This window comes from Denticeps clupeoides, chromosome 4, assembly GCF_900700375.1.
Source record: "Denticeps clupeoides chromosome 4, fDenClu1.1, whole genome shotgun sequence".
Lineage (NCBI taxonomy): Eukaryota > Metazoa > Chordata > Actinopteri > Clupeiformes > Denticipitidae > Denticeps > Denticeps clupeoides.
This window is the reverse complement of record NC_041710.1, coordinates 33,724,643-33,942,896: the sequence shown is the minus strand read 5'-3', so window position 1 is coordinate 33,942,896 and position 218,254 is coordinate 33,724,643. Positions and strand designations below refer to the sequence as shown.

The 218,254-nt window shown below is 42.3% G+C and overlaps 16 protein-coding genes and 3 non-coding genes across 38 annotated transcripts; 13 read left to right on the top strand and 6 right to left on the bottom strand.

The window, feature by feature from the left end:
* Positions 1–15,117: 15,117 nt before the first annotated feature.
* LOC114788591 (glutathione S-transferase kappa 1-like) lies at positions 15,118–21,269 on the bottom strand. 2 transcript variants are annotated; one of them, XM_028977287.1, is made up of 8 exons: positions 21,158–21,269; positions 18,075–18,149; positions 17,701–17,782; positions 17,090–17,215; positions 16,849–16,994; positions 16,377–16,493; positions 15,967–16,060; positions 15,118–15,642 (listed from the first exon to the last, which is right to left on the bottom strand). In XM_028977287.1, the coding sequence occupies exons 2-8, from the start codon at positions 18,147–18,149 to the stop codon at positions 15,530–15,532; spliced, it is 753 nt and encodes a 250-aa protein (XP_028833120.1). In that variant the 5' UTR covers positions 21,158–21,269; the 3' UTR covers positions 15,118–15,529. The 2 variants fall into 2 exon arrangements, with proteins under 2 accessions (XP_028833120.1, XP_028833122.1); XM_028977289.1 differs by having other exon boundaries at positions 16,849–16,982; positions 17,189–17,215.
* An 11,515-nt stretch (positions 21,270–32,784) lies between these two features.
* mylkb (myosin light chain kinase b) lies at positions 32,785–44,225 on the top strand. The gene is made up of 17 exons (XM_028976871.1): positions 32,785–33,676; positions 34,577–34,693; positions 34,909–34,959; positions 36,059–36,109; positions 36,583–36,710; positions 37,076–37,232; positions 37,887–38,192; positions 38,275–38,322; positions 38,401–38,491; positions 38,553–38,756; positions 39,387–39,604; positions 39,860–39,983; positions 40,189–40,341; positions 42,133–42,256; positions 42,666–42,753; positions 42,865–42,999; positions 43,182–44,225. Exons 1-17 carry the CDS (start codon positions 33,007–33,009, stop codon positions 43,430–43,432), a joined length of 2,916 nt encoding a protein of 971 aa, XP_028832704.1. The 5' UTR covers positions 32,785–33,006; the 3' UTR covers positions 43,433–44,225.
* A 375-nt stretch (positions 44,226–44,600) lies between these two features.
* On the top strand, positions 44,601–64,305 carry fmnl2b (formin-like 2b). Of its 2 annotated transcripts, XM_028977604.1 has the most exons (28): positions 44,601–45,193; positions 46,412–46,495; positions 46,875–46,955; positions 48,166–48,242; positions 48,445–48,528; positions 48,612–48,758; positions 49,371–49,479; positions 50,514–50,590; positions 52,216–52,309; positions 52,399–52,473; positions 52,552–52,662; positions 53,237–53,386; positions 53,516–53,617; positions 54,600–54,933; positions 55,157–55,336; positions 55,495–55,515; positions 55,667–55,791; positions 56,229–56,431; positions 56,843–57,077; positions 57,150–57,218; positions 57,362–57,442; positions 59,407–59,536; positions 59,621–59,784; positions 59,925–60,026; positions 60,386–60,487; positions 60,661–60,784; positions 63,311–63,415; positions 63,547–64,305. In XM_028977604.1, the coding sequence occupies exons 1-27, from the start codon at positions 45,077–45,079 to the stop codon at positions 63,400–63,402; spliced, it is 3,270 nt and encodes a 1,089-aa protein (XP_028833437.1). In that variant the 5' UTR covers positions 44,601–45,076; the 3' UTR covers positions 63,403–63,415; positions 63,547–64,305. The 2 variants fall into 2 exon arrangements, with proteins under 2 accessions (XP_028833437.1, XP_028833438.1); XM_028977605.1 differs by lacking the exon at positions 55,495–55,515 and having other exon boundaries at positions 45,077–45,193.
* A 2,148-nt stretch (positions 64,306–66,453) lies between these two features.
* arl6ip6 (ADP-ribosylation factor-like 6 interacting protein 6) lies at positions 66,454–72,825 on the top strand. 2 transcript variants are annotated; one of them, XM_028977993.1, is made up of 4 exons: positions 66,454–66,879; positions 66,957–67,010; positions 67,146–67,278; positions 71,911–72,825. In XM_028977993.1, exons 1-4 carry the CDS (start codon positions 66,699–66,701, stop codon positions 72,002–72,004), a joined length of 462 nt encoding a protein of 153 aa, XP_028833826.1. In that variant the 5' UTR covers positions 66,454–66,698; the 3' UTR covers positions 72,005–72,825. The 2 variants fall into 2 exon arrangements, with proteins under 2 accessions (XP_028833826.1, XP_028833825.1); XM_028977992.1 differs by having other exon boundaries at positions 66,957–67,028.
* Positions 72,826–74,866: 2,041 nt separating this feature from the next.
* rprmb (reprimo, TP53 dependent G2 arrest mediator candidate b) lies at positions 74,867–76,153 on the bottom strand. The gene has a single exon (XM_028978108.1). It carries the CDS (start codon positions 76,108–76,110, stop codon positions 75,874–75,876), a length of 237 nt encoding a protein of 78 aa, XP_028833941.1. The 5' UTR covers positions 76,111–76,153; the 3' UTR covers positions 74,867–75,873.
* A 4,752-nt stretch (positions 76,154–80,905) lies between these two features.
* Positions 80,906–87,971, top strand: kcnj3b (potassium inwardly rectifying channel subfamily J member 3b). The gene is made up of 3 exons (XM_028976963.1): positions 80,906–82,162; positions 82,400–82,616; positions 86,940–87,971. The coding sequence occupies exons 1-3, from the start codon at positions 81,374–81,376 to the stop codon at positions 87,650–87,652; spliced, it is 1,719 nt and encodes a 572-aa protein (XP_028832796.1). The 5' UTR covers positions 80,906–81,373; the 3' UTR covers positions 87,653–87,971.
* A 3,669-nt stretch (positions 87,972–91,640) lies between these two features.
* ino80db (INO80 complex subunit Db) lies at positions 91,641–98,911 on the bottom strand. 6 transcript variants are annotated; one of them, XM_028975575.1, is made up of 10 exons: positions 98,557–98,911; positions 97,296–97,535; positions 96,292–96,965; positions 96,075–96,174; positions 95,144–95,353; positions 94,558–94,667; positions 94,209–94,342; positions 93,623–93,846; positions 93,390–93,538; positions 91,641–93,318 (listed from the first exon to the last, which is right to left on the bottom strand). In XM_028975575.1, exons 2-10 carry the CDS (start codon positions 97,511–97,513, stop codon positions 92,597–92,599), a joined length of 2,541 nt encoding a protein of 846 aa, XP_028831408.1. In that variant the 5' UTR covers positions 97,514–97,535; positions 98,557–98,911; the 3' UTR covers positions 91,641–92,596. The 6 variants fall into 6 exon arrangements, with proteins under 6 accessions (XP_028831408.1, XP_028831413.1, XP_028831411.1 ...); XM_028975580.1 differs by having other exon boundaries at positions 93,390–93,535; XM_028975578.1 differs by having other exon boundaries at positions 94,558–94,664.
* A 438-nt stretch (positions 98,912–99,349) lies between these two features.
* ndufs1 (NADH:ubiquinone oxidoreductase core subunit S1) lies at positions 99,350–106,609 on the bottom strand. Its single transcript, XM_028975582.1, has 19 exons — positions 106,505–106,609; positions 105,405–105,487; positions 105,194–105,285; positions 104,986–105,093; positions 104,816–104,892; positions 104,637–104,718; positions 104,426–104,556; positions 104,160–104,345; positions 103,867–104,001; positions 103,315–103,429; positions 102,881–103,026; positions 102,506–102,634; positions 102,290–102,419; positions 101,134–101,294; positions 100,583–100,737; positions 100,300–100,475; positions 100,078–100,212; positions 99,887–99,959; positions 99,350–99,732 (listed from the first exon to the last, which is right to left on the bottom strand). Exons 2-19 carry the CDS (start codon positions 105,481–105,483, stop codon positions 99,641–99,643), a joined length of 2,202 nt encoding a protein of 733 aa, XP_028831415.1. The 5' UTR covers positions 105,484–105,487; positions 106,505–106,609; the 3' UTR covers positions 99,350–99,640.
* Positions 106,610–107,022: 413 nt separating this feature from the next.
* Positions 107,023–108,856, top strand: eef1b2 (eukaryotic translation elongation factor 1 beta 2). The gene is made up of 6 exons (XM_028975583.1): positions 107,023–107,177; positions 107,530–107,652; positions 107,840–107,969; positions 108,153–108,219; positions 108,340–108,465; positions 108,649–108,856. The coding sequence occupies exons 1-6, from the start codon at positions 107,098–107,100 to the stop codon at positions 108,801–108,803; spliced, it is 681 nt and encodes a 226-aa protein (XP_028831416.1). The 5' UTR covers positions 107,023–107,097; the 3' UTR covers positions 108,804–108,856.
* A 39-nt stretch (positions 108,857–108,895) lies between these two features.
* On the top strand, positions 108,896–121,104 carry zdbf2 (zinc finger, DBF-type containing 2). 4 transcript variants are annotated; one of them, XM_028975571.1, is made up of 6 exons: positions 108,896–109,043; positions 109,545–109,747; positions 109,839–109,884; positions 110,087–110,186; positions 110,333–110,460; positions 118,455–121,104. In XM_028975571.1, exons 2-6 carry the CDS (start codon positions 109,711–109,713, stop codon positions 120,874–120,876), a joined length of 2,733 nt encoding a protein of 910 aa, XP_028831404.1. In that variant the 5' UTR covers positions 108,896–109,043; positions 109,545–109,710; the 3' UTR covers positions 120,877–121,104. The 4 variants fall into 4 exon arrangements, with proteins under 4 accessions (XP_028831404.1, XP_028831405.1, XP_028831407.1 ...); XM_028975572.1 differs by lacking the exon at positions 108,896–109,043 and having other exon boundaries at positions 109,056–109,747; XM_028975574.1 differs by lacking the exons at positions 108,896–109,043; positions 109,545–109,747; positions 109,839–109,884; positions 110,087–110,186 and adding an exon at positions 117,012–117,177 and having other exon boundaries at positions 110,362–110,460.
* Positions 121,105–121,766: 662 nt separating this feature from the next.
* On the top strand, positions 121,767–144,490 carry adam23a (ADAM metallopeptidase domain 23a). Of its 5 annotated transcripts, XR_003749537.1 has the most exons (29): positions 121,767–122,029; positions 122,479–122,618; positions 123,035–123,111; positions 123,253–123,316; positions 123,538–123,620; positions 123,924–123,987; positions 124,074–124,146; positions 124,247–124,335; positions 126,424–126,489; positions 127,148–127,216; positions 127,298–127,464; positions 128,224–128,308; positions 128,549–128,636; positions 128,739–128,790; positions 129,326–129,425; positions 129,516–129,587; positions 130,649–130,714; positions 131,165–131,227; positions 132,734–132,820; positions 132,923–133,003; positions 133,460–133,510; positions 133,617–133,680; positions 133,783–133,888; positions 135,004–135,123; positions 137,232–137,400; positions 138,200–138,311; positions 138,655–138,745; positions 139,797–142,052; positions 142,843–144,490. XR_003749537.1 is itself a non-coding variant. In XM_028976666.1 (28 exons), exons 1-28 carry the CDS (start codon positions 121,963–121,965, stop codon positions 142,886–142,888), a joined length of 2,406 nt encoding a protein of 801 aa, XP_028832499.1. In that variant the 5' UTR covers positions 121,767–121,962; the 3' UTR covers positions 142,889–144,490. The 5 variants fall into 5 exon arrangements, 4 of the variants coding, with proteins under 4 accessions (XP_028832499.1, XP_028832497.1, XP_028832498.1 ...); XM_028976666.1 differs by lacking the exon at positions 138,655–138,745 and having other exon boundaries at positions 124,247–124,329; positions 139,797–139,887; XM_028976664.1 differs by lacking the exon at positions 138,655–138,745 and having other exon boundaries at positions 139,797–139,887.
* Positions 144,491–153,218: 8,728 nt separating this feature from the next.
* nbn (nibrin) lies at positions 153,219–161,409 on the top strand. 4 transcript variants are annotated; one of them, XM_028976678.1, is made up of 16 exons: positions 153,219–153,426; positions 153,701–153,822; positions 154,003–154,130; positions 154,934–155,093; positions 155,247–155,350; positions 155,597–155,714; positions 155,809–155,987; positions 156,616–156,713; positions 156,936–156,941; positions 158,302–158,446; positions 158,575–158,883; positions 158,984–159,512; positions 159,663–159,824; positions 159,980–160,093; positions 160,228–160,277; positions 161,082–161,409. In XM_028976678.1, the coding sequence occupies exons 1-16, from the start codon at positions 153,396–153,398 to the stop codon at positions 161,110–161,112; spliced, it is 2,286 nt and encodes a 761-aa protein (XP_028832511.1). In that variant the 5' UTR covers positions 153,219–153,395; the 3' UTR covers positions 161,113–161,409. The 4 variants fall into 4 exon arrangements, with proteins under 4 accessions (XP_028832511.1, XP_028832510.1, XP_028832512.1 ...); XM_028976677.1 differs by having other exon boundaries at positions 153,698–153,822; XM_028976679.1 differs by lacking the exon at positions 156,936–156,941 and having other exon boundaries at positions 153,698–153,822.
* Positions 161,257–169,381, bottom strand: osgin2 (oxidative stress induced growth inhibitor family member 2). Its single transcript, XM_028976681.1, has 6 exons — positions 169,041–169,381; positions 166,514–166,603; positions 165,244–165,380; positions 164,982–165,173; positions 164,789–164,880; positions 161,257–164,636 (listed from the first exon to the last, which is right to left on the bottom strand). The coding sequence occupies exons 2-6, from the start codon at positions 166,575–166,577 to the stop codon at positions 163,397–163,399; spliced, it is 1,725 nt and encodes a 574-aa protein (XP_028832514.1). The 5' UTR covers positions 166,578–166,603; positions 169,041–169,381; the 3' UTR covers positions 161,257–163,396.
* Positions 169,382–172,650: 3,269 nt separating this feature from the next.
* Positions 172,651–173,520, bottom strand: LOC114789201 (protein FAM237A-like). Its single transcript, XM_028978365.1, has 2 exons — positions 173,383–173,520; positions 172,651–173,234 (listed from the first exon to the last, which is right to left on the bottom strand). Exons 1-2 carry the CDS (start codon positions 173,447–173,449, stop codon positions 172,873–172,875), a joined length of 429 nt encoding a protein of 142 aa, XP_028834198.1. The 5' UTR covers positions 173,450–173,520; the 3' UTR covers positions 172,651–172,872.
* A 293-nt stretch (positions 173,521–173,813) lies between these two features.
* gtpbp10 (GTP-binding protein 10 (putative)) lies at positions 173,814–188,827 on the top strand. Its single transcript, XM_028976958.1, has 10 exons — positions 173,814–173,968; positions 174,443–174,636; positions 176,087–176,178; positions 176,645–176,789; positions 178,360–178,433; positions 186,299–186,351; positions 186,463–186,570; positions 186,640–186,717; positions 187,767–187,890; positions 188,427–188,827. Exons 1-10 carry the CDS (start codon positions 173,924–173,926, stop codon positions 188,666–188,668), a joined length of 1,155 nt encoding a protein of 384 aa, XP_028832791.1. The 5' UTR covers positions 173,814–173,923; the 3' UTR covers positions 188,669–188,827.
* An 8,783-nt stretch (positions 188,828–197,610) lies between these two features.
* Positions 197,611–215,405, top strand: ncapd2 (non-SMC condensin I complex, subunit D2). Of its 2 annotated transcripts, XM_028978176.1 has the most exons (32): positions 197,611–197,713; positions 197,975–198,094; positions 198,177–198,252; positions 198,335–198,393; positions 198,476–198,651; positions 199,234–199,379; positions 199,509–199,636; positions 199,714–199,837; positions 200,719–200,866; positions 200,945–201,142; positions 201,235–201,369; positions 201,771–201,858; positions 202,277–202,484; positions 202,909–203,027; positions 203,823–204,032; positions 205,989–206,163; positions 206,245–206,329; positions 206,494–206,630; positions 207,861–207,993; positions 208,065–208,140; positions 208,242–208,466; positions 208,571–208,728; positions 208,980–209,091; positions 209,229–209,352; positions 209,460–209,615; positions 211,419–211,596; positions 211,794–211,888; positions 212,593–212,673; positions 213,659–213,842; positions 213,977–214,121; positions 214,210–214,326; positions 214,700–215,405. In XM_028978176.1, exons 2-32 carry the CDS (start codon positions 197,977–197,979, stop codon positions 214,780–214,782), a joined length of 4,197 nt encoding a protein of 1,398 aa, XP_028834009.1. In that variant the 5' UTR covers positions 197,611–197,713; positions 197,975–197,976; the 3' UTR covers positions 214,783–215,405. The 2 variants fall into 2 exon arrangements, with proteins under 2 accessions (XP_028834009.1, XP_028834010.1); XM_028978177.1 differs by lacking the exons at positions 197,611–197,713; positions 197,975–198,094 and having other exon boundaries at positions 198,188–198,252; positions 198,546–198,651.
* On the top strand, positions 198,694–198,983 carry LOC114789437 (small nucleolar RNA U85). Its single transcript, XR_003749686.1, has one exon. It is a non-coding gene; the product is annotated as a small nucleolar RNA U85 (small nucleolar RNA).
* LOC114789438 (small nucleolar RNA U85) lies at positions 201,894–202,177 on the top strand. The gene has a single exon (XR_003749687.1). It is a non-coding gene; the product is annotated as a small nucleolar RNA U85 (small nucleolar RNA).
* On the top strand, positions 207,119–207,407 carry LOC114789436 (small nucleolar RNA U85). Its single transcript, XR_003749685.1, has one exon. It is a non-coding gene; the product is annotated as a small nucleolar RNA U85 (small nucleolar RNA).
* Positions 215,406–218,254: the final 2,849 nt, after the last annotated feature.

Here is a 218,254-nt window from a genome sequence, read left to right as displayed (position 1 = left end):
AAAGACCTCCTGCCTGGCCCCACCTTTGCAATACACAATCACGCACACACTTAAACATATTGTCTGTATCTTGTGCTAGGAATATGTGATTATAAGTGGATCCTGTATATGCACGCGTTGTGTGTACGTTCCCTTGTATGAATTATACTAGTTACAACTTTCTATTTTTGCATTAGGTAAACTCTAATTACCTATAATTAAGTGTATAAGTTTATCTCTACTTTCCTACCTCCTAAAGGTCCCTTTCTTGGTGTCAGAAGGAACTTCTCCTTATTACTGAAACAGTGATGCACACTATGAGGTCACAAAATGCATCATACAATTTCTATAAGTTAGAAATTGTAACTGCAATGAACTACAGTTTTTCTCTGGACCAGCCATAAAAATTCCGGTCAGTCGTAAACCCAGACAAAGGGAACTTCTCCCGCCAAAATGTCACACTTGTGATTGGCCATTCAGGCCACATGATGGGCGTGCCAGAAAGCATCAAAAAGAGCGTCACACAGGCACGCATGGCTCATGTCTCTTCTTCCTCCCGAGACACTTTTTTCAACACTTTGTTAAGCTCACCTCTTGGGCTGACTCTTTGGCAAAATTTACCTTCAAGGAGGACTTCCAGCTCAAGATCTAGAAAGGTTGAGGATCGCGACCCTACCACATCAGGACTCCTTTGCATGAAACAAGGACCGATGCAAGTAACTATTTAGATACACGTTTAAACCCCTTTTTTAGGTGAACTTAAGAATTCTCTGACGATTCTCATTAGTCTGTGGTTAATTGATGTGTAATACTGCTATTCTCTTTTCATCACTTTCCTTTACCCTGTATGTATATGTTTGTCTAATTGTTGTATGTTAGCTATAGCCGTGTTTATTAAATTCTTTAAATTCACAATCGTTTGTTTCTGTGTGCTGCGCACATCTGAAGTCACTGAAGGTTTGACCCTTTAAGCTACATGCTAAATTACTGCTAGCACGCAGAGTGGGAAAGCTACCTTTCCTGGCAAAAGGGGGGATAATCGTTCCCAGAATTGATAAATAATTATATTATCTGCTCCGTGGACGGACAGATCAAGTAATTGTAACATTAGATTTTGGGATAAACTGTAGCAGAATTAATCTAAATGTTTATTATTAATTATAACCAGTTATAATTAATTATAGATATTTCCTTTTAAGCTAATTCGTTACACTATAATGTTTTATTAAAAAGTAAAACCTGTTTTTGACACACATGTCCATTTTAATACAATGCAAATATATTAAAGAACCTTACATATGTACTACTCATCATTAACATGTATTGCATGAAGTGGAAGATACAATACTTACAGGAATCTAGTCATATCAGTCAATATTATAAGTCAAACTTCAGAGGCATGTTAGCAATAACCTTTATTGGGATGTAATCAAAGCTTAGCTGCAGGAATCGGTGAGAACAATGTATGGAACAAAATTATTGTACACAGGGCAGGCTTAAATTGTTGTTTACAGTAGATTTTAGAGCTGCCAAAATGAACAACTAATCCAAATGATTAATCTAAAACTCCTGATAGATACCTTCCTGGTATGCTCAATGAAAAAAAACACATTGAACATCAGGATCTACATCAGTCAAGCACAGATTATGTAACAGAATTACCAATAAGCTTAGTTCAGCCTCAAATCTGGTTCTCAAAGTTCTTTGAGCCAATGCATGCCCTTCTTGGCCTGAAGATCAGCCCTGCAACACTAAACAGTCTTTCACAGGCTGCTGAAGCAGGGAGTGCTGTATTAAGCTTAAGTGATAGCTGGCACACAGCTGGGAAGGACTACCTCTACTGTGTCTCCTGGGCACCCCAAGTACGCATCTAACTGCTGGGTTGTTTCAAGTGGGCCGGGCTTCTTCAAGCCGGCCCACTCATTTTGGCCGCTTGTATCCGAGATCTTTACCATAGGTGATAGATCGAGAGCCTTGCTTTCTTGCTCAGCTCCCTTTCTGGCTCCGCATCACTGCAGAGGCTGCCCCAATCCGCCTGTCGATCTCCTGCTCCCTTCTTCCACGAGATACTTAAACTCTTTCACTTGAGGCAGAACCTCTCTCCCGACCCGGAGTTGGCAAGCCACCCTTTTCTGAGAACCATGGTCTCAGATTTGGAGGTGCTGATCCTCATCCCAGCCGCTTCACACTCTGGTGCAGACCTACCCAGCAAAATCTGAAGGTCAGAGCCTGATGAAGCTAGGAGGACCACATCATCTGCAAAAAGCAGAGACGAGATTCTCCTGCCACCAAACTCGACACCCTCCATACAACGGCTGCGCCTAGAAATTATGTCCATATAGGTTATGAACAGAACCGGTGACAAAGGGCAGCCCTGGAGGAGTCCAATCCTCACCGACTTACTGACTATGCAGACCAAACACACGCTCCTCTGGTACAGGGACGGAATTGCCCTTAACAAAAAGCCATCCACCCCATACTCTTGGAGCGCCCCCCCTGGGGACAAGGTCATAAGCCTTCTCCAAATCTACAAAACATATGTGGATTGGTTGGGCAAACTCCCATTCCCCTTCCATCACCCCAGCAAGGGAAAAGAGATGGTCCACAGTTCCACGGCAACATCCATAGCCATGAGATACCCAGGACGGATCTCATCCACCCCCAGGGCTCCGCCGTTGTGTAGCTGTTTGACTACCTGTCAGGATTGCCTGCAGCTGTGCTCCACACCTGACTCCAATCCTGACGCCCCATAAATGCCGGATGTTTCCGCCCCTTCTAGGTCTCCGGCATTTTCGTGAACTCAGACATGAACTTGACTTCAGTGAGTGAATGTCTTTATGTTTTTGAGTTCTGGCAATCACTTCCCCACCTACTCTTCCCTCAGGAGGAGCCCCCAACCCGAACTGCACCCCCCCAAAAATTTCTTTGGGGGAGCACCCCCCCCCGGCTGGACTTAGGGGTACCTTGGGGCTCGTCCACCTCGCCTTGGACCGGTGCAGTCAGGTTGGGAACTCCCTCCCTGGGGTTCGGCTCTGCTGCTGGGTCACCATCTGGTGGACACAAAGAGGGGAAGTGGGGGCGACATACGGACACATATACCACGCACACACACACAGACAGAGACAGACAGAAGAGAGGGTCGTCTGGCTCCCTCTCTGGGCTCTCCGGGACCTCCTCAGTGGGCACAGCCAGGATCTCGGGAGGAGCAACCTTCTCGTCGCCCACCAGTGCTGGGTCTTCTTGCCCCGGATCCTGACTGGCGCTGGATGTGGTGGAGGGGCAGAGTTCGATCCCTGGCTCAGGCTCTAGCCGATCAAACTCCGCCCTCAGTCTCTGCTGGAAGTCCCGAAAACTCCTGTCTGTCTCTCCCTGCTGCCAGAGGGCTGCACTCCAGCCCCATGCTGACCCAAGCAGACACGCGAGGATGGTGGTGGTCTTATCAGTGTCTGCTGCCCCACTGAAGGGTCCCGGGACAATTGGGCTGTCCCACACGGGGCTGGGCTCGTGGGTGGAGATGGTGGTAGGTGTGTGGTGTGGAGGGGGGTGGACGTCTTCTCCAGCAGGTGTGGGCGCTGGTGCTGCACTGCCATTTCGCTGGGGAACGTCCGGGCAGAGGGAAGGCGGGTCGGCGACTGGAGCAAGAATGGAGGATTCCCTGCGAGGCAGTCCCGGCAGCGCAGTTGCTGGCTGGCGACCTCCCGTCGCCCTCTTCCACCAGCTTTCCTCACACTGCTGGGAGGGACGTGGGTCTCCACGGACCTCGTGACGATCCTGGATGGGCGCGATGGGCGGAGCCCAACCGACACCGACTGCCCAAACGGCGTCATCCTGGTCGTCGTCCGTGTCAACCTCGTACCCCCGGAAGTCACATGGGTCATCACGGATGCCGCGATGATCTCGGACGCGCACGCTGGGCGGAGCCATCCCGGCAACGACCGCCCACCGAAAATCCACGTCATCATCGCTTTCGTCATCCGTGTCCTCCCACCGGTGACTCCGAGGGCCGTCCACCCTGCGGACATCCTGGACCCATGGCGCGATAAGCTCCCATGGGCAGTACTCTGGCCATTCGGGCTGGAGGCTGCCCACCTCCTCGCTGGAGGAACGCCGCTGTTGTTGCCACTTCTCACCCCCCTGGAAGTGACGTGGGTCCCCACGGACCTTTCGACGATCGCAGACTGGCGTGATGGGCGGAGCCCAACTCTCGTCTCCCGTGCTCTTGTCGTCGTCCGTGTCGTCCCAGTCCACGGGGAGCCTTGCCAGCAGAGCGCAGAGTTCTTGGCTCGACATGGCGAAGATCGTGGGGGTCGCATCTTCTGCGCTCGCTGCCCACGTCACTTCCTCGCTGCTGCCGACGCCAACGTCCTCGCTCCGGCCACTCACCCGCCGATGTTGTCGCTTCCGGGTTTCGCGGAGTTTCCCGGGGGTGACGTCATCACGCGGCGCCGCGTACCACGGCTTCTCGGGGAGAAAACGCTCCACCAGAACGGGCGGCGCGTCTCTCCCCTGGCGTCCGCTGCGCTGGGCTGCGTCCTTCGCGCTGCATTTTCTCCTCTGCTTTTTACCTCTGCACTTTTGGGTGGGTCTCCGGCATTCTGTCACGACTACGGACATACGGGGGAAGGAAGCACAGAGGTCTGACATACTGGGAAGGGGGTTTTATTATACAATAAACAAAGAAATACAAATAAACAATGGCGCGGTGGCCGAAAACGATTTAACTTAAATAAAGAACATAAACTAACCCGTAGGCGTGTGGCGATTGCCAGAACTCAAAAACATAAAGACATTCACTCACTTAAGTCAAGTTCATGTCTGAGTTCATGAAAATGCCGGAGACCTAGAAGGGGCGGAAACATCCGGCATTTATGGGGTGTCAGGATTGGAGTCAGGTGTGGAGCCCAGCTGCAGGCAATCCTGACACTACCTCAGCAACTTCAGCCTTCAACTGCTGCCATCCTATCCTGAGGCGTCGGATGATTTGCCAGAACCTCTTTGGAGCCGATGGGTTGTTCTCTCCATGGCCTCACCGAACTCCTCCCGAACGCCTGAGATTTTGCCTTGGCGACCGCCACTGCTGCTCCTGCTTGGCCGTCCGGTACCTGTCTGCTGCTTCTGGAGACCCACAGACACAGTCAATCATCGACCTGAGACTTAGGCTGCCCAAGTACCGATGGGCATCCTTATGTTCAAACATGGTGTTCGTTATGGCCAAATTGAGACTTGCACAGAAGTCCAATAACAAAACACCACTCGAGTTCAGATCTGGCGGGCTGTTCCTCCCATCTAAGCCCCTCCAGGTCATGCTGTCATTGGCCACGTGAGCGTTGAAGTCCCTCAGCAGGTCAGAGCACTATCTAGCACTCATCCCAGGGACTCCAAAAAGAGTGGGTAATCTGAGCTGTTATTTGGTGCATAAGTGCAAACAACAGTCAGGACCCTTTCCCCGACCCGAAGGTGCAGGGAAGCTACCCTCTCGTCGAACAGGCTGAGAGTCTTGGGGCTAACAAAAAGCCAACCCCAGCTCTTCGCCTCTCACCCGGAGCAACTCCAACAAAGGAGAGTGTCCAACCTCTCTCAAGGACTTGCTATGCCAATGCTATGTGTTGAGGTGAGTCCGACTATATTTAGCTAGCTCCAGCTCCTTCCCCGCCAGAGAGGTAAGGTTCCATGTCCTAATAGCCAGTTTCCTTGTCAAAGCTCCCGCCTCAGTCTGCCACCTGATCCACATGGCACCGGAACCTTCGGGTCCACAGGGTGAAAGCCCAGCCACCAGGCGCTCACTCACGGGCCCCAACCCCAGGCCTGGCTCCAGGGTGGGACCCCAGTAACCGTCTGGGCTGGGTACACTGGCTCTTTGTTTTTCCTTCCATGAAATGTCTTCTGAACCGTTCTTTGTCTCACCCTTTACCTAAGTCCAATTTGTCATGGGAAACCCTACCAGGGGCACCAAGTGCCCCAGACAGCATAGCTCCTAGGATCATTAGGGCTCTCAAACTCCTCCACCACAATAAGGTGACGGTTCAAGGAGGAGCAAAAAAAAAAAATGATTATGTGACAGTTATGTAATTATGTATTGGGCAGTGTTGTGTTTAAAGTGACGTGATTGTCTTTGTGAAACACTACAGCACAGCATATGGTCAAATGTGAAATGTGTCCTCTGTATTTAAGCATTACCCTATCACACGGGCCTGGGGAGCAGTGTGTGGATGGTGTTACCTGATCAGTGGCACCTTGGCAATTTGGGATTCAAACCAGCAACCTGCTGATTACGAGTTTGCTTCCGTTTTTTTCTTCCTTTCCTGTTGTTGTTACTAAGCACTGCTTAGTAACAACAACAACATTTATTTCTTATATAGCCCCAAATTACATACGTTTCCTTAACCGCTAGGCCTCCATTGCCCCCTGTGTGCACAAGTTAGTGAAAGTGATTGCCATTGTGATACACTGCAGCACAGCACAGTGACAGGGGTGATCAAAGGGCAGCCATGAAAGTTGCTCGGTGAGCAATATGTGAGGACAGTACTTTAAATGAAAGTGAAAGTGAAGTGATTGTCACACGTGATACACAGCAGCACAGCACACAGTGAAATTTGTCCTCTGCATTTAACCCATCACCCTGAGTGAGCAGTGGGCAGCCATGACAGGCGCCCGGGGAGCAGTGTGTGGGGACGGTGCTTTGCTCAGTGGCACCTCAGTGGTACCTTGGCAGATCGGGATTCGAACCAGCAACCTTCTGATTACGGGGTCGCTTCCTTAACCACTAGGCCACCACTGCCCCTAGGCCGCCACTGCCCCACGGAGCCATGTTCGAGTTGACCAGTATCATTATAATGTACACCATGACACTGGACTAAAACCTATTCTGCACTGTCCAGTACCTCCAAACATGTACAGATAACAACAACAACATTTATTTCTTATATAGCCCAAAATCACATACAGTATATCTCAATGGGCTTTGACAGGCCCTACAGTTGACACCCCCCACACTTGACCCTTCTGCACACAAGGAAAAACTCCACACAAAAAAACTCTAGGAGAGAAAAAAAGAAAGGAAGAAACATTGGGAAGGAGTGATACAGAGAGGGACCCCCTTCCAGGATAGAGTGAGCCTGCAAATGGTGTCAGTGCAGGGTTGGGGATGATATTGTTACGTCTTCTGACGTATTTATTTTAGGTTTATTGTATTGTAAACATGAATCGTCATGCTACAGTATGTTGTGTTTCTCTCTCATCTTTCTCCCTTTTTTTTCTTCCTCTCGTCTACCACACTGCCGGCTTGGTGGAGCTCAGCTGTGCCTAATTGCACCAATCACCGCTGGATCCACATTGGCTAACGAGGGGAGCTCTGTGGAGTTAAAGGCTGCCGACACCTGAAGGATGGGGGAGGGTGTTTTGTGAGCAGAGCAGAGCAGAGCAGAGCAGAGCAGAGCAGAGCAGAGCAGAGCAGAGCAGAGCAGAGCAGAGCAGAGCAGAGCAGAGCAGAGCAGAGCAGAGCAGAGCAGCTTAGGAGAAGGTGCCCTCCTGCTTTCTGACCCGCTCACTAGAGAAGATTGTGTTTTCTCCTGCCTTAGACATTAGCTTGTGTGCTATTGCTTATGATATGTGTTAGCTTGTTATTTGTGCTAAGGTGCTAGCCTTAACTTCAACTTCACCCGTTGTCATCTTATTAGTCATTACTACAGCCCATTCCTACTCTTTTCTGAAACTTGAGTTCTTTGTTTTGTTTACTTACTTATTTTAAGAAGGAGCAGTAGGGAGGAGGACGCCATTTACTTTTGGTCATCTTTTCTCATGTGTTAAGTTAGTAAGGGAGCCAGGTAAGACTTCTGTTGTTTATTTGATATTTTCTTTTGTGAGGTTACCTGAGTTTCTTTAACACTAAGTTAGAACTGTTATGTTTGTTATTTTGGCCTTGTTCCCTCCTGAAGTTTGTTTTGCTCCCTGTTTTGGATATTTGAGTTTGTAAATAAAATCTTTTTGTTTGGCATTTAAGAATAGTGTGATCTTTTCGGAGTGTTGGGACAGGGGAAAAGCAAATTAGACATTGTATTCAGGTTAGTAGATAAAAAGCTGCTATCTTAATTCGTTTTGTTACTTCTCTTCCACCCCTAGACACGAGGAGAACGTAACAATATAATAATAAGTCCTACAGTTGTAGGGTTGGAGAAGTCCAGGATGTAGTCAGTGTCATGGTCTAGATTATGTGTCCATAATGATGTTACTGGTCCATTTGATGATCCCTATAGCTGTAGTTGTAACGGTGGTGGTGGCTGTGGTGACCCTCTGATTTGTTTCATGCTATGTCCTTGTTAAGCAGTTGTCAGGAACCAGGATTTATTTGCTGGTCTCTTCACTGGGGTCTGCCAGTAGTCTGGGTGCTTGATTCCGTGTCTCGGAGAAAAACAAACAGAAGCAGCGGCAGACGGTTGCACTGTACGACCAATACTGAAATATGTGGTTATAGTGGTATATTGGTGCTACAGTGGCCCAGTACCCTAACTAGGACAGCCTAACTAGGGTGAATTTAACTTTGTCTGTGTCTAACAGGGGGACTCTGTGATAAACTGGACTTTATAACTGACACTGCGTCAAAATGAAGTGAAATGAGGGCCTAGGACTTTAGCAAAAAGCCAGAGAAAACAGGTTTTGAGATAGGGTGGTAGTAGCCTAGTGGGTAAGACACTCGCCTGTGAACCAGAAGACCCGGGTTCGAATCCCACTTATGCCCTGAGCAAGACACTTAACCCTAAGTTGCTCCAGGGAGACTGTCCCTGCAACTACAGATTGTAAGTCGCTCTGGATAAGGGCGTCTGATAAATGCTGTAAATGTAAATGTAAATGAGATTGGATTTAAACACTGAGACTGTGTCTGAATCACTGACAAGCTGTTCCACAACTGCGGAGCTCTATAGGAGAAGGATCTGCTCCCAGCTGTGACCTTCTGCACCTTTGGTACCAGTAGTGACCCCGCACCCATTCGAAGGGGGCGTGGCGGTTTGTAAAGAACCAAAAGTTCACTCAGGAACTGTGGGGCGAGACCATTTAGAGCTTTATAGGTTAAAAGTAGGATTTTGTAGTCAATCCTAAATTTGATGGGTTACCAGTGCAGTGATTGTAAGACTGGGGTGATGTGGTCAAATTTTCTGGTTCTAGTTAGAACTCTGGCTGCAGCATTCTGTACTAGCTGGAGTTTACTGATGCACCTACTAGAGCATCCAGACAATAATGCATTGCAGTAATCTAACCTTGATGTAATAAATGCATGGACCAACTTTTCTGCATCATGCATTGAAATGATATTTCTTATTTTCGCAATATTTCTAAGGTGAAAGAATGCTATTCTAGTGACATTATCTATGTGCAAATTGAATGAGAGACCTGCATCAATGATGACACCTAGATCCTTCACTTCAATACTCTGTGAGATAGAAAGGCTATCCAGGGTTATTTTGTAGTCAGCCAGTTTATGCCTGGCTGCTTGAGGCCCAAGTACAAGCGCTTCTGTCTTGTCAGGGTTTAACAGGAGAAAGTTGGTGAGCATCCACTGTCTAATGTCCTTCAGACAATTCTCTATGTTGTTCAGCTGCTGCCACTGATCTGGCATTGCTGACAGATACAGCTGTGTGTCGTCAGCGTAGCAATGAAAGCTAATACAGTGTTTGCGGATGTCGTCGCCTAAAGGTAACATGTATAGAGAAAAACGGACCTAGGACAGAACCTTGTGGAACACCAAACTCTACTTTACTATGTGAAGACGAAACACCATTGATGTCCACAAACTGGACATCAATGTCCTATACTACACTTTGACTTCTCCACCTCTACAACAGTAGGACTTTTTCTCTTATTGGACAAATAATCACCAACCCTTCAACAATTTCCAGGCTCACTCTACCCTGGAAGTGCGTCCCCCTCTGTATCACTCCTTTTTTTCCTCTCTCCTAGATTTTTTGTGTGGAGTTTTTCCTTGTGTGCAGATAGGTAAAATGTGGGGGGTGTCAACTGTAAGGTCTGTTAATCAATGGCACTTTGTCGGTTAGGGATATAACAAATTTCTTTACCACAGTCTGTGGGCTCAAGTTTAAGAGTTATTTAATCATTCTAAAGTTAGCCCAAGTATAGGGCAGAGTGGCCTGGAGCTCCACCAAAAACAATATGCTCAACTCACTGCAATCACGTGACCCTTACAGCCGAGTTTTTTAATACGTAGCATAAGGGTAAAAATAATATCTGCAGTGTCTTTAATCTACTGCTTATTGCACTGCTCATTGGACTAGAATGCATAACAGAAAGGGCACACAACTCATATTTCTCAACATGGAGCAAAAACACTGCAAAGAACACCTATTATTTTTAGCACTGAGTTGACTTATCACCCATTCTGGGTAATTGGGACAAATTACATCTTCCATGCATCTTTAGATAACAGTTTAAACACTGTAATCAGCATGTTTTTGTTAAAATGTTGATATATATGTGTGACGCTGCAAGCGTTGCCGCGTCTCCATCATGACCTAAAGGCGGCTGCAAAATTTACAGTGTCTGGGTTTTAAGTTTATGTCTATGTAAGTGCAATGTTTGTGGATTCTGTTGTGTATCGTGTTGTTCTGACATTTGTTTCGTGGATTCACTTTTATGTAGATAGGTGGGTGCACATACTCTGCTACATTTATGCCCAATGCACACACAAATTCTGGAGCACACAGTGGTGGGTAAACACGCTACATTCATGTACATGCACAAGAACTGGCACATGGTGGAGGGTGAAATATAACTGTGTTTTTAAAAGACAATCCAAAACCTACTTTCTGCATGGCATCGTAGTGTATTCTGATGAAGGGATGGTGGCTTTGTCCTTATTAGTAATTATCTGTTTTTAGAGGGGTGAGGTATGTGGTGCGACCCAGCTGTAGTAGGTCTGTTTTAAATAGTATTAGGAATTATAAGAAATGCTTTATATGTCTGAAGGAATCTGCATGTACATTGATTTCTTTATGTACATGCAGTGCAAACCTGAGGTATGGGATGTTTCACCCTACATTTTGCCTCTCTGCTGCCTCATTCCATCAACCTCCAAGACAATCGACCCATTTTAACATTTTGAGGCAGCAGTGGGATCCAGTGTCCTAAAGAGGTTGGCAGTAGAGCGCAAAAATGTCACAACAGGTGCAGCCAGATACCACAGCAGCTCATAGATGAGCAGACAGAGAGTTGGATGCTGTCCTCTCAATGGATCAAGCACAGAGAATCTCCCGGCTGGAGTTGGCGAATGACATCCTTCCTGCTGGTCCAGCAGACCAGAGATCAACGGTGGGAGCGGAAGGCACAACAGCATGACCAGTGGTGGCAGGCCATCAATTCCAACAGCTGCAGGTGTTGGTGAGCAATGAGAATCTGTCATGCCAGTACCCAAGGTAAGCAGTGTAAGTGCAGCAGTCACCATATCGACTCTCGGGGCCGGGCCAGCACCTGAACTATCAAGGTCGGTCAGTGTTTTGTTTCTACTTACCACCCCAATTTACCTTCAGCCCCCCAAGATGTCTCCTTATAACAAAGATGACTATATTGAGCGTTATTTGACCACTTTTGACAGAATCGCTATGTCCAACCAGTGGCCAATGGACAGTTGGGCTCTTTATCTTGTACCCCTGTTGTCAGGGAAAGCCTGAGCCACTTATGGTGCCATGGACATATTAGATGCTCTGTATTATGTAAAGGTAAAACAACTCATTCTGACAAAATATGAGATTGATTCAGAGGCCTATCGTCAGAGATTCAATTCCTTGTCTGTCCCTGATGGAGAAACAGCTAAAGAGATGCAATCAAGGCTCAACGACCTTTACCAAAAGTGGATGCATCCAGAAGAAAGGACTAAAGAGTAGATTGGGGACTCGAGTTTCTACGAATGCTGAATATGTAAGTGTGGAGTGAAAGAACATCCAAGCAAGCAGCGGAGGGACAATCGACAATCCCAAGAGACCCATGGTGAGACTGATAGGAAGCCTTTGGGTAAGTCTGTGGGTAGTGGGCATGTGTTCAGCTTCCAAGTAAAACCTAGCCTGATCCCAAAGCTAGAATCATTTGTCATAATTGTGGTCAGTCCGGACACATTAAACCCCTATGCCCATTAGTCCCTTCTAGTGATATTAGACTATGCACCCCATGTAACAGCTCCTCTCAACCCAACCCCAGCTCTCAGGATGCTTTAGTCCCTGTTAGGATAAGGGGGAAAGTGTAGCAGGCTCTGGTAGACTCAGGAAGCAGTCATACTTTTGTCCACAGGGCCTCTTTTGGAGCCAGTGGGGTGGTGGGTACTGGTAAAGTAAGGGTGCGGTGTATTCATGGGGATGACGGTGAACATCAGACTACAGACATACAAGTGCAAATAGAGGGTCAGATATACTTGTTATCTGTGGGTGTAATGGATGCCTGTCCTTACCCGGTCATTTTATGTCAGGATATCCCAGTTTTAGCAGAGCTATTGCAGCGGCACCAACCCCCAGCTCAAGCCCTTGTAGTGATCAGGGCACAGGCCAGGGCAAACCTGCGTTCTGCAGAAGTCCCTCAAGACTCCCTCAAGGCGAGGAAACCTAGGTCAGTTAAGTGGCGGAAAAAGGTTTTAGGAACTCCACTGCAGGTGCAGTCGCCGCAACCACCCCTAGATGACAGCGTAATGGATTATGCTGATTTTGAGCAGTTCTTACACTCTTTGTTTTGACAAAGTAGGTGGAGCTGCCGAGGTAGCTAGAGCAGATATGTGTGGTATGGAGAGTTTTTTGTTGAGGAAAGTTCAAGTGAGCGCAAAAGGAGAGTTAGTGGTCCCAGAGACCCTTCGCTCTAAAGTATTGCACCTGGCTCAAAGTGTTCCCTGGTTCAGTCACCAAGGGCAGCAGAAGACCCTAGATAGGCTTGTTCAACGTTTTTACTGGCCAGGCGTGTACTGGGAGGTAATAGCTAACTGTAAGTCTTGCCCCAACTTACTGCTCATTCCCATAGAGGCACCAAAGCATGAATCTCCCTATCATTGATGTCCCCTTCACAAAGATTGCCATGGATGTGGTAGGGTGGTAGTAGCCTAGTGGTTAACACACTCGCCTATGAACCAGAAGACCCAGGTTCAAATCCCACTTACTACCATTGTGTCCCTGAGCAAGACACTTAACCCTAAGTTGCTCCAGGGGGAGACTGTCCCTGTAACCACTGATTGTAAGTCGCTCTGGATAAGGGCGTCTGATAAATGCTGTAAATGTAAATGTAAATGGATGTGCTGGGCCCTCTAGAGAAGAGTATGGCTGTCCACAGGGAGATAAGCTAGAGGAACTGAGCAGCCTGGCCCATGAAAATCTTGCACAGGCCCAGTCTAGTCAAAAGGCCTGGTATGATTGGAATGCCCAGAGCCTCACATTTAACCCTGGGCAGAAGGTACTGCTTCTCATTCCTTCCTCAGATATTAGCCAGTTGGCTAAGAGACAAGGCCATTTTGAGGTGTTGGGCAGGAGGGGCCCAATGACCTATGAGATTGCCATGCCCGATCGTTGCATGTCAAAGCATGTGTTTCATGTCAACCTGCTTAGGGAGTGGATAGCCACACCAGAATCCGACAGGGTTCTGCTGTGGGCCCATACAGTGGTGGAGGAGGAGGAGCTTAAAGAGCAGTATTTTCCCACTGCAGGAGGTGGGGCCTCCTTCCCTTCAGTGGAGCATCTCTCTGAACGCTGTCAGGCAGAGCTGCAGCAGATTGTTCCTGAGGGTCTGTTTTGTGAGGGACCTGGATGGACAATACTGATCCAACATGACATCCAATTGACTGCCCCAGGTCCTCTTTTAGAGTCCCTGCAAAGCAAGAGGTCCAGTCAATGTTAGAGATGGGTGTGATTGTTCCTTCGCACAGTCAGCCCAGTAGTGATCGTCCCAAAGAAGGACAGGGGACTGCGATTCTGTGTGGACTTTTCAAAACTTAGTGGTATATCTGCCTTCGACCCCTATCCTATGCCGTGGATAGCTAATTGAGTGGTTGGGTATAGCTGCTTATCTCAGCATGTTGGACCTGTGTAAAGGGTACTGGCAGGTACCCCTGACACCAGAGGCACAGAAGCTGACTGCTTTTCGGGCTCCATCTGGATTGTTTCATTTTACCACTATGCTCTTTGGATTACATACCTTTCAGTGCCTAATAGACCAGAGGACTATATTGCTGCTTACAGTGACTTAAATTTACATATACAGCATTTGGCAGACGCCCTTATCCAGAGCGACTTACAACGTGCTTTCAAGTTACCATCGATGAAGAGATCAATTCCGGTTCACTAGGACCCCCAACTATGAATACAATCTTTTTATTCACTCTGTTGTAGATTCTGTACACAAGTTCGACAACATCATTGCAGAAACTACACTGGATAAGAGACCTAAAGGTGGCTGCTAAAATTAATGGTGTCTGGGTTTTAAGCACTTGTGTATGTGCAGTGTTTGTGGATTTTCTTGTGTATTGTGTTGTTCTGATGGTTGTGTCATGGATTGGGTGGGTGCACACACTCTGCTACATTTATGCCCAATGCACAAACATATTCTGGAGCACACAGTGGTGGGTAAACACGCTACATTCATGTACAAACACAAGAACTGGCACATGGTGGAGGGTGAAATATATAGAGGGGTGTTATCCTTATTAGTAATTATCATTTTTAAGAGGGGTATGGTATGTGCTGCAATCCAGCTGTAGTAGGTATGGTTTAAATAATTGGAATGATCAGAAATACTTTATATGTCTGAAGGAATCTACATTTACATTGATTTGTTTATGTTCATGTGAAAAGCACCGGCCATGCAAACCTGAGGTAAGGGATGTTCCAATTAAGGGTGGGGGCTTTATGACCTTTTTAAGGAGGATACACCTTGCAGGTGGAGGACTGTTGGAGCTCTATTGAAAGGGTCCATGTTGCTGCTTACAGACGTGTGCTTGGTGGCTGAAATAGCCTGTATCTGAGTTTTTTGTTGGTTATTTCTGTTTTTTGTACCAAAACACGTTTTATGGATTTATGCCATGGATTTCTTTTTCTCCAATGGCTGTGACCACCCGTAGAGTTTCAACCTCCAAGACCATCGACACCCTCCCATCTCTACAATATGAAACAAGATTTATTTGTTTAATATATTTAAAAAGCAAAATCATTACAATAGTATTTTTACACTTTTGTCATGAGGGAAGATTAGAAGTAAAGAAAATAAAAATCAGACCAAAAACTAGTAGTTGTAATGTGGTTTACCTAATAACAGAAAAAAAACTGATCACTTATGTTTCTCTCATGCATCTCTCTTGCTTTGTATTTATGGCACGATATGCTTGATTTTATTCTCAGTGAATACAGACTGCACATCTTCTTGTCACCTCTCTCTTTCAGTAAGGGATCTTGCTTCTCAGCTTTGTATCTCTAGTGTTTGGGATAAGTGTGTTATATCTATACCTAATTCTAAATAACAAAAGTACATTTCTAGATTAATAAATAAATAGCTTTAGAGGGTGTAGAGAGTGTGAGATGTTGTGCTACATGGTCATGGCAAGATTCCTGTATGTGAAAGTCTGATTATGTCTATGACTAGGAATTTTGGCAAAACATCTGAAGAGTTTATTTGGTTGTGGTCCCATCCATTTTTCTCCTGGAACACAGAAGTTAGCATTAGCTCAGATAATTCAGGGAACAAAATCCTACATACATTCTTTCATATTATTAATATTTTACATCATTACACTTATGTTATAAGCAGCAGATACAAGTGTAATATTCTACTGAACACTACTGTTGATTAAATTGTGGGATTACAGTAATGAGGATGTCTGCAATAATATAGGAAATATAGGAAAATGTAGAAATATAGGACAATGTAGAATTGTATGTTCAGAGAATTATGAAAACCTCAGTTGTTATTATTGAATCTTTCATGGACAAGATTAATAACAATATATGGACATTATATACTAACCAATACAATGGGCCATCAGCTCAAATCTGTCGGATCCAAAAAAAATCTCCGGCCTTCCATTCACATGACACACTATCAAAGGGAAACCAAATGCCTAGAAGACAGATGATAATAATAAATAATAAGGTACATTATAGTAAAGGCCACAGGGTTGAACATGCCTGTACAGCTTGAATAATGGCGGAAGCAGAACAGGGCAGGGGAAAAGGACGCATTTGCTCAACTTCAAAAAGCATGGTATTTACTAGAAACTAAAGCGCATTATACAGAACAGGGTACAAAACATACAAACACGGACTCAACACAATGAGGCTGTATTGTGTCTCCCCTCATATTCTTGTTAACCAATAATCCCATTCAGAAAAACTGTGAGAATATAACATTATTGAGAATATACAATATTTGCTAACCCCATATTGTACAGCTTCCTCTGTTGTAGCCTTCAGTTTGTCTTTGACTGACTGGGAAGTTGCCAGCTTAACCAGCTCCTCCACTTCACTGCCTGGGAGTCCCAGTTTTAAGCCAGCCTAAGGTGGAAATTGATCAGTGTGAAAAACAGGGTTGAATTCTTTAACATAACCCACTCTTTAACATATGTTCCTGTAACTACTGATTGTCAGTCGCTCTGGATAAGAGCGTCTGATAAATGCCGTAAATGTAACAGGAAAGATTGGTGTTTGATACAGCAGCTGGGCTTAAAATAGATCTGCGGTTCATTTTATTCTTTTCTTACAGAAAGGGAAGTGAAAGAGGAACTTATTAAGTGCAAGATAGGGCCTGAAAGGTCAAACTAACATATTCAGTTTACTCCTGCGTGGCTGTTTGTAGATTTAAATTTCAAGGCTAAATTTTTGCCCCAAGGTACCTCTTTGGACATTGTACCTCTGAGAGAGATGCAAGCTGTGAAATGTCTTGATCTCGACTCCAGATTCTCATCCACAGTTCTCTGGATATTTGTTCCAGCCGACAGTCCCCGCCCAGCTCTCTCTCTGCTACTGCTGTCAGAAAGCGCATTGCTACCAGTGAACCTAAACAACACAAAGAGGTAAAGAGGGCGGTGAGGTATACAGACTGATAAACATACCGGACAAATGATATGGAGATAAAGATCCTCGGGAATCACCTTTCTCAATCACATTACAGGGGTCCGCTGGAGAGGCCATAGGAACATCAAAATATGCAGACAGCCTTGCAAGGTCTGTCCTCATGTACAAATACTTACTGGGAACATTATCAGGGCTTCTGTTGCCTGGAAAATGTTTACATTTTTTGGTCTATAATAAGCATTTCAAGAAAAGCAGCATTGCACATAATATTTGATAAGCAGGCTTGCACATAACAGTAAGAATAATCAAATACAGGTTTGAAATTTATGTGTAATATATCTGTGCAATATAGTCATTTGTTTGTGCATACTTTGTATATACATTTTCCATATCAACATTAGAATGTAAAAAAATATCAGCATAAATGGATTTTAAATGTATATTTCCGCAGATGCATTATACATTGTAAGTATTCCTGTATTTTTAAAAAAAGCAACTGTATACTTAGCAACTTAAATACTGTAACATTTTGCATATCAGTGTTCCATCCTGACCCTGTTCAGGTCACCAGTCTGTAATTTCCCATGGCAGTGAGTACAAAAATGGCACAAACATACAGTATTAGTGATTAAAGGTGCATAAATATAGACTACATGAAATATAACTAAATTAAAATAATGTCCCACACCTGATCCTTTATAGACTCCACCCAAAAATGCTGGTCGTAGCTTGAGATTGATGTTCCACACATCTGTGTAACGACGGAGCACCTGGTGGACACAGTCTTATTAAGTGAAGTGAAAGTGAAAATTGAAAGTGAAGTGATTGTCATACACAGCAGCACAGCACACGGTGCACACAAAGAAATGTGTCGAATGCTTTTAAGCCAGGGAGCAGTGTGTGGGGATGGTGTACCTCAGTGGCACCTTGGCAGCTCGGGATTTGAACCTGCAACCTTCTGATTAAAGGGACGCTGCCTTAACCGCTAGGCCACCACTGCCCCTTATGCTTGTACATAATGTTAGTTAAAGTAATAAAAATAATCAGTCACAAGGCCCTTACCTCAAAACCCAGCCATGAGTAAGGAGACACCACATCATAAAATAATTCAACAAGTTTTCTTGAACCTCTGGACATCTAAAAAGGGCAACACAGACATATATGCTTTAGAATCAAGCTATCATCCTAAACTAATTACTAGAACTTAACTAAAAGATCAGATATGATTTATAGCATTTAATTCTGTAAATGTCATAATCCGGTCCGGAGTTCGTCTTGTGTACTGTTCCCTGATCGTGTTCACCTGTGCATAATTATAGAATTGTATAAATTCTGTTCCTGTGTGTTCGCCCGTCAGGTTATTGCGTGGTGATGTTCCCCTGTCTCGTCTACTATGCATTAAACCCCTGCCCTGTGACGTTGTGTGCATGTGTCCTCCTTCCTTGCCATGTCCAGCCCATCGTGACAGAATGACCTGACCATACATGGACGCAGCCGATCAATGCCCTGCTGAGATCCAAGGAGCCGTGGTTCGTCGGGATGACACCGCCAGACCCCTTGTCCCTGGCCAGAGTTGGCTTCATGTTCCGCACGGTCCCGACGTGCCCAATGGGTTTTCCAGACGGTCTAGGATGCCTGCCCCATAGACCCCTGTCTGGTGGTGTTCCAAGATTCTGGCGTGACAGACTCTCAGCGGCCTACAAAAGCTACTGTGGGGTCGAGAGGATCTATCATGCTGTCCATGTCCGCCGGTGCAGGACAGCCGCCACTCGTCCTTATGGTCTCCACCCCCCCACCCCCCCTTTCATGGACCGTTTTGTGTGGCACTCCCTTAGGTTGTGCCTTTGAGGGGGGGGTACTGTCATGATTCAGTCCAGCAGGGGTGACTCCGGGTCCGGTGTTCGGACCGGAGTTTCATGTTAGTCTTGTGTAATGTTGCCTGATCGTGTTCACCTGTGCATAATTATAGAATTGTATAAAGCTATCCTGTTCGTGTCTGTTCGCCGATCAGGTCATTGTATGGTGATGTTCCCTTGTTGTGTGCATTATGTATTAAACCCCTGTCCTGTGACGTCGTGCATATGCGTCCTCCTTCCACGCCATGTCCATCGTGACAGTAAAGTAAAATAGTCATGTGTTAATTTAGGGAATATCTTCCTATTACAGAAACCATTCTGTAACCAATGTCTACTAGTCTATGTTCCTAATCTCTCTGTAAAACCTGTAAGTTTAGTTCTGTGCTTCGGGAGGTAGACCTGTTTTGATTCATTCACTAGGTCTCACTCTCAACTGAACATGCACCAAAGAATCATTGTCTACTTGTCAAATGCTCCATGACTTCTATCTGCACTCCCCTAAACACACACCATATTAGTTAAGATGATGACCACATATATCAAATATTGATGATATCAGGCCTTCCTTTGAAGCATAATTTTGGCAAAAAAAATGCTGTCCAGAATCAATGCTTTTCTTAACAGGTTAAGATTAACAAAATTGTATTAAGAAAACAACCTGAAGTTTATATGTGTTCATTTCTAAAATCATGCTATTTAGCTGTCTGTCTGAGTAAGGAATGCTTTTGTGTATTTAATGGTAGTACAGAAGCAAAGGGATCCATTGCACAGTGACAAACATGGGTACAGACAGAAAGTGGATTAGTGGACCCAAGAGAGTTAAATAATTATCAGATCATAGTGGATATCATGATGACTGGCTGAATTTGTTGCTTTCTCATTTGCAACATCAGATCATTCGATTTAACAAAGGCCAGTCATATACTTCTTCAGTCCCTTGAGTTCTCAAAACAAGACTAATGTAATTCATGTGACTCTAAGGTCTGTTTGACATATTCAAGTGATCAACCTTCCCAAATTCTCCCACACCTCCACAATGTTCCAATCCATCCTCCCTGCCTTCCTGCCTGCATCATATTCAAAATGCTGTTGCTTGTCTATAAAACCAAAAAAACAATGCTCTCCTACATCAAAACACTCACACAAAACACTGGCTCAGATCCTCCTACCATCGCTCAACCTGCAAGGTCTCATCAAGGTGGAATGAACGTCTCCACATGTCACTGAGTGTCTTGCCTGGCTGTTTTATTTCTACACAATTAAAATTGTATGACAGTTGTGACTGTACCCTCTACCATAACCTTATCTTAGACAAGGGTTTTTTTTGTATGCAATGCAGTTTTTATCCTACACAGTCATATTGAACTGACTTTTTGTCAATATTGTATTATGGCTCTACACAAAAAGTGTCTCACTTTAATGATTTGATTGTAAATGAAGCACAGATCCAGTTCTGGTGAAGATGTCCACAACACTTCTCAGGAAGAAGGGAAATAAGTTACATGGAAGAGACAACAGTTCCTGATATTTTACAGACCACAGTAAACAAATAAAGTTTTAATGTTCTCTGAGACTGAATGTGATGAGGAATATTCTTAAATATACAGCTATTTTGAGTAAAGCATTTCTCTATCAGTTTAGTCATAGTAATCATTCCCTGGAAACAAAACTTTAACTTCAGTGTGATGAAATGTGCAGACACAGTTTGTTGACACTGAAGGGAAAATATTAGAACATCACTTCCTGTTGGCCAAATGTACACATCCAAATGTGACCAAATGCGGTCAATGCTGTGTTTTTTATTTTTATTTGTACAGTTGTGACATGGGCAAGAGTTACACTCCCTATTACTACTCTGCTGGAACTTCTCTCATACAGCTCTTCACCCCACCCTGCTGCGTTTTAACATTACATGGAGTTTATCTTAAATAAAGTAACTAAGGACCGAAAAGGGGAACATGAATTTCCTCATTCTTCTTCAATCAGAAAGTTCAAATGAAAAATATTTTTAGGTTCAAATAATCAAATAATTTAGTTTATGCAAGTTTACAAATGTAGCACACAGACCAATAAAATAATAAAGTATTATGTAATAATAATAACTTTGAAGTTTGTTATTTTATCTTTTTCAATTTCACTTTATATTATTAACTATATAATCATTGTACAATATTTTACAGGTTAAGTTAGGTAGGTTATTATTAAAATGTGTATGGAGAACAGAAATAAATGTTAAAACTAGAAGGTCTGTCTTCTGAAAGATGAAGAGAAATCATAGTAGCCACCTACTTTGCCCTTGCGTTAGTCCCAACCCTGATGAGCGTCTGGTCTGAAGTGGAATATTGCTGTAATTTATAGTTCCAGACTGAGTCATGGTGGTTGCAGTGCCACCACAACAGGCGTTTCATTTTGCATGTAATCAGCAGGGGCTGTTCAGCATGATGAGTGGCAGATTGGTCAGTGTATTCTTCTGTAGCTTACATGACTGTCATACGGAAGTTCTGGAATGTAGGCAGAGTTCAGATTACTAGACATTTTCGATTTGCAAAACTAGATAGTCAGGATTCTCTCAAATCATAAATGAACAGAACAAACTTAGAATAAGTTAGGATTTGGACATTAAAAGTGGAAACTTCCTGTTTCAGAGAGCTGGGCTGTGGTGACAGTCTGGGCCTAGTCACTGATCACCTTCAGCTGCAGACAGGTGACATCACCACATACTTCTGTATAAAGGGTGTGTGTGTGTGTGTGAAAGGAAGAATTTGTTGTGCTGTGTACACTGTAGTACAGTTTCTGTCACTCTTTTCTGACCTTTTATTCAACACTGCATTTACTCAAGCTTTATGTAAACAATAGACCATTAACTTCACTTAAAGCTTGTACAGTTTCTTATTGACATTCCATTCCAGTGAGTTCTCACATAGCATACAAAACACAAGCTACAATTTTTTTACTCATTGAATATAGACAAAAACATATATGGAAGTATCTCAAAGTATGAGAACAGATCAGTAAGAGAAGTGTAAAGTTTCTGAGATTTCATTGCATGTTTTTTCTCTGTTCTGCTTTGTTCTGTAAGAGGAAATTCTTTATAATACATACAGAAAAGTCCCACAATCAAGTCATATGATTCATTTACAAGTCATTAAGCTCCACAGAGCTTAGATAATCATGTTTGTTCTGACTGATGAGAGAAATTATCTCCTCATGAGGAAGTCCAGGGTAAATTCACCTGATTCACTTGTAATGTGAGGTGCTTGAACTTCATAACATTGTTTGTTTGTAAGTTTGTGAACTTTATATTTTTGTAGATAGCACAGCTATAGTCAATTCAGAGTCGCCAATCCACCTAGGATGGCGGGTGGAAATTATGTGAACCACACAGAAAGTCTGAGCTGGGATTTAACCTTTTAACTCACGAACTGACCCCTTTTTAAGTGTTTTTTAAATGTTTAGTAATTTAGTAATTACATGGGTTTCATGAAATGTTTCACAAAGACACAACTTCGCAGTTACTTTGGAGATTAAGTTAAGGACACTTAACTTTGTGTATTTGTGTGTTATGGACACTTGATCTCAAAACAAATCAGCTGCAGACGTACAGAAACTGGGCGATTCAGGCTTAACAGGCTATGTATGCCTGGACGTCAATAATATTTTGATAGGAGATCAGTTTGGAATGTTTTTAATTCTAATTCAAGACCTATTTCTCCTTCTAAACCCAACATGGGTTTAACAAGGTACGCTTCATCATAGTTTCCTCACCTTGTTGTTCATCGGAAATCCTCACAATCAACTGTTCCCATGTCTGTAACGCTGCATTTCATTTATCCAGAGCGACTTACAATCAGAAGTTTCAGGGACAGTGCCCCCCTGGAGCAACTTAAGGTTAAGTGTCTTGCTCAGGGACACAATGGTAGTAAGTGGGATTTGAACCTGGGTCTTCTGGTTCATAGGTGAGTGTGTTACCCACTAGGCTACTACCATGCATTTCCCTCCCACAGATGCTAGAGCTACACTATATTCATGACTTCTCTGTCATCTTCTTCTGGTCCTGGCGGGTTGGCTTGAGGAGAAAAAGATGAGAGGAAAGCTGAACTATGGCCACCAGTACTGTCAGACTTTTTTTAAATGTAGAAATGCCGCAATGTGCAAGTTTACATATCTTAGACACGGAGTAAAGGGAACCAAGGTTGATGCAAAGGTTTAAGGCAAAGACAATGGAAATTCATTGAAAAAAACTACATAAAGGACAATCTGTGACAGACTGAATTTCTACTGACAGTCTGTTAAAAACATATGGAAAATACATTCAGCGGGTGTGTCATAAAACATTCATTGGGTTTCATGGGTTTAATAGTTACTATGGAAGATTTTCTTGCCTCAATAGATTAGAACAGGGGTGGGCAAACATTTTAAATTCAGGGCCACATTAACTTTTAAAATTTGGGCCGGACCAGAACCAGATGCAAACATATCAAACTTAAACATTAAAAAGGCGTTACATTTACATTCACTTTTAGTGGGAACTGTGTTGCTTATCAGCCTTCGCTTAGGAAAGGGGCTTGCTAAACTAAAAAAGAAAAGGAAATGAAACGGGTTGGTTGTAAATAGTTGAACATTGCATGTTGAGATGTGTGTTATGTGGGGGGGTTAAACACAGTATGCGGTGGGCAGTGTAGTGCCAGAGAGCAGCCAGGATCTCGTTTGTCAGTAAGTAAAAATGGTCATGTTGTACTGTTTACCAGCTTCTATGAATAGTACAAAGCTCTTATTCCATCCAGAATGAGCTCCAAGCGAAAGCTCGCCACATTATTCAAATGTGTGCATCTCTTTTACAGCTCTTTTGTTTATACATTTATTAACATCACGGTCAAAATCCCCCCCCGCCCCGCCCTGCCCCGCCCCGCCCTGCCCTGCCCTGCCCTGCCCTGCCCTCCTCACCATTTTTGCATCTTTCTCTCTGGACAAAAAGCATCACGTGACCGCTCATTTACCGCTCATTTCGGGCAAAGTGCTTCAGCTCCCTCTGCGCCTAATGCGCCACCTGGTGGAATGTCGGGCATTACAGGAAATTTTAAAATGAACGCAGTCATAATTGTGACTTTGTTTCACCAATTCTGTACAAGTCTCCGGTGGCTGGATTTAAAAGGCAATGAGATGTGGCCCATGGACCGTATTTTGTCCTACCCTGAGTTAGAAAAACCAAACCCAATATACTTCTGGTTATTTGGCATGTTCTCATGACAATTAAGAATTAAGTTTTTGTTATAAATGGATGTAAAGTGGATGACGCCATCATTCTCCTTCTACGTGGTTCTCTCTCTCACCTGGAGACTGCTAAGACACTTAACCCTAAGTTGTTCCAGGGGGGGGGACTGTCCCTGTAACTACTGATTGTAAGTTGCTCTGGATAAATCCACCTCGAGATCCACCTCGCCAACCGACCACAGTATGTGAGAACTCAGGGCTGTGTGTCAAACATGGTGGTCTGCAGTATGTGGTCCCCACAGGGAATTGTTCTGGCACCTATTACGTCCCTGGACATATGCTCCCACGTGTTCTGTGTGGCTGGCTGTGTTTTTGGGTCCTGTCTCTTTTAGGTCCTCTCCACACCCTTGTTACGTTTCTTAGACCCCTAGACGTAGGAACATGACAGCGGCGCTCCTCTTCACCATCTTTTATACTCTGATGACTGCAATGGTCGAACTCATCATGAATGGGGGCAAAAAGGAGAACAGAGAACTGACTGGGACATTGTAGACTGGTGCCAGCAGAACTACTTCCAGGTCATCATTGTAAAAATCAAGGATCTGGTGGTAGACATCAATTATCATCTACTGCAACTACTGAACATCCAGGGTATGGACATTAAGAGCTACAGGTACCATGGTGTTCGTCTGAACAATAAAAGGGTGGTAGTAGCCTAGTGGGTAACACACTCACCTATGAAACACAAGACCAAGGTTCAAATCCTGCTTACTACCATTCTGTCCCTGAGCAAGACACTTAACCCTAAGTTGCTCCAGGGGTACTGTCCCTGTAACTACTGATTGTAAGTCGCTCTGGATAAGGGCGTCTGATAAATGTTGTAAATGTAAATGTAATTGTGTCTGGACTTACAATTCAGACAACTCTCTACAGGAAAGGGCAGAGCAGGCTATACTTTCTGCAGAAACTCATGTCTTTTGGAGTGAAGGGTCCTCTCTTCAAGACCTTTTATGACTGAGTCACTTTTGGTCTGCTGGGGACAGAAAGAGACTGAACAGTCTGATCCGGAGGGTCAGATCTGTTCTAGTATGACCTCTGGACCCAGTGGAAGTGGTGAGTGACAGGAGAATGGTAGCCATGCTGACATCCCTGTTGGACTCTGTAAATATGTACACATCTCTCACCTCAAGGCTGTGGCACCCACGATGTGGGACGGAGAGATTCAGGTCTTTCCTTCCAACCGATGTCAGACTCTACAACAGCTGATCACACATACATGGACTAATACACTGCACACATCCAGTACACCATTTGAAATATATGTACAGTACAGGATAACGGTTTGGACCCACCTTCTCATTCAATGTGTTTTCTTTATTTTCATGATCCTTTACATTGGTAGATTTTCACTGAAGGTATCAGAACTATGAATGAATACATATGGAGTTATTTACTTAACAAAAAAAGGTGAAATAACTGTAAACATGTTTTATATTCTAGTTTCTTCAAAATAGACAACCTTTGCTCTGATTACTTCTTTGCACACTCTTGGCATTCTCTCAATGAGCTTCAAGAGGTTGTCACCTGAAATGGTTTTCCAACAGTCTTTCTAAACACCCAGAGGTGTTTAACACTTGTTGGCACCTTTGCCTTCACTGTGTGGTCCAGCTCACCCGAACCCATCTCGATTGGTTTCAGGTCCGGTGACTGTGGAGACCAGGTCATCTGCCGCAGCACTCCATCACACTCCTTCTTGGTTAAATAGCCCTTAAACAGCCTGGAGGTGTGTTTGGGGTCATTCATTGTCCTGTTGAAAAATAAATGATTGTCCAACTAAACGCAAACCGGATGGGATGGCATGTTGCTGCAGGATGCTGTGGTAGCCATGCTGGTTCAGTGTGCCTATAATTTTGAATAAATCCCCAACAGTGTCACAAGCAAAACACCATCACACTTCCTCCTCCATGCTTCACAGTGGGAACCAGGAATGTGGAATCCATCCGTTCAAGTTTTCTGGGTCTCACAAAGACACGGCGGTTGGAAACAAAGATCTCAAATTTGGACTCATCAGATCAAAGCACAGATTTCCACGGGTCTAATGTCCATTCCTTGTGTTTCTTGGCCCAAACAAATCTTTTCTGCTTGTTGCCTCTCATTAGCAGTGGTTTCCTAGCAGATGGGTCTGCTGCTATAACTCTATGTGGCATTTATCTGGTCTCTGATCTGAGCTGCTGATAACTTGCGATTTCTGAGGCTGGTGACTCGGATGAACTTGTCTTCAGAAGCAGAGGTTACTCTTGGTCTTCCTTTTCTGGGTCGGTCCTCATGTGTGCCAGTTTCGTTGTAGCGCTTGATGGTTTTTACGACTCCACTTGGGGACACAATTAAAGATTTTGCAATTTTCCAGACTGACTGACCACTCGTGATGGCCACTTGATTTTCTTTAGTTCTCTGATTGGTTCTTGACATAATATGAATTTTAACAGTTGTCCAATAGGGCTGTCAGACATGTAGTAACCTGACCTCTGCACAACACAACTGATGGGCCCAACTCCATTGAAAAAGCAAAAAATTCCACTAATTCACACTGATAAGGCACACCTGTGAAGTGAAAACCTCTTGAAGCTCATCGAGCTTGATAAGTGCATTACTCCACATGTGTTCATTCAAAGTTTTGATGACTTCAGTCAGAATCTACCAATAAGATAAGATAACATAAGATCAACCTTTATTAGTCCCACAAGTGGGAAATTGCATGTGGGAAAGTGGATAGAAGCAGAATGTAATAGCAGCAAAAAACAGAGGTAATAGCAGCACATAAAAAAATATGTATCTGTTTATAATTTACAATTTAAACAATTTAACAGAATGTACCAAAGTGTGTGTGTTTGTCTGTGTATGTGTGGTCTGACAGCGGTTGGAAGAAAAGACCTTCCCACATCGTGGGTGCAGTAGCCTGCCACTGAAGGAGCTGCTCAGTGCTGTCAGAGTTTCCTGCATGGGGTGGGAGATGTTGTCCAACAGGGATGACAGCTTAGCCACCATTCTCCTGTCACTCACCACCTGCACTGTGTCCAGAGGGCATCCTAGAACAGAGCTGGCCTTCCGGATCAGCCTGTTCAGCCTCTTCTTGTCCCCAGCAGACCACACCGTGAAAGATGGCTGATGCCACTACAGAGTCATAAAAAGTCTTTAGGAGTGGCCCCTGTACTCCAAAAGACCTGAGCCTCCGCAGCAGGTACAGCCTGCTCTGCCCTTTTTTATAAGGTGCATTAGTGTTATGAGTCCAGTCCAGTTTATTGTTCAGGTGAACACCAAGGTGAACACTTGTAGCTCTCCACAGCCTCAATGGCCATACCCTGGATGTCCAGTGGTTGCAGTGGAGGATGTTTGTGCCTGCGGAAGTCTACCATCAGCTCTTTGGTTTTTCCAGTGTTGACCTGGTAGTTCTGCTGACACCAGTCCATAAAAATCCCTTGTCAGTTCTATGTACTCCCTGTCGTCCCCATCAGTGATGAGGCCGACTACTGCAGAGTCATCAGAGAACTTCTGCAGGAAGCAGTTGGTGGAGTTGTGTGAGAAGTCTGCAGTGTACATTGTGAAGAGGAACGTCACCAGAACCGTTCCCTGCGGGGCCTCCGTACTACAGACAACCATGTCAGACACACAGCCTTGAGTTCTCACATACTCTGGTCGGTTAGTGAGGTAGTCCAGGATCCATGTGGCTAGGTGGTCAGCAGTGTGAAGTGTAGAGGAGGTGTGAATAGAGATGGGGCTGGGGGGTGTAGAGGAGGTGTGAATAGAGGTGGGGGTGTCTGCAGCAGGTGTTAAGGGCTGCATCAGAGAGGACAGTTTTGGGGGGAGTCAGTGGCAGATGAATAAAACCTGTTGAAAAAGTGATTCAGCTCATTTGCCCACCTCACATCCCCCACCGGCAGAGAGTTATTTTCTTTGTGGCCTGAGATGGTTCTGAGGCCCTTCCAGACTCCGCAGACATTGTTCTGCTGGATCTGGTTTTCCATCCTCTGCCTGTAGCTGTTCTTTTCATCCCTGATTAGTCTTTTTAATTCCCTCTGCACCCTCTTCAGCTCCTCGTTGTCTCCTGACTTCCCTCCTCTTCTGCTTGAGGACGGCCTTGATTTCTGTAGTAATCCAGGGTTTGTTGTTTGGGTAGCACCGTACAGTCTTGGTGGGTACGGTGTTATCCACACCGAAGTTTATGTATTCTGTAATGCATGTCACAAGGCTGTCGATGTCCTCCCCATGGTCGTCACACAGCACATCCCACACAGTCGACTCAAAACAGTCCTTTAGAGCCTCCTCGGTCTCCTCAGACCCTCTCTGTACTGTGTGGGTGACTGCTGGCTCCCTGCGCACTAAGGGCTCATACACTGTGACAAAGTGCACCAGGTTGTGATCAGATCTTCCCAGGGGAGGGAGAGGTGATGAACTGTATGCCTCTTTTGTGTTGGCATACAGTAAGTCCAATGTTTTTTATCGCTGGTGGTGCATGTCACATACTGGGTGAAGGTGGGCAATGTGGAGTCCAGTGTGGAGTCCAATGTAAATGGTCATGAAAGTAAACAGAGAAGGTGTGTCCAAACGTTTGGACTGTATATATAGCCACTCTGTAAATATGTACACTTCTATGTGTACAGTCTTCTACAAACTTCTAAAGTTTAGCAGTTGGGACCATGGAGGTGCAGGCATTTGTGTAGCTGGAGAAAAGCAGTGGGGAAAGGACACATCCCTGAAGAGACAAAGAGTTTGTCAGTCAGAAGTTATCTCCCCCAGTCTTCTACAGTTGGTGACCTCTTACAGGCATCTCCACAATAATGCAGGGTCATTTGCTCATCCATATGCTTTCTGCCTGTAGACAGTTATCAGACTGTCCCAAAGGTCCTGTGTGTTATTATCCCAGGGGCGAGATAATATTACTTTACTTTACTTTACTTTATTTGGCAGACGCTTTTATCCAAAGCGACTTACAATAGGAAGACACCAGCAATTCTCGTTCGATTTCTATAGAATATCAAGTATACAAACTAAGAGCCCTGATAAGGCTTAGACTTGTCATTGAAGAACATGCTCGGAGAGTGTTGGGTGCTAGACTAAGAAAAATTATAATGTATTTATACATTTTGTATTTGTTTGTTAAATGTGTATGCATGTGTATGTGTTAAATTTGTCTGTAATATTTTTGGAATAAGAGGGTTTTCACCTTCTTCTTAAAAGTGGTGATAGTCTCGGCTAGTCGTGTGGAGGAGGGCAGGTTGTTCCACCAGCCAGGGACAACAACGGAGAACAGACATGATTGGAATCGGAGACCCCGTGAAGAAGGAATTTTTAGTCTCCTTTCGTTTGCCGATCTTAAACACATTTTCTTACTAGGAATTTATTCTTTTTCTCAAATACTTAAAATGTTTGTACATTAAAAACCCCTGCAAATTCCAACATTCTACATGTGCCTATACACCACAGTGCCACTGTGTGGCCTTGTAAGGCAAAGCATCTCTAAATGTTCCAATGTGTCTCCTAGAGAGATGCCATTCAGAATGCATGCGTCAGAAATAATCAATAATCAGTGGAACTTCTCAAGTCTCAAGGGGCTTACTGAGCTGGCAGATTTATCCATTCTTCAATGATGAACAGAATTCCCAGAAACAAATTGAGTGATATAAGAGCTCCTGCATTTCAAATCTAACAGCAAAGAAAACAACCTTCAATGTCTTGTTATGGGTGATTGAATGAATTGGTAATGTAATTTATTGTGTCCGTTCTGCAGCAACAGACTGGGTTAAATAGCCATAGTTGGATACAGTACCACAGGCGCTGGTACTCGATTGATCTTGGGGTCTGGGCCGCAGTGTGGACTTATATGGCTCTTGTGTCAAAGTAGGAAGGACCACACAGAATAATTTATAAACAAAGGCCTGAAAAAGCCACTCTGGTGTGCAGAAGCCACTCCACAAAACATCGATGAACATGAACACACACAGCATCTATGTCAAAGTTTTTCATTCTGTAATGTTGCAGAAACACATGAGTACAGGTAGGACAGCATCTCCTGCCAGCTTTTTATATAAGGAAACAAGACATACAAATTTACAATCATAATTAATAAAGCATACAGCCAGAGATGAAGTGCAATGTGTACCAAAATTGTTAATTTGACCAACAGATCTTTGATCTGACTGTCACGACTACGGACTTACGGGGGAAGGAAGCGCAGAGGTCTGACATGTTGGGAAGGGGATTTTATTAACAAATAAACAATAAAGAAATACAAATAAACAATGGCGCGGTGGCCGAAAACGATTTAACTTAAATACAGACAAACTAAAACTAACCCGTAGGCGTGTGGCGATTGCCAGAACTCAAATTACGAACAGTGTTACCAACTAAAGTTCACGAAAATGCCAGCGACCCCGAACGGGCGGAAACTTCCGGCATTTATGGGGCGTCAGGATTGGGTTCCGGTGTGGAGCCCAGCTGCAGGCAATCCTGACACTGACAAATTTTTAGTAAAATAATTTTTTCCTTGATTTCACTATTTCAGACATACACTTTATATATGGTGATGAGTGTTTGAAAGAGAATCATTATTTTTCAATTACAGCTTTAATTACCACAACAACAAGTCATTTGCTTTTTGTTTTCATAGTTATTTCAGGTTCCATTTTTTTATTGCATCAAATGCTACAGACAAAGGTAAAGACTGTAGGGCCTGTCAAAGCCCATTGAGACATACTGTATGTGATTTTGGGCTATATAAGAAATAAATGTTGTTGTTGTTGTTGATCAAGATATCAGTATGGGGATGGGACTTGGGTTCCTCAGTGGCACCTGGCAGTACGGGGTTTGAACTGGCAATCTTCTGATTACGGGTCTGTTATCTTACCTGCTAAGCCACCACCGCCCCTTTTTCATTCTGCATGTAATTTAAAATTTAGCACTCTTTGCAGCAGAAGCTGTGTTGCAACACTTTCAAGTTTAATCATTCAGGTTCTCAAAGACTACTGTCTTTGCCAGGGATTTCTTTCCTCTGTAAAAAAAGTAAAAGATACAGAAAGAGAAAACAAAGTGGGCCAGGCACACACAGCAGGAGAAAAGTTGACAGCAGAAATAGACTGAATGAGAAATAAGAACACACAGTACATGGGCTGTCCACAGAAGTCAAGGGTTCTGGCGATCCTCAATCGGGATAGCATCTGAGGTGTTTATAGTCTGTCCATGTTTGGCATTTTCCAGCTGATTCCATATGTTAGCCAGAAGTCAAGACTGACCAACATTCCTTCAAGATCTGAGTCTAAGACTTTTGGGGAGAGCCTGGAGGAGTGAAGGGCTAGGTTACTGTGTGGCAGCAATTGTGGGGGAAGCCCTCATCAGTCACATTATATGAGGCGGGGGGTTGAAATTGCTTGTATCCTGGTTGGACAACGTAATGCCTCTACGCATTCTGCAAGGTCTGAAAATGCATCAATGATTGAAAATAACTAAGGCTGAAAACAGGGAACGTAATTAAGATCTTCACGGCCAAGATAGTAAATATCTGAAGGTGCTAAGATATCAGGGTAAATTCGGCGGTGTTTAAAGACTACACAGAATAATTAAAAGTTACAGAAAGCAGAGAACTGCTAGCTTTCAAGATATTGATTTTATGGATATATCTTTATTTTGCATGTGTCCATTCTAAATATTAACTTTTTTTACTCAGTATTTTTCAGCCAATTCCAATATTCATAATACCATTGGTCATTTTAAATCTGTTCAAAGTCACTGAGAAATAAATAGATGAATCAAATACATTTAAATGCATTCAGAAAAAAACAACTCTAATGCTAGAGTGGATTTGTGATCTTGCTTTGCTCTCGCTGTCTCACACACACACACACGCGCACACACACACCAGCAGTGAGTGTTACCGGCATGTTTACTTCCATATAAGGTAGTATGTGTAACATTTTAACATAAACTGTGGGAGGCATGCATCTCAGCCCATGATTGGTCGGAATATTTTGCAAGTTCAGCCAATAAGGGGCCTGCATCAAAGAGGTGAAGAGGTTAGGTACGTCCAAATAAACACCCACAGAATATCCAGTGCTCTGTAAGTCTGGTTTCTCTCCAAGTACATAGAGAGCGGGACTTAAAACTTCCTTCCCCTCAAACTCCCTCCCTGCCTTTGATTTAACTCTTTCTTATTCATTGCTCAGTTTCTCATCATAGTCTCTCTTCCTCTCTGTCTCTCACACGCACACAACACACACACACACACAACCAATTAGACACTCATCTTGTCATCTTCAAAATTTAGGAGAGGAATTCAGGTATTCAGGTAATAGGGATTGCCACTACATGCAGAACCAACTTCTTCCATCCATCTCTCCTCCTGTCAGTTCTGTGGGAGGCTCTTCTTCTCCAAATCACAGCTTTTCCTCAGTTGTCTATACCTCTTGTAATAGTCCCAACAAACCGGCCCGGGAAAGGCCCTGGCTTTGGATGGATTTCCCAAATAAGGCCAAGGGAGTCACCAGGGATGCCACACAGCTGTGATATGTGTTCCTCTCTCTTATTAAGCCTATTATAGAATGGAGGGCTGAGCTTTTAAACAATCTTTCATTTCCACTGCCTAACCCTGCCTTTCTCTCTCCCCTCTGGTCTGTATCATTTCACTCTGTCTCCTCCCTCCATCTGTTCCCCCCATCGCTCTCTCCCCTCCCTTGGACTGGGTGTAGGTCTAGCGGACAGACTGAGATCCACAGAGAGAGCATCTCCTCTGGCTAGTGAACGTGGCTCAGGAGGGTGACGCTTGTTGTGGCATTGTGGTCACCTGTCATCGGTTGGACTAAGCACTGTTGGTGTTGCTACTCTTGTCAGTCAGTGTGCATTGCCAGGCATACCTGAAAGAGAACTAGCAGCATAGGCAAATGGACTTCAAGGCCCAGCTTAAGAAGGCAGGGCCGCGACCCGGGCCAGAGGTCAAGGCTGCTACCCCACAAAAGGTGGACTTCAGGTCATTGTTGGGGAAGAAGGGGAGCGAGTCACCCAAGCAATCTCCAGCATCGACTGGCAACAGCCCTGCAGCCAATTCCCTGACTGACTTCAGATCTCTTCTGAACAAGAAGAAGCCAGAAGGGGAGAAGAACACTGAGAAGGAGCCAGCCCAGACACCCAAAGCCCCCATAGCCAAAGACAAACAGAATGGCATCAACGGCATGGATGGGAGGATTAAAGGAGGGGTACCAGACAAGAAAGACATTTGTGCTGCTGAGAAGAAAGGAACGGCAGAAAAGAAGCCTGATCCAGGGTCAGATGGAAAAATAAAGAAGCCAGTCGATGTTCCGATCGGCCAGAAAAAAGGAGCCTCTGTTGCCGCTGAAGAACAGAAGGATACAGTGAAGAAGATGGACACAGGGGGGACAGCAGACAAGAAGAAAGAGACACGCTTTGTAAAATCGCCGAGTGATGTCAGCGTGGCAGAGGGCGAGCGGCTGCAGCTGCAGTGTGAGGTGACCTCCGACCCCCCTACTGTCATCACCTGGTCTTTGGATGGTAAAGTAGTTAAGCCATCCAAATTCATCGTATTCTCTCAGGAAGGTGAGTGAGTGGGTGACATGCCGAGCACAGTAAAGAGAACCTTAAATAAGAACCATTGTGTGGTTCTGTCTTCTTGAGGTCTAGACATTAACTGTAATTTGCAGAAAAACAGGAAATTCTCCTTGGATGACAGACCACAATGTTTGTTGATGCTGAGAAAGTGATCGGAGTGAGAGATTAGAAGGTTGCATAACATCTTCCTCTATATGTTTGTCATGTTCCTCCTCTAGATGTTTGGCCTCAGTTATAAAGGACATCAGCCGTAAAAATTGACTCTGCTTTCACAGAGTAAGAGCATGTTGTTAGTGTTTTTTCAGTGCTTTGAGCTCATACCCCAGTCAGGTATTTCGATCTGATTCAAGGGTCTCAGAATCCTATAGCACACACACACATACACACATATGTAAAATTGCATTCAACAGACAGGTTCAAACTAGAAGGTTCTGGAATAGAAGCGAGGACACCCAGGGTTTGTATCTGTGGATATAGGGTTCCTCCAGAGGGATGGGGAGATGGACCAACCCCTCTCAGAATGGATTCAGACCTCTTCACTGTCATGCAGTAGTCCTCTTTCTACAGATTGCACTTGAGGATTGACGTGCTAGAAATGAAGGGGTCTACTTCCTATCCATACCTATCCTGATCAGTCAGAGTAACTGGTCTGGCTGAACAGAGGACATCATAGTGGACACAGTCTTAAGCCTAACAGTACAAATAACATATAATTAACAAATAACAAGTATTTTTATTACATCTAAGTGACTAGATGGGCTAGTAATGGCACAATCATTGTATTGTGCTAACACGATATACAGTGATTTGTCTAATAATCTAATAAGGCTGTAGTAAGGAAATCTCAGTGGCCGGTTGAGTAATTTCTTTCCTGTCTGTGTGTCTCAGGAGGCCAGTGCTGTCTCACCATAGACAAGGCCCTGCCTGAGGACGCAGGCCGCTACACGTGCAAAGCCGAAAGCAGCTCAGGGAAGGCTGAGTGCTCCTGCAAGGTGGTGGTTGCTGGTGAGTATTTCCAGAGCTTTCTCTCTCTCTCTTTCCACTCTTCCGTATAAGGCTGGCATACCTACCAGGAAGATACATACATCTTAGCATACATCTAGAAATGATGGCAATGCTGCTACCTTTTGGAATCTGTATTTTGCTGCTACATTTTGGAATCTGTATTATGGTTCAGATGCTGTAAATCAACTGCTGATTTACTTGTATTTATTTTCTAGAACCCACAGATTCAGGATCAGGTGACAAGAAAGTTGCCCCCACTACAGAAAGTGAGTGCTTTCTCCTTAAAAGGAATGCTCTTTTGCCCAATAGAAATCTGTACAAGCAACAGTGCTAGCACATTGTATGGAATATGGGAGAAGATTTGCCCTTTGACATTTTCCTGCAACCAATCTTGACTTTTTTCTTTTTACTCTGCAATAACATTGTGTGCCGTTTTCTGCAGTGTACAATGTGGTACAGATTTTCTTCTGAACCCTAGTTTTGGGAGATGATGAGTTGTTCTTTTTAAACTCTTTAGCAAGACAGTTGGTATTTAAGAATGATTTGTTTCAGGTGGAGCACAGTGCAGTCACATCTTCTTCAATGGTAATTCAGATCAGTGAGGAGGAGGATGGGTTACATATAGAGTCACAGGAATCTTTCTGCTGAAACCTTTGGCATGTTCCTGTTTACTGGGGTTTACAGCAAGGTCTCGTATGGTAGCTGGATTTTTTGGGGTGGAGAACAATAGGTTATGCCAGGGGTTGAGCTGTCGGAGAATTTCTGTCTGCCAGCTTGAACCCTGTGAACAGGAAATTCCCTAGAATTCTGGGGGTAGAAATAAATGGTAATGGGAGTTTTGATCTCCCTGGCCTAAAATGGTCCAGCACTCCTTTTACAGCCCTGCAGTGTGGAGTGGCAAGGAGTGTTACTGAGGTTTACATGCGGCGTTGTTTCTTGACAGCAATCAAACCTAGAATAAATAGTGCTGGAGAGCGAGCGAGGGTAACTGGGAGAAAGAGAGACTGAGATCAATCTGTTTCCTGAACCCTTTTTAGGGGCCTATTTTTAGCATGGCCAAAAAAGGGAATCTCCAGCAGCCAGCATCAGGGCTCCATTCAGGGCCACCAGTGGGGGGAGAGTCTCCCTTTCAAGATAACTATACACACATAATACATCTTTCCTATTGTTGCTCTCAGTGTAAGGAGTGAAGAGACTCATTCCTTGATTTTGCCTGCTCCATAAATCACTCTGGAAATAAATTCCTTCCACTGGGCTTTGTGTAGCTGATTGGAAATTCTTCCCTTTACAGAAAACGGTATCATTCAAGCACTGAACAGTTGTCAAAAGTGGATTTATTGTATACTATATTCTGCTCTTCTGCAGATGAGGCCAGAATAAAGAAGAAACCGGCTCCAAAATCACCCACCAAACAGGGTGAGAACCCCTCATATCACTGAAAAGTAAACTGTAGCTGTTGTTTTTTTCTTATCACAATAGTTCAAAAAAATATTAAACTAAATTTTAAACTAAACAAATTTATGCTTATGAGTAATTAGCTTTTTTTACTTTATCATTATTATTTTGTGAAACATTAGTTAATTGCACCATATGATGGTATATACTGTATGTGCATGAATTTTTATATAAAGATGTAAATAGTAGGTAAATATTTATCAGATGCAACCTTATGTTCCAAACCACCTAAACTCTTATCTTTGATCTAACGACTATAAGAGCCTGATTTATAAATAAAGGACTAATTTCATCACAAATGTAAAGTGATTTAGGTGGTTTTAGTCCTGTAAAATCAAATTATTTACACATATCTTATTGATATGTGTAAAAAAATTAAAACCCCGGAACCCCACACATTTTTACACAAACTGACTTCTTCTGTCTTCTATCAGGTTCTCCTCCTCATATCCAGCAATTCCCTGGTGACCAGAAGATTCGGGCAGGGCAGAAGGTGGATCTTCTGTGCAATTTTGGAGGAGCCACACCCATCACATGCAGTTGGCTGAAGTTCAAAAAGCCTGTAAGAACAACCTATATATGTTATTTTGCATCTATCATTGTATACTTTTATTGTATACAGTCATATTGTATAATGTATACAGGTCACATATGTATACGTAAAATATGTAGTTTTATAGCTCTTCTAAAGTATGATTAGAATTATTAATAGTTTTAAAATGAATGTTGTTGTGATTGTTGAGGAATACAGTAAACACTATCCGAGCATGAGAATAGGAGAATATCAGCACCTGACTGACTGGATGTTAAATTCCTATAAATATATTATTTTATAATAAAGTCAATTCTATTTCAACTGAATATTTTGCCATGACTGATTCTACATTAAATGAATAATGACCATGACATTTTCTTCCATCATACCAGATACAATCTGGATCTGGGGGCCTTACCATAGAAACCACAGAGACTAGCAGTCAGCTGACCATTTCAGCAAGTGACCAAGACCACTCCGGATGCTACACCCTCGAGTTACAAAACAAATTTGGAACCAAGCAGGCTTCCCTCAACCTCGCCGTTGTAGGTGCGTCTCAGATAAATCTGCTGTTTTTAGGTGTACAACGGCGAACAGTTTCTACTTTCTACACAGAAGAATGACTGCATGGTGACAGAATGCAATGCTACATGCTAGTCACCAGTTCATAAAAACACAAATTGGTTTGACATCACTTTGAACAAATACGCATCAATAAAATATTCCGTTTTCTACAGCAGACCTGGCATTTTGGTTGGCTAAGAGAAATCACAGTCTCAACACTTTGATGTTCAGCTGTTGCTGAATTGCTTAGAAACAGCTGGTTCAGAGATTAACTATATCATCAAAGAGCAGAAATCAAAAGTTTTCAAAAATGAAAAATATCAGCTGTGGTGATCATGGTTATGTACAGCTCTCTGTCTTATTTGCAAACCATATATGAAATTAGTTAATTGATTTCAATTTTTAGCCACATCTACACATTATCAAATGAATTATTTAAATGTGTGGCACAGATTATTCTGTATATGTCTTTGTATCAGATGATGCATGTCTACTCTGGTCTTGTTAGATGCAGTGAGGACCTGATGACCTGACCGCTTCAGATAAATTCAGCTGAAGTGTATACATTTTCACCAGTTGTGTATTATCTGTGCATGTGCTCCCCTTGTGTATTATCTGATCTGATGTGCTCCCCTTCAGATAAACCGGATCCCCCTGCTCGTGTCCCAGCTGCCTCAGATATACGCAAGTCCTCACTCACACTCTCTTGGTATGGACCCACCTATGACGGCGGGAGCATCGTGCAGTCCTACAACCTGGAGATCTGGAACTCGACGGACAAGGCCTGGCGTGACCTGTCATCTTGCAACAGCACCTCCTACCTGGTTCAGAACCTCCTTCCTGACCGCCAGTACAAGTTCCGTGTGCGAGCTGTGAATATGTATGGAGCTGGCGAGCCCAGCGCTGAATCACAACCTGTCACAGTGGGCACTGAGGAAGTGAAAGGTAGCTGACTTCCCCATCATGGTAGAAGTAACCAGTCAAACCACAGCTCATGTTTATTACATTTTTTTCACTCTCCTCACAGAATCTAAAGAAGAGGAGGAAGAAGTGGAGGCTGCAGTGTCAGATGATGGTCAGACGACGGCTCATCAAGTAATCATGTGCCCATCTAGATATCCATCATGCTGATTCTGTCCCATGTCCTGTCTAGATGAGGAAAAAGTGCAGGAGTACAGGGATGTGCTCATCAAGAAAGACTGTAGCATCAAAGAGTTCTATGACGTAGAGGACAGACTTGGAACGTAAGTTACGCTTATGCATCTGAATGTCTGTCTGTCTGTAATTTATCCTTTTTTTCTTTAGGGGTAAATTTGGCCAGGTGTTTAAAGTTGTTGAGAAATCAACAAAAATGGTCTGGGCCGGCAAGTTCATCAAGGCCTTCTCAGCTAAGGAGAAGGAGAATGTTCGACAGGAGATTAGCATCATGAACAGCCTCCACCACCCCAAGCTTGTCCAGTGCATGGACGCCTTTGAGGGAAAGTCTGACATGGTGATGGTCATGGAGCTGTGAGTTTCTGCTGTGATTTCTCACCTCTTTGCTGACACCATGCACCTTGCTTGGCTTGGTTTAAAATGAAGGTCCCAGCGTGTTTGCCTGTTTTGCATCCTACAGGTGACCAGCCCCTACATCTTATGGGTGAGAGTCAGAATGCCAGTGGCCTCTGTTCAAGTTGCTTAGTCACTGTCACATATCCTTATATAGAGCCAGGAAATTGAAAGAGGAGAAGAGCAAAAGCCCTCTCAAAACTCTTGGCAGCCATGATGGAAAAAAATCCCAGTTTTCAATCTCTCCAAGCATATGATGTGTTTAGCACATCAGGGGCAGAAATGTTTTGAATGGCCTTGAGTGGGAAGCAGTGATAAACATTATTGTGCCGGTTTGATGACATAACTCACACATATATACACACACATACAAGCAAATTTGACATCTAAACAACTCGCCCAGTCACATTTAGGCATAAATGCTTCAGCACCTTAGTTGGGAACGTTATAGTGCCAAATTAGCCAAAAGCAGTGATGGCTTCGTCAGCAAATTGTTTTCTCTGTGGCCTATGACTTGATGGGTAAAAATCTTGATCTTTTCAGGATCAGAGATGACAGATGAGATTCTCTAACTAAAAATGTCTTCTGCAGGATCTCTGGCGGCGAGCTGTTTGAACGCATCGTGGATGAGGACTTTGAGCTGACTGAGCGCGAGGTCATCAAGTACATGCTGCAGATTATCGATGGCGTTGCGTTCATCCACAAACAAGGCATTGTCCACTTGGACCTCAAACCAGAGAATATCATGTGCATCAACAAGACCGGCAGCAAAATCAAACTCATTGACTTTGGCCTTGCAAGGCGACTAGGTATTCAACATTAAATGTTTTTTTCAGCTTCTTCTTACTGTCCTCCAGTTTATTTCTATATTTAAGATTTCAAATAGTAAATGAACATTGCTGATAATGAACTATGCTGTTATTATAGAATACCCCTGGTTGATATGTTTGTTGATTCATAAACTTGTCTTTTTCATGCATTTCTTTCACAAGTGATTTGTTAATATCATTATTTTTTATTCCCACTGATCTTTTAGCCCATAATGTCTTTTTTTTTTTTTACAGACAACTCTGGTGCACTCAAAGTTCTGTTTGGAACACCAGAGTTTGTGGCTCCAGAAGTTATAAACTATGAAGAGATCAGTTACCCAACAGACATGTGGAGTATTGGAGTGATCTGCTACATCCTGTAAAGTTCTAAAAATTGCAATAGATATTTCTAATTTTTATATTTTTTCATCAATATTGACAATGGACAAGTTATGTTGCAGAGTAAATTAATATAACAGTCATTTAATATGTTATGTCTGGTGTCAGCTCTTTGTATGCTGTTCATAGGGATTTTATGATGATGTCTGGACCAGAAGATCCTAATGCCATGTTTCTCCCATCAGTGTGAGCGGTCTGTCACCCTTCATGGGTGACAATGACAGTGAAACTCTGGCCAATGTTACCTCGGCCACCTGGGACTTTGAAGACGAAGCCTTTGATGAGATCTCTGATGATGCCAAAGATTTCATCAGCAGCCTCTTGAAGAAGGGCATGAAGTGGGTGAAGCCCTCTGTGCCAGTACCGTATAGAGATAAAAACACCAGTTTTTCACCAGTTACCCATAATCGTCTAGTTTCTAGAGGTTTAATATGTCAGTCATTGCAATGTAGTTTGTAGACTTACAGTGGGTTGCAAAAGTATTCAGCCCCCTTGAACTTTTGCACATTTTGTCACATTACAGCCACAAACATGAATCTATTTTATTGGAATTCCACGTGAAAGACCAATACAAAGTGGTGGACACCTGAGAAGTGGAACGAAAATCAAACATGATTCCAAACATTTTTTACACATAAATAACTGAAAAGTGGGGTGTGCGTAATTATTCAGCCCCCTTTGGTCTGAGTGCAGTCAGTTGCCCATAGACATTGCCTGATGAGTGTTAAGAACTAAATAGAGTGCACCTGTGTGTAATCTAATGTCAGTACAAATACAGCTGCTCTGTGACGGCCTCAGAGGTTGTTAAGAGAATATTGGGAGCAATTGGGAGCAACAACAACAACAACAACAACAACAACACTTAGGGTGGTAGTAGCCTAGTGGGTAACACACTCGCCTATGAACCAGGAGACCCGGGTTCGAATCCCACTTACTACCATTGTGTCCCTGAGCAAGACACTTAACCCTAAATTGCTCCAGGGAGACTGTCCCTGTAACTAATGATTGTAAGTCACTCTGGATAAGGGCGTCTGATAAATGCTGTAAAAAAAATGTAAACAACACCATGAAGGCCAAAGAACACACCAGACAGGTCAGGGATAAAGTTATTGAGAAATTTAAAGCAGGCTAAGGCTACACAAAGATTTCCCAAGCCTTGAACATCACACGGGGCACTGTTCAAGCTATCATTCCGAAATGGAAGGAGTATGGCACAACTGTAAACCTACCAAGACAAGGCCGTCCACCTAAACTCACAGGCCGAACAAGGACAGCACTGATCAGAAATGCAAGCATGAGGCCCATGGTGACTTTAAAAGACCTGCAGAGATCTACAGAATCTGTCCATAGGACAACTATTAGTCGTGCACTGCACAAAGTTGGCCTTTATAGAAGAGTGGCAAGAAGAAAGCCATTGTTAAAAGAAAACCATAAGAAGTCCTGTTTTCAGTTTGCCACAAGCCATGTGGGGGACACAGCAAACATGTGGAAGAAGGTGCTCTGGCCAGATGAGACCTAAATGGAACTTTTTGGACAAAAACACACCATCCCCACCTGCTCTGGGGGTACTTTTCTTCAGCAGGGACAGGGAAGCTGGTCAGAGTTGATGGGAAGATGGATGGAGCCAAATACTGGGAAATCTTGGAAGAAAACCTCTTGGAGTCTGCAAAAGACTTGAGACTGGGTGGAGGTTCACCTTCCAGCAGGACAATGACCCTACATAAAGCCAGAGCAACAATGGAATGGTTTAAAACAAAACATATCCATGTGTTAGAATGGCCCAGTCATAGTCCAGATCTAAATCCAATCAAGAATCTGTGGCAGGATATGGACACTGCTGTTCACAAATGCTGTCTGAGCGAGTAATCTGCTGTCTGAGTAATCTGACTGAGCTGTTTTCTAAAGAAGAATAGGCAAAATATTCAGTCTCTAGATGTGCAAATCTGGTAGAGACATACCCTAAAAACTGGCAGCTGTAATTGCAGCAAAAGGTGATTCATGTTTGTGGCTGTAATGTGACAAAATGTGGAAAAGTTCAAGGGGGCCGAATACTTTTGCAACCCTCTGTACACTTACTGTCCAGGATTGCTGGCAGCATGTTGAAGCCTCAGAGATCTCTTCTGTTACAGGGCGCGTCTGACTTGTGGCCAATGCCTGGAACATAAATGGTTGAAACAAGACACCAAAAATATGAAGGCCAAGCAGCTCTCTAAGGAAAGGATGAAGAAATATATTCTCAGACGCAAGTGGCAGGTGAAAGCATCATGTCTTTCTCTGGTCAGCACTGGCGTGGTTGGTGACATGTCACACATCCAAGGTTGTGGGTTTGAACCGCAGAACAGACCTTGTGTGTGAGGAGTTTTTATACTCTCCCCATGTTGCCACAGGATTCCAGGTTTGCTGTTTTCCTCCTGCCATTCAAAGGCATGTACACTAGGTGAATTGGCAACTCTAAATTGACTGTAGGTGTGTGGGGGTGAGTGAATGGTGTGTGTGTGTGTGTGTGTGTGTGTGTGTGTGTGTGTGTGTGTGTGTGTGTGTGTGAAGGCGCCCCACCCTCAGTGAGTCCCAGGCCTGGGACTAAGTGGTTAATGGCAGTGAGTGAGTGTGTCAGGATCTATGGTCTTCTTTCTGTTCATTCTGTGAGTGTTGATTTGGACAGAAAACCGGAAACGCGGTGCGAGCCATCTCCAGGTTTTCCTCAATGGGTATGTTGGGGGGCATAGGACCGAAGAAATCCCCCACTGAAGGTATGGACCGTATGAGAGATAAGTTATTAGATTTAGTAATGTAATCAAAGGGTGTTCTAAATACGCCCTTTGGTCTCCATGTTTTGTATGTGTGTGTGTTTTGTGTTCCAGAAGAAGCCCCTGCCCCATTCCTTGAATCTATAGAGGATGAGTCCCATCCCCAGGTTGCTCCCACCTTCACTACTGTCATTCAGGACGTGGAGGTAGTGGAGGGCAGCGCTGCACGCTTTGACTGCAAGATAGAAGGTGAGGTAAAACAAAGGCAAATCAGAGTTCTAGAATACCCAACATCACAAAATGTCATCTGTTCAGTAAGCAAATTTAAACAGTAAAGTATCCATTTTAATCAATTTAACCAAGTAAAGGTATCATGACCTTGGAGAGGGGGGTAGACAGTTGCCATACTTTGATGGTGAATGTGCCTCTAGGTTACCCTGACCCAGATGTGGTTTGGTACAAAGATGACCAGCCCATCAAGGAAACACGGCATTTCCAGATCGACTATGAGGAGGATGGCCACTGTAGCCTGGTCATATCTGAGGTGTGCCCAGATGATGATGCCAAGTATACCTGCAAGGCTGTCAATAGTCTAGGAGAGGCAAGCTGCACCGCGGAGCTAATGGTGGAGTTCATGCAGGAGGAAGAAGGAGAAGGAGAGGAGGAAGGAGATCAGGAATAAACATTGGAAGATAAGGATGAAGAACAAAAGATAAACACAGTCACCCATTCACTTAAAGCTTATGGCATACAAACTTCCTTTGCAGATTTTGAGCACTTTTAGCTTTCTTACAAAAAAGATTGATTGATTGATTCTTGTAGCACTGGTTTGCTCAAAGATTTGTCATTTCCTGTCTGTATTTCTTTGATATACCATACAACCAAATGGGTTTGTATTAAGTGAGTGTGTTTGTAGCAGCTTATCAGAATAAGAATAATTCATTAATAGTTTCTACAATTCATCCTGGCCTGTAGGGGGATAACCCATTTCACTTGTATTTGCTAGCTTCATAGAAAGCACAATAACAGTGTTTAGATTTTGATCAGAAAATCAATATGATCATGGCGTTGACACTGAATGTGACTTAAAAATAAAAAGGCCTGGGTATTTATTGCTTTTAGTTTTAGTGACTGAACCAACACTTCTTTATATTAAGGTGCATAACGTATTGTAAGATTTATTTTATTGTTTGGCTCATCTCACTACAATGTTATGATTTAATGCCACATTTTTCAGACTTTGTTTTTTGTTGAATTTATGCTCATAACCTTAGAAATGTCTAGGCTGCTTTCCGCCTCATAAATGTATAGATGTTCACTTTTACAAACGTTGTGATTCCAATTACTGCTCCTTTCCATGCCTAATTTATGTCTTTGTACAGGCTTCTCACAGACCCAGCCCATCAATTAGTCATGCAGTTCATGCTAGCTGACTTTTGCACGTTAAATATTAAAATAAAAAATCATCCAGTGTCGAGAGTGGGCTTGTTTTTATGGCAGGTAAACGGCATGTTGTGCTGATTTTTCAGCCAGACGCCAATTTATTTTCGTGTATTCAAGTGAATTTGTGAATATCGTGAATATTGTTCTGATCGCTAGGTGTCAGCCTTACATCCTCAAATTTTATACATCGCGATGATTGGTTTGAGATCTGCGGGCTTGAAAAGGCCTCAGAGTTGAAGTAAAACCGGCGGGAAAACTCCTGCCAGGTTTGTGTGAGGAGTTTACGCGAGCAATGGACGTAAAAAAACGGAGTTCATCGAAGCAAACCCGGCCAACTGCCAAAAGACTCCAAGTCCCAGCATGCAACCGAACAAAACATTGCGCCCCCCTCGCCGGAGCATCGCGGCTTTTGGCACGCCCCAGCGGGGTTTCTGCGCTCAAAGGACTCATTGTGTCGGCGGGTGAATGGACACTTTGCCGTATCGTCTGTGATTGTCGAACTCCGCGGCCACATGAAGGGTTGAGCAGCCAGCTCGCCACGCCGCCATGCACGCTGCTCCAGACGGCGCAAAGCGGGAGCGCGGCGCGCATTGTGCACAGGACGTGGAATAGACGTGCGCATTGTTCTGCCGTGGAAAGATGCGTGGAGCGAACGGCAGAAATCATGGATTACCAATGTAGCGCTGCTGCTGCTACGGAGTCAGACAGACGGCGGTCTTTCTCAATCGCTCGGCTGTTTTCGCAACAATGGAAGAGCAGCAGACTTTAATCTAATCGGACACTTCGCACCCTCCCCACATACACAGGACGAAAAACCTTTTGTGCACTAGCCGACTGTTTGCGAAGAAGTGGGGGCGCGTCGGACGTGGGCATCGGAAGGAAGATGGGGAACGCGGAGAGCATGGATGCTCAGCTAACCGATTTCCGAGCGAGAAACAAGCCTCCCAAGCTGCCCATGCCAGAGGCCGCCGAGCTGGAGGAGAGGTTCGCCATCGCTTTGGTAAATCTTGCAACATTTCGCCGATAATCTGCGGATGCTGGCGCCCGTCCATTGTGTGCTTTGATCGCGCGATAGCGGCTAATTAAACACGGCGTGACGCGCCGTGACTCGGAGCCGTCCGTCTGTCCGTTCCTGCGGCTGGTGCACATGGCCCGCCGCTGAGGGGGGCTCATGGGGCTCAGCAACAAGTCTGAGACAATGGGCCACCGCGCGAGGACGCGTGTCGCACGCGTGCACTTCCACGGCCGCGTCCCTTCGTTGTGGTGTGTAGGTGATCACTAAATATCTTCACACGTGCGAATGTTCCTGAGGCCTGCACACGCCAGATGTGTCTCAGTGGTGTCTGGGCACACGGGGCTGTGGGGTGAGCGATGCATGGTCTCTTTGGAGACGCCACTGTCCTTGTCGAAGTCTGATGCTCCACCCTCAGCAGCTCATCTCAGTATTAGATTTAGACTATTGATCAGATTCCTATCCTCTTCCCGCTTCGGGCCTGTGATTTTGTGTATCTTTAGATCAAAGGTAACATGAAACTGCAGGATGATTCAGACAACAGAACATCTCCAATTCGACAGCAGAGTGAGAACATCGGGGCTTCATTGGGTCCTTTCTCTACCTCTCCACTAGTGCCATATTACACTTTTTTTTTTTTTTTTTTCTTCAAGCAGTATCAGTATTTATCACAAAAAACCAACAAACTTATTGAGTTTTTGTGACCACTTTAATGATCCCATACTTTGATACCATTTAAGTATTAAAACTTTTTATTTGCCCACAACGGCTCATTTTACCTTTACCCTCTTATCCAGAGCACCTTACAATCGTTAGTTACAGGGACAGTCCTCTTGGAGCAGCTCCTCTTGGGTTAAGCGTCTAGCTCAGGGCACAATTTTAGTAGGTGGGATTTGAACCTAGGTCTTCTGGTTCATAGTAGAGTGTGTTACCCACTAGGCTACTACCACACAACACTAGTCATGTTCATGATGATAATGTGAATGTCCATAATCACAATGATATGTTTGTAAGTGTGTGTGCAGTACTATATTCAGTACAGTGTTACAGTGTGTGATAATATGAGAGAATACAGATAACATCCTGGTGAAACTCTTTTCCCACGTATGCCAACCCCATACGGAGTGTCTCTGTTTCTTACTGTCTATCTCAGAAGCTAGTTCATTCTCTTTTGACTGAGAAGGAGTAACTTTGTGTGTCTGTCAGAACTCCATGAACCTGCCTCCGGACAAGGTGCGGATACTGCGGCAGTATGACAATGAGAAGAAGTGGGAGCTGATCTGTGATCAGGTGAGTTCCGGTGACAATAACCTGCTTGCATTGGTGCCAGGAATCCTTCATAAAAGACAGAAGTGTTTCTTTAATGCCTGCTTGCCAGTGCAGAGTTAGCTCCCACATGAAGTAGCCTCCTGGCTCAGCAGGCTGTTGCCATGGTAACCTGGGTACGTCATCTCATGGCAGACAGGCGTGGATGCTGCTCGCACTGTGTCTGAGCAGGAAGTGGTTGTAACGAGGGGATGAATAATGAATGATGTACGTGGGGTGGAGTTTTTAATAATGCACTGCCTCATCCCATAATAACAATCCCAAGTCATGCGGCTCCATCAGTGGAAATAAAGTTGTATTATATTATAATATGTTTGTGATGAATGTGGTTTGTGATGCATAGGAGCGGTTCCAGGTGAAGAACCCGCCCCACACGTACATTCAAAAGCTGAGAGGCTTTTTGGACCCTGCTGTCACCAGGAAGGTGTGTTTTTCCCCGCTCCAGAGTCACTGACATCTCTCACCTCATGATTACATGTTTCAAACTTCTGGCCTGTAGTCTGTGTGATACATCCTTTTCCCCTTATTTAAGTGTGTATTTTTGTATCAATTTCAAGCTCAATACCATGCGGAGTGGAAAAAGCATATTCTGAAAGAAAAACTAAATATTTGAACAGTACAAGCAATATCAGTATTTTTAAGTTGTTGTTTGAAAATATAGTATGTTCATATGTGAAATGGTTTCACAGGTGCGGAAGGTTCCTTCATTTAGTGTTACAGATCATGTGCACTTTGCCTTTTTTTTTTTTTTTTTTTTATTAGTATTAGTAGTACTAGTAATTATGAACTATTAAGCCTGGGCTATCTATCAGGATAGCTTCTTTGGGATATATATAAACTATATCTCAGGTTAGCGGGAATGATGTTTTATGTTTAATATTTTAGAAATCTGTTTTGTCTAGTCTAGTTTATTATTCTCCTTGACTTTGTCACACACCCTTTTTTTGTAGTTGAGCGCAGTGGTGGCCTAGCGTTTAAGGAAGCAGCCCTGTAATCAGAAGGTTGCTGGTTCGAGGTGCCTCCTGAGCAAGGCACCGTCCCCACACACTGCCCCCTGGGCACCTGTCACTGCTCACCAAGCAGAGGACACATTTCGTTGTGTGCACCGTGTGCTGTGCTGTCTGTCATAATGACAATCACTTCACTTTGTAGATTTTAGGTGTTTGAAAGTGATTCAATTGTCATGAAAGGTGACTGGGGAGCAGTGTATGGGGATGATACTTTTATCAAGGGGACCTTGGAGGTTTGGGATTTGAACCCACAACCTTTCGATTGTCGGTCTGCTTCCTTACCTGCTAGGCCACCACCGAACCTATGCAATATACATTCACAAGCCACTTTCTTTTCTTGGTTGAGTAAAACCTGCTATGAAAGCCCAACTCAGTGCCAACGTTGAATAGCTGCTGTTGCTGGTCCTGCTTGTGTAGCTTCCTGTCTGTGTACCAGTTGTAAATGAGTAAAGTAGTATCTGAGTAGAACTCTGGTGTGTGAACAGATAGTACCTCCATGCGGTTGAAGCTGAACAGTTCTTGCGACACAGTGACTGACACCAGACCAGCTGAGTCTGGATTTATTTGAGAAGAAAATCTAGTCAATGCCTTGTAGCTGTCTGATGTGGTCTCCATCTCCTACAGAAATTTCGGCGGAGAGTGCAGGAGTCCACCCAAGTTCTCAGAGAGTTGGAGATCTCACTAAGGACCAACCACATTGGGTCAGTCTCCATGGTGGTTTCATGCCCTGCACCAAAAACTGACTCAAAATCTGTCAGTGTGTCTGCTTCCCTCATCATCGGGAATTTTATTGGAATGAAATCAGAGTTTTAGACTCTGAGCAGGGAACGTGCATAATGACATTGTCATTATATTGTCATTATATTGTGACACAATAGTCCCATTATGTGCTTATTTTCTCAGCTGGGTGCGTGAGTTCCTGAATGAGGAGAACCGTGGTTTGGACGTGCTGGTGGAATACCTGTCATTTGCACAGTATGCTGTGACGTGAGTGGCGCTGTGTGGGTGGGTGAGTAGGGCTGCACTGGCATGATGGCAGTGGCTGATATGTCTTTATAAACACGCATCAGGTTTGACAGTGATGCAGCAGAAACCAGCAGTGAGGTTTCCGTGGAGACTCCATGGAGCAGATCCATTGAGGATCTCCATGGTGACAGCAACCTGCCCTCCCCAGTCAGTGGCAGCAGCATTCCCCGATCCACACGACACTCTCTCAGGTAGGTCACACTCAGAAAACTCACCAGACTCCAACATATCCTCAGTGCTCAGGTTTGTTTGTTTTCTTGTTTGTTTTACTTATTGGGTTTGGTGGCTTGTCTGTTCATAACGAATTCCAAATTACAACCATCCTGTCTTTCCATGTGGGGTGGACTTCTCAGGTGGTTCAGGTTCCAGACCAGAGGCCTTAAAACCACTAATTTTAAAGGGACTGGGTCGAGGAAAAAGTAAACACCAGCTCATGACAAATTACCCATCAGCCACTGCACCTTGTTACAGAGCACTTGTCAAAAGATTTTATCTATGCATTTTATTTATTATAGGTTGAGAAGTATCCTGCTTTTTTGTTTAATAAAATTATTTTATTTCACTTTAACTGTAGTAGTAAATGTTCTTTGTTTGTTGTTGGTCGCATATACTAAAACCTTTACATTTTGAATTAGTCAAGTTTGACTCCTCAGAGGGATATTTTAGGTGTCAGAAAAATAGTTTTGACCAGTCAATATATAATAAAAAATATCTGGAATGATTCTCTAAAGGTCTCGAGCTGAATTGTGTTAGACTGTGAGTCAGTCAACTCACACACACAAACTGCTGCTGTTGTGCTGCAGGTCCAACACTCTGCCGAGCCGCAGGACCCTGAAGAACTCCAGGCTGGTGTGTAAGAAGGACGACGTGCATGTGTGCATCATGTGTCTGCGGGCCATCATGAACTATCAAGTGAGCTGCACTCCGCCATGACACTGGGGATTTGGCCCGACCCGACAGGCCCAGCTTTCTTTGCTCGCTTTACAAGCAGTAGACTTAGAGGGACAGGAAATGAGTCTAGCTTCCGTTTCACCTCCTCAGCATCCATTTTCACATCTCTCTTCTGAGAATCACCTGATTCATTTTGGCAGAGAATTGCAAATCAAATAATGAACAATTAATAAAACTAAATTACAACATGGAGAACTCTTTTATCAATCACTGAAACAAACTTACATGCAGTGAATCATACAGAAAGGACAGGTACCATATACCAGACATTTGTTTGCTGACCGAACCAAGTCGACCTGAGCATGAGTAGAATTTGATAGGAATTGAGCCTGAGTCAGGTCAGACTTGGGCTAATATTTACAGTTGTACTGGGGACCATAATCTGTATAGAAACCAAACGTGTAGTGGAGTCACTGCATTTTTATTTTTACATTCCACGAGTTCAACTTTCTTTCATTAAGGTTCAACTGAATACAGCAGACATTTGTAAAATTACATTGATCAGCTATCACACTATCCTTTTCATGATAGTGTGTGTTTTGCATAAAATAATTTTTCATTAAAAATGAATTAAATTTTGCATTAAATTAGTCAGAATATTCATACCTCAATCCCATCACTCCCCTCTTCTGCTCCACAAACTTTCTGAACTCTAACACACACACACACATACACACAAACTGACCGTGCACCAGTCACTCTGTGCAGCATTGGTCTGCCAAGTACCTCACTTTGCCACTTTTACACTTACTAGCTCTGTTGCACTACATGGTTTGCACTCCCCACCATGTGCCCTTATTTGTATATTGTGTTTTTTTTTTAATTTTATTCATACCTTTGTATTTAATGTTACTGTTTGTATTTAATGTTACTTGTAAGCACCATGGGTCTGAGAGTAATGAAATTTCAATTCTCTGCATGTCCTGTACATGTGGCAGAATTGACAATAAAGCTGACTTTGACTTTGACTTGATACCTCTTCTCTTTGTCTGTAGTATGGATTTAACATGGTAATGTCCCATCCACATGCTGTGAATGAAATTGCACTGAGCCTCAACAATAAAAACCCAAGGTGAGTAACAATATTAATGCTGAAAATTCCACCAATGTGGAAAAAGGAACTTTATGTTTAGTAACTGGTTGACCCTCCTTTGGCAGCAATTATCTCGACCAGCTCAGAAAATGTGGGCCTGTCTATATTTGTGTACAAGTACACAGAGAGACAACATTGTGGAGCTTCAGTGATTCACAGTGTGCAAAAAGACCGTGCACACATAGTTGACTTCTGTACTGTGATGTTTTGGGTTTGTCCTATTCCAGCATCTTTGATAAACTTTGGAATTCATCTGCCCCTCAATGATACCTGTCCTGTCCCGGAACTGCAAAGCAGGCCCAAATTTTCTCCCCCATACTTTACTTTTAGGATGTAGGTGTCATATGTTTATATGCGGCGGCCTTTTCTAATTGTTCCTAATAGTTCATTCCAATAATCCTCCACACATTTTACCAGTTCTATTATGGAGAGTCCATAATGGAAACTTCAGGCGTGCCGCAATTATCTTTTTTAACAACAGGGAATCATTCTTGGTGTCCTGGCTTGGACTACTTTCTTGTTTAAAGTTTTGCATGTTTTTGAATATGTGAAATATTATTTAATTTCTTTGACAAATTAATGGTTTTGTTTTGTGCTGTTGGGGTTATCTTGGCAGGCTGTCCACTTCTAGGCAACAATACCAGATTGTCTCCATTTATAGACAACTCACCTGATAAATATCTTCGAGTTGACTGTCACCCTTTCCAGCCTTCTGTACATTTTTCAACAGCTGTTTTGCATGAGGCATGATTCCTATTTGGATATGTCATTCTAGGGCACACCTCTGAACTTGATTCATTAAATGGATTCTAGATATTCTGCAGTTCCAACTGCAGTCAGTCATTAGATGACTTACTGTTTCACTTCAATATGGTCCTAATTCTCTGAATATTTGTGTATATTTTTGTTATAGGAGACTGTGTCATTATTTTGATTTACATGAAGATACAACCATGCTTTATGAATTGGACATAAATTCCTGCTGTTATTTACAGGCTCTGCATGAGGTGTGTGGGTGTGCAGAGTTGTATCTGATTACAATCTGCTTCCACGGTTCCCGTACAGGAGGTCCATCTGATTTGGACAAGTTCTCCAACCCCGTGACTCAGAATAGGATGGCATGAGAATTAAGTATGAATAGGATGAACATGGTTAAGGAGAACGTAAAAAGTTGTCTTCAGTGCTAGCCACCAGTTATCATCATATTAATCCACAACATAAACTTCAATATTCATCCAAGACATGCCAAATCAGCATTCCATATTTCATTCAAATCTGTGACAATGAGGTCCAAAAGTGTCCTGCAAAGACTCAATTCCAAATTTCCAACAAAAGTATAGCATTGCATTGGTAAACAAAAACGTATTAATAAATAAGCCACATCCTCTTTCTTCATGTTTTCTTATGTTTTTCTTTTTCTTTTTTTCTCTATTTGATTAAAAATTTAAATCAATTCAGATGCCCCACCCACTTCACCAAGCTACCTGTTCATTAGAGACTGAATGATAATAACAGAGAGGAACTCTGCCCGTCTTGGACAACTCCGGGTCCCAGTCTGTTGTTAAAGTGAGCGTGGGTGTGACTTGCTCCTCTGTTCCTTGCAGGACTAAAGCCCTTGTCTTGGAGCTGCTGGCGGCTGTGTGTTTGGTGCGTGGAGGACATGAAATCATCCTTGCTGCTTTTGACCACTTCAAAGAGGTAGGAGAAAGGATGGATAATTATTAAAAAAAAATGTAGACCAGCCTTGTGGCACCGGAGAGAATCTGAAATATAATGTCTCATCTCAGGTTTGTTCAGAGACGCAGAGGTTTGAGAAACTGATGGAACATTTTAAAAATGAGGACAGCAACATTGACTTCATGGTAGGTTCTCCTCCCTGCAGTGGTCCAGACCATAACGTGTACATGAGTGACAGCTGTCGGTCTTCTCTGTCACTACAGGTGGCCTGTATGCAGTTCATCAACATTGTTGTGCACTCTGTAGAGGACATGAACTTCAGAGTGCATCTGCAGTACGACTTCACCAAACTCTCACTGGATGACTATCTTGAGGTAACACACACACATTGCCTTTCTGGGGTAACAACATGATACAAAAAATATTTTTTTTATATTGAAAACTGAGTTGGTTCTATTATGATCATAGTTCTGCCCTAATGAAAGCAACATGAGAACTGTTCTTTAGTCCTGAAAACGTTTGCATAGGCTACATATCCATATTCTGGTTTAAAACTTTTAAATCCAGCCACACACAGTTGAACTGAAATCTCAGCTGGACCCACATGTGTATGGGAATGTCTGCGGTGGGGGGCAACTGTCCCCTTGGGAACTCCATGCTTGACACAGCATTGCTCAAGTCCCCTATAGATTGCAACAAAGGGCTGTTTTGGCTGCCCTTTAAATACCTTAATGAGAGCTACTATCATGGAGAAAACATTCTCCCACAAAAGGTGGCACTCTCAAATGAAATATTTTGACGCTGCTGTTGTTGAATTTGTGTAATTATTTATTCCCCTTATTTGTGCAGAGCAATGCAGACACAGCCACAACGTTGTACAGACTGTGCTCATATGAAATAATGCAGCGCGCACACACACACACTCTTCTCTTGTATGTGTGATCACAGAGACTGAAGCACACAGAGAGCGATAAACTGCAGGTGCAGATCCAGGCCTACCTGGACAATCTTTTTGATGTGGGGACTCTCCTGGAGGATGCTGAGACCAAGAACGCTGCACTGGAACGGGTAGAGGAGCTGGAGGAGAACCTGTCTCATGTGAGTAGAAGACCAGATTTGAGTGATGAAGATGGCTTGATATTCATAGCCTGGTAGTGAACTTTGGAGAAGTGAGAATTCATCAAACATCATTTTCTGATGTGTAATTATGGAAACTCTTACCTGTAGATGACTGACAAGCTCATGGACACAGAGAACGAGGCAATGTCCAAGATAGTTGAGCTGGAAAAGCAACTGATGCAGAAGAACAAGGAGTTGGAGTCCCTCAGGGTGAGTTTATAGCACACTTTTCTAGGGCTGTACAATAAATCATGATTCCAATACATGCATCTTTTAAATTAATAATCAATAAATTGCTTATGAATCTATACAGTTTACAAAGTCTTTTTTTTCCAACAGATATTGCTACTTGTTTTATGAAATGAGTTAAGCTTCTGTTGAGTATTCACAGAGTGATAGATAATAAATGTGATGAAGCATTAAAATAGTAACAGCCCTGACAATACAAATTATTAATTTCACCAACAAAGCATAAAATAAAGCAAATTAATAACAAAAAAGTACAAATTAAAAAAAAAGCACCATAAGAAAAGAATAGGACCTTTCTGGAAAACAATGTCTAGTCGCTGATATCTGTGCAGCATGTATAATTACTTTTATGTAGAGTAACACGTGATCCGTTTTGTTAAAACAGAAAGTAGAGCAACAGCAAGTTTCTCAACATTACAAAACTTCAACATTTGTTGAATTCATAAGTAGTGTTTGCAAGGGCTGCAAGGGAACAGGGTTTGGTTATGGCCATTTTATTCCCCTCACTTTTTTTGTTTTATTTATTTTTTTTTTTTACAGATTTTACAGTTATGAAAATAATAATGAAAAATAATATTAATGAAAAAAAAAATGGTATAACTTGCATTCCACTTTGTCCAATCAGTGTAGTTCTGACTCTGTACAGTAATTCAGTTATACAACTGCACAGCGTTGTGTCTGATCTAGGGATTTGAGTAAGATTGATCTGTTTCCTTGGCCAAATATACTTCAGCTTTTGAACATTTCTGTTTAAAGCAGGATTTCATTTTGATTTTAAATCAATGTAATGTGGGTTTGATTGTATTTTTATGGGAAGGCTTTGTTTTAGACCAGATTTTAAACTGACCATCCCTCCCAAAGTACACCGGAAGACCAGTGCTGTCGTAGCTCCTTGAAAACTGCTGAAGTGCTGGTGCAGCAACAGTGATCCCCTGTCCTGCAGGTGGTGTACCGAGATGCCAGCTCCCAGGTCCACTCTCTGCGGCGGATGGTGCGGGAAAAGAACGAGGCCATCCAGAAGCAGAGCCAGCTGGAGAAGAAGATCACCGAGCTGGAGCGTCGCAACAGCTTGCAAATCACACAGCGGGGTGAAGGGGACGGCGAGGGGGACATCAGCTCTTTCCCGCCCTCGTCTCCACAAGCCCCCGGTTCCCCAGGGCCTGATGTTCTTGCAGTGGGTGGAGCGCATGGAGGCACAGCGGCAGCAGCTCTGTCTGTGCTGGCCCCGCCTCCACCACCTCCTCCACCCCCGCCCCCTCCACCCATTCACAGCTCTGGTGAGTTAGAAAATTATCAATATGAATACATAAAAAATCCAGAAATATTAATTGAGTTTGGAATGAGTGACCCTATCTGAGGTCCCCTACCCTGGTTCTGGAGGACACCGATTACATAATCTTGAAACCACCCAGGTGTGGTGGAACATGGAAAGATCTAAGCTGTTCAGGGCTGGTGGCATCTAGGGTTCTCTAGCGAGAATAAATTTTTCTCTCTCTTCAGTACTGAACGGTCCTTCAGCCACTGCTGCTCCGCCCCCACCTCCACCCCCGCCTCCCCCTCCTCCACCCCCTGGCCCTGCTCTGGAGGTCTGTTGTCAGCTACCCCCGCCACCACCGCCCATTGCGCCACCCTTGCCTGGATGCGGCTCTCCAACAGTCATCTTCAACTCTGGCCTGACAGGTGAGTGGTCCATGGCGGAGGTTTGCCAGTCTCGGTCCGTCCTGGTTCACATGTGTTTTGTGTTCTTCAGTGTGGTTATACTGGATTGTTACTTATGTTCTTTGGTTCCTTCTGGCTAAATATTTTTGCTTCTGTCTGCTTTCTCTCTGCTCACAAAGATGGACCCATCAAGCTTTTCTGTAGGTTTACCCCTCTGGCTTTTGTGTGTGTTGTCGCCATGGTGCCGCCAGTCCACTCTATTAATTTCATACAGTGTTTATAATCTTATGTGAAGCACAATAGTGAAATTCCAATTTTTGGGTATTTATGCACAGACTCTTTGTTTCTCAGCGGTGAAGATTAAGAAACCCATAAAGACCAAGTTCCGTATGCCTGTTTTCAACTGGGTGGCCCTCAAACCCAACCAGATCAATGGCACAGTCTTCAATGAAATCGATGATGAAAGGATCCTGGAGGTACAGGAGCGTTTATCCTTATTTGGTTCACCGAAAACTTCTGTAGCATGTACTCTCCTGCTAAGACAACCCTTTCTTTTGGGAATGTAATGTATGATAATGTGAATGCGTTGGTGCAGCAGCATTATAAAAGTAGTACTATGAGCACTTCAACAATGTGCAACCCATATTTTCAGCAGTGAAACCTATTGTAATTTAGAAATGTATACTAATTTGATTGTTGGAGAGTCGCCTGTCATTTTTAGAATGCATCCTTGGATTTGATTTATTTCTTCGCCTTCTCAGGCAGAATTAAGGGGATACTGTAGTACACAGTGACTAGACAGGCCATGTCACAACCTGTTTAGCTAATCAAAGCCAATCAATCATCCAGTTAAGAATCCTGGCGCTATGAACAGTTTCATGTCTCTAACCCTGCTGTCTCCACTCTCCACTAGGACTTGAATGTGGATGAGTTTGAGGAGATGTTCAAGACGAAAGCCCAGGGGCCAGCTGTAGACATGACCATGAGCAAGCAGAAGGCCCCTCAGAAGGGACCAAACAAGGTGTCCCTTCTGGAAGCAAACAGGGCCAAAAACTTGGCCATCACACTGCGCAAGGCTGGAAAGAGTCCTGAAGAGATCTGCAAGGCCATCCAAACGTGAGTTCCCTGGAGATGTTTCCATAAGCAGAAATACTCTTCTATACAGTGGAGCAGTGGACTGCCTCGTGGGTAAGGAAATGGACCAATAATCAGACGGTTGCCAGTTCTGACCACCAAGGTTCCAATGAGGTGCCTCTGAGCAAAGCACCATCTCCACACACTGCTCCCCAGTCACCTGACATGAACTCCCCACTGCTCACTAAAGTGATTGGTTAAATGCAGAGTACATATTTTGTTGGGTCACCGTTTGCTGTCATGTGTTTCACAATGACAATCAACTTACACTTTCACTTACAGTAATATACAACGTATTTTATTGCTAGTAAACCTGCAGATAATAATAGAGATATGTCTGATATGGCTGAATGCTGCTGTTCACTACCTTCTTTTTTGTGTGTTTGATCTTAGGTTTGACCTTCGCACAGTTCCAGTTGACTTTGCAGAGTGTTTGATGCGTTTCATGCCTACAGAGGGTGAGATGAAGGTCCTGAGGCAATACGAACGTGAGCGCCGGCCTCTCGATGGCCTGACCGAGGAGGACCGCTTCATGATGCTCTTCAGCAAGATTGAGCGCCTGTCCCAGCGCATGACTATCATGGCTTTCATGGGCAACTTCTCAGACAGTCTGCAGATGCTTACACCAGTAAGGAGGGATGGTTTGGTAGAACCTTAGTTTGTATAAACATTCATCTCATCACTGTTTTTAAATTCACAGCAACTTCATGCAATCATTGCTGCTTCTGTGTCCATAAAGTCATCACAAAAGCTGAAGAAAATCCTTGAGGTGAGCACACAGCACTGTTGTGACAAGCTTGCTGGAAAAAAATGTTCACCTTGGAAGTATAGGGGATCTAAACTGCTGTCTTGGAATCTTATCGCCCTACCCATGATTTATGACTGTTGATATTCTTTATTTCTGTGACTCAGATCATCTTGGCTCTGGGGAACTATATGAACAGCAGTAAGAGGGGAGCAGTGTATGGTTTCAAGCTGCAGAGCCTGGATCTGGTAAGAAGGCCAGTTGTCCCATCTGTGGTGCAGCATGTTTATTTATTTATTTATTATTATTTATGTAGTCCTGGACTAATGTATCTGTGCAGGTGTGCATTAGCAGTGTGAAACTTCAATGGTCTTACTATTCAGTTCCATTATGATTATCATGTCACCGAATTGATTCAACTCAATATCACATACGTTTTTCTACATTACTTCACATTATTTTTTAACCGTGAGATGAGTTACTTTGACCCAGCGTTGCAAGGAATTTTATAGTGCCACCAGAAAATCCCCAAGCAACATCGGTAAAGTGAAGTGTATTGTCACATGTGATACACAGCAGCACAGCACACGGTGCACACAGTGAATTTGTCCTCTGCATTTATCCCAGCAGTGGGCAGCCATGACAGGCGCCCGGGGAGCAGTGTGTGGGGACGGTACTTTGCTCAATTGCACTTCAGTGGCACCTTGGTGGCTCGGGATTCGAACCGGCAACCTTCTGATTACGGGGCCGCTTCCTCAACCACTGCCCCAATTATGAAATTACCATTTGTTTTCTATACTGCATTGATGCAGAATAGTCCACATCTGCATCGCGATGATTCATGAGATTAATTTCAACACCCCTAATGTGCATTAGGACATAGCTGCTATGGCTGAACAACAATAACACAATAATCCCACAACAGCTCACACAAAAACTGATCCAGCTGGGGCTCAACACCTCACTGTGTAACTGGCTGTTGGACTTCCTCACAGGAAGACCACAAGCAGTACAGGTTGGCAGTAATACATCCAGCACCATCATTCTAAACACGGGGGGCTCCTCAGGGATGTGTGCTGAGCCCCCTTCTCTTCACTCTGCTGACCCATGACTGCACTCCAACCTCTTCATCGAGTTTGCGGATGACACGACTGTGGTGGGTCTCATTAATAACAGGGATGAGTCTTACTACAGAAGCGAGGTGAAGCCGCCTGGCCACGTGGTGCGGAGACAACAATCTCTCTCTGAATGTGGAGAAGATGAAAGAGATTGTTGTTGACTTCAGGAGAGGAAATACTCTGACCATCAACGGTGCATCTGTGGAGAGAGTGAGCAGCACCAAATTTCTGGGTGTGCACATCACTGAGGATCTCTCTTGGACAAATAACACCACTGCACTGGCCAAGAAAGCACAGCAGCGTCTCTACTTCCTCCGCAAACTAAGAAGAGCAAGAGCACCAGCCCCCATCATGTACACATTCTACAGAGGAACCATCGAGAGCATCCTGTCTAGCAGCATCACTGTGTGGTTTGGAGCCTGCAATGCGTCCTGCCATTAAACTCTCCAATGCATAGTCAGAGCAGCTGAGAGAATCATCGGTGTCCCTTTCCCCTCCCTCCAAGACATCTACAGCACACGCCGCACCAAAAAAGTCCTCTGCATAGCAGCCGATCCCACCCATCCAATGCAAACTTTCTTCAGCCTGCTGCCATCAGGGAGGAGACTGCCAGGACCAGCAGACTGAAGGACGGCTTCACCCATCAGGCTGTCAGGAAGCTCAACTCTCTCCCGGCTCTGCCCCCACTCCCCTCACTCCCCTCTTCTGCTCCAAAAACTTTCTGAACTCTAACACACACTCACAAACTGACCATGCACCGGTCACTCTGTACAGCATTGGTCTGCCAACTATCTCACTTGGTCACTTTGTCACTTTTACACTTACAAGCTCTGTTGCACTACATTGTTCACATTGTTTACGTGGTTTGCACTCTCAACCATGTGCCCTTATTTGTATATTGTGTTTTTTTTTTTTTTTTTTTTTTTTATACCTTTGTATTTAATGTTACTGTTTGTATTTAATGTTACTTGTAAGCACCATGGGTCTGAGAGTAAAGCAATTTCAATTCTCTGTAAGTCCTGTACATGTGGCAGAATTGACAATGAAGCTGACTTTGACTTTGATAATAATTCTCTTATGCCTCCTGTCCCCAGCTGTTAGAGACCAAGTCCACGGACAGGAAGCAGACCCTCCTGCACTACATTGCTAATGTGGTGAAGGAGAAGTATCCAGTCGTGTCCCTGTTCTATAACGAACTGCACTATGTGGAGAAGGCAGCCGCAGGTGAACATTGGCTGTCATTAGTTCAAAATCTGTCCAAATCATGCAAATCATTGTGGGTCTTGATTCTTGACGTGTGTGCTGCAGTATCTTTGGAGAATGTTCTCCTGGACGTACGGGAGCTGCAGAGGGGGATGGACCTGACCCGCAGGGAGTTCAGCATGCACGGACATAACTCTCTGCTCAAGGACTTCATCTCCCACCACGAGGCTCGACTCAAGAAGCTGCAGGACGATGCCAGGATTGCACAGGTGAGGCCTGCATGGTGGTTTTGTTTTTTTCTTGTCGTAATTCCACTACTTTAAGGGGTTCAAATTAAGTTTAGATTTTATATAAACACTCCACGATCTTCTTAATAAAACATCATTTAAAATATATATATATTCCTCAGGATGCCTTTGATGATGCCGTGAAATTCTTTGGCGAAAGCGCCAAGACCATGCCCCCCTCCGTCTTCTTCCCAGTGTTTGTGCGCTTCGTCAAGTCCTACAGAGTAAGCATAATCCTCTTGTTTAAGGGATGTTTTGTTTCTTTATTAATGTAACAATAGTATTTTGTGTGGGGGCAGCTGGGAAGGAGTGTTGAGTGAAGTTTATTGGTGGTTATGATTGAAACATTATTCTAATAACGCAATATTCCGGCAAGTTCTTCACTTAGAAACATATAAACCCAAAACTGTGTGTGTGTGTGTGTGTGTGTGTCACATTTTTTCTGTAAAACTTCTGTAAAAAAAATAAAATAAAAATAAAAAAAATTCCTATCTTGAGTTTACCTGTGATTTGTGAGTCAAGTGAGGGAGGGTTGCTCATGTGATCCTCACCTCCTGACTTCCTTATGTTATCTGTTCACCAGCAAGCAGATGAGGAGAATGAGCAGAGGAAGAAGCAGGAGCAGCTGATGATGGAGAAGCTACTGGAGCAGGAGGCCTTGATGGAAGAGCAAGAGGACCAGCAGGTAGTGTCCAGCCCATTTTCATGCTTTTATATGACATCCCAGTGTTTTGCAACAAAAATTAACCCCTCAATTTTGTGATTTCACTAAAGATTTTTTTATAATTAATTTCATAACTCTAGATATTTCTGTGAAATGTATTTAACATTCTTTTTCCCATAACACAAACACCGCAGTCACCATCTCACAGGGGCAAGAGACAGCAACAAGAGCTGATTTCTGAGCTGCGGAGAAAACAGGGTAAAGACAGTCGGCATGTGTACGAGGGGAAAGATGGGGCCATCGAGGACATAATCACAGGTAAATGACCATGGTTAAATCTTCCTGTACTTGCCTGCTATATTTTCTAAATTGCAACCAGCCATCATTCGGACGTATTTACATATGGTTTGCTATTGTCACAAAATTGTCACCACTCTGCCAGATCTGAATGTTTTCTTTTACTACAAATATTTCTATATATTTTTTTTATATATTCTTAAGAGTCAACTATGGCACTGTACCAGCTCACAAATGCTAGCTAACTGTGACTAGATACACTATCTACTCCATATCACTGCATCTATTAAAAACTAGAACCTGCTAGCCTGCCGTCTGACTACATATCCTCTTTTCCTGTTGTGTTAAAGGTCCCCTATCATGAAAATTTCACTTTGTGAGATGATTTAACATTAATACAAGTTTCCCTAGCGTGTCTATGGTCCTGCAGTGGCAAGAAATGGTGAATGGTGATGCTTTTTTCCACTCCCCTAAAACATTGTTGCCACCGACCATCATGGCCTCCAAACATGCAAAGCATTGCAGTTGTCTGGTGATTGGATGTAAAGATGACAACAAATGAATTTTTTTTTTTTTAGTTCAGTCACTCTAAAGAACCAAATGATGACATCATTTGTACAAATGCCCTCTCACTTCTATAGGCTGCTCTCCTCCTCATTAAAATTTATAGCTAAAGACAATCAAATGGCGCATCCTGGGAAATTCTCATTGTGGGACTCGCTTAAAGAGACATCAGATACAGTATTAGCAGACCACTAAGACCTAGGGTCAGGTTCATAAATATTGGGACATCGACACAATGTTAAATTTTTTGGCTCTATACACCACCACAATGGATATCAAATGAAACGAACAAGATGTAGACTAATGCAGACTATCAGCTTTTATTTGAGGGTATTTACATCCAAATCAGGTGAATGGTGTAGGAATTACAACAGTTCATTTTAAATGTGCTATTTGCATTTGGAATCTGTGCTGTCAACTGTCAAGATGAGATCCAAAGAGCTGTCACTATCAGTGAAGCAAGCCATCATTAGGCTGAAAAAACAAAAGAAACATATCCGAGAGATAGCAAAAACATTAGGCGTGGCCAAAACAACAGTTTGGAACATTCTCAAAACGCACCGGTGAGCTCAGCAACTCTAAAAGACCAGGAAGACCACGGAAAACAACTGTGGTTGATGACCGAAGAATCCTTTCCCTGGTGACAAAAACACCCTTCACAACAGTTGGCCGGATCAAGAACACTCTCCAGGAGGTATGTGTATCTGTGTCAAAGTCAACAATCAAGAGAAGACTCCACCAGTGTGAATACAGAGGGTTCACCACAAGATGTAAACCATTGGTGAGCCCCAAAAACAGGAAGGCCAGATTTGAGTTTGCCAAACAACATCTAAAAAAGCCTTCACAGTTCTGGAACAACATCCTATGGACAGATGAGACCAAGATCAACTTGGTCCAGAGTGATTGGAAGAGAAGAGTATGGAGACGGAAAAGAACTGCTCATGATCCTAAGCATACCACCTCATCAGTGAAGCACGGTGCTGGAAATGGCGTGGGCATATATGGCTGCCAGTGGAACTGGTTCTCTTGTATTTATTGATTATGTGACTGCTGACAAAAGCAGCACAATGAATTCTGAAGTGTTTCGTGTAGTATTATCTGCTCACATTCAGCCAAATGCCTCAGAACTCATTGGATGGCGCTTCACAGTGCAGATGGACAATGACCCAAAGCATACTGCAAAAGCAACCAAAGAGTTTTTGAAGGGAAAGAAGTGGACTTTTTTTGCAATGGCCAAGTCAATCACCAGACCTGAATCCGATTGAGCATTTCACTTGCTGAAGACAAAACTGAAGGCTGTAATTGATTGCAAAGGATTTGCAACCAAGTATTGAAATGTATAAGTTTGATTTATGGTTCCTATTCTGTCCCATTACTTTTGGTCCCTTAACAAGTGGGAGGCACATATGCAAACTGTTGTAATTCCTAAACCGTTCACCTGATTTGGATGTAAATAGCCTCAAATAAAAGCTGATAGTCTGCAGTTAAAGCACATCTTGTTCGTTTCATTTGATCCATTGTGGTGGTGTATAGAGCCAAAAATGTTAACATTGTGTTGATGTCCCCATATTTATGGACCTGACTATATTAAAGAAGCAAAAAAATTCTCATGGGACATTTACATCAGCTCTACATTTGGGTTGCCCATAGACAGGAAGTTGCACTATACTGTTTCCAGTACTTGTCTCAGGAGGATCCTTTACAAGAATCACATCTATTATACTATTAAGGATCACATGAGTGATTGATTGAAAAGAATTTACTAGAATGAAAGCATTACGATGGGGTTTCCTATCAATGGATTAATGTGATGTGTATAATTGGAGAAAGACATGAAAGATCATGTAGCTTCTCATTGCCAGTCCCTGAGATTCTGTTCTGAGATTCTACTCTTCAGTTTCTCAATATTTTGCCTTGTAAACTGGTGTAGTATTAGCATTAACAGGTCCAGTATTCTTTCTATGATTGTTTTTCTTCCTGCAGTGCTGAAGACAGTCCCATTTACAGCACGGTCAGCCAAACGTGGATCCCGCTTCTTCTGTGACTCCACCCACACTGAAGACTTTCATTACTAAGTCCCTCAATAAGGTGGCACTTTTCTCCTTCATCTTCTCTCATAGCCTCTTCTTTTTTGAAAAGATAAACTTACTGCTTAAATTAGATTGTACTAACTGCAGTTGCATTCATTTAACATTTTATCTTCGTCTGTATGTTGTAAGGTCTGCATGTTCCACCCTAGAGACTCAGAAGCAGTGAGAAATGAGATTTGGGGATCTGCTAATCCCCAACCAGGAAAGATGACACTACCATTCCGAAGCACTGTTTTTTTTTACCTGGATTAGAGAATTTTTTTTGTAACCAAGTTGTGAACATGGACCATGTCCTACAGTGCGGAAAGAAAGAATTAAAACTGGTGTATTTTAGCGATTTCTCTGGAGAGATGGAAATTGTTGGCGTGATGCCACTGTTGTGAACTGGAAGACCCCATATCAGTGTTAACCTAATGTGTGTTTTATTTTGTGACTCTTAACTCTTATCTGTGTGAGCCTGGCATTGCTGATCTCAGTTTTAACATGGATGTAATAATAAGAAAAAAACTTTTTTAAATGTACAGATATTTTGGTAAAAAGTCAAACATGTTATTTTTTACATTGTCCATCCATTGTAATTCTGTACATATTGTGAGCCAGCCCAGCACCTCCTCTGATTCATTTTAAATGTTTTAAATTATGTTGTGGGGTATTTTTTTGTATTATTTAATTAATTGATGATGACTGACTTTTTCTAACCATACTAAATGTTGCACTCAGCACACTTGTGAAATATGACTCTTCTCTGATTATGCACGTTAAACACTGGACACCTGAATGAACAAGAGTAGCACGTTTGTTTTCCTTTTTTAAAAAAAAAAAAATAATAATCCTCTTTATAGCACAACTGGAACCTTACCTTTCAATAACAACCATCAAATAAAGCAAGACCACAACAAGACTATTTTTACTCATTCTGTTTGTGTGTGAGTGTATGTAAGAGCGTCAGATGCAATATCCAGTTCCTACCATATGGCAGCAGCAAAGTACTACACCATGTACACTACAGGCCAAAGGTTTGGACACACCTTCTCATTCAGTTTTCATGACCATTTACATTGGTAGATTCTCACTGAAGGCATCAAAACTACGACTGAACACACATGGAGTTATGTACTTAGCAAAAAACTGAAAACATGTTTTATATTCTACTTTCTTCAAAATAGCCACCGTTTGCACTGATTACTGCTTTGCAGACTCTTGGCATTCTCTCAATGAGCTTCAGTAGGTCGTCACCTGAAATGTTTTTGCAACAGTCTTGAAGGAGTTCCCAGAGGTGTTTAGCACGTGTTTCTGTGTGAAGGCCCCTTTGCCTTCACTCTAGTCCAGCTTACCCCGAACCATCTCAGTTGGGTTCAGATCTGGTGACTGGAGGCCAGGTCTCCACTTTTTATTAAGTACATAACTCCACATGTGTTCATTCATAATGAATGAGAAGGTGTGTCCGGACCTTTGGCCTGTATTGTACATATGGACACCAATGCAATCAGTTTCAGCATGTTACATGGCAACATGTCCACAGTTGATGATTGTGTAAATGTAGATTACTGTATGGAAGTGGTAAATAGCCAATGGCTTCCTTGGAAAAAGTTATTGAAGAAGAGAAAAATCACGGCTGCCAACTTTCATAAAACACTGAAATATGCCAGAAACAAAGGAAACCTGCATCCACTTAGCTGATAACACTAAAAACATTTCGACACTCTCGTTATTCCCAAAGAAATTTTTACTCTTTAATTACCTCTTCAAAAGCTTAGAGTCAATTAGGGATGTTTGCTTTCCATGAAAACCATGAACTAAGTTTGAATAAAATATATTCAAAAATTTATAGAAATGAGTCACTGAGGAAAGAATTTTATATACAAAACCAATTTTTGTAGTTGGTCTGCAGTCAGCCTTTGTTTTTTTCGTTTTAAGAAGTGACAGACTTGCATTTGTGAACACTGTAGCATTCCAATTAGAAATAAAGACTAATCATTGCTGATAATGAGCCTGTCTACATTTGTGCAAATCTGCCATTCATTCCATTCAACAATGTTTGGACACCATTTTGGATAAATACAATGTTATTTTAAGCAATTGTTTTCTTTCAAACACAAGGACAGATAAAAATGACCTTTATTTGATTTAAACAGTGTCATGTTAATGTGCCACATTTTTTTCCTTTGTTCTATTCTCCAAGCCCTGAAAGCATAGATAAATGCAGGGAGTGTAGACTGATAATACCATATTCAACATCATTACATTATCCTATCCCATCTCAATCTTGAAAGACTTCAGGCAATCTGGTTATAATTTCTAGTAATTAGAGTGTAGCCCATAGTCTCTACTGAATAAAAAGCACCAATAAAACATGAGAGACAAAAAAGCTGGCAGAGAAAATGGGTCATGCCTGTGGTTGGTGCATTAACGTGTCCAGCAAGCCTGAAATCAACCCTTTAGAATTGGTTTTACTCACAGAACAGCCATTCATTCTGTCTATTTGAAAATTCACATGCTGCAACATCTTATCACAAGAAAATCAATGTTGTTGTATGTATTAAAGAATAATTTATTAGTAGGTGACCACTGTCCAACAGGTCACATGCCCTCTGCTGCCAAGTATACCTCTTATAATCTGCATTAAAAATCCCACAGAATCTGACCTACTGCTCCTCAGTATGATCATTCAAATTATCTGTCATATTACAAAAGTAACTCTGATGCAGATTACATAATGCCACCCACTGGCGTAGCAGTAGAGACAAAAAAAGATCTGGGCCTGAACAACAGGAGAAAAATAGCGCGAAAGAAATGATACAATAAGAGACTTTCTAGCAAAAGAGGGCGTGGGCAATGTATTATTGCGTTAAGAATTTATTTCAGTAAAGAAATTCTGGCTCCTGCTGCTGTTTGTACAAAATGTTTGTACATTACAAAATATGAATATAGAATTTGTACGGACACGCCCACCCGATTACGACTGACAGCCGCTTTGACCATATGATGAGCAGACAGGCATATGGGCGGGGCTTCCTTGCTGATGCGGAAGCCGCGACCGCGGTGTTTTGAATGTTCATACGAACTCTGCGTTGTGTTATAAGTTGCACGAAGTGAGTCGCGTGGATGTTTTCTCTATCGCGTTTCTTTTTATTAATTGTAAGAGAGATCTTGCTGGTTTACTAGAAGAAGAATCCTGACAGCTTTACAGCGGCGTCGTTGCGTGTCAACCAGAAGGATAGTTAGCTGCGGAGCTGAGTGCTGAAATAACAGGCTGTGAGTAAAATTACTCGCGCTGGAACATGAACAGAGCGGGGTCTGAGAGAGGCTGTCCCAGTGACAGCTACTCCGAGGAGCAGCAGCAGCAGCAGCAGCAGCAGCAGCAGCAGCGGTGGCCTGTCCGACTGCTCTCCATGCTCCTCTGTGTCGTCGCTGCGTCGGTCATTGCGCTGATCTTCGCCTTTCTCTATCTCATTTTAAAAGGTGCGTTCAGTCCCTCGCCGATCATGTTCGAACGTTCCTAAAATACTAACACGGCGTCTGTCTGAACTGTCCAACAGATCTGAAAACCGAAAGAATCGTGTCAGAAGAGGGAGTGGAGATCAGACTCCTGGGTTGGTGTCAGTGCTGCGGTATTTGTTGCAGGAATTTATCCCTGCATGCATTCAGAGCACACCCACCCACTTTAAGCTGTTCTCACATCACCCACTAACTCATCTTCTGTTCCAAATGTGACTATTCTACACTAGGTTTCTGGAGTTTGTTCACCCTGTCCTCGATGGCCGGCCTCTTGTGTTGCGGTTTCTCCTGGACTCTCACCTACTTTGACTCGTTTGAGCCAGGCACCTTCCCCCCGACCCCACTGTCTCCAGCAAGAATGAGGTGTGCACAAATAACATGTTCCCTACTCGAGCTCAAATCGAGCCTTTCACTGCTTTCACTGGACATATTTACAATGCTGCACTCACTCCAGACAGCCCCTACAAGCTTTGCAGTTGTCATAGATATGAACACTAGATGCCACGCTGAATGGGAAATCTATGGGAGCGAATGCGTCAACAGAGCCGCCATCTTGGGACAGGGTAGTGCTCCTTTTAAATGAATGAACGTCTATTAGGGCCAAGGTGGTATACAGAATTAAAGCACCATAAACCGGGAAATATGTGAAATGATTTTATTGTCTTTGTCAGACATGTATTTATGACTGAGCTGCGAATAAATTTATAGTGAAGCGGTTTTTGAAAATCTAGTATGGTATTGTGGTGACGTAACTTAATCAAGGGGGTCTCCGTGTCACCTTGGCGGTTCGGGATTCAAATCTGCAACCTTCTGATTACGAGTATGCTTCCTTACACTGCTTCATTATAAGCCCTGTAGCCTTACCCCTCATTCATTTATATTTACGCTTTTATCCAAAGCAACAGACATTCGAATGGATTTGTAGAGAACTATGTATGTATGAACTTCAGACAATTAATTTTTCAGACACTTAAATTTAGATTTAATATTCGATATCTGATATGAAAGATGAATGTTCATCTTTCTGCTTATTTGGTAAAAAATAACTATAGATGGGCATTGCTATACACAAAGGCAATTTGGCGGTGGGAAGTCAGATGCTCTGGTATGTAAAATGAATAACGTTATTTGCCGCTTTCTCGTTCAATGGTAATTTTTTTCGACATTATAAATGAATACTGACAAACTCCAAACAAATATGGAATTTTGTATAAAACAGAAACAAGTATTAACAAATCTGAATATGATTTATATTTTAAATGCAATTAGTTTCACTATTGCTTAGAACATATAAAAAATACACCTTTTTTTTTAAACCAGACAAAACCTTTCCTGTATTTTATCAGTTAGGGTGACCAAAATCATGTCCATTTCATAAAGTGGGTTGCAAAAGTATTTGGCCCCATTGAACTTTTCCACATTTTGTCACATTACAGCCACAAACATGAATCTATTTTTATTATTGAAAGACCAATACAAAGTGGTGTACGCTTGAGAAGTGTAACGAAAATCATACGTGAATCCAAAAATTTTTTTACAAATAAATAACTGTAAATTTATTCAGGCCGCTGAGTCAAGAACCACCTTTTGCTCGATTGGAATTAGATCTGCACTTTGACTGGACCCTTATAACACATGGATATGTTTTGTTTTAAACCATTCCATTGTTGCCCTGGCTTTATGTTTAGGGTCATTGTCCTGCTGGAAGGTGAACCTCCACCCAGTCTCAAGTCTTTTGCAGACTCCAAGAGGTTTTCTTCCAAGATTGCCCTGAATTTGGTTCCATCCATCTTCCCATCAACTCTGACCAGCTTCCCTGTCCCTGCTGAAGAGAACCACCCCCAGAACATGATGCTGCCACCACCATATTTGAAAGTGGGGATGGTGTGTTCAGAGTGATGTGTGGTGTTAGTGTTCTGCAATGTTAGTGCATTTTATATTTTGACCAGAGCACCTTCTTCCACATGTTTGCTGTGTCCCCCACATGGCTTGTGGCAAACTGCAAACGGGACTTCTTATGGTTTTCTTTTAACAATGGCTTTCATTTTGCCACTCTTCCATAAAGGCCAGCTTTGTGCAGTGCACGACTAATAGTTGTCCTATGGACAGATTCCCCCACCTGAGCTGTAGATCTCTGCAGCTCGTTCAGAGTCACCATGGGCTTCTTGGCTGCATTTCTGATCAGCGCTGTCCTTGTTCGGCCTGTGAGTTTAGGTGGACGGCCTTGTCTTGGTAGGTTTACAGTTGTGCGATACTGCTTCCATTTATGAATGATCACTTGAACAGTGCTCTGTGGGATGTTCAAGGCTTGGGAAATCTTTGTGTAACCTAAGCCCTTTTTTAAGTTTCTCAATAACTTTATCCCTGACCTGTCTGGTGTGTTCTTTGGACTTCATGGTGTTGTTGCTCCCAATATTCTCTTAAACAACCTCTGAGGCCATCACAGAGCAGCTGTATTTGTACTGACATTACACACAGGTGCACTCTATTTAGTTCTTAACACTCATCAGGCAATGTCTATTGGCAACTGTCTGCACTCAGACCAAAGGGGGCTGAATAATTATGCACACCCCACTTATTTATTTGTAAAAAAATTTGGAATCATGTATGATTTTCGTTCCACTTCTCAAGTGTACACCACTTTGTATTGGTCTTTCACATGGAATTCCAATAAAATAGATTCATGTGGCTGTAATGTGATAAAATGTAGAGAAGTTCAAGGGGGCTGAATACTTTTGCAACCCACTGTAAATGTCGGAATAACACCTCTGTACGTGTTGTATTAATACCTTGGACAGTTTAAGTGTCTGGCTGTCAGACCCTCATGAAGGAATAGTGTGAAAGTTAAGTGATTGTCATTGTGATGCACAGCAGACGGTGCACACAACAAAATGTGTCCTCTGGAATTTACACATCACCATGGTGGGCAGTGGGCAGCCATGAAAGGTGCCCAGGGAGCAGTGTGTGGGGACAGTGCTTTGCTCAGTGGCACCTTGGCGACTCAGGATTCAAACCGGCAACCTTCTGATTACGTCTGCTTCCCTTACCCACTAGGCAACCACTGCAGTGGTGGCCTAGCAGTTAAGGAAGCGACCCTGTAATCAGAAGGTTGCCGGTTCGATTCCCGATCTGCCAAGGTGCCACTGAGGTGCCACTAAGCAAAGCACCGTCCCCACACACTGCTCCCCAGGCACCTGTCATGGCTGCCCACTGCTCACTCAGGGTGATGGGTTAAATGCAGAGAACAAATTTCACTGTGTGCATCGTGTGCTGTGCTGCTGTGTATCACATGTGACAATCACTTCACTTTATTACTTTATTATTAAAGTAACTATAAGAGTACTATTCTCCCAACCAGGTTCATTTGTACATATTATTCAATGTAAAACAGTCAGAGCCACTGTCACTAACTTCTGTTGTTGGTTGGCATCTGACAGCAAATGTCTCTCAGAGCTGTGATGACTGGTGCAGTTAACTCCTCATCAGAGACCTTTACCATGGTTTACCACTGTCTGATTTTGGGGAAAGGGGAATAGCTCTCCTGCATCCACAATGGTGGGGAGTAAAAAAACAGCATGACTTGCTGTCCTCCACTGTTTCCACGGTTACTTTGCCATTTTTCTCATTTTACCACAAGCTGGTGTAGCCTGTCAGGAGGAGAAATGGAACCTTATTTCTCGCATGCAACGCTCCGACTCGACTGGCCATGAGCATGCAGTCCCCCAATACAGAAGAGAAAAGCAATTTTCCTGTAATTGGGTTTCATCATCGGAGCAGGAATAGGCTGAGCTCCTCAAAATTGGCTTCTGAGTTTAGTAATTCTGCTCTGCTCATCAGGTATGACTGACTTCCTCTGCTCTTTTGAAGCAAACTGTTTAGCCAATTGGCCTGAAACCCTGCGTGATGTTGATTTAGACATTATCAGCACTCCTGAATGGGACTTGAGCAGAGTGAGTGTTGGTGATATGGTGGTAGATGGAAGAACTGGTTTTATCTTGAAAGCTTCATATACAGATATACTAGACTTGTTACAATAAAACATTGTCCATTATACAACATTCACTGTGTTTTCCAAATTCATCCCTCTGCCTGCCAGCCTTTTCGACTGGCATATCGACCCACATTTGAATGGGCTGCTATTGACTGACGTGATCCAGGCCACTTTGTTCTGAATGTTCTAACGCAGCCAATTCACCAAGAAACCCAGACTTTCTTGCTTATGAGTAGTGAGATGTTACTTTGTGATGTATGTTGATCCATTTTCTGACTCATCTATTGCATCACACTGCAGCAGATAAGACAGAAAATGAAATGTATATTATGTGATTTATGGTGAGTAGCTTTGAATTAAATTGTTAGAATAAAAATAATAGGGCAGGGCTGACAGAGACTGAGAACATCTTCTCCAGCTACTCCACCTCTGTGGAGTTCAGAAGCTAAATCTTAACTTGCATCTGCCATTTGTCTGTTTATTTGCATCTTATTATTGTGCACAATTAGATCAGAGTACAGACAATAATAACAAATAACACTGACTGGATGGTTAACTTTATTGTTATGGCTCTGTTTCCATAGTAACACAGTGCTTTTATGCCAGTCATTGTGTAGGTTATTTTCCCTATCCCCCTTTTTAATTGTTAGTTGCTTTCAGTCTAATGAAATTCATTAGTTAAGGTTCATTATAAAAATTGTCTGCTGAGTCCTGACCATGCCCTGGCCCTGATGTCCTGCTCCAGTTCCTTTGTTTGTTCTTGCTTTAATCCTGCTGTCTTCTGATCATGCAACCAGTGTCATTATCTGACTATGATGAAAAGTTTGTTAATAGACTCATCAATAGAGATAATCAATGCTTCTCAGCTTAGATGCTGGGAATCTTGGTACTCAACATCTATTCTAAACCTAATAAGTTGCTTAAATTAAAAGATTGATGGGGATTCTTTTTTTATTTAGTCTCCAAGATTGATATGTGTGTAATGTTGATATTTTTCTTTACAGGCGGATGACTGGACACTCCTTCCACATGGGCTACAGCGTGGCCATACTTAATGGTGTGGTGGCAGCACTCACTGTTATCTGGTGTCTTACCTGACTGTACACCTTCACTTCCATGCTTTAATTCACCCTAAGTCAGGGCAGAACAAGCAAAACTACATAAAATTCCACCATCTTTCCATGCTTTGTGGGTGTTCATCCTAAAAAACTATTAAATGTAATTAAATTGCTTGTAATTTATTTTACCGGAGCCTTTACTGCAGTCTTTTTTTGCAGTAAAACAGAAAGGAGGAATCGCTGATGGTTTTATGATCACTAGTTCTTTTGTCTTTAAGCACAGCATTAAACAGCCTAACCTGCATCAATTCGCGTTACAAAGCTCATTCCTGTGCAGTAATCAACATCCTTATTCCGAGAAATAGCCCAAACAGAAAAAAAAAACACTGGAACAAGTAGCAAAGAGAGAGAGACTCTGGTATTGTCTGGTAAATTTGGTAAATTTGTCTGGTAAGATCTTATTAGGTGGAGTACACTACAGTAAATCAGTGCCCACATCACAATTCTTTTGTGAAATTTGGTGCCTTGGTTTTGAGAACATTGTCTAAATCAGTTACTTTTTATTATAAAGCAGCATTAAACAAACAGTTTCATTTACACAATACAACAACACAATACACAGTTTCTCCTACATGCTGTTTTGTCTGTATGCATGATTTGTATGAAATAGTTTGCCATTTTAAGAAATTTTGAAAGTCTATCTGATATTTATTTATGACTGTTGCAGCAATGAAGAATATGAATGCCCTCAACTTTGAATTTATGATACATTTTCAAATAGCATTATTTTTCTATTTTCTTATGATAAAAAGTTTCAGAGGCTTTATATTTTAATCGCCTGTTGCTTAGTCACATTATATGTGCCACACATATTATTAGATGAAAATGCATCCCATTTGGGTTACAATCTTGGAATAAAATTCAGCTTCTATCTGTATCTTTTTATTAGATGAAATGATTGTGTACACACTATATTTAAATTATGCTTTAAAATAAAAAAAATGCTGTAAATCTAGGTTTTTGTTTATTGAGTAAGTGAAAATCCAGTGATGTTCTATGAATGTCTGTCGAATACAGAACTCACTGAACACTTTCATCTCAGTAAAGTTATTAGTATCAGGTTAAACCAAAATCAGTCAAACATGGAAAAATTATGCTTTTGTTTTTTTTCTGCCAAGGGTACAGGACAACTGTACTGCATCAAAGGGAGGATAGATTTACATTTACATTTACGGCATTTATCAGACGCCCTTATCCAGAGCGACTTACAATTAGTAGTTACAGGGACAGTCCCCCCCTTGAGCAACTTAGGGTTAAGTGTCTTGCTCAGGGACACAATGGCAGTAAGTGGGGTTTGAACCTGGGTCTTCTGGTTCATAGGCGAGTGTGTTACTCACTAAGCTACTACCACCCTCAGGGTGGTAAAGTTAAAGTGAAGTGATAAAAAATTTCAGAGGCTTTATATTTTAATCGCCTGTTGCTTAGTAGCAGGTAACAGGCGTACCATGTACCATCAAATCTTTGGCGAGAACCTGAGATACCTGCAAACCTTGAAGCCAAATACAAGAAACATCTGACCTCTGTGATTGACAAGAAAGCATGTTTTGCCAAAGGGATCCAATACTTTTCATTAATGAAAATACTAATTAATTAATCATTATTTTGAAATTTATTTTTCTGCATTTTTGTGTTATTGTTCTGTCTCTCACTCTTCAAATAACCCTTCCGTTGAAATTATAGACTGATAATTTCTATGTTAGATGGCAAATACTTTTTTCCCATTTAAACATAATAAATCAGGAACTGGTAGGTGTGCACATTTCCATAGGGAATTAATTCCACTGGTTTAGGAAGAGTTTACTGAGGAATATGTTTTGTTTATTCAGATGTGAGGTGAAGGACACTGATGTCCTCCAGTGTTTTTATCATGTACCAGTGTCTCTTGCAGGCAGTTGTACTGCAAGAGTTTTGACAATCTGTGTCCTTGAGAAAGGTTGGTGAAAATCAGACCAAAAGCATGATGTGTGTGTGTTTAGCTTGTGAAACTGCTGCAGAATTTCTTTCTGTGTGACGATGGCAAAACAGAGGTCACATTGGAGGGCAGTCAATCACAAAAGTGTCACATCAGTGCTGCTGTTTAAGGCTGTAGCCAAAGAATTGAGGCAGTGACACCAGGTAGCACTTAACCCATGGCAAAACATCCACATTAAACTGAAGTCCTGCATCTTGCTCTGCAGAAGAAGATGAAATTAAATGAACACATAATGAGCAATGGAGAGGTCAACCAGCAGTGAACAGAAAGAGTAACAGGATCAGAACGTTCAGATCCAACTTTATCACTTGCCTTATGATTACCATGCTGTTTCTGTGTTTGATTGATGTACGCACTTTATTTCCATAATATATTGATTCATTATAAGACACCATTATTTCACATTTTATTTCTCAGTTTGCTTAGTCCAAACAACTCCACAAACTGATATTACAACCATAACGCTGTCCTCTGTTTGGGGGGACTGTCCCTGTCACTACTGACTGTAAGTGGCTCTGGATAAGGGTGTCTGATAACTGCTGTAAATGTGTTATGCGGTAGATTGTTGTTCAATACATGTGTTTTAACAATGATTATGATTTGTGATGTAAATATCGTTTTTATATAAGCAGGAAATCATATAGTGATGAAGTCTTTTTTTTTTAGGAGTGGGTGGAAAGTTTGCCTTATTCAACATCCTGCAGCTCTACTTTACATGTGAAGATGAATTATTCAATGTTTAAAAACTGTTGTCAACATTTCAGGCTCACATATAAACTCTAATGTATCATAGTTTACTCAACACATTCTTCAGGACCTACAGCATGACATATCATCACAGAGATAAACCTCAGGAGCCCTGGGGACCCGACCACAGAAGAACTGTAAAGCCCAGGGCTCACATGAAATCATCAAACAAAATGACAAAAAAAAGACATTTTTTATAAATGTTCCTCATTGTTAGAATTAGATTTTATAACATTGTATTTATAGCAAGGTGGGCCTGTTTTATGTCCATTCACATCACTCTTCTGGTCATAAAATATTGTGCAATGATGTCACAAAACCACACAGTTCCTTATGATAGGATCATTAGAACCCAAAGAAAAGCTTATTTCTGAAAAGTAAAAAAATCATCAAAGTGTTTTATCATCACTGGCTTTTTCATATACACATTTAAAATGCAGGTATATTGTTATTGGATATCAGCATATTTATGATTTGTCTCCATATATGGCCTTATCCATATTTTGTCTTGGTCCTACTCATAGGCATTAGCTACTTAAATATTTATGTGTAAATTAATCTGTGGCCTGAATTATTGTAAATCACCCGCACATTACAGCACAACATGAGGCGACATTACTGAGTTTATTTTTGTCTGAGAGGACAATCATATCTGACAGCGGAGACATAACCACATCGGGCGAGATGTCATGGTGCTTGGGGACATTTTCTCTGGGGTATTGACCATGAGACCACAAACACAATAGAAGTCTTGCAGCACGATCGGAATTCAAGCACAATCCATCATAAGCATAGCCAATCGCTATATACACAACACATACTCTAATGAAACACTTTTAACTCAGAAACGGATTAACGTCAAACTCCGGGTTTACTGTTTAACCATTATAAGATACTATACATGAATACAAGGGTGAGGAAAAAAACGAATTTTCTTCTTTCCGAGTACATCGCTTGGAAAAATAGTGTTTCCGAATCCTCGGCGTTACTTTCCATTGATTTTTACAGTATCTACAGTATCCGTCTCTGGGTTTAGTAGAAGATGCGGGGTTGCTTCTCCACCGGAGCGGCATCGGACATCCAGGCGTCGGGTTCCAAATAAGTTTGCGCCCTCGGTTTCTCTCTCCGCGCTAATAAGCTCCGACAATCACCGTCTCCACGTCTTTGGACGGTCTTCTGTCCTTTACCAAAAAGTCGATCATCCCCTCGGACTTGATGAGCAGGTTGCAGCCGAGGAAGAAGATGCCGAAGACGACGGTGAGCGACAGCACGCACATGACCGCGATCTGCACCAGGCGCACCACGACCAGGCTGCGCTCGTCCAGCACGCCGGGCGCCAAGCCGCCTTCCGTCGCCGTGGAATTCATCGCGAATGCGGGTCGTGCTCGGGAAGTTCACAGCACAGCGCCACCCCGCAGTTTCCAGCTTCCATTTCCAAATAGACTTTTCTTCACTCAGTGCAGCTTCGGGCGTTCCTCGTTGTGGGCGCGCTCCTTCTGCCACCTAGCTGTGGTCTGCATGCACCCTTGGTGACCCCTCAGTTGACCAAAGATGCCCGACTGGTGGACATGAAAGATTAGATTCTCTCCAATGAATAAACCACAGGAAGCAGTGTTCTCTGCAGTCCTTTGAACTTAATGTGCCCTTAAAGTGACCAGATGTGGGACAATTATATAATGTTTCTAGTTAGATATTTACTCATATCTAGTTCTCAGAACCTCTTTCTCACCATCCCTATATGTCAGTCTTTTTAAGTGTGTGGCCTGTTTGAGTGTGCTGTACTTAAAACGTTTTATGACATCAGTACATTGAAAGTGAAAGTGAAGCAAGCACAGCACAGCACATGTGACACAAAGAAATGTTTCCTCTGCTTTTAACAATCACCTTAGTGAGCAGTGGGCCACCATGAGCACCCAGGGAGCAGTGTGTGGGGACAGTACTGATTAAGGGTCTACTTCTTTCCCCGCTAGGCGACCACTGCCCCACCTAAAACACTGTACGCCGATGTTCTTCATATGATTTACGTCCTGCCAAAATTAGCCAAAACTATAATTACATTTCAACTAGGGCTGTTGCTACAATATGATGCTCCAACCTTAATTAACCCTAATTTACCTGGCTTCACTGTACCTAAACCTCTATTTCAGTGAATAATCTGTGAAAGCCACTATAACATCTCCAGAGGTGTATTTTTATAATTTTTTTTCAGATCAGGTTAGCTTGAGGGCTAATCTGCATCAGAACAATGACAGAGAAATACAGTGGTTTAGACAGAGAGAGACAAAAGAAATCCCACCCTGCAGACGGTAATAGTCAATAAAATTGCAATTCTTTCTTTATTCCACATGACATCATGACATTTTAGATTAATAATGATCTCATTAGGTATTTGTTGTGGTCACTGACATTGTTCTACCTTATCTGCAAAGTTTCTAGATAAAAAAAAAACACATCACAAAAAAGGAGAACATCTATCAAATGTACATTTGTGATATGGATTTTTTTACACCTACGAAATGTGAAATTATTTCTCCTTTCAGCTACTGGATGTGGTTGTGGCTTTTTAAAATGCAGGGACTGTACAGCTTTTTGTGATGCAAGTTTTGGTTTTTAATTAAAAAAAATAGTAGTTCAGAACATAGAGTTCAAATGCTGTAGAGTACAACGTAAAGCAGGTCACCTGATCAAACAATGATGTACAGAAATTATGTAAAGATATGTGCTCATATTACTGTAGTACAGTACAGAATAGGCGAGTTTCATAAAGATAAATGTGGAATAAAATAGGTACAATTTAAGTGATTGTAAATCATAATGGAGCATGAATAACATTTTATCAGTTTCCTACATTTGGTTCTCTTTGATGGTGAACTGCCAGTGAACAGCACAAATTAAAGGGTTTATATATGGAAGGCATCAGCCTCAGACTCTGAGGCTGCAGCTTTGGAACAGCAGAGGGCACCAGATGATCCAAAAGGATTTCAGGTGTGGTTGAGCGGTTCTTTTCCGGGTTTAAATTCCCTTTGGTCTTTTAGACAACGCTGTACAGGGAATCAGCAGGAAAGAACATTAGACTCTGGGCCTGTTGTAGACAGACCTATATGAGGGGGAAGACAGAAATTTGAAGGGGATATATGGAGAGAATGGTGGTGGGAAATGGGTGTAGTGGGGGTGCTCTGGATAGTGTAACTGAGTTGCTGTAACCCTCAGGTACCGCTGGGATCACCCAGCCAGTGGCATTTAGCCTGACAATTGAGTCCTGATCACTCCCAGCTGCCTCTAGTTCGGTTTGAGCGATCAGGACCTTTTATAGGTGAGTAGGCAGGAATGAGTAGCTATTCCCGCATTAACATGGTAACCTTCTATTGTGTTTCTTGACGACAGTCACATGCTCCTTGTTTCTTGTTTAGTCTTTTGAATTTGGCCATCATGAATGTCTTCATTTCTGTTATTAAAGATGTTTATGTGCAGAATGTTGAGCGTTTGCATGTCCTCACTTCCTCACATCCCCAACCGGGGGCAGTGGTGGCCTAGCGGTTAAGGAAGCGGCCCCGTAAACAGAAGGTTGCAGGTTCGAATCCCGATCCGCCAAGGTGCCACTGAGGTGCCACTGAGCAAAGCACCGTCCCCACGCACTGCTCCCCGGGCGCCTGTCATGGCTGCCCACTGCTCACACAGGGTGATGGGTTAAATGCAGAGGACAAATTTCACTGTGTGCACCGTGTGCTGTGCTGCTGTGTATCACATGTGACAATCACTTCACTTTAAGAGTGTCACGACAATTGCTCTTTATCCCTCCTCTACCCTAAGACCTATCCAGCTTGGGTGTCCCACCTGAAGGCTGAGCTTAGGCTTCCACATACCTGCTGAACACAAAAATGTGGCAATCCCTCAGGGGGGAAACAAAAAATAAAACAAAATATTCCTCATCAGATTATAACTAAAAACCTTCAATTTAACTGGATGGCCTAAATAAAATCTATTCAAAACCAACAATAATACTTGTGGGATCGAGAAAGTAACACCCCAAACTGTACAAAAAAATGGCATGTAAAAAAAAACCTCACAATTTATGTACGCACACTGTATGGTCCGATGTTAGAATCTGACCTGACTGCTCACACGACATGTGCAATATGAGAACATTGAAAGAAGAAGACCAATAACCCACACCAATAGGGATGCTGAAGAAAGCTAAACTTGCTGCTTTGCCCATTGATAAGATGCATCCTTTTTACAACTATGCCATCCCCTTTTTAGCTTTCTTAATATTGGCAAAAGTGAGAAGAGTTATTGTTGGGTTCGAATATATCAGATATAGGCCATCCACCCCCAGCCCAACCATATCCCGCTTCTGTTGCCACCATGTGACCCCTCATATATGCTTGTCTAGAACTGGCCCTGTACACCTCCACTGTCATTATTATTCATCACATATGCATAATTCTAACACTGTGTAGTGGGAGACAGATAAAGTCTGAATATTTAACAGTTGATAGCAAATAACTTAGTAGCTGAAAGTAATGCTGACCAAGAACAACAATTGTTCACTAAGAAAAGATACACCTTCCTGTGTTTTTCTTTAAGATACAAGGCTTCAGCTTAAAGTTATTATTTTAAGGCTATGCCTTTATAAATTGGAGTGAGCATTGAGAAATTGTTAAGGAGAGCAGATCAAAGTGAAAATGTAAGTGGAGGAGCGAGGAGCCACTCACATGCTCTAATTAGAATGGCTGCTAATAACCCAGATAAGACGTGCAGTTCACATGCCAGGAGAAGGTGGGTGTGGAAGATGCAATCTGCCAGACTGGGTTAACTCTCTCCTGGTGAGATTTACTTCACTTTTTCTCATCTGGTCACCATTGGTCACCATTAATTGGGTTTGTGTAGAGCTAACCAGCACATAAACATTGTTGCTGCCCAAGCACACCTCTTAATGGACTGCTTCAGAGATAGTGGAGACCATGCTTTTATGTGTCATGGCTGATTTGGTGGCAAAAGGCAAACCTATTCAATATTAGAAGTGCGGTTCAACAATTCAACAAAGGTGAATTGGTGAATGTATTTCAACAGTATTCTGGAATTCTTAAATGTTCCTCAACTGCACAGCGAATCTTTATTTGACTGTTATCTTCACAACATGGACAACCAATGAAATACAGCAAAGAGATTCAGCTCGTCTCATCCGCTCAAAACAGTACTGCTCTTCATCCTTTCTCCCGTGCACTGCTTTTTATGTTCAGGGATGAATCATCTGCTCCTCTAGCAGAGGGGTGTGCAGTCAGCACTGAGGAGGTACAGTGCTATTCCTGTCTGAGCGCTTGTGCATGCGCCACTGCAACACAACGCTCACATGAAGAGGCTTGTGGAGAGCACCGTCTCCACCGCCAAACAGCTGAAGAGGGAGGGAGGGATTTATAGATGGATTTATCTTTTCTTAGAGGGGAAAAAAAGAGATGTGGTGTGAAGATGTGCAGAAAACAAGAAATGAAGCAAGGAGAGAAGTCTTTGAAATGGAAGTGATCATGGAGATGTCATTAAATTTTGAGGGACATATTAAGATGGAATGAGTCGAAAGAATGAGAGAAGATGTTCTTCACAGTACAAAGTGTTTGCTTCTCGCTTTTTCAATATAAATTACTTTTTTTTTCTCAGCTGTGAGAAAGCCTGCTCTTTTAGACCACCCTCTATGATCAGCACACATGTGCAGGTGCATGTGTACACACACACATACAGTTTCCCAGGTGACTGAAATCAGATGCCTCTTACCGTAAAACCAATTTGTTCTCCTTAATCACTCGACACGTATTGAGTTGTTTCAGGTTAGTGCTTGCACTGATATGGAGGTGCTTCACAGCCGACCAGCTGCTTCATTAGAAACGCCTCTGTGTGTGGGATAAGAATTCATCAGACATAGGGCAGCTGGTGGCTGGAGTCTTTCATTTAACCAGTAGTGAAGTCAGTAAAAATCTTCAAGCTTCATCTAGGCATTTAAACATCCATGGTACATGTTGAAAACATAATTCCTAGAAACTGTAACATCTAAAGGTTGTGTAAAGGACACAAATCTTCTACTGGTGACAAGATGGTAATGGCATGACAGATACATGGACAGCGAGAGAGCATTAAGTTAGATAACACATAATGGAGGAGATCTGGGAGCTTCCATCCTGTGGCTTGAGATACAGCTGGCACTTCCAGAGCAGCCAAGTCAGGGCTATTACAGGTCCCTGGAAAACTGAAATACTCCACTAATGGGACTGTTATCTGCACATCCAGGCTACAGACACAAACACCACCATCATGTCCTCCGAAACATGCTTCCTTTATTCGGGTTAGTATCTGTGATCTGTGGCGGTGAGCTTCTCCCGTGCATGAATAATGACTAGTCGCATGAAATATTGCTAAATGTATGCGACTCCAGCGCCTCCTTCAACTCGGGGTGTTTCCCGCGATTATGCGGAGCGTGGCGGGGGCGCGCGCGGCGCGTGCCTGAACAGCCTCTTCCCGCGCGCGACAGATAACCGCGGCGTCCGGTAGCTGTGCGGGAAGTTGTCACCGGTGGCGGGACAGGGACATGCTCCGCCGCGGACACCGTGTTGTTATTCTAAGCGCGCTACTCCTCGGTTTATGGACAGCGCGCGGGACCGCCGTGAACAGGGGCTGAGCAACTTTCTCGTTTCCCTGGTGAAAACGCGAAATCGCTTTTCGGACGTCAAGTTCAACTTGCGCGGCTGTACCATGTCGGCGCTGCGGAAGAAATTTGGGGATGACTACCAGGTAGTGACCACCTCGTCCAGCGGCGCCGGATTCAACCAGGCGGCCCAGGAGAAGAAGAAGAAGCGCCAGCGCTTCGTGGACAAAAACGGGCGCTGCAACGTCCAGCACGGGAACCTGGGCGGCGAGACCAGTCGGTACCTGTCCGACCTCTTCACCACGCTGGTGGACCTGAAATGGCGCTGGAACCTCTTCATCTTCATCCTCACCTACACAGTGGCGTGGCTGTTCATGGCCTCCATGTGGTGGGTGATCGCCTTCATCAGAGGAGACCTGAACCAGGCGCACGATGAAAAGTACACGCCGTGCGTCGCCAACGTCTACAACTTCCCCTCCGCGTTCCTCTTCTTCATCGAGACCGAGGCCACCATCGGCTACGGCTACAGGTACATTACGGACAAGTGCCCGGAGGGCATCATACTCTTCCTCTTCCAGTCGATCCTGGGCTCCATCGTGGACGCCTTTCTCATCGGCTGCATGTTCATCAAGATGTCCCAGCCCAAGAAGCGCGCGGAGACGCTGATGTTCAGCGAGCACGCGGCCATCTCCATGCGCGACGGCAAAATGACACTGATGTTTCGCGTTGGGAACCTGAGGAACAGCCACATGGTGTCCGCGCAGATCCGCTGCAAGCTGCTCAAAGTGAGTATGAGGCAGCTCTCATCAACAAGACCATGTCTGGCATTTATACCTTCAACTTTCCCAACATCAATCATGACAGTAGCAACCTAGTGATTAAGACTGTGGAGCAGATGAACACAAAGTCCCAGGTTCAAACCCCACTTACTACCTGAGCAAGACACTTAACTATTGATTATAAGTGGTTGTGGTAAATGGTGGTCAGAGTAATTTTAACAGGTCCTTCTTGCTGTCCCTCAGTCCCGCCAGACGCCCGAGGGAGAGTTCCTCCCGCTGGACCAGCTGGAGCTGGATGTTGGCTTCAGCACCGGTGCCGACCAGCTCTTCCTCGTCTCGCCTCTCACCATTTGCCATGTGATCGACTCCAAGAGCCCGTTCTATGACCTGTCCCTGCGCTCCATGCAGACGGAGCAGTTTGAGATTGTGGTGATCCTGGAGGGGATTGTGGAGACCACAGGTAAGAATCTTGGTGACTGTCTTTGCCGGTGCTCGGCATAATGCATGGGAGCTTTATTTTTTACAGGAAGACCCAATGACCATTACACAGGAGTGGGGAGCGGCAGTTGTCCATGCTCGTTGGGAGTCTAATTCTGGAGTCTTTTTTGTACACCTCAAGTGTAAAATAATCTCAGCTTGTCACGCCCAGACACTCTGCTCTTAAATCAATAGCTTTTAACAGCCTCTATCTTTTTCCTGTGAGAGCACTGACCTTGACCAAACCCACAGCAGCAACAATGAACCGAAGTGGGCAGCTGTTGCACGCTGACATCTACATTCACCGTTCAGCAGGGTTTCACAATCTACTGCATTATTGCAGATTTCCAATTTTTATAAATGATGGCTATTTGGACTCCAGCATTCTGCTGCTGGTTTTGGAGTTTCCTTTATTTTTAGTTCATTGTGTTTGGACAGGAAGATTTATTTCAGGGGAAAAAAGCTGAATATTGATGTTTAATATAATTCCATCTTTTTATTGTCTAAAATCAAGCAGTATGATATTTCAGAAGGTAAAAAAATAACCATTTCAGTCTTTATGGTTATGTGACTAATTCTAATTGCTTGATGTTAATACCAGCTGAAAATAAATGTTTTTATGCATTTTTTGTGCTACTGTATTACTTTTGTGCTACTGTATTAATTTTAAATCAATTGTTTAATAAGAAGCTTTACAGCATGATCCCAGAATATATAGTCTATAGTGATGTTTGTATATACTGTAAATTGACAACATATATACACATGGTGGGGTTTTTTATGCCACCACTGCAATTAAATAAAAATGCAACAACATGACATCCAGCCTCACAATAGAATGCAATATTGAATATTAAGCCCTGTGTGATGTGTTCAAATGTCGCAATCTTGCCAATACACAGACCTAGTTACTATGGCAAGTTATGTAAAATCTTTTATAATGCAACTTATGCAAATATAGGAAAAATGAGGGAACATTGAAACAGCAGCAAGCCCAGTATTTGTTCTGTCTTCTTCCCAACTTAGCAGCTGGTTAGTCTCTGTCACAAAACTGAGAACCTCTGCTGTGGACGTAACCCTCATATTTCATCCAATTTTGAATTATGGAAATATATAATAATAGCATGTTTGGTTAGTTTTTAACATTCTAGTAACATTATTGTATTTTTCTTTTACAAAGTTTAAAAATATATTTGAAATGGATAGTCAGCTCAAATGAATTATGAAAAGGTTCAATTAGCTGGACTTTTGTCTTGTGCATCACCAGAGAAAGTGTCACCATATAGATTATTTACTTGTTCAGTGTTGATAATGGATATAATTGTTAAAAACTATTCTCCATCGGCAGTAGATGGAAGAGGTCTTGGTAATGGGGCATGTCCTCGGCAGTGTAGCAATGTCAGAGGGGTCCGTGTGCGAGAATAGGGAGAGTGTTACATAAGATGTGTCATTTCTGCATGTGTGGACTGAGTGTTTATTTTTGACACCCCCACCCCCCTTCCAGACATTGTTCCAACTGTCAGTCAAAGTTTTTTTGTGGAACGCAACACGAACATTCTTCTGGTAATACAGAGATGAGAGAGTGACAGGTTTCATCTGGCCATGTGTCTGCCACTGCCATGCAGAGCCGTGGCAGTGACACTGGAAGCATTTGGCAAATCCTCCCACTCCCAGCACTACAGGGGGCTTTGTGGGTAAAACAGGCTTATGTACAGTTAGTCAGCGCTCTATTCTTCCAATTGTGAATCTGTTTCCATAGCAACTAAATCTCCCCTCCTTAAGAACGCCTGGTAGAGTAAAGTCACTGGCAGTCTGTCTGGACAAGAGAAGACTCTGAGATGGTGTTTATCAAACCCTCACACACGCCGACCCCTAAAATTTCACTTACTGTCTCTAAACTGTAAGTACCTAACACAAATAGTGCCTTGAATACAGCCAGAGTATTCAGCCAGAGACAGCCAGAGCCACTGCACCCCAAGGATGACCATGTCCTTTTTCCTGGGGGAGGTTATGAGCAGGACTGCACTGACCTCAAACAACCGCTGCTGTCCAGCCATGAAAGTGACACATGAAAGAGAAGATGAGCAGGGCCACTTCTGACCTGGTCCTTGTGTTCCGGTGATGTGGGATCTGTGGATGGATGTCAGTCAGTGTCTGAACAACAGTGACTCCTGATAACTGAGGTGGTCAAGCAACATCAGCACCCTGACTCTTAGAGTCCGGTCCCTGTCACTTACAGTTCAGGTGCCGGCCACCGGGCCATCCTACTGCAGCCACAGGAGAGATGAAGAGGAGCTGCTGAGAGAGACGGATGAAAAGCGTGAGCGAGAGATGACAGAAATAGGTCACTAAGAGCACCTCTGTGCTGGCAGAACAGAGTACTTGATGACGGTCACCATAGAAACCAATGATCCCTCTTGGATATATAAATTGTTCTCCTGAGCGTCAGATGTAGGAGTGTGGCAGGACTTGCTAATGAAATTTGTAGAGATGAGGATTGATGATATAACCTGCGTTTTCTGCATCTGAGAGGCTGGTGAACGTTGCACAGACTGCTGTTTATTCCCCAGTTTCAACTTCCCATGATGCTCAGCTGATCCACCCCTTGCCCAGCTGTCTGGAAATAGCAGGAAACCCACAGATCTCCTCCAAACAATCTTAATCCTGCTTGCATCTGATCCTCTCCTGGATCAGAGGAAATGGACATGTGGGAGTATTGTGTGTGTGTGTGTGTGTGTGTGTGTGTGTGTGTGTACATCATTCTGCTGTGGGCATGCCCTACTCCATTGGAAATAATTGTTTTATTGTGTTGTATATGTCTTTGTGTCTTTAATACTGGATTGAATATGCTAAATATCACAAATATCACACATTCTGCTGGATATTTCTGGAGCTCGTATTTGATTGCAGCCCCAATTAATTTTGACAAGAAACAGTCCTTAGTTTTGGTGAAACTAAATATGCTGTGACCAGTCGACCCCAAGGGTACTCTGCAGTGGTAATTGTTTTTGTTCTTCTCTACAGTAATGCAGCAAGGATGGGTGTGATTTATTATCACAAAAATGTTTACATGTGATTTTCTGTTTCTTCAAACCTTTTAACTGTCTTTAATGTTGGACATGAAAAAAAAAAATTAGTCATTAACATATGTTACATTAAATTGCATAATAATATAATATTACTTGACTGATCTATTCAGAAAAATAGATTTTATTTTCATTTCCAATGCCAAAGGTTCAACAAAAGGTCGTAACAGCCTGATGTACAAAGAGGAATTTATCAGTTGGCTTTTAATCGATTTGATTATCAGGAGACTTTCATCCAGACTGATTGATCATTTACTTAATCAGTCTTTGTTTGTACAAAGAGCTTTACAATGCTGCATGAAATAAGAAAGATATGTGTCTATACAGTGCAGAACTTCATTTATGTCTTCCAGTGGATCTGGAGGCATGAACAAGAGAACACCGTTCAGGACGGTTCAGGATGGGGAAGGCAGGTTAATGAACAAGACTTTCTGTGATAATGAACTAGATAGATTAATTGATTAAAAAATTTTAATTGAAAAGTGGGGCAGTGGTGGCCTAGCATATTAGGAAGCAGATTTGTAATCGAAAGGTTTCGGGTTCAAATCTCGAACCGCCAAGGTGCCACTGAGGTGCCACTTGTGATCAAGTTATCATGATGAAACATACATTTTTACTCTTGACAGTCCATTATTGCTATATTTTGCTAACACATGGGTTTGAGCAGCCACTCAAGGGCCACCCAAACCCAGGTCCTGCTGTTGAGAGAATAGTTGTTTTTTTGGCAGCCTTAGTTTTAGTTTTTGTCTAGCCTTTGCGTCATGGTGTCATTTTAGTATAGTCATGTTTCAGTCAACTAAGAGTGTTATTTTAGTCAGAAAAATCCATGAATATTTTAGTCTTGTTTTAGTCAAAGAAATTTTGTAGTCAAAGACATTTTTTGGTAGTTTTCTACTTCATTGTAAACCCAAAAGATAGCTTTGTCATTTTCTCCCCCATCAGAAGTATCCTGAAATTTAGGTAATGTTGCGAACATGTATGACATCATCTGTGCGACCGGATGGGAGACATAGAAAACAGAAATACTGCATAAAAATAATAAAGAGAAAATAACATCTTATTTTCGTCAATTTTATGGTCATTTCATTATAGTCAGCATCACATTACTAGCATTTACATTACGTCTTGTTGGCCATCATGTCGAAAGGTTAGTTGACATACATATATATATTATATTATATTATATTATATTATATATATATATATTTTTTTTTTGTCAGGGATGACATGCCAGGCTCGAACATCATACACAGAGGACGAGGTGTTGTGGGGACACCGTTTCTTCCCAGTCATCTCCCTAGAGGAGGGCTTCTTCAAGGTGGACTACTCTCAGTTCCATGGCACCTTTGAGGTACCTACACCTCCCCACAGCGTTAAGGAACAGGAGGAGAGTCTGCTGTTGTCATCCCCACTGGCTGCACCCTCCCTCTGCCACAGCCTAGGAGGGGGTGAGGCGGGCAGCGCCACTCTAGAGGGCCTGGAGCTGCAGTCCGAGCCAGAGAGCGGGTCCATCAACCTGCCTGCACCCATCACCAACACAAAGCTCCCCGCCAAGCTGCAGAAGCTGACAGGTCGAGACGGGATCTCGGCTGGCCGTGACGGGATGCCACGCAAGCTGCTGCGCATGAGCTCAGAGATCACCTACAGTCTGGGCGACTTGCCTGTCAAGTTGCAGCGGATCAGCTCCGCCCCCGGTGTGACTGAGGAACGGCTGCAACCAATCGGCTCGGTGCTGGCAGAGGAGAGGTCCATACCCAAGTTGGGTGCCGTGGATGCCATGAGCCAGTCAGTTACAGACCTGCCACCAAAGCTACAGAGACTGGCAGGGGGAGGAGTCGGGAGTGGAGGGGTGGGAGGACGGCTGGATGGGCATCTGCCCCCGAAACTACGAAAGATGAACTCTGAGAGGTTCACAGGTTTAAGTTTAAAATGAAAGCATCCAGGTGCCCTGGCTGGAACAGTCGTCATTAACAATAATCTTATAATGGATTTTATATTCTAATGAGCACAGACTGGCATGTTTATACCCACATAAGCATGCTAATTATAGACCATACAAATAACAGCACAGTGCACATTACAAACTGTCAAATTAAGTATCAATCAAATAATCAATCAAAAAGACGTATTTGTGTTATCGTGTTATGAAATATGTTCTAATGCATGTGTAATAAAATGTTATTTTATCATAGACTTATTCAAGAAGCCTTAACGAAGCGTACACTACAGAGAGCCACTCTGTTTTTTTTTTTTTTTTTCTGGAGCAGTTCTTCTGCTTTATCAGCAAATTCATATTCATGCAGAATGATCCAGTCACCCTATGCTGTTACAGAATTGTCCACACGTGTTTCTGAGAAGCAATAATAATGCTAAATGGTAAAGTAACCTGAGCCGTGTGTGTGTGTTCTTCTTTCATGTGTTTTCTCAAAATGCTTCTTGATCATTTTGGAGGAACTGCTACATAATTGTGAATATTGTAAAAGAAGAAATTAAGGATTTAGGACCAAACTATAGGAGAACTAAGACTGAGTGAGTACAGCTTTCCTGCCCTGGAGGTCCAGAACCCTACTCAGCTCTCAGTGCTGGGTGGCCAGGTACATTAACAGAGGGGAACCCAAACGCGTGCAGGTCTTGTGTGAAGACCTCTGGTATAAGCTGTATTGCAAATAAGACTCTTAGTTTAATGTTAAATGTGCTGTGGATGTGTAATGCTTTTTCTGTGTAAAGACTGTGTTCTTCCCAGTCTCTGGTATTTGACAGCAGCAGTTATGTCAGACACCCTCGGTGTCTGGTCTTCATCAGTACTGGCCTTGGTCTTCCTTTCAAAATAAAGCAGTTTGATCTGACATAATTGTACTGTTCTGATTGACAGGTATTTTGTGCCACAGTGTGTGTGATGCATCACACGTTGTGATGCATGATGTAAAAATAATCATAAGGTATAATTGAAGTGGCTATGACGGGGCCCTCGCACGCATGGTGCAATGTACAACAATGGATGCGTGCAGAAGGATTTTACTAAACAGTATTCATTGTAACTGTCAGCCATCTGATTCCTCAGAGAGCAAGCTAAGTCCCACACCTTTTAGGCTGGAGGACAAAAAGTGTGCTTCATACACTGACGCCTCTTTGTCGTTTCTCCTATCGTTTTAAAATGAATTTAAAACTAAATTTTTATAATTGTTATAACAAATTATTTCCAACTGTAGCTTTCATGCAACTGCAATTATTTGCAATCAATTGCATCATATACCCAGAATCGCTCATTCACTGTTATTCTTCTCTGAAAACCCAAAATGTCCTGGATGTAAATTGTAATTTGGTCACAAATGTGCAAGCTTTTTATTGAATTTGTTTTATTAGATCTTAGAAGGTAACAGTTAATCACTCAATCATCTGTATGGGCCAATATGCTCTCTTCCCACTGTATGGCCAATTCTGGAACATTCCTTATAGTCTGAGATAGTGGTAGACTGGTATAAAATGTGCTATTAACTGAGAGCTGGAATATATGATTATTCAGTGATCCATGTAGTGCAGATTTTCTGCTGTTCACAACAGAATTCAGTTTCAATGAAGATTTCAGAGGATTGCTGAGCAATTGAGTCTAATTAATTTGATTACACAGCTCACCACTGATCCCTAGGGGCTGGGGAACCTGTTAAAATAACAGATCATGGTGTGGAAGGTACAAACAGCAGAGAAAAGACTCTGGAGCTGTGAGCAGCAAGCTTATTTCTGAATATTCGCTTACAAGGTTGATGGCGGAGATCAACTGGGCAGGGGGGAGTGAGGGGGACAGTTTCTGGACCCGGTCTTTTGTGTAGATCTGATTTACATGGATTGACAAAGAAAAGATGAAAGCAGTGACTAGACAAGATCTACAACTTATTTGCAACATCCACTGCAAACTCTGGATCTTTCTCATCTGTTGTACACTAAGAAGGACTAGGTTGGTGACCTGGGGTACAATGTGACAAAATTTGTTAAGGAACAAGGTCTGTGCACAGCTAACTGTTGAAGACCTGTTGAAGTTCCAGCAATGACTGTTATTTGGACACACCTGTTACTGTGGCAGGATTACACAATGTAAAAATTAAACCACAATTTGGCTGAAATTCAAATAAACATCAAATACAAAAAAAATAAATCTACAAGAAGCTGGTTGTGTAATTGTGCTCATACCCCCTTTTGATTTAATTAAAGCATTTAGTCTTCTTAGGTAGGAGTCTATCATTGCACATCTTGACTGCAATATTTGCCCACTCTTCATTGCAAATGTGTAAATGTCTGTAAAAATGTGCATCTCCTCAGCTCACAGATTTCCTGTTGGATTTGGAGCTGGACCATTCTGTACCATTTCTAAATTTGTGTTTTCTTCTGGTGAAGGTATATATTTTTTTATTTGTATATATGTTTTGGGTCGTTGTCTTGTTGAAGGTTTGTAATAAGTGACTGGGTTTTGCAGCTATACATAATTCTCTCCACTATGGTGTTCTATTGGCATAAGTGTTGTTGTGCCAAATGTACCTTTTTGGAATTGTAGCCAAAAGGTTCAATAACGTTCAAGTCCATAACATGTTTTCCAACATCTTAGACGATATATGTTTTGTCACATTTTAGCCAAAGTCTTGAAATCCTACCCCATTGTCCAGATATAAGAGATCACATGTAGTACACAATGAAAACTCAATGTAATTGTCAAAATGTCAATGTAATTCCATATCTTCTCCACTTTTAATGACTGTCTTCACTGTGTTCAATGGTATATCCAATGCATATGTCTGAGCCCATCCTGGGACATTTACAGCCTTTAGCAGACACTCTTGTCCAGAGCAACTTACAATCATTAGTTTCATGTGTTCTTCGTTATAAATTTTTGAATAAAAAATATTTTAACTAATGAGTATAAACAATAATGGCATGTAATTGTACCAGAGAAATTGGTAAAAACTACATATTTAGATTTACTCTTTACTTAATTGGTTTATTTTGTGTGGATTTTCTGGACCACTACAATGATCTGCATTATCTTCTTGTCATCAGCAAATTTGACAAGAAGGTCACTGTAAAAGCATCTCTGAAAATAAAACTTGACCTGATGAAAAAGGGATGGCAGCTTGACCTGTGTCCCTGTGATCAGTGTTGGACAAGGAAGAGGGCCAGCTGGAGAACTGCAACATTCTCAACATGCCCACATTCCTCTTCCTGCTCCAGGTATTTCCTGGTGGGAAAACCTGTAAATAGGCTAATCAGCCTTAATGGGAGTTAGTGGGAGGGGATGGTTTTGGTGGCAGCTTCCAATCTGGTTTTACCTCTGAATATATGATCCATGATGGAGTAAAAATGTTATTGTGTGAGAAGTCTTGCCCCTCAGCCATTTTCCAGCTGTGTCCCGCCCTCCTACTCTCTGATGTGGATGTGGAACATTCCACATCCTGACTGCTTGGACAGACTGTTAGAGCAACACAAATGATGTGAAATGAATAATTTAAGCACATTTTTCAGAGCATCTTTAAAACTGCCTGTAGTGTGTATGTTCCTTCTGCAGGATTTGCATTTATCCCGTGAGACCATGTTTCTGTTGCCTGCAGCGGAAACGTGACGATGGAGGGAGTGTGATGATCACGGCCACGCGTGTCCAGGAACCACGTGGCGTGGCGTGGCGTTCACAAAGACGGAGCAGGCGCGCGCAGTACTGTAGGCGTTGCCAGGTAACGCCCGCGCCTGCGCACTACCTCGATTTCAGCAGCGCGCAGCGTGTACGCCGATCGAGAGCAGCAATTTAATTTCCAAACGCACAATAAATCTTATGCAAAGCTAAAGTCTGTGGGCAAATGGTGACATCTTCTATTGCGTTTCTCTGTCGCCCCCTTCTGGCGGTGATGGGTTTACTACAAGTTTCAGAAAAAGTACACACATTTAGTCACAGCAAATTTACTTCACAGGTTGCAAAACAAAGATAAACTCTCTCGCTATACAGAAGTTATATGTGTCTTATACACATATTACAATATCTGTACAAGAGGAAAAAAATATATATAAGTAAAAAAAAAACATCTGAATACATAAAAATACCTGTAACACATAAAAACAGGACCCATTCATTTTGCTAGACTATCAGACACCTCATGTAATGCTGATATAATACATTCCATGAATACATTTTAAGGATCACTCTGAGTTGCTCTTCATGTGAATGGTCTAATAATAATAACCATATTAATAATGTGCATTTACTTCCACTATCCCCACTCATGAAACAAGCCTTCAGTTCCCTGAGTGAGAACGGGATAGGATGAAAGCATTTATTGAGAAAAAGAGAAAAATTCTTAAAATTTTGGCTTAACATGTATGGGATAAAAAGGGTCGATTAACAGTAAAACCCACAGGCAACACAATTTAACAACCAAAAGCATGTGAATACCATGACAAGCACAACCGTTTTCATCAAACAGACAGAACAAACTAGAGAGGGGGAGGAATGCATGTTGCATGCATGCTGTACATCCTCCTGCCATTCTGAAGATGTTAGAAACATTCCGCATTTTCTTTATTTATCTTCACCAATTTGACCACACATATTTCACTCATTGATAAAACCAAATGTGCAGACCACTAAACTACTCATAAATATGCATATTTCTAAAATTCCAGTTTTCCAAGAAAATGAATAATACGCTAACAGGAGCATTTATTGCTTGCTGTGTGCCGGTGTGTTGAGATTTAAAGGACACTGCTCTAAGTCCATAATGAGAAAATGTCAGATAGACAGACAAATTAATCCTGTAACATGATACCTGAATACTGTAAGTGTGAAACTCCAGTTTCTGTCTAGCCACAACAGACCATCACACGTAGCAGTCTGGTGTGCAGTTTAGGAGTGGTCCATAGGCGGCGCTGGTGAACTGTGATGGGGCTGCAGATCTGCAGGGATCCCGCAGTGACTCAGCAGCTGGGGAGAGGTGTGCTTCAGTTGGGCCAGAGAGCTCATGGAGTTTGAAGGAGGTGAAGATGAGGAGATGATGTGAAAGGAGGAAGAGGCAATAACGGCTGCAGTGATTGTGTTGGGCAGTGCAGAGGGGGGTGGGACAGGCTGATCTGCAGGTGTGGACAGGGAAGTTGACAACAGGAAGCTCTCTGCTCCAGCAACACTGTAAAATGAGGGTGTATCCGTGGCATTCAGGGGGAGGGTGTTCCACGGAGTGTGCGCAGGTTCCTGAATGTTCCGTGAAGTGTCTGGTTTCACCTGTAGCTCGGATAACTGTCTCCTCTGAAACATGCCCTCTGCCCGCACTGAGGATGGGGGAGTGAGTGGGGGCTGGGGCGAGAGTGGTGAGGGGGGAAACCCATCTTCCTCCGTGGGATGAAGAAGGCTAGTTTCCAACTCCAGGCTGGAGAAGGTGTCTGCAGACAACCTTGAGCTGAGCAGGTCTACAACACCAACAGGCAGACCACGGGACTCTGCTCCATCTGGCTGGCCCAGGTCACCCATGCCACTCAAGCACACAAGCGATTCTGGGTACGATCCCATGGCCTGCAGCACACGCACCAGCTCATCTGCCTCTTCAGATGTAGGCAGCAGCTCGCTGTTTTTACCTGAAGCCACAAACAAGATGTAGATAGCATGAACGGAACAATATACAAGTGAAAAGGAGAGGAGAGATTACCTTCAAACAAGTCAAAGTCATGGAGGTCATCTGGAAGTCTGGGAAGAACATCAGAGAAGTCCTCTTGGTTTAGTTCTAGGTCATGTGGAATGTCACCAATGTCATCAGGAAATTCATCAGCACTCAGGTCCGGAGTTAGAGGACTCCTGCTGTAAAAAATAAATGAAAACTCTAAAATACTAAACTTCCACAGAATGTTTATTTATATTTTTTAAGTCAAAGCACACACTCACCTAATGTTGGCAGGGTGCATGGGAAGACAGAGAAGAGAAGGCATTCCCAGGTTGCCCTGTGGTAGGGAAGGTGGTATGGGCTTCTGGGGACGGCGAGGGCAACGCTTCGCCTTCTTTTTGTTTTTCTTGTTGGCAACAGTAGGTCTGGGCTTTCTAAGTGGCTTGTGCATCTGCTGATGGTGGTAGTATGCTCTACGGTTCACGTCCCCGCGTAGGAAATCATCCTGTGCCAAACAGAACCTTAAATTAGCAATGAAGCTTGTAGCTACAGCTGTATCTGAATTATTGCTACTCTTCCAGATTAACATCTAAATACAAAAGCCCCAGACAAAAGACTTGCTTAATTATGAACAGGGTTAATGTTAACAACCTAATGATAAATGGATCTGATGGAAATTACAGAGGACTAGAATTAAGACATATTGTCAGAATTTTAGGGAATTTTTGCAGAACATATTGCTAATTTTTCATCAGCAGAGTGTGCACTGCATTAAGGGATCTGTAGTTTGTGTTCCATTATAATAGATCTATATAAAGTGAACTTGTGGGAATTCCTTGGTGGCATTTCGCAATTTGATCAGCTAACCATTTTCTTTGCATGTTCATTGCAGAGTGGTGTCTGATGTGTAATGTTGAACACTGGCACAGAACACTGTGTTCCATCAGCAAAACGAGCAGTACAGCTTGAGAAAAGCTGCTGGGAGTGGTTCAACAGGACATCTGTACATAGGAGTCAAGGGCATAACACACAGAAGTACACAAACGAAGGAAAGGTGCATGACAGGAACTAGTATCTGCTGGTCATCATGCTGATTTCAAGTGTGTTTGTTTTCTATTCTAATATTAAATAGTACCAGCACCATTAGTATAAACATACAAAATTCATAGCGCAATATACATATATACACACACACACACGAAATCTTAAAAGATACGCTGGAAGCAATGCTTTGTAAAGGGCAAGGTCTGGTTCCAACATCGCTCTCCTTTAGAACTTGCAGAACAGATTCTTCCTTCAGGTTCCAGCTGCAAGATTGTCTCTCTGCTGGAGAGTTCACAAAACAATTATCAAACCATCCCACATATTCTGTAGCCATCAACAAGCTTGCATAATGATGGCTGGATATATGACCTGCTTTATTGATTAGATATGTGTTTGGGATATTTGTCTGGTCCGTACACGTAGCTGTGAACTTAATATTTCTTTCTTTCTCTGACAGTCAATCGAATGTATGGTCAACTAGCAAAGCAAACAGCTGTACACTAACGAGGTTAAAAGACATTAAAGGAGCCTGTATGTAAATTTTTTTAAATACAAAACAAATTCACATTTATTAAGTTTCAGTTATTTTTGTAATCATTCCAACCCAGAGAAATGATTGAAAACTCAAAATTACCATGATATTCTGACCACAACTCTATGATAAATTTTATTTGAACACAACATTAATAGAGTGTAATGTGTGTTTCATTCATTCATATATGTTGAATATATGAATATGCTTATGTGCACTGCTGTACCCTGAGGCAGTTCTGTGCAAGGTTTGCTGGATCTGAGCCGTATTCTCGGGGTCCTGCATTGCTGCATGTAGCATAGCATTTCGGACAGCATGCTGGGAATTGCTCTGACGCCGAAGTGCATTTTCTTCTCTTCTAAGGTAACTGTACTTCTGCCGCAGGTAGGATCCAAGGCCTGCTAGCCGGTGTCTGCGGGAACTGAAGCTCTGTGCACTGAGGATTAGAACACAGACACTGCAGATCAGTGGGTGGTAGTAGCCTAGTGGGTAACACACTCGCCTATGAACCAGAAGACCCAGGTTCAAACCCTACTAATACCATTGTGTCCCTGAGCAAGACACTTAACCCTAAGTTGCTCCAGGGGGGAATGTCCCTGTAACTACTGATTATAAGTCGCTCTGGATAAGGGCGTCTGATAAATGTAAATGTAAACCAGATCAAATATGTCTTGTTAAAAATGTGATTGAAATAAAATACTGTGATGTGGGCCAAACCCACTTATCAAAAGCTCTTAAATTGGCCATTTCAGTCATGGAACTTCATTTAAGGATCAATCACACCACCAGCTGAAAATCACTACAAGCGATATATAGATGGCTGTGCAGTAGATGGCTGTGCATGATAAATAGGTACAGTACCACCCCCTAAAATATATTAGAAATAATGGGAATGACCATTCTGAACATTCATGCCCCCTGAACATTCATGACCCATTCTCAAAATCCACATACTTTTAAGAAATCTGAAGACCGAAATATCAGAATGCTCATCACATGCAGATTAACTCCAGCAGTTTGAGTTTCTTTTTGAATGGTTCCTGCTGTTATCCCAAATTTCAAATATCAACTACATGAGACATGTCCCACGTTGTTGACCTTTCAAGTTCAGTATTTATTTCAGTGCCAGGTTTTAAGGATATTGTGTGGTTTTGTACCTCTGGAAGGAAAGTTTATCCCGGAGCATCCAACAGTGATACGATGCAACTCTTGCTGCAACCTCATCATCTTCTTCACTCTCTTCAGACCATTCCAACCCTGTAACAAGCAGTGTACAGGCTTATAAACATGGATCACAGACCAGCCCTTCATCCTAAAAAACCCAAAACATTGAATTAATCAAGAGTTAAGAGTTGAACAGGTCTCAAAATTCACCTAGACGTGTGCAAAGATCACCATGCTTCTGGGTGTGAGCTTGCATCACCTGCTGAAATCGTCTAAGACAGGCTGCTTTTGGTGTCTTCAACCTGTGCCCAGATGAGATGGCACAGCTGGTGTTTGAATGATAAGGTGACAGTGCAGAGCATTGTGAAGACTTCCTGTTTGGAGATTTAGGGACCCGATCTGACTTGTGACTGGTGGAAACTGGCCTTGCCTCAGCAAGGGCACTGATGTGAGCTGGAACAGATTTGCATAATAAGCCTTGTTGAATTAGGCCTGGGTCTAAAGTCTGCTGACACACCGACTGCAGGGCAAGATCACCTGACCCAATAGGACAAGAAAGTAACACTGAAGACTTGGCCTGACCCAATAACAGAGGTATTGTTGTCCTGGTCTTTGGTTTGTGTCTGACTGGATCTTGATAGCCCTGAGGTTTCTTCAGCGGTGAATCCTGCATAAGCACATCCTGAACTCTGCACAGCCCAAAGGGGTCAAGGGTGAACAAGGAAGGGAGTGAGGGAGGTGGAGAAGGGGGGAGGTGGTCCAGCCCATTAGGAGGCTTCATAGAGGGCAGTGTGATATTGAGAGACAGACATTCAAGAGAGTCCTGCTTCTTCTTACGCTTCTTTGGGAGGACCCCCATGACTTGAAGGTGGCTGTTACAATACCTGATTAAAACACACAAACAGTTCATTAATAATGGCATGTCTGTATAAAAAAAAACATTTCACATTGACAGCTGCAGAATGCATAGCAGCTTGATCAGATATGAACTATTTCATGATGGAAGACAAATATAAAGTTATTTGGTAATGGATTCTAAAATTGTTACTGTCCCAATAGGCAGAAGTAAATATCATTAGGTAAAACTGGCAGTAACACATCACAATAAAGAATGCATATAAAACATCTGTGCCAACATCTACTGTATAATTGCTCAATTATACTGTTGGGTCAGTAAACAGTATAAACTGTATGACATAACAATACAGACAAACCTGCGTTCCTCAGCTTTGGGGATGGGGTTAGTGCAGCGCTGGCTGTTGTACTTGGCCACATATTCACACTGCCTGAATGGGGCGCTCCGGTCCTCCAACACATGGCGAATGCAGAAGGCGTAGCCGTTAAGCCGCCGCTGTTTGCAAAGCTTGGGGCTATAGGAACACAGCGGCTTGTTGTCCAGCTCAGAGTAATGAATGTGCTTACCCTCATACATCCCAAGAAATCAAGCACATCCGCTGTTTAAAAAAAGAAAACAGATCCTAATACATATTAAAAGTTTATTGGCATACATGTAACCATAGTGCATTTCTGTACAAAATATGAATTAAATGGGTGCATTTCATACTGGTTGGGTAGACTTGGAGAAAGAAACTCAGCATGCATGACAGTCTTATTTATTAAGTGTAATATTGTAAAAATTAAAAAAAAAAAAAAACACTGTTATAGTGTTTCCAAAATGCATATTATTTTTAACTCCTCAAAGTAAAGCAAAGTAAATTACTATATCTAAGTTATTAACACGAGCCAAATCTGAATCAGGAAAACTATTCAATAATTAAGGGAGAAATAAGAATATTTAATAAGGGCAGTTTGATGTCATCCAAGGAAAGTATTTTGTCAAACCTAGTTTTTTTTTTTTTTTTTTTTACAAATGCAGGGTCACATCGTTATTATAGTTATAGTGATGTCAAAACTATTCGCACAGTTCACACCAAATAACACTGAGTACATCGCAGCTGGTAAAGAGCCCAACCATCCGAGTTTCATGCAGCTGAAGTTTGAGACGGGCTGCGCAGCCGAGGACGGCGGACAGCGCACACGCCCACTTTCACACTATGCACTTAGATAAGGCTTCGGGATCATTTTAGGACAATATTATCTACCTAGATGTCGCTTTCTTAGCTAGATACGATCATCAGACATTAAGAAGCGAGTAAGCGTGTGAAATTAAATAATGGGACATACTACTTGCATAGCTCGCGTAATTAGCTCCTCATGAAACCTTCAAAAGGCGTACGCATTATTACATGCTTCAAAGTAAGAGACTGTCAGAGAGACAAATAATAAATACTCCCGTACGCAATGCTAACTAGCGCACGGCGGTCGAAAAGCCGTTTTAAGCAGCTGAGCACATTCACGAACATTCACTCTATAAAATATGCAACGAACTTAATTCCCTTTCACATCACATCATCTCGATTTTCACGGGCATTTGAAATGGAAAATATCCACCGTAAATGCATTTGGAAGTATTACCATCGGCCTGTCACAACACGTACATCCCCGACCCTCGCGTAGCGCTCCAGGAGGCTCGGCTCGCACTGCAGGCCGCACGGCTGCGCAACTCGAGACCGATGCTCTTCGGAAGCCCCGCTTACCTTCCGCTCCAGTACACTGTATACGCTATTCACCCCCCGCGATAACCTACACGCTGCTGGTACGCCTTATGGGGCGCTTCAGTCGCCCGATTTTGCTTTTTACCGAGCTAATACTACTTCATCTCCGTGCGCGAAAATTTTAATGCCGATTATTTAAACAAACACTGTCCGTGTACAACGACAAGGGGGTGTTGGTTTTGTCATCGGATGTGAGGCTTCTCTCTGCACAAGCCTACTACAGGCACTGCGGGGACATGACAACAGCCAACAACAACCTCTGCAACCATATTGGAAATTAACTTTGTAGCTAGGTATGTGGCACCGGAACGATGCGGTACCTTGACAGAACAGTCGCGCGCGAACAGTGAACGCTAATAATTTCATATTTCATGACAAAATGAGTCCCTGAACTTTTATTGAACGTGTTGTATTTAACGAAGCTGGGTGTATACCCCCACCACCCCCCAACATTCACTGACAGGTCCGTCTCTTTATCCCGGTCTCACCTCATATAACTCATATAGGAAATGCTTTTCGAAAACACATACAGTCATTACAATTTTTTTGTACTTTTGTACTTTTGTATTCACTGAACACAAATTTGAATTGAAAGAAATGCATTTTGCAGGAAAAAAAAAAACTAAACCTATCGAGTATCAAGCACACTTGTACAAGGTCAGCTGAAATTATTTATTCATTTGCACTGTAGCATAAGCCTGTTTTACAAAGCTATTCGCCTACAGTTTAACACAGTCTTTACAATGTCTTTATCATGTATATACTTAAATATAATGCAAGGGCAAACAAACATCAATACTCATTGATCACACTACTCAATCAGGTTTAGTGAAACTGCAGAATAAAAGAACATGGAACAGAGCTGAAGTTCCTACAAGTGACTTTTAGATTGCTTGATTGACCGGTGTCATGATGGTGTGTGTGTGAGTGTAGCTATGTGTGTTTTAACAGATAGCTGGCTCCTCTACAGCCTGTGCTCCCTCGGTCACTGCCTTTACACACTTCGCCATCGTCTGCGACGCCCTGCTGATAGAATCTGTGGACGAAACACACAAACCTAGCAACAAAAATAGCAACACACGCACCTTCCACATGCATGCTTATACTCAGCATAGAAACAATTTAGAGGATAGCTATAAATATTTTTATTGTATATATCGTAAGTGAGAATTTTTGTAGGGGGTACACACCAGTCATGTAGAAGTCCTTCACTGAGAGCTGGGGAGGGATGAGAGGGTCTGCCAGTAAGGCCTGATTCACAGTCTTAAAAAGGAAAAACATGGATTGATATAGATACTTAAATCATAATAAGAAATAAGTGGTCATGAAACTGGAACTTGTGTTGAGTGTTGAGCAACGCTGCAAGGCATATTTTTTTAACCTGTGACAGTTCATTTGCTTGTCTGAAGTAGTTTGCTTCCTCCACATCATCGTAGCGGACAAGGTTAGGTGCCACTTCTGCGAGCCTGTGCCTCACCTCATCAGTGCTGTCATAGGGTAGAGACACACCAGCCAGCTGCAACACAGACACACAAACAGCTGAGCAAATTCCATTCATGTAATGTTTTTGCTGCTCATATCATTTCGTATCTAGTGTCGGTACCTCGGAGATTGCTCTGATTATCTTCCAATCCTCTCGTGCTAGACCAGGTGGACTAACAGCCACCCTGGTCTGTTGGGCACGGCCCTCTGTGTTGACATAGGTGGCCTTCTTCTCTGTATATGCTGCACCAGGAAGGATAACATCTGCCATTGGGGCACCAACATCTCCATGGTGACCTGCAAAGGACAGAAAATTATTAGCATGTAATTCACGAATCATAAATAAAACAATATCCACATGGCCTGAAACACAGGGAAGAAAAATACTAATCTGTTTGTTTTACCCTGGTAGATAATGAAGGTCTCCTTGGGCAGGTCCTGTCGAGTTATACAGCCAGCATCAGCACCCAGAAGAAATACGACTTTTGGACAGTTGTTCCTTATGGCCTCCACTCCTGGTTTATAGCCCAAATCCAGTGCTGCAACCTGACTAGCTACCCTGAAACAATACACACACAAAATGATCACAGTACAAGTGTAGAATCCAAGGAAAACTTATGCCCTTTATCATTTAGGTGGTGCGTTGAGGAATGTTATGGGATGATATTGTTTTAAAAAAATAAATAAGGGCAACTGTTGCGGTGAAAAAAAAAACCCAAGAATAACTAAAGAAATATTTAGCAAGTAGGAAGATCAGTTCTGCAATAAGGCCAATGAGCAGTAGTCTTCCTACATGGTAAACTTTTGGAAATCCGTATCTTGTATAAAATTAATACAAAAAAATGAATTGCTAAAAAAATTAATACAAAACCATTATAAAGATATATATATATATTTTTTTTAAATAATGAGAACTCCTATATCAGCCCTATCCTTTTTGCTCTTCTGGACAGACCTGTGCAGAACATTTAGAACCTTCCAACCATCCTCCACTCCACTGCTGGTTCGGGCATTCTGGGCAATGGTGGAAACGGCCTTCATGATGGCTGCACCATCGCTCCGCTGAAGAGTGGCACTACCAACCACCACCACAGGCCGCTTGGCCATGGCAAGAACCTGATAACAGGGTAATAAAATGACACACTTGGTTCCATAATTCACCAGGTATGCATTACTTGTTTTATACACCGTTTAGTAGTGATAAGATAATCTATAAAAAAAATCTAAATTTCATATATTTACAGTTGTCAGTAGCTAAGTGCATCATCATTGTCATCATTGCTGCAATGTTATTATCATCATCTGGTATAAAAAAAAGAACATTGTAAACTCTGTTGTACATTTTGGAAACTGTATCCTGTACAGCATTGATAAAAAAAATTTAACTCAACTAATTAAATATTATAAATAATAATTGTAATCAACAATTCCTCCTCCCTTTTGCAGACAAATACAATTGGAATCTAATGGATGCACAAAAACCTGCACATTTTATGCTATAAAACTAAATATTAAAAAGTGAAAGTAATTGCTGAGAAATACATTTTCAGTCTAGTTAGTCTAGACAGAAATAGTGCATGCTACAAGCTAATGTACTGCAATTTGTACATAGGCCAAGGTATCATTATACACTTGACCTGTTTTACTTATGTTCTGTTGAACAACAGAATGGCTAATTTAATAAATAAATATAGCGGTTAAGGAAGTGGCCCTGTAATCAGAAGGTTGCCGGTTCAAATCCCGATCCGCCAAGGTGCCACTGAGCAAAGCACCGTCCCCACACACCTGTCACCTGTCATGGCTGCCCACTGCTCACTCAGGGTGATGGGTTAAATGCAGAGGACAAATTTCACTGTGTGCACCGTGTGCTGTGCTGCTATGTATCCTTACAATGATACTATGACAATCACTTCACTTTAATTTAATTAATAAAATTGCTGCAATGCTTATTAAAAATGTTAATTATGCCAATATGCCCAAGACATACTAACCTTAAGACAAGCAGATAAGTTTCAGTAGTGGGGTAAAAGACAGAGGCAAGTAAGGTAAGCATCCTGTGGGCCTTTTTCTGTCCTGGGGCCAACAAAAGACAATAGTCAAAACACACTTACCTGGCAGTAGGGATGTGTTCCTGCCGCAATGTCCTGAAGAACCTGTGTGGAATCTCCCAGGTGATTGTAGGAGTAACTCAGGTCCACTTGATGGCCAACTAGTGCCACCTGCAGTTCATTATGCAGCCAACTGAGACAGAAAAATAAGTATTAGATCTGTAATAATATTATTTCTAGTACAGCACTTGTGTGCTACACTGTTTCAGAATGCAGTACCTCTTGCGTATGCGGGCATTGAAAAGTGGAGCCTCGTAACGTGGGTTGGTTCCTATAAGCAGGAGCAGGTCACACTCCTCAATGCCAGTGATGCGTGAATTTAGCAGGTAGTTGGAGCGCAAGTCAGTCCTAAAGTAACAAAAATCTTTACACCAAAAAGTAGATCTGATGGGATATTTTCACAGGCTGAATTCTGCATTGTGTTGTTTGTAAGGAACAATTTCATAATATCAAGGACTTTTTTTCCTTGGCTACACATTTTCAACCAACGGTTAATTGTGCAGAGGACATCATTAACAAACCCAGAGTTCTTACTGAGAAAAAAAAAAGAAGCAATGGTTTCTTAGTCATTATTGTCACACACAGGCTACTCACCCAGCCCCAGTCATGGGGAAGACTTCCTCAGTACAAAGTGTGTCACTGTTCAATTTGTTGAGAAGGTCCTTCAAGGCCATAAGAGCTTCAGCATCTGCCAAGCCTCCAGCGATGGCTGCCACATCACTCCCATGAGCCCCCTGGAGCTGTGGTTTTCAGAAACAGCAAAAAAAGAATACATTCAAAACAGTTAAATATGTTGCACCACATCATTGAATGGATTAAATTAAACTGTAATTAAATTTGTGGATTCAAAAGAGACTTGTTTCACACACAAAAAAAAAAAAGCAGTGGTAGGCCAACAGGAGACATTTTAAATCTTCGTATTTATTTTTCCTCTTACTGTCATGACAATTCTGCTCACTGTTGATTTACTACAGCTCTGACCTATTTCAGTTATTTTATTATAAGCAGGGCATAAAACAAAGGTTTACCACTCCAGCCACACGGGTGAGAGCATCCTCCCAGGATGTAGTAACCAGGTCACCTGATGCAGATTTCACCATCGGCTGGGTTAGACGCTGCCGCTTTAGCCCATCATATGCAAACCTGCAGTGACAATGAAAGCAACAGTAAATGTGACTGAGAGAATGAAGCATTCAGAAAACATGGTACACACTGTTAGTGAACTGTGACCAATTACAGAGCAAATGTAATGTTTATGCAGTACCAGGGGTTCCAATGTCATTTGCAATTCTCATCAGTCAATATCTCATACAATAACATGATTGATTAGGTGGCCAGTTCCTTAGTTCTAACTGGCCATCCTCTAACTAATGCCAATACCATGGATTGCCATGGATTAAAAACAGCAGATGATTGAACATGTATTTACATATTAACATAATTTCATCCTCACAAAGTCTTTCATCAGTAAAGAAACAGGAGTTATGAATTAGAAAATGACTGTGCTGTAGAGTGTAAACCTCAGCAAGACTGCAAATCCATATTGCAAAAGCAAAGACAACCTGTTTATCTGAGCTCACCTGGTTTTGTCAGAGATCCACTCCTCGTTAACGTCCTCATTGAGTCGGGGCAGAATCCTCATTACCTCTCCTCCCCTGGTGCTCACTACAATATTACTACCCATTGCATCCAGCACATCTACAGATTCGGTTTTTCTAGAATAAGCAAATATATATAGCAAATAACAAATTCTGTTCTTCTCATCTTCTTTTTTTTGACACTGTAAACTTTTGTTCAATTGCTCAACATTTAATATTACAAGATTATAAAAGTTGTATCAGTAAACTATACAACAAAATGGGGAAAAATGTACCTCGTTTCCCAAGGCCTTGAAGTAAAGGCATACGGTTTGGAAGTGAGTGCACCCACAGGACAGATGTCAATCACATTTCCTGACAACTCTGACATGAACATCTTCTCAACATAAGTGCCAATTTGCATGTCATTCCCTCTTCCGGTAGTACCCAGGTCCTCCACACCAGCAATTTCACTAGCAAATCTGGCCAAAAAAATGAGGATGAATGAAGAAAAAAAATTAATGAAGAATGTCCTTATAAAGGACATGATCTGGACACTGACCGGACACAGCGTGTACACTGAATGCAGCGAGTCATGATTGTTTTGATGAGGGGACCGATATTCTTGTCCTCTACTGCCCTCTTCCCCTCGGTGAAGCGGCTCCTGTCTGCCCCAAACATCAACGACTGGTCCTGACAGAGATAAACTGATGTAAATACAGCAAGCAGCAGGAGCCACTGTATTACAGATGTAGTCTGAAACATTCTCCAACCTGCAGATCACACTCCCCTCCCTGATCACAGATTGGACAGTCCAGAGGATGATTGGAAAGAAGAAACTCCATGACACCCTCTCTGTCAAGATAGAAAGAAAACAAAAAAGCTCCAAGTCACACAATTCCCTGTATTGAGCCTAGCAAGGTTCAAGTGAACATACTAATGACTGTTTTACCTGGCCTTACGCGTTTTCTCAGAGTTTGTCAGAATGTTCCACCCCTTCATAACTGGCATAGCACATGCAGCTACAGGCTGTTGGGGAAAAAAAACAAAGAAAAAAATATTTGTTCAAAACCCTGATTAACTAGGTTTCTACAGTATTGGTAAGTGAATCATAGCAATTGCCTTTGGTGCTCTCTCAATTTCCACCAGGCACATACGGCAATTCCCAGCAACAGACAGACGGTCATGGTAACAGAATCTGGGAATCTGCGCTCCAACTTTCTCACAGGCCTGCACATAGATGCCCAATAAGAAGCAGAAAAATATAATGAGTGAATGAACAGATTCATCAAATGACAATGATGACTTCAATACTGGCAAAAGAGATTACCTGAAGCACTGTAGTGCCAGGCTCTACCATCACTGGCTTTCCATCCACAAACACCTCTACTAAATTACTAGATGCACGGATAGATAAGCGAACTGCAAGAGAAAAAAAAAAGAATGAAAAGAAAGCAAATCATACATTACACATTACAATTGTACTCAATACTGCCAGGTTTGGTTAAAAAAAAAAGAAGAAAGTAGAGCAGATGAATTACCACTGCTGGAGGGAGCCAGGCAAGACTTGGACTGGGATACTCCCACTAGCGCACGACTGACAGCTGGCAAACGCAACATGACACTGTAGGCAGCAAAAAAGAAAATGTATGACTGGATCAGCACTGGTGAACCAGTCTTTGCAAATTATGATAGACAGCAGTTTCACTGTGATGTGTTTGGCCGAGAAGTGGTTTCATGTGCTAACGGGGTGTCTGTCATTCTTTTCAGAATCAGAATTGTGTTTATTGGCAAAGTATGTGCAAGCACATACAAGGAATTTGATGCACGATCCGGTACATGGTGTCTCTCAAGTACAATGTGCAAGGATGTGTGTAAATGTTATTGTTCAAATTGTAGATCTATACTGTTTATAAATAATATATATATATGTAAGAATGTACATAAGTGTATAGAGATAATCTCTACTTTCCACTTTCTTTACCTATGCTTGCATTCTATAAATCACAGCTAATTGATGTATTCAACATGAGCAAACGTATCCTTTACAACTGTGTTCATGTGATATGAGAATAGTTGACCTTCGCAAGGCTACTTTTACTGTACCTTTTCACATTAACTTTACACTTCAATTTAAAGATGTTGAGTCATTACTTTTACCAGTCACAAATTCTACGCGAGTGAAGAATGTACGCGATTTGGCAGCTATATTCCGAGCAGTTTAAAAACACACAGGACATCTGGCAAAGTTAAATATTCCGAAAACTGCTCACGCATCTTCATTCCACATTCAGACCGGGAATGTGTAGTTTTATTAATAAAAATGGCTTGTTTGACACAGTTGAACAACAAGAATATAGCCAAAAGCCATAACATGTTATTAATTCTAAGGAACTGATGGGCTGAAATGTAATTGTTTGGCTATGTAAACAAAAACTATAAGTATACAGCTCGTTGTCATCTGCGCATACAGCTGAGATAAGAGGATAAACGCCACAGCCTCTCAAGGACAGAAGGAACAACGCGTTCAAGTCTCGACGAACACACAATTAAATACAAGAAAACAAACAATCGCGACGCGGAATAACATAGGAAAGAAACACAAATCCTCAACGAAATACAGGCTAAAGAATATTCTTACCTTGTCGCTATTTGGCCTTCTAGACCAGAACAGCGGTGGAGTTATGGCATTCACTTTCGGCAGTGTCGTAAAGCCACTGTCGCAAAGACACCGGAAACGGAGAATGCGCTGCAACGCTGCAAAAATAGACAAAGCCCAAACATATCTGTCAACGACAAATATTTCATCATCTGTGTTTCATTTGTATATGGTGATTTATTATAAACAAAACATGACGTCTTAATACTACATATGTGTACAATATTTTAAATAAACATTTGCGTTAATTCGTAGTTTCTCCATCCTACTATTTTACAGGAGACGACTTGCGTGACTGTATAAAAACATATATTTAAAGCGATCAATTAACTAAAAACTAATTCAAAGTTTAATGTTTGATCTAAATATGCTACAGGGTGTCTTGAAGATAATTCAGCATTCGTTGCGTGTGATTTTATTCCAGATGCAGAGATTATGGGAATGAAACGTTTGTTTTTAAAAGGCGTTCCAAGACGGGAGGAGGAGCCGCGCAGGGTGTCGTCAGCAGTATAAAGGCTTCTTTGCGCTCCTTCTCCGGTCCTTGGCCCTTCCCGCGACTCAACGCACGGTTAACAATGGGTTTCGGTGACCTGAAGTCCCCGGCGGGCCTGAAAGTTCTCAACGACTTTCTGGCGGACAGAAGTTATATCGAAGGGTTGGTGCGCCTACTTCCTACCTAATGGCCATTAAATAAGCAGCGTTACCGCTACGGTATCCAATAGGCTAATGTTAGCTAGCACCCTTCACGCACGCATCCTTGCTTTCTCGTTTTGGCCATTTAGAGCGTCATTTACAGCTATAATTAAAGTCTTCGGTAATTAAAGATGAATAAACGACTTTTTATTAATGCCCGAAGGATGGCGCGCGGCGTCGTGTAGTACTAGTTTCGGGGCCTGAATAATGCACATGCATATTTTCTCCCTAGAACAACCTCCCCTTTTTCCATCATTTACGCTATAATACTATGCGCGTGTCGTGGTCCAGTCTTTTTTTTTTTTTTTCTGCAGGTATGTGCCGTCTCAGGCCGATATTTCCGTGTTCGAGGCCCTTTCAGCTGCCCCTTCGTCCAGTCTGTGCCATGCTCTCCGTTGGTATAACCACATCAAGTCCTACCAGAAGGAAAAAGGCAGGTATGTTACTGTACCTGTCTCAGTTCTCAGTCATGTGATCATTTCCCAGCATTATGATGAATTTCTATCACCATCTTTCGCCTGATTGTGTGATGCACACTCATTTTTACTGATCCGTTGGACTGGAGCTTTAACTCTTGCTACCTTTTACTATAGTTTTGGCTCTCAGTGAAACCTGTCATTTCAGCCTTCCTGGAGTGAAGAAGGCGCTGGGTCAGTATGGTCCTGCCGGTGTGGAGGACACCACAAGTGCTGGTGGAGACGCAGCTGATGATGATGATGACGACATTGATCTTTTCGGCTCTGATGAGGAGGAGGTTTGTCTAGCAGCCAGCTACACTTTTGCCTATATGCTCTAACTGGTCATGTGATGATTTTTTTTCACCATCTTTCGACTGATGTTGTGATTGACTTAATACTTTATCTGATTTTCCAGTAATTGTTATTTCTGATGTGGTTCTAGTGTTTGAGTGGCTTTAATGACACTTCTCCCTTTGCAGGAAAGTGAGGAGGCAAAGAAAATTAAGGAGGAGAGGCTTGCAGCCTACAATGCTAAGAAGGCCAAAAGTATGTCCACCCCTTCCCAGAATAGAATATTTGGGCATTGCTAAAAATCTGTATTTTAAATCTATTTAAGTGCTTCTCTTTTACAGTGTTTGGTTTTTCACTTTTGTGTTCTCTGTGCAGAGCCTGCATTAATCGCAAAGTCATCTATTCTGTTGGACGTTAAGCCGTGGGATGATGAAACAGACATGGTTAAAATGGAGGAGAGTGTGCGCTCTGTCCAGTTAGATGGTCTGGTCTGGGGACAGTGTAAGAATGCCCTTTCCTTAGTTATTCCTTCAAGTCAGCTTGGCTATGGTGGAAAGCACATTTACGTTAACTTTTTAATATTGATCAGTTCTGACATGCTTCATTTTGATTTCTTTGCATTGATTGTGCAGAAACTGGCCTTAATTTTTTATTTTTTTTTTTTTTTCTCCCTCTTTCCCTCAGCCAAGCTGGTCCCTGTTGGCTATGGTATAAAGAAACTGCAGATTGCCTGCGTGGTTGAAGATGACAAAGTTGGAACTGACCAGCTTGAGGAGCTAATCACAGCATTTGAAGATTATGTACAGTCTGTGGATGTTGCTGCTTTCAACAAAATTTAAAGCCCCAAAGCAAATGATTGCTAACATGCAATAAAATGCACTTCAACCATTGAGTCTGTCTCGTTATTTATTATTCCTTTTTATAAGCAAAAACCTTTGTTATTATGTACATAGTTTTTGGCGGCTGCAGTTCTCCGCTGTGCCGCCAGGGATGCGCTCGCCCCGCAACCCATTACCTCCAACTACGGGAAGAGCTCGGTAAAATACGGATGCCGATAAGACATGGACGTCAACAAACAGGTGACTGCTGTTCAAAGTCCCTTCTTACGGATCCGACCGAGCCATTTCAGTAACTATGGTTTGCAGACTGATTTCACGAGATTTATTATTTATTTTTAACTAGTAACCGGATTGCATAGCGCAGCCAGAGAAGGTTGCTAGCTACTCTGCTAAGTCACAAAAACTACTTTGTGCATGCTTTGCTCTCCTGTCTTTATAAAGCAAGTAGTGTATAACGAGTCATAAATGTTCGTGTTGCCCTGCTCATCGCGTGGTGTCCGTAATCAACCTCCATTATCTTGGTAATATTAGCAGGCCCAGCTGAGCTGCACAGTCTTAGCCAATCAGTGCGTATAAAGTACGCGTAGGGGAAACGTTCTTTATTCAGTCTTATTTACGCACAGCTTTAATGGCGCACTTAATACACGTTGGAATAGTCCAACTAGTTATACGGTCATGCCGAGGTGAATAAAAATCATGCCCACAGTCGCGGTGTAACATTTCCATCTTCTCTCTTTCCAGACGCGCCTCGGCAGCATGCGGTTATGTGATCAGCCTGTCTGCTGACCAATCGTACCACCGGGAGTTCAGTCTATGGGCTCATTCTGTAGCTATATTCATTTTCGCCCTATAGAGTATGAACTATAAGCTTGCCATGATCTTGCTTTGTTAGCTTCCAGTAAAGATAATGCCACTCCAGGAACAGCCTGGCCCCTCGTCACGAGGTAAAACACAGTAAAACACTGTAAAGACACTTCATTAGAGTTCTTGAACGCGCCACCTGAACTGAGGTCTGCTTTTGTCATTCTTCTGCAGACAATGTACAGATTGAAATCCCAAGCAAGCAAAGCCAAGGCTGCAGGTGACAAATTACACTTATCAACCCATCACAACACATTCTGATAGTATTAGTAACCTAACACGTGTTATGAGATATTGTAATGATGTCAATTCCATAAGGTACATAATTCCAATCATAACAGTGGTCCGTTTAAATAATTTTTATTTATTTGAGCAAACATTTTATATTATTTGAGCAAAAACTGAAGATATTTCCTTTTTAGGGAAAGTGAGAGGGATACTCTCCCTGGAACCTCCAACATGGCCTGTCAGAGACAGGGCTTCTGTAGCTGCTGTCAGATTTTGTACACTTGTGTGGAACAGGTACCTGTCTTCAATTTCAAGCTGCATGTCCCGATCCTAGTTTACACTTCCAATCTTTAATTTGATACATTTATATTATATGCTTTATCTCTGTCAGCATTTCCAACATAGTGACCGGCTGTGTCATTTATCTGCTCTTGCTTTAGCATGTCCAGAGCTCCAGACATCAGGAGGTGGTGAGGGCAGCTCGAAGCACCGTGGCCTCGAAGAGTCTGATGGAAAGGTTCCTCCAGGATGTCCTGCACCACCACCCTCATAACTACAATGACACAAGGTTGGTGTGTCACTAATTATGGAGTGTATGTATACTTTCTAGCTTTGTAGAGCAGAACACTCATGTTAAGTTTTTTTTTAAAGATTTATTTCTCTTTTGTTAGACATTCCTTTTTGAAGAGCACAGCACACAGTGCACACAACAAAATGTGTCCTCTGCTTTTAACCCATCACCCTTAGTGAGCCGTGGGCAGCCATGACAGGCACCCAGGGAGCAGTGTGTGGGGACATTGCTTTGCTCAGTGACACCTTGGTGGATCAGGATTCGAAACGGCAACCTCCTGATTATGGGTGGTAGTAGCCTAGTGGGTAACACACTCGCCTGTGAAACAGAACAACAACAACAACAACATTTATTTCTTATATAGCCCAAAATCACATACAGTATGTCTCAATGGGCTTTGACAGGCCCTACAGTTGACACCCCCAACACTTGACCCTTCTGCACACAAGGAAAAACTCCACACAAAAAAACTCTAGGAGAGAGAAAAAAAGAAAGGAAGAAACCTTGGGAAGGAGTGATACAGAGAGGGACCCCCTTCCAGGGTAGAGTGAGCCTGCAAATGGTGTCAGTGCAGGGTTGGGGATGATATAATAATAAGTCCTACAGTTGTAGGGTTGGAGAAGTCCAGGATGTAGTCAGTGTCATGGTCTAGATTACGTGTCCATAATGGTCCATTTGAAGATCCCTATAGCTGTAGTTGTAACGGTGGTGGTGGCTGTGGTGACCCTCTGGTTTGTTTCATGGTATGTCCTTGTTAAGCAGTTGTCAGGAACCAGGATTTATTTGCTGGTCTCTTCACTGGGGTCTGGCAGTAGTCTGGGTGCTTGATTCCGTGTCTCGGAGAAAAACAAACAGAAGCAGCGGCAGACGGTTGCACTGTACGACCGATACTGAGATATGTGGTTATAGTGGTATATTGGTGCTACAGTGGCCCGGTACCCTAACTAGGACAGCCTAACTAGAGTGAATTGAACTTTGTCTGTGTCTAACAGGGGGACTCTGTGATAAACTGGACTTTATAATTGACACTGCGTCAAGATGAAATGAAATGAGGGTCTAGGACTTTAGCAAAAAGCCAGAGAAAACGGATAGGTTTTGAGATTGGATTTAAACACTGAGACTTTGACTGAGTCCCGGACACTGACAGGCAAGCTGTTCCACAACTGCGGAGCTCTATAGGAGAAGGATCTGCTCCCAGCTGTGACCTTCTGCACCTTTGGTACCAGTAGTGACCCCGCACCCATTGATCGAAGGGGGCGTGGTGGTTCGTAAAGAACCAAAACTTCACTCAGGTACTGTGGGGCGAGACCATTTAGAGCTTTATAGGTTAAAAGTAGGATTTTGTAGTCAATCCTAAATGTGATGGGTAACCAGTGCAGTAATTGTAAGACTGGGGTGATGTGGTCAAATTTCCTGGTTCTGGTTAGAACTCTGGCTGCAGCATTCTGTACTAGCTGGAGTTTACTCATGCACCTACTAGAGCATCCAGACAATAATGCATTGCAGTAATCTAACCTTGATGTAATAAATGCATGGACCAACTTTTCTGCATCATGCATTGAAATGATATTTCTTATTTTCGCAATATTTCTAAGGTGAAAGAATGCTATCCTAGTGACATTATCTACGTGCGAATTGAATGAGAGACCTGCATCAATGATGACACCTAGATCCTTCACTTCAATACTCGGTGAGATAGAAAGGCTATCCAGGGTTATTGTGTAGTCAGCCAGTTTATGCCTGGCTGCTTGAGGCCCAAGTACAAGCCCTTCTGTCTTGTCAGGGTTTAACAGGAGAAAGTTGGTGAGCATCCACTGTCTAATGTCCTTCAGACAATTCTCTATATTGTTCAGCTGCTGCCTCTGATCTGGCAATGCTGACAGATACAGCTGTGTGTCGTCAGCGTAGCAATGAAAGCTAATACCGTGTTTGCGGATGACGTCGCCTAAAGGTAACATGTATAGAGAAAAAAGGACCTAGGACAGAACCTTGTGGAACACCAAACTGTACTTTACTGTGTGAAGATGAAACACCATTGATGTCCACAAACTGATATCGGTTGGTCAAATATGATCTGAACCATTCAAGGGCTATTCCCTTAATCCCAATAACATTCTCTAACCTAGCAAGGAGAATAGCGTGATCAATAGTGTCAAACGCTGCACTCAGATCAAGCAGGACAAGCAGCGAGATGCATCCCTGATCAGAGGCCAACAGCAGGTCATTAACCACTTTAACCAGCGCTGTCTCAGTGCTATGATGGGGTCTAAATCCTGATTGATATACTTCATGGATGTTGTTACTGTCTAGGTATGCGCTCAGCTGCTGGGCTACGATATGAACGGAAGGTTGAATATCGGTCTATAATTTGAAAGCTGACTGCGATCAAGATCCGGCTTTTTAATCAGGGGTCTAATGACTGCTACCTTGAACGAACTTGGTACGTGGCCGGTGCTAAGCGACGAGTTAACAATTTTGAGGATAGAATTTATGATATTGGGTGCTATTTGCTTAAGGAACCTTGTTGGAATCGGATCCAAAGTGTACATTGATTTGACAACGAGATTAATTTGATTAATTCATGCTCTTTAATAGGGTTGAATCGTTCTAATCGGTGGTCGTCTATTAGAAGATTATTTTCCATGGAAATATCGGCGGAGCTATTTGTTGTGCTTTTAATCTTCTCTCTATTCGCGACAATTTTAGTATTAAAGAAATTCATAAAATCATTGCTACTATGATGATATTGAGTGGTAGTATCCGTTTCTGTCGTATTCCTGGTTAGTTTGGCAATAGTTTTAAACAGGAATCCTGGATTATTTTTGTTTTTGTCTATTAACGAGGACAGATATGTTGATCGAGCCGTGCTAAGAGCCTTCTTATAGTTAAGTAGGCTCTCCTTCCAAGCTATTCGGAATATGTTTAATTTACTTTGACGCCATTTGCGTTCTAATTTCCGGGCGGTCTTCTTAAGCGAGCGTGTGTGATCATTATACCAAGGAATTAAGTTTTTATCTCTTACTATCTTCCTTTTGAGGGGAGCGACTATATCTAACGTACTACGCAGTGTTAATTCTAGACATTTGGTCGCTTGGTCAAGTTCAGCGGGGTCTGACGGTGAGTTTATCAGCGTTGATAAATCTGGTAAGGTATTAATAAACCTCTGTGCCGTACTTGATGTAATTGTCCGTTTGTAACGAGGGGGATTGAGTTTGTTGTGTCTGAGACATATTTTAAAAGCGATGAGGAAATTATCTGAGATCATTTCAGATTGCGGAAGAGTAACTATATCTTCTATATTTAAACCGAAAGTCAACACAAGATCGAGCGTGTGACCACCTTCGTGAGTAGGTCCTGTTATATGTTGGTTAACTCCAACTGAGTCTAATAAAGACAGGAATGCTGTTCTTAGTGAGTCTTCTAATTTATCACAGTGGATTTTAAAGTCGCCAACAATTAGGGCTTTATCCACAGATACAACTAAGTTGGAGACAAAATCTGTAAATTCACTAAGAAACTCAGAATAAGGTCCAGGGGGTCTATAAATAATAATCAATGGAATTAATTTAGGATTTTTATTTTGTGAGACTACATGAGTTATATTGGTATGTAGAATCTCAAAAGAATTAAACCCTGTCCGGGTTTATGAGTAATACCGAGGTTATCCTTATAAATTACTGTGACGCCACCTCCTCTTCCAGTTAAGCGAGGTTGCTGTATCCAGGAGGACTAGACTCGTTCAATGCTACAAATTCGTTTTGTTTTAACCAAGTTTCGGTCAGGCACAGTACATCGAACCCCTGATCTGTAATCATTTCATTGACAATGAGCGTTTTAGGTGTGAGAGATCTAACATTTAATAATCCTATACTTATACCGGGGGTGCTGGTGGTACGTTCAGAAGGAGTGATAGTAACGGGTAGTAAGTTGCTGAAACAGACACCCCGCCCAACCCGTGGAACAGACACAGTGTCAGCATATTTATGAGTTTTATTATTAATGTTTCTTGTAGAGTCTCTTGTTTTAATAGAGCGAGGTAAAGACACAGTGTCAATAGTATACACGCTGGGTGGTGACTCTACGCAAATGGCAGACGCTCGGTTTAGCCGGTCTGTCTGCTGCCTGGTCTCGGCTCTGGCGAGTCAGTTTTGTTTTTTGGTTCTAAGACTATGAGCCAAATTTTTAGACAACTGAGTGGCACCTGCCCAGTTGGGGTGGATGCCGTCTCGCCCAAAAAGACCAGGATTCCCCCTAAATATTGGCCAGTTATTAATAAAGCTCACTTTATTTTTTGGACACCACTCCGACAACCAGCGATTTATATCGAGGAGCCTGCTACAGGTCTCGTCGCTACGCTGAAACTGCGGTAATGGGCCAGAGCAGGTTACTTTATCCGACATTGTTTTAGCCAGTTCAAGCATATCTATAAAATTATCTTTAGTTATTTCCGACTGGCGTAGCCGGACGTCGTTAGCGCCGACGTGAATCGCTATACTGGAGTACCTGCGGTTATTTTTTGCCAGCGCTTTTAAATTTGCGCGGATGTCGGGCACTCTGGCTCCAGGAAAACACAGAGTTTTATTCGCTGGTGCCGGTATCCTCACATTTCTAACTATAGAGTCGCCAATGACTAGAGCCGGTGGACTGTAGGACCCAGCGGATGCCTCGCTGAGAAGACCCAGGTTCAAATCCCACTTACTACCATTGTGTCGCTGAGCAAGACACTTAACCCTAAGTTGCTCCAGGGGGGACTGTCCCTTTAACTACTGATTGTAAGTCGCTCTGGATAAGGGGTTCTGATAAATGCTGTAAATGTAAATGTGATTACATGGCCGCTTCCTTAACAACTAGGCCACCACTTCCCCAGTTAAAGCTTACAGCACCTGGTTCCCGGGCAGTTTCCCATCCAAGTACTAACCAAGCCCGACCCTTTTTAGCTTTCGAGATTGGGCTGGTATGGTATTCAATTTCATGAATTGACTTATTACACAGGCCTCTTACCATGGTGCTATGTTGGAATTCACTGAGCTCCTCACAGAGAGCCATTCTTTCACTAATATCTGTAGGTGCAGTCTGCATACATTATTTTATATCCATGTGACCATGGAATTGACAGAATTCCATGATTTGGAGGGGCATTCCAATACATTTGGCAATAAAATGGCAAGAAAAAGTGAACCCTTCTGTCACTTTATGGTTTTCTGAATTTATTTAGTCATAAAATATGATCAGATATTCCTCTAAGTCAACGGCCTACAATGTGCATGAAATATTAACATACTGGTCTGGTCTTTCATGTCTTTATTGATAAAAACCTTGAACAACTTATCGTTCAACTTATATTCTTTCTCTTGCCACTGTATAGTGTACATTCACATGATTGGCAATGGGATATAGAGCTAATATTAGGGATTTGCTTTTAATTTCTGCTTTTCCATGCAGTCACTACAGAAGGTTTAAGAGTAAATCTCAAATAGAAATATTTCTGTATTGCAGTCTCATATCACAATGTTATACATATGTTACCATAGTGCTAGTCCACCTGCAGTTTATTGTAAACAAACATCTACATCATAGCTGGAGATTTTAATTAGGTATTAGGCATGCTTGAAAACTGTAATACCAGAATTCATGTGTTATGTGAAATGTGCTACCAGGGCCAAACCACAATACATCATGCTTACTCAAACATTAAGAATGCATACATTGCAGTTCCCTTTCCACACCTGGGAATTTCTAACTATCTTTCAATGCTGCTTATCCCTGCATATAGCAGAAGAACTAGGCCTGTCGTTCCACATTTTGTTATGTTAACAGCCTTATTCAAAAATTTATGAAATGCATTTGTTCCTTCAAAACTCTACACACAACAATAATGACAACATAAAAAAACTTACTTGATCTTTTGGCAAATGTATTCAAAAATAACAAAAATTGAGAGATATCATGAACATAAGTATTCAATGTGTTTGACAATGTATTAAGCAATGCACCATTGGCAGCAATTACTGTCTTTTTAAATATGATGCCACAAGCTTGGCACATCTATCCTTAGCCAGTTTGGCCCATTCCTCTTTGCAGCACCTCTCAAACTTCATCAGGTTGGATGGGAAGTGTCTGTACAGCCATCTCTCCAGAGATGTTCAATCAGATTCCAGACTGGTCTCTGGTTGAACCACTCAATGACATTCACAAAGTTGTCCTGAGGCCACTCCTTTCATATCTTGGCCATGTGTTTATGGTCGTTGTCCCACTAAAAGATGAAGATGAATCAAAGATGAATCATCACCCCAATCTAAGTTCAAGAGCGCTCTGGAGCAGGTTTTCATCCATGAGGTCTCTGTACATTACTGCAGTTGTCTTTCCCTCTATGCTGACTAGTCTCCCAGTTCCTCCAGTTGAAAAACATCTTTTGGCAAACTACAGGGGAGCTGCCATGTGCCTTTTACTAAGGAGTGGCTTTCGTCTGGCCACTCTACCATATAGGCCTGATTGGTGAATTGCTGTAGAGATGGTTGTTCTTCTAAAAGGTTCTTCTCTGTCCACAGAAGACCTGACAGAGTGACCATTGGGTTGTTGGTCACCTCCCTGACTAAGGCCCTTCTCCCCCAGCTCAAGGAAGAGTCATTTTGAAAATTTTCCACTTACAAATGATGGCAGCAGAAATGTTTCTGTAACCACAGATTTGTTCCTGGAGACAATCCTGTCTCAGAGGTCTGTTCAAAAAGTATGTTACTTTTTGGTGTCATCTCCACTCACCAGGTAGCATTTTAAAGGTAGCAAGTTTAAAAGCGCCACAAGTTTAGTTTTTTTACTTCCTTTACCTTGTCAGTCAGTAATTAGTAAGTAGGCCAGTAATTAACTTTCTGCAGCAAGACAGCTGATTGGATAGGATGAATTCATTGCTGATTTAATGCACTGTGAAGTTGTGTTTTACACAGAGGTGGAATGTAATTAAGTAAAATTATCTTTACATTGCTCAAATTCTACTCAAGTAAAAGTACCTCAATCTACTTGAGTAAAAGTAAAAACATTACCCAATTTGGAATTTACTTTGAGTAATGTATAAAAGTCAAAAATCCAATACAGCACTAGATGTTTTTATTCTGTTTTTATGTGGTATAAATGTACAAATGTTCAGACCACCCCATAAAAATAAAGCCATAATCAAAGTATTCAAAACTATGAAAACATTCAACAATTTCTTATTAACAAAATGTGATTTTTGCTATTTCTATAGCAAACATAACATACAGTATTTGACTGTAAAGCTCTTGTTCAGTTTGAGCGATGTAATGTTAGTAATACAAAGGCAAAAAGCACATACAATTCCCCTGATCATCCTTGAGATGTTTCTTTGGAAAGAGACCCACCTGTCTATGCAAGGTCCCACAGTTGACAGTTTATGTCAGAGCACAATCCAAGCATGAAGTCAAAGGAATTTTCTGTAGACCTCCGAGACAGTGTTGTCTCCAGGCACGAATTTAGGGAATGTTTAAAATAACTGCTGCTTTCTGCTGCTTTGAGGGTCCCAATGAGCCAATTAGGGTCTATAATGCATTTAATCCATTTTGGAATAAGATTGGTTGCTGTGTTGCATTTTGCCCAGATACAATGTTTGTGTAGGCCATTTCTTCTTTTTTTTTTGGTTGGCTGGTAATTGACCGACACTAGGACCCAGAGGAAATGCCTTGTTTCATAGTGAGGCACTGCTGTTCTCAGTCTGAGAAAAATGGCACACATGAACGTGGATTTTTTTAAATGCAAATTCACTTTTCACTCTGTAACGGCTGGGTTTTCCAATTTAAATAAGTAAAATACTTGGATAAAAATGTACTTTAGCAATAGTAAAATGACCTATTTCATTACTCACAAAAACTACTCAATTACAGTAACGTGCGTAAATGTAATTCATTACTTTTCACCCCTGGTTTTACAGTCCTGTGTTTAGTGATTCAAACTTTGTGATCCATGTTTGTCTGCCTCCACAGGCCGACCCATGCTGACCTGCCCTCTCTAAGCACCCCACTGGTCCCACGTGAGGAACTGTCAGAAGTTTATTGTGGCTCAAGGGATGATGGAAGGTCTGTAGGGACACGTGAAGAAATGCCAAGCTCAGATGATGAGTCACTACATTTCGCAGAGGACACTGGGTTGGCTTTGAAAAGGCATCCAGACGTAGTTGCCCCCTCATCCATGGATATTTGTGCAGCAACAAGCACCCAGCCTGCCTTGGACAACACAAAGCAGTACATGTCTTCTCCACCCAAGCCTCCCACACAAGGTTTTTTGCACAGGACTAGTGGCAGTTCTGCCTTCACCCCCAACCCCCATACAAAACTCAACACATTCCCTGCACAGCCCAGGGGGACACCAAAACACAAAAACCCTGGTAGCCTGAGCTCCCCAGACACCAGGGAGCAGAACATTTTGCAGTTCCAGCATCGAAAAGCTCACATGAAGACCAACAGGCACAGCCCCACCTCCCATGATTCACCCATTTCGACAAACAGGTCCCATGGAAGGTCAGTGGAGAAAAGTCAGTGGACTCAAGCGCTACAGTCTTGGACAACACGGCACAAAGACCAGACTGACTCTGAGCTCTCTGACCAGATAAGGGATGTGATTGAGGATGTGATTGAGAGGCATTGCCATGGGGCAAGTTCAGAGCACTTCAAGCTGTTGGATGAGAGCAGCTTCCAGCTGAGTCTGCATTCTTTAAGTGACTCAGGGGGCTCTGCAGGGTGGGATGACACAATACAGGTATCTCTAGGTGTGGCTAAGACACAAGATAAGAACTTAGCATGCCTTATGCAGGTACACATCAACGTTGAAGACCAAATGTATAAATCTCAGTTAGACACAGCTCTGAATAATTCACAGGAGGGGGAGGGTGCAGACCAAGGAGCAGGTCCACAGATGAGGTCCTCTGAACATTCTTGCAGTGGACATGTCAATAACACAAATGATGAGGTGCTGCCTGACCTGCCTCATATCCCACAGTCCTTTGTGGGAAAGACATGGATGCAGGTGATGCATGAGGATGACTTGAAGGTCAACTCAATGGTTAAGGAGTTCCGTGAAGGCCACTTCCTTTGCTATTTTGACAGCGAGTCTCTAGCAAAGTTTGGCAGACATCAGAGAAAACGGCACAGGAAGGGCCATGAGAAAAAGGCCAAGAGCAAAGGGTGTAAACTCAAGGAGTTCCTGCCCCTCCTCGACTACACTGAGGACAATGTCCATTGTCTGGAGCTTCCACAGAAACAGCGACCGAAGGGGCACTTGTATCGGCTTGCCTCTCGATGCCAGGTAGTGAAGGTGAGTCATGCAACCCAAACAGCACCACTGTTTTGCCCTGTGATCAGGCAGAAAATGTCAGATGAGGCCAGCGCACCTCCAGGGAAACTTGAAACCTGCCAGGACCTGCATTTAGAAAAGACCCCTGACATGAAGACAAGACTTTGTGCTCTGAAGCTGCCAGCCTCCTATGGCAAGATCATGAGTCCCATTCAACCCAAAACTGTGGTTTATGTCCTGTCCTCCCCAGATCCAGCACAGAGTACTTCCAAGTCAACTCCCACCAGGAAAGTGGGCCGAAAAAGGAAGTCCTGTGACAACGACTGCACGCTGAAATATAAATACAAAAAGACCCCATTGAAATACTATGACCCCCTCACCAACAGAATCCTCAAGACCCCACCAAAGGGGACTTCAGCGACCCCAAGCCCCAAACCCTTTGTTCGCCAGCTTTTCCGCAGCCTCAGTCCAGACATTAACAAAGAGAAGCAGGGCTTCGAGCACGGGTGGGAGTCCTGGGGAGTGCAGCGAGCGCGTGCTGGCAGCAGCATGGCTGACCTTTGTGCCTCGACCTCAGGCTCCTGCCTGGACAGTGTAGGCCCCTCAGAACCGGGTTCTTCTGTCTCTGGGAGCCACAGGGCTCTGTTTAGCAGGTCATCGTTGTCTAGCAGCACGCGATTCGTTCTGGGTGCCTTGACTCCCACGCCCTCGTACACCGGCAGTTCCAGGGCACGTGCTACCTCATGTACCAGCAGTTCCCAGGTCGCCTCAACTGGCCCCGTTTCAGAAAAAACAGGTGCCCCGGGCGTCAGAGGACGCCCCAGACGTTCCACGCCTGGAGAGAAGGTGAAGGAGAAGCCCTTTGTGTCAGCCATAAAATCATCTGTCCCCCCAAACAGGACAAGAACAGTCACATCCAAACTGAGGCCCAAGGTAAAGGCTGGAAATTCGGTACAACGCAGGCCCCTTCCTCGGAAGGCCACTGAAGGTAAAACGTCTCCCAGGGGCAAGACTTCCACTAGGAGCTCCTCTCGAGGCCTGGCAGCATCCAGACAAGTGGGCTCCCAAAGAAGAAGCACTCGAGAGAGGGCAGCTTCCACTGGGAATCTGACTTAGCATCTCCGGCTGGATGTTTTCTCTTATTTTCATGCTGAAAGGGCAAATCTTGAATTGAAACAGTCCTCTTTCTGTGTAATGTTGTACAATTTTGCACAGTTGGATTTGAGTATTTGAATTTTTTAAGCATTCAGGGTATTTTTTAAGTTTCTAATGGATATTTTTGGAAATTGATTATTTGTCTATTTAACTGTCTTAATTATTGTGCATTAAAAATAATTTATTAAAGTGCCCTTTGTTAACTGTCCACCTCACACAAAATGTGTGAGTACTACAGGTTCGTGGTAAACTCTTTAACAAATGAAAAACATGAGATTGTCAGTGAATTGATGTTATCTAGTGGAAATGCTATGGCTTAAGTGAGGCATGGAGTCTGTCATTCTTATCATGGTCATTGCCATTTCTTGAATTCTACAACACATTACTACACACATCTTTTTCAGGTATTTGTATTTTATGTGACCTCTTCAACACCCCCATTCGCTCACTATATATTTTTTCCGTCACCTTTATTTAAATGATAAACTAGATAATACAGTAAAATCTACAGTGACCCCCAGTCCTGTTTTCTGGGCACACACACTCCTCACACCCTGACATTATTAACATGCTAAAATTACATTGTGGCATCAGTGGTGAAACACTGAACCAGGCGATTGGAAGTTCATGCATGAAACCTTGGTCGGAGTTACAGTGAAAGGGATAACAATTTATTTTAAATGAGATTTTTTAAAATGCTGCACTCGGGAGAAAACCCATAAATCCCGAGCAAAAACAGCAAAAGTCATTGTGCTTCATGCGTCAAGGAGGAAGTGTGTTACGCGCTTTTTAAGGTCGAATGGGAAGAGATGCGCGGGAGCTACAGACGGACGCTCTCACGCTGGAAGCTGCGCGCACATGCGCAGTTGTCACCGTCTTCCGCCCTCTCCTCCACCCTCCGCCGACGACGCCGTGAGCAGGATTCCCCCCTTCCCGCTGAATGCGACAAGGGTTCTGCAAAAATATCCTCTCGTCCGTCACCATGGATCGCGCCGTCCTCCCGACACCGACGCGCTAATGTCATTTTCCAGCTTTCAAATATGAATCATGCGTCTGATATTCCTGCAGAGTCTGGCCGTCGCCCTGCTGTGTCAGTTTGCTTCTGCGTCAACCGGTACGTACGCGATGCATCTCGCCACCTGCGATTAATTTTCCTCCCATTTCATAGCAGGGAAATAGACAGGTATTTTATAATAATAATTATTATTATTACAACGATAGGCAGATGCAGGCCCTGTACCCGCTGCAGGTAACTGCAGATGGACAGGTGCCCGCCACCTGTACACCAGCGCGGTAGAAAGCCTGTAGCCTGATTTCCAGGTCCTGTCACATTGTTTTTTCATTTTGGGAATAGAGGAGTGTATGAGAAACTGAGGGAGCTGCCTGTTCTGTTGAGGTTTTGTTGATATGCTCTTGAACAACTTTACAGACAGCATGCTGCATGGCAGCGGAAGGCAGGTCGCTGTCCGGAGGAAAATGTGTAGACTGCGTTGCGCCTCTGCGGCAGGCGACTGCCATTAGTTCATGTATAATTGACGGGCCCTTCACTGCTGTGATCCGCAGTTTCCCCGGCCGCCGAGGATGAGCTGCGGCAGGTCACCACTGTGTACCCCTCCAGGCTGATCTACTACCTGAACGAGGAGTTGGAGAGCGCCGACCATGACCTGGACACCCGTGTGCGAAACCAGGCCGTCCCGGGCCAGGTGAGACAGATGCTGCAGACTCCACCACCTCCCGGCCTGAAAGAGTGGTGCATTGTGCTTCACAGTATGCCCACTCTGCTGAGGACAATTTATTTCACCAGCCCATTTTCAACACAGTTTGCAGTTTCCTCTTCAGACCTCCACCCACTTCCTCCCTGCGAAACCAGAGATGGGCATTTTTGTAGCACGTCTCCTGCTGTCCATGCAGTTTAAAATCAGCAGAGCCCATTACAAAGCTGTGTGTGTGGCGCAAAAAAGAAAATGATATAAGCATGGAGTACTGCTGAGTCACCAGCAATGAAAACCAGACCAGGTGTGAGACTTAGACAGAGCTGAGGTGATGAACCTGAGGTTTGTTCGGGAGGGCTTGACTTGTTTTATGCGTCTGACTGGCAGCCATGTTTTGTCCTCACCAGGATGTCCATCTGGCCCAGGCTAACTTCCAGCTGGAGGCCTTTGGCTCCACGTTCACCATGGATCTCATGCTAAACAAGTGAGCACTATCACCCATTTACCACTGTACTGTACTGTAGCCTGGGGAACACATTAGTGGGCCATTTCAGGACAGATGGGAGTTGATAATCCTGTGCATGTCATCTGCCTCTAACGGAACTTTAATGTTTCCTTTTTGCAGTGATTTATTGTCGTCAGAGTACGAGGAGATACATTATGAGGACGGAAAGCCCATTCGCTCTAAGGTACAAGATGTCCAGCCGTGTAGCATTTTCATGTTGCCTTAAATCACATGACAACTCGGCTGAAAAAGGGCTGGTTCTCCACGAATGAAACTGACTAATGCTTGACTAGTAATTTTTTTTTAATGATCGTATGCATAGTGAGGACTGCTGACTGTTCAGTGGTTTGCATTATGAAGCTGATGTAAACACACACTATAAATGTATGTGTTTGTGTTTTTTAGGGAGGAGAACATTGCTACTATCATGGCCAGCTCCGAGGAAAGGAGTACTCACGAGTGGCCTTGTCCACTTGTAATGGACTACAGTAAGATATGATTCTGTGTGTATTTATATGTAAACGGTGTGGTCTGAGACATCTTACAAGAGGATGATTCCCATGATGATGACCTTAAATGTTTATTCCTTCACTACAGTTATAATAATAATTATAATAATATAATCACAAATCACAGTCATCATTGTAGTTATTATTTAAATATATAGTTAGAAATGCTCAAAATACAACTGCAAGTGTTTGGACAGGAAGGTCTTTTTTCCAGCATCGTGTGTGTGTTGTAAATGATGAGTGAATTAGCCCTTCTTCCTCTCTCCCCTGCCTGGCAAACAGCGGGATGTTCGATGACGGCGAGTTTGTGTACCTTATTGAACCTCTGAGACAGACTCACACTTCAGTAAGACACTCAAAACACACTGAACACATGTAACAATGAACTTCACACGTTTACTGCATGACTTGGCCTGTTCTCCCCGCCCTCAGAATTTAGAAGCCCGAGCTCACACACTGCTGAGGAGTAGCTCTCTGCTTACGCTGGGTGACACTGAGGATTCTGGTAATAGCTCCTGGTTTTGCCCAGATAAAATAAGATCAGATAAAAATCTGGAACTTAGATGTTCTAACCCTTGGTGTGTCATGTACATTTTACCCCATAGGTGTGCAGGAGATGGAGAAGGAGGAGGGAGAGGACCAGACGCTTTCAGACCTGCCTTGGCTGAGACGCAGGAGGAAACGAGCAGTGAGTGTATGACCTTTTCAGATCCAGTGATAAATGATTGAATGAGTTGACAGGCCGCTCAGAATGTGCTCACAACTTTCTCCAAAGTTTTCTGCTTTTTTGTGGTGATGTTTGTGTGCACAGGGTGGACTGGGACCCAGAATCTCTTTAATGAACAGCCAAACCATTTCTTCTGCTACATAAATGTTAGCAGGGTATCAGTGTGGGGCAGCAGTGTGTGGGGACGGTGCTTTGCTCAGTGGCACCTCAGTGGCCCCTTGGTGGATCGAGATTCGAACCGGCAACCTTCTGATTACAGGGCCGCTTCCTTAACCGCTAGGCCACCACTGCCCCACAGTACACGGTGACACAACAAAATGTGTCCTCTGCATTTAATCCATCACCTTAGTGAGCAGTGGGCAGCCATGACAGGCTCCCAGGAAGCAGTGTGTGGGGACAGTACCTTGATCAAGGGGACATCAGTGGTGATTTGGGATGTGAACCCGCAACCCTTCGGTTACAAGTCCACTTCTTTACCTTTGGGCCACCACTGTTAATTTACCTTGACCATTTAGGGGGCTGACCTAATTAGCCTGTGTGCATAATAATAATCTGGGTATATGGCACATAACAGGATCAAAATGTTAGCCTTTGCATTGCTTGTGGCCTTTTCTTCCACAGCATTTCTTCACTATTTGACTGGACAGGCAGACAATAAATAAATATAAAACAATTACTCTGTCAGAATAACTGTCAGAGTTTAGTCTGTGAATAGACACTGGCCAATAATCTCTGTAACAATGCTCAGCCATGTACATACAGTACACAGTGAAATTAAATATATACTTATAAATACATTGTGTGCTTATATTTGTGTGATTAATATCTGGGCAGAACTAAAGATTGTTCAGGATTTGTGATACTGTGAGAAGTGGCCTGTGGACTACTGGTTTGACTGTGTTGACTCAGGAAATGCAGAGGTTCCATTCTGTGCATTTGGATTTGTTGAGGCATCCAAATAATTCATATTTATCAGTTGTTTTTAACAATTTAACAATTGTGCCTTTGTTTGTCTCATTTTAGCATGTTTAAAGTAATCTGAATATGCATCATGTAATAAAATGTAATCATTCTAGAAGCCATTCTAGTAATAAATAAAGCTAAGGGTTCAGCTAGAAAGTTATTATAGCTATATTATTAGAGATGCATTAGATAATGTTTTCAGGCTGTGCCATGATCTCCAGATTCAGTCTTGCCATATTTGGCAGATTGTAAACTGTTTGTGGGAAATAGGTATCAAGGAATCAGTTTCTGATAACATTGATTTTCTGGTGATAATGCATTTTATCCTTGATGTTGATGTGCTGGGAATAGGACTGGACATTTTACCGATAAAAAGTGTATAAAAAGTATAAAGTATAAAAATCAAGTAAAGATATCGACTGGTTTTTGTTGTTTATAGCTGAGCAGCTATATGGGCAGTCCTGTCTGACCTGTGTTGTTTGATCCAAACTGCCAAACCACCACAATGGAAATGCATTCCCTGATGGCGATGCGGAAAACTGAAAGGAATACTTATCAGATTTTTTTGTGGATTTGTGTGCATTTATGGAATCTTTAGACAATTTGGGTCTATCATAATTAGGTATCTGGCACTGAAGTCATTTCTACACCAGACCCATTTGTCATATGGCTTTTGCATGTGTGAAATATAATAGTAGGTGGTAATGTGCATTATAATTAAAATGCAAAGGAGTGCAGTATGACCTAAAAAGCAGCAAAATAATTTCAAAAAGTGTTTGTTCACAGTTGCTGACTGTATTGTACTTTCTCCATGTTATTCAGTGGTTATGCAGTTTGATTTGTTGACTCTTTCTCTACAAGGTCAATCATTCCTATAAAGTGGATTCTTTTTTTAAAAGAAGCTTGTCAAGTACTCATGTCCACAGATATTTTATGAACTGAAGATTTGTGACCTGTATAGACAGCAAACTGGGAGACTTCCCAGTTTCACCAACTTCTTTATAATGGATAATGCAAGTTGAATTGAAACACATGTGCAAGAATGAGCAGATTTGTAACCACATGTGTTCATGACTTTCTTTTTTGGGGCAGATGCATCGCAATGTGTTTGCGGAAATGAAGTATTTCGAGATCATGATAGTCAGCGATCACAACACGGTGGGTGTGGCTTTCCTGCTTGCTGGCTATTTTCACAGGAAATCAATAAGCTTTTCTGTTCTGATTAGCTTGTCTCACTCCATCAATACAGTCCATTATCTAAACTTCCACAGCCATTTCCCCAGACACATGCTTCCTTCAGTTACGGCTCTTGTGTTTGCAGTGTTTTGTACGAATTTGTACCATCCCTAGAGGGCATTAAACACTTTTATTTCAAATTTCTAACATGTTCGTCCTCTGGTAAGTGTTGGCATAAACAAAATTCAGTCACAGCATCTCCCCAAAGAATCATTTTGTTAGTTAAAGTAGGTAGTGTGTTTTATGACATTTTTATTCTTTCCACTGGTCTGATGCTAATTAGACCGTTGTGAGACAGGTTAGTTTTACCCAACTGATGATGCGTTGTTGCAATAGTAATCCTGCTCAGTACGAGAGGAATTGCAGGTTCAGACATTTTGTGCGTGTGCTTGGCTGAGGAGCCAATAGTGCGAAGCTACCATCTGTGTGCTTATGACTGAACGCCTCTAAGTCAGAATCACCCCTAGATGGAGTGAATAAATGTTGCTAATTGTCCAGTATGAATTTCATTGTGGTTTGACCATCACACAATGAATTTGTCTGAGCAAAGTGCCTGATCATCTCTGTCTGTTCTCTGCAGTTCAAGAGACACAAATCCCGGAAACACACCAGGAACTTTGCCAAGTCAGTGGTGAACTTAGTGGATGCGGTAAGTCTGTGTATATGTAAGTATATGCAGTGTGTGTGTGCTTGTGTGCATATATGTAACTGCAGCAGTTTTATGTTTTAGATCTTCAAGGAGCAGCTGAACACACGTGTGGTATTGGTTGCTGTGGAGATTTGGACGGATAAGGATCTCATTCCTTTGAGCGTGCAGCCACTGGAGATGCTGAAGAGCTTCTCAAAGTACCGCCAGCAGAGCATCCATCTCTCTGCCGATGCGGTGCATCTCTTTACGTGAGTGTCCTCCCCCACTGAGTCTGCTGCAGTAGCCACTTACCTCCATGGCAACAAAGCAGAGTTTCTACATCCTCAGGCCATTTTGTGCATGACTGGCACCACCTTTGGCAGAATTTATGTCTGCATATTAGTGAATAAAATTAAATAATTAATAAACTCTGCCTACCCTAATACAACTTCCCATAGAAATGTAAAAAACTACTTCCTGGTCAAACCAGGAAAGGCATGAATTGGGTTAAAATGCAAGTTATGTTATGTGTCATTCCTTAGGTTGTTATTAAGATATTATTTAAGGAGTCACACTGAGCTTAAATTTTTTAATGAAATGATCATAATATGAGGAATGTTGTGAGATGTGTTTTGTTAGTTACTAGCAGTGTTATATGCCTTTGTGTGCCCCAAGAGGTGATAGTGACTGACTATAATGTCAAGTGTGAACCACCTGAGAGGGGAAGAGCTGCATCAAGAACATTTTCTAACCTTAAGTGATTCATGTTGAAGGACCCCCATATTAACAGGTTGTCAGTGAATGGAAGACTCTACCTCTGTTCCTGTTTTTGTTCCCCATCCTCTACACCACAATATCATCTGTCTCTGAATAGGCGTTTTGTCATCTGCGACTGAATTAAAGTCAAACTGCAACTCACCTGGCTGATGTCAGAGCGTATTCTTGTGCCCATGTGCCAGGTTATTGGGTTCACGGTTACCATTTTTAAGTATATGCAGTGGCAGCTCTGTATTTTTGTGTCGTTACAGGAATATGACCTTCCACTATGTCAGGAGCAGTGTGGCATATATTGGTGGGGTATGTTCTGCCAAACGGGGGGTTGGTGTGAATGAGGTGAGGACTGGAACTCTTCTAATAAAATTTGATCCATAGAATTCTAGCTTCACATTGGATGAACAGAAATTTACTGAAATAATGTACCACAAGGAAACTGACAGAAGATAATAGCAACATGTCCTTTATGGATTCTCCTGACTCAGGGCCATGTGATATTTTCAGTCCAGTTCAATGTGAAATGTCTGGCTCTGACATTTATCACTGTCGCACTATTCTCTCTCTTCCCTTCCCTTTCAGTATGGCACCACATGGACGATGGCTGTGTCTCTCTCCCAAAGCCTGGCACAGAATCTGGGCATTCAGTGGGACCCCACCACCACAAGAAGTACACCGTTACTCTTACTGGCATTGTTGCTCTCATGAATGATGAATTATGAGTTAATAATGATGTACACTCACAGAATCTCTCTTTCTCTTTCTCTTTCAGAGAAGTGCGGGTGTATGGACTCATGGGTGGGATGCATCATGGAAGACACAGGGTATCATGTCTCACAGAGACACACACAAACACACAATCTGTCTGTGTATCTTTCTCTCTGCTCTCTTAACAATTCTCACAACGATTTAATTACACTGATATTTAATTGAAATAGAAAAGTAACCTTTGAGTTTAGGGTTTGATGTTAAGGTACCATCATGATACCCATGATAACAATAATAACACTTGATTGGCCCACACTTGATATATTTACACTTTTATGGTGGTCATGATTTAAATTGTAGTGATTGTCACATGTGACAATCACTATGTGTGACATCATGGACTCATTTCAGGTTTCCCCTCCTCACAACATTTCTGAGCTGCTGTGCCCTTTGTGTTTATTGTGTGCCCTTGTGTTTAAATTAGAGCTTGCTTCTTATTCTCTGGTGGTCATGATATGTGTGGAATCATGGACCCATAGATTCAGGGTTTTTGATATCCCCTCCTCACAACATCTTTGAGCTGCTGTGCCCTTTGTGTTTATTGTGTGCCCTTGTGTTTAAATTAGAGCTTGCTTATTCTCTGTTTCTCAGCGTGCAACATCCACGCAGATTCTCCAAATGCAGCATCTCAGATTTTAAGAACTTCCTGCTGAGGGGTGGAGCTTCTTGTCTGTTCAACAGACCCAACAAGGTAAAATCCCAGGCAACACACTCGGTTTGTTAGGAAATCAGAAATCTGAACATAAATTAAAATTCTGCCCTGATCTGCCCTCGTCGATAGCTGTTTGAGCCAACAGAGTGTGGGAATGGCTATGTGGAGGTGGGAGAGGAGTGCGACTGCGGAGCCCGAATGGTGAGCTTATATTCTGCTTTCTAGGACATATTTTAATCTTGATCATAGGGCCTGTCCCATTAGTCATGGAGTCAGCAAATTATGACAGATCAGAACCATGGTAAAACTCTAGTGAAACAACAATCAAACAGGATGTTTTTTTCTTTCAAAAATATTTTTATTGGAATTTTTACATGGCATTGCAAAAGACCAAAAAAAAAGGAAATGTTGAATTCACAAAAGGGATGTAAATACAGATTTAAAGTACTGAAGTTAAAGTACTGAAGTACTTGCTTTAAAAAAAAAGTATGTTTTTTTTCACTTCATTTTTACATTAACGGCACAAAACACCTCATTCCTGACTATCTTGTAGAACCTCCAGAATAAGGTATTGGTAAAATGTTGCAGAATGGAACGTGACCAAGCAATCTGTTTATTTTTAATTATACCACTACACACCCCTACGAAACAGCATGGTAGGTGTTGTGATACAATTTACAAACTACAGTACATGCATCAACCATAAAGCACTGTCTACCAGGTAAGGCCTGCGTGCTGGCATGCAGCAAAAAAAGAAAAATCCAACCAACTTTACAACCAACTTTACAACACAGGTACACCAAAAGTAGCCTAAGATGACAGCAAATTGTTAATCAATTATTTACATATTATAAAAACAGAACTTTTATTCAGGTCCATGTAGCTCCATTTCTACATTATAAATTACAGTTAGTAGATAAACCTTGCCTTGGTGGTCAAAGTCATTTCACTGGCCATTTTGGACACGTTAATGTCACTTCAATCTAAAAGTGATCTAAAACTTTCAAACTAGCTAATAAAATATTTACATACCCAGTACTCGTGTTGAGGGGGATGAAGAGGGATGTCATCCCCCTGAATTAAAAACTAACGGCTTCAACAACTTTAACCTACCTGCCATTAACATTACTAATCATACTGAGGTGGAATCATTAAGTCTACTCTAGCCAAGAGGGTAGACTACAATCAGATTGCAGTGCACACCCATTGTTTGAGTGAAAATTACAGTAATCTGTATTTGGCTACTGCTGTTTTCTCCATAGATTACAGCCAGCACCAACATGGTGCTAGGGCGACAAGGGGAGATGGAGGGGACCCAGAGCCTGAAGGTTTGATAATTTAACTCTTTTATTTCTTCATGTTCTCTCAGCCCAAAAGATGTAGGCTAGTTATTTTTAGATGTTGGACAGGTTTATAGTTTTTACATATCTAAGAGCAAATACTACCAGGGTGGTAGTATCCTAGTGGCTAACACACTTGCCTATGAACCAAAAGACCCCGGTTCAAATCCCACTTACTACCATTGTGTCCCTGAGCAAGACACTTAACCCTAAATTGCCCCCTGGGGACTGTCCCTGTAACTACTGATTATAAGTCACTCTGGATAAGGGCGTCTGATAAATGCTGTAAATGTAAATATAAATTCCTGTGCTTTTAATAATTTGTGAAACTTATGGTGCTGTCATTAATTAATTTTCATTTCATTTTAACCAAGAAACGACTTACAGCACCTGCCTTCTCATTCTAACTAAACCCTAATCTTGTTGGTTTCTTCATAGAGGTTAACCATGGCCAGGAAACAGGATGGTGAGCTGGAAAGCCAAGAGCTGGAGGGAAAACAGGTTTGATCTTTTTTTTTTTTTAAGTATACGTTTTGGGCTTTTTGCGTTTAATTGATAGGATAGTTTGAGAGACATGTGAAATGGGAAGGCAGAGAGGGGGAATGACATGCAGCAAAGGGCAATCAAATTTGGGATTCAAACCAGGACATGCTGCAGCAAGGACTGTAGTCTTTGCATATGGCATCTGCTCAACCCACTGAGGTACAACAACAACATTTATTTCTTATATAGCCCCAAATTACATACAGTATGTCTCAATGGGCTTTGACAGGCCCTACAGTTGACACCCCCCACACCCTTCTGCACACAAGGAAAAACTCCACAAAAAAAAAGCATTCCATGTTTTATAATGCTACATGTTGGGTTAAGACTCTTTTCTTTTTCTTTTTCAATTGACCTAATTCAGATCATTAAATACCTGAGTACATGAGACAAATGACTTTATAATGGATTTTTTGGTTTTGTAGTGGAAAGAGAAAAGAGGAATTAGAAGAAGGGCAGGATAGTGCTGATGATGCTGACAACAGGTTGACAACAAAAAATTATGAAAATATTTGGAAACTTTTATGAAGTCACATCCAAAACAAAATTTTTTTGTATTGCATTTGAATTAAAATAAACCTGACTTGATAGGATTCAGATTTACAATATTTTTGTGGCTTTGTTTTGAATTTTAATTGATTAATTACCAAAAGATTTCAAAGTACAATGAGTATGAAGCTGCACTTGAAATGTGATAAAATGTGTCTTCTGCATTTTACCCAACTATGAAGCATGTGATAGCCATGCTTGTTTAGCCCAAATATTGTCTGACAAACAACAAAAAAGTCACCATTCCTGCTGATTTGTTTTTACAACTCAACTACTCAACATACCTCAATATGCATGCAGTTAAACAAAATGAATCGTTAATTATTTTGAAAATTGTAAACATTTCACCAAGATATAGCCAAGGGTGTATAAAACCTTTTTTAAACTCCGGCTTTCTTTGTGCACGATTCAAACACTGAGAGGGAAAGAAAATGTGTGAAAACGAGTAACGGTGGCCGATGATTAACATAAATTAACAAAAATGAAATGAACATAATTAAAACATTTTACATTTAATAAAACACATTAACAACACATGAAACACTTTTAACAATCACCAAAATTGTACAAGCAACAAATTTACAAAAAGGATAGGTACTTTAGACCAGACGTTTGTGTTTTCTGACCGATTTACTGCACAAACTTGACCCGACCCAAACCGAGCCAGAGAAAAATAATACAAATTGAGCCCAAACCCGACACAATTACAAATATCAAAAGTATCAAAAAAAGAGACCCTCGATAGAAATGATGTTTGTCTTTCAAATGTAGTAAAGTAAAAGTTCTCCAAAAAATACTACTCAATTGAAGTACAGATACTTAAGTAAATCTACTTTGTTACTGTCCACCTCTGGTTATCAGTGAGGCCTCACAATTGTTGTATGTTGCACTGCAATTGTGTTTGTTTATTTTAAGGAATGCTATAAGGACTGCTGTAAGAAGTGCTCCCTGTCCAATGGTGCTCACTGCAGTGATGGACCCTGCTGTAACATCACCTGCTTGGTGAGACCTTTCATTACATTAAGTAATGATTGTCCCTGATTAATTTTTTTTAGCATGTGTGATAAATGTTTATTGCTTGTAAAAATATTTCTTTGCTCTTAGTTTATTCCTCGAGGAACCAGCTGTCGTGAGGCCGTGAATGACTGTGATATAACAGAAAGTTGTACTGGAGACTCAGGGCAGGTTGGTTTTACTATCTGTTTTAACAAAACTCACTGTTTATGGGGTTCCATGAGTCCTCAACCTCTTGACAAGTAATTATGAGGCATCCAGTAGTTAGGAGCTTGATATATAATCAAAGAGGAGCAAAAGCTTTTGGACATTGACTAGGAAAGTCAATGACTGGTGGCTAAAAACATGTGCCATGTAATGAGAACCATCACATAGACCAATTTTTTTTTTATTGAGAGGAAAAGATCAAATTTGACATACTGACTGTACATGCATGAATGGCTGTTCACAGGAGAGTTGGGGGCTATCCAGCACACTCTATGAGTGACAGGGTTAGTGAGGAGAAGGGCAATACAGAAAATCTCCACAACAGCTGAGCGAGTATCATTTTGGGTAGCTGGAGACACACCATCATCTCACAGTGAACGATCACCACTGCAAAAAAAAAGTTTTTTATTTGTTTCCCAGTGTCCTCCTAACCTTCATATGCAAGATGGCTACTCCTGCCAGGTCAACCAGGTGAGCAGTCATAAAAAATAATCAGGATTATTCTATTCCACATAATCAATTATTTAAAATATTTCGGTGGTTATAAACACAGAACCCCTTTTTCCCTTTATTTCAGGGTCGATGTTATGGTGGCGAGTGCAAGACAAGAGAAAATCAGTGCAAATACATCTGGGGCTCAAGTGAGTGATGGTAATGGTGGTGGTAAATGTTAACTGGCTGGTAACTCTGTTTCTGCCTTCCTCTTTTCCTATTTGAACCTTGACCTTTTTCCTGTTCTGCAGAGGCTGGGGGCTCTGAAAAATACTGCTACGAGAAGTTAAACACAGAGGGTACAGAGAAAGGAAACTGTGGTCATGATGGGGACAAGTGGCTTCCCTGCAGCAAACAGTACGTTCTCTTCATTGACAGAGTGTTGTTGGAGTGTGTGGTAGGGCTGAGCGAAATGGCAAAAAAATGACCTATGTTTTTTATTGATTTTTATCAAAATTGTTTTCAGCCATTTAGCTCTTTTTGCACTTTGTTTGTTGCTTCTGTATCCCAGCGCCTCAGCAGCCCAGACATCCCAACCTGGAAAAACCTTTAGAAATGTTTATTTTTTTTGGGACAAACTCCCTCTGCCATGATCATGGCTGGCCCTAACAAATTTTGCACCCCAGGCAAGATTTTAGGTGGCAAACATAAAATTTCACTGCTAGTGTAGATATACTAAGAAACCGAATAGCTTTGTCTTAGAAATTATTTTATTTAAATAAACCAGCTAAAATTTAAAATACTAATTTACTATAAAATACTAAAAAGAGATACAAAAACAATAAAATTATTAGGTTATCTGGAGAGAGAGGTGATTATAATGTGAGAATATTGAACAGGCTCTCAAACTTTAAGCTACAGAGAGTCAGCATTGAAAAATGGATGTTAATTTTCTGGGCAAAATTCTCTTAACAGCAGTCAAGTTGTCATTGTTTATCTCAAACAAGTTGTGAATTTGTTGTAACCTTAAAACATGAATGCTTGACACAATGCTTTTCCAGACAAGAATAAAGTTAATCCACTGGTTCTGAGTCTCATGTGACGGAACAAAAAAGAAATACATTTGTTCTAATTTTTACATCCAATCACCAAGTAACTGCAGTGTTTCGCATGTTTTCAAGCCATGACAGTTGGTGGAGTTCCTTCTTTATGGGAGGGGTGGGAAATTCTCTGGCCGGACAATATATGACAAAGGGGAGGTAACCTTTCCCTTATGGCGACATAACCGACTGTCTGAACAGCGAAACAGAATTACCAGTGCACTCTTTACACCTATTGCAACGTTCTAGCCACTATAGGACAATAGACAGGCTAGGGGAACTCATATTATTAATACATTTTTATAGGGGACCTTTAAGACTTTGTCTTGGTACTCAATATGTATTTATTTAAAATATTTTGAAGAACCCCTGCACCCTCAATATGACCCTCACCACTATTGAATACTCTTTCTGCACATCCTCTTTGTATAGTGATGTGTTTTGTGGGTACCTGCTGTGCTCCAACATTGGAAGGAACCCTCGAATTGGAAACCTGAAAGATGAAATCACACCAACCACGTTCAACCATCAAGGGCGACTGGTGGACTGCAGGTGAGAAGCCGTTCCTGTTAAGACTCTGGTTCCAAGCTTGTGTCCAGTCCTCCTCTTGTCATGTACAGTAAATTATAAATATATTTTTACAATGCCTTGCCCCTGTCGAGTGTTGCCCAATGTAGCAAAGTAAGAGGTGGGTTTCTAATTCACCACTGTACCCAAGTAAAAGTAAAACGTATGCCGTTGTAAACCTACTCTTAGTAGGTACTATTTTTTTAAACTACTAAAAAAATGTACACCTTTTCTGATCAAGGGCTAAAGGATGTATTACACAAATTACCCAGGATATCATCTGGGCTATATTCTCTGTTAGTATGCATACACTGTCAATCTAGAGTGAAGATATTTGTAAAAAAGTGTTTGGTTAGTGTATACAAGCATATTTAGTGTCGCTAGTAGAGTCCACACCAAGAGCATACAGGGAGTGCAGAATTATTAGGCAAATGAGTATTTTGTCCAAATCATCCTCTTCATGCATGTTGTCTTTACTCCAAGCTGTATAGGCTCGAAAGCCTACTACCAATTAAGCATATTAGGTGATTCATTCAAAATAGTCAACAGGGTCGCAAGAAGCGTGTGGAAAAACCAAGGCGCAAAATAACTGCCCATGAACTGAGAAAAGTCAAGCGTGCAGCTGCCAAGATGCCACTTGCCACCAGTTTGGCCATATTTCAGAGCTGCAACATCACTGGAGTGCCCAAAAGCACAAGGTGTGCAATACTCAGAGACATGGCCAAGGTAAGAAAGGCTGAAAGACGACCACCACTGAACAAGACACACAAGCTGAAACGTCAAGACTGGGCCAAGAAATATCTCAAGACTGAGGTTTTATGGACTGATGAAATGAGAGTGAGTCTTGATGGGCCAGATGGATGGGACTGAGGCTGGATTGGTAAAGGGCAGAGAGCTCCAGTCTGACTCAGACGCCAGCAAGGTGGAGGTGGAGTACTGGTTTGGGCTGGTATCATCAAAGATGAGCTTGTGGGGCCTTTTCGGGTTGAGGATGGAGTGAAGCTCAACTCCCAGTCCTACTGCCAGTTTCTGGAAGACACCTTCTTCAAGCAGTGGTACAGGAAGAAGTCTGCATCCTTCAAGAAAAACATGATTTTCATGCAGGACAATGCTCCATGACACGTGTCCAAGTACTCCACAGCGTGGCTGGCAAGAAAGGGTATAAAAGAAGAAAAACTACTGACATGGCCTCCTTGTTCACCTGATCTGAACCCCATTGAGAACCTGTGGTCCATCATCAAATGTGAGATTTACGAGGAGGGAAAACAGTACACCTCTCTGAACAGTGTCTGGGAGGCTGTGGTTGCTGCTGCACGCAATGTTGACTGTGAACAGATCAAAACACTGACAGAATCCATGGATGGCAGGCTTTTGAGTGTCCTTGCAAAGAAAGGTGGCTATATTGGTCACTGATTTGTTTTTGAATGTCAGAGATGTATATTTGTGAATGTGGAGATGTTATATTGGTTTCACTGGTAAAAAATAAATAATTGAAATGGGTATATATTTGTTTTTTGTTACGTTGCCTAATAATTATGCACACCTGCACACACAGATATCCCCCTAAAATGGCTAAAAATAAAAACAAACTAAAAACTACTTCCAAAAACATTCAGCTTTGATATTAATTCATTTTTTGGGTTCATTGAAAACATGGTTGTTCAATAATAAAATTATTCCTCAAAAATACAACTTGCCTAATAATTCTGCACTCCCTGTAGAGGTAATACAAATGCATTAGACAGCATTGTCTGGTTCCTTGTAATGGAAGAGATGATCCAATAAATCATTCCGCCATTTCTTCCAACCTGATACATTCTGTTGTCTACAGCCAGGATTCTGAAATATATATTGGGTAAGTATATTGTATAGTATATTGGGCGAGTCTAACAATTAGCCTTTTGCAATTTTGGCATTCGCATCAAGTGTTTGCAATGTTTGGAGATAAATCAGAATCTGCCATATAGCAGCACTTAAACAACATGTAATTCCTTAGCAAAAAATATCTAAAAAAAGATCTCAAATAACTGAATATGGATTAGTTGACCGAACATGGTTATCTGTTATACACTGACTTTGTCCTGCCCTTTCAGTGGAGGGCATGTAATTTTGGACGACGACACTGATCTGGGCTATGTGGATGATGGAACTCCATGTGGCCCCTCAATGATGTGCCTTGACCAGAAGTGTTTGCCCATCTCTTCGTTCAATTTCACTGCCTGTCCTTCAGGCCCTGGTGGACGGGTCTGCTCTGCTCATGGGGTAAGAAGACTACAGTACCTTCTGTACACTCCCAAATTCCAATTAAACACAAAAATACCAATGTAATGAACTTTCAAACAAGCTTCATGCTTCAAAATTGTAAGCAGGGTGTGCCCATGCTCATGTCACTGTTCACCATGGGCTAAGAGCAGAGGACACATTTCGTTGTGTGCACTGTGTGCTGTGCTGTGTTTCACAATAACAATCACTTCGCTTTCACTTTTTCATTTCAATCTTTATATACCTTCATAGCATTCATAGTTCCTTCCAAAACATGCAAGCTGCCAATAACATATGCATGTATGCACTTCCCCACAATCAGAGATGCTGTCTTATCAACTAAACACTGATAATTAGCTGGAAGGTTTCCCTCATCTTTAGCCCAGAGGACATGGAGACTGTGATTACCAACAAGATGTGGTCAAATATGTACTTGTTTGACCTTAGAACACTTTCCCACTCTGGAACAAACGCTATGTCTAGCAGGTGCAGTGGTGCAACACATGAAGGCACGTAACCTCCCCCACCCACCCACACACACACACACACACACACACACACACACACACACAGGGAACTATAGAAACTACGATAGTAGAAGGAATAGTCATAACTCATGCAGAGTAGAGGGCCTTGGGTAGTTACAGATGGCTTCAATTTTTGTATGCCTGGACATGGTATGTTTTTGGATGAAAAGAAACACGGAGTCTCATAAATGGAGCCCTCAGTCTACAGCATCTGTTTGGATACTAAATTCTTTGTCCTCACTCATACTGCTCCTCGTCTCATTTCATCCTAGGTGTGCAATAATGAAGCAACATGCTCATGTCACGAGACGTGGGCAGGCACAGACTGCAGCATGCACGACCCCCCGAAAGAGCCTCCCACCGCCCCAGATGAAGGACCGAAGGGTCTGTGCCTTCTATTCCATTTGCTTTGTACTCTATTGTAGCCATCAATGTGTCCTCAGCACACCATATTTACAGCCCCCCTAAATGAGTTCAGTTTTTTCTTAACGACTTTGTTTTAATGCTCCTCATGCCAGCCCAGTAAACTGTTGTGTGCCCCACCCCTGCCACATTCATTGTGACACTGTTAACAACCACAATGGTGGTCCTGTACTTTACATCTTTACAGGTGCCTGTTTCATGGCTATCTATTGTGCCAACCAATGAGATTACTGCTTGTGTGAAATTGGAATTTGAGTGAACTGACCTCACTTTCAACTGAATCACCCCTATTTCCTCTACACAGTGAGCGTGGCCACAAACAGACTGATAGGGGCAGTGGCAGGGACCATTCTGGCCCTGGGGGTGATTTTTGGAGGCACAGGGTGGGGAATAGAGTAAGCACCTCGTCTCCGGTCTCCCAGAATTTAAGGAGAACATGTTCCCCATTATATGTGTCTGCAAGTGTGTGAGGATTTGTGGGTGTTTGAGAACATGTGAGTTTTTGTCCTCCCAGTGGCTTTGTCCTGTGTCAGTGATGGTGGTCTTTGATTGGATGTGTTGGTGTTGGACTTGTCTTGACTGATGATTGATGGGTGCAAAGCTTTGTTCCCCTTCCCCTGTGATTGTGAGTTTTGGAGCTCAGTGTGTTTTTGCACTCCCCCTTCCTGGCCCATGTGGGGTATGTAAATACAAAACATAATCAGCCCAAAAAATGCAAGCTTACCAGTCAAGTAACAGAAGGGGCACAGAAAGACACAGAAAGAGTACCTGCACCTGGTTTGTGGCTGTGTGTGCAGTCAGTTGTGTGAGACATTCTGAAATAGTGACCTGTCCCAGTGATGCGAAATCACAGTGTCAGTGTGTCTGTCTCCGTCTGTCTGTCTGCAAACCCTTAAATGGCTGAACATACCCAACCGAGCATGACAAGTGGATTTTTGCAGCAAAAAAATTAACTTATTCTTACACTGAATCATGTTATAGGAGTTTATTTCTGTTAAGAACTGTACTTTACACTTTCATTTTATCTACCAACACGTGATAAATAGATGGGATCAAAAAAGTCCTTCTTCTGGGGACCTGTGTTACTGTGGTCTAGCTTGGCAACAATCTGATGATCTGAGGAACTTTGCAGAACCGAAGACCCAGAGGAAGAGGACTAGGATACCCTGGCATGTAGTGCATCATAACAAACTTCAGTTATATAGCTGTAGAGCTGAAAGAGCTGAGACGCGCACTCAGAGCTGGGTCCAGTGAACCCTCCACCGTCAAAACACAAACCCTATCCAAACCAAAACCACTTCCTCAGTTCTAAAGATGCACCATGCCCTTAGGAACCTGGACCTCGTCCCGATTACTGCTGTTTTCTGATGTGATGTGTGGAGCTACACAGCCTTGACAACTCATCAGGCTCATATAATGTTTTTTTTTTCCCTGCCACCTCTGCAGGTCCTAGCGCCACCAACCTTATCATAGGCTCCATCGCGGGAGCCATCCTGATGGCAGCCATTGTTCTAGGGGGGACGGGCTGGGGTTTTAAGTAAGAGACGCATCCGCATGACTTCTCTTGCCTGCCTGCCTGTCTCAGGCATTCTGGTCTTTTTTTTTCTTTATTTGACCTTTTGTTTGGCTTATTAAACACAACAGATGATCAGAGCTTCTGCTACAGACAACAGACCTTCCACCTGGATCAGTTCTCCAACTGCAACCTGTAACATGCTTTAGAATAATTACAAGACTTCTGCTTTCCTCATTGAGATTTAGACATGACTGGTAGAAAATCTCTGCCACTTGATAGTTGAACTTGCTGAAGAAGACATGGTGACAGTCATCTGCACTATTAAAGTGATTTTTGCTCCAGTAGACTCTGTAGACTGTAGCAGAACCTCTAACAGACTTCCAGCATAAGGCTTGAAATGCATGTGAAATAAATCAGTAAGTTACTTACTAGGGCTGAGTTGGAGAAAAATACTTTGAAGGAAAGTGTCTTAAAGGCTGTTTAAACCAGGCACTGAAATGTTTCTTGGGTGATCCAATCACAAGTGGGCAGCTAAAAAAGGGCCAGTTCACAAATGAAATCCCACAATGCAGCCTGCTCTGCTGGAAATTAAACATTAAATATTGAAATAATTCAGTGTGCCACAAGACACACTGGCATACATGGTGCTAAAAGAATATTCCAAGATATATATATATGATTCCATTAAATCATATATATTTCCTCAGTTCATGTAGTGTTCACATGTGGAGCTGTCTGATATTGACTGGATCATCCATGAGGCCTGTTAATATCAGGAGCAGGGTCTTAATACATTAGATATCAAGAGTACAGATGCCTGCACGTAACCGTTTAGTGTCCGTTCCTTTGCACAGTTCAGATAAACTGGAAAAGGTTGTTAGCGATTTGGTAATTTCATAATTACATTAGATAGTTGTAGTGTACTATTTAGGATTAAGGACTCATGAGCCAAATTATTCAAGTTAATTTTTATTTAATAGACCCTTTTGGCTTTTGACTTTATTATTATTACAGTTGTCATTGTTATTATCATTATTATTATTTCAAGTGAAATCCCTGGATTACATCTGGGATTTCATCTTTATATTTGCAGTGTAAATTGCAAATGCTTTGAAGCATGCTGTCACTTTAAATCTGAAAACTGACTGCCTGGGCTACTGTAAGAAACATTTTTACTAATATTAGTAAATAATACTAATAATACTAATACTAAAAATACACATTTTTACAGTTTTTGTGAGATTATTTGTATGCTTTGAAATGTTCTTGTAAACTTCCTGGTTACATGACATCTGATTATGACCTTTATATTTGATTGATCTCTTAAATCTTTTGTTTCCATAGCTCTTCACTGTTGTTGGTATTAGTTTTTTTACTTGGGGCGAAAAGGAAACACAACATTATCACAGCCCAGTTAGCAGCGAATGTGATAATGTTATGTCTGATTGTAACAACTCACTGTAATAAGAGTTACTTCATTACTTCAGTGTTTCCAATTTTTATCAATTTCAAATAATCCAGATATATTTATGTGTATGTAAAATTTGTGTGATGGCTTGTGGGTTTTTAGTATTAATCAGGGTAAGGACTAGTATTATTATTAGTCTTCAGTGTTAGCTCACAGAAGCATGTCAGTCTGCACAGCATCGTGACTGCGGCCATTGAGGTCATGTGCATGTTCACCGGACCTGTGCCAGCGTCCAGCCGGAAGGACAGAATCGAGTGGATTCATGTTCGTACAAAAGCTGGGCTGATTTTTATTTGTGGGGTGGGTGGGTGGTGTTGTGGAGCTGAGCTGGTGTTCGGAAGGATGTCTACTTTCTGACCCACATTCCTTGGCGTTATCTCTTTCTCTTTCAACCTCTCTCCCCCTCTCTTCCCCCTTCCCTTCGTCCATTGTGTGATAAGGGTGAGAGTATGAGGTCAGTGGAAAAGGGGTGGAGAAAAGAGAAAGAGTGAGAGAGAGGAGAAATGGGGGCTGGCCGCACGTGCCCGTTTGTTTTTGGTTGGTTGCAGCCTTTGTGCCATGCCTGGCTGGTTGTCTGCCTGGCTGGCCACACCCGCCATCTTATCCTCCCAGAAGGCCCTGGGGGCCCCTGCCCTCTTCACCCTAGACACAGAGCAAGACCCCTCACCCCCTGCCCCGGACTTGAGGCTGCCTGTGCTGAATGCTTCACAGAGACCTGGTACAGACACGCGCGCTTCACTGCACCTGCATGCACCACCCACTCCCCCTAAACTCAACAACAGTGGTGTCTCCCACCGGCCCACTTGATGGACAGGTGCATGTTACGTAGTTGGGATGCCCCACATCACGCCACAGTACGGGGAGGTTGTGTCCGAACCCCTTTTGTTTTGTTTTTCTTTTTTTTCTTTTAATCATTAACCTTCAACCCACTCCCTCTCCTCGTTGGTTGTTCGTTCTCGTTGATATTTGTTGATGTTGTAGGTGGTGTGTGACGTCCACTTTCTCTGCTGCCCCTTCTCTCGGTGTTGTAGATTGCATTTCTGTGTTGTTCATGCTAGTGTTCTCTTGCAGAAGGTAATGTTGTTTTGTGGTTTTGTTGAATTATTTCAATCTTTTTTCTGTCTTACGATGGCTTCCATTCACGCTCACAGTTGAGGAAAATCCCCGTCCTCCCATTCCTCTTGGAAATTCTGTGGAGAACAGCTGCTCCTGCCCTTAGAGACCCAGCACCCATTTATGTCCCAAAAATGGAAAGAACATCTAATGGACAAAAATGTGTTTCTATAGCAAATCTCAAATTAGTGCATGACAAAATCTTATCTTTGGAGGGTCTCTTATTGTGAAGTACTGGGTATCAGGGATGCTGGGATGTTGGGGGGCAGGAGTAGCCCACACCCCACAGGTAGGGTCCGTGTTAGATGTGTTGTGTGTGTGTCCGTGGGTGTGTTTGTTCTAACTCCACTTTTCTATGTTTCCCTGCTTCACTCACTCCAACCTGCGTCAATAAGAAATGTCAAGAAACGACGGTACGACCCCAATGCTAGTGCCATCTAGAGCAGAGGAGGCTGCACCCATGGGCTGGATCCCTTCTGCGGTCTGTCAGTCAGCCAACTGCTGGACTCTACTTTTTCCTGCTGCTAACACTGGTGTGTTAGTTCATACTTGAAGAAAAACAGGAACGATGAATGAAACCAAGAACTACTGAGCATCTTCCATTTATTTTTATCGATTGCATTTAGATGTCCCTTGTTTCCAACCCTGATCGGCTCACCTCAGTGTACTGTATACCCAGCCCAGCCCTACAGAGGGCCGAGGGGTCTGCCGGGGAGCTGAGAAGGCCTATCCATCTGGCATGCACTTCCTGTAGAGAGCACTTTGACTTGGCATGACAAGTTCGAGCTGAGGCACTGCATGGCTGAAGTGTGTCACCCATTCAAAGAAAACAATAGGAGAAGAGCGAGAGCCTTGGAAAGAGGGATGGACCAAACAAAGATCCAAAAAGTGAAACTGGAATTGGCAGTGTGTGGGAAGTGTAACATGGGAAAACTTTCCAGAATTTCCCACACTTTTCTGAGGGCTTTCTCAGTAGTATTATGGCATGTTTCTGAGGCATTTCAATGAAATGACAATGGCAGAAAGCATATGATCTGTGCAAATGCTAAACAACTTCATCACACACGTACTCACATGCAAACACACACAGTGCTCAGTGTACTGGTCCGGCCTTGTGACCAAAGTTACTTGGATAAGGTTACAGTCCGTATGTCAGTGAGCTGCATGATAAAAAGCTATTCAGAGGGCAGCCCCTAAGAACCTGCTCTGCTTCGCAAGGTAACTGCATGTAAATGGAAATAAGAATAAAATAAATTTTAACTATGCAAAAGATAAGGCCACATGGACATACTGATTGGAAATTGGAATTAAATTGAACAACATGATGTGATCAAATACACCATTATTAGAGACAGTCTTTTATATGCTTGGCAACTTATTCATTTATGAAACAAAAGTCAACTTTTCACAGTGGGGAATATTCACTGTAACAAAAAAAAATTGTGTGAGATAATCAACCAAGGGTGAATTTGATGACCGAATAGCGATACTGGAATATATTTTCAGCATGAGGGAGCTAGAGAAACCTTATGGAATTCTACTCAACATGTTGACAGTCTTTTACCCCATTTTCAACATTGGTTTCCTCCCTTCATCTCTTTAGTGTTTGTCAACATTATCTCATATTGTCATGGATGAACCAACAAAATGATGAAATAAAGAATTCATAAAGTAGCTTTGCCCCAGAAACTTTTCTCAGAATTCAAAAAGGAAATTTGTCCACTCAAGGCAAGAGATGCAGGCCAGAGACCCACACTGACACAGGTATGTACTTAAATGTTTTGCCAGAGTACACTGAGAACAACAATAATTAAAGCTGCAGGCAGCAGTGTAATAAGATTGTTCAAGATCTAAAACTTCATAAATGTAGAATGTTTTGGAATAAATTGGAAGTCATTTTAATGAGATCTGTCCCAATATTTTGCACATAAGAAAACAAACATCAAAATGAATCTTTCCTGTGCAATTTAGCTAATGGGTCTGAATATGAATTATATGTATTTGTGTACCAAGCTTTGTAAAGTAAAGTGAAAGTAAAGTGAAGTGATTGTCATTGTGATACACATGCACAGCACACGGTGCACACAGTGAAATGTGTCCTCTGCATTTAACCCATCATCCTTAGTGATGAAGCCATGAAAGGTGCCCGGGGAGCTGTGTGTGGGAACGGTGCTTTGCTTAGTGGCACCTCAGTGGAAGATCGGGATTTGAACCGCCAACCTTCTGATTACGGGTCCATTTACTTAACCGCTAGGCCACCACTGCCCCTTGTTTAAGTAAAAAACATTTGTCACAAAATGTCACAAGAAACTTACAAAACCAAATTTAATGTGAATCTGATGTGAACGGTCATTAGAAGTGATTCATTTTTTGCCAGCACTTGGCAGCGCAATACCAGGGTGTCTACATTCATATATAGTTTAGAATAAATATTTTGTGATCTGGTCATTTAAATAGACTGCAAAAAAAGAAACAAAGTTAATTAAAATTTTCAAGCCAACTTACTACACTAGATTTTTTGAGTTTTGAGGCCAACTCAAATACCAATATTTGTACCAACTATTTAGCATTTGTTGAGTTAACTTATCATTTAGTCTGACTGTGAGAATAGCATTATTAGGCCATTGTGGGAAGAAAAAGAGATATATGTTTGTAAATTATCAAGTGGTTATTCCTAAAAAGTAATTATGAGGAGAAAAGGTTTGATGTTTATGGAACTGTGCAAGTTTAAGAAAGTTTATAGTAGAAGGGATGTGATGTTAAGAACAACATAGGAAAGGGTGGATCTGAAGGGCAGGAGGGAGATGAAGATGGTAGGTGACAGGACTGGTACCGACCAATGAAGTGAGGTAACTTCCTTGATTCAGTCCGGAGGCGCTGATTTTGGGTGGAGAGATACACCCGATCACTGGCGTGGATGACGCTGATGGTGTGGACATGGCCATGGATGCCTATGCCTTCAGCCAGGCCCATCGACAGCGCCGGAAGAGGAGCCAGACTGATGTCCACATTGGAGACTTGGTGTTCAAAAATGACACATCTCAAAGAGACTGAAGCCCATAGTGGCCAACAGATGGATGAGTTTAGCCCACAGGAGAAACTTGGGCCAGGTGCATTGATTGGCCGGGGCGAAACAGCGGAGGAACAGTCCCAGCTGTTGGTGGGCACGTTCCGTCTGGCCATTGGACTGAGGGTAGTACCCAGAGGAGAGGCTGCAGACTGCTGAGGTAAACTGGGGACCACGGTCTGACTCAATGTCCTGGGAGAACACATGCAAATGAACAATGTGTGTCAGCAGAAGGTCATCAGTGGATGAAGCAGACCAGAGAGTGCAGGTGGATTGCCTTTGAGAAGTGGTCCACAGTGGTCAAGATGGTGTCTTGACCTTCTACCTCTGATAGTCCCGTAACAAAATCCACCACAATGTGGGTCCAACGCAGGGGTGAAGTGGGCTGGATTTAGTGGATTTTAGCACACACTGCACAGGCCTCCCACCTGTCAACTGCCTGATGACAGGTGGGAGGTACATATAGGAGGTACATTAGCTGTGCCAGTGAGATTGAGAGTGAGATGAAAGCCCAGAGCTAGAGAGTGTTTTGGATGGCTGAGAGTGTTCTGTATCTTATATTTTTTCTCCTCCAAAGGTGCCACAAACTCAATCATAGTTTTGCATGGATCTTTCTCTTTTTACTTATTACAGCAGCAGCGGCAGTGGTGGCCTATCTAATTCTTAGATATCTAAGATAGTCAGTCTGCCAAATAAAGGGATATCTATTTAAAATGTTTTCCGGGGGACTATAGTGGTATAAGTGTAATTGGGTTTTATTCATGTTGATCGTATATCCTGATAATTGGCCATACTGTTTAAATGTATGCATCAGTTTGGGTAAGAAAATGTTGGTTGTCTAAGGTAGATCAAAATATCATCTGCATAACACACTAATTTATGCTCTGTTCCATTAATAGTGATTTGTCATTTTGTCTTATGTATTATAAATACAGTGCAAAAAGTAGTGGTGACCATGGGCATCCTTGTCTTGTGCCTCATTTGAGAGAAAAGCTGTTTGATTTGTATCCAGTTTGTCATGGTCCCGCCAAGGTACCAGAACGTGAGCACGTGAAGGAGAAAGTGTGATGCAAGGCGGGCAGGTAAGTTCCCTCCGAATTACTATGCAAACGAGAGCCGGCGTGAACCACAACACCACACGGATGTTGTCGTTCACGTTTGAAGTTCAATTTGGGATGAGGCAGGGTGAGAGGAAGGAGTAGAGAGGAGATGAGATGAGACGAATAGGAGTGGTCTTACTTTTAGCAGGTAGACATGAGCCGAGTCGAGTTGACGTGTGTCAATCAGTGACTGAGCAGCTGGCAGTGGCCATCTAATTGTCTTAGTCAAAAAATGTTGGCGACTAAACTTATAACTATTGCTTGTATTTTGTTTATTTTGTATATGATCCATAAAGTATAGTGTCCTTCGTATATTGTCCTGTGGTGGTTTTGTTGTTTAAGACCAGTGTGATCATTATGTATCAACGTTGGTAGGAAATGTTCTAGTCGTTTGGCCTATAATCTACATTAAGGACTGAAATTGGCCCAAATGATCCACATTCCAGTCGATCCTTACCTTCTTTTGGTATGGGCAAAATTATTGCTTCATTCCAGCAAGGTGGTGTTTGCACTTTGCTCAAAATCCAATTTAGTGTGGGGAGTAAAATAGGACTCAACTCCTTTTTGAATTCTTTATATCACTCTGCAGTATATCCATCCGATCCTGGCAGTTTATTCACTTTTAATCTACTAATTGCTGCTTTTAATTCTTCTTCAATTATATTGTCTGTAGGTAGTCAGGTAGTAGAAATTTGTGTGTTACTTTCACCCAGAACTTCAGAATGCAGAGTTCAGTAGAACATTTCAATTGCTAGCAATTTTGTAGATTTAGACTTACTTTCATAAGATCTTTGTTTCAGAAACAACATATTTTTCTTGACATCACACGTGATTAAATGATTAATTTGATTCCTAATTTCTAGAATTTCATGTTCTGTGTTAAACTTTACGTCTTTCCTCTAATTTTTTCAGTTTATTTTGTAGGTCCTCAAGTGTTTTCTTTCTTATTTTTTTACTATAAATTATATTGATATAATTTTCCCTCCAGGAACAGCTTGTAGTGTATGCCAAAGAATATAAAGTGAGACCATTTTGGTTGCGGGTCCAAATCAACTGATAAATAAATAGACGCATGATCACTTATGATCTATTGCTCCAATTTCACAGGTAACCTTTTCGAAAAGTTATAAAATAATCAACAGAATAATATTTTAATTAAAATACATGTTCATTAAAATACACTGGAGTAGATATTTTTGTTTAGATATTTGACATTTAGTTTGACAGGGATTTTTTTTCCCCTTTAGAATTCGAAAAGGTTTTATGTCTCGTGTCTTTATTTTCACTGCCTAACAAAATAGCTAACAAATAATTAACAAAATATATAATCAACAAAAATGCTTTTGTGTTTAAAATTGTGCCTCAGATTCTCACCAAATCCACCCTTGTGCATTATCTTTAAGGATCAAATGTATCCAAATTCACAAACTTTTGAAAACACACAGTGAAGGTTTGATCCAGATTAAATCTGATTTCAGAATTACATTTACAGCATTTATCAGACGCCCTTATCCAGAGTGATTAACAGTCAGAAGTTACAGGGACAGTGTCCCCCTGGAGACACTCAGGGTTAAGTGTCTTGCTCAGGGACACAATGGTAGTAAGTGGGATTTGAACCTGGGTGTTCTGGTTCATAGGCAAGTGTGTTACCCACTAGGCTACTACCACCCATTTTATCCAATCATTTTATGACTCTGTGATGGCCTCAGACATTTTTTATGGTGTGGTCTGCTGGGGAGGCAGCATCTCTGCTGGGGATATAAAGAGACTGAACAGGCTGATCCGGAGGGCCAGCTCTGTTTTGGATGCCCTCTGGACCCAGTGGAGGTGGTGAGTGACAGGAGAACGGTTTATAAATAAAAAGTGAAGTGATTGTCACATGTGATACACAGCAGCACAGCACACGGTGCACACAGTGAAATTTGTCCTCTGCATTTATCCCATCACCCTGAGTGAACAGTGGGCAGCCATGACAGGCACCCGGGGAGCAGTGTGTGGGGACGGTGCTTTGCTCAGTGGCACCTCAGTGGCACCTCAGTGGCACCTTGGCGAATCGGGATTCGAACCTGCAACCTTCTGATTATGGGGCCGCTTCCTTAACCGCTAGGCCACCACTGCCCGAAAAAAAACAGTAGGTGGCGCCAACAGCCAATACCTTCTCCTCTGGCTAAGTTGTCATCCCTGGTGGACAACATCTCCCACCCCACGCAGGAGACACATTACCGTTCCCCTCTGGCTTTGTCTCGATGCCCACACTGAGCACCTCAGCTTCCTGGTCACCTCCATCACATCACCTCTGCTTCTACGTCCTGCACTCGGCACTGTCCTGTCTGGTTACCATGACCTGGCTGCCGTCTTCAGTCCGTCCAAGGCTGCACAACTTCCACCTTACCAACCATCTTACAATCTCATTCGCATCCAAGAGGGCGACGAGTGGAAAACTGCTTTCATCACTCCCACTGGTCACTTTGAATCCCTTGTCATCTCGTTTGGTTTGTGCCTACCTGGACGATGTCCTCAACTATTCACCAACCCTTGAAGCTCCCCTTTCTGTTCTGGATTGATCCACAAAACCTCATCACCTGGCATCAGTCCAAGCAATCCCTGTGAAGTGAGGAGGGCCATCTTCTTTGAACAGTTCAACCCTGTCCTACTGTCATGACTCCCAAAACAACAAAGCTGATGCCCTTCTCTTGACAACATGCCCCTGACTCCAGTCCATCTGATCCCGCACCTTTCCTCCCTGCAAGCTGCATTGTAGGTCCTCTCCGGTGGTCTCTGGAGACCCAGGTCCAGGCCGTACGTCCCCAAAACCTGCCGATCTGCTGTCCTTCACTGAAGCCACTCCTCCACCCAGGACGGCAACAGACCACCTCTGTTCTGTTGGCCGTCGTTGGTCAGGGACGTACAGGCCTACATCAACGCCTGAGACGTATGGATAGCCTTTCTATCTCACCGAGTATTGACGTGAAGGATCTAGGTGTCATCATTGATGCAGGTCTCTCATTCAGTTCGCACGTAGATAATGTCACTAGAATAGCATTCTTTCACCTTAGAAAAATAAGAAATATAATTTCAATGCATGATGCAGAAAAGTTGGTCCATGCATTTATTACATCACGGTTAGATTACTGCAATGCATTATTGTCTGGATGCTCTAGTAGGTGCATGAGTAAACTCCAGCTAGTACAGAATGCTGCAGCCAGAGTTCTAACCAGAACCAGGAAATTTGACCACATCACCCCAGTCTTACAATCACTGCACTGGTTACCCATCAAATTTAGGATTGACTACAAAATCCTACTTTTAACCTATAAAGCTCTAAATGGTCTCGCCCCACAGTACCTGAGTGAACTTTTGGTTCTTTACGAACCGCCACGCCCCCTTCGATCAATGGGTGCGGGGTCACTACTGGTACCAAAGGTGCAGAAGGTCACAGCTGGGAGCAGATCCTTCTCCTATAGAGCTCCGCAGTTGTGGAACAGCTTGCCTGTCAGTGTCCGGGATTCAGACACAGTCTCAGTGTTTAAATCCAATCTCAAAACCTATCTGTTTTCTCTGGCTTTTTGCTAAAGTCCTAGACCCTCATTTCACTTGATTTTGAAGAAGTGTCAATTATAAAGTCCAGTTTCCCCCTGTTAGACACAGACAAAGTTAAATTCACCAGTTAGGCTGTCCTAGTTAGGGTACCGGGCCACTGTAGCACCAATATACCACTATAACCACATATTTCAGTATCGGTCGTACAGTGCAACCGTCTGCCACTGCTTCTGTTTGTTCTTCTCCGAGACACGGAATCAAGCGCCCAGACTACTGGCAGACCCCAGTGATCAGACCAGCAAATAAATCCTGGTTCCTGACAACTGCTTTACAAGGACAAAACATGAAACAAACCAGAGGGTCACCACAGCCACCACCACCGTTACAACTACAGCTTCAGGGATCTTCAAATGGACCAGTAACATCATTATGGACACGTAATCTAGACCATGACACTGAATACATCCTGGACTTCTCCAACCCTACAACCGTAGGACTTATCATTATATCATATCCAACCCTGCACTGACACCATTTGCAGGCTCACTCTACCCTGGAAGGGGGTCCAGGGGGTCCAGTCCTTCCCAAGGTTTCTTCCTCTCTTTTTTTTTCTCTCTCCTAGAGTTTTTTGTGTGTGGAGTTTTTCCTTGTGTGCAGAAGGGTCAAGTGTCAGCTGTAGGGCCTGTCAAAGCCCATTGAGACATACTGTATGTGATTTTGGGCTATATAAGAAATAAATGTTGTTGTTGTTGTTGTTGTTGTTGTTGATGTGCCCGGGCCAACACACCGACCTCTTCTGATCCCTCACCGCCCCTGGACCCACATTGCCGTAGACTTTGTCACTGGACTTCCAGAAGCAGATGGCCTTATCGCCATCCTGACCATAGTGAATCACTTCTTAAAGCCATTCTCACATCCTCATCCTGCTTCTCTAAGTAAGACCGTTCCTTTTTGTTTTTCATCTGCCTCCTTGTCCTGCCCTTTCCTTGTCCTGTCTTTTTCAGAGAGGTGTCAAGTAACAAAGTATAAATACTTTGGTACCTTACTTAAGTAGAAATTTTTGTTATGTATACTTTACTGGAATATTTATTTTTCAGACTACTTTTTACTTCTACTCCTTACATTTTCACACAATTTTCTGTACTTTCTACAACTTACTTTAAAAAAAAAAAAAGCCTCATTACTCCTATTTAAAAAAAAAAAAACAGGTAAATCGTGCCATCAGAACTGAGTGGATTTAATGGTGGTTGGATGAGAAGTATAAACATACACCATTCCAACATGCACCTGCACATGATGCAAATTACGTCACTCATGGTGTGACCAAGAGCTCTCAACTCCCATCTCAACTAGGCACCAGCAAGCAGGAAGACCAGCCAACTCTTTTACATCTCTGCCTGTACCTTGAAGAATGTTTTTAAATAGTTGGACGCAAAAACAACTCCTTTCAAATGCACTGCAAGCTGCAAGAACCACGAGCTAATGGCTTTCAAAAACTCTACATCTAATTTAAAAAAGCATATTGAAGTAAGCTGAAGATTTCTTATTATCCGTGACTTAATATTGTAGTAAACTAGTGATATACTAATGATAAATTTGCAATGTTTGCTATGCCTGGGAACATGCCAAGACATGCCATGGTTTGCTAGCTAGCACTTGGCTATGATTTAAGTTGACATTTGGCCTTAGCCAAATGTTATCTGAGCTTATGTTATTTTTATACTTTTTTTTACTTCACTTTCTTTTTTTTCTTGACTAATTGACTAGTTGTTTGTGTGATATATTTAAGTTAATTGTGCAACGCTTTAGTCAAAAAAGTTTTGAGCTCTACAGCTTGTCGATTTAAGCATGTTCTAAGGCAAGGCAACATAATTGGATAGATAGTATGAGCTTTGAGAGAAATAATATGAATCTCAATCGGTGCATTTTCTCCATATAAGAAACACCCCACTCGTCTACAGAGGTACACACACCTTACTTCAGCAACAAGCTTCCCTTAGTGAGATTTAGTTCATAGCAACTACAGCAGACTACTGAATGGCATACTGTCACAGTTTCATTGGTGTCACTGTGCACCGGTTTAACCTCCAGACCATGCAAAGATCTTGCGCTGCCCTGGCATGCAAGCAACTTAAAGGGACACATACCTTTTCTGCCCGTGTGCCTTAAATGACATTCACATAGAATTCAATATTAGAGAGAAGATCATTTGCACTACAACTGACAATGGATCAACAACAACAGTCCTGAACCTGTAGGAGAGGGTGATGGAGAAAAGAATGATAGTGGCCAAAATTATGAATATGATGAAGAAGAGGAAAGCATTGAGGGTGTTGAATTTATTGAAGCCCTGTTGGACAAAGTTGACCACTTGGAATACCATCTTCCCAAGCACCATGGCTGTGCCTCCGCAGTTAATGCTTCAAAAGCAGAGGTCAACCCACTGTAAAAGCGCTTGTCAAGGTCCACATTTGCCAAATGCTTTAGTTTGTGGAACAAACCAGTACATCTGAAGTAATAGAAGACCACTGCAAACTCCAATTCGTAAGGCCTGTTGTTACAAGGTGGAATTCACTCTTCTCAGCCGTAGAAAGAATAACAAGAGAAAAATGTGAAGGAGCTCTTGCAGCTGTCTGCAGTGAACTAGATATACTTAAGTGTTTGTTTTACTTCCTTTCAGTTAGTGATGTCATTAACAATAAATTATCAGTTTTATACCTCAAATGCTGTAGAACACAAGTATGCACTATTACAAATTTAGCAGCCAACATATTTACTATGGATGTGACTACATGACTGCAAATTCTTTTTTTAATGATCAGTTCCTTCAGTTGAAGGTTCGACACCGAGTCAAGATAAGTTAAGCCGGGGGGAAACCGAAGACCCTAGATGAACCTCGCCGATATAGGGTTGACGAGAATAGCAACTCATGTACTAATATCAAACGTAACCCGAATATAAGCTGCTGTTCTTGTAAAATAGTTTAATGCTGCTGTGACGCGTAGTTACTGCCGCGTGAAGGAGGGACGGTAAAGCTACGGACTTTATGACCCTGAAACATCCGGGACATTCAAGTTGGACAAGGGCACCATAGGCCCCGGAAGTGGTCGGTTTTCTGCTTGTCAGTGTCGTGCTGCGCTGTTATGTCTGTTTTTGTAACACTATCCACCGAATTTGAGCTCTGGGCTGTATGAAGGTGTGATTGTTAGCATGTAAGCACACGTTTCACCGCGTGGCCGTCATGTGGAAGTTACTCCCCACTAAATCTGGAGGTGTGTTGCGGTTCTGCTTCTACGTGGAAATGTTCCCAGATTGTTCAGGCGGTAACATAACTTGTAATAATGTAGATAACTGTTTAATATCTCATTAATATGCTATTAATATAGTTATGGATGATCATGGTGTGTTTGGAATAACCGCTAGACTTTAGTTGACTTTAGGTCGAGTTTCTCCTGGGAAAGTTTTCGTGCTGGCCATGTTTTTCCCTGCAGGCTTAACTGTACCTTTAGCTGCCTCGCTACTCACCTCTGACCGGTTTGTTAGTAGGGGAAGCCTTCTACTTACTGCCTGGTAAAGAGTACGTCGTGGGTCGCAAGAACTGTGACATTCTGTTGGGAAGCGACCAGTCCATTAGCCGCCATCACGCCCAAATCTCCGTAAATCAGCAGGTTTGCCGCCGTCAGTGCACCAACATCCTGGCTTTTCTACTGCAATATTTATTTAATCTGCCTTTTGGGGTGACGTTAATGGTTCAGATGGCAACTAAACTAGATTTATGATGGAACACCTTAAATCGTTTGACTTGGATAAATGGAATGAAAGGGAGATCATGTGTATCTGTTCAACAGACGCTCACAGTGAAGGACTGCTCTAAATATGGCACATTTGTTAACAACGTGCAGCTTCAACAAGACTGCACAAAGATGCTTGACCCTGGGGATGTGGTCAGGTTTGGGGTTTTCAACAGCAAGTACAGGTATGGAATGTAATCAATAACACCTAAAATGCAATATTAGGTCCTTTATTCAGTTCATAATCAGACCTGATCATTGAATAGTAAATGGTTTTTACATAAAATATTGGACTTTTGTGACCATGCATGTCTTCGGCCATCCAGGTCCTTCCGCATAATTTTGGTTGTATTCAGTTTTTTTCTTTTTTTTTTTTCTTCATTCTTGATGGAATAATAATATAATATTTTTTAACTGCTGTAATGAGAATAAAACATATTAAACAAACTTTACTTTTTTCAGTGCATCCATACACCTTAAAAACTTTAATCTGTCAAACCTAATATTTTAGCATTGCCACAATATGAATAAACAAAATAAACCTGCTGTCAGTAGCTTTATAGTAAACAAAAAAGCAAAAATTAGACAGCTTAGTTTAAAAGAGCGAACAAATGTTTTTTAACTACTGTAATGAGAAATGTTGGCTTTTTTCAGTTTAGGGATCAGGTTCTTATGCTGGTCTGTCAGGTTTGAGCACACACTTGAGACCATACAATCGTCCTTCAAAACGGTTTCCAGGAAATGCAAATAATTTTTTGCATTGAAGGTCTATTTGTGTTTTTTTTTTTCTTCCCCCACCCGGAAACATGCAGGCTGATTTGGTTAAATGGAATAGGCTTGGTGTATAACTTGGTGTATACCTTTTTACATCTATTTATTTCTTCAAAATCTTGTGCTGCTTGGTTTTGAGTGCAGATTACTATATTTGGTCACTATGAGTGTAGTTCTTTTTTGCACATGGTTTGTCCTTTTCTCTTCGTCCTGTCAGCGTGGAGCAGGAGCGTCTGAGGGTATGTTCCTCCTGTTTGGATACTGAGCGAAAGGCCGAGTTGTCTCTGTCTGTGTGCTCATTGGGTGGTCTGCTCGTGAGCTCATGGGATGAGGACTGTACACATCTCGTCATGCCCACTGTAAAGATCACCATTAAGGTCAGCCTCACCCCTCATTTCCTTTATGATCCAAGTTAGTTCTTCCAGGTAAAGAAACAGAACTTTAGCACAGAAATATTCAAATGAAGTCCTTAAAGTATGATTTACAGTATCGTTTTAATATCATGAACCCTCTTTCTCTTCCCTCCTCAGACTGTCTGTGCCTTGTTGTCCTGCCGGCCTATAGTGTCCCTGGGATTCTTTTCAGAGTTTACTAAAGCGCTGCAGCAAAAACAAACTCCTCCCAAACCAGATAGGTAATCGACTAACAGCTGGAGTTCATGTGTAGATTGATACTTGTTGTTAACTATTATGCTTAATGGTAATGCTGAAGGGATTAATTTAAATCCCAAAAGTTTATCAGTCCTGTTTGGTGTTCCTTGACTTGGAGCAGACCTGGAAATTGTGCTGCCAAACAGTTATATTGATCTAGATCTACTGAAATAGTAAACATTTTATGGTTTTAAAAACATATTCATATGTGTGTGTGCGCACGTTTGAAGTTTTTTCCCAGAGATTAATGAGCCATCTCTGGCCAAAGAGGATGTGGACCTTGGAACACGAGAAGAGCGAAGACAGCTTTTTAATGGGAAAACCTTTATCTTTCTCAATTCTAAGCAGGTCTGTTGTCTCACTGTTTGTTTTATCATCTTTTGTGAGCATTATGTACTGGTGTGAATTTCTGTCAAATGAAAATTGGTGTCTCTCCAATCAGATGAAGCGATTAAGTCAGGCTGTGAGCTGTGGAGGAGGGAAGACTCAGCTTCTGGAGGAAGGCTCTGTTCCTCCTTCCCTAGCTATGTCAGGGAGCTGCATGGTTAAAACCGAAGCAAATTCTCAGATCTCCATTTCTGCCAGGAAGTGGATAGACGCTGTAAGCCAGCTTCTTCAGAGGTACTGTTCTCAGAATTGCACAGGAGTAGGATTACCAACAGCAAACCACATTAACAAAGTGCAGAGTTGCCATGCAGGTAAATGGGACCAACTGAAACAAGTTCCTAGTGACCAAGCTAGAGGTGGAAAGGAGTGGTATATGAGAGGAACCAAGGTATAACATGGCAAACCACCCCTTTGTGGTCAGCACAAAACAAGAACATCTAACTAGCTAGAAGGGGCAATTCATATATGAAGTAAGGGTTTTTCAGTGTGTAAAATTTGTGTCTAGTTCTGAATAGAACATTGTGTATGTATTATGTATGCTGTAGATTTGTATGTATTTTTATTAATACTGTAGTTATCAACGCGTCTAGTTTAATCCTTGATAGTTTAATATTGTTATAGATAGTCCAGGGCACTTTTCTTAAAGTATTTATAGTAACTAGTTACTAATTTGAAAAAGAAGCTTAATGACAATAAAGCGTTGCATATTATGGTCATTTGTAACTATTACGGAGCCGCTTCCTTAACCACAAGGCCACCACTACCACATAATGGATAACAAAATCTATTAACTGTAAAAACTCTGTTTTGCATGCTTAGAAGAATGATGACTTATTTATACCCCCCTCTCTATCTGGAACAGAGAAGGTCTTCGGTGGATTTCAGAATCTGAGATTGGATTGGCTGCCATCTATATCAATACTCACACCTACTGCAACCCGAAATCTCATACAACACCAGGTGAGCAATGCAACTACACAGACACCCACCAACCAACCTGTTCAAGCTGAAAGTGCTTTCCTTGTTTAATATAAGAGTAACAAGTTGTCACCTAAGCATGTGCAAAAAATGTTTTGGCCTGAACAGTGTTGAGGAGAACCAGTGATTATTACTATCATCCATGAAGTAACTAGTCTTTTTTTTGTCCCTCTTTATTATTTCTGCGTATGCATGCAAGATTAGCCACAGGTAGGTAGCTGAAATTTGTTTTAGTTTCTTTTTTGTGGATTGTATTTTTAAAAAGATCTCAAATGAAACTAATGTTGCTTTAGTCAACGAAATTTGTCAGGATCTTTGTGAACAAATCTTTTTGGTCATGTGACCAGCAAATATCATGTAATATTGTTGACTAATAAAAACAAGACTAAATAAGGTTTACAAGATTAAAAACTAGACTAAAATGTCTCTTTATTTTCATAGACTAAAACAAGACTTTTTTTTTTTTATCGCGTTATTATATCATGGTTTCTGTTTCTTGTATCTCCCGTCCGGTTGCTTAGATTATGTCACTTCTGCAATACATGTTTACAGTATTATTTGCTGGCATCACAAAGGTCAGATGTTTCTTGGCCACAAGGTTTGCACGTATCTCGGGAGATTTTTGTCCCACTTTGCTTTGCAGATCCTCTCCAAGTCAGTAATGTTTTGTAGCTAATGTTTGAAAACTCGAACCTTCAGCTCCCTCCACAGATTTGCTGGGGTTAAGGTCTGGAGCCTGACTAGCCACTTCAAGACCTTAATATGCTTTTTCTTGAGCCAGTCCTCTGTTGCCTTGGCCGTGTATTTTGGATCATTGTCATGCTGGAATACCCACGCACCACCCATCAATACCCTGGTTGAGTGAAGGAGGTTCTCACCAAACATTTGATGGTACACGGTCCCACCCATCCTCTCTTTTGAAGAAGTGCAGTTGTCCTGTCCCCTTGGAAGAAAAAAAACCCAAACCATAATGCTTCCACCGCCATGTTTGACGGTGGGGACGATGTTCTTGGACTCACAAGCAGCATTCCTCCTTCTCCAAACACGGCAAGTTGAGTTGATGCCAGAGATGCCTCGATTTTTATGTCATCTAACAACAACACTTTCACCCAGTCCTCCTCTCTATCATATAAAGCAGTGGTGTTCAAAGTACAGCTCGCAATACATTTTAATTGGCCCACAGTTAATTCTAAAAATATAATGAAATATGTCCACACATAGAAGTGGTTCTGAACCGCATTGATTAAAGTTTCCAGTGTCCAGCGCAACACTGCGCTCTGAATCCCATTGTTGTCGATGAGATTTTTTTTTTTTTGCCATTATTTTTTTATTGATAAGGGATGTGTGTCTGAAGAGTGACCCTCTGAGCCCTTGCTCGCTCAGGATCTCACTTCTGTGTTCGTTCAACAATCTTGTGCTTACTCAGCTCTTTTTATAGCATTACAAATGTGCCACAATACCAACCAATCACAGACATTTTTGTAATATTGTTTAATATTCTACTTGTTTATCATCTCTAACATCAAGATGTCATCAATACAAAAGATTAATGTTGCTGTCATTAACTCAGTTGTAGAACCTGTCATGATGAACTCTGAGATACCATGTTCCACCATTTCCATGAATGCTACCGTGGATGACACAGTCAATACAATCGGCTTTCCCAATATAACAGCTTATGCTGTCAACACAGAACCCTCACAGGGAATCAGCAGGTACTATGATGTTCACACACACATACATTGACTGATTCACTGACATTTGTGTACTATGTAGATACTCTGATAAATCTGACTATCTGAAATCTATCACTTTCATTTAAAACCTTAAATATTCTTTATAGGCCAGATGTGAGTGGGGTCACTTCTGTAGGTGAAACCCCAGAGAAGCAGACAAGGTGTACCACCATCTTTCCAGCTATTAAAGCTTCTACAACCAAGGATCATATGATAGACCTGGTACCACCAGGTATTAACATTACTGATGCAAAGATGTTGTCCGTCAGCCTGCCTCACAGAGCGGCTGCTTCACGTCTCCAAAAAGCAGATCACCATGTGCAAGAATCCAGATCTTCTCTGAGTTGCAGTGCAGCCAATAAAACATCACCACAGTCCTCTCTCACCAGCTTCTTTCTGCCTATCAGTAAAAAAAGGTAAATTACAACTTTTCAGATGCTGATTTAAAATGAAATCTAGCACTGATCATGTTACGTAATCACATCATTCCATATAAAAATTATCTTTCCTCCACAGACCACATAGTAAAGGCAGTGACCAGCGTGAAGCTAAGCTTTCAAAGTCTGATGCTGGGAGTGAAAAAGCAGAGGAGAACTTTGCTCCATTTACTATGTCCAGTAATATGGGCACAGGTTCTCACCACAGTGCTGGGGATAACTGTGATCTGGCTTTGATCCCTGGGATTTGTCATGGTATTATTTCCAAGAAGAGAAAAGAGATGGTCAAGGATCAACCAATGAAGCCAGCATCAGAACCCGGTCTGGACCTGTCTCTGGAGGAGCTCGAGTCCATAATGACTGAGGACATGGAGGAGCCGTCTAATAAGAAGCCATGTCTTGACAAGGAGGAACAAGACTGCTCAGTCAGAGAGGAAGCTCGCACAGAGCAGGAGGAGCGCAATACATCAAGTGTCAATCAGAAGTCCAAATGCGCAGGGAAGAGCTCAGCCATTCAAAAGCAGAAGGAACAGGAAGGCAGCACATTCAGTCAGAAACAGAAAGCAGAGTCAGAAGATGTTAAAGAGGAGGAGGAATCTTTTGTTGTGGTCAGTCTGTAACAGCATCTCAGTTGTTTATTTCCATTTAGTTGAAAAGAGTTGTGTCCCTGCTAGTTTTGCACTCTGCTTGAATTGCAAGATGAAAATTGTCACCTAATGAGCTTTTTTTTTTTTTTTTTTTTTTTGATGTGCTTGCAGGACACAAAGCTGCATTTACTCAAGAATGATCCAGAACTCCCACAGGCCCTGTTGCAGGTACACTTTAAAAACCTGACTGTGAGCCAAACCTTCCGAATGAAGGCCAACCCACGACAGCCAAACGAATACCCCAACAGCAAGAACTTCAAACGATTTTGCAAGGTCAGTCACAAATAAGGCAACTGGTGTGGAACTGTGTGGCTGATTATGATCATACCACACCGACAGGGTTTTACCCTGCTACTACCAGTGAAACCAATTCTTTTGTTTCGAGTTTTGCCATTTGCCATTTTTGCCATGTGCATGTGTTTTTTTAGACACCTGTTCCAGGAACACAGGGGCTTCCACATATTATAGGTGGATCTGATCTGGTGGCTCATAATCGAGCAAGAAGCTCTGAGATTGAAGATTGGCTACGAGAGGCTGCAGAGGTGAGCAAGTGAAGAAAAGAATGAAGGGAGGAGATGAGAGAATGTTTTTGCAAAAAAATTATTTTGTTTACAGACCAATTAATTATGCAGAGCTTGTATAGACAGGGAAAAAAAATCCAATGTGTGTTTCATAGGAGGAGAAGCTGAACGAACAAGAACAGACACTGGGTGATGAGCTCTTCAGGTACACATTCTTTCTCTCCCTAACATACATGTTTGTATTTGTACTTTACAAATCAATGTGTTCTGTCTTATGTGAAATCATTCATATTTGGAGGAACCCTCACCACAGTAGAGAGACAGAATTATGCTATGTACACCTTTTTTTTTATTTTATTTTTTTTTATTAGTTGTTAATAGATGATAGAATAATAGGGGAACAATGGATGCTCATGTGTCTCACCCTTTAACCAATCATCTGATTTAGACTAATTCTGTTAAAAGACTTGAGTGATTTACTGATTCCTTTATGGGAAGAGGTAACATTTACACTGGGGCAGTGGTGGCCAAGGAAGTGGACCACTAACCAAAGGGTTCAAATCCAGAACCCTCAAGGTGTCACTGAGGTTCCCTTAATCAACATACCACCCTCACACATTGCTCCCGTGCCCCTTTCATGGCTGCTCACTAAGGGTGATTGGTTAAATGCAGAGGACACATTTCACTGTGTGCTGTGTACCACTTTCACTTTCTTTACATCAGATTGACTTACAATCAGTTCCCCTGGAGACACTCCAGGTTAAGTGTCTTGCTCAAGGACACAATGGTAGTGAGTGGGCTTTGAACCTGTGACTTTGTGGTCTTCTAGTTCATAGGCAAGTGTGTTATCTATTTTTGTATCTGTAGGAATTTTTCTTTGCTGACTTATCAGAGATCTTTGCTGTTCTTGTTGTGATCTGGGATTTGTCACCGAATGCAAAAATAGATGCTTAAGTTCTGTGTTACACTGTCATACCTCAACCACTCATTGCTTGCTCTGTCTCTGCAGATACAACCCTAAACGATCGAAGAGACGATAAACAAGCACATGTCTACCGTAGTAATGGATAGCAGGAACTGATGTTAACTCCTATCTGACCTGATTTGCATTGCTATTTTGTTTTGAATGTAACACATCCAAACATGTGTGAATGTACAAGGGCACAAGAAATGTATAACATGAGTCAATTTAAGCATTTTATTTGCCAATAATAAAAAAAGGTGTACGAAAAATTCAAACTTTTTTTTTTTTGTTTTAGATGAAGGTCTTTTTGCCCTCATTGTGCAAACATCTACTGTTACAAAGCTTTTGTATTAAATTTTTTTTAATCACTTCATTCAGTGGTTGTCAGTGTTGTTCCCATCATTAACGTTATTTCAGTGGGATTTCAATCTCAAGCTGGCAAAGCCTGAATGAGTATCATAAACAATGAATAAAGCCACTTCAACTCTGTATTGTCATAATCAGACATGGTAAGTGCTGACCATGGAAACCTATTTCAACACAGTCTGATAACACCCCAGGACTTTTCAAGATATTTGGCTTGAAAATGAAGAATTTAAGCAGTGGCTCACCCAAAGTGATAAAATAAAAGATGCATGTAGAGGATGTCAGAGATGAAGTTACTGTGTTTGTTTCATTCAACACGCCAAGCTGCCTATAAAAACGTAAATGAATTCTGTAAGCCTTTTAAATGCCCCTTTCTGTTTAGCACACAATGTTATATTGGGCATTTATATGGGAGGTCAGGGAAAATCATGGGAAAGTCACGCAACCCTGTATCTAATAATGAGTGACAGGGTTTGTCCAGGAGAAGGGTTGAAGACCACTGGTCTACAATGATAAAATGGCACTATATTGACTATTTTAGCACTGCACGGCATATTATGTTTGGTTCTGTAGTTGGCACTTTTGCACAGAAAACATTTAAAAGCAGATGTTCTGCTTTGTCTTTTCATTGTCAAGATGTTTATGAATCACTGCTAGAGTAAAATAAAAATGAGCTATGTAAACTGTTCTAGTTTCTAATCTGGCATGTTTGCTGAAGCACTTTCTATAATACTTAGTAGTACAATTATTGAAATATTGGCATATACACTACTAGTCTAAAGTTTGGATGCCTCTACTCTGTGGCGGTTATGGAAACTAAGATGGAGCCATTTTGAAGATTCCAGTACAAGAAACAAAGTGGAGTGTGTTTGATGTTTTTTTTTTTTTCCCACTATTGTCATCACCAAAAGCCGCTTCATGTGTGAATGATAAAGTGTTCGACATAAACCTTCAGGACTGTTGGAAACAGTCCCATTGTCCATCTTAAGGTGGGGGAGAGAAGACACAAGTGTAAAATCCTTCCATCACAGCAAAAGCTTCCTGATTTGGTGAAGCAAAGCTTCAACTTTGTGCTTCATTTGCTATAGATTTTTCTGGTTTATTACATAACCTCACGTGTATTATTTCATAGTCCCGTGTCATTTTTCTATAATGTGAAAAATGAGACCCATGAGTAGGGGCATCCAAACTTCTGACTTGTAGTGTATTAATCTAAATATATTTATAATATATTATATCTTAAATTCTCTTAAAGCTTCACATAATATTTTAGTTACTCAAAAAGAACCCAAAATTCAGCAAGTAAAGAGTAAACAGCTGTACAATGATCCCAAATTATACAATTGTCCAGATATATACATATTTTTTCAAATACTCAGTAAATACACAGTAGCATCACCATCTTCTGTCTGCATTAGCACACGGTAAAATAGACGGTACCAATTTATATCCCTGAATTGCTGTCCATACTAACATGCTGGGATGACGGAGTAAACCTCATCCCAAACATACCTACTGAAACATAACTGATGCTTTTCCTAGGATAAACAGCAACACATGGGTGCTAAATAAACCATACTGCAGTATGGAAGACCAAAGGCTGTGAAGATGGCAAGAAGATTCTGGAAAACATAAGCCATAGACTAAACTATGGCTTGACTCCCACTGCGTAGAAAATGAGAAGCACATAATGTTTTACTCATAAGTTTAGTTTTTCCCCCTAAAAATATCAAATTTGAATAGCCCTTTATTATAACGTACTCCCTGATGACAGTGGCCTCTTTCAGCAGACTGTTCATTTCAAGTGGCAGTCCAATGTCACAGTTTGCAGGACTTAAAGGACCTGCGACTAACATATACCTGATGAAATAGGAGAACCGGTGGGTTTAATATTGTGGCTAATTCATGAATGCATACATCTTGCCTTAAATGTTGAAAGAAGGCTTGAAACATAAAACAGATGATTATACTGCATACTGAAATAGACTCTGCTGTCATTTTTTTAAAACAATTCTGCCTCTTCCTCCCCTCAGTAAGCCTTCTCTGTCTGAACCGCTCCCTCGCTTCCCACCACCAGGAGCAATCAGTTTGCCTCTCGTCTTCTGCTTCTCCTGCCATCTTTTCAGCAGGCAGCTAGCAATGCCCAGTGCACCACCTTTCAGGAAACGGACAAAATTGTCACCTACCAATGGGCCCATGGCAAAGAAGCCAGGCTCAGCGCAGCACTCATAGCTGTAGGGATGTATATCTAGAGGGTTGTGCCTGCAAGAGACAGGCCTGCTGGGGTCCAATGTGAGGTACCGGCCCTGCTCCTTCAGGAAGAACAAGTTGGGGTGGGACCCGATCAGAACAAGTGCCATGGATATTTTGAAGACACGCAGGGTTCCACCCGGACCCTGCAGGATGCACCGCATGTCTGGCTGGAAGGAGATGATGCAGTGTTCAGGGAAGCTGATGTAGCCTGGTGGGGATGCTGTGGTGGCTGTTGGCATGTTGCCACCTGAAGAACTATTGGTGGCACTGCTTGAGTTAGAGCTTGGTGCTAAATAGGCATGGGTGCACATCATATGATAGACCTGGTGGTACTCAGGATAGAGGGTCTTGGGTAGCTGTTTAAAAATGAGGCCAGGGTCATCTACTCGCTTCCGAAAGGCATGAAGAACGGACACCCCTTTATTACAGGCACATAATACAGCATCTGCTGCACTCAGTCCTGCCCCGACTACTAGAACAGGGTCAGAGGCAGGGCCTAAGTTACCATGACGACTCAGAGCCAAGCCTAGGTCACGCACGCTGTGGAAAACAAAGGGAAGTTCTTCTCCCTCCACACCCAGACGGGCTGGTGAGTCGGATGCTCCTGTTGCCAGGACAATGTTCTCTGCAAAAAGGCAGAAGGGCACATGTCTGTCTTGGACATGTTGGTAACCCCTAACCTCCCAGAGCCCCTGTGAGATGCTATGGAGACCCTCTCCATCAACCCCCTCGTCCCCAACACCTCCTGTCTTTCCCTCACCATTGCAGCTGCCATTCTCTACTCTGTTCGTTGTCCCATTGTTGCTACTCCCATTCTCCATCCCACCATCTGTTTCACTACCATTACAATTACGATGGCGCTTCTGTATAGAGGTGACGTAGGTGTTGTCCACAAAGTTTTTCTGAAGTCCCATTATTTTCACGTAGTTCCTGTAGTATGACGAGATCTGCTCGGGTGATGCACGGTCACTAGCCACACCTCTGAAAACAAGGTAAGAAAAGCAATTTTACAGAAATAAAGATAGCCTTATCCACATGCCCATTCTACACAACTGATTTAGAAATGATCGATTTATTCATCATTTTGGACAGATTTCAATATAGACATCAGTCTTTCCTCGTCTGTCTCTCACCGGAGTTTGCCGGGGGTCAGGTCTCTGTAGTTTACCCCGGGCAGTTCCATCCAGATTCCCAGACTGATGGTAAGCATGGAGCCCTCCATGCCCTGCAATATGCAAGATCATTTGAACACCAGTGCCTGTTGACTGATACAATGCTGTATAACATTCAAAAGTATGAAGCAGAGGTTAAAAATAAGAAATTTACATGCCAGGCCCCTCCTGGAGTAGCTTTTCCAAGCACCAAGTGAGGGATGTGCCGATGTGCCTCAAGCTTCCACTGTAATAAAGGTGGCAGCTCAAAGCCCAAGTCTGCATTTGGATGGAGCAGGGTGTCAAACAGCACTCCAACGGGGTTGGGTGACCGCCCTTCCAAACCCTCAGAAAGGTGTTCGAGATCCTATCCAAACATACACGGTTATGTACAACTCTTACCATTCCAAAGACATCTGTATAACACAAACTGTTACCTGCTCAGTAATTGGTGCATGCTTGTTCTCTTGTAGCTTACTATACAGGACAGCATTCGGGTGTGTGGCTGTGGGGTCCAGGTAAGGAGTGTACCCACTCAAGATGTATGACAGACAGATACCTGATGGACCATTACCTGAGAAACAGAAAGACAGGCCAGGAGGTGCAAATTCGATGAAGATTATTAATGCCTGTTCTTAACTGGCTCACTATGTAGCGTAGGACGTGTGGATTGATTGTATTATGAAATGTAACAGCAAATGGCCTGCATGCCATGCACCAGTATAAAAAAAACACAGCCAGAGTGTGGAAATGATTAACCTCAAGGAGAGTGGTTCTCAAAACTGATTATGCTTGACACCTCAGTGCCTGCAATGAAAACAACCAACTCTCTTTTACATTTCCTCAGATGTGTGTTGAACTAGCAGAGTAAACTCATAGTCATGTGTGTTAACTTGGTGGGACCCTGACTCAACCTCATCGCAAAATGCTTCTAGTTTCCACACATCAGACATGGTGTCTTGATGGTCACCCTGATCTGATACTTAAGATTGGAGGACAAGGACACACGGCAACCTAAAAGAAAAATGACTGCTTTCCAAAAGCGATGTCCCACTGTGTTTACAGTGAGCAAGAATTTATTCCCATCTCCTGACAACAATGACCCCCTTTCAGAATAGCCATTGTGTGGATTTTCTGGTGGGACAGAAGACAAGATCATGTTTCCTGCCACCTTGGTAGAATCCTGCTGTTGCCCTACATACCCTGAAGGTGTGTGTGTGTGTGTGTGTGTGTGTGTGTGGGTGTGTGTGCGCGCTGTTACTTTGCATATGAGCAGCCCCATTTCCTCAGCTGAAAAGCATTCTCTTATGTTATACCTAACAAATCCAGCACAATAACAGTGTTCACCAGTGTAAAGATGCCTCCATCTTGGGCTAAACCATGATCGATTTTGCACTACCATTCTGAACCATACGTCTGGTACTGAGATCATTATAATAAACTAGCACCCTGAATATACTTTCACAGTGTACTTCAGATCTTTACTGAGTCCCTATTGAGGTCAACTGATAAACACAGAATACCTCATCATGAATTTAGAAAGATGATTGTCTCAAAGGAGGCTCCTGACTACATTTATTTAAACAGAATTTGAAAAAAAGCCAGCCATATAATTATGATTTATACCCAGTGGAAACCACAGTATATAACAGAACAATTATGAAACAAGCGTTTCAGCATACACATATTGACTTGTCACAAACTCACCGATGATAACCACTGGAACAGTAGGAGGACCATCCCTGAGAGAGCTTTCTTCCACTAGTGGCATTGTGGCAGCCAGGGCCAGAGCTGGCACTACAACACAGATTAATATAATATTAAATAAATGCTATCACATCTAAATCCAATTTCTATTTTATGACTAGTACACTCTTATACCGATATACCGTATAAATATATTTTTAAAGGAGCTATTGACATGAAATTCTTGTTTGATAACAACACAGGGACATGTGTGCAAAGAAATTAAACCTGTCCACTAAAGAAGTTATGTGTAATAAAATGGAATGACACAGGAAAAAATAATTGAACACGCTGACTAAAATGTGTTTAATACTTCATACAAAAACCATCTTCAAGACGCATGTATTGCTCAGGTGCGATTTTGGGTCATTCCTCCACACAAACAGTCTTCATATCTTCTGTGGGCACCTTCTATGAACTCTGAGCTTTCTGTAGGACTAATGTCATAAACATACAAAATATGTGTCAAGTGAATCTGCCTTAGACCTCCTTGACCACCTTTCTGAAGTTTAAGTTGACCTTTATTGTCATTTCAGCTACATTACATAGACAATACATAGTGAAATGAAACCTGGTGCTACATTTGAACAATTAAACAAAACTACATACTGACATAAAGTGCACGTGTGTTACAGACAAACTGGTCTACATAAGATGCAAGGACTGACAAGCCATCTTTATGTAGGGATTCTCTAGGATGAATTTCACATGCAGGGAGTAAACACGCTTCATGTTTGAACGGCTGGAATGGCTTGTCTGTTATGTTTGGGATGTCACATGCAGCTCGGGGCACTGATGAGCCAGTGTGTTTCATCGGATGACAAGAGGATCACACAGTATACATAACAGACCAACAACACAAAGACCAGCACAGCTCACTGACCTTCAATGGCTGCATGAAAACAGTACATTTATATTAACTGTTTTAATGTTCTCTTATAGGTTCTTTTTAAGGGGTTATTTTAGTTATTTATGGGAAATTAAACAACATGCACAACAACGAACTGCTGAGTTTAGGCAAGTACTTGATCTTAAGTGAGGATGAGTCAATAGAAATGAATAAATGAAGGCATGTTTGCCCAGAGCATGAGGTAGGAGGTTTGTCATTTTTGCAATGTTGACAGAGAAAAAAATTATTTCTGACTTTTTATTCTTTTAGTAGGACTTTGATGTAGACGTGCATACTTACTATTGAGTACATAAATCATCTAAGCAAAACCCAGACGTGTCCCCGTGCCTCACTGATGGCACAAACCGAGTTTTCTTTAGTGAGGATGCTCATTGTTCGTGGCCTGGCAGCCCTAAATCCCTGCTGATCACACCTCTGCACGACATGTAATCCAGCCCGTCGTGTTTATATTTTTCTCTGCCATTCACCACTACACCCCAGATAGTGTCGCCTGGCAAGCTGACATTCAGGATACGTCACCAGACGACGGGTCCGCCTGTTCCCACTGATTGTGTTTGTCTCTCTTTGTGGTCTCAGATGAGGTTAAAAGAGTCTAGACTGGGGGGCGGCGGACAGAAGGCGGGGCCAGGGTGGGCATTAGGGAGATGTTTTGGCTGGAGTTGGGGGCGATGGTTTTGTATGGGGGTATGTGTGGGAAGGAAGGGGTGGTTGGCAGGGATCAAGCTGGTATTTGCTCTCCACTGGTCTCCCATTTAACAGTTGCCTGACCACATTCACTGCGGCTACACACTCTTGTGTTGTGTTTACACACATTTGCCCCATGTGTTTTACTCAGAAAGGAGATTAAAAAACAAAACAAAACTGATGACAGACAGACATGGGAGACATCAGAACATGAATGTTTTGCAAATTTTTATTCTGCAGTAGTTTACTGCATATCGCCAATCAATTTTATCAGGTCTTTAAAGTCTGTACATTGTAAAATGTTTTATAAAAATTGATTATTGCTATGAATACCAATCAGAATCATTTCAAATTATGCAAAAATATGTAATGCAACAATGTGTGTGGGGAACGTTTTCTTCAAGCATGGGCATTTGCATCATGAGTCAACACAAGATTCCTTTTGCATCAGAATTGCTCCTGTTAGCAAAGTTGGCATACTTAATATTGTGCTTCTGTTTAGGATGAGCACTAAGCAGTGTTGTTAGTTTGGCTGCCTTATATAGTATTAAAAATTTAAAACAGGAGGGAAAAAAACAGAAATTTAATTCACAGCGATGTAAAAACATCCATCTGCACCTGGACCATTTAAATTCTTTATGCACTCCTAATAAAAGTGAAGATCATTTACAGATCCCCTAAATGACCATGTTATCAATAGTAAGTACAGCTGCGGCTAGCATTTGTGTGTATTTGTGTGTGTGTGTGTGTGTGTGTGTGTGTAGATATGAACACTCTCCTAATTCATTCTTGTGTGTAGGTGTGTGTCTTCAGCTCTGATTTAGGTCATGGTAACACTCTATGCGCAACAGAAGAGGACGCTGAGCATTGTGTGTGGGTGTTTCTCACGCTTACCTGTGAGGAAGAGACTCCTGAACGTTTCGATGATGCGCAGTCGGTCCTATATCACTGGCCGTGGCGGAGTGCGGTATAAATAGGCCGAGCCGCTGGTGGGAGGGTCCGGGGGCCAGGCATGATCATACGGGCCGTGGAGCGGCACTCTGACCGTCCAGCCCTCCGCAGAAGCTCCGGAGAGACGCAGATAGACGCCATCCCAACTCCGGCAGCATCACGCATCACGCAGCCGCACCGGCAGACATGAAGGACGAGTGCAGAGTCGCTCCCGCGCGAAGAGAGGAAACTTAATCGATCACTTAGAGACAGTAAGAGCATCCTGCGCACATGCATCTCTACTCTAAGTCTTCTCAGGACAAATACAAATGAAAACGATTTCATTTCATCCGATTCAGTGAACCAGGAGTCTTTTATCTGCTAAAATTGAGAACTAATGCATTTTTTTTTACTGGGGATGTAACAATGCATTCAACAGTTTATTTAAATAAACTGTGCAAATGGTAAATTGTATGTTTTATCAAAACTGCGAATGACATTGCATTTTTTAACAAATTAAATGGCTAAAGAAAAGTAAAAGAATAAACAAATACACTAATTATACAGAGTGAGCAAAAAAAAACTGTTATACATTGTTTTCACAATGTGAGTGAGCACAGGTGAGACTGGATGGCTGAGAAAGAAATGTGCCTAGAAACGTGCCAGCTCTTTTAGATACTTTGGGGCAAACTATAATCTGGACCACCTGTTTTGTGATTTATTAGTGGGGTACTGTATAGCCTCTGAGTTCTAGTCTTTCTGAAGTCTTCTGGGTAGAAGAAGAAGTGTATGACAAACACACACCTGACTGTTTCTAATCTGTCAAACTTAATCATTGTATTTTATCAAAACTGTTAAACAAATGGCTGAAGAATAATAAAAGAAAATCAAATAAATATACTAATTATACACAGAATTGGTGGATGTTCCCTCAGTGAACTGAAGCTCCCCAGTGACAGCAGCACTCATCCAGCTCCAAACCATGATGGCCGTGAGGATCCTTCTGTATATCCTTCAGGAGATGAGTGGTGTAAGATATTGTACTGAATGATGACACTTTTCCATCAGTGTTTTTTCTGTACAGATGGCATGAGCATATTTAAAGATGCCTTCTATAGATGTATATGAGAAAAAAAGCCCATTAAATTCTCTATGAAAACTCTGGACTGAAATAACCTTGCAATGTTACAACATTTATGGAAACAATGCCACGATGACCCAACTAGCTAAAGGTGATCCTACTTATTTATTTATTTATCTATTTTTAATATTGACATTACTGTACCTACTTTGCAAATGTGCATGCAGCAAGATGCATAAAGGGCTTGCTCATGGGAACCTTACTGCCAACACTGTCTGGGGATTAGTGATGCATGGATTATTGATCTTCTTGAACTCCACATGAATCCTCCACCCACCAGGGTCGCCTCTAACTTTTTAGACCCACTTACAGCTCTACTGTGTGCACCCCAAACACGGACTGGATATCAGCCTCCTGTCCTCCAGTAGCCAGTGTCCAGTCTTCAACATTGCTCTCCTGATTCTTTTCTCTAAACCCTTGTGCAACCGCAGGGACTCTTGTGCTATTTTGAGCAGGCACACAATTTGGAAAAACTGCTTTGCGTTTGTGTTGTTGTTTTTTCCAGTTTTTCCAAATTGTGTTTCTGCTCTGCACTTTGGTCCTCCTCATATCCTAACTCCCCTTCTGTCATCACACAACACTGTAAAAGCTCACTGAACCTACCCAGCCACAGACAATTTACTATGTCATCCATTTATCCCTTCAAGTAGAAAAAAGAACACAATTTAAAATGTGACTCAAATATTACCAGTATACTTGGTTATCTATGTATTGAAGAAAAGTCTTATTATTACCTCTTATTATGATGATGATGATGATGATAATAATAAGCATGGGGCAGTGGTTGGCCTAGTGGGTAAGGAAACGGACCTGTAATCAGAAGGTTTCCGGTTCTGGACTCAAACCTGCAACCTTCTGAAATGTCCTGGACTGCAAACCTGCATCCATTTCACAAGTCCTGGACCGCCAAGGTGCCTCTGAGCAAAGTACTGTCCCCAGACACTGCTTCCCAAGCGCCTGTCATGGCTGCACATTTCATTGTGTGCTCTGTGTGCTGTGCTGCAGTGTATCACAATCACTACTCTTAAACTTTACCCTACTTGTCTGCTTTACATCATTGTCTGTCCATGTGCTTCAAATATTGGTCGTGAGATTAAGACAGAGCCATGCAATGATATTTAATAACTTTATAATGAGAGCCATTGCATTTTAGGAATATTTTTAACAAAATAACACAGTCACCAAACCTCTGTGTTGGCATAAAAGAAAAATACATTAATGACAACCTTGGGCTGCGTGACAGAACCGTAATCAAGCATAATGGAGTTAATGGTGTCTGGGTAAAGTGTTTTCTGGGCCAACCTCTAGTACATTCTATTACAATTGTTCAGAGGGACTCCCCACTTGGAGTCTGAATATTAGCCTTGTGTAGAGGTATTTGCCTCAGTAATTTTTAAATACTCTGCTGATTTCCAGTGCTGTCAGTGATTGTGTTTTGTTGTTTGATATTACCGGTTCCCCTGCAAGATCCTGGAGTTGTGCCATCATGACTCACAATAGAAATCACAGGCTATTAGTCAGTAAAAGCATGTTAAAGACGCAACTGAAGACATATAAAGGTATGACTGTGTTCACTTGAGATATGGATGACTAAAAATAATTGTGTTAAACATCAGTGATATGCTCACTTCTCAGCCAATATTGCTAAGTGGTCTGTGCTCCATAAAGTATATAAAATATATACACTGTCTGTTAATATATACTATACTGGCTGTTTAATGACTTTCTTCAGATCTGTCAGTTTGCTCTTAGTTAATGTAAGAAACCTTCGATCTGCTTTAATCATCAGCTGAGTGCAATTTGTGATAACCTCTCTTCCCACATATTAAACACATGGACCCTGGTCGTGGTTGTGAGTTAGTTCACAGAGACATCTCACCATGTTCTGTTATCGGCTGGGGACCCATCTCAGTTTACGAAATTGAAGAGTGCAGGAACATAATTTTCTGTGTGTCTTCCTCGTTGATGAGCTAACTACCAGTCTGTTACCAGTCTCTAGAGTCAACGAAACCCAGAAATATGGGCACAATAGCTTCTTTTGTTTCATGAATAAGGAGGCAAGGGCCCAAGTGCATGATAAGGAAGGTCTTTACTGAACAAACTGAATAATTTCTATAACCATTTTAAAATGAAATAGACACAGAATAAACCACAGACAAAAATTACAACAGAGACAGAATATACATAAATATACATAAGAAACAAGGTGAAAACCCTCAGGAAAATTAATCTTAGTAAATCTCAATCAAATGTATACCGTAATGATTGCATGAAGTCAATAGTCAAGTGACAACACCAGTGTCACATGGTTTCAATGAAGTGCCTTAATTACTGGACATCATTTGATGTCTGAGCACCAGCTAGACTTAAAGTCCACACATGTTGAAGAGATATGGAAGTTCATAGATTTTATAAACTGAGCCAGTGGTGGGTTTGTGTAACAAAATCATGCTGGCATGTATATCTAGCAGGAATTATGTGATTGTGAATATGTGTTACTGTGAAGAAAAGTCATAAAAGGTAATAAATGGGACACTGGAAATAAGGGACAGACAATACAATTACTCATTTAAGGCTTAGTGTTTGTTTACAAATTAAAAAAAAACACGTCGCTAACAAAAATAAAATATATGACTTAAAAAAAAGTGTTGGGGATCAGTACCCCCCGGCCCGCTTGCCCAGCCCGTGCGCTCGGGCCAGCACGCAGTCCACGTACCTCTCCCAGAAGAACTGTGCGAGCTCCATGAAGAGCTCGTGGTGCGTCTCCTGCGGCTGCGTGCGCAAGTAGGTCATGAAGTCCCACAGCTCGTCCACGCTCTCCCCCAGACGCAACTTGCGGGACCGGATGACGGTCAGCGACGCCGCGTCCCAGCACTCGCGGTTCATCTCCCCCAGGCTGCCCAGCAGGTGCGTCGGGAAGGCGGCGGCCGACGCCACTGCCAGCGTCAGCCAGAGCCATGCCATGCCAGAGCCATGCAGCGCGCCCAGAAAGCCCGTCATTTGGAGCAGCCGGACACCTACAGGGACAACAGACACGCACAGAGACGCGAGCGCTCACAACATGTACAACTTCGTCAAATTACCATGATTCATGTACATTCATGTACATTAATGAGGCCATCCTTTTTATTACTAAGTGGACCGTGTTAAACAGTTAGAACTTACCCGTATTTTTCAGGTGTGATGTGGACCGTGGATCTCCTGTCACTTTGGAGGTGTCACCTGAATGCATTGATCAAGCCCTGTGAAATATGGGAATTTATAAGAGTGGTCGCCCACGCTAACCTCGTCACCGAGTGATCATGTACATGAGCCGAGATGTGTGTCAGCAGTCTTAGCGGGCACAATTTCTACAGCTGACACGGATAGGCAGCGGTGGACGTAGCCTGCACCCAGACAGCGCTGGAAAAAAGGAATTAAGTAAAAGCACATAATCTAAACTGAGGTTTTTAACTTAGAACATGAGTTCAGGTTGTATTCATAAGAATAGTTCTTAAACAAAAACTTTTCTAAAAGTTCTTACTTTGGCCGAACGGTATTAGAAAACTACAGCTCCCATCCCTTCCGCAATGCGCATGCGCAGTAGCGGTCTCGGCAGTACGCGAGAGCCAATCGCTGCTTGAAAACAAGAAGCATGTTTCCTGTTTCACGCGACGGCGTGGCGACGTGGGGACCGTCTGTTTGTCGGTTTTAGCTTTAAGTGTCTATGATCGGTACGATGGTCTGGATCTCCAGAATCTGCTGCCGCAAGGTTTGTTAAGTGCCACTTTTGACTAATTATCCAGGTTCACAAGTTCTTTCTCGTGCTTCGTTTACAGTCTATTGTATTGTTTGTGATTAGTTTTATGATTGTATCGTTAATGACATCGCATAATTCAAGTGTAAAGAATGAAAAACAAAATATTATTTCATGTTTAAGCAAGCTGGTCCTATGCTAACTAATCGAAATTAGTTGGGGCTTGCCTGTCTCAATACAGCCCAATAACACCACATCCTTGTACATTGTTGTTGTTTTTTTTTTTTCCTATATTGTACTTGAGAAACACCATCTACCGGAATCAAATTCCTTGTATGTGCTTGCACTTACTTGGCCAATAAATAAATAAAATACGATTCTGATTCTGAGACATACTGGATGTGATTTTGGGCTATATAAGAAATAAATGTTGTTGTAAATGTTGTTACAGTTTTTTTATTTATTAATTTATTTGTGTGTTGGTTGCAGTATGGGAACTTTGTGGATAACCTGCGCCTGTATGTACGAGGGGGCAGTGGAGGGATGGGTGTTCCCCGTCTGGGAGGCCATGGAGGAGATGGAGGGGACGTGTGGCTGGTGTCCAGAAAAGGGGTCACCTTGAGACAGATCAAGAACCGGCACCCTGATAAGCGCTTTACTGGTGGGGTGGGAGCTGACAGCAGGTGAGATCTACTCCTCATGACTCAGTGGGGGAAATCCATATTATTTATTCACTTCAGATGACCCTATTCATCCTTTCCTTAATATGGATCAGTCGTAATGTCCTCTTTGCAGAAAATTATACCCAAAGCATAATGTTTCCACCCCATGCTTCACAGTGGGTATGGTGTTCTTGGAATGCAACTCAGCATTCTTCCACCTCCAAACACAAGATCTATTTTGGTGTCATCTGACCACCTGACATTCTCCCAATCCTCCTCCTGGATCATACAGGTCTGGCCAATTTTAGATGGTCGTGGATGTGTGCTGTCATAAGCAGGGGGACCTTTCGAGTGCTGCAGGATTTTATTCCATGACAATGTAGTGTGCTACTAATAGTAACCTAACTACATTGGTGGCCTAGCGGGGGGCAGTGGTGGCCTAGCGGTTAAGGAAGCGGCCCCGTAATCAGAAGGTTGCCGGTTCGAATCCCGATCCGCCAAGGTACCACTGAGGTGCCACTGAGCAAAGCACCGTCCCCACACACTGCTCCCCGGGCACCGGTCATGGCTGCCCACTGCTCACTCAGGGTGATGGGTTAAATGCAGAGGACAAATTTCACTGTGTGCACTGTGTGCTGTGCTGCTGTGTATCACATGTGACAATCACTTCACTTTATTTATTATTAATAGTTATTGGGTTCCCAGTTCTCTTCAGGTAATTGACCAGTTCCCCCATGTAGTTCTGGGCTGTTTCTGCACTGTTCTCAAGATCATTTGTACCCCACAAAGTGAGATCTTGCATGAAGCCCCAGGTCGAGTGAGATTGTCAGTGGTTCCATTACTTGATCTCCTCTCAACAAGCTGCAAGCCTGTTGTAGATAGGCTCATCCCAGTTGTGTACAGGTATGCAATCTGGTGTCCCTGGTGTCCTTAGACAGCTCTCTGGTCTTGGCCATGTTTGAAGGTGTGGACCTATGAGCTTTTCAACAGGTCTCCATAGGTCTGTTAGGGACAGAATTCTTGCTTGTTTGTAAGTGCTAAACACTTTTGCTCCACTGTATGTTTGCTGTATTATGGTATTACAATGTCACATTTTATGTACATAAACTTACAAGCACTGCAAATATGTTTGTTAAGATACATTATCCAGTCAGACTTTACCAGAATATTTATTCAAAGATCAGAATCACACTCAACAACACTGAGCAGTTGTTGGGTTACCAAGTGGCATATGAAATGAGGTTCGATTGAATCAGGCCCCTTTGAACAATGTTGCTGCCATATGCTGCTCTACCTGGTGCTTGGACCCACCATCGCCAATGTGAATATTGCAGTTTTGCTTGGAATCCACTGCAATCTGATTTGTCAGTTGCATGCAAGTATATGCATGCAACTAGCATAACTCACAATCTGTTACCTGTTTAAAGGCAAAGTCAAAATGATCTTTCCATGCATTATTTTTGTCTGCCAGTGTCCAAGCTTTAAAAGGGGAGAAAGGCAAGGATTGTGAGGTCTTTGTACCTCCTGGGATCTCCGTTACAACTGATGAAGGCAAGGTGATAGGTCAGTATATTAAAGATATTTAAAAATATAAGGCTTTCGAATTTGGCTCATGATTCCTTTATCAGCTTGCTAGAGAAGTTCTTCTATTATTTATTGTGAAACAGTGTGACTATAATCAAAATATTATCTGAAAAATGCCAGAAATGTAAAATATGATTTTTCTTCTGGACATGTTTTAACTTTTTCATTATTACTTAACCTTAAAAGTAATTCATATATTATATACATTTAATATTATTGTTAAACATTTTGAAAGCATTATTACCATTGAATTTTACTTTAGAGTTTCTGGTGTTTGTCCTATACTGAGCGACTTTCAGTGACTAATTCCAGCAAATCAGTGAGAAAATGTTACCAAACTGTGCCCCTTTATTTAAATTATTCAGTAGGTTGATCTTTGCTTTCTTTTCTCCAGTTATTTGTGTGTAAAATGCATTGCTTTTGTCTGATCATGTTTTTTCCTCAGCTGTGCTAAATGCATTAGGGGATCGGGTGTGTGTGGCTAAAGGAGGTCGTGGTGGTTCGCTCCACTCTGGATTTTTACCCAGTAAGGGTCAAATACGACAGATCCGCCTAGACCTCAAACTCATTGCTGACATGGGATTAGTAGGGTGAGAGATTGCTGTCAACATGCATGGAATTCTTTGTGTGTGTGTGTGTGTGTCTAATTGTATATGATTAATGTGAGAAGTTTAAATTATTGATGCACTCTTTCCCTTTCACTCTTTCCATGTTTTACGTTACAGCCATATTCTAAAATAGATTTAAGTAGTTTTCTTCTACAGAATCTATAAAATGGTCCACAAATTTAATTACATTTGAAAATGATTGAAAACATTTAAACACAATAGGTACATAAATATTCACATAATTTCCTATAACACTTAAATTTGAGCTGCATCTGATTTTCACTGCTCATCCTTGAGATGCCTCTACAACTTGTGGTGAATTCAGTTGACTGAACATGATCAGGAATGGCACGCACTTATGAGGTCTCAAAGTTGATATCAGCACAGGAACCAAATAAAGAAATCCAAGGGATTGTCTGTAGACCTCAGGCACCCAATGGCATGGGACAAATTTAGGCAAGGATACAAAACAATTTAGGCAGCATTGAAGGTCCTGAAAATCCTAGTGGTCTCCATTATTCAGAACTGGAAGAAGTTTGGAACCACCAGGACCCCCCTCTACATCTTCCCAACTAAACTAAATGATCGGGGAAGAAGAGCCTTGATCAGAGAGCTGAAGAAGCCAGCTGTCATTAAGGCGGATCTTAACTGTTCTCTTGTGGAGATGTGAGAACCATCCAGGAGATCAACAATAGCTAATGCACTCAACCAATCAGCCCTTTATGCTAGAGTGGGCAGACGGAAGCCACTCCTCACTTAAATGAACATAGTTTAGAGTTTGACAAAAAGCACTTTAAGGATTCTTAGACTCTGGTTTCTGGAATATGGATGGTGGTGGTGGCAGCATCCTGCTGTGGGGATGTTTTTCTGTGGAAGGAACTGGGTAGGAACAACAAAAATTGATTTCTTATGTAACCCATAATCACATACTGTATGTCTCAATGGGCTTTAACAGACCCCACAGTTGACCCTTCTGCACGCAATGAAAAACACCACAGAGAGAAAAAAAGAAAGGAAGAAACCTTGGGAAGGTGTGATACGCCCTTCCAGGCTAGAGTGAGTGCAACTGGTGTCAGTGCAGGGTTTGTGATGATTTGTCCAAGAAAAGAAAGGCAACAGTTGTAGTGGTGGAAAAGTGCAGTATACAGCATCTGACCATGTTTAGTCCAGTGTCATGGTGTACATTGCGTGTCCATTATAATGCTACTGGTCCATTTGAAAATCCCTGAAGCCCCTTATTTTTTATGGTGGTTGACCCTCTGGTACAACTAGTCCACATAGCGGGAAAGATGAATGCAGCCAAAAATAGGTGCAAAAAAATTTGTAGAGGCAAATCAAGGAGACTTGAGGCTGTGATTACAGTTAAAGCTGCTTCAACAAAATATTAAACCATGGGTGCTTCTACCTTGTCAATATGGGCTGTGTCTATTTTAGAATATGGCTGTAACATGTGTTGAAAGAGAAGGGGTGTACTTTCTGGTGGCACTGTACATGGCTTCATACAGTTTAACAGTTGCATTTGCAATTCTGACTGAATGGTGCCTCTTTGAAGGTTTCCTAATGCAGGAAAGTCAACCCTGCTCACAGCGCTGTCTCATGCTCAGACCAGGATCGCCAGCTACCCTTGTGAGTATGAACTTATTTTCATACATGCAGTAAAAGTTTGACTATGTAATAAGTTATCAAGTTGGGACTGCATTAACAAGCCATCCGTATGATTCGCTGCTTGTAAATTTGTTTTGGGGATTGGGAAAAGTGTTTCGCATGTTATATGTTTCGCAAGAGACAAGCAAAAATGCTGAGGAGGGGAAACCGTATAGTGCTCATAGCATGCGCAAAGAAAAACAGTCTTTTAAACAGCTGTACTTGTTAGGTCAGGTTTCGGGCTGAATTCTCTTGGGCTGGGTCTGACAACTTTTCAGGCCCGATTATAGCTCTAGCGGCAAGACAATACACACAATACTTGGTTCACAAGACAATATTTTAAAACGTTTTTCAGTGATCGCTGGCTATGGTTGTCCATGTTGAACTCAAAAAGCCGGTACATTTACAATTTCCCAGTCACTTCACAGTCAGATTGTGCGTGAGAAATTGCAACACACACACACACAATGTAGCTCTGCGTACTTAGACATCCAAGCATTGATGGCGATACTTTGTTTGTACAGCCTTTGCCTCTTTGTAAAAGATCAGGACCACCGTGAGTGCAAAAAGTGGGCTGGGATATTAAATGATCCTGATTAGTGATCAAAATTCAGGTTGAATACAATGATTAACTTTGGGTGTACAGTGGGGGACCAAATTATTTAATCCCCTGCTGACTTTGTAAGTTTGCAGAGTAGCAAAGAATATAGTTATAAATTCATTTGCATTTTCTTTAATGAAAAATATTTGATCCCTTTTGCAAAATGTGCTTTAGTACTTGGTAGCAAAACCATTGTTGTCACAGAGGACAGATGTTTCTTGTATTCGGCTATATCATGGTGGAGGAGTTTGAGAGCCCTAATGATCCTAGGAGCTATGTTGTCTGGGGCACTTGGTGCCCCTGGTAGGGTCTCCCATGACAAATTGGTCTTAGGTAAAGGGCGAGACAACGAATGGTTCAGAATACCTTTCATGAAAAAAACTTTCGCCCATGGGGTCCGGCCGGGCCCAGCCCGAACTGGATACATGGGCTCATCCAACTGTGGACCCACCACCCAGGAGGACCCAGGAGGAACATGAATGATCTGGTGCAATGTGGATTGGGTGGTAGACCAAGGCGGGAGCTTTGGCGGTCCGATCCCCGGACAAGGAAACTGGCTATTGGGACATGGAACGTCACCTCTCTGGCGGGGAAGGAGCTGGAGGAAGAGGTTGAGCGGCACTGGCCAAATATAGTCGGACACATAGCTTTGGCTCTGGAACCCAAGTGCTTGAGAGAGGACACTCTACTTTGCTGGAGTTGCAGTCACAGAAGGGTGAATATATCTAAGTTGCATAAAAAAAGTGATTTGTGCATAATTAAAGTGAGAGTGCAGTACATACTGTGTGTTGTATAGCCTGATTGCACTGGGGTAGAAACTAGGGCTGCAACTAACGATTCTTTTAATAATCGATTAATCTGTCGATTTTTTTTATTAATCGTTGAATCGGATAAACTAAAAAAACAAGAAAAGAAGTCATTTCCAACCCTTTATTCAAAAACAGAACCAAAATCTTTAGAAAACATGTTGCTCCTTGAGCTGTTATAATAATAATAAAATATAATAAAAATTGACTAACACAAAAAAATGCACATGTAGGCTTTACATCTGCCAAATATAGACTTTTTTTTTTTTTTTAAATAAAGTGCCACCTGAGCTGCCAGAATGATAAATAATTTATAAAAAAATAAAGAATACAAATCAGAAAATTTAACAGGATTTGTTTGAATGTCAGAACTTGTTCTCTACACTACACTGCAGATGCACACACTCGCAGACGCACACACTCACAAACTCTCACACTGACACATACTGCAAAAAATGCCTTTCTAACTTAGTAGTTTTGTACTGATTTCAGTCCAAATCTCTAAAAAATCTTAAATCAAGATACATTTACTAGACACATGAAATAGCATAAGAAATGATGTCTTGTTTTCTGATAAAACATCTCAGAATTAAGTGATTGTTTAAAACAAGCAAAATTATCTGCCAATGGGGTAAGAAATAATCTCAAACAGAAGTTTTAAGCATCACTCTTTCTTTCTTTCTTTCTTTCTTAAGCCCTTGTCTAGTAATCTTGATTTAAGATTTTTTAGATATTTGGACTGGAAACGAGACAAAATTACTAGGTAAGAAAAGCTTTTTTTGCAGTGTAGCTATACATGACAACAGATTGAAAAATGAATGGTCCAAAAAAGGCTAGTGAATAAAAACATGTCTTTTGTCTTTTAATGCAAAGTAACTATAGCACCCCTGCTTTACTACTGTTATTAATGAGCTAACGCTAACTTGTCATGCTTGCCAAGCTGGATGACGGGTTAACATTTGCATTTACAGCATTTATCAGACGCCCTTATCCAGAGCGATAATCAGTACTTACAGGGACAGTCCCCCTGGAGCAATTTAGGGTTAAGTGTCTTGCTCAGGGACACAAGCAAGAGGCGAGTCGTCCACGCGGAGACGCAGAGAACAGTCCGCTGTTTCATCCCCCTCCACACCCGTAGGTGGCGCTGTAAGTCCCCGTCTAGTTCTCCTCCGCGGCGAGTTAAACTCCCGCACCAGGGACATTACGTTCCTCACTTCACAGCGGAACTAAAGTAGGATTCTGCTGCTGAACTCCCTTCTTCCTCCTCAAACACTCCAACATGTTTGCGTTTCAGGTGCTGGATCATTGCCGTGGTGCTCCCGTGCCGTGCCATGTCGCTTTTGCATATTTTCGCGCAGATTTCTCTGCCTCCGCCATGTATCTGTCCTCTAGCTCCGCTCGTTTTTTTTTTTTTTTGCTCCGCGCTGTCTATGAGGCGCCAAACTCTGCTAGCATCTGTGCGCGAGAGAGACCGAGTGTGTTCACTCCGCGCTCTATTAAAAAAAAAAAAAAAAAAAACTTTATTTATCAAACGTCTCCGCATAACGAATCGATTAGGAAATTCGTTGCCAACTCTTTTAGTAATCGATTTTAATCGATTCAATCGATTCGTTGTTGCAGCCCTAGTAGAAACTGTTCCTGAATCGTGATGTGCGTGTGTGAATTGTCCTGAGTCTCTTGCCTGATGGCAGGAAAGTAAAAAGTGACAGTGCAGGATGGCTTTCCGGAGATCGTATCTGCATTTTTTGTACAAGTCCACATCTCCAGACTGGAAAGCACGTGTACGCTCGCGGAGCTTACGGCGGATGTTGGCGTTAACCCAGGGTTTCTGGTTGGGGAATAACCGTACAGTTCTAGTGGGAATACATTCCTCCACGCAGGTCTTAATGAAACCAGTGACTGCAGTGGTGTACTCATCCAGGTCAGAGGATGAGTCTCTGAACATGTCCCAGTCCACACAGTCGAAGCAGTCCTGGAGTCTCTCCTCTCCCTCCCGTGTCCAGCGCTTTCTGTTTCTGCTTGTAAATGGGCAGTAACAGCACCACGCTGTGATCCGAGGTGTCCAGGCGCGGGCGAGGCAGAGAGCGATATGCACCCCAATGTTCCGTGTAGCAGTGGTCGAGTTTGTTGTTTCCCCGAGTTGGACCGGAGACATGCTGATGATATTTCGGGTACACGTTCTTAAAATTTGCCCTGTTAAAATCTCCATGGTGTGGAGACAATGAACAGTCCGTTCGGCTGCGCATTCTCATGGCTGGTGATCAGCTGGAAAAGTTCACTCAGAGCGCGCTGTGTGTCTCCTTGCGGTGGTATATATACCGCCATAAGAAACACCGCGCTGAACTCTCTCGGCAAGTAGAACGGCCGGCACTTTATTAGCAGGTACTCGAGATCCGGAGTGCAGTTACGTGAAATAATTTCCACGTTCGTTCACCACGAGTTGTTCACGAGAAAGCACACGCCACCCCCTTGTTTCTTCCCCGACATCTCTGTCCGATCAGCCCGATGGACTGTGAACCCCTCCGGTTGGACTGCATGGTCTGGAATGTGTCTCCCTGAAACACAGAACACAGCAGTTCCTCGGCTCTCTATGACATAGAAGTGTCCTCTGAGGTCATCCAATTTGTTGTCCAAGGACTGGACGTTTGCCAGGAAAACGCTTGGCATCGGTGGTCATAGTCCGCGGCGTTTCACTCTGACTTGCTCCCCAGCCCTTCGGCCCTATCTCCGCTCACGCGTCCTCCCGGCGTGCCAAGCTGGGTCACGTCGGCCGATGTTCTCGTGGGTGAGTAGCGAGGTCACCTCAGGGTCTAAAACAGCAGTTTTTCCACATTTTTCGCCATTTTTGTAGTGTTTGTCTATCGTACTGTATTAAATTACTCATTGGCTGCAAACTAGACATTACAAACAAGAGAATAGAGGCGAAACCATGAAATCTATGAGGAGCGGCATTCAACACATCACCACTCTACGGCGCCGTAAAGTGCTATCAGTACAGTTGGCAGCCTAGGTATCAGGTCGATGATTGACTTTGTAGTCTGACCTGCAGCCATATGTTTTGGACACTCGGGTGAAGAGAGGAGCTGTCAACTGATCACCATCTGGTGGTGAGTTGGATCAGGTGGCAGGGGAAGATGACACAGAGACCTGGCAGACCCAAAGGGAACGCCTGGCAGAAGATCCTGTCAATTCCCACCTCCGGCAGAGCTTTGACCATGTCCCGAGAGCAGTGGGGGACATTGAGTGTGAATTGACCTTGTTCTGCTCTGCGATTGTTGAGGTGTCTGTTGCTAGCTGTGGTTGTAAGGTGGCTGGTGCCAGTCATGGTGGGAACCCCCGTTCCCGCTGGTGGACACCAGAGGTAAGGGGAACAGTCAGGCTGAAGAAGGTGCAGCAGTGGCAGTCGCCGAGGCAAAATCTTGGGTGTGGGAGGAGTTTAGTGAGGCCATGGAGAAAGACTACCAATCAGCTTCAAAGAGGTTCTGGCAAACCATCCGACGCCTCAGGAGAGGAAGGCAGCAACTCGCTTACACTGTTTGCAGTGGGGATGGGGAGCTGCTGACATCAACTGGGGCTATAGTTGGACTGTGGAAGGAATACTTTGAGGATAATACTCCTCAATCCCACGACGCACATTCCAATAAGAACCAGAGCTGGGATGCCTGGGTATGGACTGTACAATCTCAGGGGCAGAAATTGATAAGGTAGTCAAACAGCTACACAGCAGCAGAGCCGCGGGGGTGGATGAGATTCGTCCTGGGTATCTCATGGTTATGGATGTTGTAGGGCTGTCATGGTTGACAAATCTCTGCAACATTGCGTGGACATCGGGGACTGTTCCGGTGTATGCTGGCAGACTGGGGTGGCGGTCCCTGTTTTTAAGAAGGGGGACCAGAGGGTGTGTTCCAACTATAGGGGGATCACACTCCTCAGCCTCCCTGGAAAAGTCTACTCCAAGGTACTGGAGGGGAGGATCCGGTCGATAGTTGAGTCTCTGATTGAGTAGGAGCAATGTGGTTTTCGTCCTGGCCATGGAACTGTGGACCAGCTCTTTACCCTTACTGCGGTGATTGAGGGGGCATGGGAGTTTGCTCAAGCAATCCACATGTGTTTTGTAGATTTGGAGAAGGCTTATGACCATGTCCCCAGGGGCACCCTATGGGGGGCGCTCCAGAAGTATGGGGTGGATGGCCTTTTATGAAGGGCCATACAGTCCCTGTACCAGAGGAGCGTGAGTTTGGTCCGCATAGCTGGACCTGTTCCCGGTGAGGGTTGGACTCCACCAGAGCTGCCCTTTGTCACCGGTTCTGTTCATCACCTATATGGACAGAATTTCTAGGCACAGCCATGGTGTGGAGGGTGTCTAGTTTGGTGGCAGGAGAATCTCGTCTCTGCTTTTTGCAGATGATGTGGTCCTCCTAGCTTCATCAGTCTCTGACCTTCAGCTCTTGCTGGGTAGGTTCGGAGCCGAGTGTGAAGCAGCTGGGATGAGGATCAGCACCTCAAAATCTGAGACTATGGTTCTAGACCAGAAAAGGGTGGCTTGCCAACTCCGGGTCAGGTGAGAGGTCCTGCCTCAAGTGGAGGAGTTTAAGTTTCTCGGTGTCTTGTTCACGAGTGAGGGAAGAAGGGATCAGGAGATCGACAGGCGGATTGTGGCAGCGTCTGCAGTGATGCGGACACTGAACCGATTTGTCATGGTGAAGAGGGAGCTGAGCCAGAAAGCAAGGCTCTCGATTTACCGGTCGATCTATGTCCCAATCCACACCTCATGGTCATGAGCTTTGGGTAATGACCTAAAGAACGAGATTGTGGATACAAGCGGCCAAAATTAGTTTCTTCCGTAGGGTGGCCGGGCGCACCCTTAGAGATAGGGTGAGGAGCTGCTGGCAGGAGGCCCCTGGTTCGACCCAGGACACGCTGGAGAAATTATATCTCTAATCTGGTCTGGCATAATCTCCAATATCTCCAATCTGGCATTGAGAAAGAAATCATCTGTTCAGAAAATCTGAAATTAGAATTTATTGAAATGCAATGTGATTATGAAATGTAACATAAACTTCTGTCCCTATCTGACTTCTTCTGTAGTTTCCTCTGATCAGAATATGCTGTTTGGCTCAAAATACATATGTAAGCAAACATTTCCTCTGTTGAATCTGAACAAAAGTAGATTGAAAATCAAAGTGACGGACAGCCATCTCTGTAATGTCCTTCACATTTCAACCAGCTACTTTACTTTTGATCTGCAAGCAGTCCATCCCTAACCTCTACTGGGGGGAAAGTGATGTGGGTGTCATTGTGAAATACACCACAGCACACGGTGTACACAACAAAATGGGCCCTCTGCTTTTAACCAATCAACCTTGGTGAGCAGTGGGCAGCCATGACTGGTGCCTGGGGAACAGTGTGTGGGGACAGTACTTTGCTCAGTGGCACCTTGGCGATTCGGGATTCGAACCGGCATCCTTCAGATTACAGGTCTGTGGCATAGAGGTTAAGCAAACTGCTCAAGTAATCGAAAGGTTGCTAGTTTGAATCCCAATCCACCAAGGTGCCACTGAGCAAAGCACCGTCCCCATACACTCCTCCCCAGGCTGCCCAATGCTCACCAAGGGTGATGGGTCAAAAGCAGAGGAGACATTTTGTTGTGTGCTGCAGTGTATCATAATGAAAATCACTTTCACTTGAGCAGGGGGACCTTGCAGGCAGCAGAATTTCAGTCCTTCAGTGTAGTGTGTCACTAACTGTTTTCCCAGCTGCCTTAAGATAATTGAATTAATAGATAAAAGATAATTCTGGGCTGGGAGATCCTGCGTGGAGCTCTAAACTGAGGGAGATTGGCAGTTATTGTATGGTTCTTACATTTTTGAATAATCACAACTGTTGTCACCTTGTCACCCAGCTGCTTGGTGATGGTCTTGTCCCTGACATTCTTGGAAAGCTCTTTGGTCTTGGCCATGGTGCGGAGTTTGGAATCTGGAAAGATTGATTGCTTCTATGAACTGGTGTCATTTATACAGCTAACGAGTTGAGAAGCTCCCAATGTCAGTTGCTTTCCTATATAAAATACAACTGGGAGCCAGATATGTTGCTGATTTATGGGATCAAATACTTATTTCATTCATGAAAATACAAATTCTTTTGTACATTTTGAAATGCATTATATAGATTTTTTTTATTGTTCTCTCTCACTGTGCAAATAAATCTACTATTGAAATTAGAGGCTGATCATTTCATTGTTAGTGGGCAAACAGAATCAGCAGGAAATGAAATAATAATTTCCCTGACGTGGCAGAAATCTGAGCAAGAACTGCCAACCTGGCCTGTCTTTTCCTGCAGTGTGCTCACATTCACATCATGGCTGCTGCTTTGACGGACAGAGATCTCTTTGCTTTTGTATAATTTTAGTATAAAAGTATTACGTTTTTGTTCTCTTCCAGTCACTACTGTGAGACCAGAGATCGGTATGGTCATGTATGATGATCACAAACAGGTGAGTGGGATGGTTAAAGATGGTGTGCAGGACAATAAAATCTGTTATTGAGTGAAATATAATTAAGTGTTGTTTTTTGTTTGTTTTTCTTTTTTTGGGGGCGGGGGTTAGGTATCTGTGGCTGATCTGCCTGGTTTAATTGAAGGTGCTCACATGAACAAAGGTTTGGGACACAAATTCCTCAAACATGTGGAGAGAATAAGACAACTTCTGATTGTTGTAAGTTCCATCCATCAATCCTCATCAACCGCTTCCAAGTCATCTTACTTTCATTTATTGCTTTCCTAGGTGGATGTGTGTGGTTTCCAGCTAGCTGATTCTACACCGCTGAGGTCTGCCTTTCAGACTTTGCATCTCCTGATCAGGGTAAATTTCCTTGCCACTAAATGTTTTGTGCAAATTCACATTCACCCCAGCATCAGAATCAGGATTGCGTTTATTGGCCGATTACAAGGAATTTGATTCCGGTCGATGTCTGTCAAGCAGGTCTATTTTCACGAAGCACAAAATTGCCTTCCACTTGTTTGCTGATGATCTTCAAATTCATCAGTCTGTCCCAACAAATAGTCATCCATCTATTCAGACCTTGTTGAACTGTCTCAGAGATGTACAAACATGGATAGAGATAACCTTTCTCAGTTGGAACAAAAAAAAATTATTGTTTTTGGATCTCTGGCAACTTTTTCTCATCAGTCTGCCAGACATCTTGAAGGTGAGTTGTGACTCTGCATTTAAGTTTGATTAAGAGATCAGCACGGTTTTAAGGTACAGCTTTTTTCAACTTCTTAGTAAAGATAGGCACAACATCCCTCCTGAAGAGTTTGAGACAGTAAATCATGCTTTCATCACATCGCGCCTTGACTACTGTAGCTCGCTAAACATAGGTCTTAGTCACAACTTCAATGGCTACAAGCAGTCCAAAATGCAGCAGGAAGAGAAAACATGACCAAATTACATCCATACTGTTTCAGGATCCTATTAAAAATATAACTTTTTAAAAGCCTCAATAATTTGGTGCCTGGTTACCTGTCGAAGCTTGCTCTCCTTCCAGAGCATTGTGATCCTCTGATCATCAATTACTGCATATCCCCCAAAACAAGGCTCAAAACCAGAGGTGTCAGAACAGCCTAACCTTGCAGTTGAGAACTGTCCAGAGTTGTAATTTATTTTATTCATTTATGTCCTGTAGTTTATGCACAATGTATATAAAGAATATATTCTTTATACTACCTGCTGATTTATTGTCTTATACTTGTATAGCACTTTGGTCAACAGAAGTTGTTTTAAATGTGCTTTATAAATAAATTGTAAAAAAAAAAAAAATACAATATAGTCTATATTGTATTTTTGGTTATTTAGCTACACTGTGTTAATGTTAATGCATGTTTTTTCCGTGTGTGTGTGTGTGTGTGTAGGAACTACGGCTATACAATAAAGAGTTGTTGAGGAAACATGTAGTCCTCATTATCAACAAAATGGACTTGCCTGACGCAGACGAGAAGCTCCATGAATTCTTGCACCAGTTGGAAAACCATCATGGTACGAACCTGTACATATAGTATCGTACATATAGTACCATGTTGTATATTACAGTGACCCATACATTCAGTAGATGCAGCCCGGAAAACTATTATAAACCAGTAGAATTTTAATCAGCTGAAATCTACCAACTGAATCTTCAACCATTTAGGTGAAAATGAGTTTTTGTGATGAAGTAAATATAAGAATACCTCAATACCACCACGCGAAGCAGATTGTGTCTAACCGCCCACCTACACTAATCTGTGTTTAACACATCTCAACATGCAAAATTCAACTATTTACATCAAACCCGCTCATTTCTTTTCACTCTTAGTCTAGCAAGCCTTTCTCCAGTAAAAGTTAATGTAAATATCAACACTGTAAATTAACACTTATGTTTATGTATGAAATGTCTGCATCTGTCATATTTTACAAGTCTTGAGCTAAAAGGTTTGCCCACCCCTGTTAACTCAATCAAGTATAACTTGATTGAGATTGTTCATTATACCTAAAAACCAGATGCTTAAGTGATGTTCTTCTTTTGTTTTTGGTAGACTTTTCTCATCTGCTTCCAGATGACGCCACACCTGAACACTTCCTGAAATTCCAACACATTGTTCCAGTCTCTGCCTCCACTGGTGTTGGAATCCCCCTCCTAAAACGGCTGCTCCGCACATCACTGGAGGAGCAGGACGCAATGGCAACAGAGAACCAGCGGGAGGACAAACTCCAGGAGCTGAGAAGGTTGCAGTCCACGTCAGTCAAGCCCAGAATGGATGGCTCCTTTCTGGAATGAATCCAGTTCAGCTTGACCTAACCTCCATTGCCTAATTGTCACAATATAAATGGGTTCTGATCATATAAAAGGGGATAGAAAGTATAAAATTGGCATGACTGATATAATGTTTGAAGAAGTTCATTGTGTGCCTGTTTAAATAAAATTATTTGAAGTCTTTGTTTTGTGTTTCAAAAAAATTAATTTGATTTTTTTTTTTTAACCAAATTAATATATTTGGTTTCTTGTGGGGTCTTTCAAAGAAGCAGAACACTTTGTCATGCTAATAATATCCACCTACATCCTAAGGGTCATCAAAAACACCAAGGATTGTGACCAACAGACAGGGGTCTAGTCTGACACCCAAAACCTGAGAGACAATATAGAGAGACATATAGCTGCTGACTGGCCGATACATGTGGCATGGCCTGTTCCATGAGTTTATTTTTTTAAATAATTCAGTTGAAGCATGGTTGAAAAACAATTACTTTTATTCGGTAACATCATATAATTTTTAATTATTATTACATTTTCTATATTAAAGTTCTATATTAAACTAACATCTGTACAACAACAACATTTATTTCTTATCTAGCCCAAAATCACATACAGTATGTCTCAATGGGCTTTGACAGGCCCTACAGTTGACACCCCCCACACTTGACCCTTCTGCACACAAGGAAAAACTCCCCTCCAAAAACTCTAGGAGAGAGAAAAAAAAAGAAAGGAAGAAACCTTGGGAAGGAGTGATACAGAGAGGGACCCCCTTCCAGGGTAGAGTGAGTCTGCAAATGGTGTCAGTGCAGGGCTGGTGATGATTTGTACAATATAATAATATATTGTAGAAGTTCAGAATGTAGTCCAGTGTCATGGTCTAGATTACGTGTCCATAATGATGCTACTGGTCCACTTGAAGATCCCTGAAGCTGTAGTAGTAATGGTGGTGGTGGCGGCTGTGGTGACCCTCTGGTTCGTTTCATGCTATGTCCTTGTTTAGCAGTTGTCAGGAACCAGGATTTATTTGCTGGTCTCTTCACTGGGGTCTGCCAGTAGTCTGGGTGCTTGATTCCATGTCTCTGAGAAAACAAACAGAAGCAGTGGCAGGTAGTTGCACTGTACGACCGATACTGAAATAAATGGTGATAGTAGTATATTGGTGCTACAGTGGCCCGGTACCCTAACTAGGACAGCCTAACTAGGGTGAATTTAACTTTGTCTGTGTCTAACAGGGGGACTCTGTGATAAACTGGACTTTATAATTGACACTGTGTCAAAGTGAAGTGAAATGAGTATCTAGGACTTTAACAAAAAGCCAGAGAAAACAGATTTGAGATTGGATTTAAACACTGAGACTGTGTCCCAGACACTGACATGCAAGCCATTCCACAACTGCAGAGCTCTATATGAGAAGGAGCTGCTCCCAGCTGTGACCTTCTGACTTTTGGTACCAGTAGTGACCCTGCACCCATTGATCGAAGGGGGCGTTACGGGTCGTAAAGAACTAAAAGTTAACTCAGGTATTGTGGGGCGAGACCATTTAGAGCTTTATAGGTCAAAAGTAGGATTTTGTAGTCAATCCTAAATTTGATGGGTAACTAGTGCAGTGATTGTAAGACTGGGGTGATGTGGCCAAATTTCCTAGTTCTAGTTAGAACTGCAGCATTCTGTACTAGCTGGAGTTTACTCATGCACCTACTAGAGCATCCAGACAGTAATGCATTGCAGTAATCTAACCTTGATGTAATAAATGCATGGACCAACTTTTCTGCATAATGCATTGAAATGATACAATTGGCTTCTCAGCTTGGCCAGGTGTGTGAGCACCTGAGCAGATAAAAGGTCCAGAGTTAATTTCAAGTGTGCTATTTGCATTTGGAATCTGTTGCTGTCAACTGTCATGATGAGATCCAAAGAGCTGTCACTATCAGTGAAGCAAGCCATCATTAGGCTGAAAAAACAAAAAAAACATATCAGAGAGATAGCAAAAACATTAGGCATGGCCGAAACAACAGTTTGGAACATTCTCAAAAAGAAGCCACCGGAAGACAACTGAAGAATCCTTTCCCTGGTGAAGAAAACACCCTTCACAACAGTTGGCCGGATCAAGAACACTCTCCAGGAGGTAGGTGTATCTGTGTCAAAGTCAACAATCAAGAGAAGACTCCACCAGTGTGAATACAGAGGGTTCACCACAATATGTAAACCATTGGTGAGCCCCAAAAACAGGAAGGCCAGATTAGAGTTTGCCAAACAACATCTAAAAAAGCCTTCACAGTTCTGGAACAACATCTTATGGACAGATGAGACCAATATCAACTTGTACCAGAGTGATGGGAAGAGAAGAGTATGGAGACGGAAAGGAACTGTTCATGATCCTAAGCATACCACCTCATCAGTGAAGCACGGTGCTGGAAATGTCATGGCGTGGGCATATATGGCTGCCAGTGGAACTGGTTCTCTTGTATTTATTGATGATGTGACTGCTGACAAAAGCAGCACGATGAATTCTGAAGTGTTTCAGGCAATATTATCTGCTCAGATTCAGCCAAATGCCTCAGAACTCATTGGATGGCGCTTCACAGTACAGATGGACAATGACCCAAAGCGTACTGCAAAAGCAACCAAAGAGTTTTTGAAGGGAAAGAAGTGGACTGTTTTGCAATGGCCAAGTCAATCACCTGACCTGAATCCGATTGAGCATGCATTTGAGCATGCTGAAGACAAAACTGAAGGGAAAAGGCCCCAGGAACAAGCAGGAACTGAAGACTGTTGCAGTAGAGGCCTGGCAGAGCAACACCAGGGATGAAACCCAACATCTGGTGATGTCTATGTGTTCCAGACTTCAGGCTGTAATTGACCTCAAAGGATTTGCAACCAAGTATTGAAATGTATAAGTTTGATTTATGGTTCTCATTCTGTCCCATTACTTTTGGTCCCTTAACAAGTGGGAGGCACATATGCAAACTGTTGTAATTCCTACACCGTTCACCTGATTTGGTTGTAAATACCCTCAAATAAATGCTGACAGTCTGCAGTTAAAGCACATCTTGTTCGTTTCATTTGATATCCATTGTGGTGGTGTATAGAGCCAGAAATGTTAACATTGTGTTGGTGTCCCAATATTTATGGACCTGACTGTACTTCATGGATATTGTTGCTATCTATTTTTTATATAAACGGAAGGTTGGATATTGGCCTATAATTTGTACATCGTTCTTTCCATTGCAATGAGTCCCAAACCAGTTATAAATGTTTGCATGGAAAGAGTATGGAGTGCCACGAGTGACAAAAATAATTGGATAAATACATCAACAATTAAATAATAAAATGTTTCATGAATGTTATTTAACATGGGCAATGCAAACATCATTAATTCAAAATGACAGGAATTATCTTCTTATGTTGATCTCAGGTATCAGAAGGAGCCCTGCTCCTTCACCAGCTCTACTACCTGTAACCTGACTGTTCTGCTGTCTCCCTTCTCTCTCACACACATGGATTCTGTCTCAGTCCTAAGGTCCTCCCTCTCATATAATTCAATATCTATATGTCCTATTAAAAATGTTCCCAGTGCAATATCTCTAAATATAACTTCATTACTCAGTCCTTGTTCACATTAAGAATATGGGAAGCATAGTTTGATTTTGCAATCCTTCTGGTGCAAAATCTCATAATATAATATCACTACTTAGTCCCTGTGCACATTAAGAATATGTGAGCATGATTTGTCATTCTGGATGAAACCCTGCTCCAGAGCTCACTAAAATGGCTGTGCACCAACACTTCCCATCCAACCTGATGGAGCATGAGTGCTGCGAAAAGGAATGGGTAAAGCTGGATAGGAACAAGGATAGTTGTGCCAAGCAAAAACACTAGTTACCTGTGAACCCTGGCACACAATTCACTTTTTGTTTTATAATTCAGTGAGGATTCTGTACATGTATGAGCATGTTTATCAACCATGGACCATGACTTCACTCAGGTTATGACAGAAAAATGTCTTGCACTTCAGATAGCAGTGAATGTCTGCTAAGGTGCACAAACAAAAAAGTGGAAAATATAAAAAAGGCAGAGTAGATATTTCCAGAGTAGATATTTCCAGAGTAGATATTTCCACTTACCTGTGGTATTTTCCACTTACTTGTTTGAAATGAAATAAGGAAATGAAAATAATATGAAATAAAAATTAACCTGAAGACTGATCAGTCGGCTTTGAGTCCGAATCCGGCTGAAGTTCTATGTCTTCTCCATCCGAGTCACAAGGGTTTACTTCACTCAGGAGAATTTCCAAGGCCTGCTGAGTGGTGAGTCTTCTCTGCATGTTCTTTCTTTGGAGAGGAGGTTCGTACACCACAGAATTCTTGATGCCACTGAAGTAGTAGGCTATGTGCAGTGATATTTTATCCAGTTCAGCACAAAAGGAAGTTCTCTGCTATTAGCACCCTTTAGCAAACTTTTAGCAAGCAATTTTTTATGGTTTTTCTGACTTCTGTTGTCTATCCATCACATGTATATGTTTCTAGTTGGCCATGAGGGAACCTTGAGTAATGGGCCATTAGCTCCATTGTCCTCCTGCTTTTGTTGTGCCAAAACACTAGTTACCTGTGAACCCTGGCATATTTGCATTTCTTTACCCACACCACTGCTTCAAGACAGGCCAAAGCTACAGTATGTGTGTGACATTGAAACATTCACAAAATATAGAAACACAAGTGCGTTTTATTATTAAAAATAGTCTGAAAATAGAATGAAAAGTTGCTAATAGAATGAAATGAATAGAATGAAAATGAAAAAATAGAATGCTCACACATCAGTCTCCAATGAATATTGTATGATCTCTACAATGGTTACTGGGTCTGCAAACACTGCAAACACAGACTTTGAAACAGACAGACAGACTGCGTGGGATAGTAACCACTGATATCATGAATTGGAACTGAGGGACTGAGATTTAACTTTATTTATTTATTTGTTTGTTATTTTATTTTATGCTATTTTATATGAGCAGGCAGAGGAGAGAGCACACAAAAACAAAATTCACTTTTTGTTTTATAATTCAGTGATGATTCTGTACATGTTTATCAACCATGGACATTTGTGAACAAACATACATTGGAGTGGACTGTGCTCAAAAACACCAAACACTCCATTTTCAAACACTTCTTGGGGGGAAGGGGAGTGACACATTCCAATCGGTCACCCATTTACAAATGAATGGGAGCCATTTGTCGGTGATTGAGTTGTTAGTTCCCAACCAAGGGGCCATTTGGCCTACCTCTGCTAGAGCTGAGGGGTCAGAAAAAACTGGGACTTCTAGTGTTAAGGCATTGGGAGAAAGTCAGCTGAGGGTTTGCTGTGTGAATGGGGATGAAAATGTTTATCATGTAGTGGAGAGTAAGTGGGGGCTGGATATTGTGGGAGCTTCCCAGAAATTTTAGAAGTCTGCAGAGGGAGAACAACACATTTATTAAGGTTGTAGAGCTTGAGGAGCTTTTAAAGTAGAGTTATTGTCACATGTGATACAAAGCAGCACAGTACACGGTGCACACAGTGAAATTTGTCCTCTGTATTTAACCCATCACCCTGAGTGAGCTGTGGGCAGCCATGACAGGCGCCCGGGGAGCAGTGTGTGGGGACGGTGCTTTGCTCAGTGGCACCTCAGTGGCACCTTTGCAGATCGGGATTCGAACCGGCAACCTTCTGCATTTAAATAATATGCCTTTTGACATTCAGTTAAGGTCCCACTGAGATTTGCCCCTGCTGGATCGCTGGATTCAGTCCAGAGTGCTAACCATTACACCATGGAACCTACCCCTGGAAATAGCTTACAGCACCTGGTATTCCCAGGCAGTCTCCCATCCAAGTACTAACCAGGCCCAAGCCTTCTTAGCTTCCGAGATCAGACTAGCTAGGGTGTTCTTTGGCTGGGGAATACTACTTTATTAAGAAAGGTCTACAGACGTTTTATTACCAACTTTGCCTCCCAAGCTGCACCTCTTACTACCTGACCCTGAAGTCTGGTACCAAGTCTGGGTGAGTTACAGGAAAAGGCCTTCCAGTGACCTTAAGGGGGATTTAATCTGTGGACCAGTGTTGCAGAGCCCAGACTTTCAAAGACACTTTGCAGACTGATGCCTCTGGGGTTGGGCAGGGGGCAGTCCTCCTTCAGGAGGAAGGGGCTGAGCAAAAGCCTGTGGCTTACACAAGCCGCAAACTCTTTCCACGTAAGACCATGTACTCTGTGGTGGAGCTGGAGTGCCTGGCAGTAAAGGGGGATTTGGACTCAAAATATTCCCTGTTCCCTGTTGACATCCAATCCTATTACAATACACACTGTAAAGATTTCGAATTAGCTTTGGCACCATTAACAATCTCATGCTTTCTGCACCAGTAACAAAACATGTTACATGTCCCCCTTCAATGATGGATAAAGCTTTTGATGTATGGTCTAAATGTGGCATTCACTCACTATGGTATCTTTATATTGCATGATTTGAGAAGATAATGAAGAAATTTAGTGTTCCTAGATTACATTTTAGATAGTTGCAACTGAGGAGCTATGTAACTGCAAACATTTTCCTTCTCTCCCTCCCCAATCTCCCCTAGACTTACTACTTACCCACAAAGGAAATAAGAAACAGTCTACTATCTACAGTCCCTGACAAATTGACCTCAAGTGCTGCTGAAATATATTTCTAATCAAGATTTTTTTTTTTACAAGAAATGGCTCATTTTATTCCCAACAGCCTTTGTAATAATGTTTCAGTGCAAAATGAAACTGTCAAAAGTATTCTGTAAGCAGAATTGCGGATATGTTTCCCAAAAATCCTTGTTAAAGGCCCACTTGGCAGGATCCTCCTTCAAGAAAAGGACCACAGAACAACCTGAATCCCAGGGCCAACTGAAGAACCTGCTCCTTCCATATATGGCTGGTGTATCCAAAAGACTGAAAGGATTTTTGTGAAACACCACATACCCGTCCATTTCAAACCTGCGAACACACTGAGACAGAGACTCGTCCATCCCAAAGACCAGCTACCACTAGGTTGTAGCCTAGTTGTAGCCTAGTGGGTAACACACTTGCCTATGAACCAGAAGACCCAGGTTCAAATACTACCCATGTGTCTCTGAGCAAGACACTTAACCCATTCAGCAAAACGAAACACGTTTTAAAAAAAACTAAAGCAAACCCCAGATCAGACAAAAAGCCTGTGCTCCAGGGGCGGACTGTCCCTGTAACTACTGATTGTAAGTCGCTCTGGATAAGGGCGTCTGATAAATGCTGTAAATGTAAACAGCGATGTAGTGTATGCTGTCCAGCGCGGTGAAGAGTGTTGCAAGCACTCTTGGGGAAAACAAACAGCTACTACACAGGAGGATGGCCCAGCACAGAAGGAGCAACACCTCAGGGCCAGAATCAGCTGTGTACCTTCACCTGAAGGACAAAGGGCACTCATTTTGAATGAGAATGTTAAAATAGTGGACAGAGAAGATAGGTGATTTGAGTGAAGGAAGCTTTGCATGTGCCCAATTCACATGCAAAGGCATTTTCACACGTCCACCAGGTTGGCCACGTTAACGAGCTTAATGGGGGCAGGAGGATCTGCCAGGGCGGGGCTGTCACATCCACGCAACCTCCCCCCCTGCCTTTCTTTCACTTACTGAGCCTATTCAAGGCAGGAGTGAGATTAAATCAACCTGGAGGATAAATCTGTGGTCACAAGCCAACTTCCCTCAGATTGACAAAGTTCTGTTAGAGTGAAACGTCTCTACATTAAAGAAAGAAAGTCCACTTGCCAAGCATGTTACTGAGGTGCTTGTGTGAGTCTCACAGCCTTTCGTTTGATCTTACTAGTCCAAGAAGTCCTCTTTTGAACATAAAATTATGCTATATTTAAAAAAGACGCTTCTCTATCAATTTATTCGTGACTCAGTCTTAAATACATGTCTGACAATAATAACGATTTGGTTCCTTAAGACCAAATCGCATTATTTTAGGCAGTAAAGCAAAGGAAATGGTTTAAATTCACCAGAAAGTTTCCCCAACAAGTTAACACACTTCCATGGGCGTGGTTACATCGCATGTGTTTGAGGGGCTACGCATAGGCAGACCTGCCAAGTATCATGACTCGAGGGGTAGCATTTTTCGTCGGTAAACCTTGCTCCATATATTCAGTTAAAAAAACATTATACGATTTTCGATGATGAAGCGAGAATTTGTGCTACCGTTGTTCCAAGAATATGAGGAAAAATGAGGAAAATAAGAAAGAAACTCGTACATGAGCAGAGCTGTCGTAACAGGGCTGCCACACACGGGGGCGCCGAAGATCTAAATCAGATCAACCTCGCCTCCGTCACCGTTCACATCAGTGATGTGAAAAACAAGAAATATAATAATAGTGTGATAAGATGTATAAAATCGTGTTTATGGGTGGTGTTCTAGGTTAGTGGAAGGGCCGAGGGAGTGCGCATGTGAGAGACTCGGGAGTGATCTGGTTGGCGTGATCTGCGGCCGGGACAGTAGCTCCTGTTAACGGTGTTAATAAACCTTTTGTTAAACGAATCACTGCATCCGCGTGGTTTGGAATCACCGAAAAAGCACAATGTGAGCTATTTTTGCTGTTAGTTAGTTAGCTGTTAATTGCTACTCAATGGGCAGTGGTGGCCTAGCGGTTAAAGGAAGCGGCCCAGTAATCACGTTGCCGGTTCGAATCCCAATCCGCCAAGGTGACACTGATGTGCCACTGAGCAAAGCATGTGGGTGTGAAAGGTCCTCCGCCCACTCAGACACTTATATTCTGTTTTAAACTTTTCTTATAGATTCGAACCGTTTTGGTTCTTTGGTCGTGCCATGTAAAACATTTTGATTTAGTATAAAAGGCATATTTGCCGGTTTGTTTTAATCTGTAAATCGCCGCCGTCCGGTTCATCTGGGGCGGGGCGAGGTGACGCACTTCCTTTGGCGCGCTTAGAGGAGAATTCAAAGTTAGTATTTAGCGCCAGGAGGTTTGTAGAAGTGGTTTTCTCAACGAGAGCTGCGTTTGGTGTTCGTTTTTGTTTCTGACGGTAAGTGATTCTCTGTACAATTTAATCGGTGTTTACCTATAGCTGCTTGTATTTATCACTGCTCGTTTTCATCTTTCAACCGAGTTAGCATTAGCTTTCATAGCCAGCACGGGCTTTTTGTCATATCTGAGGTTTGCTTTAGTTTTTAAAAAAACGTGTTTCGTCTGAAATGTTTTCACTTTGCTTGTTTGTGATTTATCTGACTTCTTTTATTGGTACGCTGTCTGATTCCATCAAAACAAGCCGATTTGTTCTTCGCAGCTATGTCGTGGGAGTTCAATATTCCGGTTTGCGTGGCGGACCTTGTAAAACCGGGCGGAATGGGTCAGTACGTGGTCCAGGACGTCCAAATGCCCAAAGATCTCCCCTCTTGTCTTAAGAGTAAGGACATTCTTTCTTCCGCGTCATCTGCGTGTGTGTTATATAAATACAGTCCTGATATTTGAGTCCTTTTTGTGTTCAGGCTTCAAGGCGGCTATGAGGAGCCAGGGTCCTCTGTGTATTCTGGAGCATTTTGACACAGTGTACAGTGTGCTTCAGTAAGTAATACTGCGCTACAAGTTACATGTGGTTTGGTACCTGGAGTTATGAACATTAAAATTGCTTTTCCAACTAACACAGGCAGGGCAGTCATGTGGATTTGACTGTGAAAGAAGATGCCCTGGAGTTGCTTGTACAAGGTAAACTTTATGTATTTGTCACTTCATTTTTCCATAGATGTAGATCAGGCAATATATTAATGACTCCCTGCCCTTTTGACAGTGATCAGGGGTTTTTCTGTTGCTTTACCCTCCCTGCTGCTTTCTGGCTCACTGTCTGCTGTGGACCGCAGGCATCATCTTAATGCTGTAAAAATGGGAGTTTTCCTGCTCTGCAAACTCACGGAATCCCTGGAGAGTGATTCGTACAGGCAGAGTATTGTTACTGCACCTGGCAAGGTATGTAATTCCCGCAGGGAATTTTTGATTACTTTCATTCCTGCCCAGTGATGAAACAAAGGCAAAAATGAGCTGGTTGGCCAAGAGGCGTGTTTTCCTGCTCACTGTGCAGGTGGGTAATCTTGGCAGAGCAGTAAAGATTGGCTGTTCTTCTGTAAGGGCCCACCCACATAAATCCTGCAACCCGTTTCAATTTCTCTGCATTTTTCAAAGATCAAAGAATGTGGTACTGGGGATGCTTTACAGTAGTGTGTATGTATGTCAGTGAGCAGACACTCGTCTCTTAATCAGGCCTCTAGCTTTGAACATAGTTCTTTGGTAATCTGAGGGCATATGTTTCTTAAATGTGTTCTGCTTCAATATGCATGAAAAGGGTCTATTATTTTAATGTATCCTATAATGTGAATGTTTCCAACTTCGTATTAGCAGTATGGGAGCACCAGGATGTTCCTTTATTTCCTCAGATGTAATTCATGATCTTCATTCAAATGACTTTGGAATAGGATGTTTGAAGGTGGTTTTCCATTGTGTCGTCAATGCTATGAACATTTAATTGATGTGGTTCTATGCTTGTTTCCACAGGGCAGTAAAAAGAGTAAGTCTGGAAGTGAAGGAATGGTGCAGTGGGACTCTGAGCGATATACAGTTCTTCTGAGCCTCACTCAGCTTCTGCAGCTAGACATCAGACCACTGTGGAGTCTATCTCTGGTGGAGGAAGAGTTTGTTAGGTCTGAATCTTTTTTTTGTTTTGTTTTGTTTTTTTACTGTCAGCCCAGCCTGTTTTATTTGGTAGCAGAATGTTTTTTATTTATTTATTTATTGCTTTGGCAGTTTCTCTGACTGTGACTGTGTTCCAGCTGTGTAACCTGTTGCTGCTATAAGCTTCTGGAGAATCCTCACATCAGCCACGTGAAGAGCAAACCCGCTAGAGACTCAATTATTCACCTGCTGGGAGTCATGATAAAGAAATACAACCACATGTTGGGTGCGTACCCTTCCCTGCCGGGATGCATTGTTCTGAAGATGCACAGAATTGATGTAAGGTTTGGCACTGTTTTGTAGGTGCGCGAGTGAAGGTGATCCAGCTGCTGCAGCACTTCGAACAACTGGCAGGGGTTTGTGCACAGGCTGTCGCTTCATGGAGCTCTGAGTTTGGCATCAAAGCAATTGTGGGAGAGATCATGAGGTACCACAGGTGCCCAATTAAGGGCTGAATGTGTTTGATTTAACTGATTTAAGTAACTACAACTATTGAGCCTGGTTTGATTAGTCAAACCTTTGGGTTTGATGCTAGGACTTCATTTAATGTCTAATCTTATTGCTATGCAGATTACAGATAAATCATTTTACATTTAGAGCATTTATCAGACGCCCTTATCCAGAGCAACTTACAATCAGTAGTTACAGAGACAGTCCCTCTGGAGCAACTTAGGGTTAAGTGTCTGTGAAGATTCTCAGTCACCCAGGTGAATTTGTCTGAAAGTTGAGTCATGGCAACTGGACTTTCTTTAATGTAGAGGCGTTTCAATCTGCATCCACAGAATTTTGTCAATTGAGGGAAGTTGGCTTGTGACCACAGAATTTTCCTCAAGGTTGGTTTCACCTCACTCCGGGTCGTTTAATCAGACACAACTTCTCCAACCTGCAATGCCCTTTCATCCATCACCATGAAAATCAGGCCCAATTTACACGTCCACCAGGTTGGCCACTTTTAACGACCCCATTTAATGGGGGCAGGAGGAGCTGCCAGGGAGGGGCCCTTTGTTTCACTTAACGGGCCTATTCAAGTGAGGTGAAACCAACCTGGAGGATAAATCTGTGGTCACAAGCCAACTTCCCTCAGATTGACAAAGTTCTGTTAGAGATAGAGTACATTAAAGAAAGTCCAGTTGCCATGACTCAACTTTCAAACTCAGGGTTAATTGTCTTGCACAAGGACACAATGGTAGTAAGTGGGATTTGAACCTGGGTCTCTCTGGTACATAGGCGAGTGTGTTATCCAATAGGCTACTACCACCCACTAGTAGATTTTCTTTGTTTATAGCATTGGAAATCTTCTGTTTTTAGAGAGATTGGTCAGAAGTCCAGTGAAGAGTTGAGTAGAGAGGGATCGGGTGTGAGAGCCTTCTCTGGCTTCCTCTCTGAACTCAGCACCCTGGTACCAGACGTCATGATTCCAAATGTCAGTGTGTTGCTCACACACCTTGAGGGAGAGGTAACAACATCACAAGTGACATCATGTGTAGTATTATCCTTTTAGTCTTCTGTTTTTTTACATGTTTCTGTCTCTCAGAGCCCCAGCATGCGTGTGGCAGTATGCGAGGTGTTGGGGGAGGTGCTTGTTCGGGTGCTGAGTGGCGATAAACTGGAGGACTCTGCTCGGGCTGATCGGGACCGCTTCCTGGATACGCTGCAGGAGCACATTCATGACACACACTCTCACGTGCGAGCTCGTGTGTTGCAGGTCTACACACGCATTGTTAACAGCAAGGTTTGTAATCTCTGCTGCTACGTTTGGGGAAAACCCTATCCTTTTATGATTGAATTGGAATGGATGTCTGCTTTTGTGTCTGTCTTTCTCAGGCTCTTCCATTGTGCCGCTATACAGAGGTGATGGAGCTTGCTGTTGGTCGCCTGGGTGATAAGTCGGTTAATGTGTGCAAGAGTGCCATCCAGCTGCTTGCTGCCTTTATTGCACACAACCCTTATAGTTGCAAGGTACTCATAAAATGTAGAGATTTAGAGAAACAGTGCACATTTTGTTATTCTTTTTTTTTTTTTTTTGTACTTTTTCTTTTTGAATTAAATTAAGATTCAACATTTGAATTCAACATTTCATTATGAATTTATGAATATTTGTTAATCACTTCTGGAACACCTGATATTAATCCTAAATGTGCAGCTCTACACAAATCTACTGTGGTGATGTCATAAAATATCTACACTTTTAAATGTAGAAAAATTTCCCTAAAACCCTGAAACATTCATTAATTTCCCATTCCAAGTCCTAAGTTACCTGATCACATAAGAGCTTATTTGTACATTCAGAATATGAAATGTTAGGTAATGCTAAGTAATTCTGTTGTGTTATTAGAAATTGTACTGCATTATGTTTTTAGTTGAGCAGTGCTGACCTGAGGAAGCCCTTGGATAAGGAAATGGCCAAGCTGAAAGAGATGAAGGATAAAGTGAAGGAGAAAACACCAGGTGAACCACCTTGTAATGTTGCTGTTGCTGAGATATCCCTGTGATGATACCAAGGCGAATATGAGCTCATTGAATCAAGGTTCGCCTGTACTTTGATTGGCTGGTAATCTTGGCAGGGCAGTGAAGATTGGCTGCTTTACTGTAAGGGCCAGCATACATTCAAAAGTCCCCACCTCAATATCCCATCCCTAGTAAGAAACGGGAGGTGGATGAGGAGGGAGCTGATAGAAAGCATGTGTGTGTGTTCCAGATGTAAATAAAGCCTGGCTGCTTTGGTGTTCAGTGGACTATGAGCTGCCTCTTTGGTAATCTGAGGGTTGCTGAACTGATGTTTCAGTTGAACTATTTGTGCTCAGTTAATATCCAGCACATGAGCAGAGGATTTATTTATTTAATTTGAAGAACTTTGTCCTTGCAGTAACTGTCATTGGGGCTGATGAGCTGTGGGCAGCTATGGAGCCTGAAGTTCTGCAGACTGTTCAGGCCCAGTTGGAGTCAAGCAGTGAAGGAGAGAGCTGTGTTGAGGGTGGTGCTGATCAGTATGAAGAGTTTATAGAGGGAGAAGAGAGAAATGACAGATGCACAGCGGTACAGATTGCCCAGTTTCTACGAGGCAGCAAATACAGGTGAGACCTTGTGTGTGTAATCACATGACAAAGTGTATTCCTCTTTAACAGGATAACATATGACGTGTGAAGTGATTGGCATTGTGAAACACTGCAGCACAGCACACAGTGACACAATAAAATGTGTCTTCTGCATTTAACAATCACCTTAGTGAGCAGTGTTGCACCGTTGTGGTTCAGCAACCTTCTGATTTAAGGTTCTGTTTATTTAACTGCTAGGGCAACCATGTGCTGAGGTTGGGGCTTTCCTGTCTGAATGCTTCTTACCCAAGATCTTTGTGAACAGCCCTGACTTCTAATTTTGTAGAATGTCTCCCTGGTCTATGGAACAAATTATTAAAGGAATCAAACGAAAAGGGTGATAAAGAATAGCAATGCAATACACAATTGGTCTCAATTTGTCCTTTTATAAACCATTTTGCAGGCAGGCAGTGCATTTGTGTCTCCAGGCTCATAACCACTTCCCAGAGTCTGAATTCTTCTCAGCCATGTCTACTCTCAACACCGACTCGGTCATGGCAACCCTCGCCCAGCTCTTCACAGGTAAGACATGCCAGAAATGTGAGATCATGGTACAAGGCACTCGCCAGCGCCTTGGGTTCACTTTGCTAGTACTGGCTTTGGTCTCACTGTTGTCTTCATGGAAGTGAAGAGTGCTCTGACCGGTACATTGGAGAAATCGAACAGCTTCTACACAGGAGGCTGGCCCAGCACAGAAAGAACAGCATCTCCAGATAAAAATCAGCTGTGTACCTTCATTTGAATGACAATGGACATTCATTTATGGTCCCAAATGTGCAAATACTAAAGATAAATGGTATGAGAAAGGAGTGAGGGAAGTGCAAATAAACATGCTCTCTCAACTGAGGTTCAGGCAACTTGTTATCCATTCTCTGGAAGATCAGGCCCAATTCTCATCCACCAGATTGGCCACGCTTAATGGCCCACTTAAGGATTGAGGAGCTGATAGGGGTGGGGCTGTCACAACTTCACCTGGATGACTAAGAATCTTCAGACATTATTAAAGTATTTACTGCTGAGCCGGTGCAAACTGTAGTCTCAATCTCCTGTTTTTCTTAGCTGACAGGAGTGTAGTTTGTAGCCTGTTGCTGTAGCCCATTTTCCAGGTTTGTTTTGTGCGTTCAGAGATGATATTCTGCATACCTTGGTTGTAATGAGTGGTCATTCGATGTATTATTGCCTTTCTTGGACTCATTTTTGTACTCTCCTTTTACCTCAGACATCAACAGGTTTTATTTCATTTTAATGTGTAAAATGGTGTAATCTTGAATTTCCTTAATTTTTTATGCACTTGTTTGTTATCTTGCATATCTACAGGCCCAATGCAAGAGCCTTTAACTGAAACACAAGTCGAGGAACATCCTCCAACCTCCACCCAGATCCAAATGGAGGATATACTGGATGATGGCGAACTAAAGAAGCAGGAAATGTTGGTCCAGTACCTGAAAGACACAGAAAGCTTTGCTTTGCAGGTGGAGCGTACCATCAGCATCATTAACAACTTGCTTTACTGGAAGACCACCACAGGTAGTTTTTTTTTTTTTTTTTTTTTTTTTTTTTAAATGAATAAAACACAGGGTTCACTTTAACCTGGATAATAACTGTCTGAATCCCTGAAAACATCTTTCCCCCTCCTGAATGAGCAGGCTGAACTGCTCAGTAAATGAATGCTTCTTCAGAAATGCTTTCATTGTGTCCTAGATTAGTTGGAAATTAATATTTGGTCCCCTTAGCTCTTTTAAATTGGTCTGTTACGACAGCAATTCATGACTACTGCACATTCATAGCAGAAGTGGTAATAGTAGAACACTTATGATCTGGAAGGGGAAAGGTTACCTCCTGTTTCTCATGATTTGTCTGCCCAGAAAATTTCCCACCCCCTCCCTTAAAGACATATCTCCATCAATAGTCATGGCTTCCAAATGTGCAAAACATTGCAGTTGCTCAGTGATTGGATGTAAAAATGGACATGAATGGAAAAAAACGCAGACACTACTTTGTGCCAAACATTATGGTTTATGATGGCCACTACTCCTCATTAGCATTTAAAGTTTCAGTACAGATACTGAAACAGTGCATCCTGGGGAAATCTCATTTTGTGACTGCCTCAAAGTGGCTGTAATTCTGCACCATGGCTGAATTTTGGAAAGAGACCTCAGACACAGTATTAGGGAACCATATATTTAAAGCAAAATAAACTTTCATGTCAGGGGATTTTGTTTTTGCACTCTGAAATGGAAAAATTCAGGAAGAGGCCTGGCAGACATAAAGCATAAGAAGACATGTTTTTTTTTCACCACACAAGGAAGGTGTGTGCTGCAGAAGAAGTTTACAGATTTTACTGAGAGATCGCTGAGTGCGCTCCAGGACTTCCTGACATGTTCTCTCCGTTATTAATTGTTGACAAAAAAAGGCCATGGAGCTCAAAAACATACAGAATAAGGCATGGAGCTTCACCTAATGACAACATGTTTCCTGTCATGTGGCTGGACTTAACAGTATTAGTTTGGTATGCACAACCACGTCCCAGTCCACAACTGAACTCAACCTCATTAAAATATTGCACACATTGTATATTTAAATAATATTTAAAAAAAAAAAAATTAATGATGTAGACACTTCCTTTACATGAGTGAACAGCTTGGGTTGATGAATAGCTCACACAATTGCTAAGCAATCAGAAAAATGCTTGTCTGCTTAATGGGGAAAAAATTGCAAGGATGATAGTGTGGGGTGGGCCAGGACAGGTCTGCACGGTAGGAGCTGGGCATGATTGCTACATCACTTCATGCACCTCTTTTCATACCCTGATCCACCAATCAGTCTGGAACAGGGTAAATCTGGACTAATCAGACCATGTGACCATTTTTCCATTTGATCCAAAGTCTAATCTTAATGCTCCATAGCAAATTGAAGGGTTTTTTTTTTTTTTTTAACTGTTTGTTTTGACAACTTCTCAGTGGTTTGTCGATCACTGATTTCCACCCTCAGTTTTTAATAATTTGTTGGACTATTCTTAACCCAATTTTGTTAGTTTTGCTTTATTAAAGCCCCCTTCATTCACTGTGTGCTGTCATTCACCTCTATTAATCCCACCCCAGACAGGCAGTGGTGGCCTAGCGATTAAGGAAGCGGCCCCGTAATCAGAAGGTTGCCAGTTTGAATCCTGAGCCACCAAGGTGCCACTGAGCAAAGCACCGTCCCCAGACACTGCTCCCCGGGCGCCTGTCATGGACAAATTTCACTTTGTGCTGTGCTGCTATGTATCACCTGACAATCACTTCACTTTTATGCTTTACTTTATATAGGTACTAACTCATGCAACAGAGTTGGGAAGAACATTCTGAGGAGTATTTGATCCCTTTGTAGTAAAAATGTCATCAGTGTGTTCAGCTGTTATGGCTAGTTTGAGTTTAAAATACATTTTGATTTATAAATGAATTTATTATTTTTAAACTTCAGGTTTGTTATTGAACTGTTTAGTTGTGCAGGAGGCGGTGCAGTTCTGTGTGACTGTATGTGAATTCAGTGTTGCGGACTCGCTCTCTGGAGTGAGGAAGATGCTGCCACTCGTCTGGTCTGCCGACACATCAGTGAAGGAGTCTGTATTGCATGCATACAAACGCCTGTACCTCAACCCCCAGGGCGACAGCACCAGGTATATCCTGGAAACACACACTGACACTTGAAATCATGCATTTATTTTAATCAACAAGTCTGTCATTTCCTTTTGTATCAGGGCCAAAGCTCAGACACTTGTTGACAGTCTGTCTGCCCTAATGGTGGATGCCTCTCTGGGAACAATCCAGTGTCTGGAAGAGATTGTGAGTTTTCCAATGTGCTCTTTCACCCTCAATGTTTCATTGCTAGTGCTGTGTCCCCTGTTCAAGAGATGCCAAACCATATTTTCTAGGAATTCCTGAGATTAAGCACCAATAATTGTCTTGCCATTTCACACTGACTCTATCTCCCTGTCTCTTTCTCCCAGGTGCAAGAGTTTTTTGGTTGTGACGGTGTTCTGCAGTCTTCTGTTGTTCAAGTTCTGTGGGAAAGGTTCTCGGGGAAACGAGAAACATCTAATCTACATCGTCGAGCTGCAGTATTATTGCTGGGGATGGCAGCACGGTGACAATCTCTCTCTCTCTCTCTCTCTCTCTCTCACACACATACATACATACATACATACATACATACATACACACACCTACCTCTTTGTGGTACTGTACTACATGGATTTAAAGTTTTCTGTCGCCGTGACTGATATCCATCAACTGAGTCACTGAAGTAATCGTCCAGCTGCACTCTGAAACACATAGTTTTCTACAGGATGTATGCCCGAAGGGCAAATAGTTTAATTTATACCAATAGAAACAAAACATCATGAAGCATGAGAAGCATTTGGTTAAAAAAAAAAAAAAGTAAACATTGCTTGTGATGCCTATGCACCTTCTCTGAAATAATGAGGTATAATTATGAAACTCATTATGTGATTAAATCATGAGCATGGTGCTCAGTAGTGGGGTTAACACGCCTACTTTTTGAGACCACGACATAGAGCATTTCAGTCTGATTTCAATTCTTTAATTAAATCCATGTGTACTGTGACAGCTTTTGCCCTGTGATGATACCAAGGCGAATGTGAGATCACTGAATCAGAGGCTTTGCTCTACTGCACTCCCATTGGCTGGTGATCTTGGCAGGGCAGTGGAGTTTTGCTGCTTTGCTGTAAGGGCCAGCCTACATTCAAGAGACCCACCCTCTTGATATCCCTACCTTCTAAAGAAACTAGGATGGGTTAAGAGGGAGCTTACAGTGGGGTGTGTGTGTGTGTGTGTGTGGAGAGACCAGGTCCTCTGTGGACTTCAGTGATCTATGAGCTGCTTCTTTGGTAATCTGAGGGTAACACCCCCCTGTTAAATGGACCTGTGCTGTTAAGGACACTCCAGTGTACTGAGTGGCTGCTTTGTTAGACCATCACCATGGAGTTTAAAAAGGATTCATAATTTATTGGAGAATCACTATCTTGAACCACCACCCACACATGCAGCTGTAACCATGTATGTGAAATGCTGTGAGACCCCCTAATCTCTCCCTCATACACCAACATTAATGAGATTATTCTGGAAATTTTAGCAGGAAGGTTTATTACATTAATTTTCATAATCAGGCTATTTGTATGTAAGTAAACAATTGGCTGTGACAAATTATCATTCTATGCATTAAGTATAAATACTGAACCCACCATCAATCTGCGTGACTACAGGCTTGGGGAAATACTCCATCAGCAGAACCAATGATCAGAAGATTATTTAATCATCCCCATGGTAAAATTGAACTTTTCTGGTTTGTGTATAGAGCCGAGCGAGAGGTTATTCTAAGCAACTTGGACACGCTTTGTTCAGTGGCTCTTGAGGAGAATGTGACTGAAGATTACCTTCTGGCCAGAGATACGGTCCTCTCCATCTGTAACATTACTGACCATGTCCGGGTATGTATTGCTCACTCTTCACATCATTCATGTCAAAAGCATATTTGCTTAAATTTTTCCTTTTGTTTTAGCAATCAAAGGCTTCTCCATTCAGACTTCCCATGGACCACCAGCTCTTCTCCTGTCTCACCCGGGCCATTTCTGATGGTACACATATGTACACGCACATACTTTTTCAGTCATTTGATACTTAATGCCATTTGTGAGAATATATGCATAAGATATTTATCTCTGGTCTCCTGTTTTAGGAGTCATCCTAACGGACCCACAATGGCAAAGCTTTATGGAACAGGCAGTGCGGCTCATCTATTTCCTGTCAGAATCACCTGACGTTCTCTGTAGCCACCTTCTCCAGCGCTCTACTCGTCTGTTACTAGAACAGATTAATGAGAACAGAGAAAAGAACAAAGTACAGGTTGCAGAAACAAACCAGTCACAGGACCCCACACAGGACCTTGAGCAGTCTGAACAAGGTGAGCTTGTTTTTCATTTTCCACACGCTGCTATACAAAGTGGATTATTTTATTTATTTATTTATCTCTCAGCATTGTTTTACTCTATTTGATGTCTTTCCCAGTGAACTCTGTGTGCCTGGCCCAGCTCCTCTCTCTGTGTGGGTGTGTGGCCTTCTGGCAGGTCTCTTACCTGGAGCGCAGCGTGAGCACTGAGCTCAGACGGAGGAGAGGAGAGAGGGAACAGAAAGAGGAGGCGAAAGGCCCTGAAAGCAAGACCAAGGTTTTAGCACCTAAAAGCAAAAGCAATATTCTGTGTGCCACTGTTTGACTTATGTCTTTGTATAGTCATGTGCATTTGGAGTAAAGTCATATCTTTCAGATTCTCTCATCAGGATTTCATGCATGCTACTTAGTAACCCTCTAGAAATATAATAAGCTTATTAATTTGAAGGTAAACTGTACTAACTAAATATTTTGTGGTATTTAACCCTTCATTTTGTGCACACCTCACTGTCTTCTCTCACTCCACAGCAAGGCTCCAACGACAGCTGTATGGAAGAGGAACTGGGTTTGACTGGTGCGTCAGCAGAGGATACAGAGGCAGAACTCATCCGAAAAATTTGTGAAACTGAGCTATTATCTGGTGAGCTTTTTCAGGAGCCTGTTTATTATTATTATTTTTATTTTTTTTTTTTCTGTCTTGCTGTATTTTTAAAAACCAATTGCAGTGCAGATGGAGCATGCATAAGAGAAGAATCTAAACCTCTTATCCCATCTCAGATGACAACCTCTTGAGGGTCTTTGTGCCTGTGTTGGTGAAGGTGTGCAGTTCTCCGGGGCATTACCCCCACCCTCAGCTTACAACTGCTGCCTGCCTTGCACTCTCACAGTACATGATGATCAGGTAACTGACAGTCAAGTGTTTTTTGCCTTTTCATTGGGGGGGGTCTCAAATTATTGTGCCATATCTGTGAAATCTGTATTCTTTCCCCCTTGTGTACTGTTTTGCAGCCCAGGCATGTGTATGGACCATATTCGCCTTCTTTTCACTGTTCTGGAGCGATCTCCTCTGCCTATTGTCAGGGCTAATGCAATCATCGCCCTTGGTGACCTGACTGTGCGCTTTCCGAATATTTTGGAGCCTTGGACCCCTAACCTCTATGCCAGGTACTTGAAGCAGCCCTGAACATTTGAATTTTATCTGACCCTCATGGCTTTGTTATGACATCTTGCTGCTTGGTTCAATTGACATATAAAAGGATGGGGCAGTGGTGGCCTAGCAGGTAAGGAAACAGACCCATAATCAGAAATTTACCAGTTCGAATCCCAATCCGCCATGGTGCCACTGAGCAAAGTATCGTCCCCACACACTTCTCCCCAGGCACCTTTCAATGGCTTCCCTCTGCTCACCAAGGGTGATTGGTTAGAAGCAGAGGACACATTTCGTTTTGTGCACCGTGTGTTGTGCGTGTTTTCACTTCACTTTCATGATCCACCACAAAGAGAGAGGACATGAACACCCTTACACAGAACTTTCTATCACTGTTCTTGCTTAAACATATGCAGCATATATTATACTTATCTTAACATACAATCTTATGTCCTTTCGCTTTTGTTTGATGTAGTTTTGCAACATGCAGTACTGGTGGTTTGAGCTTTAAAATATGGAACAAATGTTCCGTCCTATTGCTCAACCATTCTTACAATTAGGGAATTTGGATTTAATTCCTGTGACTATTAATTACTGTTTTTAATATGGGGACCGTTTCAAAATCCATGAATAAATATCACACCTTTTACAAATATATTTCTTGATTCAGCAACAAATGTAACTTCACAAATATAATTTGTGACTTGCACATAAATATAACTATTCACAATTGCTTTTCTCGACCATCAGTTGATTTGATTTTCCCAAAAAGGTAGCCACATTTGTGAGTGCTGTCAGGGAAGTTTCAAAAATCCACAAATAAATGTAAGGTTTTTTTTTTTTTTTTTTGTGAAATTGTTTTGTATTTATTTGTAAGTCATGAATTATATTTGTGAATTGTTACATTTGTTGCTGAAATATATTTGTGAATGGTGTGATTTTATTCGTGATTTTTGAAACTAAACTCCATAATTTAAGCGTAACATATTAAGCATGTGAATTTATTACACATGAACATACTTCTTGAGTTCACTTCACTGAACCAGTTAAATAAGATTAGCTCTACATGGGGATTTTATGGATCATTAGACCGTATCCACTATAGAAAATGGCTCTCAGCATTTCTGCAGTTTTTAGCCATTTAAATTTTTTGCACTCGCCATCAACCTTTTTACGTTGCTTTAGCAATGCATCCAGCATGTTTGAATGCTTGAATGCCCTATCTGAGAACAAATTAGAGCATTCAAAGCCAAAACCCCATTTTCCACCCTGCCCCCTTTTTTATTCTATGTGCCTGTAGAAGCACGCCTTCACTTGGTGATAAGGCTAATGCCTGGAACAGGTTGATTACTTCTAATTGTTCCTGTAAATGGTAGTAATTGTTGGAGAAGACTTAATGGTGGGCTGTGCAGTAATTACAGTGCAGCGATAACACAAATGAGGGGGAAGAGAGCTGTTGTGGGGTGGTGGAGGGCATGTGAGCTGTGACAGCTTGTGATTGAAATCCCATGGCAGAAGCATAATTACAATCACCTTCCCTCTCAGTGGGCAGCAGTGTAATCCAGTGATTACCACTTCAGGCCAGAGCTTCTGGGAGTTTGATGATGCATCACGTTGCTGGGGGGGGAGTGGCGACTGGGATTTCTGATCACAAAATGGGCATATAAATCCAAAATGCAGTTTCTTTTCTGTTTGTTAGTTGGGTTACAGAAATAGAAACACTAGTCTTCTGTGCATTGTATACAATGTACTCATTTTTATAATTTGTCCATTTAAATCATTTTTTTGCTAATTCAATTACTCTTTCACTTCTTTTTCAGGCTGAGTGATGATGATTCCTCTGTCAGGCTTACTGCTGTCACTGTACTTACACAGCTTGTTCTCAAAGATGTTCTGAAGGTCAAAGGTCAAGTGAGTGAAGTGGCGGTGCTTCTCCTTGATCCTGAGCCTCACATTGCAAGCCTGGCCCTTAATTTCTTCAATGAGCTTGCTGCCAAGGTATGACAGTCTCATGGCCACATCAAAGAAATGTGAAGTTACTTTTTGGAAACTGATTGGCCCTTTTTCAGGAAACTTAACTTTTATAACTGAGTAAAATTGTTTCATCATGTCTGCCTTTTTATGTGAATTGCACCATACACCCTTGGTAGCATTTTAATGAGCTTGTGTACTAGCAAGTTGTTTATCCTCTTCAGGACAACGCTATTTACAACCTACTGCCAGACATCATCAGCCGCTTGTCTGACCCACAGCGAGGGATGAATGAAGAAGACTTTAACACCATCATGAAGTGAGTCATTAGACTGCTTCTGCTGTGGAGTGAGAGTGTGGGAATAAATGGCCACAATTATGCTTTTTCCACTTCAGGAGATCCCATATTATGATGTCAGGCTCCCTGTCATTGTTACATGAAGAGAGATGATTTTGTATTGTAATGTTATTTGCGAGGGTTAATTGGATTCCTTACTTCCTTGTAAATAGGTTGTTTCAGTCATTCGTTTAATTTCCCCTAGTATTCAACCCACACACGATGCCTGCCTGCTGTCTTTATAACCCACCACTCCTGAAGCTGATCCCTGTTGAGGTTTAAAGGCTTCACATATTTTAGAGACGTTCTAACAAATTGTCCTGGTTGTTTAATACTTACAAATAGACCAGGCCGTGTGTGTGTGTGTGTATGAGAGAGAGAAATTGATAAATCTTCAATTACCTACCCAAGTTAGTGGTCATGCTATTATTATTTAATGATTTGCTTTTAAACCTCAATTAGTTAACATTATCTTCATTTTTATATGTATTTTCTTGGCCAATTTGAATTAAGTTCCTTATAATACTGCATATTATCATTCTACTACATAAGGATACTGAAAATTCACAGATTGCCTTCAAATGAGTGTCATTTTAGGGTGGCTGAATTACAATCTGCTTTTTTTTTTTTTTTTTTTTTTTTTTTTCCCCTCTCTCTCCCCATTTCAATTTCTCTTACTCTTTCAGGCAACTCTTCTCATACATAACAAAGGAGAGGCAGACTGAGAGTTTAGTAGAGAAGCTCTGTCAGCGATTCAGGACTGCAAAGTGAGATTCATTTCCACAACCTTCCTTCCTTCTTTCCACTGCTCAGTCCCAGATCTAATGTTCTCCTGCACCCTGCACTTTTTATTTTATTTTTTTTGTGTGTGCGCGCGCCCATTTTAAATTTGCTCTGCTGTTAAGTGGGTCTCAAACGTTGCCCTTGCTGCTGTCAGGTCTTGCCTGCCTGAGATGGGATAACAGTGGAGCTGGTGTCTCATCCAGTCCATCTGCCTGAAGAGCTGCTCATTTACGATTTTTCCTGAAATGTCTGCTCTGTAGTTAGAATGATGAGGGTGATATAGGTTCCAACAGCTTTTCATTTCATTATTCTTTTCACAAAGTTTTTTTTATTTTTTATTTTATTCTGCTTTTTCTATATAGTGTCCGGTGTATTGGAAACATGGCCTTATAACTCACACACAGGCCCGGTATCCTTAATTATCAATTTGGTAATTATTAAATATGACTGATACAAACTTCAACCTAGACCAAAGGTGTTTCAGATTACTTTTTTTTTTTTTTTTTTTGTCCGAGCACATTTAAAAATGTATATTCACATTGGCAGAGGTGCTCAAACACAAGTGGGAATCAGGCATGTCCTGATAAATACTTAAACTCAAGTATTTTACAGGGTTCTGATTTATTTTGTGGGGGGTATTAAGAATTCTGAAAAATCAGTTTAAAGTTGCTGTGTGTCTGAGTTTTTATATTTAATGGCCTTATTAACAGGAACAGTCAATTTCCATTCAGTTTGACTTATTTTTATTTTTTATTTTTTTTCACCTGACTAACAGTGAATTCTAACCTTTTAGCCGAACTGTATTTAAACTGAACAAAGGATTAGTAGTGATTGTAATAATGGCCTGGCTCATTAGTGCTACTAAAATGCTAGTAAATTAATGTGGATTTTTTTTTTCTTCTTTTCTCTCGGTCTTGTGCAAATTTGATTTGTCTTTAGATGGTATCTGACTTTGACCTTTTTTTGCAGGACTGAGCGCCAGTGGTCTGATCTGGCAGTGTCTCTCTCCCTGCTCTCCATGTGTGAGCGTGGCTTTAAGCGGCTGCAGGAGTGCTGGGAGTGCTACAGCGACAAGCTGACAGAGCCTGGAGTTTACCAGCCCCTGCTGTCAATCGCTGCCAAGCTCCGCAGGGGAGCCAAGCAGCAGTTTAAGGTAGAGAAATGTCCATATGTTCCCCTTTTTAAATTGTTGCCTCAAATATTTTGGTCGCCTTATGAATACAATAGTTTGCTTTTGCCATGTCAGGTTGATGTTTGAGGTGTGAAAAACTTTTTTTGTGAAAACAGGCTCAGGTTGAGGAGTTTGAGAAGAAGTTGACTGTAGTTCACACTAAAGGGTTGGAAAATGTGGAGAGGGAGGCTGAGTGCAATGAAGAGAGTCAAACCACACTCACTCCTCTACCTGTCCGCAGTGCACACAAGCCCAGAAGAGGTACTGCCCATAGAGTGCTGATGCAAAACCAATAAAATGACCAAAAAACAAGGACTAAACTTGATCAATTCTATTCCTCTCTTCTCAGGTCGAGCAAAGTCCAGTGCTGTGGATGACAGTGATCTTATGACTCCGAAACAACAAAAGCATTCACAGCGACGCCCCCGCAAGCCCATCACCTTCAGTAGTGATGAAGAAGAGGAAGGTGATTATGCACACTTGTGCTTTTATCTTTTAGTACAGTTACACAATTTATTTGGTGCTTTTTATTTTAAACAAAATTTGCTCACCTGTCTGCAGACATACTTTTTTTTGCAGTTGCCCGCTGCAATGCCTGCTGGAGATTTTCTGTGAACTGCCAAATGCAAAACTGATTTAATTTTTTTTTAAACATTTCCTTTTGTAGCCATTTTATATTTCTGTAGAAAAACATACATTGTTTTAGTACTCAGCCTGTGGTTCATATGTTTGGTGATGCCCAGTCTGTCATGATTGGTGTGCAGGAATTGACATTAGGCATAATGGTTAGTTTTGCCAGGTATTATTTATGTTCATTAAATATTTTTCTCTCTTTTTAGATGCAGTCATGCAGGAAAGTGAGACTCCTAAAGTGACCACGCCTATTTCTCGTACTTCTCGGCGCACTCGTCTGAGACATTGATAAATTCAACACATTTTTAGCACTTTTCGTTGATCTTTTTGTATGAACCTGTGTCCTGTTTAATTTTTTGTTTCTCACATCTGCGTAGCTTCAGATTTTATATTTAACTAGAGAAGAACTAAATACAACCTCAATGACATAATCATGATGTGTAGATCTATCACTGCTGTTGATATTACTTAACAGGTCAGCAGCACTGCACTGTGTGTGATTTTACATTGAGTATACTGAACCAGCAAATGTTCTTTTATTTTCTTCAGTTATTTTGTCAAATCATTAAAGATGCAAATCTTTTCTGTTTTAATCTGCCCAAATTTACTGAAACTAGTGAAAAGCATGAGGTTTTAGTTTTATTAAATTGGAAATCCAGCTAAATTTCACAAGAAGGTAAGATGTCTTTACCTGCTACTTGGTGTACTAATGTACCTGAGGGTGGGTGGGTGATTCAATTAATCGTTTAATTTAAGGCTAATTTAAAAAAAAAAAAAGAAAAAATCCAAACCTGAACAAATGCAACAGTCAGGTGGTTCGCATTTTAGCAATAACATTTTCTAGCATTGTGCAGTGTTGTGGATTTAAGTGTAGCTTCTGTCTTTAATTATATATAAAGCCTTCTTTTAAAATGTGTTTTGTAATTTCTTTCATGATAAACTAGTGCAAGACTTCAAATGTATGTTTTTGGCATTTATTTTTCTTCCTTCTCCCCCTCAGATGTTTCTGTGCTTTTTTTTCTTTTCTTTCTTTTTTTTTTTTTTTAAATCATGGAAGGTTTTTGTGTATGGTTGGAAAGGGGCAGGGGCTGTCTTTATCTTGGCTGTTCAATGCAGCATGCTCGTTTCGAGTGAGTTGTAGGTCCGTCTTCTGTTAAAGTGTTTGCCCAGTTGTGTGTACAGTGAGGATGAAGTCATGTTTGAAGGCTTCGTGTCACAGCTTGGCAAGACAGGCATAGTCTCTCCTTCCTCTTAACTACCTCTTTGTGTTGTGGGTTTTTAAATTTATATTAAATTTTTTTTTCCAGACATGCAGTACTGAGAGGCATCAACACTTCACTTATTACATAAAGTAGTTACTTTTTGCTGGGTTTGTCTAGGCTGCACTGTGAAGAGTTGAATAGTTTAAAGTCTGAGCCCTTCATTTGGGTGGATAGGACCTCAATTTTCTCCTGCTCCAGTCATTTGATGGACCTGTGTTTTGCAGCTGTGTGTGTGTTGAAAAGAGCTCTTGTTTGATTCTGCTGATTTGCATGTTTATGTTACTGGTCATTGTGTCACGTTCTTGATTGCAGTGAGTTGCTGAAAGGTTTCACACCACATGCCATGCTACATTTTCCCAAAGACTAATCTAAATTTTACACTACTGTCCATAATTAAGCCCAGTTTCATAGATCATGTTAGGGTGACATGGCCTTCTGTGACCCATTCATGTCTTTTTTTTTTTTTTTTTTGTACATTTTAGTTGTATTGGGTTAGTTAGTACCAAATGGGTAATTCTTGTGACGGAGTCTTGTAAAACGCTTTGAAAACATGCTCTAATCCATGAATGCATTACCTCCAAAGGATTTAAGAGATCTGCTGATGGTAAAATAAATATAACAGCATCCTTTTTAGGAAAAGAAAAGTATGAGTTAACAGACTGACATATTGCTTATTTTCACATCAGGAGGAGATTGGTTTGTATAGGTACCAGTGTGTGTGTGTTGATCAGGAACTGCACATTTATCTTTTTCAAAAGTTAATGTTGCTCAGATTATTGATCAAACAACATGGACTAGCTTTCACTCCCTGAGTTGCACTCAAAATTAAAGTGACAAACCACATTACAGGCTGATCCAACTTTGATGTAATGTCCTTAAAACAAGTCAAAATGAGGTAGGTGTGTGTATGACCTGCATGTGCTCTGTCAAATGCCAAACATGCTGCATGGTGTTGGGCTGTTAGCACAACCCCCACCTGTGGACAATGGTACCACATACCACCCACATGGAGTCTGTTTCTTACTGTTTGAAAAGATACATGCACATTTGTGGCCTGCTGGAGGTAATTCTAGTGGGTTCTGGCTGTGCTCTTCCTATTCCTCTTTGCACAAAGGTGGAGGTGCAACCTCCTCATGTACTGGCCTCTCCTGTTAACCTTGCAACAGCCATCCTGGATGAGCTGCACTACCTGAGCCACTTGTGTGGGTTGCTACCACTAGTGAAAGCATTTCCAGTGTGACTAAAACATCAGCCAGAAAGCAAAGGGAACAGAAGTGGTCTGTGTTCACCCACTGCAGAAACACTCCTTTAATTTGGGATGTCTTGCTAATCGGCTATAATTTCCACCTGTTGTCTATTCCATTTGCACAACAGCATGTGAAATTGATTGTCAAGCAGTGTTGCTTCCTATGTGGACAGTTTGACTTCACAGAAGTGTGATTTGACCTGGAGTTATATTGTGTTAAGTATTTTTATTTATTTATTTATTTTTATTTCGAACAGTGTATATCCCACTCACTGCAAGTAACAATTATGATGATCTCAGTCAGTGTCACTAACTTGTCATAATGTTATGGCTCAATGGTGCATTTGTCTAAAGATAAAAAAAACATGATAAATTAGGTTATGGTACAACTGTCATTAAATACACCACACATTAACAACACACACCGATAAGCCACAACAGCAAGTGACATTGTCCCTGCCATGCAGCGGTCAGTTGATGTGTTGGAAGCATGTAAAAGTGTAAGGATTTCCTAATCACTACCCATCAATGCTTATTCCTAAACAGGACATATCCAGTAACACTGGGTACAGGACTAGGATTTACCTAGACTTGTGTGCACACACAATCCTATCAGGAATTTAGAGAGGAAAAAGTGATTGTTTTATTATTTTACACAGCAAGCACAGCACATGGTGCACACAAGATAAATGTGTCCTGCATTTAGAAGTGTGTGGGGAAATTACCTTGATCAAGGGGACCTCAGTGGAACCTTGGTGGTTAGGGATTTGAACCCACAACCCTTCAGCTACAAGTCTGCTTCATTACCAGCTAGGCCACCACTGCCTCTAAACCCAGAAGAAAAACCTCTGCCATTCTTGAATAGGCTCCTGCAGCCTGACAGCAAGTGAGTGAGATTCGCACTCCCAGTACCATGTTTACCAATCACTAGTTCCCTAGGGGAAGTTGTCGGTTGCCAAGGCCTGTTGGAGGATGTTAAAAGGCTCAGATTATTTCAGAGGGATCCTGCAACACTCTGCCCTGACACTCCTCTTGTTCACTGCCTCTGCACGGCTGCCCTCTCCTCCCCCTCATGTGCGTGGAGGTGAGAGTATACCATAGCTCCAGCCTTCTTTTCATCTCTCTCCTGCCACCCACTCAGCCTCCCACGCTCCCCCGTCAGCTTTTTTAAAAATTCTTTATTTTTTGGTAAACGATGGAACCAGGGTTATGAGTTATGCAAGTGGAGAGTGGATGTGGAGTTTGGGAGTTTG

Excerpts from the sequence above, each read along its gene's own strand:
- LOC114788591 (XM_028977287.1), bottom strand. The coding sequence starts at position 18,149 with ATGTCCAGAGGTTCAAGAAAACTTGTTGAATTATTTTATGATGTGGTG. Across the intron at positions 17,216-17,700 it reads TGGAGTCTATAAAGGATCAG|GCAACAGAAGCCCTGATAAT; the intron begins GTGTGGGACATT and ends AACATTTTCCAG. Across the intron at positions 16,061-16,376 it reads AGGAAGCTGTACAATATGGG|GCATTTGGTTTCCCTTTGAT; the intron begins GTTAGCAAATAT and ends TCTGTCTTCTAG.
- mylkb (XM_028976871.1), top strand. The coding sequence starts at position 33,007 with ATGGACTTCAAGGCCCAGCTTAAGAAGGCAGGGCCGCGACCCGGGCCA. Across the intron at positions 33,677-34,576 it reads CATCGTATTCTCTCAGGAAG|GAGGCCAGTGCTGTCTCACC; the intron begins GTGAGTGAGTGG and ends TGTGTGTCTCAG. Across the intron at positions 39,605-39,859 it reads TGGCCTTGCAAGGCGACTAG|ACAACTCTGGTGCACTCAAA; the intron begins GTATTCAACATT and ends TTTTTTTTACAG.
- fmnl2b (XM_028977604.1), top strand. The coding sequence starts at position 45,077 with ATGGGGAACGCGGAGAGCATGGATGCTCAGCTAACCGATTTCCGAGCG. Across the intron at positions 48,759-49,370 it reads TCCACACGACACTCTCTCAG|GTCCAACACTCTGCCGAGCC; the intron begins GTAGGTCACACT and ends GTTGTGCTGCAG. Across the intron at positions 55,337-55,494 it reads CTTCAACTCTGGCCTGACAG|ATGGACCCATCAAGCTTTTC; the intron begins GTGAGTGGTCCA and ends CTGCTCACAAAG.
- arl6ip6 (XM_028977992.1), top strand. The coding sequence starts at position 66,699 with ATGAACAGAGCGGGGTCTGAGAGAGGCTGTCCCAGTGACAGCTACTCC. Across the intron at positions 66,880-66,956 it reads TCTCTATCTCATTTTAAAAG|ATCTGAAAACCGAAAGAATC; the intron begins GTGCGTTCAGTC and ends ACTGTCCAACAG. Across the intron at positions 67,279-71,910 it reads CTGTCTCCAGCAAGAATGAG|GCGGATGACTGGACACTCCT; the intron begins GTGTGCACAAAT and ends TTTTCTTTACAG.
- rprmb (XM_028978108.1), bottom strand. The coding sequence starts at position 76,110 with ATGAATTCCACGGCGACGGAAGGCGGCTTGGCGCCCGGCGTGCTGGAC.
- kcnj3b (XM_028976963.1), top strand. The coding sequence starts at position 81,374 with ATGGACAGCGCGCGGGACCGCCGTGAACAGGGGCTGAGCAACTTTCTC. Across the intron at positions 82,163-82,399 it reads TCCGCTGCAAGCTGCTCAAA|TCCCGCCAGACGCCCGAGGG; the intron begins GTGAGTATGAGG and ends GCTGTCCCTCAG. Across the intron at positions 82,617-86,939 it reads GGGGATTGTGGAGACCACAG|GGATGACATGCCAGGCTCGA; the intron begins GTAAGAATCTTG and ends TTTTTTTGTCAG.
- ino80db (XM_028975575.1), bottom strand. The coding sequence starts at position 97,513 with ATGTATGAGGGTAAGCACATTCATTACTCTGAGCTGGACAACAAGCCG. Across the intron at positions 96,966-97,295 it reads CCCAAAGCTGAGGAACGCAG|GTATTGTAACAGCCACCTTC; the intron begins GTTTGTCTGTAT and ends TGTTTTAATCAG. Across the intron at positions 95,354-96,074 it reads GATAAACTTTCCTTCCAGAG|TGCACAGAGCTTCAGTTCCC; the intron begins GTACAAAACCAC and ends TCTAATCCTCAG.
- ndufs1 (XM_028975582.1), bottom strand. The coding sequence starts at position 105,483 with ATGTTGCGTTTGCCAGCTGTCAGTCGTGCGCTAGTGGGAGTATCCCAG. Across the intron at positions 101,295-102,289 it reads GAACACATCCCTACTGCCAG|GTTCTTGCCATGGCCAAGCG; the intron begins GTAAGTGTGTTT and ends CCCTGTTATCAG. Across the intron at positions 99,960-100,077 it reads AAGCAAATGAACTGTCACAG|ACTGTGAATCAGGCCTTACT; the intron begins GTTAAAAAAATA and ends TTCCTTTTTAAG.
- eef1b2 (XM_028975583.1), top strand. The coding sequence starts at position 107,098 with ATGGGTTTCGGTGACCTGAAGTCCCCGGCGGGCCTGAAAGTTCTCAAC. Across the intron at positions 107,970-108,152 it reads TCGGCTCTGATGAGGAGGAG|GAAAGTGAGGAGGCAAAGAA; the intron begins GTTTGTCTAGCA and ends CTCCCTTTGCAG. Across the intron at positions 108,466-108,648 it reads TGGTCTGGTCTGGGGACAGT|CCAAGCTGGTCCCTGTTGGC; the intron begins GTAAGAATGCCC and ends TCTTTCCCTCAG.
- zdbf2 (XM_028975571.1), top strand. The coding sequence starts at position 109,711 with ATGCCACTCCAGGAACAGCCTGGCCCCTCGTCACGAG. Across the intron at positions 110,187-110,332 it reads TGTACACTTGTGTGGAACAG|CATGTCCAGAGCTCCAGACA; the intron begins GTACCTGTCTTC and ends CTCTTGCTTTAG. Across the intron at positions 110,461-118,454 it reads CATAACTACAATGACACAAG|GCCGACCCATGCTGACCTGC; the intron begins GTTGGTGTGTCA and ends CTGCCTCCACAG.
- adam23a (XM_028976664.1), top strand. The coding sequence starts at position 121,963 with ATGCGTCTGATATTCCTGCAGAGTCTGGCCGTCGCCCTGCTGTGTCAG. Across the intron at positions 122,030-122,478 it reads GTTTGCTTCTGCGTCAACCG|TTTCCCCGGCCGCCGAGGAT; the intron begins GTACGTACGCGA and ends TGTGATCCGCAG. Across the intron at positions 138,312-139,796 it reads CCCAGATGAAGGACCGAAGG|GTCCTAGCGCCACCAACCTT; the intron begins GTCTGTGCCTTC and ends CCACCTCTGCAG.
- nbn (XM_028976677.1), top strand. The coding sequence starts at position 153,396 with ATGTGGAAGTTACTCCCCACTAAATCTGGAG. Across the intron at positions 159,513-159,662 it reads AGGAGGAATCTTTTGTTGTG|GACACAAAGCTGCATTTACT; the intron begins GTCAGTCTGTAA and ends ATGTGCTTGCAG. Across the intron at positions 160,094-160,227 it reads GGCTACGAGAGGCTGCAGAG|GAGGAGAAGCTGAACGAACA; the intron begins GTGAGCAAGTGA and ends TGTGTTTCATAG.
- osgin2 (XM_028976681.1), bottom strand. The coding sequence starts at position 166,577 with ATGCCACTAGTGGAAGAAAGCTCTCTCAGGGATGGTCCTCCTACTGTT. Across the intron at positions 165,381-166,513 it reads TGTTCCAGTGGTTATCATCG|GTAATGGTCCATCAGGTATC; the intron begins GTGAGTTTGTGA and ends TCTGTTTCTCAG. Across the intron at positions 164,637-164,788 it reads CTGACCCCCGGCAAACTCCG|AGGTGTGGCTAGTGACCGTG; the intron begins GTGAGAGACAGA and ends CCTTGTTTTCAG.
- LOC114789201 (XM_028978365.1), bottom strand. The coding sequence starts at position 173,449 with ATGCATTCAGGTGACACCTCCAAAGTGACAGGAGATCCACGGTCCACA. Across the intron at positions 173,235-173,382 it reads ATCACACCTGAAAAATACGG|GTGTCCGGCTGCTCCAAATG; the intron begins GTAAGTTCTAAC and ends TTGTCCCTGTAG.
- gtpbp10 (XM_028976958.1), top strand. The coding sequence starts at position 173,924 with ATGATCGGTACGATGGTCTGGATCTCCAGAATCTGCTGCCGCAAG. Across the intron at positions 173,969-174,442 it reads CCAGAATCTGCTGCCGCAAG|TATGGGAACTTTGTGGATAA; the intron begins GTTTGTTAAGTG and ends TGTTGGTTGCAG. Across the intron at positions 174,637-176,086 it reads GGGGTGGGAGCTGACAGCAG|TGTCCAAGCTTTAAAAGGGG; the intron begins GTGAGATCTACT and ends TTTGTCTGCCAG.
- ncapd2 (XM_028978176.1), top strand. The coding sequence starts at position 197,977 with ATGTCGTGGGAGTTCAATATTCCGGTTTGCGTGGCGGACCTTGTAAAA. Across the intron at positions 198,394-198,475 it reads CCTGGAGTTGCTTGTACAAG|TGATCAGGGGTTTTTCTGTT; the intron begins GTAAACTTTATG and ends CCCTTTTGACAG. Across the intron at positions 206,164-206,244 it reads CCCCAGGGCGACAGCACCAG|GGCCAAAGCTCAGACACTTG; the intron begins GTATATCCTGGA and ends CTTTTGTATCAG.